This window comes from Sinohyriopsis cumingii, unplaced genomic scaffold (genome assembly GCF_028554795.1).
Source record: "Sinohyriopsis cumingii isolate HCF-2022 unplaced genomic scaffold, ASM2855479v2 utg001397l, whole genome shotgun sequence".
NCBI classification, from domain to species: Eukaryota; Metazoa; Mollusca; class Bivalvia; order Unionida; family Unionidae; genus Sinohyriopsis; species Sinohyriopsis cumingii.
The window spans coordinates 1,583,415-1,797,500 of NW_028315993.1; the positions used below are offsets into that span (position 1 = coordinate 1,583,415).

The window sequence follows — 214,086 nt, forward strand, 5'->3', positions numbered from 1 at the left end:
TTTATTTGAATCTATAATTATACACCATTATTTTAATGAGACCTTGACCGAGTTGGATTTCCTGGATGTCACATCTTCATTTAGAAGAGGTATGGCCCGTGAATACCCATCAACTCCAAAGCTTGGGTTTTCCATCACAAGCTCTACAGCACAAGGCTATTTTTACTGAGTGGGTTTGGATTTAATAAAGAGTTAGTGCCCTTGAATACCCATCAACTCCAAAGTTTTGGTTGTCCAAACAAAGTTCTACAGTACAAGGCTACTTTCACAGAGTATGTTTTGATTTAATGAAGCATTATGGCCCCTGAATACCTATTAACTCCAAAGCTTTGGTTTTCCAACAAAAGTTCCACTGCACAAGGCTATGTTTACTGAGTAGATTTAGATTTAATGAAGAGTTATTGCCCCTGAATACCCCTCATCTCAAAAGCTTTGGGTTTCAAACACAAGTTCTAAAGCACAAGGTTACTGTTACTGAGTAGGTTTGGACTTAATGAAGAGACAAAGAACAGTCATGGAAATGATATTTATTTATGATGTATATATGCACAGTGATTAATCTGGGTCTACTCTATTCCAGAAACTTGCATGTGCATTCTGACTTCTTGACCACATTTTTGTTTAAATAAATATTGACCACTGTGTACACATGCACTAAATACTGCTTTGTCTGTGGCAGTGAATTCAAAATAAAAATATTGAGAATCATTTTCAGTTTCCCAGTTAATTACACACATTAAATTCAGCAAATAATAAACATGAATTATAATATTATGTTAACATACATAAATGCTTTGACGAATATGAAAATAATTTTCCAAAAAAGGACAAGCCTAAAATCTTACTTCCATACAAATGACAAGCCTAGAATCTTACTTCGATACAAAGGACAAGCCTAGAATCTTACTTTCATACAAAGGACAAGCCTAGAATCATACTTCCATACAAAAAGGACAAGTTTAGAATCTTACTTCCACCACAATGGCATATAACATTGACTCCATAGAATGGACATAGAGTGTTACTTATATAAAAAGGACCTAGAATATTACTTCCATAGAAAGGACATAGAACCTAGTTTCCATACAAAACTTATAACCATACTGCTATACAAAGGACCTAGAACCTTATTTCCATACAAAAGGACCTAGAACCTTATTTCCATACAAAAGGACCTAGAACCTTATTTCCATACAAAAGGACCTAGAACCTTATTTCCATACAAAAGGACCTAGAACCTTATTTCCATACAAAACCTATAACCTTAATTCCATACAAAGTACCTAGAACCTTATTTCCATACACAGTATCTAGAACCTTATTTCCATACAAAACCTATAGCCTTAATTCCATACAAAGTACCTAGAACCTTATTTCCATACAAAACCTATAACCTTACTTTGATTCAAAGGACCTAAAACCTTACTTCAATATGAACACAAGCTGCACATTGCCCCCCTCAGCCACTCTGCAAGATGAACATTACCAGTCATCAAAATACAACTAAACTATGAAGTACATGAACCAAAAGCACAAACGTGTTTTGGCAAAAGTACCACCAGACACATTAGGTATGCATACAGGTAAAAATCCTGGTGAGACATGAATAGTTTTATATCAAGAATGACTACATGGAACTGCATGATAATCAAGTGTATACATCAATCTATCTACAACAAAAACAATTACATGGGATTAAAAATAGCCAGGACACTTTTCATCCTTTACTTTATTCAACATATACAAATCTACCAAATTAGTTGATTTCATATCGAAATACAAATTTTACATAAAAGAGACAATGTCTGAACATTAATACAAATAGCAGCATGATCCCAGTCTGATACCTAAGTACACATTTCAATGGCTTTGTATTAACGTAATTATTAAAATGGCTGCCCTGTGATATTAATATCATATTGGCATCAGATTCATTTAAGCCACAATGTATGTCAAATCAGTACAACTTTCATTCATGACCAGCAAGACACCATAAAGTCATTTAGTGGAAAAAACCTGATGACATGACCATCCAATCAGGAGGGAGTAATGAAACAATACATTCAACATGGCTACACATATGGCCATATTGACTTCAGATCATCACCCCTTTAATTAGGATCAATATATGATACAAATTTGTTAATGAAAAACCCATTTGACATGGCCATCCATGCAGTAGGAAGTGATAACAATATGATGGTCATATTGGATACAAGATAGACACCAGTTTTATGTAGAACCAACTATGCATTATACGTTTTTTTTTGAGAAAGTAAATGTTACAGCAAATTGCATTTCTCTGAGAATACTTACCTGGTCACATTGACTTTGAGAATATAAAGCAGCTACATCCCAAGTCAAGTGCTAGTACAAGATGAAGATTGATATTTTATTATGTACCATATCTATGAAGGGCAGTAACCCTTGCTCAATCACTTGTAACCACTAGCAACAGTGAGGCAAAATGAAGTTTTTGTACAGCCAGGGCATAATGCATTTTAAATGACATGGACTAAACATGCAACACTATATTTCAAGATTGACAGATGCATGATGCAGCTTAAGTTAAGTGGACCTAAACACGCATCATGATATATGAAGACTAAGAGACATGATGCAGTTTAAGTGATGTAGACCTAAATACAGATCAAAACTTATCAAGATCGGCAGAGACCGGCAATGCATTAGCCATTGTAATGTGAGCTGCTCTGCTGGTGACCTGAGCAATGGGAGTTGTTGATTCCCAAGTATGTTGGTTTGATGTCAGAAATTCACTAAAGACACCAGATCAAACATTAAAGACACTCCTTATAAAACAGAGGGGCAAACATGGTGACAACTGTGACACTGTTATCCAGTGCTGGGTTTTTAGTATGGCATGCGGTGGGATGTGTCTGTACCAGAGCAACGGGAACATAATTGGTACCTGGTTTGCAGTACAAAAATGTTTCACTATTTCCTGAGTCACATATATGATCAGCCAGCTGATCCTTAATTTTCACTGGATCTGAACAATATCCCATGTGCCCATTCTTACATGCCTGAAGCCCACGCTCATCTTGTGGTGAGGTTTATTTCCACTAAACCACCAAAAAATGAGGGAGCAATCCCCATAGTGTCTAAATTATCGACACAAGATGAAAAACGAGGTCAAATGGGACCTGAAGACCACAGGAGTTGTGTCATATTATCCTGTACCAGGTGAATCATATGCTGCTGAAAGTCTAGTGTATCAAACTGTGAATGTAACATATTTGCATTCATACCCTCTCTTGCCCAAAGTCAGGCATCTTTTTTAGAATTGGGGAAGGCAACGTGTAGGGCCTAAAGAAAGCTCAGAACTGATTCTTTATTCGAATGTATACTTAGCACCAGTACATCTGTATCTTTCCTCTCTTTTGAGGAGTTTTATAGAACGGCTAATCAGGTGTCCTCAGACTATGATTTGTACATATTGCATGGGGTCGAAGAGGTATGGTTTGTGCAAGCCATGCAGAACTCGTACATGCCTTGTTATATTGTATGTCATGAATTTACTGCATTTAGAAGGCCTGGTTCTAATACGATAGAGAAACATAAGCATCAGAAAACGTCAGTGTTAATATTATTAAAAAATAAAATAGGTAAATAATACCCGTTATAACCAGAGTGCAAGAACTAAAGACAGTGTGTGATAACACTTCAAAGTGAACATTCATCAACGATAGAATGGTGTACCACATGGTCTAAGACGGTCAAAGAAAGTGAAAAGATTCATAGAATGTCCACAAATTAGAAAAGTAACATATATAGCACATGTATATTAATCATTATTAATTCAAAACAAATCCAAACTTTCGAACGAATGCTTGATTTTGACACAAAGAAACTTGGATTAATGGGATACATATTCTGTATGATGCTGTGAACTGAAGTGGAGTTTAAAACTGGAGACACCTGATGGAAGCAAGAGGAAGTAATGAGCAAGAGTTACTGCCCTTTGTCTATATGCTATAGTAAGGTTGTATTATACATGTTATTAACGCATTAACCCCTGGAGGTTTGTGTTGTTTTCTCCTGAAATGAGAGCAGGAAACACATTTTGAAAGCTGTTTCTGAATGCATCCGAAAACACCAAATCCCAGGTGATTTTTCAATAACATACTACCTAGATGTGTTAGAAACATAGCTTTTCATTGGCTATTTGGATTTTTTTTTTTTTGCTAAATGGACCCATTATTTTTGTATTGAGACCACTCATTATTCCAAATGCCCATCTTATCCTACTTTTTGCAAAAGCTCGTCTGTCTGTTTGCAGTTCATACCAGTTTGCCTTACATCGGAGACCAAAGTCTAAAATCCGGACACAAAATCGGATTCCGAAAACGAGCAAATTCTTGGTAGAAAAAGATTGGGTCCCAAAAATTAGGTTTCTCCCTCTGTATTTTGTAGTGCAACTAGATATTCGAGATTGTTTGGTAACATTGTAGAGCTACATCTGTCTACCTTTCTATAATACCACCCACTTTAGTTTATCATGCATGAACATGAGGCTACAGAGCTCGGCAGTAGGCTACTACCTCCTACCACGTTAACTCATCACTAGGAGTTAATGTGTTAACAGTCATACATTACCTCCTAGCAATATTACTTATAACACTTTAATTCAGCACTGTTCTCTGTCATAAAATTCTTCAGTATTGAAGTTGTGAACAATAGAGAATTTAATTAATAAACTGTCAACTAGCAGTCGGATACATATTTAAAACTATCTGCTATCCTGAATCATTTAACTACCAAAGCACATCTTCATCTCTGAATGATGTCTTAGGTTGTAAGAATTCAAACAAAAACATCAATGCTTGAGTATTATTTTTTAAATTCAATTAAATATGAAACACAATAAAACTGAGGCAGAAACAAACATGAAATTGCAAAATGTACATAAATGTTTACACACAAGCTGAAAATATATTTACAATAAAACATTCAATGAATCAGCATGCACTGTCTTGTGTACAAAACGAATAAATTAATAGTTTTCAAAAATACAGTTTTCATCTTAAAATTGTTCTTCAAATATTCCATGCAAATGATTAGGAATTTCTGCTGCAATTTACTAACTAGCCCCTGGTTCTGAAAATCATACCACAAGTTTGCATGCTCATGAATCACTCATTTTGCTGGCAGAAAACACACAATCAAAGCCACTTTAATCAGTAGTCTACAAATAAACTTCAGTTTTGATCAGTAGTGAAACTAAACTGGCTTAACAAAAGTAAACAAATGAACTGTTCAGGTTGAATGTCATACACATTGTCTCCGTAAGTGAGCTTCACATTGCCCTGGTATTTATCAGTTTCTCAAGTAAAAACAACTATATCCTGAGTCTGGGTCTGACTCCTTCCTTTCAAGTAAACTGGACTATATCCTGAGTTAGGGATTGACTTCTTCCATTCAAGTAAACTGGACTATATCCTGAGTTAGGGTCTAACTCCTTCCATTCAAGTAAATCTGTAAATGTCCATAGTTATGGTCATAATGATTGTCAGCAACCTGATTTAAAGAGTTCCTTCCATTTAGCACATGCATGCTTACCACTCAGTCTGAATACATATTCCTACTTGTACAAGCTGTCTTAAATTACTCATCATAATCAAGTTCTGGCATGTTTATTGCTCACTTTCCCAGAACTGTGTACTGCTTAGTTGAACAAATGTTTAAGACTTGTTCTTAAACTTTTTCTTTAATGGCTGGCAAGCACATGTAATGTGTATGACTCACTTCAGTGAGGCGGTTTCTTTGGCTTAAAGTTATATTAGTTCATGATTTACTAATGAGATATTTATTCTGATTCAATGGTCCACATTTTTATTAATTAACATGCTTTTTTCAAGTAATAGCATTTGTGACTCGCATTTATGTGAAGTACTAATAAATCAAGAGTAATTTTGAAACAGATTATTTAACCAAACCAACTGTTGTTTTTTTTCTTCTAGAGGTAGGAGTGAGTAGGGATTGCAGAATTGTCAGAATAATACAGACATTTTTAATGGGATACTGATCTTGGGGTAAAGAATTTCCTTCCCTACTCAGTATTTTCTGGCTGCAAGTAGTTCTTTAAGACCATTTAAACCCATATAATCTTTATGACAACGTTTTCCTCATGTTTATTGCTTTCTTTTAGTGACATATATTTTTTCCATTATTTGCCCTCACTCTCCTCAGCTGTTTTCTTTAACTCTAGAGCTTCTACCCTAGATGTCAAAGCCTGTATTGCACCTTCAGCTGTTTCTAATGATCCCTTAACTGTTTCTATTGATCCCTTAACAGTTTCTATTGTGCTGAACCAAGTCTTGAGGATATCCAGGTAGGATCCAGTAGGGATTGCTGAAACTTGAATTTGCTGAATTTCCTGTGATATCTCATTCTGAAAATTGGGGTCTCCACACTGTTGACTGAGGGTTGTCATTGTTGAGCTGATGCTATTCCAGCAGGTCTGATACTCCATGGCATTCATCTTACATGACTTAGCATGTCCGTACAGTTTGTTCCTGTCTTCACGCAAACTTTTTATCATGCCCTCTTCCTGCTGAGGCAGGGTAGGTACAGTATTGTTAAAGAGCGCGGAAAGAAGTGTGACATCATAGTCTTCAATGTTTGTATTGCCTCCATTTGGTGGGAACAAGATATCAATCTGGGACTGGTGTAATACCTTTCGTTTAAGAAGACCGTTGATGGTACTCTTGTTTTTGCCAAGATACTGGTCCAAAGTGCAGGTCGGAGTGACTGTGTGATGACTTAACAATTGTCTCAAAACCCTGGATCCAACATCAACCAACAGATATGTCAGACGCATGAATCTGTCTGTATCACCAGCTGGTGGTGGTGGCATGGGAACAGCAGAAGCTGAAAGATGACAAAATGTATATAAGACTTAGTAAACACATATACATTCTAATAGCATACAAAAAAGTTCAGGATATGTATGAACACTATTAACAAAAATAGAAGCCTTTTCTACTGAATTTACTAAGCCTATAGTACCAAAGTATGCTGGATTTCTATTGAAAACACTAAAACTACATTATCTATACTGGAATTCTACTGAATTTAATAAGAATTTAATTGAGAAAGTATACCAAATGACTGCTGAATTTTCTAGGTTTACATTGTACACAAAATACAGAGGGTATTCTGATTCAAGTTTGTCCAATGAAATTAAAATCTGATATTACAGTTAACTGTATATTTAGCATGTTTGTTAGAGGTGCCAATGATAGCGTTTGGTATGTAAACCTTGCTAAAAAGTGCAGTTGGAAAGCGTTGCTTCAGACTGATATTGGTCACCTAAGGAGATTTATTTCAGACACATGTACATGTGTAGAATGGGAAAAGTCTGTGAGTATAGAAGGAATTAACACAGATCAGTAATATAAATCTGAAATCCCCATTAATACACTACTGTTTGATATGACTAAATAATTGAAGTTCTATTGTGTTCTTTCTGTTTTGGAAAAAAAATACCCTGATTAAACGGATGTTTAGATTGTTCTTATTATGTATTAATCAGTTCTATTATTTCAGTAAAATGACCCTGACATTTGACCTTGTGACTCCAAAGCCAATTTGTTTCTGCCTTAAAACAAGTGCTAGCTTTTCTCAAATGGGGGCAAATGTTATTAGAAATTCATAAACCCAAAGAACATGACTAATAAAAGTACAACTGCCATAGATATGTAATATTATAACTGCAGAATATTAGTCTGCAAATTTTATTATTTTGTTTCAATTTTAAAAAATTGCTCCGAAATAGTCATCAGTGGTGATAGACTTCTGCTTCAACAATTGTAATGTTGTCAGTGTAAAACAATCCTATTCTTTATCATTGTGCGAAAGTGTTTTTGATTGTGAAAATTAAGTGGTTGCTTGACAATAATTGTCCAAAACGGATTGAGGAACTGCAGTTGCATTATGTTCCTTTTTCATTCACCATTCTGGATTCTACACTTTGCATTTTTGGTTTACTTTTCCTCAAACTGCACTCGTCATTTCATGTGTTCATTTTGCATTCAACCTGACTCAGTCATCGTTGTGTATAATAACCCATTGCTGAGTTTGTACCTTATTTTATTGTCTCTTAATTGTAATCAGTTCTTCAAAAAAAGAGGCCCCAGAAGGCAAAAGACCACTCATATTTGTGTGACTGAACAAGACCATTCACCTTGGTGATATTTACCTCAAAGCCAGTACCTTACCAGGGTGGTTGACCAAGACCAATCACCTTGGTGATATTTACCTCACAGCTAGGGCCTTACAAGGGTTGTTGACCAATAAATCTGCATTATGTTCCCCAACATTCAGAAATGTTTCTAATTTAGCAATGGCTAGCCTACTGGATGGTTGGCAAGACCTTTTGAGGAGAATGCTGCCAACCTTGGTTAAAATTGTTTGAGAAGATTTTATAATGTTGAAATAAGGAATCATTGTTGAAAGACACCTGCCTGATCACAGATGATGCCCAGTACATGCCAGTCACATAACCATAATACAACAGAACATACCCTTGCAACCAGGTGGCCTAACATAACCATAATATGATATCAAATACATGTACAGTCTTTAGTGCTATCATAAGCATAATGTGACATCATATAAACTAACAGCCTGTGAGCTAACATAACCATAATATAATATAATATCACATAAGCTTCTGACTGGGAATGATGTTGTTGTTGTTTTTGCTGTTTTGGGGTTTAACGCCATTTTTCAGCACATGGTAGGCTATACTTGGCGGCCAGTATTAATGACTGACTGCTGACTAGGGTGCATCATAAGACATATATAGTTACAGTAGTGATGTGACCATTGAGTAGGACTAGCAATACAATGAAACAGAGCATGGGATGAATTTGGTACATCATAAGACTTATATATATTTACAATAGTGATATGACAGTTGAGTAGGACTAGCAATACAACTTGGTGCATCATAAGACTTATATATAGTTACAATAGTGATATGACAGTTGAGTAGGACTAGCAATACAACTTGGTGCATCATAAGCCTTATATATAGTTACAATAGTGATGTGACCATTGAATAGGACTAACAATACAATGAACTAGAGCATGGGATGAATTTAGTACATCATAAGACTTGTATATAGTTACAATAGTGATCTTACCATTGAGTCGGACTAGCTGTCATGGAATTTGTTATTTGGATTAAATACATGTACTTGGGTTTCTTTTCTGTGTACAGCGTTACCTCAGGGTGGTGCATCATAAGACATAAATAGTTACAATAGTGATGTGACCATTGAGGTGGTCTACCAATACAATGACTGACTAGTGACCATGAACTCATGATAGTCGCACCACTTGACCTTATGACAATGATGACTTTAGAGAAATTACAAAAGCAAAACAAACTTCAGATAAAATTACTGCAAAAAGAGAGAAAGAAGATTCTGAAAGGTAATCTCATAAATTATTGAATGGTTAAAGTATACAATGAGAATATATACTTACATCCATCAGTAATCTCATAAATTACTGAATGGTTAACGTATACAATGAGAATATATACTTACATCCATCAGTAATCTCATAAATTATTGAATGGTTAAAGTATACAATGAGAATATATACTTGCATCCATCAGTAATCTCATAAATTACTGAATGGTTAAAGTATACAATGAGAATAAAATATACTTGCATCCATCAGTAATCTCATAAATTATTGAATGGTTAAAGTATACAATGAGAATATATACTTACATCCATCAGTAAGCTCATAAATTATTGAATGGTTAAAGTATACAATGAGAAAAATGTATACTTACATCCATCAGCAGACTGCTTCTGGAAAGTAAAAAAAAAAATATATTTTAAAGTTTATTATTCATTACTGCTTACTTGTCACTATGTGTAAAATTGGGATCCTCACTTATGTAGGAACAGGAATTACCATCCGATGATAATATGAGATAAATGTTGCGATGTTGTGTAAGGAGTCTGCCATTTTTTCTAAGACTGATTATCCAGGCTAAATGTAGAGATTATGGTGGAAGGAATCTGCTATAGTTTTCACAAAGATTGCTGATATGGGATATTAAAAAAAAAACACATTAAGCAACAAATCTTATAGTATGTGAGAACTAGATTGGCATGGGAAAAACAGTGGTGATCCTTCTTGATTTTTATCAAACATGACCTTAAAGTGAAGCGCAAGGACCCATTGATAAGTTTATATGGCAAGTATTCTAACCTATCATGTACATTAAGAAGTAACAAGAGTCCCTTGAAGAATCTGATGCTCTACTGGGCAAACATAAATTCCGAAATTCAAGTGTCGAAACCATCTCTGATATGCTTTAATTAGCTACTGTGGTACACATACTGCATATAAGCATTACACTGTTCATTAGAACAAAGTAGACATCATAAGAACACTTCTGGTGAAAACCGTATGTCATTATGATCATCAATTCTGGGAAACTGACAACAAGACATTTATGAAAGTCATCATAGCAGCCATATTGGATATTGTATTACTGGCACCAGTTTAATTTAGGACTTCTTGAAAACCCTATGCTATCATGACTTTGGGAAAATGACAAAACATTTATGAAAGTCATCATGGCAACCATATTGGTTGTATGACTGGTGCCAGTTTAATTTAGAACTTTGTGAAAACCCATGCTATCACGAATCAGGGAAACTGACAACAAGATATTTATGACAGTCACAATGGCAGCCATACTGGATGTATGACTGACACCATATTCATTTAGGATATTTACTATATATACTATTTTATATTTACTATATATGCATAGGATATTTACTAGGTATCATAAAAATATTGTGGCAGAATCCTGGAGAATCCATGCTGGAGAGGATTAAACACCAGTATTTTCAAGACATGACTCTCCTTTCAGGAGGAATAACAAGATTTACAAGATGCCAAGTGTAGTGGTCAGAGGGAACATCATATTATCACCATTTTCATTACTGACCAACTGGAAATTGTACCAGTATGACTTCCAGCTCAAACAGAAGTGTGGTAAGATTTTTAAGATGAGTGCCATGGCAACTATATTGGATGTCAGACTGTCATCACGTTTGTTTATGACTGGCTGAACACTATGATGTCTTTAGTGAAAACTCTAAGCCGATATGATGAAACATGGAGAATGAATAACAATAATATGATTTTAATAGTGACCACTGTGGCAGCCATATTGGACTTCAGATTGGTATGACTTTCACTAAGGACTAATCAAATATCGTAAGATGTCTTTTAGTTAAAACCCCATCTTTATGTGACAATCCATTCAGGAGGAGTAGATAAAACAAGAGTATGAAGATGGCTGCCTTGGCATAAATATTCTACATCAAATTGGCACTACTTTGTTCAGGACCAACTAAGCATCACACAAAGTCTTTGAGTCAAATGCCCATTTTTTAGTTTGACCATCAATTAAAGAGGAGAGGAAATAATGAGAGTTTAAAAATGGTCGCCATAACCTACATAAGATCAGCACCATTTACATTTAGAACCAATTAAAAATTATAAAAAATTATTTTAGCGACATTTCCTTGTTAATAAAACCATACACTCAGGAAAGTAGCGACAACATGATTTTCAAGATGGCCACTTATACGGCCATATTGGATGTCTAAGCAGAACCATCTTCATTAAGGTCCATCTTGACCTTGGGATGAATATGTGTGTACAGTTTCATGGCAAACCTCCAAATAATTTAGGACTTGAGATAACAAGCTTATGCTAATAAACTGACAGACAGCAGAATACATATGATGGATGCATGAAGGACAACAGATCACTCAATGAGCTCACATTGTCTATGACCAGTTAGCTAAATATCAGTATATAACACACAAAGAGTTTAGCAAAACTTCCATGATGTCATGTTTCTGCATATCTGACCAGACATATTTCCAGTAATTATTGACGTATCATTCATACCTGTATCTCTACGTGTTGTTTTAAATGTACAAATTATCAGTCAGTGCGCTTATAGTGAATATCAACTTTAGCGTTACAGTAAGAAATGTGTTGTCTACAAGCATTAAAAACAATTCAGATTTAATAACGGATTTCCTACAACTAACAGTTTTACAATATCAGAGATTTCCTCTAATCAGTCATCAGGGTACAAAATCAGATTCAATTTGAAAGACATGTTCTGTCTGAAATGAGCAAGCTAAAATCCAAAGAACTCATCTGCTCTTACTCACCTCTTCCTGAAACCAGAACTTTAGTACATCATGGGAAATAATCACATGGCTCGTGTCATGGAAATGGCAGGGAACATCTACATTCCCCTGCAGAGTGGCAACAGGGATCTGATAGTCTACACTGTATCTGTCAGACTGAGGACACTGTATAGACAACTCAAATTGCAGACTCTGTCCTAGACATCCAATGATACTGCACAGATTCATGGCTAGGAATTCCCGAACCTCGATACATAGTTTGTAACATGGGGTGTTCTCATTGGTCCCTAATATTGTGACTTGTGCAAATATGCCATGTTCCCTGAATAACAAGGTCAATCTATGATGAAGGTCAATGTCAAAGAGACAACAGCCACAGAAAATTAGATTTTCCATGTTCTGCTTGGCAATGGGCCACTGTGCCACACATGCAGCTAGAAGTCTGTGGAAGACTGGCGTGGGTAAAAACTTCCCCGTAAATACAAAGCAAATGACTGATGTATTTTTCTGCTGAGAATTTGGTCCAAGGGAGATGAGATCTTGTGGTACTGCCTGGCGCAGCATGCATGGAGCAAGGAAATAATCCTCCACCTGAAAGACAAAACATCTGAACTTGATTAAACTCTTACTTAAATATAGAGGTCTCAACAAAAATTACCTTAAAAGTGCTTATAAGTTGTGTGTATTTGTATACACAAGTTAAATTTAACCTTGCAATACAGAACTTTGGAGGCATCTATTATTTGCATGCACACATTAAAACAGCCTTAAAATTGAGGACTTTGATGGTGTGCATCATTTGTATGCATGAAGATGTGTATTATTTGGATGTATGAAGCTGTGATATATGTATGCATGAAGGTGTCCATTATTTGTCCTAATGAAGGTGTGTATCATTTGTACGAATGAAGGTGGGTATCACTTGTATGAATGAAAATGTGTATTATATAATATGGATGAAGGTGCATTATTTGTATGCATGAAGGTGTGTATTATTTGGATGTATGAAGTCTGTGATATATGTATGCCTGAAGGTGTCCATTATTTGTACGAATGAAGGTGTGTATCATTTGTACGAATGAAGGTGGGTATCACTTGTATGAATGAAAATGTGTATTATATAATATGCATGAAGGTGCATTATTTGTATGCATGAAGGTGTGTATTATTTGGATGTATGAAGTCTGTGATATATGTATGCCTGAAGGTGTGTATTACTTGTATGCATGAAGGTGTGTATTATTTGCATGAATAAAGGTGTGTATTATTTGCATGAATGAAGGTGTGTATTATATGTATACATGAAGGTACGTCATTTGTATGCATGAAGGCGTGTATTATTTGCATGAATGAAGGTATGTATCATTTGTACGAATGAAGGTGTCTTATATGTATGCCTGAAAGTGTGTTATTTGTATGCCTGAAGGTTTATATTATTTTGATGCATTAAGTCTGTGTTAATTGTATTACTTGTGTGCATGATGGTGTGTGTTATATGCATGAATAAAAGTGTGTATCATTTGTATGCATGAAATTGTGTGTTATGTGTATGCATGAAGATGCATATTGGTGGTATTTCTTAAAATGCAGTGTTTCCCGTTACACACATTTGTGCGTCATGGACGCACGCTGGAGAAAATTGATGCACACATTTTGTTGCCGTGTGTTTTTTTGATGCAAAAGGATTCACATAATGCAATCAGGATTTATTTAATATCCAATGCATTGGACAAGGGATGGCATCATGTATACTTCAAGCATAGGCATTGACTTGTTGCCCTATTTGTTTGCTCCCTGCGTTGTGCTCCTCTATTCGTATAGCAGAGTGCAACACAGGCAACACACAAAACAAAGAACCAGGCTAGCATAGGCAATGTTATGATGGAGTAGTTCCCCTAATCTCGCGAGTACTCATGCGATTTCCATTGAACTCAGCTAGACGTCATCTAGATGTTTAAACTCAATGTATTTTGCACTAACAACTGATCTCCAGATTAAAACGTTGTGCCCTAGGAATTATTAGCTAAGAAAGTGAAAGAAGCAGAACACAAAAGAGTAACTGTGGAACTGTAGTTCTAACTTTAATGAAAAATGGAGAAAATAATTCCCTTTACTGGAATACGGCACATCCTTTAGGATTACTGGTGTGACTTCTGGTTGCGTATTTGCAAGACTGCAAAGGTGAATAATCCTTTCATGACAGGGTTTAAGAATTTTAAAAATCTGCCGTCGTTTGCCACACGATATCTGGAGAACACATATATCCCAAGACATTCTTTCACAACAAAGAAATCAGTAAACTTTCAAAGACAAATGCATTATTTGGATTACAAAGTAAGGGATCATTGCAGAATTTGTTGGCTTTTCACCTTGCTACATTAAATGATCTTAAAGTTCAAGTGTAACGTATTAAAAAGAAGATTAATCATTAGCATTTTTGATTTTTGGATAAATGTGTTCTAGGATGAAGTACAATGAAACTGATGATATATTACACACTTAATGTCAGGCAGTAAATTAACTGCTATCTGGTTATAAAAGATTTATTGGGCTTTTTGTATTGTCTTGTATGTAATGCGTTGGTCTATAATATTGATTCAAAAGGATTATAAGAAGACTGTTAAAAGTACGAATTTAAAAGAAGAATGAACTAATAAAATTATTCTTTGAATGGACCATGCATTTCTTTGTTAATTGTGCATGTTGGTTTATTTGTATGTTGAGAGAGAGAGAGAGTATGCTGTGCAGGTCACAGTATCCTATTTCAAGCTGAAAAAGTATGAGTCAGATGAACATTTGTCAGTACATTTTTGACCCCCACATTTTTCATTTGTCCTCCAGTTCGGACACCAATGTTTTTGTTTTTTTAACCCTCCATTTTACACTCCAGTGGGATACATTGAACTGTGAATTATGTGTATACATGGTGTGTGTTATGTGCATGAAAGAAGGTGTATATTATTTGTATGCATGAAGGTGAGTATTATGTGGATGTATGAAGATGTTGTATTTATATTCATGAAGGCGTGTATAATTATAGAAATGAAGGTATTTTATGTATCTATGAAGATATATATTTTTGTATGAATGAAGGTGAGTATTATTTTGAAGGATGAAGATCTATTATTTGTATGCATGAAGGTTTGTGTTATTTAAATGAATGAAAGTGTGTGTTATTTGTATGCATGAATGTATGCATTATTTGTATGAATAAAGTGTGTGTTATCTGTATGCATGAATGTGAGAATTATTTGGATGTACGAAGATGTGTTATTTGTATGCGTGAAAGTGAGTATTATTTGGACGTATGAAGATGTGTTATTTTTTTATGCATGAAGGTTTCTATTATTTGTCTGTATGAAGGTATGTGTTATTTGTATGGATGAAGGTGTGATGTTTGTATGTATTAAGATGTGTAATATTTGGATGTATGAAGATGTGTTATTTTTTATGCAAGAAGGTTTCTATTATTTGTCCATATGAAGGTTTGTGTTATTTGTATGTATGAAGATGTGTAATATTTGTATGCATGAAGATGTGTATGAAGGTTTGTGTTATTTGTATGCATGAAGGTGTGTATGAAGGTTTGTTATTTGTATGCATGAAGATGTGTATGAAGGTTTGTGTTATTTGCATGCATGAAGATTTGTATTATTTCTATGAATGAAGGGGTGTATTACAGGTGTGTGTTAACTGCATGAATAAAGGTGTGTTAATTGCATAAATAAAGGTATGTGTTAATTGCATGATTAAACGTGTGTGTTAACTGCACGAATAAAGGTGTCCATTATATGTATGCATTTTTGTGTAGTATCTGTATACATGAAGGTTTGTATCATTTGTACAAATGAAGGTGTATATCATTTGAATGAATGAACATATTATATGTATGCAAGGTGTGTTATAGTTTTGTTTGAAGGTGTGTATCATTTGTATGTTTGAAGGTGTGTATTATTTTATAAATGAAGGTGTATATTATTTGTATGCATGAAGGTTTGTTTAATTTGTATGAATGAAAGTGTGTTATTTGTATGCATGCAGGTGTGTATTATTTGTATGAAGGTGTGTATCATTGTGTATGCATGAAGGTCTGTTTTATATATATATGCATGAAGATGTGTATTATGTGCGTGCATGAAGGCGTGTATTATGTGCGTGCATGAAGGTGTGTATCATCTGTGTACATGAAGGTGTGTATTATTTGCATGCAAGTTGGTTTGTATCAATTGTGTACATGAAGGTGTGTGTTATTTTCATGCAAGTTGGTGTGTATCAATTGTGTACATGATGGTGTGTATTATGTATGTTAATGAGTTAAATCTTAGCCTTGCAGGTAAATAGTATATACAGGATAGAGCCTTTCCAATAAATTTACAAAAATCACTATAGAGTCTTTTCCAAGGCTCCATCTATGACTTTATTAAGTCCCAACATAGTCCTTTCCAAAAATAACTGCCTCCTTTATAACTTTAATTAGCCACTGGTGAAAAAGAGCTCACAAAATATACTTGTTTACATTAACTGACCTTGACTTCTTCTGCATCTGGACTGTACAACCTTGGTCTGGCCAAAATGTTTAACTTTTCCATGAGTTGTAAAATAATCGCCTTGTAGTGATGGAAGTCTGGGTGTTTCTCTTTTGTCCAGATGGCATCTAGAAATAGATATTGTATCTCATAAAGATATTCAAGCTAATAAAACAACACGTTGTGTTTATTGGTATATGGTGTATTTATGCTTGCATGTATATTTGTGTATGGTGTATTCTGTTTATGTGCGTGCGTGTGTTTGTGTGTTGTTATGATGGAAGTCTGGGTGTTTATCTTTTGTCTAGATTGCATCTGGAAAAAGATATTGTTTCTCATAAAAATATTAAAGCAAATAAAACAACACAGTGTTTATTGGTATGCAGCGCATTATGCTTATATGCTGTCCAAGGCAATGATGCTTGAATTATGCTACAACTGACATGCTGTCGAAAGCAACCACAGCACAGGGATACCGTAAGAGTCTGACACCCCTGAAAACCTTGGGTCCTACTGACAGTGAATGACATTTCATTGACAATTCCTTAAAAGTTTTGGTCAAAATATTTGATATTTCATTGAAAATTTTGGCAGGCTTACAAACAAATGTCACCAATATTGTGGAAAGATTTTACTAACATTTTAACCAAAACGTTCATTCAAATTTTGTCGAATCACCAGTGTAAGTCATGCGTAGTATCCACCAAGATAAATACAATCATCAAATATCATGACAACACCTGTCAGTGATGTGTAGCATACTCATGATAAATACAACCATCAAATCTCATGACTACACCTGTCTGTGATCTGTAGTATCTGCAATGATAAATACAACCATCAAATCTCATGACTACGCCTGTCTCCAACGTGTAGCATCCTCCATGATATACACAATCAAATCTCATGACTACACCTATAATATGTGATGTGTAGCATCCTGTAAAACACTGATGCACAATAACATTACAATGTACATAAATTTACTTGATGTCAATAATGTTGTCCTTGTTTTAATACAGAGCATAAAAGATGTATTATGTTTGCTGGTTTTAACATGACGTTTAACACAGTATTGGAATACTGAACCTGTGACCGTTGGAGTTCAAGTCTGAATATGTACTTACTGAGTTACCATGGATGCAGGATGGATGGATAGGACTAATGTGATATGTACTACTATATTCGGAGTGTAAACATAAAGCAAAATAGATGACAGAAAGGAGCTGTAATATTGACTGGACCTAAAAGATAACAATCACATCATTCACTAGTGTGACACATTTCCATAAGGCACTATAATCTTGTCTTTCCACCTAATCACATTTCAATAGGGTACTATAAACATAAATAGTCTGGAAAACTGCACTCTATGAGTAATATAGGGTATTATAAACATAAATAGTCTGGAAAACTGCCCTGTGTGTAATATTGGACACTATACAAATAGTCCAGAAAACTGCACTCTATGCGTAACATAGGGTATTATAAACAGAAATAGTCTGGAAAACTGCACTGTGTGTAATATAGGACACTATACAAAAGTCTGGAAAACTCCACTCTATGTGTAATATAGGGTATTATAAACATAAATAGTCTGGAAAACTGCACCCTATGTGTAATATAGGGTATTATAAACAGAAATAGTCTGGAAAACTGCACTCTATGTGTAATATAGGGTATTATAAACAGAAATAGTCTGGAAAACTGCACTCTATGTGTAATATAGGGTATTATAAACATAAATAGTCTGGAAAACTGCACTCTATGTGTAATATCGGGTATTATAAACATAAATAGTCTAGAAAACTGCACTCTATGTGTAATATAGGGTATTATAAACAGAAATAGTCTGGAAAACAGCACTCTATGAGTAATATAGGGTATTATAAACATAAATAGTCTGGAAAACTGCACTCTCTGTGTAATATAGGATATTATAAACAGTAATGGTCTGGAAAACTGCACTCTGTGTAATATAGGGCACTATAAAAAATAGTCTGGAAAACTGCACTCTATGTGTAATATAGAGTATTATCGACAAACATGGTCTGGAAAACTGCACCCTATGTGTAATATAGAGCATTATAAACAGAAATTGTCTGGAAAACAACTCTATGTGTAATACAGGGCACTATAAAATAGTCTGGAAAACTGCACTGAATGTGTAATATTGGGCATTATAAACGGAAATAGTCTGGAAAACTCCGTTCCTTGCATGGGATAGCAATATTTGGACTGTTGTTGTTGTTTTAGGGTTTAATGCCATTTTTAAGCACATGATAGGCTAAACATGGCAGCCAGTATTGATGGTGGAGGAAGAACCCCGGAAAGAACCACCGGCCCTCGAGAAACTACTGGCAAGCTTTGTCACATACCCACATTCGCCAAATCTGAGACTTGAACCCAAGCAGACAGAGGTGAGATGGCAGTGATCCTTAACAGAGAGTGCTTTAGACCACTCGGCCACCCTATTTGGACTGTAATTTCCATTGTCAAAATTCTCAGATTACATCTAATGTAGTGTGATATCACTTATACGCATGAATGTAGTGACAACAGCCTCCAACTGTCAATGACTAAATACAAATACTACGAACAATTTACCAATGCTTAATGTAGGAATGTATTACATTACAAGGAGACCAGGTTTTTGTAAATAAGTTAGAAAGATACACACCTATCAGTTGAGAGGTAAGTTTTCCATTCTCCTTGAATTCAAACCACATGCTCCGGACTGCAGGGTAGTTGTTAAGAACAAACATCTCAGCGGTGATGAGGGACTTCAGGGCATCAATCAACCATTTTGGATCAAGCACAATCCAATCCCTCAAACTTTCCACACTGAAAATTACAATATAAATGTTTATTATTAGACAGAACTGTATATAACTGTTCTCTTGCTCTATGAAGCAGGTTAAATAATTCCATCAGATTTAAGAGAAACAACTGTGAATGAGGGAGCTAACTGAACTACTTATTTTCTAGCTGTATGTAATATGGGCACTCTACATATATTAAGAATGTATAAGAGAATGGCTGGTGTAAGGTGAAGTTATTTACATTCGTAACATGCACGATGGAGAGAATGTTGGTGTACCTACATGTTTTTTCATGCCTATTGGCACCAGTTTCTTTGGATATTGTACTTGTGGAAACTGTGCATAATCTAAGCGCACAGCTAACTAAAATGACTGCTCCCTTAGCAGCTTTAAAAATTGGGAAACAATATTGCTGAACAAGGTAATACAAGCGTTTGAAAGTGCATATAATGAATTAACAAATATATCAAATATAAGAATTTCAAAGAAGATTATCAGCTTGTTTATTTTTATTTTTTACAATTTACCTCTGAAGACCAGTAATGATAAATATAGGAACCACAAACATTCAAATAACACTGGTCAACAGTGAAATCATTACTGACTTGAAAAGGCCCTAATCTGTAGTATTTTGGTGTGCCGAACACGAATATAACCGTGAAAAATTTGTATTGGCTCTCGTTTTGAAGATATTCATATACCTCATTTTCTATGTTTCACTGTGTAAATTTCTCCAGTAGGACTGCAGCAACATCCGGAATAATGATGTAACATTGCATAATACCATCATGCTCACATCATCCACAGTTGATTGCATCATTTTCTGATGCAATGCAATACTAATGCCATGCGGCTGCTGAAGTAAGTTGACGTCAGCAGTGTACTATACATGTGTAGGCCTATTATACTAATGCCAGGCGGCTGCTGAAGCTGACGTAAGCAGTGTACTATATAAAGCCCAATCAGATAGGTTCAGCATTTAAAATATTTTAGACGTTGTGCGAGACAGTTCAAGCTACTGTTACATAAAACTTATTATTTTATCCATTTACGTACAATAAAGAACAGTAATGCCTCAAAAGTGTGTTAATACCGCGGACAATTTTTGCTATATTTGTGGGGAAGTGACATTTGCCAACCAGAAGAAAAGTATCAATTCTCAAGTGAAGAAGGCATTATCATCTTTACTTCGGATGCAAGGTTGGTGACCAAGACAAGCCTTGGGCTCCGCATATATGCTGTGCTACATGTACAACACAGCTTTCACAGTGGTTGAATTGCAAAAGGTCATCAATGCCGTTTGCAGTCCCAATGGTGTGGAGAGAGCCAAGCAACCACCTAAATGACTGTTACTTCTGCTTGGTTCCTCCTCTTTCTGGCGGAATAACGAAGCGAAAGAAGTCGAGAATAGTCTACCCAAACATTCCGTCTGCATTGAGACCAGTTCCACATGGTGAGGGACTTCCTATTCCAGAACCTCCAGCAGAATATTCTCTTGATTCATCTGACGAAGACAAAGGTGAGTCGACCTGTTCTTCTCCTGGTCCATCAGCATGCAGTGATCCAGATTTTCACTGTGGTGCATCATCAACCCCACACAGAATAACACAGGAAGAACTAAATGACCTGATTCGTGATTTGGACTTATCAAAGAACAAGGCAGAATTGCTAGGATCAAGACTCCAACAATGGAATCTTCTAGAAGAAGATGTCACAATTACTGCATATCGAAAGCGCCACCAGCAATTGGAGCCTTTCTTCAGAAAGGAAAGTAATCTGATATTCTGTTCCGATATTGAGGGCCTCATGAATGCTTTAAAAATCACTCATGACCCACAAGAATGGAGACTATTTGTGGACTCTTCGAAACTGAGTCTCAAGGCTGTGCTTTTGCACAATGGAAACATTCTTCCATCTATTCCAGTAGCGTATGCTGTCCACATGAAAGAGACATACGATAACTTAAGGCAGCTACTGAATTCCATTGAGTATAACAAGTACAGCTGGCACCTCTGTGGTGATTTGAAGGTAGTTGCCCTTTTAATGGGACTGCAGCAAGGATATACAAAATACATGTGTTTCTTATGCGAGTGGGATAGCCGAGCAAGGGAAATGCACTACATGAGGAAGGAATGGACTCACAGGCAGAATGTAGCCATTGGAGAGAAGAATATCCAACACCCAGCTCTGGTTGAGGCTCAGAAAATCTTGCTACCACCCCTTCACATCAAACTAGGTTTGATGAAGAACTTCGTGAAAGCCATTGACCGGACTTTGCCAGCATTCCGATACCTGCATGAAAAATTCCCTCGACTCAGCGAAGCAAAGATTAAAGAGGGAGTTTTTGTGGGTCCTCAGATTCGAGAGCTTTTCAAAGATGACCGGTTCAACAACTTGCTGGAAGGTGACGCGAAACAAGCATGGAATGCTTTTCGCCTAGTTTCTACAAACTTCCTCGGAAATGTTAGGGCAGAAAACTATAAGGAACTAGTAGAAGACATGTTGATGAAGTATAAGAAACTTGGCTGCAATATGTCTCTAAAGATTCACTTCCTTCATTCCCATTTGGATTTCTTTCCTAGCAACTGTGGTATTGTTAGTGATGAACACGGCGAACGTTTTCATCAAGATATCGCAACAATGGAACAAAGATACCAGGGAAAATGGTCCACTACAATGCTGGCTGACTACTGCTGGACACTCCTCAGAGATGCTCCCGAACAGCTGTACAAGAGACAGGCGAAGAAATCTAAGATGTAGTCAATGACTTGATTTTTTATAGGTAGGCTATTACAGTTGACCTTTTACTATTGGAATGCATTTCGTTATGTAAACATTAATTTCTTGCAGATTACAAAAAAACTAGAGCCAATTTTGCAATTTGACTGTCATATTCGTGTTCAGCACATAAAAATTGATAAGAATTGACTAATTTTATTTCAGTAACATGACTTTTGTAAAAATTTGTTGTCCAGTGTAATAAACGCATACAACCCAGGTGGTACCTTCTGCCCTACCAACCTAATCGTACTAAAGGCAATCACTAATAACAACAACAACAATATAATGATCTGTGGCGACTTCAACGCACACAGTAAATTATGGGGAGGTAAAAAGAAAGATCAAAGAGGAAAAATGGTTGAAAAATGGATAACTGAGAACAATCTGGTCATCTTAAATGACGGGTCGAACACTAGATTAAACCCTGAGGATGGCGCTCTCTCAGCCATAGACCTAACCATCACTACCCCAAAATTGGCTCAAATCACAAATTGGTAGGTGGATCAGGAAGATACGTTAGGAAGTGACCATTTTCCCATCACAATCAATATTCAAACAAAAACTCAACACATTCCTAACGAAACCCCACCTAAATGGAGGTACCAACAGGCAGACTGGGACCAATTCCAATTATTACTAGCTAGAGTAAATTCAGGTAACTTGGAAAGCCCAAGTATTGACATGTATTATGATAACATAACAGACACAATTATAGAAGCAGCTAGCCGATGCATACCAAAGACAACTAATATCCAAAATAAAAACCCTGTACCATGGTGGACTAAACAGTGCACTATAGCACATAAAGACAAAAAAGGGCCTTAAATAAATATAAACGCACCCAAAATTCTATCTACTTCCAGCAATATAAAGATAAAGAAAAAGCACTAAAACAAACTATAAAAACTGCTAAAATTAATCTATGGCAAACCTTTTGCTCTAAACTGAGTCTAAAATCAAACTCAAAACAAATATGGGACAAGATAAAAGCCATAAAAGGGAAAGCAACTACCTCAGCCCCAAAAATTAAAAATGCCATAACAAATAAAGATAAGGCAGACCTCCTAGCGAAGCATTTTTCGAACATGAGTAGCAACAATAATCACACCAAAAACTTTCAAGAACACAAAAAACTAATGGCGGGAACCCAACCTCAAATGTTTCAAGACCAAGGAACAAAATAATCTCACCTAAATAGCGACATCACAGTACATGAATGGAAGATAGCCCTATGATCCAAAAACGAAACATCCCCTGGTAAGGATCAGTTAGATTATATTATCTACAAAAAACTACCTATCAATATAAAAATAGCCATAATCAAACTCTTTAATAGGATATGGGATAAAGGCCAACTACCCACCAAATGGAAACAGACCATAGTAATACCAATCCCCAAGCTAGGTAAAGATCCCAACAACATAAATTCGTACCGACCCATCTCCCTTACAAACAATATTTGCAAAATAATGGAGACAATAATCGCAAATAGGTTAAAACACCACCTAGAAACCAATAACCTACTCTCCATAAATCAATGTGGCTTTCGGAACAAACGGTCCACAACTGACCAACTTCTCAGATTGGAAACAGACATCACACTCGCTTTTAACGCACATAGGAAAACCGATCGCAACCTCATAGCGGTTTTTTTAGACCTAGAAAAAGCGTTCGATCTAGTATGGACCAATGGACTAATGACCAAATTAAACCAATTTGGAATAACTGGACGCTTGTTCAACTGGATTGGCGATTTCCTCACAGGCCGGAAAATTACCACAAGAATAGGCAACACCCATTCGGAAGAATTTTCACTTGAAAATGGAACACCGCAAGGCAGTGTAATAAGTCCGTTACTATTTAACCTAATGGTAAACAACCTTGACCTCAATGTAGCCTCCAGAAAAATAAACTTGTCACAATTTGCAGATGATAGTGGCATATGGAGGAATGAAAATCCTGCCAATAAGACAGTAGTTAAAGAATTCCAGCAGAGCCTAGACAACATAGGGAGATGGGCGGACAAATGGGGTTTCAAAATATCTCATGAAAAAACTGTGGCAATCATATTCACCCCCAAACGAAATAACAACCTAGTCGATCCAAACTTCTATATACAAAATCAATTAATCAAATACGTAACAGTAGTAAAATTCCTAGGAATGTTCTTTGACAACCACCTCACATGGAAACAGCACATTGAACAACTCACCCAGAATTGTAACAAAGATCTCAATTTACTCCGGAACATCACAGGGACTGACTGGGGATCCAACCAGGAAACCCTCCTCACGATATATAAAAGCCTAATTAGATCAAAACTGGATTACGGTTGCCAAGCATATAACTCGGCTAAGCAGCCTGTACTACAAAAACTTGACACTATCCAGAGAAAAGCCTTGCTATTATGCACAGGAACACTCCCCTCAACATCATTAGAAGAACTACAAACACTAACAGGAGAACTACCCTTAAAATTACGTAGGCAAGAACTGCTCCTCCGATACTCCATTCGATTAGATACCCACCCAGACAACCATCCCACCAAAATAGAATAGCTATAAATAAGTGTAAAGTTGTCTTCAAACCCAAAATCATACCTATCACACCAAGTGGCAAAGTAATCCTTGAACTAAGAGAAAAGATACCTCTACTAAAAAAAACAGGTAACAAACAATACAGACCAGAACAAATCACCATGGTTACAAAAGCCACCAAGGATTAACACTGAAGCTACCAAATTAGGCAATAAAGAAGGACAAGAAAACTTCCTAAAACCTGTACTGGTAAACGAAATCAACCAAAAATACCCGGACTATGTTAAAATATATACCGATGGATCAGAAACAAACAACCCACCAAGAACAGCAGCAGCAATAGTCATCCCTGAATTCAATATACAAACGGGATCCAGATTACCTGACTATTGCTCCATTTACACCACTGAATTCTGGGCTATACTTGAATCACTACAATGGATCAAAGACAACCAAATACCTAAAGCAGTCATTATAAGCGATTCCCTAAGCGTTATCAAATCGATCCAAAATCGCAATACGCACTCTAGGGAACAATTCCTCGACAGAGCATGCCAATTAATCGATGATATCACCACAGCACATCAATTAGTCGAGCTCATGTGGATACCGTCGCACATTGGAATCTCTGGCAACGAAACAGCAGACAAAGTTGCAAAAACCAAACTAGGAGATCAAAACTCTATCAAGCTTAACTATAGCTCTACAGAAGCAATAAGCTTCGCACAAACATATATAGACCAAACATGGCAAGATTTTTGGAACTCCTCCACAAAAGGGAAAAATCACCATGAAACCCAACATAACGTAGATAGGAACATACAGCTACCTAAGGGTACCTATTTAGAACAGAAAACCATAAACAGGATAATAACTGGAAAAACTAAACTAGCAAGCAGTTTTGGAAGGTTTATAGGACCCAAACCAGCAACCATTAACTGCTTTAACTGCCACACCACCGAAGATCTACACCACGTATTCAATATATGCCCAAAATATCAACTCGCTCGGAAAATATTTATCAAAAACCAAAAAGAGATTGGATTACCACACACATACCCAGAGTTACTTATGGACACTAATAAAAATAAACAATCATCATATAAAAATATAAATCAATTCATAGACTCAGCAGGACTTAGGAACAAAATATAATTACTATCCCCACAAAACCAAAAGACCCAGTAACTAGCTAAACAAATGTAGAAGCCACCACATAAAAAACCATAACATATCATTCAATTTTATAAAAGTATTAATAAATAGTTCACTTACGAAGCACCTATAAAAAACTAAGGAAACGGCAAAATCGGATGCCCTAGATGTCCTTAACGAACCGAGTAATCAGCTAGGATTCCTGTCCTAGATGTCCTTAACGAACCGTGTAATCGGCTAGGACTCCGGTCTCTTGCTAAATAAAGTATAAATAACATTCAATCTCTAAAAACATCAATTAATAAATAACTTAAAGAGGTAATATCTAAAATCTTATAAATAACATAACGTAGGAAACACACCCTAAACACCTCGACTAGTAATACCATAATAATCTTGAAAATCTCTCTTCATACATGATATCTACCAAGAACCTCTATAAACAGCATAGAACATCCCCCTTCCTTTTAGAACATTTTGAAGAGGAAAAAAAAAAAAAAATCTCGAAAAAAAAAAAATCTTGAAAAAAAAAAAAAAAGGCAAATGCAACAAGAAACTGGCGATGTAAAGCAAGCAGGACCGTTCCCGAGCTCTCCTTCCCACTAATGACAGCCAACCATTCAACTGTAGGGACCTTTATGGACCCACAGATTGAGGCCAAACTATCAGGGTTCCTTGAATCCATAAAAGCATGGGGGAGGTGGCACCATCCCCTTCCCCAGGAACAACTAGCAGGCTGCGGTGCAGTCAGAAAAAAGTGGCACATGCACAATTGTGCGAACGCTACTATAATTAAACTCAACAACAACAAAAGAAGAAACTCTTGGAATTGTTTTCTTCATTTCACGTGATGGCAATCATATCTCCCGCCATGTGACATACTCAAATAGTCATGTGATGTCCAAAACACATAATTGTGTTCCTTCTTGATTTTATTCAGAACAATCTAAATGTTCCTTTTATTCTACAGTACTGATTCTTAAAGCTTTTTTAAGAGGCTTATTTTTTCCTATCGCTATTAACATGTATTGGAACATGGATATCATTTTTTTGAAATTAAATATGATAAATACTAGCGTATAAGACCTGCATACTGAACAGGTATAAACACTAAAAAGTGCATGACCCGTGTATTAGCTGACCTATAACCCCGAGACATCTCAAGATGCATGAGATAAGTTCTAAATCCATTTATTTTGGCAAACTTATATTTAAATAAACAAAAAAACCAACATGTATACTTATCTCAAGGTTGCCGTGCATGATTATTAAAAAGAAATGGTATAAACTTGTTTTGAAAGTAACTTATTTAATTTTGTTTTCGTAATGTTTCTGCCTAATTTAGATTTGTGTATAATTTAATCGAACGATGACACGAATTTAGCAATTGCGAGTTGCTTAACACTACACTGACTTGATTATTGTTTGTTTATGCATTATTGCATTGGACATTTTATATCAGTGCACCGGTAAATACCTTTTTACTTTGCTTTGAAAATGTAAATACCTAACTCATTAAAATGTAATCCCAGTAGGCCAACACAATGAACAAACAAAATGAACATGGTTTGATTCAACCCTCGCAATTAGGCTACTGAACGCATTTACATAATGGCGCCAATGCATGTACATTGTAGATTTGATTACGCGCTGTATTAAGTACATCCCTTGGAGTTGAATCATGGGCACCATTGTGCTTTAATTTAATGACATCTCCAAAATACAATAAAAAAGTTTCGAAAATAATGATTTGAAAGTTATGCTAATACCGCAAAAGCTGAGTTGTAGTTCGCTTTGATGTAAGTGACCTTACACCATACCTGTCAACTTTTACACCGGGAGGAAGAAAAAAACTCCAGAATGTTGGGGTCGCTCCAAGCCAACCAAACGATGTATTAACATCTTCCGATTTGTGCAGAGAACTCCCGATTATTACATTATGTCTTAGATTTTCATTTCTTCTAAACAAGAAATGCCCTACATGTTCTGTTGTATCACCTGTGAATAATTGTTATGACAAAATAATTACTTTGCTATAAAGAATTCGCTTTTCACTAAATAGAATGTCAAGTTTAAACATTATTCACGTAAATGAATGCTTTTATCTCTACAGTAATACAAAATAATAAAATAAACCACAACAATAAAATCTTCCACAATTAATTTCAATCCCAAGAATGATCACTATGAATGTTTAACTCCATATGCTATAGTGCCATTCACACGAAACAAACTTACAAGAGTGAACACCTGGCATTTTTATACCCTATATACTAATGTTAATTACCATTGGTAACTTAAAAGATGGACTGAAAATACATACGACGCAGAAATGTGTCATGAAAAAACTAATTCAGAATACATATTTTATAGTAAACAAAAATACATGATCTACGAGTTGAAAATAAAGGAAGAAGGTCGGATATACAAAGAGGGGAAAATAGTTGTCACATGTCGGCAGCATGAGGCTGGCTATTTTGGTACCTTTAGATCAACGAAATGAGCAATCCTGTATTTGCTAATCAATTGCTGGTGCTTGCATAACAAACAACAGTGTAGAACATGGTTTATTTGAGTTACGTCTGGGGGTCAATTGTTTTCACAAAATAGTTGCATGGATAAGTATTAACTTTAACTAGTCGCGCTCGCTTTCTTGATTGTTTAAGACTAATCTTTACCTATTGTGCAGTTTGACCACAGCTTACAATAATATGAAAATAGGGCAAATCCTGAAGGAAAATAGGGCACGTCACTGGGAGAAATGTTGAGTCTTTTTGAGAATTTCACGCATATTAGACCAGGAAGATCCATCAATATTTAATGAAAACAAGGCTTTAAAAAAAGATATAAAACAAATGCACGTAAAAGCAAATACTGAATTACCAGATTACAGTATTGAACATAAATTATCAAATACTAGCAGCTGTGTTAATTTCTAGGAATGAAACACTGTAAGAAAACGTGAGGGGGTCATTATCCTACGTAGTTCATTTTTTGCTGGTGATTTAAATTTGTGGTTCGGGGCAACAACCAAAACCATGAAAATTGGTCCCCCATGAAAACTGATGATACTACAGTATGTAGATTTTACTGCAACAATTATATTTCCATAGATTTTCCTTTTATTATTTAAATCAGTATTGTAAGGATCGTTGTCGTTAGACTTACAGCAAAATCAGAAGGGTTGATAGATCTGGGCATGTGATGTGATTTTGATTTTTAACGTAGCTTTAACAATTTTTCAGTCATATCGCGACGATGTCTGCAATGTGCCAGTTTATAGTGATATCTAGCACTGGGGCATCATGCCGCAGACATGTAGCATGATGTCCCACCCAGTCACATTATCCTGACACCAGGCCGACCAGTCCTAACACTAACCTCTTAATGCGATAGATCTGGGCAACTATTAGTACTATTTTCATAAGTCTTTAATATGACTTGGCCAGTGTTCGAACCTGCGACCTCTGGAATATGAGGCAGATACTCCATGAACCTCATCTGTTCCATTCCTTTCAAACTAAACAACTTATTGGTGACGTATCAGGAATAAATGTGGCAAGTTTCATGTTCCTCTCTTTAGCATAACCTAAGTTGCTATGAAATTCTGAGAGAGTGGCAAGGGTGAGGTGAAATTGTTTACATTTCCATTCTTGTATTAAAATTTTTTAGCTTGAATTTGTCTAATGAACATCGTCTTTATCAGTAAATGAAATCGAGAAACAAATTTGACCAGGCTAGACAATACCTGCTTCTGAAAGCAATGAATGAATTACCAAAAATATAAATATAAAAGATGTTAACAGCTCTTTGTATTTTACAATTTATCTCTGAAGTCCAGGAAGGGAAAATGACCAAGCAGAACTAGCAGTATTTAGAAAGTTACACATCTGAAGTAAGGCCAAGATGTATACTCTGGACAAAATGTATTACACACACCAATCACACAACAAAATAAAGGCAACTAAAAGTTCCTTGTACAATACCAAATTTATACAAGTTCTTTTTAAATATCAGTATAAACAGTGATGAAAACTGAGGAAATTCTTTTTCTTTATAAATCTAACCCTATGCAAAGTTCAAAACTGTAGAGCACCATCAATAGTTGGTTTCTCTCCAGTAATTATTAAGGGAGTTAATTGGTCGCATCAATATCAAGCTACCTGCAATATTTGGTTTGAAATCCAATAATAATTAAGGGAGTTAATTGGACACATCAGTATCAAGCCAGCTGCAATATTTGTTTGAAATCCAATAATAATTAAGAAAGCTAATTGAATTGATCAGTATCAAGCTATCTGTAATTAACTGAACACATCAATGCCATCCTGCAAATAAAAAATGGTTAAACTCTAATAATAATTTATCAAGTTAATTGGGCTTGTTAGTATAAACTGTCTATAATATTTGATCACAAGCCAATAATAATCAAGGGAGATAATTGGGCTCATATGAATCAAGCAGTCTGTAATATTTTGTCAAAATCCAATAATAATCAAGGAAATTTATGAGATTTCTCAGTGTGAAGCTGTCTGTCTGATGACCAGTGGTAATCATTCTGCTAAATGATGCTGAATAACAACAGTGACATGTGGACACGGTTATTCTGTGTCAATGAAATTGGGATGACTTCATCTGTATCCAGTACCATACAAAATTCAGTTGGAATCATCCAAGATCTCATCATTATCCAGTAGCATACCTAACTGAGCCCATATCTGACACTAATCAGGAGAGTTATTATGCAATGAAATCATACAAAGCATGTACATTATCATTAGCATAACAAATTCAGTGGAAATCATCCAATGCCTCATCATTATCCATTAGCATAACAAATTCAGTGGAAATCATCCAATACCTCATCATTATCCATTAGCATAACAAATTCAGTGGAAGTCATCCAATGCCTCATCATTATCCATTAAAATACCAAATGTTGTGGAACTCGGACACTAATTATGGAGGTTATTCATTGTATAGAAAATAAAGTGGGTGAGTTTGAAAATTAGAGGCTGTAACTTTACTTTAATACTGACAATCGAATTCCATAAGAATCTCATCACTACCACCATGTTAACAAAGCTTGGTTTCAAGTAATCAAGGGAATTTATTACAACTATATGGATTCAAAGTAACAGTGTGTGTGCGTGTGATTTGGATGTTAACATTTTAACAATATTTCAGTCATATCGCTAAGATGTCTGCAGTGTGACAGTTTAAAGTGATGTCTAGCACTGGGGCATCATGACAAAGACATGTAGCATGATGTCCCACAAAGTATCATTATCCTGAAACCAGGCTGACCAGTCCTAACACTAACTTCTAAATGCTGAGCACCAAGCAAGGCAGCTGTTAGTACCATTTTTAGAAGTCTTTGGTATGACTCAGCCAGGATTGAACCCATGACCTCCCGCATCTCTTTTCTTAAAGTAACGGAAAAGAGTGATAGCCAGACAAGCAAAATGCAACAAATAATTTATCTGCATATAATATACTGTGAAACCTTACGAAGAAACTACTGTAATGTGAATTAAATCCCAAATAGTTCTAAAATTTCTATCACAAATCTAAAAGGATGGATTATTCCCAATTAATTCCAGTGCTGTAATGAATGAATTCCGATCTTGAATGTGCTGAAGTACCAATAGCCTGGAACAGTGATGATGTGCTGACAGTCTTGAACACAGCGATATGATCCAAAATGTCTCTAAATAAATTCACAATAACCCCAAACGAGTTATTTAGTTTGATTGTATTACTGAGCACTTTGTAATTTCAATGAATAATTTAAATAAATAGATCCTGCCATATATTAACTGCAATACAATGAGGGACTGATTCCACTTGAGATGTTATGATAGCAATAAATAATTTTTATGCAAACAACTTTCATTTAAAAATCTAAGACACAAAAAGAGGTCAAGGAAATTCGGAAATGATGTGTTAAGAGCATCATGAAATTTCCACCTTGCAGCCAAACTTATTTCCAATTGCCAAAACTTATGGATTAACACTCGTACAATCAGTTGATAATATTTCGAAAGCAAGCAAATCTAGCATCAGTGCAATAATAAATGCTGGGTTCGAATTAAAAATGATAACTATAATTTAGAGGACAAATTTATAAACACTACACTCAGCAATACTTGTACATTATATAAATTCATCAGCTATTTTTTAACTAAAGTAAAGAATGTTGCCTGTCTTTCTTCCTTACACAATACTGGTAAAATAATTACTTACCCAAAGGGACTGTCTTTTTACCTAAAGTAGAGAATGTTGCCAGTCTTTCTTCCATACACAAGAATGGTACAATAATTATTTAGCCAAAGGGACTTTCTTTTTACCTAAAGTAGAGAATGTTGCCAGTCTCATGCTGAAACCTAAGAAACAGCTCAAGTTGTTCTGTGGTCTTGATCGGAACAGCTCCTCCCTGATTCAGTTCCTCAACTAGACTGTGTGGAATGACCTAACAAGAAAGAATTAACAAAAATAGCTTTGCCATGGCTAAAGTTTGTCATTAGAGAAATTCCCCATGTGATTTTATTATCTTTTGCAAGACAGGATGACTTTGTTTTTCATGATGACTTAGTATCGTTAGTTTTAATTACATTCAACACATTTTATTTGTCTCTTTCTCACTCTGTCTCTCTGTCTCTCTCTGACAATATCACAAATAACATAAGTGATGTGATGTGATTTTGATTTTTAACGTAGCTTTAACAATTTTTCAGTCATATCGCAAACATGTCTGCAGTGTGGCAGTTTATAGTGATGTCTAGCACTGGGGCATCATGCCGCAGACATGTAGCATGATGTCCCACCCAGTCACATTATCCTGACACCAGGCCGACCAGTCCTAACACTAACCTCTTAATGCTGAACGCCAAGCGAGGCACAAATAACATAAGAACTGTAATGATGATAACACACAAAATTATAACAAAAGGCCCAACATGGTCTTAGACTACTCACGTGGCTGAATCTGCTCAACAGCCAATTACATGATGTTAAAAAATATGACTAAAATTTAAAGAATTAAATTTTAAGAAATCATTTAGTGAAAACCATATCGTCATAGAACCATCCAAGTGGAGTAGCGATAACAAGGTTTTCTAGATGGCTGCTAAAGCAGTCATATTGATCATCACGTCAGCACTCCTTATATTTAGAACCAACTAAACATAATATATTACTTAGTGAAAACCTCATGTTGATAGAACTCTCCATGTAGGATATCCTGCTTGCTTATCATGGACACAAACAGTAGACGTCACATACTTAAATTTGGTAGAAAGATTACAGTATTTGGTAGAATATGATTTTGCATTTATTGTACCTTGATGCCAGAGGCTTTAAGCTTCATGAGTGCTTCTTCCAAGGGAAGCCAATTAGCAGGTAATTCCTCTCCCCAATATGGCTGCCCTGAGGCCAGTTGGAAAATCTGTTTTTTCAAGGTCTCTAACTGTGGGTCAAGCTGGGTATTGTCAATAGCAAGAAAACTCACAAGGTGTTGTAAGCTGGGCTTATCCTTCAAAATGCGGCAAATCTGCTGAAAATACTTGCTGACAACTTCTTGACGCTTGTCCTAAAAGAGAAAGAATGTATAATATGGAAAACAACACCTGCTGATATAGTAAATGACATGTCAAGGTTGCAAGATACATGAAATGAATTGGATCTGAGGCTGGGATATGAATATACAACAAGTCCTTTGAAGAGAATACTCCTCCAACTTAAAGTCAAAAACTAACAAAATATGGATTACAATCAATACAATACCCCTCTGTGTGTAGAAAACATGATACTTGGCATATGGATTACAATACCGTTCTGTGTGTAGAAAACATGCTACTTGGCATAATGGATTACAAGACCCCTCTGTGTGTACACAGCATGCTACTTATGTATGGATTACAATACCCCTCTGTGTGCAAAGAGCAAGCTACTTGGCATATGGATTACAATACCCCTCTGTGTGTAGAAAACATGCTACTTGGCATAACGGATTACAAGACCCCTCTGTGTGTAGAAAGCATGCTACTTGGCATAATGGATTACAATACCCCTCTGGGTGCAGAAAACATGCTACTTGTGTAAGGATTACAATACCCCTCTGTGTGTAGAAAACATGATACTTGGCGTAATGGATTACAGTACCCCTCTGTGTGTAATAAGCATGCTACTTGTGTATGGATTACAATACCCCTCTGTGTGTAGAAAGCATGCTACTTGTGTATGGATTACAATACCCATCTGTGTAGAAAGAATGCTAATTGGCATGATCAGATGCTGTAACATCAATATTCAAGGGAGTTGGCACCAATCACTGTATTATAGGAGATCACTAAGTAACAGCCACATAGTTGAGCGGGTAAATTGGCTTTCTAAGCTAAAACGTTTTAGTTTAGGGGTGAAGGATGATCTGTGAAGTAGTTGTTGTTCTCCTAAAGTATTTAAAGAAACATTCTCAAAACAGGTCTGAAGGAAGGTTTAATTATTCAAGTTACCTTGATTGTTGAAAATAACTTTTATAATTTTTGCTAACCAAAAGTCCAGTTCTAAATCTATCTATAATCTCATTACAAAAAAGTCTGAATGTCTTTGTCATTTTGTATCCCTTTTCCAAGTGAAGAATAATGAATTTTGACAGCGCAATTTGATATTGTAGATTCAATCAAGCTTAATTCAATATTTAATCCTTGTACGGTTTGGCTCAGTAGTTTCTGAGAAAATCTGACAGACAGATGGATAGTTACACAGTGGATACAAACATGGAGAACCACAAAAGTAATATGCCATCCGTCCTCCCATGGGATCGAACAAACATGATTACATAATTGCTAGCAACTGTATTTCCAAACTGTCTTGTATATCCATTTTAAGTGCTGTTGTTGCTGTTATCTTGGATTCAATGCCATATCCCGAAGCAAGAAAGGTAATGCAAGGCAGCCAGTATAACTGGTGGATGAGAAACAGCCCAACCCATTGTTAAGTTACCGGCAGCTTTCTCACATATTGATCCCAAGATTAGAGCTTACTTCCACGGGTCCCGAGTGGCCGAGTGATGTAATGCGCTCTCCATTATGGATCACTGCCAACTCACCTCCCATCTGCGTGGGTTCGAGTCTCGGATTCAGCTAATATGGGTATCGGAGAAAACTTGCCAGTAGCTTCGCATGGGACAGTGGTTCTTTCCTGGGTTTTCCTGGGTTCTTCCTCCACCATTAATACTTGCCGCCATGTATAGCCTATTGTGTGCTGAAATATGGCGTTAAACCTACAACAACAAAGCTTACTTACAAGGTTACAGAAAAGGAGAAAAATGTGACACAGTCATTTATTTGGCAATTTGTGGATGTGAGTGGTGTATGTTTTTGTGTCTTTTACAGGCATCATGTCAAGCAATTGTGATAATGTATCCAAAACACTAAGTATGCTACTGCATACTGACCTCTACAGCCAACACATCAAGCCATGATGATAATGTATCCAAACACTAAGTATGCTATTGCATACTGACCTCTACAGGCAACACATCAAGCCATGATGATAATGTATCCAAACACTAAGTATGCTATTGCATACTGACCTCTACAGCCAACACATCAAGCCATGATGATAATGTATCCAAACACTAAGTATGCTATTGCATACTGACCTCTACAGCCAACACATCAAGCCATGATGATAATGTATCCAAACACTAAGCATGCTATTGCATACTGACCTCTACAGGCAACACATCAAGCCATGATGATAATGTATCCAAACACTAAGTATGCTATTGCATACTGACCTCTACAGGCAACACATTAAGCCATGGTGACAATGTATCGAAACACTAAGTATGCTATTGTATACTGACCTCTACAGCCAACACATCAAGCCATGATGACAATGTATCCAAAAACTAAGTATGCTTTTGCATACTGACCTCTACAGCCAACACATCAAGCCATGGTGACAATGTATACAAAAACTAAGTATGCTTTTGCATACTGACCTCTACAGGCAACACATTAAGCCATGGTGACAATACCACTCTTTGTGTAGAAAGTATGTTACTTGTGTATGGATTACAATACCCCTCTGTGTGTAGAAAACATGCTACTTGTGTATGGATTACAATACCCCTCTGTGTGTAGAAAACATGCTACTTGTGTATGGATTACAATACCCTTCTGTGTGTAAAAAGCAAGCTACTTGTGTATGGATTACAATACCCCTCTGTGTGTAAAAAGCACGATACTTGGCACAATGGATTACAATACCCCTCTGTGTGTAGAAAACATGCTACTTGGCACAATGGATTACAAGACCCCTCTGTGTGTAAAAAGCATGCTACTTGGCATAATGGATTTAAATACCACTCTGTGTGCAGAAAACATGCTACTTGTGTATGGATTACAATACCCCTCTGGGTGTAGAAAGCATGCTATTTGTGTATGGATTACAATACCCATCTGTGTAGAAAGCATGCTACTTGGCATGATCAGAAGCAGTAACATCAATATTCAAGGGAGTTGACACCAATCCCTGTATTATAGGAGTTCACTAAGTCAAGCCACATAGTTGAGCAGGTAAATTGGCTTTCTAAGCTAAAACGTTTTAGTCTAGGGGTGAAGGATAATCTGTGAAGTAGTTGTTGTTCTACTAAAGTATTTAAAGAAACATTCTCAAAACAGGTCTGAAGGAAGGTTTAATTAACAAGTTATATTGATTGTTGTAAATACCTTTTATAATTTTTGCTAACCAAATGTCCAATTCTAAATCTATCTATAATCACATTATAAAAAGTCTGAATGTCTTTGTCATTTTGTATCCCTTTTCCAAGTGAAGAATAATGAATTTTGAGAGTGCAATTTGATCTTGTAGACTCAGTCAAGCTTATTTCAATATTTAATCCTTGTACGGTTTGGCTCCATAGTTTCTGAGAAAATCTGACAGGCAGATGGATAGTCACACAGTGGATACTAACATTGAGAACCACAAAAGTAATATGCCATCCACCCTCCCATGGGATCAAACAAACATGATTACATAATTGCTAGCAATTGTATTTCCAAACTGTCTTGTATATCCACTTTAAGTGCTGTTGTTGCTGTTATCTTGGATTCAGTGCCATATCCCAAGGCAAGAAAGCTCATGCGAGACAGCCAGTATAACTGGTGGATGAGAAACAGCCCAACCCATTGTTAAGTTATTGGCAGCTTTCTCACATACTGAACCCAAGACAAGAGCTTACTTCCAGGGGCCCCGAGTGGCAGAGTGGTGTAAAGCACTCTCCGTTAAGGATCACTGCCAACTCACCCCCATCTGCGTGGGTTCGAGTCTCAGATTCAGCTAATATGGGTATCTGAGAAAATTTGCAAGTAGCTTCCCGTGGGACAGTGGTTCTTTCCTGGGTTTTCCCAGGTTCTTCCTCCACCATTAATACTGGCCACCATGTATAGCCTATTGTGTGCTGAAATATGGCTTTAAACCTACCACAACAAAGCTTACTTCCAAGGTTACAGAAAAGGAGAAAAATGTGACACAGTCATTTATTTGACAATTTGTGGATGTGAGTGGTGTATTTATTTGTGTCTTTTACAGGCATCATGTCAAGCAATTCTAACAATGTATCCAAACACTAAGTATGCTACTGCATACTGACCTCTACAGCCAACACATCAAGCCATGATGACAATGTATCCAAACACTAAGTATGCTATTGCATACTGACCTCTACAGGCAACACATCAAGCCATGATGACAATGTATCCAAACACTAAGTATGCTATTGCATACTGACCTCTACAGCCAACACATCAAGCCATGATGACAATGTATCCAAACACTAAGTATGCTATTGTTTACGGACCTCTACAGGCAACACATCAAGCCATGATGACAATGTATCCAAACACTAAGTATGCTTTTGCATACTGACCTCTACAGGCAACACATCAAGCCATGACGACAATGTATCCAAACACTAAGTATGCTATTGTATACTGACCTCTACAGCCAACACATCAAGCCATGATGACAATGTATCCAAACACTAAGTATGCTATTGTATACTGACCTCTACAGCCAACACATCAAGCCATGACGACAATGTATCCAAACACTAAGTATGCTATTGTATACTGACCTCTACAGCCAACACCAACACATCAAGCCATGGTGATAATGTATACAAAAACTAAGTATGCTATTGCATACTGACCTCTACAGCCAACACCAACACATCAAGCCATGGTGATAATGTATACAAAAACTAAGTATGCTTTTGCATACTGACCTCTACAGACAACACATCAAGCCATGGTGACAATGTATACAAAAACTAAGTATGCTATTGCATACTGACCTCTACAGCCAACACCAACACATCAAGCCATGGTGATAATGTATCCAAACACTAAGTATGCTATTGCATACTGACCTCTACAGACAACACATTAAGCCATGGTGATAATGTATAACAGAACTAAGTATGCTATTACATACTGACCTCTACAGCCAACACATCAAGCCATGGTGATAATATATACAAATACTAAGTATGCTTTTGCATACTGACCTCTACAGGCAACACATTAAGCCATGGTGACAAAGTATGTAACCTAAGGATTAAGTTTCATGTTAAATAACTGAATATACCTGTTGTATTTTATCCACATGTGTACCAACAAGAATCACAGGTGGAGTCACTGGGATGCCGACATTTAAGGATGACACTGGGGTACTAGCTCCATGGGATGTCAGTCGAGTGTCAGCAGCTGGGGGTGTCACTGCCTTATCAGATTTAGAATCTGCACCAGTTACAGAGGACTGTGCACAGCAATGTACTGAATTGAGACAAACCTCAACCAGGTCTGAAAGTGAGCAAAGACAAATTTAATTATATTTTACATTCCTCTACTCTGCAAGTATGACTCCAAGTCACACAATAACATTAGAAAGGATCAGGGATCTTTCTTTCTTTAGTAACATTTCAGTTAATAGTGGATTCATATCAAAGGCTTTGTTGTCTGAATGCATTATATTAAATTTAATCTGATTTAACTACGTCTTTAATACTTAATGATAGACTCTACTTGTCAATTATGAAAGCTTGAATTGCATAAAATGAAGTGGATAACTAATTTGAAACCAAATCTTTCTCAGGTTATGATGCTTTAATGATCTCTGGTCTTGAAACAATTTGCAATTTTTCATTACTTGTACATATAATAATCATTCAATATATATATAATACTGAATAATGTAAGCTACAATCTTACTACCAGTTAACTGGAATGGATTAACATTTTCTTGAACTTGACACAGACTGTTTTTTATGTTTCCTAGAAATGGATTAACATTATCATATGAAATGGAAATTACCTTGGACTTTACACAGTTTTATTCCTTCTACATCAAAGAAGCATTCATCATCTTTCACAAAATCTGTGATGTGCTGACTAAGATCTGTGACCAAGAGGTATATAGCACGACATGTGAGAAAGGTCTGGTGTGTAGTGTAGAATACATACTGGCCTGCAAAGTCCCACATGGCCAATGCTGCATATTCTACTAATCTCTTCTCCAGCTTGTCTGCCTTCTCAACAACCAACTGAAGGAATTCCATTGTTGCATCAACTTTACTGGTTACATGTCTTTCACCCTCCTCAATGTTAGCACCACTTGAATCCTTAGCTGGGGGACTCTGATCCACCTTGATTGAAGATGATTCTCCCGGTTGATGCTTGGTATTATCAGCTTCTTGTTCCAAGTATGACTCTGAAATGCTGGATGATATATCATCATCATCACTGTCACTATATTGGAATGGACCACACAAATCTTCAATTGTCTCCCTTTGATAGATAACCTCTGTTTGACCTCTCTGCTCATTACTGACTTCAGGCCTTTCAATCTGATGGGTCAGGAGCTTCACGAGACGTTGAACTCGAAACAACTGTTCTGAATCTTTCAGAAAAACAGAAAGATAATTGTTCTAAATCCAAATACAGAGATGAATAGCGAGCCTAAACTAGTACTTGCTTACATTGTCTCTACATATCATATGATACTGTGCCAAGAAAACATTAACTACAAATATTTGATCAAAGTACTTCATGATACTGTGCCACGAAAACATTAACTACAAATATTTGATCAAAGTACTTCCCGATACTGTGCCACGAAAACATTAACTACAAATATTTGATCAAAGTACTTCCCGATACTGTGCCACAAAAACATTAACTACAAATATTTGATCAAAGTACTTCATGATACTGCACAACATAGCCTCTTATTCACTAAGGTTGTTTAAAAGTTTTGATACATCTTTACTTTACATAATTTTACTAAGATTTTATTTTAAAATTATTTATTTTCAAATGCTGAAAAATTACTAATTCTTTATAGATATTTTGAAATGTTAATTTATATAAGGTATGCAAATGAGAGTATGGTATGATAATAACAATAATTTTAGTAGGTTTGAGAGGCAGTTAAAATCTTCAATAAATGTATTTACAGTATGTACTTTTACTGATTGTGTTCTTAAACACTAATTACATATTGATGTTTCAAGTCGGTGGGACTAGTTCGAATGGTGTCAGGATAATATGGCCGATGCCACATGTCCACAGCATGATGCCCCCGTACTAGACATAGCTATAAACAGTCATACTGCAGACATGGTAGCTAAATGACTGACATGTTTTTAAAGCTACGTAAAAAATCCAAAACACGCACACTGTTGGTATGTTTCCATTACCAATTGATAACTTGCAGAGGAAAGGGTTAATTGTCAATCAGCTATAAAAGAGTTTCCACAAAGGTCCCAGATATAGGGTATGACATAAGTTTACTGGACTTGTGTTGCACAGCATATACCAGATACCAGGTATGCCATAAGTTTACTGGAATTGTGTTGCATAGCATATACCAGATACAGCGTATGCCATAAGTTTACTGGACTTGTGTTGCACAGCATATACCAGGTATGCCAAAAGTTTATTGGGCTTGTGTTGCACAGCATATACCAGATACCAGGTATGCCGTAAGTTTACTGGAATTGTGTTGCATAGCATATTGCCAGATACAGCGTATGCCATAAGTTTACTGGACTTGTGTTGCACAGCATATACCAGATACAGGGTATGCTATATGTTTACTGGACTTGTGTTGCGCAGCATATACCAGATACCAGGTATGACATTAGCTTTCTGGACTTGTTTTGCACAGCATATTGCCAAATACAGGGTATGCCATAAGTTTACTGGACTTGTGTTGCACAGCATATTGCCAGATACAGGGTATGCCATAAGTTTACTGAACTTGTGTTGTACAGCATATACCAGATACAGGGTATGCCATATATTTACTGGACTTGTGTTGCACAGCATATTGCCAGATACAGGGTATGACAAAATTTACTGGACTTGTGTTGCACAGCATATTGCCAGATACAGGGTATGACATAAGCTTTCTGGACTTGTGACTTGTGTTGCACAGCATATACCAGATACAGGGTATGACATAAGCTTTCTGGACTTGTGTTGCACAGCATATACCAGATACCAGGTATGACATAAGTTTACTGGATTTGTGTTAAACAGCATATACCAGATACAGGGTATACCATACGTTTACTGGACTTGTGTTGCACAGCATATACCAGATATGCCATACGTTTATTGTGATTGTGTTGCACAGCATATAACAGATACAGGTATGCCATAAGTTTATTGGGCTTATCCAGGTTACCTAGAATACATAATATACAGACCTGTCAATCCTATGAAAACCTTCTCAGCAAGGCATTATTTGTTTTCTCCAAATGTTTAATCTTAAATTCCTCCAATAGAGTTTCAAATACGGCAGTTCCAAACCCAACAGGGTCAAATGGATTCGTGAGATCTCTCAACTTGACACAATCCTTAAAACAAGATTGTGTCAATGGTAATCATCATCCCCACTTTATGGAGTACTCAAATCAATACATGATGTACACTAAATGTTACTGTTGTCCTTCCCACCATGTGACATGATGTCCACTAAATGTAACTGTTGTTCTTCCCACCATGTGACATACTCAAATCAACACATGATGTCCACTAAATGTAACTGTTGTCCTTCCCACCATGTGGCATACTCAAATCAACACATGATGTCCACTAAATGTAACTGTTGTCCTTTCCACCATGTGGCATACTCAAATCAACACATGATGTCCACTAAATGTAACTGTTGTTCTTCCCACCATGTGGCATACTCAAATCAACACATGATGTCCACTAAATGTTACTGTTGTCCTTCCCACCATGTGGCATACTCAAATCAACACATGATGTCCACTAAATGTAACTTTTGCCCTTCCCACCATGTGGCATACTAAAAGCAACACACATTGTCCACTGAATGTAATTGTTGTCGTTCCCACCCTGTGGCATACTCAAATAAATACATGATGTCCACTAAATGTAACTTTTGCCCTTCCCACCCTGTGACATACTCAAATAAATACATGATGTCCACTAAATGTAACTGTTGTTCTTCCCACCATGTGGCATAGTCAAATCAACACATGATGTCCACTAAATGTAACTGTTGTTCTTCCCACCATGTGACATACTCAAATCAACACATGATGTCCACTAAATGTAACTTTTGCCCTTCCCACCATGTGGCATACTCAAATCAACACATGATGTCCACTAAATGTAACTTTTGCCCTTCCCACCATGTGGCATACTCATATCAACATATGATGTCCACTAAATGTAACTGTTGTCCTTCCCACCATGTGGCATACTCAAATCCACACATGATGTCCACTAAATGTAACTGTTGTCCTTCCCACCATGTGGAATACTCAAATCAACATATGATGTCCACTAAATGTAACTGTTGTCCTTCCCACCATGTGGCATACTCAAATCAACACATGATGTCCACTAAATGTAACTTTTGTCCTTCCCACCATGTGACATACTCAAATCAACACATGATGTCCACTAAATGTAACTTTTGCCCTTCCCACCATGTGGCATACTCATATCAACATATGATGTCCACTAAATGTAACTTTTGTCCTTCCCACCATGTGGAATACTCAAATCAACACATGATGTCCACTGAATGTAACTTTTGTCCTTCCCACCCTGTGGCATACTAAAAGCAACACACATTGTCCACTGAATGTAATTGTTGTCGTTCCCACCCTGTGGCATACACATATCAACACATAATGTCCACTAAATGTAAAATGGTCCTTCCCACCAAGTGGCAAATACCAAATCAACACATAATGTCCACTAAATGTAACTTTTGTCCTCCCTACTATTTCCCCCATGAATCTGAATATCATCTTGCTTTGTTCTGTATTACTAAACCGTTTGAGATATTTATTGTCTCTTTTGATCCTGACTGCTCTTTTCATGGACGCCGTTTAAAACAGACAAGCGCTTCATCATGCAGCTGTTCTGCATCACAACATATGTGCAGTTTAAGGCATCTGAGGTACTATGGTACAGTTAGTCTGGTTTGCTGACCAATTTCACTGATCTAATACAAAACCAAGATCCAACTAAACATGACCATCACTTTTGCTTTTATTCCACAAGTTTTCTTCCATAAGACTTCAGGTCAAATCTTAAGCATTACCAGGTAAGAGTCTTCTGTTGAGAACCCAATGTTGACATAACTTTCAATTAAGTTAGAATAGCATAATGATTTTATAAATGCCTGACACAATGGCCATATTGACACGGCTTGACACGGTGGCCATACTGACATGGTAGCCATATTGACACTGCCTGACCCGGTGGCCATATTGACACGGCCTGACCCAGTGGCCATACTGACACAATAGCCATATTGATACAGCCTGACCAGGTGGCCATACTGACATGGTAGCCATATTAATACAGCCTGACCTGGTGGCCATATTGACACGGCCTGACCCGGTGGCTACACTGACATGGTAGCCATATTGAATATCAGAGCAGCACAGTTTTTACTGAAGTATAACATAGACACCATAGTACATCTTTAGACAAAAGCCCCATGCTGATATGACTTTCGCTCAGCAATAGAAGCAATAATGAAATTTTATTTATTAAATATGGCTGCAGTGGTGTCCACATTGAATATCAGATAGCATCAGGAGAACACTTGTTTTCTGTTGAAATATTACACAATTTATAACCCTCTTCATCATCCCGATGTAGCTACATTATCTAGATTACAAGTTATACCCCTGTTTATCATCCCAATGTAACTACAGTATATAGATTACAGGTTATACCGCTATTTATCATCCCAATGTAGCTACAGTATCTAGATTATAGGTTATACCGCTATTTATCATCCCAATGTAGCTACAGTATCTAGATTACAGGTTATGCTGCTATTTATCATCCCAATGTAGCTACAGTATCTGGATTACAGGTTATGCTGCTATTTATCATCCCAATGTAGCTACAGTATCTAGATTACAATTTTTATCCCTGTTTATCATCCCAATGTAGTATCTAGATTACAATTTATACTCCTGTTTATCATCCCAATATAGTTACAGTGTCTATATTACAATTTTTATCCCTGTTTATCATCCCAATATAGTTACAGTGTCTATATTACAATTTTTATTCCTGTTTATCATCCCAATGTAGTATCTAGATTACAATTTATACCCCTGTTAACATACACACAGCAAATTAATTTGCTATTAGAAATTTTTTGTCGTGGTAGTGGACACTATGTTTTTTTTTTACAATGGAAATTTTATTTTCTTATATCTCAAGATTATTTTTCTCAACATAATTGGTAAATAATGCCTCTACTTTGCTATAAATCAGCGCAAAATATTATTCTAGCTATTGATAGAAATAAATGTTTTATTAAATAGGTGTCAGGCCCCGCTCTGAGAACAATAAATTGTTGGTCAATAATATAATTGCAAAATAAGGTTGTAAGTATTGATGTATATACAGACATACCAACATAGAAAATTGTTGTGGTACCCCACACTATACATTAACTGCAACATTGGGGATGAATCAAAGTTCAAAGCTAACACAGGACAAGAAATGACCTCAGTCAAAACCCAAGGTTTATTTGCAAATTATAAGAGATTTGTGTAGCATTTCTCATGTCCTTTTGGACAGGTAGATTAACACATATCCAGTCTTTTTTGTAAACATTGATATTGGTACATTAGGAAGAATTATGCATTAGTACTCATATACCTCTGGACAGACAGAATCATAAAACACATCTTTTTTTTCTTTATAAAGATTTGGAATTTGTACACTACAGGAAGATTTAAGCATAAAAACCATGCACCTTCTAATGCAAGATTCATACAACTCCTGTCTTTTTAGAACTTGGCGATTTCTACATCACAGGAGGAATTATGCATCAGTACACTTTGGACAGAATAAACATACAACTCCTGTAATTTCTTTGTCAAACATGGCAATTTTTACACTATACAAATTATTTATCATCATTAATCGTGCACTTCTGAATAGGCAGTATCAGAAAACTCATGTCTTATCTTGTAAAACAAGGCGATTTGTAAAAGGGGATTTATGAATCACTACACATGGGCCTTGACAAGTAGAATTATAAAATTCCCATAGGTTCTTTATAAAATTCATGAATTTGAACAATATATGAGGAATTGTGTATCATTAGACATGCACTTTGGACATGCATAATTATAAAACTCCAGTCTTTCTGTGCAAAGCTAATGTTTTGTACACTGGGGCATTATTACTGATACACTTATGCACAGGCTGAATCATTAAACTCCGGTATTTTGTTTATAATGATGGCCTACCTTCATGCTGTGCTATCCATTCCCCAGTGTCCAGAGCGATTTTGCAACAGTGTTTATATACATCGATTCCCTCTGTACTTGTTCTTTTGGATAAATCAACCTGCTGTCCAAGGAGGCGCTTTGTTAGTGTTGTTTTTCCGACCCCATACTGACCAACCACCATCACTCGGATGTTATAAACCTTCTCCTTTCCATCTTGCAGAGCTTCTTTGTATAGCTGACGAGATTTATCATCCATGCGAAGGATCTCCACAGGAATGAGAGAGCCTGAAATCAAATAATTTCAAAAACTTATGTAAGACAAGTTTTACAAAAAATATTTAACCAAGATACAATGATATGTTTAAAAGAAAAGTATCACATGTGTGCCGATTTATATTTTGCCAAACTTTTAAAAATTAAAACACCTGAAAACGAAAGGTTCAAATTCATTAAATAATTCTTTTTATAATCTTGTAATGATGTTATGTATATTTAATTTGTGTTGTGTGTTGACTTTTCTCCTTGATTATATGTTATGTATATCTCTATTGTGTGAGTGATCTTGGTCAGTAATTGAGTTCATAGCCTTCCTGACTAATTGTATGTCATTTTGTAAACAACAGTTACATAGTTAATACATCTCTATGGTCTTAAATTATATATTAAGATCATTAATACTAGAGGTAAACATGTTTACATGCATCGGTGTTCTGGACATTAGTTTTTCACTTGAGTTTGTTGTCAACTTTGAGAATGTTCTAGAAATGAACTGTTGACCCTCATCCTTGTCCTAGTATTGTTATAGGTTTTTATATAAGATTATTATAGAAGCAAAGATAAGTAATCATTCCTATTTTAAGATCAATATTAAGAGGATGAGTAAGTTTTAGTTAATATTTGAGAAAAGTTATTTTATTAAATTATTCACTAGAATTACAAAAGTGCTCAATAGTTTTGGAGTAAATCACTATTTTTGGGAAAACTGAATTGTTATAATGACATTTAGGACAGTATTAGTGTGACACATCAAAATTGTCGGTACATTAGCACATTCATGGTTATTGACACATAAACGCATTTAGAACTGGAGTTCATTTGGAATGCAACTGGAGTCAATTCTAAACTCAATGCATTTGAATCTGGGAAAAAACTTTTAGGACTTCTTGGGATTTAACTTACATTACTGCAAGTTCTTTTGAAATGTTCTTTTTGTGTTCTAGGAATAAGTAATTACAAAAATCTAAGAATTTCTTAAAATGGGGAGCTATAACCAAATGCGCATACTCCAAATTTATTAGAGTATATACTGTCACTTTGCAACAAATTTTGCTTTTTTCATTGGTAGTTCATCTAACCTGGCATTAGACATCACTTATGAATTTTTGCCTGCAGATGGTGATAAACTAAAAATTCTACACTCTTTTCCTTCTGCTGTTTAATTGTAATATGCACACCAACACTGATTATACATAGGTCAGCCTGTTGTTGTAGGGTTTAACACCATTTTTCAGAACAGGATAGGCTACACATGGTGGCCAGTATTAACTGTGGAGGAAGAACCTGGTAAAATCCCAGAAAGAACCACCAACCCACATGAAGCTACTAGCTCTCTCACTGGCCAAATTGGAGATTCAAGCCCACATAGACAGAGGTGAGATGACAGTGATCCGTAATGGTGAGTGCTTTAGACCGCTCGGGGCCCCTGGTTTTCCTGCTATAAATAATTATCACAATTTCAAGCATTATTTTATATTAAACTACATCTACATAATTTATAATTATGCATGTATCTAATGTGTGTGGTATTCAAGCAACATAGGATATTATTCTGTATGTGTGTTGTGAGGCAGGAGTGAGATGGATGTGATGAAGGAATTAGACTGTTGTGACGAAGGAGTTAGACTGTTGTGATGCAGGAGTTAGACTGTTGTGATGAAGGAGTTAGACTGTTGTGATGCAGGAGTAAGACTGTTGTGATGAAGGAGTTAGACTGTTGTGATGCAGGAGTCAGACTGCTGTGATGAAGGAGTTAGACTGTTGTGATGCAGGAGTAAGACTGTTGTGATGAAGGAGTTAGACTGTTGTAATGGAGGAGTCAGACTGCTGTGATGAAGGAGTTAGACAATTATAAGGCAATAGTCAGACAAGACTGTTGTGATGCGGGAGCCAAACTTGTGATGCAAGAATCAGACTGTTGTAATGATTCAGCCTGTGCTGTAATGAGTCAGATTTGTGATGAAGGAGTCAGGTTGTTGTGATTGAATGAGATTGCTGTGAAATGAGAGTAAAGCTGCTGTTATGCAGGAGTCAGACTTATGTGATGAAGGAATCAGGCTGTTTTGATCCAGAAGTCAGACTGGTGTGATGCAAGGGTCAGACTGATGTGATGAAGGAATCAAACTCTTGTGATAAAGGAATCAGACCAGTGTGATCCAGAAGTCAGACTGTTGTTATGCTGGGGTCAGACTGCAAATGGTTGTGATGCAGGGTTCAGACTGCTGCATTGAGGAATCATACTCCTGTGATGCTGGAGTCAGATTATTATGATAAAAGAATCAGACTGCACACTGCTCTGATGCAGATATCATACTTATGCAGCAATGAGATTGGTGTGATGAAGGAGTCACATTGCTGTGATAAATAGAGTCAGATGGCAGATTGCCATGATACAGGAGTCAGACTGAGGTGATGTAGACTGCTGTAATGAGTGACTATGCTGTATTGATTCAGACTGTTGTGATGCATGAGTCAGGTTGTTGTGATGGAGTGAGATTGCTGTGAGGTGAGAGTCAAGCTGATGTTATGCAGGAGTCAGAATTATGTGATGAAGGAATCAGACTTATGTGATGCAGGAGACAGACTGTTGTAATGATTGAATTAGACTGACATGATGCAGTAGTCAGACTGTTGTAATGATTGAATTAGACTGCTGTGATGCAGGAGTCAGACTGTTGTAATGACTGAATTAGACGGCTGTGATGCAGGAGTCAGACTGTTGTAATGATTGAATCAGACTGTTGTGATGCAGGAGTCAGACTGTTGTAATGATTGAATTAGACCACTGTGATGCAGGAGTCAGACTGTTGTAATGATTGAATTAGACTGATGTGATGCAGGAGTCAGACTGTTGTAATGACTGAGACTGCTGTGATGCAGGAGTCAGACTGTTGTAATGATTGAATTAGACTGATGTGATGCAGGAGTCAGACTGTTGTAATGATTGAATTAGACTAATGTGATGCAGGAATCAGACTGTTGTAATGATTAAATTAGACTGCTGTGATGCAGGAGTCAGACTGTTGTAATAATTGAATTAGACTGCTGTGATGTAGGAGTGAGACTACTGTGATGCAGGAGTTAGACTGTTGTAATGATTGAATTAGACTGCTGTGATGCAGGAGTGAGGCTGTTGTAATGATTGAATTAGACTGCTGTGTTGCAGGAGTGAGACTGTTGTAATGACTGAGACTGCTGTGATGCAGGAGTCAGACTGTTGTAATGACTGAGACTGCTGTGATGCAGGAGTCAGACTGTTGTAATGATTGAATTAGACTGCTGTGATGCAGGAGTCAGACTGTTGTAATAATTGAATTAGACTGATGTAATGCAGGAATCAGACTCTTGTAATGATTTAATTAGACTGCTGTGATGCAGGAGTCAGACTGTTGTAATGATTGAATTAGACTGCTGTGATGCAGGAGTCAGACTGTTGTAATGATTGAATTAGACTGCTATGATGCAGGAATCCGATGCTGTGATGCAAAATGTTATCCTTGACTAGATGGTTTCCCTCACAAATCTAAACATGACCACATAATTGTCCTTCAAACTCCATATCCCTATAATTATACTATCTATATGCAATACATTTATGTCATACTGGAACAGGGTGCCTCATCTAAAAAAAAGAATTGAAATAATTTTTTTAAAATAAAAAACAAGGAAAAGTATAACTATTCAGATCCAAGCTACAGATCCAATACGGGAAAAAATGGAACACTTGGTAGATATGCCCAACACATGGCCATACATTTTTTCCAGTGATCCTGTCAGACCTGCTTTTCTGATGACCTCTATTGCAACACATCTTGAGGCAGACAAATTCTCTGTGGTTGATTCTTGCCTTGTGCCAGTAAATACATACTTGAATAAGCTCTTAGCATCTAGAACATATAGTAATCCGATAATACTGATGCAAAGATTTAACTATGTAGAACAAATTGTTGATCCACAAGGATCAGGCCTAAGCCTAGCAGTCAGCATATTGCCAACTAAATTTGCAGATTTCCAGAGATATTTTACAACACTAGCCACTCACTATGGCTCAACTTCCTCTTGTATTGGTGCTATTTCTTAAAAATCATTTCAGATGTTTTAAGGATTAAAAAGCACATTATCTTCAATTACAGGAACAAATAAGAAATTCAAAGGTCCAGTGGACTGTTGTTGCTTACATATTACCAGTCTGCAGCTAAACAGAATCAGTCCAGGACCTCAGACCAGCGTAAGGTTCAGGTCCTGTGGGAGATGAAATCCTCCTGCCCAGACATAGATTCCCTTTAAGATTTTGGACATTTAAGTCAACAATTTACCTCTACTTTAGGGAATAACTACAGATGATTTTCTGAAGATTTAATATTTTCTTCCTTACATTTTCTATCAATAATCATCAACCCTATGCTCTTCACTGGTGCACACTCCAATCAAAATCAAATTTCCTTCATCCATTCAAATCTTAAAACAACCACATAACTTTGAAATATGAACAACCCAAATGTGTAAATTCCTAAATGATTGATGCTTAAGTAATTTATGAATGGTTACATTGCCACTTTAATTTTTTCTACTGTTCTATAAGGCAGCCACAGCTGTGGGGTAGTTAATATGTCATACACACAACCAACGAATGTAGTAGCTGTGCCGTAAAGCACCAGATAAAATGAAATATAATAGTCTATATCTACTGGTCTTATGTAAGAAACAGAATTCTATACATCAGTATATATTGCCTAATGTACCTACTATAGGAATACCTCACAATACTCAATTTATTACTACACTTGTTACAATGCATGCAGTTACCGTTACCTTGGTTGTCAACAACAGAATCCACTGGGACCTGTACAACTGGAGGCACCTCTCTCTCTACGCTTGACTGCCACTGATCTACCTAGATAACAAAAGAGAGATCAATTAGCTGACACGCACTTACAAAGAACCATAAATAACATTGCTACATTATGGTGTATAGTCATGCCTTGGCCAATTTCTCCATTTGCACTATGCCCTAATCCAATGGGCAGTAACATTGGCCAAGCTGGTAGATGACACTTTAGCTTGAGACAGAAACCAGGAGCCAAGGCATACAATAGGAGATAGCAGGCCAACCCTACTGCTGCCTGCTGAACTCTTGTCTTGTATTGTCTCTAAGGAAACTATGCAAGTTCCCATCGTATCGCTGAGTGCAGATGGAACAGAAAATCTAGACAAGATTATGCCCAGAGAAACTCCTCAGCCTATAGCAAACTGTCTCATCTGCACTGTCAAAAAGGCTTGAGACAGCTCTGGGTGAAAACAGCTGTCAACTTTGACCTAGCCTCCTCTTAAATCACCTAACCTGACTGGTGGAAAGGAGTCAGAAACCCTAATGGAACGGACCACTGCCACTGGTTCCTCTGAGAACTCAACTGAGTCCACTATGATGGTGTTGAAATCATTATCCTTTATCCTCACTAAAGGCAAGAGGGGTTCCATTGTCCCTGTCTAAATGGGGTTGTTCTCAACTTGAAGATGCTCGTTGGGGTCATGGGACTAACCTAATGAGTGAGCCTCCTAGGCTAGTAGTATAACTGATCCCTTAATTGATCATCTATGCAGCAAGTTGTTCCACCTTCCTTCTTTCTGACTCCAGCCAGAGCTGACAGAGCAGGTATGTAGCATAGTGCCACATCTACTTAACCTTTAAACTAAGTGTTACCTCTAGGGGCTTAAAAATTGTGTAAAACAGAAGAAAAAAACAAGCATTCAAGTTTTCCAAATGTAAAAATTTCAATAAAACACAAAATCAAATAAAGGCCAAGAATAAAAATAATGTACAGCATATGAATCCTTGGATTGTAATTCTAATTCTACTTGAATTATCAATTTCTCACTAATCTGAAATCTGTTCCAAGGTATTCCAATACTAGAATGCTTATGTGTTGTCATGACAGCACAACAAAATTTAACACAATTATTGTTTTTCCTTCAATGAAATCTTGTAATAAAGAATATTACTTAATACTGGACAGTTTCACTTAAGTCAAATGTAATTCACTAAATATTCAACTCCTTCAATATAATCACATAATCCCACAGTACTGATTGTTTAAACAATGGCTGGGATTGATCACAATTAGCAGTTTAGAAAAGTCTTTGTTGTGACCAGTGTCCTCTCATCCATGAAAGATGAAGGTTTTAGAAATCAAAGATAGATATCCTCTGATCAAAGAGAAAGAAGCTGGCCAGTTGTGGAATGTGAGCCGATAGGGTTGCGACATTTCAGTGACACCTGGTCGTAAAACCTCATCACTTTTCCTTAAATGCATTTTGAGTGTATGGTCGTCTATATTACAAGATCATCTCCATAACTGCATTGTCAACTTCTTTCTATTCACTGCATGCAGGAAAATAGCCATTCATGAAAGCATTCTTGTTATGGATATGGATGGGAGATCAGTGAATTCATCTGTTTGGGCAACATTAAGATCACTAAGACTTGTTTGTGTATATCTATCACCAGTTATCCATGATTTGTCACCTAAAGTAACTCTCAGTTGAGTGCTAGAGTTGATGGCCCATGCAATCAGGTCTGGGAACAGCTAGAGCATTGATGGCCCATGCAGTCAGGTCTGGAAACAGCTAGAGCATTGATGGCCCATGCAATCAGGTCTGGTAACAGCAAGAAACAGGTGGGCAGTTTAGTTTTCCACCTTGTTGCAAATAAATCCACCATCAGTCATCCTAGACCACACTGTGTGAAGCAGTTGGCCTCATTTAAATACATCTGCCTTCCACAGACTGTATAATTAGTTTTAAATCTTAAAGGTTAACTATCTGATCATTAAAGTCTGTAAGAAGCTGATTTATTTTGTCATACAGTTATAGTCCCTTATCCCTACCAACTCTGAACATTAATCCAAGCAGTCACATTCTGTTTCATAGCCATTACTCCAAGCAGTCACATTCTGTTCCATAGCCATTGATCCAAGCAATCATATTCTGTTCAATAGCCATTAATCCAAGCAGTCACATTCTGTTCCATAGCCATTAATCCAAGCAGTCACATTCTGTTTCATAGCCATTGATCCAAGCAGTCGCATTCTGTTTCATAGTCATTAATACAAGCAGTCACATTCTGTTCCATAGCCATTAATCCAAGCAGTCACATTCTGTTCCATAGCCATTAATCCAAGCAGTCACATTCTGTTTCATAGAAACTGATCCAAGCAGTCACTTTCTCTTCCATAGCCATTAATCCAAGCAGTCACATTATGTTTCATAGCCATTAATCCAAGCAGTCACATTCTGTTTCATAGAAATTGATCCAAGCAGTCACTTTCTGTTTCATAGCCATTAGTACAAGCAGTCACATTCTGTTTCATAGCCATTAGTACAAGCAGTCACATTCTGTTTCATAGCCATTAATCCAAGCAGTCATGTTGTTTCATAGCCATTAATCCAAGCATTAACTTTCTGTTTCATAGCCATTAATCCAAGCAGTCACATTCTGTTTCATAGCCATTAATACAAGCAGTCACATTCTGTTCCATAGCCATTAATACAAGCAGTCACATTCTGTTCCATAGCCATTAATCCAAGCAGTCAAATGCTGTTCCATATCCATTAATCCAAGCAGTCACATTATGTTTCATAACCATTAATCCAAGCAGTCACTTTCTGTTTCATAGCCATTAATCCAGGCAGTCACTTTCTGTTTCATAGCCATTAATACAAGCAGTGATACACATTTTGTTTTATAGCCATTAATACCATGTTGTCACATTCTGTTTCTTAGCCATTAATACAAGCAGTCACATTCTGTTTCATAGCCATTAATACAAGCAGTCACATTCTGTTTCATAGAAATTGATCCAAGCAGTCACTTTCTGTTTCATAGCCATTAATCCAAGCAGTCAAATTCTCTTCCATATCCATTAAGCCAAGCAGTCACATTCTGTTTCATAGCCATTAATACAAGCAGTCACTTTATGTTTCATCCAAGCAGTCGCATTCTGTTCCATAGCCATTAATCCAAGCAGTCACTTTCTGTTTTATAGCCATTAATACAAGCAGTCACATTCTGTTTTATAGCCATTAATACCATGTTGTCACATTCTGTTTCATAGCCATTAATCCAAGCAGTCACATTATGTTCCATAGCCATTGATCCAAGCAGTCACATTCTGTTTCATGGCCATTAAGACCATGTTGTTATATGTTTTAGGAATTGAAGCATTACAAAGAGCAATACAACAACATGACCAAATAAAAGGAATTAAGATACCTAACATGAATACAGAATGTAAAACTTTTCAACACGCGGATGATTGCTCTAATATTATAACTACCAAATCATCATTGTTTCATCATATCAACCAATATACTAATTTTAGAAAAGCCTCTGGCTCACAAATTAATGCAAATAAAACAGAAATCCTACTAATTGACAATTGGAAAAATAATTCATATGGATTACCCAATGAGCAAGGACTATATATTTACTGGTTTAGAAAATCACTTACTAATAAAATTGATATCCAAAAAAAATAAAACTCTAAAAATATCAGTTACCCCCCCACACACACACAAATGTACATGCAAAATAACCTTGACAATTAAAAAATTTCGATCAAAAAAAGATTTATGGCAAACTGCTGATAAAAAGATGATAGAAAAACAAATAATAGACACAACTAAATACAAACCCATCCATGCTGAAACCAAAGTAACAAATGTAGATTGGCCAAGTATATGGAAACATTGCAAGGGGATTAATGAGACCAACAAACAAGCAAGCATGTATCTTTATTTACACAATGTGTGGTGGACAGATGAAGAAGCCTACAATAGAAACACGATACCCCACTTATCTAAATGCTTTCTTTGCAAAACTGCAATTGACAGTAAAAGGCACATAATACTAGACTGTATTACCTCACCAACCAAAGACAAAAATTAATAAATAAAATTATTAGAAAACAAGGTAATTTCAATCCACTTAAGCTACCCTACACCAACCAAATTAATGACAAACAATTATACATCAAAACAATAAACTTTATATTTATGGCAATAAATGAGAGAAGGAATAAAAAAGGTTACTAAAACCCTATTAAAAAACACATCAAAACAGTCTGGATAGCCTAAAGGCTAGTTCAAAAACACCAGACTTACACCATACACTAGGAAATTTAATTACAGAAAAACACATTAGAACAGTCTGGATAGCCTAAAGGCTACTTTAAAAACACAAGACCTGCAATCCCTTTCTAGCTGCAAGCTAGAATAAAGTTGTAGAACTAGGTGGCAATCATTAGATGACATCACTTGTAACACATACTTCTTTCTTCAAGAAAAAGAGGATAAATACACCTGCAGATTTTTGGAATCCGCTGCTGTAGCCTCTCTTTAATATATGAATTACACATGTATTACAGAAATTTAAATCAACAACCTTAAAAGAAAAAATCTGACAATTCTTTATAAAAAAAAAAAAAATTAAAACGGGGTGTGGTTATAGGAATGTCAAAAGTGACACCTTAACAGGACCCACACTGACCTCTCCATTAATAACCAAAAAGAAAACAACAAATACGGCTGAACTTTAGAATTTATTTCAAAATTTTTAGCTGTAAAATATGAAGTCTTGCATACTTCAAATGACTTAAATTTTATAATTCATATGAAAAAAGAAAAATCACGACAGGCCCGCACTGGAGATGTCAACCGTGACACCTAAACAGGACTCTAGCTGCGGGCACCCCATGATTTATGATTTAATCCTAGATACACAGACATCAGTAACTCATTATAAACCAAATTGTACAAAATTAGAATATAGTGGCAGAGTAAAATAGTAGGGATGTCATAACCTGACACCTTAAAAGGACCCACATTGACACCTCCACTAACAACTCAAAAGAATAGCAAACACGACCTGATTATATAAATCATGTAATATTTTAACCTTACACTTTAAAGAAAAAAATATGTTTGGCTATTAAGAATACAAAACAAAAACTGTTAATGTTGAGAAAATATGATGGAGATTTCAAGCAGAGAGTTTCAAATAAAGATTCTGTTCTTGGACTTTCTACCATAATATAAAAATTCAAAATTTCAACTCAAAATATTAAAGTCACTGAATATGTCTTTGAATTGAAGACAATAGTCTGTTGTAAAACCACCTGCACCCCTGTGCATTCAGATGCACACCATCTAGGCTCATGTAAACACCATGGAATCCATCCGTCCTACAGAATAATGGGTCATCCCTCATGGATGGAACCAAGGCAATAATGCTCCAAATAAAACAAACTGGACACGACGATCCAGAAACTGTCTACTCAATTGCAATAACTGATTACCACTATGTTGGGCTCAAGGGCCCCTAAGTCATTTTCACCAGTTTGATAAAAACATTATCTGGCAATGGATCCAAAGCTGTTGGCCATGAAATAAAGTTCACCACTCTTGCCCCCTGGCGTCCATCCATGGTAACCCCCTTTTCTAGGCTAAGGCATAATTTATTATATAAACGCACAACTTACACTCACCAAACAGAAAAACTGCTTTTAGACATTTATTCTTCTTGGGAAGTTTTAGATAGGATGTAAACAACTCTTAGATTTGACCTAGCTATGCTGTCCAAAAAATAATGCATGCATACATTACACAAACAAAAGAAAGAAAAACACATGCTCGGACAAAATGACTCTAGAAAAGTCACTTTTAAATTATTATAGGGAGAGGGAAGGAAACTATTCCAGGACCGTAATTAGCCTTTGGAGTAGTACAACCCTAAATCCAAAGCAACAATGGTAGAAATCTGGCCCACTGTCAGCACGGACAAAGGGAAGAAAGTGTTTGCTTCTTCTTGGGATAAATAAAAAACTCTAAGAATCTGATGGATAAGAAAGAAATCAACCCTGCACAATTTTATATCACATTACTTTTTTAAACAATAACACCTACAGACCTCTAAGGGAGATGGGAAACCCACTCCAAAACACACTTTTAGAGATTAACAGGGTGTCACTTCAAAGTTCTAACCAGTATCGGTATGCTCGGATGGAGCTTAGAAGTGTCAACAGAGCAAGGATAAAACTCAATCCAAATGTTGTCACATGAAATAAAAAGAGGGCTTTGCCTTTACAAGTCAAAGGATTAAAGTCAAACATTCTCAGGAAGCTGTGGAACTCTATTTGGCACTAATCAAGTTCATGTTTTGAATTTGTGACTCAATCAAAAGTGAACTTGAAAATAGAGTTCTGCCTTTACAAACCATTAGCTTATCAAGCCAGGTGCTCTGGCAGAAAACTTGGGAAATATCACTTGGCAATTCAATCTAACATATGGAAAACGAAAAATACAAAACTTGTATCAAACAGTGTTCATAAAGCAAATCACAAATATTCAGATGAATACAGCTTGCTAGCATCTGAATGAAAATAGAAGCAATATTTGGTTTATGATTTTTGTTCAGGAAAAACGATAACCCAACATAAATGTTTCATTTTCTTCCATCATGAGAATATGCATTGCTATGATATATCCAGGAATCCTGTTTGATATCTTAATGCTTAAAATTGTTACTATGACAACATTACAAATATTGAGTGGGTGGAAATCTGTACATGGTCCATGATAAGGAGTACTTACAGCTCCCTGTTCTTTGACAGCTGACGTCTTCTCAGTAACAGGCTGTTTTCTTTCATCACTCACCAGAACTTCGGGAACTCTGTGCTTTCCTACACAAAAACAGAACAAACTGTCAGCTTCATTGATAGGGACAATTTAAATGAAGATATTAAAATATGAATAAACAAGTCTGCAGTCAAATTAATTTGTGAAAGCCTGAGAATAAGAAATTTCTTGTTACAGACATCCTTTAACTGGATATGCACATATGAATATTTCAATTATGTTCTGAACAGAATATCAAATCAAAATTTCCTCATACACATAATAATTGTGAAGTACCACAGGGCTCTATCCTTGGACCTTTGTTATTCATTATATTTATCAATGATTTACCTCTTAAGATTGGAATTTCAATTTCTTCCACTGACCTCTATGCAAATGATACTACACTGTCTGGGATGGGTAAAACCAAATGATACTTCAAAATAACTAACAAAATGCTCTCAACAGACTTCAAGTATGGTGCAAGGAAAACAGTATGATAATAAATACAGAAAAAAAACGAAAGCTTTACTAGTTACAACACAACAAAAATGAGCAAGGCTAGAGAGGGACAAACTCCAGGTTCTATTTGACAATGTGAGCCTTAATATGACCTCTCAAGATAGAATTCTTGGTGTATTCATAGATAATAATCTTACTTGGTCTATTCACATGTTTCAAAAAAGGTTAATTCTTATATTTGGCTACTGTGGAAAATAAAAAAAAAAAAACATAACATTCCTCTTCAGTATAAGGCCATCTTTTATGAAAGTTATATTCAGCCATATCTGGACTACTGTAATGTAATTTGCGGTAATACCTCTAATTCAAACATAACAACACTCTTATGACTCCAAAAGAGGGCTTGCCATTTAATTCTAGATCAACGTAAAGACAATTTTCAGGATGCAGTGAATAATATAAAGGTAACTTTAACAATACATTAAAAAATATTTCTTGGAAAGGCCAAATTGATGTATAAAGTATCTAGAAAAGCAATTCCTGTCTATCTAAGCAATATCTTTCATGAAAGTGATGCTGGTGGTAATCCAAATTTAAGGTCCGTAAAAAGTGAAAATTACATTATACCATACCCAAAGAAGGAATTGTTTAAAAAAATTTTCAATATACTGGTCCACTGGTATGGAACAACATTTCCAGTGACATAAGGTAGGCTCCTATCATTTCTTCTTTTCCTAATCAACATCTTAAATGGATGAAATCTTTAGAAAATTGAACAATTCTGGTACAAAAAATACTGCCTGCTTTTCTGTAATTTTACATCATTTTCATAGTTGAATTTTTCAATGCAGGATAGTATTATGTTTACACAGATCTCTGTGCATGTGTTCCAAGCCAGATAATTTGAATTTTAAAATTGATTAATTATTTAGTGTCAAGCCAGATTCTTCACATCATGTATATGCTGTGTATACTGTACATAATTATTACTGTGTTTGTCTGGGAAAATATAAATTTGTTTTGTCAGATGGATATAATGCACTTCCAAGGTCATGCAATATTTACATCTGAAAACCTTGTTCATATTTTCCCATAAAAATGCAGTAACCTATAAATATTGTATAGAATTTCCAGAATAATTTTGTTAATTGCAAAGTCAGTCATGTGATTGGAGCATTCTAATAATTATGTCCATCTGTACATCAACAAATTGCTTTATATGGCTTAATCAATTTTGGGAGGTTCTTTAAAACAAATTCTACATTTCTTTTATATCAATCAAAACTTCAAAGTGATTTTCAGTTTTCTCTATCATGTGTATGTTTATTTTGACTAAGTCTGAAACTGGGCAACATGCAGGTATAGAATTATCCCCTCCATACCAAGGACACTAAGATCAGGAACATGTATATATACCAGTGTATATATATATATATATATATATATATATATATATATATATATATATATATATATATATATATATAATAATGAGGACTTTGTATAGTGCCTAATCTTTAGAAGCTCTAAGCACTTTATAACTTTAGACAACACCTATAAGATAAGAAACATAATAATATTATTACAAAAACAAACAACATGAAATTAGAAAAACATTAAAAAAATAAAAAACATGCTGAGAATATTTCAGGTAGGAAACATTATTAGGTCTTTAAGTTTGCTCTTGCTATTGAAATAAGTGAGTTTTGAGAGCTCTCTTGAATGTGATCACTGTGTCTTTGTGTCTAAGTTCAGTGGGCAATTCATTCCACATTGCTGGGCCCTGGTATGCATAAGAACGCTGTCCATATGACTTTGTTTTCATGCTTGGAATAATGAGTATATGATTGTCAGAAGAGGAGCGTAAATATCTTGCTGGTGTGTACACATGAGTGACGTCAGATAGGTATGTTGGCTAAAGTCCAACAATGAAATGTAGCACAGAGAACAAATTTTGCATTATATATATATATATATATATATATATATATATATATATGCACATGACACTAGAATCAAGCGATATGCTATGCATATGAATACCTCTTCAATGCACATGATATTAGGATTGGGCAACTGGGTAGGCACATAAACACCCCACTCTCTACATCTACCATGATGATTGGACAACACAATATAAATATGCTCTGCCAGCACAGGACACTAGGACTGGGCAACAGGTAGGCATATAAACACTCCCTCACCTACATGCATGACACTAGGATTATATATATATATATATATATATATATATATATATATATATATATATATATATCCTCTGTCTGCACATGACACAAACACTGAGCAACAGGTTAGGCATATAAACACCCCTTCTCCTATAAGTTAATCTGACTGGGCATGATGCTGGACATGAAAGCTATACACATGCTACTGATGGACGTCACAATAATGCTGATATTCAATTACAGATCCAAATACAGTATAATTGAAATTAATTACTTAATTATACCAATTACATTGTATTTGAACCCAAGTGTGCTACATGTATGTCACTTGCATGTGTACCTGGAGCAAAAGTGCAACATAGAGTCTGGGCTAATGGATATTTATTGGATATCAGTGTATGTGCATTTTACTGTGTGGGAACATGTTAAACATGATGAACATAAGATGCAGTGACTGACAATAAAAAAAGATAACTGTAATTTTTATATTCTCAATTTCATTCGCTGTATATCTATGTAATCTGTTCCACATTTACCCCACTCCTGGAACCACACTGGTGGCCGAGTGGTCTAATGCTCTCACCTTTATAGATGACTCTCACATGTGCATGAATTGGTCTCAGCTCGGCCAATTTAGGTGTGTGAAAAAGCTTGTTGGCAACATACCAGGTTATTCCTCCACCAAATATACTGGCCAGCAAGTATATGTTATCATTACTGAAAAATAGTGTTAAAACCCACAAGCCAAACTAATCATGTCTTCCTCTAACCCGAACCCCCAGGTCCTGTACTAGGTTTCCTGGCTAATGGCTTATATGGAACAGATACCACTCACCATGCAGTTATGTTACAAAGCAGGTTGGCATGAGACAGAGGGTGATTAAAAGCCAAAGGGTGCATAAGAAAGCAAAAAGCAAGCATGTTGTAAATTGCATATACATGTAATCAGCATGGTGTTTATTTTTGATGCAGAAGTGGTTAAAAAAATGAATCTGATGCAAACAAAACCCAATTTATAGTATACATTGTGAGATCTGCTAACTACATGTACAAACAATGATATATTTAACATAAAACACATGCTTATCTTTTAATAAAGCAAAATGAATACATGTTTTAAATATCAACAAGTGTATCATATTGGCAGACAAAAATCAAGTCACACTCTTTAGGAAAGTATATACAGAAAGATTGTGCAGCATTTCTTTCCAAAAAGTTTGTCCCAACCATGCACTGTAAAATAATTTCCAATGGTTGAGTGATAGATAACATATAATTCTCTGCAAAAATTAAATTGTGGAGTTTACTACAAGAGCAAATGTGTTTCAGTTGCTTAAGCCAGTCTAGATTTGTATCAACAAAATAACTTGCTAAAATGTCAGGTTAGCCAAACCAAAATGGCAAGCTTATTTTTAAGATAGCGGCAAGCATGCAATACAACTTTACTGCAAACTCAGACTTGAAACTGCAGCAAGCTTGCAGAGCTTAATTTGTTCATTTTAAGCTTGCATAATCTTACTAATTACAAGCTTGCACAATCTTACTAATTACAAGCTTGCATAATCTTACTAATTACAACCTTATGCAAGCTTGCAAACAAAGCTGGCCTATCTAGATGCATCAGAAGAACTGATACGACATCAATTGAATTATTCTATACATGGTCACTTACATCCATTTTCTAACTCTTGATGTCCGAAAAGTATCAGTAATATCCCATATTAAAATGAAAATGTTAATATATGGTGTACATTAATTGGCACTAGATCTTTCTGTCACAATGAAAGAAAGAATAAAGTCACCAAATCATTTAATAATATTTAATCAGAGAAAAATAACGTGAATTGGATGTGTGGTGAAACTCTCTACATTTTTGTTCTGTATGGCTTGTTATATGTCTTTACTAATTCACTTCCATATAGAAGTCCATCTGGGGGGAAGGATAGTGTCAAACGGTTATGTTCTCTCTCTCTCTCATCTGTCAAAATCATCTCTCTCTCATCTGTCAAAATCATCTCTCTTGCTCTCATCTGTCAAAATCATACACTATTAGCTGAAGAACAACAATGTTAGCCATTTGAATTACACTGAATCACCTCTTCTAAACAAAATCCTCTCAGTATAAAATTATGCATCCTCCTCTACTTCTGGTATGATTCAGGTATCATCCATTGAAAATGATTACAGCCACATTGTACTATGTAACCAGGAAAAATATTGACTATTTACCTCCTTGGCAAAAGATATTTCGTTTTTAGTTCAACATTCAAAAATCACTTAACATGTCTAAGAAACATCTGTGTTATTCAAGATCATCATTTAAGGAGATCATACGTTTTGGCTTTGCCATCTATTTTGAAATGGTTAAGACAAATGTCAAATTAATGTCTGGTACTTTCGAGGTTTAAACACACAAAATGCATTGAAACTTGATACTGTAAGGCATTTTGAAATATAATAACTGCCATCTTCTTTGGGAATGAAAGAAGTTAGATGTACAATGGTTCAATCTGATATGTGAGAGGAATAAAATGATCACAAGAATAATGTAAATATGATTAACAAGCATGTGTAATTTTATAATCTCGTAACCCTATTGTCGATAAGTGACAGCACTGCACTGATTACGGTACTGCAGTTTGGCAACCACATCAGTAAATGATAATGATCTTTATAGTTGTCATCTCAAGGATTGTTAAAGATACATTATAAAGTCATTATTGGACGCATTTAAATTGTAAACGTGAAACTGCACTTTCGCCCCACCGTCACGTAGCTCAATTAGCACGAGATCGTAAATGCAAAATACAACACACTCTTTAAGTTTACTCACCAACATGATAACTCCATGATTTCAAATTATTTTTGGTCCTAGAATAGGTTCCTGCATATATATTGGTTCTGCTTACAATGAAATTTCCCAAATTAATGAGCTACATTTAAGACGGTTCAATCTTGAAAATTCTACCTAATTTTAACACAAGGCTACCATGGTCATTTTGTATTTCCTGTGCCTAAAATATTTTGTGTACATATCTGCAAATTCGTAAACCAGTCTCCTGACTAAAAAAGGGAAATAACTGCCATTAGGCCTCAATACTGAATCAAGTCTCTGTCACGGAAAATCGCATTAAATCTTGCATGCCTTTTATTACCTGAATTCTTTCTACAAAAAATATCAAAATTCACAAAGATCAATTCTTTATTGAATGCTGGCAGAATGGGATGATCTATACACAACTGTACGTATTTTAATTTTTATGTAGTATCTAAATAACTGACAAAATTATTTGTTTTCTTCTGGCAGCAGACTGTCATTGAAACAGATATAGATCCATTCTTTCAAAAACTTAAGTAATCATTACAAAACTACAGAAAAACTAGTTGATGGTGCATACATTGTCGGTATAAGGCATTTACAAGCACATGAAAATTTTGTACGGGATGAGCTATTCACAAATTCCATATGGATTATTCACAAATTCCATATGGAATTTTAATTTTATTCCTTATGGACAACCTATATATCTTGTGAACTAATTTGCATATTCCATGAGATTTTCCATATGGAGTACGGAAGGAATCCATAACATTTCCATATGGATACACTGAAATCCATAAGAGTGCTTCAGCAACAGAATAAAAATGTCCAAATGGGTATTTCTGCAAAAGTACGTGTGGATTCCATATCCAATCCATGTGGAAAATTTCATATGGGTTCCCACATCCGTTGCACTTCTGTGGTGGATACAGCCTTTGTACCATTATTTTGTTAAAAATCGATACAAAAAGATGGCTGCCTTTATTTTCTGTAGCTCTGTCTTCTCAGTCTCCAGTATTCTTATCCCATTTAGAACTGGGCCTAATGGGTGGGTGCCCATTCTGGCTTTGGTCACCTTTATGTAAAATTTTCTATCAAATCTCTCCACTATTGTTTGCAGAGGTATTTCTAGAGGTTTATCTGATAAATGTAGCTCGTTGGTCTGTTTTTTTTTTTTATTTTTCTTAATGCTGGTGACAGTTTCTTGATGTTTACTGTCTCTCTTCCAATGATTAATTTTCTGAATGGCTGGTTCCCTTTAGGTCGTAGTATCTAGCCTTGAAAGCACTTCCTCTTGAGGGATTGAGTTAGGCTTACAAAATCTTTATTCATTATTTGTAGTGATGTCATCACTGAGGCCATTCCCAGTCTTCTTTCCATTTCTTGTGTATCTTCCTTGTAGGCACATTCAAGAAAGGATCCTTCCTCTGTCTCTATTTTCCTTGTCTTGAAATATTTTTCTAACTCTGATTTTTTGTGTGCAGCAGCCATTTTGATTTTCTTCTTTCAGCTTGTGAGCTCGTTCACTTTTCTTCTTTGGATTATTTTGGTTATATATTATTTGTAGTATTTTTTTCTTCAAATATTCATCAGATTGTTGCACAAACATTCCAAAAATGTAGTTGTTTTGCCTATGTAACAAGAATGAGTTTCAGAAGTGTAAGACTTTTAGGCTGTTTTTATATCTGTATTCATGTGTTCTTGTTTATAATAAGAATAACATGCCTTGCCTCTGTAACACAAATTATATTCAAAAATTATTTGCATAATACTGACATTAATAGAAATAAATAAGTAGTTATACAATAAATAATTGTTATAATATAATTTCATTATATATAACTATTTATAACCAAGTTATTAAAAGTATTATGATAATGATTTTATCACTTTTTCATCCTTTATGTTTATTATATAAGTTTGAATAATATTTAATTCTTTTTAAATAATGGTACCAAGGGACATAACTCAAATTTCACTCTAGCTTTTTTTTGAGGGTTGTTAGTGTTTTAGGGTTTAACGCCATTGTTCAGCACAAGATAGGCAATACATGGTGGCCAGTATCAATGGTAGTGGAAAAACCCAAGAAAGCCCCAGAAACAACCACTACTCACAAGAAGCTACTGACAAGCTTTCTCACATACCCACACTGGTTGAATGCGAGACTTGAACCATTGCAGACAGTGGTTTGTAATGACAAGTGCTTTAGATCACTTGGCACTCATGGCCCCGGGTGGTTTGTAGAAACACATTTTGTATTTAAAAACTGGATACTGACACAGCAATTAAACAATTAAAAACTTTGAAATTTACATGATTATCTTCATTATTTTAACAATTAAAAATATAAATAAATACATTATACATAATAATATAAAGTAATCAAACTATTTATCTTGATTTCTTCATAAAGTTCTATCAATCAAAAGCAAATCTTGATTCCCTAAATTTCCATTTATGAATAACACAGCTAATATCCTAATATGAAAACATAGATCAGCATACATGTGCTTTAGTAATGTTATCAATTGGCATTTTGATAAATCCTCCAAGGAGTTTTCACAAGAACCACATTGACAAAAATAGCTCAGCAATATTATACCCAACCCCCACCCCACTTATATCCAATCTAACAGTAATATTCACAAAACTTTCACTGAAATTCAAGTGGACATTACAACATAGTATGGACAACGCTCCCACTTAAATTCAAATGGACAGTACAACATATATGGGCATTCTTATACGTGTAGTTTTGACATAACAAATATTGATGAATGGATGATAGGCAGAGTACAATACACAAAGGACACATGGTCAGAATATAAGCTTGACTGGCCTTTAGCAATGTGATCTATGGTTAAAAAAAGCTTTTAAAACAAAACTGCTATCTCATGCAACCCTTACCTTGACTGTGCTGTTTGGCAAGTTTCTTTTGGGAGCGACCAAGACCCAAAGAATGCATCAACCTACGTATCAACCCTTCTGAAAAAAATTAAACACAATTAGGTTGGACTGTTTCTTAAACACAACTAGATTGGACTGTCTCTTAAATACAAAACTTAACTAGACTTAGTATATGCAGTTGATTGCTGCCAGAGATAGATACCGAAACAATTTCTGGCCATGACAAAATATATAAACAATTTTCAAATATCCTTAACCGATTAAAAGAAAATAAGAATAACTCACATAACAAGTTAATTTTCTACATCTATATACAAACACACATTTTGTATGGGAAACAGAAATAGATAAGTCTCTCAAAGATGGGACAGACTGTGGCATGGAGACATGCAGCTACGTACAGGTGTTTTAGTCAGCTGTAAAATTCCCCATTTTCTTGAGTGAATGTCTGTATTATTTTACATAATTTGATGCAGATCCTTAACATCTGTATTATTTTACTAATTTGAGGCAAATCCTTAACATCTGTTTTATTTTACCTAATTTGATGCAAATCCTTAATATCTATGTTATTTTACCTAATTTGATGCAAATCCTTAACATCTGTATTATTTTACCTAATTTGATGCAAATCCCTAATATCTGTGTGAATGTTTATGTATGTTATCTAGATGTACATTAAATTCCATCCCTGTGAAATATAATGTATTTATCTTTCTCAGACAGCTGATGTAATTTTCTATTTTACTACTGACACATTTTCACTCCTAAAATAAAAATATCTAGTTCATCTTGATATAGATAATGATTTTCCTAATACATTGGAGTGTGTAAGGTACATTTACCTGACTACCTGACAATCTTGATATAGGTAATGATTTCCCTAATACACTGAAGTATGTAAGTCCATTTACCTGACAATCCTCATATAGGTAATGATTTTCCTGATACATTGGAGTGTGTAAAGTACCTGACAATCTTGATACAAAAATAGCAGCGTGAAAGACCATGAAACCTAAAATATTGGCTTAAAGGTAGGAAAGGTCTTGACTGGAGATGTAGCACAAGATGAATATTCTGAACATATTAAAAATCTAAAGGGACACATTTTATGAGCTCTATTTAGTTGTAACTGTTGTACGTCATCTAAAGGGACAAATTTTATGAGCTCTATTTAGTTGTAACTGTTGTACGTCATCTAAAGGGCCAAATTTTATTAGCTATAATTAGTTGTAACTGTTATACGTCATCTAAAGGGATAAATTGTATGAGCTCTATTTAGTTGTAACTGTTGTACGTCATGGAAAAGGACAAATTTTACGAGTTTTATTTAGTTGTAACTGTTGTATGCTATATTCATTTACAGGTTAAAGTTGTCATGTGTTATACTGAATATCTCTTACAATGTTAAATTCTGTAAAATGGTTCAGTCTGTTGTAAATGAACTTTTAAGTTTGTTATAATTTCTCTAAGAGAGCAGATTGTGTATTACAATACCATAGGGACTATGCAGTTGTTACATCTATTCTTTAAGCAGCGGAATAATTTAGTATCTTCATTTCAAACAAATGATTCATTTATTAGATAAAATCATGAGCAATATCTAAACAAGTTTATTATTTATTCGTGTAAATCAAAATGAATTTATTTTTTAAAAATATTTCCAGATTGAACCAATATAAAGTTTTAGTATTTCATCACTGCTGTAATAATTAGGAAAGACAGAAAAATCATATTAAGTCATTAATACAGTTTATACAATTTACTACATGTACATTGTACTTAGAAAACATTTTATAAAACTAAACTTCACCATCTGTCTAAGAGTTCACTCGAAACTGATGAAACTGTCCTTTAATTTTGCTAACTTCGCCAATAGCTGCAAAAACCTGACACTTCTTTAGGTTTCCCACCTTACAGTATATAATGTGATATTGTCAAAATCACTTGTGAGAAATTTATTTGTTTTATTATTCACGTATTTTTCCCTGCAGAAAATAATTTAAAAAATGTATCTATTAACATGCGTCACTGAAAAGGCACTAATGGAAGTGATACAAAACCACTTACTTATCTTTAATTTCCGACGTGTGCGATAATTCGTAGAATTACACAAACCAGCCGCTCTGTCTATTTATATTGCTAGACACAATCGTGTAATTTCCGAATTGTTGCTTTATTCCAATTTGGAGCGTTATAAATGCAATAAAAGCAACACGTAATAATTTAAAAAAAAAAAAAAAACAAAAAAAAAAATTCATAAAACCTTATACAGAACAAGTGAATACATCCAACGGCCATCTTTGTAATCTATATTTAACCAGACTGAATGGCACGCGCTTGGAATGAAAGCGACACCTGGTGGACAAACTCGGTATAAAATTTCGTCGTCCTTTTCAGTCGTTGATAAATTATGTCTATAAAATGTATATTATTATTATTTACATATAAATAAATATATTATAAATAAATAGTATAAATAAATGTAAATCACTTAATATTAAAATGAACTTAATATAAATGTTATAACAACAAAAAACTGTTTTATTTATATGTAACTTCATATCAACATGACTAAATTGTCATGTTGACATTTTGTTTTCTAAATTTAAAATGAAATCTTTGAGAATTTTCAATAAATGAAGTTTGTAATTTTATATATGACGTCATTAAAAGTTTGTTTATGTCAATAAAATATAAGAAATATGAATTACCTTGATGCACGTGACGGAATACAATAATGTCACTACTACTCCAGCATGTGGCATACAGACGTCCATTGTCCCAGAATATGGCATTAAATGGAAGTTCCTGTGTGAAAATGGCGACAAGTTGACATGAAGCTGTAAGTTGATGAATACAGGAATCACGGAATCCACTGTTACATACGAAAATATTCCTGTCTTCATTTATAACGATTGATCTCGGCCTTTGTAGACGTTGATGTTTGTATTTATATTTACATTGACTGGGATTCAAAATGTCGAATCCATATACACCAGTATTATCAGGGAATTCATAACCAGCATTACACGAGACATAAATCATGTTGTCTTTTGTTGTCACTCCACTCCTCCATCTGTACCCTTCACAAATCCGGTGAATTGTGTCAACATGTCCGTCATCAAGTGACACAACACAACAGTACATCGTGCCCCGTCTTACACCAGTGACAACAAGACTGTCATTCAATCTGACAACACCATGATATTCATCCATTACTCCCTCTAGACGTAAAGTCCTGGTCGTTTTAATATCACGTGACATGTCTGTAGTATTAATGGCCATCATTTTTATCTGACCGTCTTGATGAAGGACACAAATTGTCATGGCGTCTATCAGACACATGTCACGTAGTACTGGCTTCAGTCTGTCTGACGATGCCAGGAATTTTCCATCATGGAGTCGATGTATCTGGACTTTATCCGTATTGAAGTCTAGGACGACTATCTTGTCTTGGCAGACGACAATAGAGATGAATTCGGAGGACTTGTCGGCTGTGGAAATAAAGTGATATAAACATGAATACACATCTAAACACAAAAATATTAAACATATATAATTATATTAAAATAACTTGTATATTTGCAGTGTGTAGGTACTAATACATTAATAATAATTTAATTAATTATATTTATGACTTTAAAAATTAATTCCTGTTAAATTTATTATACTTATTCTATTGTTCTAAATTTAGCTCTCACAAAAATGCGATGGTCATGGTGGTTGTCGTCGTATATATTACTAAATTTGCATATGTATATTTATATTAAAATACTAAAATAACTTGTATATTTACGTGATATAAACATTAAAATAATGCATATTATAAACGTTGATACACATCTACACAAAAATACTATACATGTATAATTTAAATACTAAATAACTGACCATTACAATCGTCGTAATGGCGTTATCATTTTATTATTATTACAAGAGAGATTTACAGCAGACATCACACAGACCCAGTAATCACACTATTATAGTTCTGTACAGTATTTTAGCAGACTGAAGATACCAATAATAGTATGTTAACAGGTTCTGTGTGGAAACTGCTATTGTCTCTCATTTTTAATCATGTTACGTACGTGCATTCGTACGTGTGTATTAATCTTATACTCCTCCAAAAAATGGACAAGACAAATTCAGACATGAGTCAATCCTTACATTAAATAACTCTATGTCATTCCTTGAAAGCTATGGAGTGAAGATCTTCATCACAATACCACGTAATAACTGATCACAAAACAGGGACATACACCAAAATGGGGGGGGGTGGGGGGTGGTACATTTTTAAAATAAAAAAAAGGGATTTTAGTCAAAACTAGGAATAAAACGGATAGACCAGTTTTGCAAACAGAATAACGGCAGTCGATTTTAACGAGTACAACAATATGAAAGCATGATAGCACACTATATTAAACACAGCCAACTAAACTTACATTTGTTAATAAAACCACAACAAAATTAGAAACACTTCATTAGTTTACAACTATAATAGTAACACTTAAAAATTTCAATTCTGTTTCAAATTCCATTAAAAGCCGAAAAAATAGAGAAAATATAAAGAATTTAACCTGATGAATGCCATTTTTTTCATTCTTTGAAAAGTTGTTTAACCATATTATTGGAGTTGGCCATGCAAACGGGGAATCGCGGAGAAGGGCAGGTGAACGAAACTCACTAGATAATAATAATAATAACATAATAATAATAATAATAATAATAATAAATCATTCATCTAACATTTCCCTGTCATACTCAACATTTAGTCGTTACCCTATATGTATGTACTACACTGAGTTTTTCAATGAAAGTCCCTGTTAATAAACGTCTTCATTCATTTACTTGTCTGCTGCATTTTCTTACATTGGTATGCCTGCCTTGAATTATGACGTCTGCACTGAAAAGAACGCTGACGGAAACATGCAACATGGAGAAACGTACTTATTTACAAATCCGCGAAGCCCGATGTACTAAAGTTTACATGACACAGGGGTCAAAACAGCGGTAGAGTTTTAGTATCGATGTTTGACAGAGTGCGTGTCTTCAACTGTCATACAAACTCCGATTGCAAAATAACTCTCTGGGAAAAATAAAAAAAAGTCAGACAAACATAACGGAAAACAGATTATACACAAGTTTATGTTTTGAAGATTGCATTTATTGGTAAATTAGGCTACTTTTAATATAAAACAAAATATACATCGTCAGCTTTTAACCAAGTGGTTATCATGGTTGTTAATGGTGTTAAGTGCAAACTCCTGGCAAACATTTGCAGCTATCGAAGTAATAATTTTGTAAGATGTTTAAACATGGGCAGTGTAAATGTGTCTAGGGTTATCACTTTTTTGTATAGTAGTTCTGATGTCAATTTATCATCTTTTTCAAGAGAAATATTTACCAGGCCTGAAGTTCCGAACTCCATATATATAATTATCGATGTGTCGAGTTTCATTTCCCTAAAGGGTCTTGCACCATTTCATCATGTTCAAGAATAGTAAAGAATTAATCATGTCAAATGTCGTGCATGTAATTTCCGTTATGATTTTTCACGAAGACAACTGTTTGCGAAGAAAGTGGCTATTTTCAGGAGGAAAGTAAAGGCATTTTTAATTTTAAACGCGTGTATCATGGCCATATATATATATATATATATATATATATATATATATATATATATATATATATATATATATATTCTCATGGATAAATTATTATGACGAGTTCCGTATATTCACGAAAATAAATCACTGGTCTTCCATGAGAAATACACTTTCATATCTGATGACGTGTGTTTTACTAACACAATTTATATACTTTTTCTTGGAGATTCCCTTATCTCTTTAGGTGGCGCTCACCAGATAATATGTACTTTTGAGAGAGTGACGTATGTAAGGTGAAGTAGTTCACATTTAAAACATGCACAGTGGAGAGAATGTTTGCATACCTCTATGCTACATTAATGTAATGTGGATGATATTTCTTTTGGATATTGTACTTTTGGAAATTTTACATGATTTAAGCACACTGCTAACTAAAATGACTGCTCCCTTGTGTTAAAAAATCAGTCTGAATTAGTCTAAAGTACACTATACATAGCAGCTATTAAAATAGGGAAAATGAATTTTGCCAGACTAGACAATACCAGCTTCTGAAAGTGCAATGAATGAATTACCAAATATATAAAATGTAAAAAAAGTTATCGGCTCTTTTTTATACAATTTACCTCTGAAGTTCAGGAAGTGAAAATGACCAAGTAGAGCTAGCACTTTTTTGAAAGGTGCACATTTGAAGTAAGGCCAAGCTGTATACTCTATAACCCATAGTACACCCATCAATCATACACCAAAATAAAGGGAATTAAAGGTTCTTTGCATTATGCCTAAGATATACAAGGTCTTTTTTAAATAGCCAGTATAACCAGTGAGGAAAGCCGGGGACATTCTTTTTCTTTAAAATCCTAACCCTATGCAAAATGCGAAACTGTATAGCGCCACCTTAAAGAAAATAAAAAAATGTTTGCAATTATTTTTTTTTATTTTCATATAATTATGTATGATGTTCTGAATAAAATGGTACATTCATATTGATGTTAAGCATGAAAATAAGCTAATTATGATCATTTTTCTCTTGCTTACATAATTTGCCATGAGGTATGTTTGTGTGAGTAGTGACCTTAATTATGGGGAAATTAGAAGACTTAGAATATAGGAATAGAGTCAACTTAAATTTAAAACTGTTGCAATAAGTGACAGAAATATATGGTGAAAATGTTTCTTTTCACTTATTTGCAATGAAATAAAAAAATAAATGAAGAGAAAGTGAATTCGCTTCTTCCATATTAAACAATAGGCAAATATTTTACACTTTGACCTTTGACCTTTATGAAGCTGATGAGTTACCTCCCTTTTCTAATTGTAAAATTCATTGTTGATATCTCAGAAATAATTCTGGCTAGTTTCATGTTCCTGTCATTCAGCATAACATTGGTTGCTATGTTTACAAAATGTAATGTGCATTCTTAAAATAGCTCACTTTTATCATGGGGGGGGGGTAGGCTGGACTTGTTAGAGACTCTGACACTCATAAATACTGTTCTGTGTGGAAAAAGGCAGGAGAATTATTCATAAGGATTGTTTTGATGCTTGCGACTTAAATGTTTCAGCCATATAAACATAATTAAATCATACAAAAATAATACCTACATCTTCTTTATGGTGGCGCTCACCAGATAATATGTACTTTTGAGAGAGTGACGTATGTAAGGTGAAGTAGTTCACATTTAAAACATGCACAGTGGAGAGAATGTTTGCATACCTCTATGCTACATTAATGTAATGTGGATGATATTTCTTTTGGATATTGTACTTTTGGAAATTTTACATGATTTAAGCACACTGCTAACTAAAATGACTGCTCCCTTGTGTTAAAAAATCAGTCTGAATTAGTCTAAAGTACACTATACATAGCAGCTATTAAAATAGGGAAAATGAATTTTGCCAGACTAGACAATACCAGCTTCTGAAAGTGCAATGAATGAATTACCAAATATATAAAATGTAAAAAAAGTTATCGGCTCTTTTTTATACAATTTACCTCTGAAGTTCAGGAAGTGAAAATGACCAAGTAGAGCTAGCACTTTTTTGAAAGGTGCACATTTGAAGTAAGGCCAAGCTGTATACTCTATAACCCATAGTACACCCATCAATCATACACCAAAATAAAGGGAATTAAAGGTTCTTTGCATTATGCCTAAGATATACAAGGTCTTTTTTAAATAGCCAGTATAACCAGTGAGGAAAGCCGGGGACATTCTTTTTCTTTAAAATCCTAACCCTATGCAAAATGCGAAACTGTATAGCGCCACCTTACGTAACTTCACAGCAAATTTCTGACAAGCTAAAAGCAGTGTCGGTAATTTTGAGGGGGGGGGGGGCATTTTTTAGATGCTCCCTGACATTACAAAATACCGTTTCCCAGTGGAATGTTCTGCAGCAATGTTACATTGTATATATTTTTACATATAGTTTTACACAACCTCTTTTAAAAAAAACCGTAAACATTCACATATGTAATTAACACACACACACATGCACACACACACACACACACACACACACATATATATATATATATATATATATATATATACATACATGTATATGCCATTTATAAATTCCACTTGGATATTACACAATATTTTATTTGAACATAATTATCCAATTGAGAAGATAGCATTCTCACTTCGATAAAGTCCAAATCTTTACAATAATTCAAAAAAATTACAAACATTGTGATTAACAAACTTTATACTGGCATTGTTCATTCTAAATTAAACTTTATAACTGAGCAAACTATTGTTACAGCAAATCATAATTTATTTTGTTATACATGCATAGTTTGGCAATATATTGCATAATACATATTACAAAACTTAGACTTAAACAAATTAAATTGCAAATTAAAATAAAAATGTCCAAATTTAGGCAAAAGCCTCTCCCAGACACTTGGAACAGCGAAGGAAATGTACAGCGAAGCCAAGACATTTTGTCATTGTTGTCGTCATTTGAAATGAATGTGTAATGTCCAATCCCATAACTCAGAAACTATAGGTAATGATAAAAGCTGATTCGATTGAGTCTACGACGTCCTATTACCGCGTCATGCCTATTACTGCGTCATGCTTACCATCACGTCCCATAACTCAGAAAGTACAAGTAATGATGAATAATATTGATATTACGACGTCCTATTACCGCGTCATGCCTATTACTGCATCATGCTTACCACCACGTCCCATAACTCAGAAAGTACAAGTAATGATGAATAATATTGATATTACGACGTCCTATTACCGCGTCATGCCTATTACTGCATCATGCTTACCACCACGTCCCATAACTCAGAAAGTACAAGTAATGATGAATAATATTGATATTACGACGTCCTAATACAGCGTCATGCCTATCACTGCGGTGTTTGAGCGTATAAAACAACCGCTGTCATAATGCATCACATATTGTTACGGAATCATATCGTTAAAATCGCTCTGGTGGTGTACTGGTTAGAGTGTCCGCCTCGGATGCGTGAAGTCGTAGGTTCGAACCCTGTCCGAGTCATACCCAAGACTTTTTTTTTTTTATAAAAATTATTCTAACAGCTGCTTTGCTAGGTGCCAAGCATTATGAGATTAGTGTTAGGACTGGGGCCTGCTGTCAGGATAATTTGACTGGGAGGGACATCATGCTGCATGTCTGCGACATGATGCCCCAGTGCTAGACCTCACTATAAACTATTAACTGCCTCATTGCAGACATCGTAGCGATATGATTGAAAAATTGTTTTAAGCTGCGTTAAATGTCCAAATCATAAACAAATACACTTTAGAATCATACATACATACATACATACATACATACATACATTTTATGATTATTTCTCTTTATATGTTAACGATAGTACAAGCAAAAATTTTACTCGTTTAACAATTCCAGTATAATATTCATCCCTTATACATTTTAGACTTGTCTTTTAAAATAAAGTTCAAATGACCCTTCTATTTCAAAATTATTTTAGCCGGGTATGAAATCGCATTCTGTTACGTTTTTCTCTTAATTCGTCATAGGTCATATCGCCGTAATAGAAGAAGCAAAACATAATTATAAAAAAATAAAAAAACTAGTCTTTGACACAACAGATTTCCAGCTTAAGAAGTTAAGTACATATTGGATGAGACTTGTTCGCCTGCCTTCCATATTGCTGACAAGTCTTCAAATATTACTAAATAATATTGAACTTAAAGTTCGTTCCGACTTCTGTGTGTCTGTTATTTCGTTTCTTTGCCAGTCTCGAGTAAAGAGCTACTCCATATACCAGCCAATCTTAATCCCCCGATTCCATCAATACATTAAATGGTAAAACCGATCAACAGAAGTGGAAGCTACGGCTTCAGGTAGATCAACCCGTGAGAAATAAACACATGCAAACGTCATCTGTTTCACAGCTTACGAAACACTATTATACGGCTTTACATAACAGTCAATCCGGGAATACGTTGCACACAGTTATACCCACTGTACCGTGTCCCCTCGACAAAGGGTAACTGACACGGATTATTTTCTTATGCATACGAAATCTTTCTTATCAATATGTTTGCAAAACTACGGTGCCCTTTAAGTGATATACATTATAAAGAAGTACTAAATCGAAAAACGACATATCTTGTTTAATGGAATTATTAGTATGTATGAAATCAAACAATATCGTTCTATCAAAACATAATGTGTCGATAAATCGAATAATATGGGTTGTCAATAATTGTGCACAACCGTCAATAGGGTTTCATCCTTTTGAGAAAGATCAATATATTGCCTGAGATATTCAATACTTATAATTGCTAATCGCACCGACGTTGACATATGACTTTGAGTCTATTACTTGTAGGCAAAAAAAAAAAAATTAAATAATTTTTTAAAAATTTTTTATTTTTTTATTTATTTTGCAGCCAGGAATATTAACTGAGTAATCTTTTATAACACAAATATGGCCCAAAAAATTATCATTTCTTTCCAAACAAATGGCCAAGTGAGTTTACTTCTTTGAAGATAACGAAGGCTATAAGAAATAGTTTAAATAACTAAAGGAGGTCTAACTCGAATCAGGAGAAATACAAGGAGAATAAAGAAATGTGAATCGAGCACAGCCTACCTATACATTTAAGGAACATATTACGAGAAACGACACAGATTAACACTTGAATAAAACATAGAATTTTTTTCTTAAACTAATATAGCACACTGTTCCGATCGGTAAAATTCTAAATTGAAAATAAATTAACGGATAAATAATATAAAATATATTATAATGTATTCTATACCCAAAGAATTGAAATAAGATAACTGGGGGAAAATTCTGACTTATACTTGCTGTCTCAAACATACAGAAAATATAGCATACACACAATATAGCATTAACACAAATAGCAAACACTGAGACTTAGGGGACCTGTAACAATAAATTTGTTATAATAAAATTCTTTTTAAATTAAACATACAATATATCTGAGGGGGAAACATACAAACATAAAATACGTTCTATATTTTTTTGGAATGGGGGCATCTGTCTGGTGCCACCCACCAACCCCCCAGAAAAGGATCTTGCCTGACTCATCAAAATAGAGAGAGTAGGTAGGGGGCACCTTTCGCATATTTTGATATTTAAAAATAATTTTGTTTCAACATAATTATAGGTTTAAGAAAAAAAAACAACAGCAACAAAAGCAAGCATTAAATAAATTACAGTATGTGTGTGCCTCATAAACAAGAAAATTACCTTATAATTTCTACAGATTATTGCGAATTTGTATCACTGATATTATGAACACTGTGGATAAATCCCACGGAAAGTGTACACATACCGTTACAACTATCCAAGTTATAGTAGGCTACATGGTTAAGGTTCAGTTTCAAATAAGTTTTCTCTCTCACTCCAGATTCCTACGTACTCTGTCCTTTATGAATGAGGTGGGTGGCTGGAAATTCTTAATATTTGTATCGTTATTTTCGTACGTCACTGGTGATTAATCAGTGATCAATGGAAATTCGTGACTGATCGATAGAGTAGCAGCAGGGAGGGCGTACAGACCAGGTGGCTCAGATAAATTTAAGCCTCCCACACAAACTTTCTCCGTACAACCCTCAGATTGCAAAAATAAACCTTCCTGCGCAAATTAATCAGCGAAATTTCGCCCCGGGATGCATTTTCGGACATAAAAAAAAACAACAAAATTTGGGGGGGGTATGGTAAAATTTATTTGTGATTGCAAGAAAAGGTTGCAGATACTAATTTTATTTCACAATAAAACAATATCATTGAAAATAAGATGAGTCGGAAAACTAGTACAGTTGGAGAACCTCAATCTGCCAGATTAGCGCGAGATCAATTAGCGGCATTAAAGAAGTTCATTCCGACAAAACAATTATTTAAGAAAAATGTTCGTGGTTACGAAGATATGCAACATGGAATTTCAGAAACTTCGGCAAAATGGTTGAAGCCAGTGACCGGAACAATTGAGCAGGTTGTATATGGTGACGAAAAAGATCCAGATGCCAGAAAACGTGGAATCTTTCCTATGTTGAAAGGTATTGAGGATCAATCACGAACATTACCCGAGCGATTAGCAATAGCAGCAGCGGCGCAACAACTTGCAATTGATGATGGAGGAAAACCTGGATATGGAAAACCGGGAGGAAGAAAAATCGCAATGATAAAAGGAAAATATAATATTGATAATTTAAGAGAAAATTTCACCGATGAGGGATGGGAAATAATATCGCAGCCCCTCTCGACATTGTATAATATAGATGAGATTGGCCAATTTGCGGAGGAATATTTTAGTGGTCGAACTGAATATTTGACTGCAGTGGGGAAAAAAAGATATGCAACTCGTGATAGTTGGTATGATATGGTATATAAAATTTACACACAAACAACATCAATAAGGAAGACAGCGGATCCGCGTTACAGAAGGTTTTTAGAAACGGCAAGAGATACACAAAGATTTAATAAGCAAGTAGCGGAAGAAAGAAAACAACTAGAGAAAGAAAGAAAACAACAGGAGAAGAAGGAAAAAACTAAAAAACGAGGAAGAAAAGAAACACCACAGGAAGATATTCAACCACAGGAGCCAATATTTCAACCAGAGGAATTAGAAGTTAGACCAACACCTAAAAAACGAGGAAGAAAAGCAGCACCACAGGAAGATATTCAACCACAGGAGCCAATATTTCAACCAGAGGAATTAGGAGCTAGACCAAAGGAAGATATTCCACCACAGAAAAAAGAGAGAAAATCGAAAAAGAAAAAAGATCAGATTGATGAACCAATAATTACTCACGAATATGAATCATCACCGACTAGTGGTTCGATTAAAATTAATCCTAAAATAAATGCTGGAAATTATTTGGATGACAACATGTTGCATTTAACTCGCAACTATGATTCAAAAGTTCAGATGGCTGCGGATAATTCTCCGGAAAATAAAAGATTACTTTTACGAAAAAATATTAATGTTAATAAACTTGACGAAATTGATTGGCTAGCAATAATATATTTTGGTAGTATGAGAAAACCAATAACATACAGCGATGAAAATTTTGGAAAATTTTCATCAGATGTTATTAAATACAGAACTGCAGATGCAAAAAAGACAATTTCGCCACCCAGAAGTAAAGGTTCGTCACCCAAAGATAAAGGTTCGCCGCCTAAAAGTGATGATTCTGAATCATTTCCTTTTGAACCTCAACATCCTCTTTTATCTCCTACATTATATCCAAGAAGTCTTCCTGAAGAGGACTCCTCTTGGCGACCCCAACCTCCGGAACCAACAGCTACAAACTACAGGGGTTCCACTGAAAAATCATTAAGATGGGGAATTCACCCCGGGGAGGGTGCAGCACTTAGGGGCGGTTCCCCTTCACCTCCACCAGATATATATTCACCACTGACATCGTCGGGATCACCATCAGAGGAGGAGAAGAAGAAATCTTCATCATCGTCAGGAGACGTATTCTACGTAACGCCATTACAATCTCCAGAATCAAAAAAAACAGGAAGTGGATATTCAGTTTGTCCCGATAGTGTTGTCAACGATGTATCTCGCCTCGAAGTATTAATCGGAGGAAAGCGAGCCGGAAATAACTCCCGTGAGATAGTCAACGAAGCATCAGATATTTGTCAGCGATTATTCCGTGGCGGTATCATCGATTCTCACATTTATAAAGAGTTTGTCGATGAACTCATCGATTAAATCAACACAATTGAAATAATATGATTATTCATAAACATCAGCGCAGACCTAATCAGGTCCGCATAGTAAACTCTCGATTACCAGTATACAAATATATTCACGGTAATGGATTCGGCGATATCATTGGAAGTCTTGTCACGCGAGTAATACCTAAAATTGGACCAATGGTAAAACAACTAGGATTGAAAGCGATAGGAAAGATAGGTGAGACTGCTGTTTCTGGTATCGGTAATTTGGCTAGTAAAGGCTTCAACGCTATCAAAAATAAAATATTAAGTTTAGTACGTAAAAAGCAACCTGTTAAATTACCTAGCACCAGAGAAATGCCACCCGAAGTTAGTAAGGTCATAAATGATGCGGCAAATAAAAAAATAAATGATCTAACACAGGAAGCTGCTATAACAAATCTGGCGCAGGAAGTTGCTAATACAAATCTAGCGCAGGATGTTGCTAGGACAAATCTAGCAAATACAAGTTTCATTTCAGGCAGCGGTCTTCGTTTTAGACGATATTATTAATAATAAATGTTTGCACAAGTGTCAAATGAAGTATTTGACATGGATGAACCAGTAGGTAGGGATACATCAGTGCGAGATTTTCAATATTTCTCGTACGATGTAGTTGAGCCCGATTCAAGAAATCGGAAGGAAATTCAAGTCCACGATACAACAAGATATTTTCTTCCATCTGAGGCGTATATCGAATTTGTTGGTAAAATTGTTAGAACCAATGATACCAACTTTGGAGCAAATTTTAAAGTTGGATTTGTCAATAATGGTATTATGGCATTATTCAAGAATGCCACTTACATGATCGATGGAAAAGAGATTGAATCAATCACGAATAATGTTGATATAGCAACGACGATCATAGGACTAGCAAGATACTCGGATGATTTTACCAGATCAGCCGGTCCTAGTATGATGTTTGCCAAGGATAATTCTAATGAAGCTGAACACAATCGGTATAACATCGCTGTACCAATGGATAACACTGGTGCTAATCCAGCCACTCAGATGGCTTTAATAACTGGCGTCAATGACGATTACAATCTCGGATTTGCCACGCGAAAACTTATGTTGGTTGGTCCGAGTTTAAGATTTTCCTGCGCAATTCCGTTATCTCATATTTTTGGATTTTGCAGACATTTCAGAAAAGTTATTTACGGAGCGAAGCATACGATATCTTTCGTTCGAGATGCCAATGATGACAGAGCCATCTGGCGAGATGCAAGTGCAGATCCCCTTGATATCGGCAAAGTTGTCCTTGAAAAAATTACCTTGTGGATGCCAGCGATAGTTCCATCGATGATCATAGAAGAAAAATTATTATCATTCATGAATCAAGGAGGAAAATCCATAATGTCTTGGCTGACAACGATGACCGACTCTATCGAAAATGTTAATATTAACGGAATATTTACTTGGCGAATTGCGTCACAGCAGGGCTCTTCCGCACCTAGACACATCTTTGTTGCTCTGCAAAGCATGGATAGAAATGATCAACTGCATAGCCATATGATATTCGATCGATTAGAGGCGACAAACGTATCATTGAGAATAAATGGCCAACAGGAGCCATCCGAGGAAATAGCCATCGATTATGTCACCAATTCCACGGCACGCGCGTATCATCGATTATTAAGTTTCATGGGCCGCGATCAAAATATTGATACGGGATTGCAAATATCACAACTAGATTTTAACACTCTCTATCCCATCTATTATTTTTCTTTGGAACATCTTGATTTGGTAAAGCAGTCGGTTGTTGATATTCATTTCAAAGCAAGAATTAACACAAGAGGAGGAAATGCAAGAGCAATCGCAGTTATTCTCAGCGATAGAACAATGTACCTAGAAGGTATTAGTGGTAGAATGAGAGTTATCGACGCTCCTGTAGAGAACATGTGATAAATTCCAAATTTAGATTAAGTGATTATTAATATGCCATACGATCACGTCAGCGTAACTCTGACTCCCGGTCAGGTGAAAAAACTTCATGCAGCAACAACAGCGCGACGAGGTTTAAGTTTAACCTTAAAAAGTAATCAACTTCACGGTGGACCTAACAAACTATCGTTAACCAAAAATCAACACGGACATTTCACCAGAGCCAGATCAGCAAATACTGGTATTCGCCTGAATCTCTCGATAGGAGCAATCAGAGATATGATCAAAGTAGGTGGTATTTTTCCTTTATTCGCCGCTATTCCAGGATTAATAGCTGCAGCGGCCCCCATGATTGCAAAGGCAGTAGGATTAGGTGCACTTGGTGGGATGGGTACCGTATTAGGAAAAAAGATCGTCGGAGGAAGATATCGCAAAAAAAAGGGAGGGATATTCCCTCTTCTCCCTCTTCTCACAAAATTGATGCAGCCGCAACAAGGATCAGGACTTTACCTAAGACGACCCCCGTACGGATCCGGTCTAAGTCGAGCCTACCAGCCTCAAATTTAGATTTAATCAGTGAAGCAAAAAAAAAGAAAATAAAATTTTTCAGAGGCGTATTTATGCGAGATCAACTACCAGACAAACCGAATCGTACCGAGACAGGAATAATAAATCTCGATGAAAATTCCGGTCCTGGCACTCACTGGGTTGCCTACGCGATTAATCCTCGCGAAATCATTTACTTCGACTCATACGGATTAGCACCACCAAATGAATTTATCAAATACGTGTCAAAACTAAAACTTCCGGTTTGGTATTCAACGCTTCCAACACAAACATTAGCAGATCCACCAATATGCGGCCCGGAGTCAATTAACATCCTTGATGCAATTTCAAAATCATCCAACCCTTATCGCAAAATTTTATTTGAATATACCGTAGATAAATATCATGGTTGACATTTACGGTAGATCTCTCTTCAGAAAAGAAAAAAGAGAAGTAGTAGGCGGCATCGATACATCAAAGTTTGCAACCAAGAGCGATATTAACAATCTTCTATCACTATCAGAAGTTGATCCTGGTGAAATTGCTGTTTTTCAAAATACCGAAGGGCGATTACAAACTAGCAACATCAAAATAACTGATATAATTAAGCGAGAGGAATATACTCGTCAATCAGATACGGTATTAAAATCTATTGCTGATATTACCGATATCATTGCAAAGTTTCCACCAAAGGACGATTTCGTGAATATAAAACAAAAAAATAATGAATTATCAGCGGCGTTAGCATCACACGATGACGCGCAAGACAAAATAAATAAGCGACTCAACAAATTATTTAGCGATATTAGAAAATTCGACGATGCATCAAGTAAACTTGGAAAAAAACTCGACGAGGATATAAAAAAATTCATCGATACCTCCTCAAATACACACAGCGATCTCATCGATAGAGTAAAATCCATCAACGAGGAAATTACCAAGATAAATATCTCGATGGGTGAGAAACCATCAATCGACGATCTCAGCAAAAAAATCAACGAGGAAATTATTAAACTCGGCGATGTTGTTGTTCCTGAATTTACCAAGGGGATTAACGTGATGCAAGGACAAATAGATGAGAAAATAAAATCCATCAACGATAAAATTAACACGGTACATGAATTGACGCGTCAAAAGTTAGATATATCAACGTACGACGGAGAAATTCGAGATTTAAACACGAAACTTCTTGCTGCAACAGTAAAGATTGACCAATCCGTCGATAAAACTGGTCACGCCACTGACGTAAAACAATTAAGTAGGGAAATTATCGAAACAACCACAAAAATTAACAATATCAACACAAAAATATCGTCAATGAACCTTGGAAAATTATCGCGAATTTCGATACCAGAGGAAGTAGAAACAAGAAATCTACCCTGCAATGTGCCATTTGTGTTTAAGACATACAATTATGATTGGGACCCTGAAAACGGTAGTATCGGATTTTATTTCACTGTGCCAATTACCGGCATATATCGAGTATATGTTATTTCCAAGATAAAATTCAGCGTGATAATGGAACGTGGCAGTAGAATTCATGAATTCCATCCTGGATTTTTTATTATTTCGCTAGAAAAAGATGTCGGTACATCATGCCATCTAGAACCGCCAGATAGAACCACCACAGGACCGGTGGATTATTTTGTAATTTTCGAATATTTATCGGGATTGGGAACAGTTGGTATTCCAGGATAAACATGGTAATCCCGTAATTGTTATCGTAGATTAATAAATGACCGCATCGGATTACCGATACAATCAGGCGCGATCATGGCAGGATTCACTAAAAAAACTCCTTGACGATTATCAGACAAAAATAAAGAAATATCAGCGCAGATTAGTTACCATTGATGTTGCTGTTTACGCAGTATCAGCCATAGTCGCTGGTGCAGGAATAATTTTATCCGCGGTAACAATGATAGCGCCAATCGTAGCAACGATAATAATATCGTCAACAACAACAATTGCCGGTGTTTTAAATATCATCGCAAAAAAAATATCTTCGTGCACAAGTGAGAAACTATCTTCGTACAAAAGTAAACTAACTAAAATCAATGACGCATACTCGAAATTATCATCGTTACTTTCCGAAAGTCTCAACGACGGTATTATATCCGATCTAGAATTTTCTTCGATTATCAGTATCTACTCGGAGATTGAACAAATGAATATTAATAATGTCCGAGCTAGCCCAGATCGTGACAAACACGACGCCGCCGACAACAACGTTAATATCGTTAAGTTCAACGAAACCAGAGTTTAGCATTAATTTCTCAACACCAATTAACGTCAACGAAATTGCATTAACACAATTGCGCGTCTACAATAGCTGGCCAAATGTTAGATCAAAATCATTCGGTAATTTGATGCCAAATAATTCACTTGTTTTTGCAAATAAGAATAAACCCGATGGAACACCCGATTGGATAGTTGTTGGTATACCAACGGGCAGTTATGAAATTGATCAGCTGAATAATGAGTTTACCACTAGAATATCAAATATAACCGGCGATGCTACTCCAGGAATAAAAATATCTTCACATGATCCAACACTATCGTCAATGATAGAAGTGAAATCACCGTACGTGGTAGATATTTACCAATCATCGATTAGAAATATATTAGGTTGGCCCGAGGTCGCACCTCTGGTAGAACCAAAGAAATCGGATGTTATTATTCCAGGTTGGTATGATGAAACCCTTCCAGAACTACCGGAACCAAAGAAATCGGATTTTACCACCAACGAAGGATGGTATGGAGATATCAAACACAAGCCTCTGATCCACAGCGCCATCAATCTCATGAATAACCACAAAATTAACCTAGTAATGTTCGCTTTCACTTTTATTGACGAAAGAATTCTCTCATGGCTGCCTCTTCCTAAAATCCCCCCAGATGTGAAAATCTTCGACGCTACCCACATTAACAGGATAATAGCCCCCATAGACGGTATCTTGGTAAGAAGAACACTAGACGAGTTTATTCAAGAACACGAATTACAATTAAATTTATTGCGCGGATCATTTCATGAATGCATCCTAAATAAATCTGGTTCATGTAGCGAAATTATAAAGCACGTGAAGATTTTAAATCAACTTGTGAATGATATTGAATATTATCATGATATGTTTATTCAGGCGATAGTCGACGATATATCAATTGCCGATTATGTTCTTCCTATTAGCAAATTCGAGTTGATCAAGAACTCGGGTGAGAAACAAAAATTCATGAGAGTATTTGTTTTAACCGAGGAAACACTGCCAAATTTCAAATTTCCCAATTCTGATTTTGATGCGATGAGAAAATCCGTCACTGATACCATTGATGATTTATTTCCGAAATTACATGCCTCATGGACCAAAAAAATACATTCAGAATTGATTCTTAAACACAATAACGATCCTGACAAAGGTGGACGGCACATATCGCCGGGTATCGTTAATATAACGGAAGTTATCGCGATTTATCTTCACGCGGATGTTGTCGAGGGTAGCTATAATGTTGATTCGTCAGTGTCGAATCAAGCGAATCAGGGATTTGTATTGTATTCATTTTCACCTAGCGCATCCCCCGGTTATTTGATAATCAAGGAACCAATGAATCCGTTTTACCTGCGATGTCATAATCGATTATTGACAAGAATAAATTTCAAACTAACGGATCAGAAAGGAAATTTACTTGATATACGAGGAGAAACTGTAAGTATCAATCTTTTGGTGAAATCATAGATTTTTAAATCGCAAGTGAGATTTTCCAAATCTGTCTCCGTGGGAAAAATGGGCGAAAAAAATAAATAAAATCCAGGGAAATTTTCAAAATTAATCTTTTTTTTTGTTTTGCGGAGATATTCAATTATTCTTCGTCACTCTCCGAATCAAATATTATTGGTACATAGGAGAATTTGATCCACGAATCAGCATCATAAGAAAATGTTGCGTTGTATTTTCCTTCTGCCACTCGTTTTACTGAATGCGAGTCAATAACGAAATGTTTTGCTGCTGCAGTCATCGATGTAAACGCGATTTCCTCACCTGTTGCTTGATTCACTGATTTAACAGTCTTCGAATAATTAGGAAATCCACGGTTATTACCAAATCTTGAATTTTCACTCTGGGTTACCGCGCGCAGATTGGAAAGTTTATTGTTAAGTTTATTACCGTCAATGTGGTCGATAACAAGTCCGATCTCTATTGGTCCTTTGTAGCATTCGAACACAAATCTATGATTCGAATAACATTCTGTTCTTTCATTTCTTTTATGAACTGTAAATTTGAGATATCCCGAATTACAAATACTACCAACACGTTTCTTTGTTTTGATGTTTCTGACATTACCATCCTCAGATGCTTCGTAACCTTCGATGATGGGATGCGATTTATACTCGCATGTGATTTTCATTGTGGGAATCGCTGATTTCATTTCCATATATGATATTCTCTTTGTTTAAATCGTAATTTGCTTTGAAACGATTAATATAATCTTCTTCACATTTTATTATCGAGGAAGATCTTTTTTCATAATATCTTCGTAACTCACGATATTTTTTTCCTCCACAAGAGAAACATAATCTTGTTTTTCCTCGAATACCAACTTGGCAAACTAAACATCGTTGTGGTCCTTTGTTGCCTCGTCGAATTTCGTATATGTGAGCACCACAGTATTCGCCTCTGCAGGATTTATCGCATGATTTTATTGATCCAACTGTTATCCATTTGCATTGCATATTATAATTTAGATATTTGTCTAAAATATAATAATGGATTTATTTGATCTCGATGAGGCAGAATATATCATTCCTTAAGTTGATAGTGCGAAGAAGGAATTTTTTGATGATGGAGCGATTCATGTTTGGTCGACATGGAAAACTAACTTCGTTGATGCTACGATGAATCTGGAGCGAGCAAAAAAGATAATCGAACATATAAAAAATTCACATAAAGAAGAGCGATTTATCTTTGGAATAAAATTTATTGCACAAATGCCCGATGACATTTGGATTATTCGCGATAAACGAGATCCGGTACGCGGCGGTAAGAAAAATGTTGTTCTTGATAAAAATTCGAAGCCGGGATTGTTATTAGGGATTGATGGTCCTTATTATGTTAGAGCGTATCCATCTAGTGCTGTTGTCTATGGAATTTATCGGCTGAATAATAATCCTGATGTGAAAAATCTACCTGCGATGAGGGAATCTCCGATAATAAACTGCGTGGCTGAGCGAGTTATCGAGCACATGAAAAATGCTCGTCGCGGATCTGGTCTGACTCAATTGAGATTGAATAAAATTAATTCATGGGCAAAGACAGTTGCTGATGGCGCATCAATCGATGATGTTGCTGCGTTAAGTAAGAAACTTAAATTTCCTATCACAGTAAAAACGCTATCGGGTGAAATATTATATTCATCGCCGTATAATTCTCGAGGAACACCAATCGAAATTGTTGATCATAATTCACATGCGTGGAGTCAGTCGGTAATGATATTCCCGCGAGATCGTGTTGTTAAGTTTTATCCCGTGGAATCTGGGAAAGATAGTTCCGATGCAATGTTTAGATATATCAAACTATTAGCCAAGTCCGATCCAATATCGATTTGGTTATTTTCTAGCGAAGAAAGATACGATCAATTTATCTTACCACGCGGAGATATTTACCGAGATGAAATATTACACGAAACAATGAGAAATATCGCGGAGAAGTATTCGTCAAATCCAGATCGATTACTGACAAATTGCTTTACCATTTCGTCTGTTGCTGCTCATGCTGCTAGAGAAAGAAATTCGTGGAAACCTACGAGGAATGAGTTTCTCAATGATATTCAACTTAGTTGTATCGAATACGGCCATGGAGGATTATGGAATACCAAATACTATTTCGAGGATATGATTTCCGTTGATATGAGCGCATGCTATCCTGGAAGTTTTCTCGGATATGGTGATTGTGCAAATTACTTTGCTAAATTCGGCCATCCCACCAACGAAATGACAAGAGTTGCAATTAACGGACCATTACCTGATTTTGTCATGACAGGATTCGCTCATGTTACTTCATTCGAACTTGCTGAAAATTTGCATAAAATTTGTTATATTTGGTTTGGTCGGCATTTATCTCAACGCAGATGGGTCCCTACGGTATTGTTGAGATTTATGTTGGATTCGTCGATGTTAATATCATTGACGGTAAGTGAAGCAATTATATCGTATAGAAAGCAGACCGAGGTGTGGTTGCCGACAGATTGTGAAAACGCGAAAGATATTGGAAGAAAAATTATTGGTAAATTTACTCAAGGAGGATCAGTTGATCATAAACATCGCCACGCTAGGTTATTTATCAATGATGCTGAGATGGATTTTATTATTGCCGATACAGTGTCTCGTGGAATATTTTGCAGTAGAGAAAATATTATTATTGATGGAGAAAAATTGGGTACCGTGATCACTTATCTCGATGGAGAATCCGCGCAGTATACTCATTTAAGATCATCGATGCTCGCTTATGTGAGTATCAATTTGCTGTCGATGATAAATAAATTTTCTGATATCGCGGTAAGGGTTGCAACGGATTCATTTTATATCAATAAGAAATATCAATGTAGATTGGAAAATTTAATCACCGATGGTTCCTGGGGAACTTGGAGAATAAAAAACGAGGATATTCTAGATTATTGTGAGGACGCGGATGTGGAAGATTGCGATAAGTTTCATAAAGATAAATGTGATGAAATATCAACAGCAGTATCTGCGTTTGATCCGATTTCACGAAACAAATTCGTTTACCTAAATGGTCCTGGCGGTAGTGGTAAAACAACACGAGCGATAAACTTATTTTCAAAATCTGATATGATCGTGTTGACTCCAACTCACAGACTAGCGAGAGAAATAAAACAACGTGGCGTTAATTCTTGTACTTATCATAGTTATTTCAAGTACAGCGGTGGATTGTGGGATCCGGCTCGAATGGGAAACAAATATATCAACAAGATTATAATATTTGATGAAATTTGCACGGTAAATTTAGTTGTGTTAAAGTTATTCCTGGGTTGGCTAGAAGAAAAAAATACCGCTGTAATAATGTGCGGAGATCACGGCCAACCTGATCCTATTGATGGTGAATCTCCTCACAGGTGGCTTAGAAATTTTGTAGATTATTATGAAGAAATTAACGCTGATTATAGATCTAATGATATTTTACTGACCGAGTTTAAAAAAATGATTCGATTGCAACCTAATAAATTTCAATGTGATGTGATGAGAAAAATAATCGACGAAACTTCGATGGATAATTTTCTAACTTTGTGGCGTCCTGATCATTTGATCGTTGCTAGCAGAAAAATTATTCGCGATGCTATTCAGGAAATGCTATTCAAGCTTCACTGTGAGAAATTTCCAACGCTGCAGGTGCCGTTGTGTTATAGGCCAACTGATACTAGGAAACAAAATATCAATGTTATTTTGCCATGTGGAGAAGAAAAAATATTAGTTTTGAATGATATTATTTTCGTTGATATTAATCTTGTCAATGATGCAATAAACGCAGAAAGATCGCCATGGAAACTCGGATACGCAGCAACAATACACTCGTCACAGGGATTAACAGTAGATAGTCAGGTCTGGATCGTCGATGATAGAATTTCCTGGTCAAATTTAGTTTATTTAGCAGTTTCTCGAGTAAGAAAATTATCTCAGTTAGGTAGAATTAAATTTCACATAAGTGACGACGGCGGTAATTGAGTATCTCTCGGTATTATTTGTAATTCTTCTTTGGTAAATCCGCGTTGTGGTGCTAGTGAATCTAGAAAATAAATTGCTGGCCTTTCTGATGATCTTGTTACGGCTGATATTTTATGTGTCGTAACGCTCCAAGTTGGATCAGTTGCTCTTTTTCTGCCACCCTCGGCTTCTCCTTCCTTGTATAAATATCTTACAATAACACTACCTAGCACAGGCGGAATTGTGGAACTTCGCTTTAGTGGTATATTTGGTTTTGTAATTGCAGTTGCGGGCTTCATTGATATTGTTCGTGTTACTTCGTTATTTAGTGCGTTAATCACGTGAGGTAATCTTGTTACCCAATCGTGAGATCGTTTATCTTGGATAAATTCTCTCGCGTATTGATATCCGAATAATCGTTCTGCAAGAGTTTTATTGAATCTCTCAACGATAGCTTGATTGTGATGAACACCTACAATACCGCGACGGATTTTAACATTATTCTTTTTCATCAGTGAAGTAACCGCACCGAGGAATTCTCGACCTGGATCAACCTGGAGAAGCTTCGGCCATGTTAATGGAGATCGTGAATAAATTTCGCTAAACGCCTTAGCAATCTCTGTTGCTGTTTTATTCGATAACGGTTCCGCTTCCTTGTATCTGCTAGCGATATCAACAACCGTCAACACGTATTTATATGTGACTCCGTCGACGGTATCGTAAGGAAGAAACATAAGATCAGCCTGATGGACTTCATTAGGGACGCTGACAGAGAAACTCGCATATGATATTTTCTTAGGCGGAGGAAGATAAATTTGCCAGACTGCTTGTCTCGATAGCCACGATTCAGCGACAGATTGCTTTACTTTTGCTGCCTTAGCAAGTTTGGCAATTGCTGATTTTCCTCGCCAAAATCCTCGCGGAGAATAATATATTTGCTCCATTATAAATTACCAGCACCTAGTACTAATTTACCTTTCATCGCGCCTTTTATTAACCAAGTTGCCAATTTCTCTTTGAAATTTTTATCAGGAATAGCATCTATTGCGTGAATTAATTTAATATCAGCGAGATGTCTTTGTTGTAAATCTCCGCTGCGATATGCAAGATCGTGATAGTAGCATGCGTTATCGATAGCGTTTACTGGATCCTCGCCAGGATTTGGTTGATTATTATCGTTAAGTCTTATATCTAGCCTTGTACCAGGTCCGCAGTAATTATATCCTGGTAAATGTTTCTCTCCGGGATATTTCGCCCAAGGAGCTCCAGGTAGATTTGTTAAGGAGGTTGCAATGTCTCCTCCGGTTCTACTTTTTTTTTACAAATCTAAACTTAATTGTCTTACAAACTGCGCATTCACCTTTGATCGCATTCCTGTTGTTGCGTGTAACAACTTCGATTGGATTTATCGTAGCAGTTCGAGTGCGACACTTAACACAATATGAATCCATGTTATTCTAATAACATGAATGTAATTGATTTTTCAGCCACGAAAAAACGCGAGAAAATGAAACACATCGAGGCATTACCAAATTCGATTAGAATGATAATCATTGGACCATCTGGTTCTGGAAAAACGCAATTGTTGCTAAATTTGATTATGCGATGGTTAAAATGGGACAAATTGTATTTGGTTGCGCCGTCTGTTGATGATCAGCGATGTTATCAGGTATTAAAAGAATTTAGCGATAATACTGAGGATGGCACGATAGAATTTATAACTAACATCAATGAAGCTCCATCAGTAGAAAGTTTAAATGGTGATGTTAATAATCTTGTTGTTTTTGATGATGTGATGCTGGATAAACAAACTAACCCAGCTAGAATATTCTCGCGTGGCCGACATAGGAACACCGATGTGATTTACGTGACGCAGCGATATACGCAAATTCCGAAGGTGATTAGAGATAATTGTAATATTTTATCGGTTTTTAATGGCGTTGATACTCACACGCTAAGGAATATCCATCAGACTTGGTGCAACGGCGATATGGATATAAATAAGTTTAAAAATTTCTTCAGTCACGCTCAGGCAACACCACACGGATTTGTCACGATTAATCTTCATGATCCACGTAGTAGGTATCGAGTTGGTCTTGATCAGATTTACTCATAAAATTGCAGCCCAAATTTGCAATCACAAATAAATTTTACCATACCCCCCCCAAATTTTGTTGTTTTTTTTTATGTCCGAAAATGCATCCCGGGGCGAAATTTCGCTGATTAATTTGCGCAGGAAGGTTTATTTTTGCAATCTGAGGGTTGTACGGAGAAAGTTTGTGTGGGAGGCTTAAATTTATCTGAGCCACCTGGTCTGTACGCCCTCCCTGCTGCTATAGAGTTGATGACAGGGGTAGAAACAATGTTTATAAATGCCATAGGCGGATTAAAATTTAATAAACAATACCTTACACACGCACGTGTGTATGTGTGATATGGTCCAACCACAGGAGTCTGACCTTCTGGTTGACGATAAAACGTGACTTCTGTGGTCCAAGCGACATCGAACTGGCTGGAGGTCAAGGTGTTAAATGCGTTTATGAGCCTCAAATGTCCAAACAATAACATGTACAATGGTGGACACAACCCATGATTGACGGTTTGGTGGGTGGGAGATTATTCAACCTCTAACTCTACACATGTCAAAATAAAAGCGTATTCTTGTACTGGATAATGACCCTGGTTGACGGTGGGGTGGGCAGGGCAATTACCGACCCATTGTCAAACTAATATCGTTTTTATAATATTCATATATAAATCTAAATATTTTGATCATCGAACCATATTAGACCTAGAAATATGAGGCGCCATTTTACCCTTTTTCCTTATTTTATGCTATTATATATATCTTGTGATATCATTTCATTTTATTATATCAAATAACTAAATTTGTAGTTAATATTTGACGAGCATAAAATCTTAATTAATTAGTGTACATGAAACTCACAAATTTAAGTTTAGTCGCGAGTTTTTTCTTCACACTTGAATTCTCTTTTCAATATTGGGAAATAACGCCTATATCCAACATATTTAACTCAGTTCGAACGGAATTTAAATCATTCATTAGACAAATTTAAGATATGCATCTAATTTATAAAACAATACATTGAAAGAAATAATAATATATTGAATTTGAAGTTAGGCTATCATACACGAGAGTATGTATATCATACACCGAATGTATTATACAGCATACAATAATAAAACGGCACCTCATATGATTACACGATCAATGCAGTCTTATGCTGCCATCTTCCGGACATATGCTTGTGATAAATAAAAATGTTAATAACAATACAATTTTGAGATTTATGCCAACAAATTAGACTATAGACTAAATTATACTGGATTTGGAGGACAGGATTTCTTTTACGCACGATCTTGCAAAACATGTTCTTGGAGACCTTAGCTAGAACATTATTCCTCAACGTAATTCTACTCAAATATGAACAAAATGAGACTCTTTGATTTAGATGTTTGTTAGTTTTATTCTTGTGACGTCTAATTTCGAATCTTTTAGTAACGCGCATGCATAAAATCTGTATGTTTTCTTGAATCTACTTTGTGCCAGAGACAAACAACACATCTGTTTGGGGATGCTTTATCAATAAAATTGTCGTCATCGTTACAAGTCTTCTTTGTGTTCATAATATCTATACTCCGTAAGAACAGCTTCTAGATTGAGATCATCCCAAGAAAGGTAGTCTGAACATCGTCCGTGGGAGAAAAAAAAATACATAAATATTTGACTATTTTCTTACAAAAATATAATACCTCTCCAAAGGGCAGATATTTTGGCGCTATACATAAAGGTAAATCATTCTTTAAGCTCGGTAAAAACGAAACCTAGCATTGCGGTGGTAAGATTACCTGCCAACAGTGACAAGAGCATGTTCATACCTGTCACCACGCAGTCACAATCGCTATCGGTCGGTTCATATTGCATATGAATAAACATTATTTAGGAACACACTACACTGAACAAAGAGAGTAGGTTCAGTTATTGATCTCTTTTATATGTGTATGTATAACCACCAGACTATGTCATCATACTGAAAGCCACTATAATATGTGTCATGGTGAAAGCTTACACGCATAACCAATGAACAGACTTGCATTGCAGCCAGTTGGAATATCAAATTACCAAAACCTGAGCTTATGGTTTTACATTATAGTTTTAAGGTTGCTTCAATATTTAGGCTTAGCCAACTCTGATGTGTTTCCCATTGGCTGTTGTATTGCTAGTACACACGGTCATTCCTGTATTTCCTTTATAATATATGTATTAAAAGCATCTGTATGCAGGGTATGACAATATTTACTGACATATTCCATTAAGTATGCCGACAATATATAATGACAGAGTATGAAACTAAGTTCGAAATTCAAAGCATTCACTTAAATATTCGAATAAATATGCCAGACTTATGTAACAAAGACTACGAAAATATGAAATTATTAACTGTCATATTCCATTAGGTATGTCAGACCTTAGGAAACAAATGAGTATAAAATAGAAACTAACATTTTCCACCATGTAATGAACATAGTACAAGTATCCGTATGCAGATTGTGAAAATATTCATTGACAAACTCCATTGGATTTTTATATGTAACTTATGGATCACTTACTGTTTTTTTCTAGTGTCAGAGTCCCAACCTTGGCAAGACTGTAACCAACTTTTTTCTCTCCTCCTGTAGCCATTTTATCTTTTTTTATATGATTGTGCTTCAGGGTTATTCACTCCAAGTGAAATGAGTTTTCAATCTAACACAATGCTGACAGGATGACTGGGCTGCAAAAATAGACAGGACTATTCTAGCCGTGTCGATGTAATATAAATAATTAATATTTAGTTTATGAATTATTGTACAGAGATCAACTTGCTTGTGAAATGAAATATCTATACAAATGAAATCGTGTAAACATTTTGGTGTGTAAAGAGCTTATCAAAGCTGCAATTACATACTCTTTTTTTACACGCAAAATGTAATCATATTTATGTTCCCTATTCATCTTAGTGTTTTATGATATTAGTGAAATTGTGCCATCTTAGACGTGTTGTGTAATCTTAGTGGTTTTGTGTGATCTTAGAGGTGTACTGTGATGTTAGTGATTATGTGTGGTCTTAGAGGTGCACTGTGATCTTAGTGGTTTTGTGTGATCTTATAGGTGTTGTGTGATTTTAGTGGTTTTGTGTGATCTTAGAGGTGTACTGTGATCTTAGTGATTTTGTTTGATTTTAGAGGAGTTGTGTGATCGTAGAAGCGTTGCGTGATCTTAGAGGTGTTGTGTGATTTGTGGTCTTGTGCCATCTTAGAGGTGTTGTGTGATCTTAGTAGTTTTGTGTGATCTTATAGGTGTTGTGTGATCTTAGAGGTGTTTTGTGATCTTGGTGATTTTCTGCCATCCTAGATGTGTTGTGTGATCTTATTGGTGCTGCGTGATCTTAGAGGTGGTATGTGATCTTAGCGGTTTTGTGTGATTTTAGAGGTTTTGTGTGATCCTAAAGAAAATGTGCCATCTCACAGTTGTTGTGTAATTTTAGAGGTGTTGTGTGATCTTAAAAGTGCTGTGTGATCTTCATGATTTTGTGTGATCTTCATGGTTTTGTGTGATCTTAGAGGTTGTGTGTGATTTTAGTGGTTTTGTGTGATTTTTGAGGTGTTGTGTGATCTTGTGCATTCTTACAGTTGTTGTGTGATCTTCATGGTTTTGTGTGGTCTTGGAGGTGTTGTGTGATTTTATTGGATTTGTGCGATCTTAGTGATGTTGTGTGATCTTAGTGATCTTGTGCCATCTTAGAGATGTTGTGTGATTTTAATGGTTGTATGTGATCTTAGAGGTGTTGTGTGATCTTAGTTAATTTATGTGATCATAGAGGTGTTGTGTTATCTTAGTGGTTTAGGTGATCTTAGTTATCTTGTGCCATCGTAGAGGTGTTGCGTGTTCTTAGTAGTGTTTTGTGATCTTAGTGGTTTTGTCTGATCTTAGAGGTGTTGTGTGATCTTAGTGGATTTGTGTGATCTTAGAGGTGTTATTTGATCTTAGTGATCTTGTGCCATATTAAAGTTGTGACATATTAGTGGTTTTATGTAATCTTAGAGGTGTTGTGTGATCATAGTGGTTATATATGATCATAGTGGTTTTATGTGATCTTAGTGATCTTTTGCCATCTTAAAGGTGTTGTTTGATCTTAGAGGTGTTGTGTGATCTTCTTGGTTTTGTGTTACCTTAGAGGTGTTGTGTGATTTTATTGGTTTTTACGTGATTGTTGAGGTGTTGTGTGATCTTAGTGATTTTCTGCCATCTTAGAGGTATTGTATGATCTTAATGTTTTTATGTGATCTTAGAGGTGTTGTGTGATCCTAGTGGTTTTGTGTGATTTTAAGGTAGTTGTTTGATCGTAGCAGTTTTATTTGATCTTAGAGGTCTTCTGCCATCGTAGAGGTGTTGTGTGATCTTAACAGTTTTGTGTGATCTTAGTAGATTTATGTGGTTTTAGAGGTGGTGTGTGATCTTAGAGGTGTTGTGTGATCTTAGTTGTTTTATGTTATCTTAGAGGTGGTGTGTGATCTTAGAAGTCTTGTGCCATCGGAGAAGTACTGTGTGACCTTAGTAGTTTTGTGTTATCTTAGTAGTCTTATGTGGTCGTAGAGGTGGTGTGTGATCTTAGAGGTGTTGTATGATCTTTGTGGTTTTGTGCTGCCCTAGATGTGTTATGTGATCTTAGTTGTTTTATTTGAACTTAGAGGTGTACTGTGATCTTACTGGTTTTATGTGATCGTAGAGGTGGTGTGTGATCTTATAGGTGTAGAGTGATCTTAGTGGTTTTGTGTGATCTTAGAGGTGTAGAGTGATCTTAGAGGTCTTGTGTATCTAAATGATATTGTACATATTAGATTAGCTAATATTTACAATGACTGGACGAAGCATTGTGCCTTTGTTTTTGGGGAGTTATTGGTTAGTGTTAATAATGTAGGTGTGGAGTTATTGGTGAGTACAGATACTGTAGATGGGGAGTTAGAGGTGGGAAAATACTATAGATTTAGAGTTAGTGGGTGTAAATGATGTGGATGGCGAGATCAGTTTAAGGGGTAAATACTGAATTATATCAGTTAATTAGCGGTAGGTAGATGAGGAGTTAGTGAGATATGTAAATACAATGAATATGGAGTTAATGGTGGGTATAGATAATGTAGATGCGTAGTTAGAGGTGGGAAAATACTATAGATTTAGAGTTAGTGGGTGTAAATGATGTGGATGGGGAGATCAGTTTTAGAAGTAAATACTAAATTATATGAGTTAATTAGCGGTGGGTGTAAATGATGTAGATGAGGAGTTAGTGACATGTGTAAATACAATGAATATGGAGCTAATGGTGGTGGTGGTGTGTGTGTGTGTTATTTGGATTTTTAACGTAGCTTTAACAAATTTTCAGTCCTATCGCTACGATGTCTGCAGTGTGGCACTTTATAGTGGTGTGTGTAAATAGTGTAGATACAAAGTTAGTGGAGTGTGTAAATAGTTATAGGGGGAGTTAGTGGTGTGTGTAAATAGTGTAGATGTTGAGTTAGTGGTGTGTGTAAAAAGTGAAGATGGAATGTTAGTGGAGTGTGTAAATAGTTAGAGGGGAGTTATTGTGGGTGTAAATAGTGTAGCTGGTGAGTAAGTGGTGTGTGCAAATTGTGTAGATGGGAAGTTAGTGATGAGCGTAAATACTATAGATGGGGAGTTATTGGTGTGTGTAAATAGTGTAGATGTAGAGTGATTTGGGTGTGTAAATAATGTAGATGGAGAGTTAGTGGAATGTGTAAATAGTGTAGAGGGGAAATTAGTGATCTGTGTAAATTGTGTTGATGGAGAGTTAGTGTTTTATGTAAATAGTGCTGATGGAGATTAATTGTGTGTGGCAATAGTGTAGAAGGGGTTAGTGATGTGTGTCAATAGTGTAGATGGGAAGTTAGTTGTGTGTGTAAATAGTGTAGATAGAGAGTTATGGGTGTGTGCAAGTGGTGTAGGCGGAGAGTTCGTGGAGTGTGTAAATAGTGCAGATGGGGAGTTCGTGTGGTGTGTAAATAGTGTAGATTGAGAGTTAGTGGAGGATGCAAATAGTGTATATGGGGAGTTAGTGGTTATTGAAATAGTGTAGATGGTTAATTAGTCGTGTGAGAGAATAATGTAGATGGAGAGTTAGTGGAGCTTGCATATTGTGTAGAGGAGGAGTGAGTGATGTTTGTAAATAGTGTAGATGGGGAGTTAGTGGAGTTTGTAAATAGTATAGAGGGGAGTTAGTGAAGTTTGTAAATAGTGTAGAGGGGAGTTAGTGGTGTGTGTAAATAGTGTTGATGGGGAGTTATTGATGTAAGTAGTATAGCTGGGGAGTTAATGGTATGTGCAAATAGTGTAGAGGTGGTTAATGCTGTGTGTAAGTAAAGTACATGGAGAGTTAGTGGATTGTGTAAATAGTGTAGATGGAGAGTTAGTGAAGTTTGTAAATAGCGTAGAGGGGAGTTAGTGGTGTGTGTAAATAATGTAGATAGAGTGTGTAAATAGTGTAGATGGAGAGTCTGTGGAGTTTCTAAATAGCGTAGAGAAGTTATTGGTGTTTGTAAATATTGTATATGGAGTGTTAGTGGCCTTTGTAAATAGTGTATAGGGGTTGTTAGTGGTGTATAAATAGTGTAGATCGAGAGCGAGTGGAGTGTGTATGTAGTGGAGAAGTAGAGTTAGTGGAGTGTGCAAATAGTGTAGATAGGGAGTTAGTGGTTTGTGTAAAAAATGTATATGGAGAGTTAGTGGAGTGTGTAACTAATTTGGGGGGAGTTAGTGTTGTGTGTAAATAGTGTAGATGGAGAGTTAGTGGTGTGTGTAAATAGTGTAGATGGAGAGTTAGTGGTGTGTGTAAATAATGTAGATGGAGAGTCAGTGGAGTGTGTAAATAGTGTAGAGCAGGAGTTATTGATGTATGTAAATATTGTATATGGAGTGTTAGTGGCGTTTGTAAATAGTGTAGAGGGGTTGTTAGTGGTGTGTAAATAGTGTAGATGGAGAGCGAGTGGAGTGTAAATAGTGGAGATGTGAAGTTAGTGGTGTGTGTACATAGTGTAGATGGAGAGTTAGTGGAGTGTGTAAATAGTGTAGATAGGCAGTTAGTGGTTTGTGTAAATAATATATATGGAAAGTTAGTGGAGTGTGTAAATAATTTGGGGGTAGTTAGTGTTGTATGTAAATAGTGTAGAGGGAGAGTTAGTGATGTATGTAAATAAGTAGATGGGGTGTTGGTGGTGAGTATAATAATAGTGGAGGTTAGCAATCCGTGTCAATACCAGTAATGATTTCTTTTAAAGAATCTTCATCTGCTCTTATTGACCTCATAAGTCACAGGAAATGACGTGCACATGGTATTTTTACCTTATGATCGCACTTGCTAAAAATAAACAACTTTTTGTGCATTAAATAACCTACGTGTGAGTTAAATGGGATTTAGTATGTGAACATCTGACTCACTGAGACTGTTCAGCTCTCTGTATTATCAATAACATCTGTTTGTATCATTAACTGAACAACTCTTGGAGAGACTAGTGTCGTTGACATTGATTTGAGTAAATGTAGGACTCTGCACATTCAGTACATTCAGTACAACGTTATTCCATTTTCATGCATTGACTCAATATAAATTAATGTTTCATAAAAATAAATAGTAGACTGATACTTACAGAATATCTATAAATCCTTAAAATGCAACTTTCCGAAGTTCACCAGTCGGTGTTCTATGTAATGAATGTACTTGTCTCCAAGCAAATTCTTGTTATCATACACAAAACCAACCAATCATTACATGACAACAAGCCATGTTATTAAGTGTTGACCGTATCTGGCAAGCTATTGGCGTGTACAGACAAATACTACAATGGATATTCAACTGACTTAGTTACAACATGCTTATCTCTTTCTTCAGGTTTACTTGAGTGAACAACATGGCTGATAGAGAGAATAACTCTGAAAAAATAAATAAATTCTAATAATAACGGAAATGTGTAGTGCTGGCATGCAAGTATTAGTGTGTAATAGTAGTTACCTAAGTCTAGGTTTCCGTCAAGTTAGTTATACAGGTAGGTAGCTCAGGGGACTGTGTTTTGGGTTGCGGGATTTTAATGTAGATTTATCGATTTTAGTCATATCAATACGATGTCAGCAGTGTGGCAGTTTATAGTGACGTCTAGCACTGGGGCATTACGCCGCAGACATGTAGCAGGTGCTAGTGAGAGGCAGCTGCTAAGTAACACTTTTATAAACCAATTGTATGATTCTGCTGGGTTCAAACCTGCGACCACTAGCATCGAGGTACTATAGCCATCTAGCTAGCTCACAATCATCTGTTTACTACTAACCACCACCACTACTACTACCGTATTCCTACTTATGGTGGCGCTAGAAGTGTCGTATTTTGCGGGGGGGGGGGGGGGGTTGAATTGTAAAGAAAAAGAATTTCCCCGGCTTTCCTCACTAGGTCTACTGGCTATTTAAAAAAGACCTTGTGTATTTTAGGTATAAACCTTTGCTTCCATTTGTTTCGGTGTATGATTTATTGGTGTAATATGAGGTTACAGAGTATACAGCTTGGCCTTACTCCAGATCTGTACCTTTCAAAAAAGGTGCTAGCTCCACTTGGTCATTTTCACTTCCTGAACTTCAGAGGTAAACTGTATGAAGAAGAGCCGATAACTTTTTTTTTAAAATAATATTACTACTAATACTACTACTACTAATACTAATACTACTACTATCTTTTTGCTACTACAACTACCGTACTGCTACTATTACGTCAGAACTGTTACTACTACTATTATTAATTTATTGATACTGAGATGCTGTTGCAGCTGTTACTAGTACGTGTGACATATAGAAATTAACAACTGGTACGTGCATACCATTACCAGTACGAGTTACGCATAGAAATTACCGACTGGTTCATGCATAATGTTACCACTACGAACTACATATATAAATTACCGACTGGTATATGCATAGTGTTATCACTACGAGTTACATATAGACATTACCATCTGGTACATGCATAGTGTTATCACTACGAGTTACATATATAAATTACCGACTGGTACATGCATAGTGTTATCACTACGAGTTACATATATAAATTACCGACTGGTACATGCATAGTGTTATCACTACGAGTTACATATATAAATTACCGACTGGTACATGCATAGTGTTATCACTACGAGTTACATATAGAAATTACCGACTGGTACATGCATAGTGTTATCACTACGAGTTACATATAGAAATTACCGACTGGTACATGCATACTAAATCTATATGTATAATATTTTAATATTAATAAAGAGAAGGTGTGGAGAATTATGACGACACGACGAACAATAACATATAGAAGTTACCAACACACACATACATACATACATACATACATACATACATATATTTATTATTATTCTCTCGTGCCTTAATGATCCAGCGTTACCCGAAAACAATGGTTCCAATTACTTGTCGACCGCTAAAGCCTCACATCCATATAAAAGGAAATATGGCCTTCCCTTACTGGGATGATGGAGCGAATAAGGCAAAAATCACATATGACGGCATTAGGCTGTAATTGTAAGGAATTTTTAAAATATCCACTCTGTGTTATATCATCCTAATTTTGATGGCGGTATCTTTATATAAAGCATTCATTCGGATTCTTAATCGCAGGTCAGCTGGGTTATCTTTATATAAATCATTAATTTGGATTAGTAATCGACGGTTAGCTAGGTCATCTTTTATATAAAGCATTCATTCCGATTCGTAATCGAAGGCTAGTTAGGGTGTTACCGACTAGGTAAAGCCGGGTGGATTACATCTCCTTTGGAAGGGAATTTAGGGGTCTCGTCGCTTGTGAATCGATTTGTTCGATGCAAAATCGAAAATTCCCAGGCCTTAAATATTCTACAGTCAGAACTTAGCTAAGGCTTGGAATTTGGATGTCTTTTGGAATATGTGAACAATATTGGACAACTTGGAAAAAATGTGAAAATCCTAAATCATCATAAGAGGATAAACGTATGTAAACAGGATAATTATTTACACCAAAATGGATATGTTATTGATACCAGGGAAAATACGTTATTCACAATTTATCTACAATTTGCTGCTTAACCGGAATTTGGTAACTTGTGCCACCTTCCATACGGGCTCATTAGTCTCGACCTGTCCTGCGCATGCCCATTGAGTTTTAACAGCGATGAAAGCGACTTAAGGATGGGTTCATTCAGTGATCGATATGACGAAGTCCAGTATGTTGTATAAGAAGCTGTGACATCTATTAAATATCATCTCTAGTGATCACACGTTATCTCCGCAATCGGCTTCCATCTGGAAAATGTCTCCTTATCTTGTCAAACTTGTGACTTTCCAAATCATCAGGAGGCTACCCGTACAAGTATCCGCATCTGTAATCAGCTGATATTTGCTTCCGGCAGCCTTTATTAGGGTAATTTTAACTGTTTTTCTTCCCATCAGAAAATTGTATATCGTTTAAAAAAACAAAAACCAGTTTAGCCTTCCCCATTCCCGTATGACACGCAAGTGAAGTCAGATTTACTTGATTCCGTAATTATTATCAACGCATTCATTCTGAATCAATTAGGTCATTCTCATGATTACGGTATCGGTTGACTCGGGTTTTGCTGACCGTATTATACCGGATTTGGCGACGGATTCATGCTATTTCCAAATCGCTTGTATATAGTGTTGTATGGTGATCTTGCAAGTCGTTGATTGTAGTAATTGACAAAGAGACTTGGTCCTGATTTTGAAGGATGCAATTACCGTAAAGACTAGAATACTGCCTGTTTCATTACTCTCTAAGTTGTGTGCAGGGTCCTTGCAAAACCTTAACTAAAATTAAGAAGATGCATTTATCTTTTATTTTTTTTAATTTATTTATATCTTTTACTGAACATTGTGTAATATTATCTTATCATAATATAGCAGCTAAAAGGAAATCATTGCAAACTATTTGTCTCCAATATTCTCATGATTTGTGCATAATATTCATGTTAAAAAATAATGACTTGTAATAATGTATTCATTTCAAAAGGTAAATGCTAGCTTAAAGTACATCATTAAGTGTGGCATAGGTTGATGCAGAATCAAATTATTATAAAAGAGAAGAATTATTATCAAATCACCCAATTATATTTAATTTGGATATTGATGGAGTGCAGCCAGCACCGTGACTCCTCAAATTTAACAAGCTGCATAGAAGTTAATATGTGGTAAATGTCATTGATGGCACTAATTCCTGTTGTGAGTCTATGGTCTTAAACTAAGTAATGGAAAAAATCCATCATGTTATGAGTTAATGGTCCTAAACTAAGTAACAGAAAACAGTAAAACCAATAAAGTATTATTAGATTTAGCAAATGATTTATTTCCATACAATACAAAGTGAAAATTTAAAAAGCAACTTACAATATTGTGATTTAAATCTCAAATAGTCCTAAAATATTATGTCACAGTACAAACATTTAGATTATTCTGAATGAATTTCATTGGTGTTCCAAATAAATTCCAGTCTTGTATGTGTTATATGCCATTATCCTGGAATAGTGTTGATTTGCTAACAGTCTTGATGTATCACAGTGATAAAATCTAAAATGTTCATGTATGAAATCACAATAATTCCATAGTGTAATTTAGCAACTGATATTAAGATATGTAATGAGTAATTCTGAAGTAAACAACTTTTTTATAAAAAGCTAAGACACAACAACAGAACCAGGATAATGTCCAATTTTTCTTCAAATTCATAACTGACTTGCTTCTAGAATATACTTGATTTCTAAAACAAGTAGACTTTAACTTCAGTAAAAATGTTCATCTCAAAGTAATAATTATTTTAATAGGCAAATTAAAACCATAAACACGATAAAAAATAATTACTTTACTGATGTTGTTAATTGGGCATAGGGCTGTATAATTATTTTGCTGATGTTAGGAATTAGTTGATTTCTAAAACAAGTAGACATTAACCTTAGTCAATATGTTCATCTCAAAGTAATAATTATTTTAATATATCAGTTAAAATCATAAACAAGTTAAAGAATAATTTCTTTGCTGATGTAGTTAATTAGGCATAGGTTTGTATAATTATTTTGCTAATGTTAGGAATTAATTAGACCTAGGACTGTATCATTATTTTGCTGATGTTCAAAATTACTTATGCATAGAGCATTATGATTATTTTGCTGATGTTAGGAATTAGAAATAAGGCTTTATAATTATTTTGGTGATATTTGAAAATGCTTAGGCCAAGGACTGTTTGATTGTTTAGCTGATATTAGAAATTAGTTAGGCGAAGGTCTGTATAATTATTTTGCTGATTTTAGGAATTAGTTAGGTATAGGACTGTTTGATTATTGTACTGATTTCACGGATTAGTCAGACATTGGGAACAAGACACATGACCCATAGTCACAATTCATGTACCAGTAATAATGATGATGTGATCCCATTCATTAACCTGTAATAACTATGTTGTGGTTCTCATTCATTAACCAATAACAATGATGATGCGTTTACATAAAGTGTTATGGTTGTCATGGAAATATCATGGTATAATTAGCAGTGAAAGAAACGACCGATATAGAATTTCATAATTTTATATGGATTTTATTTTGGGCTTGCGAGTATGCAGTACCATTATAATAAATTCTAAGATGAGTGGACAGCATTAATTATCACCTCTGAGAAATGTGACCTGGAAACCGTTCATACGGCATTGATGGATAATTCAGATTTGATGAGTCAATATAGGTCTTTTCTCAGTGTGGTATGATATGTCAAACTATTTTGATTTGTTCCAGTGTTAATTATAGGAACTATTTTCCAGGCTGAAGGTTGATAATACTTAAGGCGTAATTTAACGTCTGTGTGTGCTTATTGCTTGATTTAATGTCTTTTTGTGCTTATGGCATGGTTCCATTCCATGTCAGTGTTCATATGGCGTGGTTTCCATGTATGTGTGTGCTTATGACATGGTTCTATGCCATGTCTGTGTGTTTGTATGGCATGGTTTCCATATATATGTGTGCTTATGATATGGTTCCATTCCATGTCTGGTTCCACGTTTGTGTGAAACCACTCCAGTGGGCTAAGTGTTAAAGTGCCTGCCTTGGATGAAGATCATGGGTTGAAACCCTGGCTGAGTCATAGAAAAGAATTATAAAAATGGGACTGGCAGCTGCCTTGCTTAGCACTCAGCATTAAGAAGTTAAAGTTAGGACTGGACGGCCTGGTGTATGGATAACTTGGTGACTGGGTGAAACATGATGCTACATGTCTACTGCATGAAGCTCTGGTGCTAGACATCACTATAAACTGCCACACTGCAAAATCATAGCTAAAAATCCAAATCACACACACACTCTATGTCTGAGTGTGCTTATGGCATGTTTCATTGTCTTTGAGCTGATGGCATGTTCTATATCTGTTTGTGCTTCTGGCATGGTTCATGGCCTGTGTGTGCTGATGTCATAGTTTCCATGTCTTTGTATCCACATAGCATGGTTCAATGTTGTTGTGTGCTTGTGGCATGGTTTCCATGTATGTATGTGTTTATGGAATGGCTCATTGCCTGTGTGTGCTTATGGCATGTTCAATGCCTGTGTGTGTTTATGACATGGCTAAATGCATGTGTATGCTTATGGCATGGTTCCTTTCCATGTATGTGTGTTCTTGTGGCATGGTTTCCATGTATGTATGTGTTTATTGCATGGCTTAATGCCTGTGTGTGCTTGTGGCATGGTTCAATATGCGTGTGTGCTTATGGCATGGCTCAATGCCTGTGTGTGCTTATGGCATGGCTCAATGCCTGTGTGTGCTTATGGTATAGCTCAGTGCCTGTGTGTACTTATGGCATCGTTCAATGCCTGTGTGTGCTTATGGCATGGCTCAATGCCTGTGTGTGCTTATGGCATGGCTCAATGTCTGACTGTGCTTATGGCATGGTTTGATGTGTGTGCTTATGGCATGACTCAATGCCTGTGTGTGCTTATGGCATGGCTCAATGTCTGACTGTGCTTATGGCATGGTTTGATGTGTGTGCTTATGGCATGGCTCAATGTCTGACTGTGCTTATGGCATGGTTTGATGTGTGTGCTTATGGTATGGCTCAATGTCTGACTGTGCTTATGGCATGGTTTGATGTGTGTGCTTATGGCATGGCTCAATGCCTGTGTGTGCTTATGGCATGGCTCAATGCCTGTGTGTGCTTATGACATGGCTCAATGCCTGTGTGTGCTTATGGCATGGCCCAATGCCTGTGTGTGCTTATGGCATGGCTCAGTGTCTGACTGTGCTTATGGCATGGTTCCATGTATTTGTGTGCTTGTATCATTGCTCAGTATTTCTGCATATGGCATGGTTTGATGTGTGTGCTTATGGCATGGCTCAATGCCTGTGTGTGCTTATGGCATGGCTCAATGTCTGACTGTGCTTATGGCATGGTTCCATGTATTTGTGTGCTTGTATCATTGCTCAGTATTTCAGCTTATGGCATGGTTTGATGTGTGTGCTTATGGCATGGCTCAATGCCTGTGTGTGCTTAAGGCATGGCACATTGCCTGTGTGTGCTTATGACATGGCTTAATGTCTGTGTGTTCTTATGGCATGGTTCTATGTCTGTGGGTGCTTATGGCATGCCTCAATGCCAAATTCAATGGGTGTGCTTATGGCATGGCTCAATGTCTGTGTGCCTATGGCATCATTCAGTGGGTGTTCTTATGGCATAGCTCAATGTCTGTGTGTGCTTATGGCATGGCTCAGTGTCTGTGTGTGCTTATGACATCACTCAATATTTGTGCTTATGGCATGGCTCAATGTCTGTGTGTGTGTGCTTATGATATTGTTCAGTGTCTGTGCTTATGCATGGCTCAGTATATGTGTGTGCTTATGGCATGTTCAGTATAGGTGTGTGCTCATGTCATGGGTCAATGCCTGTGTGTGCTTATGGCATGGCTCAATGTTGTTTGTGTGTTTATGGCATGGCTAAATGTCTGAATGTTTTTATATCATGGCTGAATGTCTCTGTGTTTATGGCATGTCTTGATGGCTGTGTGTGCTTATGACATGGCTCAGTGTCTGTGTGTGCTTATGACATGACTTAATGTTTCTTGTGTGTTTATGGCATGGCTCAATGTCTGAATGTTTTTATATCATGGCTGAATGTCTGTGTGTGTATGGCATTTCTTGATCTCTGTGTGAGCTTATGACATGGCTTAATGTTTCTTGTGTGTTTATGGCATGGCTCAATGTCTGAATGGGTTTATATCATGACTCAGTGTCTCTGTGTGTATGGCATGTCTTGATGGCTGTGTGTGCTTATCACATAGCTCAGTGTTTGTGTGTGCTTATGGTACGGTTCAATGTCTGTGGGTTTATGGCATGGTTTCTATTTATCTGTGTGCAGACGGCTTAGTTTCCAAGTCTTTGTGTGTTTATGGCATGGTTCAATATCTTTCTGTGCTTTTAGCAGCTTAAAAGAATGTTCAGTGTCTGTTTGAGCTCTTGGCATGGTTAATTGTATGTGTGCTTAAAGCATGTTCAATGTCTATTTGTGCTTGTGGCATGGTTAATTGTATGTGTGTGCTTAAAAAATGTTCAGTGTCTATGTGTGCTAGTGGCATTGTTAATTATATGTGTGTGCTTAAAGCATGTGCAATGTCTGTTTGTGCTTGTGGCATGGTTAATTGTATGTCTGTGCTTAAAGCAAGTACAATGTCTGTTTGCAGTTGTGGCATGGTTAATTGTATGTGTGTGCTTAAAGCATGTGCAATGTCTGTTTATAGTTGTGTCATGGTTAATTGTATGTGTGTGCTTAAAGCATGTGTAATGTCTGTTTGTGCTTGTGGCATGGTTAGTTGTATGTGAGTGCTTAAAGCATGTACAATGTCTGTTTGTGCTTGTGGCATGGTTAATTGTATGTGTGTGCTTAAAGCATGTGCAGTGTCTGTTTGTGCTTGTGGCATGGTTGATTGTATATGTGTGCTTAAAGCATGTTCAATGTCTGTTTGTAGTTGTGGCATGGTTAATTGTATGTGTGTGCCTAAAGCATGTGCAATGTCTGTTTGTGCTTGTGGCATGGTTAATTGTATGTGTGTTTAAAGCATGTTCAGTGTCTATTTGTGCTTGTGGCATGGTTAATTGTATGTGTGTGCTTAAAGCATGTGCAGTGTCTGTTTGTGCTTGTGTCATAGTTAATTGTACGTGTGTGCTTAAAGCATGTGCAATGTCAGTTTGTAGTTGTGGCATGGTTAATTTTATGTGTGTGCTTAAAGCATGTGCAATGTCTGTTTATAGTTGTGTCATGGTTAATTGTATGTGTTTGCTTAAAGCATGTGCCATGTCTGTTTGTGTTTTTGGCATGGTTAGTTGTATGTGTGTGCTTAAAGCATGTGCAATGTCTGTTTGTGCTTGTGGCATGGCTAATTGTATGTGTGTGCTTAAAGCATGTGCAGTGTCTGTTTCTGCTTGTGGCATGGTTAATTATATGTGTGTGCTTAAAGCATGTGCAATGTCTGTTTGTAGTTGTGGCATGGTTAATTGTATGTGTGTACTTAAAGCATGTGCAATGTATGTTTATAGTTGTGGCATGGTTAATTGTATGTGTGTGCTTGAAGCATGTGCAATGTCTGTTTGTGATTGTGACATGTTTAATTGTATGTGTGTGCTTAAAGGATGTGCAATGTATGTTTGAGCTTGTGTCATGGTTAATTGTATGTGTGTGCTTAAAGCATGTGCAATGTATGTTTGAGCTTGTGTCATGGTTAATTGTATGTGTGTGCTTAAAGCATGTGCAATATCTGTTTGTAGTTGTGGCATGGTTAATTGTATGTGTGTGCTTAAAGCATGTGCAATGTCTGTTTGTGATTGTGTCATGGTTAATTGTATGTGTGTGCTTAAAGCATGTGCAATGTATGTTTGAGCTTGTGTCATGGTTAATTGTATGTGTGTGCTTAAAGCATGTGCAATGTCTGTTTGTAGTTGTGGCATGGTTAATTGTATGTGTGCGCTTAAAGCATGTGCAATGTCTGTTTGTAGTTGTGGCACGGTTAATTGTATGTGTGTGCCTAAAGCATGTGGAATGTCTGTTTGTAGTTGTGGCACGGTTAATTGTATGTGTGTGCTTAAAGCATGTGCATTGTCTGTTTGTGCTTATGGCATGGTTAATTTTATGTGTGTGCTTAAAGCATGTGCAGTGTCTGTTTGGTGGCCTCAAGTGGCAGCATGGTCTAAAGCACTCTCCATTATGGATGAATGCCATCTCACCTCTGTCTGTGTGGGTTCGAGTCTCAAATTTGGCCCTTGTGGGTATGTGAGAAAGCTTGCCAGTAGCTTCTCGAGGGTCAGTGGTTCTTTATGGGAATTTCGCAAGTTCTTCCGCCACCATTAATACTGGCTGCCATGTATAGCCTATTTTGTGCTGAAAAATGGCGTTGAACCCTACAACAACAACGTCTGTGGTTGTGGCATGGTAAATTGTATCTTTGTGCTTAAAACGTGTCCATTGTCTGTTTGTGCTTCTGGCATGGTTAATTGTATGCATGCTTAAAGCATGTTCAGTGTCTATTTGTGCTTGTGGCATGGTTAATTGTATGTGTGTGCTTAAAGCATGTTCAATGTCTATTTGTGCTTGTATCATGGTTAATTGTATATGTGTGCTTAAAGCATGTGCAATGTCTGTTTGTAGTTGTGGCATGGTTAATTGTATGTGTGTGCCTAAAGCATGTGCAATGTCTGTTTGTGCTTGTGGCATGGTTAATTGTATGTGTGTTTAAAGCATGTTCAATGTCTATTTGTGCTTGTGGCATGGTTAATTGTATGTGTGTGCTTAAAGCATGTGCAGTGTCTGTTTCTGCTTGTGTCATAGTTAATTGTACATGTGTGCTTAAAGCATGTGCAATGTCTGTTTGTAGTTGTGGCATGGTTAACTGTATGTGTTTGCTTAAAGCATGTGCAATGTCTGTTTGTGCTTTTGGCATGGTTAGTTGTATGTGTGTGCTAAAAGCATATGCAATGTCTGTTTCTGCTTGTGGCATGGCTAATTGTATGTGTGTGTTTAAAACATGTGCAATGTCTGTTTGTGCTTGTGGCATGGCTAATTGTATGTGTGTGCTTAAAACATGTGCAATGTCTGTTTGTGCTTGTGGCATGGTTAATTGTATGTGTGTGCTTAAAGCATGTGCAATGTTTGTGCTTGTGTCATGGTTAATTGTATGTGTGTGCTTAATCCATGTGCAATGTCTGTTTGTAGTTGTGGCATGGTTAATTGTATGTGTGTGCTTAAAGCATGTTCAATGTCTGTTTGTGCTTGTGGTATGGTTAGTTGTATGTGTGTTTAAAGCATGTTCTACGCCTATTTGTGCTGGTGGCATGGCTAATTGTATGTGTGTGGTTCAAGCATGTGCAATGTCTGTTTGTGCTTGTGTCATGGTTAATTGTATGTGTGTGCTTAAAGCATGTGTAATGTCTGTTTGTAGTTGTGGCACGGTTAATTGTATGTGTGTGCCTAAAGCATGTGCAATGTCTGTTTGTAGTTGTGTCATGGTTAATTGTATGTGTGTGCTTAAAGCATGTGCATTGTCTGTTTGTACTTGTGGCATGGTTAATTTTATGTGTGTGCTTAAAGCATGTGCAATGTCTGTTTATAGTTGTGTCATGGTTAATTATATGTGTTTGCTTAAAGCATGTGCAATGTCTGTTTGTGTTTTTGGCATGGTTAGTTGTATGTGTGTGCTTAAAGCATGTGCAATGTCTGTTTGTGCTTGTGGCATGGCTAATTGTATGTGTGTGCTTAAAGCATGTGCAGTGTCTGTTTCTGCTTGTGGCATGGTTAATTATATGTGTGTGCTTAAAGCATGTGCAATGTCTGTTTGTAGTTGTGGCATGGTTAATTGTATGTGTGTGCTTGAAGCATGTGCAATGTCTGTTTGTGATTGTGACATGTTTAATTGTATGTGTGTGCTTAAAGCATGTGCAATGTATGTTTGAGCTTGTGTCATGGTTAATTGTATGTGTGTGCTTAAAGCATGTGCAATGTCTGTTTGTAGTTGTGGCATGGTTAATTGTATGTGTGTGCTTAAAGCATGTGCAATGTCTGTTTGTAGTTGTGGCACGGTTAATTGTATGTGTGTGCCTAAAGCATGTGGAATGTCTGTTTGTAGTTGTGGCACGGTTAATTGTATGTGTGTGCTTAAAGCATGTGCATTGTCTGTTTGTGCTTGTGGCATGGTTAATTTTATGTGTGTGCTTAAAGCATGTGCAGTGTCTGTTTGGTGGCCTCAAGTGGCAGCATGGTCTAAAGCACTCTCCATTATGGATGAATGCCATCTCACCTCTGTCTGTGTGGGTTCGAGTCTCAAATTTGGCCCTTGTGGGTATGTGAGAAAGCTTGCCAGTAGCTTCTCGAGGGTCAGTGGTTCTTTATGGGAATTTCGCAAGTTCTTCCGCCACCATTAATACTGGCTGCCATGTATAGCCTATTTTGTGCTGAAAAATGGCGTTGAACCCTACAACAACAACGTCTGTGGTTGTGGCATGGTAAATTGTATCTTTGTGCTTAAAACATGTCCATTGTCTATTTGTGCTTCTGGCATGGTTAATTGCATGCATGCTTAAAGCATGTTCAGTGTCTATTTGTGCTTGTGGCATGGTTAATTGTATGTGTGTGCTTAAAGCATGTTCAATGTCTATTTGTGCTTGTATCATGGTTAATTGTATATGTGTGCTTAAAGCATGTGCAATGTCTGTTTGTAGTTGTGGCATGGTTAATTGTATGTGTGTGCCTAAAGCATGTGCAATGTCTGTTTGTGCTTGTGGCATGGTTAATTGTATGTGTGTTTAAAGCATGTTCAATGTCTATTTGTGCTTGTGGCATGGTTAATTGTATGTGTGTGCTTAAAGCATGTGCAGTGTCTGTTTGTGCTTGTGTCATAGTTAATTGTACGTGTGTGCTTAAAGCATGTGCAATGTCTGTTTGTAGTTGTGGCATGGTTAACTGTATGTGTTTGCTTAAAGCATGTGCAATGTCTGTTTGTGCTTTTGGCATGGTTAGTTGTATGTGTGTGCTAAAAGCATATGCAATGTCTGTTTGTGCTTGTGGCATGGCTAATTGTATGTGTGTGCTTAAAACATGTGCAATGTCTGTTTGTGCTTGTGGCATGGCTAATTGTATGTGTGTGCTTAAAACATGTGCAATGTCTGTTTGTGCTTGTGGCATGGTTAATTGTATGTGTGTGCTTAAAGCATGTGCAATGTTTGTGCTTGTGTCATGGTTAATTGTATGTGTGTGCTTAAACCATGTGCAATGTCTGTTTGTAGTTGTGGCATGGTTAATTGTATGTGTGTGCTTAAAGCATGTTCAATGTCTGTTTGTGCTTGTGGCATGGTTAATTGTATGTGTGTTTAAAGCATGTTCAATGCCTATTTGTGCTTGTGGCATGGCTAATTGTATGTGTGTGCTTCAAGCATGTGCAATGTCTGTTTGTGCTTGTGTCATGGTTAATTGTATGTGTGTGCTTAAATCATGTGTAATGTCTGTTTGTAGTTGTGGCACGGTTAATTGTATGTGTGTGCCTAAAGCATGTGCAATGTCTGTTTGTAGTTGTGGCATGGTTAATTGTATGTGTGTGCTTAAAGCATGTGCATTGTCTGTTTGTGCTTGTGGCATGGTTAATTTTATGTGTTTGCTTAAAGGATGTGCAATGTCTGTTTGGTGGCCTCAAGTTGCAGCGTGGTCTAAAGCACTCTCCATTATGGATGAATGCCATCTCACCTCTGTCTGTGTGGTTTCGAGTCTCAAATTCGGCCCTTGTGGGTATGTGAGAAAGCTTGCCTGTAGCTTCTCGAGGGTCAGTGGTTCTTCGCAAGTTCTTCCACCACCATTAATACTGGCTGCCATGTATAGCCTATTTTTTGCTGAAAAATGGCGTTGAACCCTACAACAACAACAATGTCTGTGGTTGTGGCATGGTAAATTGTATCTTTGTGCTTAAAGCATGTCCATTGTCTGTTTGTGCTTCTGGCATGGTTAATTGTATGCGTGCTTAAAGCATGTTCAATGTCTGTTTGTGCTTGTGGCATGGTTAATTGTATGTGTGTTTAAAGCATGTTCAATGTCTATTTGTGCTTGTGGCATGGTTAATTGTATGTGTGTGCTTAAAGCATGTGCAGTGTCTGTTTGTGCTTGTGTCATAGTTAATTGTACGTGTGTGCTTAAAGCATGTGCAATGTCTGTTTGTAGTTGTGGCATGGTTAACTGTATGTGTTTGCTTAAAGCATGTGCAATGTCTGTTTGTGCTTTTGGCATGGTTAGTTGTATGTGTGTGCTAAAAGCATATGCAGTGTCTGTTTGTGCTTGTGGCATGGCTAATTGTATGTGTGTGCTTAAAACATGTGCAATGTCTGTTTGTGCTTGTGGCATGGCTAATTGTATGTGTGTGCTTAAAACATGTGCAATGTCTGTTTGTGCTTGTGGCATGGTTAATTGTATGTGTGTGGTTAAAGCATGTGCAATGTTTGTGCTTGTGTCATGGTTAATTGTATGTGTGTGCTTAAAGCATGTGTAATGTCTGTTTGTAGTTGTGGCATGGTTAATTGTATGTGTGTGCTTAAAGCATGTTCAATGTCTGTTTGTGCTTGTGGCATGGTTAATTGTATGTGTGTTTAAAGCATGTTCAATGCCTATTTGTGCTTGTGGCATGGCTAATTGTATGTGTGTGCTTCAAGCATGTGCCATGTCTGTTTGTGCTTGTGTCATGGTTAATTGTATGTGTGTGCTTAAAGCATGTGTAATGTCTGTTTGTAGTTGTGGCACGGTTAATTGTATGTGTGTGCCTAAAGCATGTGCAATGTCTGTTTGTAGTTGTGGCATGGTTAATTGTATGTGTGTGCTTAAAGCATGTGCATTGTCTGTTTGTGCTTGTGGCATGGTTAATTTTATGTGTGTGCTTAAAGCATGTGCAGTGTCTGTTTGGTGGCCTCAAGTTGCAGTGTGGTCTAAAGCACTCTCCATTATGGATGAATGCCATCTCACCTCTGTCTGTGTGGGTTTGAGTCTCAAATTCGGCCCTTGTGGGTATGTGAGAAAGCTTGCCTGTAGCTTCTCGAGGGTCAGTGGTTCTTCGCAAGTTCTTCCACCACCATTAATACTGGCTGCCATGTATAGCCTATTTTTTGCTGAAAAATGGCGTTGAACCCTACAACAACAACAATGTCTGTGGTTGTGGCATGGTAAATTGTATCTTTGTGCTTAAAGCATGTCCATTGTCTGTTTGTGCTTCTGGCATGGTTAATTGTATGCGTGCTTAAAGCATGTTCAGTGTCTGTTTGTGATTGTGGCATGGTTAATTGTATGTGTGTGTTTAAAGCATGTTCAATGTCTATTTGTGCTTGTTTCATGGTTAATTGTATATGTGTGCTTAAAGCATGTGCAATGTCTGTTTGTAGTTGTGTCATGGTTAATTGTATGTGTGTGCTTAAAGCATGTGCAATGTCTGTTTGTACTTGTTTCATGGTTAATTGTATGTGTGTGCTTAAAGCATGTGGAATGTCTGTTTCTAGTTGTGGCATGGTTAATTGTATGTGTGTGCTTAAGGCATGTTCAATGTCTGTTTGTGCTTGTGACATGGTTAATTTTATGTGTGTGCTTAAAGGTAAACACTAAAGTACATCATTAAGTGTGGCACAGTTTGATGTTGAAGGTAATTAATTATAAAGGAGAAGAATTATTATCAAATCACCCACTTACATTTAATTTGGATGTTGATGTAGTGCAGCTAGCCTTCTTGTGACTCCTCAAATTTAACCAGCTCTTTTAGAAGTTATATATGGTAAATGTCACTGATGGCACTAATTCTAGTTATGAGTCTGTGTTCTTAAACTAAGTAATGGAAAAAAATTCCATCATGTTATGAGTGAATGGTCCAAAACTAAGTAACAGAAAACAGTAAAATCAATCAAGTTTTGTCGGATTTAACAAATGATTTATTTCCATATAATACAAAGTGAAAATTTATAAAGCAACTTACAATATTGTGAATTAAATCTCAAGTAGTCCTAAAAAAGTATATCACAAGTACAACAATTTAGATTATTCAGAATGAATTTCATTGGTGTTCTGAATAAATTCCAGTCTTGTATGTGTTATATGCCATTAGCCTGAAATAGTGTTGATTTGCTAACAATCTTGATATATCACAGTGATAAAATCTGATGTTAGGAATTAGTTGATTTCTAAAACAAATAGATTTTAACCTCAGTAAATGTGTTCATCTCAAAGTAATAATAATTTTAATATATAAGTTAAAATCATAAACAAGTTAAAGAATAATTAATTTGCTGATGTTGTTAATTAGGCTTAGGGTTGTATAATTATCTTGCCGATGTTAGAAATTAATTAGACCTAGGACTGTATCATTAGTTTGCTGATGTTCAAAATTACTTATGCATAGGGCATTATGATTATTTTGCTAATGTTAGGAATTAGGCATAGGGTTTTATGATTATTTTGGTGATGTTTGAAAATAGTTATGCCAATGTCTGTATAATTATTTTGCTGATTTAGGAATTAGTTAAGTATAGGACTGTTTGATTATTGTACTGATGTCAGGAATTAGTCAGACATTGGGTACAAGGCACATGACCCATAGTTGCCATTCATGTACCAGTAATAATGATGATGTGATCCGATTCGTTAACCTGTAATAACTATGTTGTGGTTCTCATTCATTAACCAATAACAATGATGATGCATTTACATAATGTGTTATGGTTGTCATGGAAATATCATGGTATAATTTGCAGTAAAAGAAAAGACCCATATAGAATTTCATAACTTTATATGGATTTTATTTTGGGCTTGAGAGTATTCAGTACGATTATAATGAATTCTAAGATGAGTGGACAGCATTGATTATCACCTCTGAGAAATGTGACCTGGAGACTTTTCATACAACATTGATGGATAATTCAGATTTGATGAATCAACAGAGGTCTTTTCTCAGTGTGGTATGATATGTCAAAATATTTTGACTTATTCCAGTGTTAATGGTGCCCCGATTGGCCGAGTGGTCTAAAGCGCTCACCTTTCTGGATCACTGCCATCTCACCTCTGTCTGTGTGGGTTCGAGTCCAAGGCTTGGCTAGCATGGGTGCATGGGAAAGCCTACCAGTAGCTTCTCGTGGGTCAGTGGTTCTTCCCTGGGTTTTCCAGGGTTCTTCCTCCATCAGTTATACTGGCCGGCATGTATAGCCTATCTTGTGCTGAAAAATGGCATCAAACCCTAGAACAACAACAGAACAACAACCAGTGTTAATTATAGGAACTATTTTCCAGACTGAAGGTTGATAATACTTATGGCATAGTTTCATGTCTGTGTGTGCTTATTGCTTGATTTAATGTCTTTATGTGCTTATGGCATGGTTCCTTGTGTGTATGTGCTTATGACATGGTTCCATTTCATGTATGTGTTAGTATGGCATGGTTTCCATGTATGTGTGTGTCTGTATGACATTGTTCCATTTCATGTCTGTGTTCTTAATGGCATGGTTCATCGTATATGTGTGCTTATGACATGGTTCCATTCCATGTCTGTGTGTTCTTATGGCATGGTTTCCATATATATGTGTGATTATGACATGGTTCCAGTCCATGTCTGTGTGTTCCGATGACATGGTTTCCATGTATGTGTGGGACCACTCCAGTGGGCTAAGTGGTAAAAGTGCCTGCCTTGGATGCAGATCACAGGTTGAAACCCTGGCTGAGTCATAGAAAAGACTTATAAAAATGGAACTGGCAGCTGCCTTGCTTAGCATTCATCATTAAGAGGTTAAAGTTAGGGCTGGATGGCCTGGTGTCAGGATAACTGGATTGTTGTGTGGAACATGATGCTACATGTCTGCTGCATGATGCTCTGCTGCTAGACATCATTACAAACTGCCACACTGCAAACATCATAGATAAAATCCAAATCACACACACTCCATGTCTAAATGTGCTTATGGCATGGTTCTTTGTCTTTGAGCTGATGGCATGTGCAATATCTGTTTGTGTTTCTGGCATGGTTCATTGTCTCTGTGTGCTTATGTCATGGCTCAATGCCTGTGTGTGCTGATGTCATAATTTTGATGTATGTGTGTCCACAAAGCATGGTTCAATGTTTTTCTGTGCTTGTGGCATGGTTTCCATGTATGTATGTGTTTATGGAATGGCTTAATGCCTGTGTGTGCTTATGGCATGTTCAATATCTGTGTATGCTTATGGCATGGCTGAATGACTGTGTGTGCTTATGGCTTGGCTGAATGACTGTGTGTGCTTATGGCATGGCTCACTGCCTGTGTGTGCTTATGTCATAGTTCAATGCCTATGTGTGCTTATGTCATAGCTCAATGCCTGTGTGTGCTTATGGCATGGCTCAATGGCTGTGTGTGCTTTAGACAATGGCACAATGCCTGTGTGTGCTTATGACATGGATCCTTTCCATGTCTGTCTGTTCTTGTGGCATGGTTTCATTGTATGTGTGTGTTTATTGCATGGCTTAATGCCTGTGTGTGCTTGTGGCATGATTCAGTATGTGTGTGTGCTTATGGTATAAATCAGTGCCTGTGTGTACTTATGGCATGGCTCAATGCCCATTTGTGCTTATGGCATGGCTCAGTGCCTGTGTATGCTTATGGCATCATTCCATATATGTGTGTGCTTATGGCATGGCTCAATGCCTGTGTGTGCTTTAGACAATGGCACAATGCCTGTGTGTGCTTATGACATGGCTTAATGTCTGTGTGTTCTTATGGCATGATTCTATGTCTGTGTGCTTATGGCATCCCTCAATGCGTGATTGAGTGTATGGCATGTCTCAATGCCTGTGTGTGCTTATGACATGTCTCAATGTCTGTGTTTGTGTATGGCATGGCTAAATGTCTATGTCTGCTTATGACATCATTCAATATGTGTGCTTATGAGGTGGCTCATTGCCTGTGTGTGCTTATGACATCATTCAATGTGTGTGCTTATGGCATGGCTCAATGTCTGTGTGTGCTTATGGCATGGCTTATTGCCTGTGTGTGTTTATGGCATGGCTCAATGTCTGTGTGTGCTTATGGCCTGGCCCAATGTCTTCATGTGCTTATGACATCACTCACTGTGTGTGCTTATATCAATGCTCATTGCCTGTGTGTGTTTATGACATGGCTCAGTGTTTGTGTGTGCTTATGGCATGGCTTAATGTCTGTGTGTGCTTATGGCATGGCTTAATGTCTATGTGTTCTTATGGCATGGTTCCATATCTGTGTGTACTTATGGCATGGCTCAATGTCTGTGTGCTTATGACATCATTCAATGAGTGTGCTTATGGCATGGCTCAGTGTCTGAATGTGTTTATATCATGGCTAAATGTCTGTGTGTGTATGGCATGTCATGATGTCTGTGCATGCTTATGACATGGCTCAGTGTCTGTGTGTGCTTATGGCATGGTTTCCATTTCTCTGTGTGCTGATGGCTTGGTTTGCAAGTCTTTGTGTGCTTATGGCATGGTTTCTTTGACTTTGTGTGTTTATGGCATGGTTCAGTGTCTTTCTGTGCTTCTGGCTGCTTAAAGCATGTTCAGTGTCTGTTTGTGCTTGTGGCATGGTTAATTGTGCGTGCTTAAAGCATGTGCAATGTCTGTTTTGGGGCCCTGAGTAGCAGAGTGGTATAAAGCACTACCCATTATGGATCAATGCCATCTCACCTCTGTGTGCGTGGGTTCGAGTCTCGGATTCGGCCAATGTGGGTATGTGAAAAAGCTTGCCAGTAGCTTCTCGAGGGTTGTTTTTTTTTTCGTCCAGGGATCTCCTGGGTTCTTCCTCCACCATTAATACTGGCTGCCATGTATAGCCTACTGTGTGCTGAAAAATGGTGTTAAACCCTACAACAACAACAGTGTATGTGGTTGTGGCATGGCTAATTGTATGTGTGTGCTTAAAGCATGTTCATTGTCTGTTTGTGGTTGTGGCATGGTTAAATGTATGTGTGTGCTTAAAGCATGTTCATTGTCTGTTTGTGGTTGTGGCATGGTTAATTGTATGTGTGTGCTTAAAGCATGTTCAATGTCTGTTTGTGGTTGTGGCATGTTTAATTGTTTGTGTTTGCTTAAAGCATGTACAATGTCTGTTTGGGGTCCCCAAGTGGCAGAGTGGTCTAAAGCACTCTCCGTTATGGATCAGTACCATCTCATCTCTGTCTGTGTAGGTTCAAGTCTCGGATTCAGTCAATGTGGGTATGAGAGAAAGCTTGCCAGTAGCTTCTCGAGGGTTGTTGGTTCTTTCCAGGGATTTTCAGGGTTCTTCCTCCACCTACAGCAACAACAGCAACAATGTCTGTGGTTGTGGCATGGTTAATTGTATGTGTGTGTTTAAAGCATATTCAATCTCTGTTTGTGGTTGTGGCATGGTTAATTGTATGTGTGTGCTTAAAGCATATTCGATGTCTGTTTGTGGTTGTGGCATGGTTAATTGTATGTTTGTGCTTAAAGCATATGCAATCTCTGTTTGTGGTTGTGGCATGGTTAACTGTATGTTTGTGCTTAAAGCATATTCAATCTCTGTGGTTGTGGCATGGTTAATTGTATGTGTGTGCTTAAAGCATGTTCAGTCTCTGTGGTTGTGGCATGGTTAATTGTATGTGTGTGCTTAAAGCATATTCAATCTCTGTTTGTGGTTGTCATGGTTAATTGTATGTGTGTGATTAAAGTATGTTCAGTGTCTGTTTGTGGTTGTGGCATGGTTAATTGTATGTGTGTGCTTAATACATGTTCATTGTCTGTTTGTGGTTGTGGCATGGTTAATTGTATGTGTGTGCATAAAGCATGTTCAATGCATGTTTGTGGTTGTGTCATTTTTAATTGTATGTGTGTGCATAAAGCATGTTCAATGTCTGCTTGTGGTTGTGGCATGGTTAATTGTATGTGTGTGCATAAAGCGTGTTCAGTGTATGTTTGTGGTTGAGTCATGGTTAATTGTATGTGTGTGCTTAAAGCATGTTCAGTGTATGTGGTTGTGGCATGGTTAATTTATGTGTACTTAAAAGCATGTTCAATGTATGTTTGTGGTTGTGTCATGGTTAATTGTATATGTGTATTTAAAGCATATTCAATGCCTGTGTTGTGTCATGGTTAATTGTATGTGTGGGCTTAAAGCATGTGCAGTGTATGTTTGTGGTTGTGTCATGGTTAATTGTATGTGTGTGCTTAAAGCATGTTCAATGTCTGTTTGTGGTTGTGTCATGGTTAATTGTATGCGTGTGCTTAAAGCATATTCAATCTGTGTTTGTGTTTGTGTCATGGGTAATTGTATGTGTGTGCTTAAAGCATGTTCAGTGTCTGTTTGTCATTGTGGTATGGTTAATTGAATGTGTGTGCTTAAAGCATATTCAATCTCTGTTTTGGTTGTGGCATGGTTAATTGTATGTGTGTGCTTAATGCATGTTCAATGTCTGATTTTGGTTGTGGCATGGTTCTGTGTATTTACTGATGGCTTTGTTCAATGTCTGTATATGCTTATGGTCAAGTTCCATATCTGTATGTACCTATGGCATGTTTTCTATGTCTGTATATGCTTATGGTCAAGTTCCATATCTGTATGTACCTATGGCATGTGTTCTATATCTGTATATGCTTATGGTCAAGTTCCCTATCTGTATGTACCTATGGCATGTTTTCTATGTCTGTATATGCTTATGGTCAAGTTCCATATCTGTATGTACCTGTGGCTTGTGTTCTATATCTGTATATGCTTATGGTCAAGTTCCATATCTGTATGTACCTATGGCATGTGTTCTATGTCTGTATATGCTTATGGTCAAGTTCCATATCTGTATGTACCTATGGCATGTGTTCTATATCTGTATATGCTTATGGTCAAGTTCCCTATCTGTATGTACCTATGGCATGTTTTCTATGTCTGTATATGCTTATGGTCAAGTTCCATATCTGTATGTACCTGTGGCTTGTGTTCTATATCTGTATATGCTTATGGTCAAGTTCCATATCTGTATGTACCTATGGCATGTGTTCTATGTCTGTATATGCTTACAGTCAAGTTCAATATCTGTATGTACCTATGGCATGTGTTCTATGTCTGTATATGCTTACAGTCAAGTTCAATATCTGTATGTACCTATGGCTTGTGTTCTATGTCTGTATATGCTTATGGTCAAGTTCCATATCTGTATGTACCTATGGCATGTTTTCTTGTCTATTATATTTATCATTTGATGAGCACTTTAGATCTTAACGGACAAGGAAATTAAAACAGCTGTCATTTGATTGTTGGTTCCTAATGAACATTTGGATCAAAAGCATGCATGATTTGATACCTCTCAGATAATTAGTACACAGCAGTGTTAATTTGATACCGCTCAGATAATTATTACACAGCAGTGTTAATCGATTGTATTAAAAATCATTGCATGATGTTTGGAACACTTGTATATTATCATTTGCCCTACATAGAACAATATTACCAAGATTTTGGGATTATTAGCTGTTTTTCAGTCTTGTTTTCGTATGTGTACTATTCTAATTTGTTCTATTCTACTATTTGTACTGTTGTACTGTTTCTGCTGTTTATTGTTTTATCATTGTAGTATTGTTCTTTTTTACTTTTCTTCTCATCTGATATTTGTACTATTTGTATTATTCTGCTATAGGTACTGGCTTTGTCATACCATAGACTTACAAGAATGGTACTAACAGCTTCCTCACTTGGCACTCATCATTAAGAGGTGTGAAGTATGACTTTGATATTTGCCGTATCATAGGTTGCATTATTATGATCATTCTGGCCATCAGCTCCTGAACTGTCCTGTTTATGCAGGGAGGAGTCAGTAAGTAAATTCTTCATGAGGTCTCATACACGCTAATTTGTCTATGCAGGATGAAGTTGATTAAGTACTGTCTCACCTAACAAGAGGGTACAGCCAAGGGTTAAATGAGATCATGTCACAAGAGTGTACAACCAATGGCTAAGTGAGATGACATCACACATCACAAGAGTGTACTACCAATGGCTAAGTAAGATGAGATCACAAGAGTGTACAAGCAATGATTAAATGAGATGACATCACAAGAGTGTACAACCAATGATTAAGTGAGATGACATCACAAGAGTGTACAACCAATGATTAGGTGAGATGACATCACAGGAGTGTACTACCAATGGCTAAATGAGATGACATCACAAGAGTGTACTACCAATGATTAAGTGAGACAACATCACAAGACTGTACTACCAATGGCTAAATGAGACGACATCACAAGTGTACAACCAATGATTAAGTGAGACGACATCACAAGAGTGTACTACCAATGGCTAAATGAGACGACATCACGAGAGTGTACAACCAATGGTTAAGTGAGATGACATCACAAGAGTGTACTACCAACGATTAAGTGAGACGACATCACAAGAGTGTACAACCAATTATTAAGTGAGGCGACATCACAAGAGTGTATTAACAGTGGCTAAGTAAGATGAGATCACAAGAGTGTACAACCAATGGCTAAGTGAGATGACATCACAAGAGTGTACAACCAATGATTAAGTGAGATGACATCACAAGAGTGTACTACCAATGGCTATGACAGATTTTATTTAAAGTTGGAGTTGCATTAAACATTATAAAAAGAGACATTATCTTGCTATAGCTATTTTACCAACCATTTACATGCATACCATTTACATGCATACCATTTACATATATACCATTTACATTCATACCATTTACATGCGGACCTTTTACATGCAGGCCATTTTTATGCAGGCCATATACATGCAGAACATTTACATGGATACCATTTACATGAAGACCATTTACATGCATGCAATTAACATGCATACCATTTACATGCATGCATACCATTTACATGCATACTGATTACATGTAGACCATTAACATGCATACTGATTACATGTAGACCATTTACATGCAGACCATTTCCATCCATACCGATTACATGTATACCATTTACATGCACACCATTTACATGCATAACTTTTGTATGCATATCATTTACATGGAGACCATTTAGATTCAGAGCATGTACATGCAGACCATTTACATGCATACCGATTACATGCAAACCATTTACATGCATGCCATTTACAAGTATACCATTTACATGCAAACCGATTACATGCATACCATTTAAATGCATACCATTTACATGCATGCAGTTAACATGCATGCTATTCACATGCAGACCATTTACATGCAGACCATTTACATGAAGACTATTTACATGCATACCAATTACATGTATATGATTTACATGCATACATTTTATATGTATGCCATTTACTTGCAGACCACTTACATGTATAACATTTATATGTATACCATTTATGTGCATACCAATTACATTATGGCCATCTTTATGCAGGCCATTTACATGCGGAATATTTACATGTATACCATTTACATGCAGGCATATTACATGCATACCATATACATGCAGACCTTTTACATGCAGACCATTTACATGTAGACGAATTACACGATGGCCATTTTAATGCATGCGATTTACATGCGGAACATTTACATGCATACCATTTGCATGTAGGTCAATGACATGCACACCATTTACATGTATACCATTTACATACATACCATCTCCATACATGCCATTTACATGCAGACCATTTACATGCGGAACATTTACATGCATACAAATTAATTGCAGACCATTTACATGCCAAACATTTACATGGATACCATTTACATGTGTATTATTTACATGCAGGCCAATTACATGCAGACCGTTTACATGCATGCCGATTACATGCATGCATACCATTTACATACATGCCGATTACATGTATACAATTTACATGCAGACCATTTACATGCATGCATACCATTTACATGCATACCGATTACATGTAGACCATTTACATGCAGACCATTTCCATACATACCGATTACATGTATACCATTTACATGCATACCATATACATGAGGACCTTTTACATACAGGCCATTTATATGCATGCCATTCACATGCATACCATTAGCATGCATACCATTCACATGCAGACCATTAGCATGCATACCATTTACATGCAGACCATTAGCTTGCATACCATTTACATGCGTACCATTCACATGCATGCCATTTACATGCATGCCATTTACATACAGACCATTATGATGCCGTTTACATGCATAACTTTTACATGCATACCATTTACATGTACACCATTTACATCCAGTCCTTTTACATGGAAACCATTAGCATGCATACCATTAGCATGCATGCCATTTGCAGGAATACCATTTACAAGCATGCCATGGACTTGGAGATCATTTTCATGCATACCATTAACATGCATACCATTAACATGAATGCATACAATTTACATATACCATTCACATGGCTACCATTTACATGCATACCATTTACATGCATGCCATTTACATGCATACCATTAACATGCATACCATTAACATGAATGCATACAATTTACATATACCATTCACATGGCTACCATTTCCATGCATACCAATTACATGCATACCATTTACATGCATACCATTAACATGAATGCATACAATTTACATCTACCATTCATATTACATGCTTACCATTTACATGCCGAACATTTCCATGTATACCATTTACATGTATACCATTTACATGTATACCAATTACATGCATACCATTAACATGAATGCATACAATTTACATATACCATTCACATGGCTACAATTTACATGCATAGCAATTACATGCTTACCATTTACATGCCGAACATTTCCATGTATACCATTTACATGTATACCATTTACATGTATACCAATTACATGCATACCATTTACGTGCATGCCATTTACATGCATACCAATTGCATGCTTAACATTTACATGCAGACCAGTTACATGCATACCAATTACATGTAGACCAGTTACATGCATACCAATTACATGCATACCAATTACATGCATACCATTTACATGCATACCATTTACATGTATACCATATACATGTGTATTATTTACATGCAGGCCAATTACATGCAGACCATTTACATGCATACCAATTACATGCATACCATTTACATGCATGCATACCATTTCCATGCATACCGATTACATGTATACCATTTACATGCACACCATTTACATGCATGCATACCATTTACATGCATACCGATTGCATGTAGACCATTTACATGCAGACCATTTACATGCATACCAATTACATGTATACCATTTACCTGCATACCATTTACATGCATACCTTTTACATGCATACCATTTACATGCAGACCATTAGCATGCATACCATTTACATATAGACCATTGGTGTGGATACCATTCACATGCAGACTATTAGCATGCATACCATTTACATGTGCCACCATTTTCATGCAGTCCATTTACATGTAGACCATTTACATGCAGACCATTAGGATGCATGCCATTAACATGCGGACTATTAGCATGCCGTTTACATGCATACCTTTTATACGCACACCATTTACATGCAGTCCTTTAACATGCAGACCATTACCATGCATACCATTAGCATGCATACCATTTACATGCATACCAATTACAGGAATACCAATTACAGGAATACCATTTACATGAATGCATACAATTTACATATACCATTTACATGCCTAACATTTCCTTGTATACCAATTGCATGCGTAACATTTATATGCATACCATTTACATGCATGCCATTTACATGTAGAGCATTTACATGCAGAACATGCGTACAATTTACATGCAGACCATTTACATGCATACCATTAATATGAAGACAAATTTACATGCATACCATTTACATGCATACCATTTACTTGCAGACCATTTACATGCATGCCAATTACATGTAGACCATTTACATGCAGATCATTTACATGTGTACTATTTATATGCAGACCATTTAAATGCATACCATTTGCATACATGCATGCCAATTACATGTAGACCATTTACATGCAGAACATTTACATGTATATCATATACATGCAGACCATTTACATGCATACCAAGTACATGCATGTCATTTACATGCATACCATTTACATGAATTCCTTTTACATTGATGTTATTTACATGTAGACCATTTACATGCATACATACCAATTACATGCATACCATTTAAATGCATACCATTTACATTCATACAAATTACATCTAGACCAATTACATGCATGCCAATTACATGTAGACTGTTTACATGCATAATATTTACATTCGTGCTAATTGCATGCATACCAATTACACGCATATCAATTACATGCATATGATTTACATGCATATGACTTACTTGCAGACCATTTAAATGCATACCATTTGCATGCATGCATACCAATTACATGGATACTATTTACATGCATACCATTTACTTGCAGACCAATTACATGCTTGCCATTTACATGCATACCAATTACATGCTTACCATTTACATGCATACAATTTATATGCAGACCATTTACATGCAATCCATTAACATGCAGATCATTTAAATGCATTCCTTTTACATGCATACCAATTACATCCATGCCATTTACATGGAGACCATTTACATGCATACCATTTACATGCATGCCAATTAGATCCGTACCATTTACATGTATACCATTTACATGCAAACCATTTACATGCATACCATTTACATGCATACCATTTGCATGAATGCCATGTACTAGTAAACCATTTGCATGCTTACTGTTTACATGCATACCATTTACATACATACCAGTTTCCTGTATACCATATACACCCATACCATTTACATGCATACCATTTACATGCAGACCATTAACATATATATAATATACCTACATGCAATTTACATGCAGACCATTTACATGTATACCATTTACATGCATACCATTTACATGCAGACCATTTACATGCATTTCATTTACATGCATACCATTTACATGCAGACCATTTACATCCGTACCTTTACATGCAGACCATTTACATCCATACCATTTACATGCATACCATTTACATTTATACCATTTGCATGCATGCCATTTACATGTATACCATTTAGATGTATAACATTTACATGTGTACTATTTACATGTATGCCATTTACATTTGTACCATATCCATGCATGCCATTTACATGCATACCATTTACATGCATACCAATTACAGGAATACCAATTACAGGAATACCATTTACATGAATGCATACAATTTACATATACCATTTACATGCCTAACATTTCCATGTATACCAATTGCATGCATAACATTTACATGCATACCATTTACATGCATGCCATGTACATGTAGAGCATTTACATGCAGAACATGCGTACCATTTACATGCAGACCATTTACATGCATACCATTAATGTGAAGACAAATTTACATGCATACCATTTACATGCATACCATTTACTTGCAGACCATTTACATGCATGCCAATTACATGTAGACCATTTACATGCAGATCATTTACATGTGTACTATTTATATGCAGACCATTTAAATGCATACCATTTACATGAATTCCTTTTACATTGATGTTATTTACATGTAGACCATTTACATGCAGAACATTTACATGTATATCATATACATGCAGACCATTTACATGCATACCAAGTACATGCATGTCATTTACATGCATACCATTTACATGAATTCCTTTTACATTGATGTTATTTACATGTAGACCATTTACATGCATACCATTTAAATGCATACCATTTACATTCATACAAATTACATCTAGACCAATTACATGCATGCCAATTACATGTAGACTGTTTACATGCATAATATTTACATTCGTGCTAATTGCATGCATACCAATTACATGCATATCAATTACATGCATATGATTTACATGCATATGATTTACTTGCAGACCATTTAAATGCATACCATTTGCATGCATGCATACCAATTACATGGATACTATTTACATGCATACCATTTACTTGCAGACCAATTACATGCTTGCCATTTATATGCATACCAATTACATGCTTACCATTTACATGCATACAATTTATATGCAGACCATTTACATGCAATCCATTAACATGCAGATCATTTAAATGCATTCCTTTTACATGCATACCAGTTACATCCATGCCATTTACATGGAGACCATTTACATGCATACCATTTACATGCATGCCAATTAGATCCATACCATTTACATGTATAATATTTACATGCACACCATTTACATGCATACCATTTACATGCATACCATTTACATGAATGCCATGTACTAGTAAACCATTTGCATGCATACCGTTTACATACATACCATTTACATACATACCAGTTTCCTGTATACCATATACACCCATACCATTTACATGCATACCATTTACATGCAGACCATTAACATATATATCATATACCTACATGCCATTTACATGCAGACCATTTACATGTATACCATTTACATGCATACCATTTACATGCAGACCATTTACATGCATTTCATTTACATGCATACCATTTACATGCAGACCATTTACATCCATACATTTACATGCAGACCATTTACATCATACATTTACATGCAGACCATTTACATCCATACCATTTACATGCATACCATTTACATGTATACCATTTGCATGCATGCCATTTACATGTATACCATTTAGATGTATAACATTTACATGTGTACTATTTACATGTATGCCATTTACATTTGTACCATTTCCGTGCATGCCATTTACATGCATACCATTTACATGCATAACAATTACATGCATACCAATTACATGCATAACATTTACATGCATACCATTTTCATTTATACCATTTACATGCAGACCATTCACATGCCTACCATTTACATGTTCATCTCTCATAGTGTTATTTATATTGTATTTGTATTATATGTTTGTTTTTTTGTTCCTTTTATGGTATGGATAATTTTATTATGGACTTGACCTTATCGAAAAGCAAGTTCATTTTCTACCTGACCTGAATCATTGTATTGTAAGCAGTGTGTTTATCTCAATCTGAATCCATGACATTGGAAATTCAAAATGAAAGTTTCCATTAGATATTTGGTTAGTTGTTAAATGCTAATTGTGACCTGAGGTCCAATTGATGACTGTGTGACAATGTATAATAAAACTTTATGACATTTACATTAATCATAATGTCATTTACAGAAGAATTCTTTGCTCTGTCTTCACCTTGCTGAGTACATAAAAAGGAGGATTCTTTGCTCTGTCTTCACCTTCCTGAGTACATAAAAAGGAGGATTCTTTGCTCTGTCTTCCCCTTGCTGCGTACTTAAAAAGGAGGATTCTTTGCTCTGTCTTCACCTTGCTGAGTACATAAAAAAGAGGATTCTTTGTTCTGTCTTCATATTGCTGTGTACATAAAAAGAAGGATTATTTGCTCTGTCTTCACCTTGCTGAGTACATAAGAAGGAGGATTCTTTGCTCTGTCTTCACCTTGCTGTGTACATAAAAAGGAGGATTCTTTGCTCTGCAGTCATCTTGCAGAGTACTGTTGTGCAAGGGTACTCCATTTGAAATTGTCACATCAATGTGGTCCAAGTCATGTTTTACTGTTTGGTAAGCAGAATATATTTGGACATCCATTAGTGTCACAAATACTGGGGCTGAGTACTGTTTTAATGCTTGGTAAGGAAATAAGTGTCATGAGTCAGGAATACTGTTCTGCTGTTAGTCACAGACACTATTTTGAAGTGCCATGACTCAGGAGGCAGAATATTGTTTTACTATTAGACATCAACACTCCTTTTCAAATTGTCATTATTATGCGATCAGAAGTACTGTTTAAGTGCTTGTAATGGAAATTCATTTTGGGTATCATGACTATGGGGTCATGAATATTATTGTACTGTTGGCATGGACACTTGTTTAGGGTGTCATGAATACTACTGTACTGTTGACATGGATACTTATTTTGAGTCTTGTGAATACTACTGTACTGTTGACATGGATACTTATTTTGGGTGCCATGAATACCAGTGTACTGTTGTCATGGACACTTATTTTGGGTGTCATGAATACTACTGTACTGTTGGCATGGAAGCTTATTTTGGGTGTCATAAATACTACTGTACTTTTGGCATGCACACTTATTTTGGGAGTGTCATGACGGGGGGGGTCATGAACGTTATTGTACTGCTGGCATGGACACTTATTTTGGGAGTGTCATGACTGGGGGGGGTCATGAACGTTATTGTACTGTTGGCATGGACACTTATTTTGGAAGTGTCATGACTGGGGGGGTCATGAACGTTATTGTACTGTTGGCATGGACACTTATTTTGGGAGTGTCATGACTGGGGGGGTCATGAACGTTATTGTACTGCTGGCATGGACACTTATTTTGGGAGTGTCATGACTGGGGGTCAGGAATACTGTTTTGTTGTTTGGCAAGGACAGTCCATGTAGAAGTGCAGTTATTCTGATTCCAGGATTACTGTTTTACTGTTAACCCAGGCATTGGAAGTATCATGACCAGAAGGTTATAGTATGGCTTTACCCTAACACAAGGACACTCCATTTGGAAGTGACATTACTATAGGGTTAGGAGTAATGTTTTTCTGTTAGCCATAGATACTCAAATTGGAAGTGTCGTGACTATGAGGTAATTAGTTCTGTTTTACTGATTGCCATAGTCACACTGTCTGGAAGTGTCACGACTACGATATCAGAAATACTGATTTTTCTGTTAGACATGGAATCTCGATTTGGAAATGTCATAACTTTGGGATTATAATATTATGTTACTGTTAGGCTATTCAGCTTGTCCCAAATGTCAGGTAACTACACTAAAAGTATCACAGATCTATTTGAGCCAATCCTCTTGTCCCAAATGTCAGGTAACTACACTAAAAGTATCATAGATTTATTTGAGCCAATCAGCTTGTACCAAATGCCAGTTAACTACACTTGAAGTATCACAGATCTATTTGAGCTAATCAGATTGTCCCAAATGCCAGGTAACTACACTTGAATTATCACAGATCTATTTGAGCCAATCATCTTGTCCCAAATGCCAGTTAACTACACTTGAAGTATCACATATCTATTTGAGCTAATCAGATTGTCCCAAATGCCAGGTAACTACACTTGAATTATCACAGATCTATTTGAGCCAATCCTCTTGTCCCAAATGCCAGTTAACTACACTTGAAGTATCACATATCTATTTGAGCTAATCAGATTGTCCCAAATGCCAGGTAACTACACTTGAATTATCACAGATCTATTTGAGCCAATCCTCTTGTCCCAAATGCCAGTTCACTATATTTGAAGAATCACAGATTTATTTGAGCCAATCAGCTTCTATTGTATCAAATTGCAGTCATTAATAATTGAATCTCTGGCAAATTTTATTTTGTCTTCCTGAGTAGCTGTACCTAGTATTTCTTCCTGAGTAATTGTACCTAGTATTTCTTCCTGAGTAACTGTACCTAGTGTTTCTTCCTGAGTAACTGTACCAAGTATCAGCAACTGTACCAAGTATCAGCAATGGTACATAGTATCATGTGTCTTTTTGTATATGATATTCAGTTGTATAGAAGAAACAAACTTTGTTTTTTCAGGCTTGTCAGTCAGCTGTGGTGTAATAGTCTCTCCCAGTCAGCTATGGTATATTAGTCTTTCCCAGTCAGCTATGGTGTAGCAGTCTTTCCTAGTCAGTTATGGTGTAGTAGTCTATCTTAGTCAACTATAGTGTAGTAGTCTTTCCCAGTCAGCTATGGTGTAGCAGTCTTTCTCAGTCAGCTATGGTGTAGTAGTCTTTCTCAGTCAGCTATGGTATATTAGTCTTTCCCAGTCAGCTATGGTGTAGCAGTCTTTCCTAGTCAGTTATGGTGTAGTAGTCTATCTTAGTCAACTATAGTGTAGTAGTCTTTCCCAGTCAGCTATGGTGTATTACTCTTTCTCAGTCAGCTATGGTGTAGTAGCCTTTCCCAGTCAGATGTGGTGTAGTAGTTTTTACCAGTCAGCTGTGGTGTAATAGTCTTTCTCAGTCAGCTATGGTTCAGTAGTCTTTCCCAGTCAGATGTGGTGTATTAGTCTTTCCCAGTCAGATGTGGTGTATTAGTCTTTCCCAGTCAGCTATGGTGTAGTAGTCTTTCCCAGTCAGCTATGGTGTAGTAGTCTTTCTCAGCTATGGTATTTTAGTCTTTCACAGTCAGTTATGGTGTAGTAGTCTTTCCCAGTCAGCTATGGTGTAGTAGTCTTTCCCAGTAAGATGTAGTGTAGTAGTCTTTTCCAATCAGCTGTGGTGTAATAATAGTCTTTCCCAGTCAGCTGTGGTGTAATAATAGTCTTTCCCAGTCAGCTGTGGTGTAATAATAGTCTTTCCCAGTCAGCTATGGTGTAGTAGTCATTCCCAGTCAGCTATGGTTCAGTAGTCTTTCTCAGTCAGCTATGGTGTAGTACTCTTTCTCTGAATGGTAGTACATAGCCTTGAAGCCATCGAATGTGGTGAGATGGAGGATGGCTTGTCTGTTTGAGAGACCAGAAGTTCAGAAAACACAACATAAGGTGTGTTGACATTTTTTATATTTTGATCCCAAAAGATAAATAACAATAAACACATGTATTTCATGTATTTGAACTTAAGCCCTACTATATATATATATATATATATATATATATATATATATATATATATATATATATATATATATATATATATATATATATATATATGATTGCAGTCTTCCAAACACTTTATAATATATTTGGCAGTTATACATGATGTGGCTGAAATTGATCTATCCAGAGACTGGCTGCTGTGATAAGCTTGGTATTAGACAGTAAGGCAGCATGAGATTGACCCAGAGACTGATTATTGTGATAAGTGTTTTATGAGACAGTATGATTGCAAGAGATCCATCTATAGACAGGTTGTTGTGATAAGTTTGATATGAGACAGTGTGGCTGTAGGCGATCCATCCAGAGACTGGTTATTGTGATAAGTTTGGTATGAGACATTTGTTCTGTTGTCTCACTTTAGCTAAAACAATATGACAAATATTTGTCTGGTACCCTAGCCTCCTGTGCTGTTCTGCACTCAAGGCCAGGCATGACCTTTGAATGGCCAATATCTTGGGAGACATTTACAGTTTGCAGAATAAATCCAAACAATGCATTCGCAATAAAGAAATAGGATTACATTATTTTGTCAGCTGTGTGACCACCACCTTTTTTATTGCATTAGTCAAAACTGTGTCAATTAAAAAGATTCTCATTCATTGTTTAAAGTGTCACTATGCAGTATTGTCATTTTAAACCATTTTATGTGAGCAAGTTGGTACAGTGAGAGCGTGGAACTGTTTGGTCATGCTTTAATTGTGTCAGAGATGCTTTATTTGAATAAATGTTTTTCAGTTGTGTTTTACTGCTTGTTTTGTTTTACATTAAATTTCAACAAATGAATTTTCAACAAATGTTCTGTATTGACAAATGAATCCATGTTTATGGATTAATGGCCTTTTCTTTGTCATGTGACGGAATGCATTACACTAATACAGGTCACTCTGACTTACTTCTGTGATACCACCCTTGTAGTGAGGTTTATTACATTATACTACTTTAGACCACTGTGACTTGCTTCTGTGACATTACAGTTGTTGTGAGGTTCATTCCATTATACTACTCTAGGTCACTGTGACTTGCTTCTGTGACATTACACATGTTGTGAGGTTCATTCCATTATACTACTCTAGGTCACTGTGACTTGCTTCTGTGACATTACACATGTTGTGAGGTTCATTCCATTATACTACCCCAGACCACTTTCAATTCCTTACGTGACATTGCCCCTGTTCTATGCTCATTCCATTATACCACCCCAGACCACTTTCAATTGCTTACGTGACATTGCCCCTGTTCTATGTTCATTACATCATATTACACCACACCACTGTGACTTGCTTCTGTGACACTGCCCATGTGAGATTCATTGCATTCATGTGCTGGCTTGAATTCTTTTGTTTGCAGATGAGTGTTCATGTTTGATTTCATCATTTGTATTGTGTTGCAGCAACAATACTGAACATTATTTGAAACTACATTAATATTATGTGTATACAAATATTGTACTCAATGCCTATGAATCGGCAATTGGAAGTAAACAGTGATGCAGGGTATTAATTAGTGTACACTGTGCTCACCTGGACAATGCAACAATTATTTCCTTATGCCCAGCCCAATTAGTATGCTACTTCCCATGTTTCAGGGTGATGTATAGGTGCCAATTGAATGTCTTATTGTGGCTCAGTGTGCTACTAAAGTACTAATTGAATGTCATGTCTTGCATTGGGGACATACCTTAGTGATGATTGAAAGTCTTATCTTGGACCATGGTACTGTCAAAGTGTTAATTGAATGTCCTATCTTGGATCAGGGTACTATCTAAGTGCTAATTGAATGTCTTGTCTTGGATCAGGGTAACCTCTAAATGCTCACTGAATGTCTTATCTTGGATCAGGGTGCAATCTAAATGCTAATTGAATGTCTTATCTTGGATTAGGGTAACCTCTAAGTGCTAACTGAATGCCTTATCTTGGATCATGGTACTACTCACATGCGAATTGAATGTTTTATCTTGGATCATGGTAATATCTAATTGCTAATTGAATTTCTGATCTTTTATCAGGGTACTATTCAGGTGATAATTGTAGATTTAATTGTGGATCAGGTTTCTATCTAAGTGCCATTTGCATGTTTTAATTTGAATCAGGCTATGTTGTGTTTATTTTTGATCAGGGTACTATGGAAGTGCTCATTGAATGTCTTATCCTCGATCAGGGTGCAATCTAAGTGATAATTCAAAGTGATATCTTGGATCAAGGAACTATCTAAGTGCTAATTGAATGTCTTATCTTGGATTAGTGTACTATTTAAGTGCTAATTGTCATGTCTTGGATCAGGGACATACCTTAGTGATAATAGAAAGTCTTATCTTGTATTAGAGTACTAAGTGCTAATTTAATGTCCTATCATAGATCAGAATACTTTCTAGCTGCTAATATAATGTCTTATCTTTAATTAGGTACTATGTAAGTGCTCAACGAATATCTTATCTTTAATTAGACTACTATTTAAGAGCTAATTGAATGTCATGTCTTGGATCTGGGACCTACCTTACTGATAATCAATGTCATATGGTGGATCAGGGCACTAACAAAGTGCTAATTGAACTTCTTATCTTGTATCAAGGTACTATCTAAGAGATAATTAAATGTCATGTCTTGGATCATCGACATAACTTAGTGATTTTAGACAGTTTTATCTTGGATCAGGGTACTACACAAGTGTGAATTGAATGTCTTATCTTGGATCAGGGTACTACTCAAGTGCCATTGTATGTCTTAATTTGAATCAGGATATTTTGTGCTTATTGTTTGGTCAGGGTACTATCCAAGTGCTCATTGAATGTCATATATTTGATCAGGGTGCAATCTAAGTGATAATTCAAAGTGATATCTTGGATCATGGAACTATCTAAGTGCTAATTGAATGTCTTATCTTGGATCAGGGTACTATCTAAGTGCTATTTGTATGTCTTGAATTGAATCTGGCTATTTCATGCTTATTGATTGACCACTATCCAAGTGCTCATTGAATGTTTTATCTTCGATCAGGGTGCAATGTAGGTGATAATTCAAAGTGATATCTTGGATCAAGGAAACACTAATTGCTAAATGAATGTCTTATCTTGGATCAGGGAACTATCTAAGTGCTAAATGAATGTTTTATCTTGGATCAGGGAACTAAGTGCTAATTGAATAGCATGTCTTGGATCAGAGGCATACCTTAGTGATAATTGAACGTGTTATCTTGGATCAGGGTATTCTCTAAGTGCTAATTGAATGTCTTCTCTTTCATCATGGTACTAAATGCTAATTGAATACATTATCTTGGCTCTTGGTACCAAATAAGTACCATCTGAATGTCTTATCTTGGATCAGTGTAATATATATGTGCTATTTGAAAGTCCTATCTTGGATCAGGGTACTATCTAAGATCTAATTGAATGGCAGGTCTTGGATCAAAGAGATATCTTAGTGATAATTGAAAGTTTTATCTTGAATTTTGGGACTAAGTGCTAATTGAATGTCCTGTCTTGGATTAGGTTACTGAGTGCTAATTGAATGTCTTATCTTGGATCAGGATACTATCTAAGTAATAATTTATTTTCATATCTTGGATTAAGGTACTATCTAAGTACTAATTGAATGTCTCATCTTGGATCTGGGTACTATCTAAGTGTTAACTGAATGACTTATCTTCGATCATGGTACTATCTAAGAGCTAATTGAATGTTATTTCTTGCCTCGTGGATCTACCTTATTGGTAATTCAATCTCATATGGTGGATCATGTTACTTACTAGTGCTAATTGAGTGTCTTATCTTGTATCAGGGTACTTTTTAAGAGGTAATTGGATGTCATGTCTTGGATCAGTCACATAGTTTAGTCATAAATGAAAGTTTTATCTTGGATTAGGGTACTAAGTGTTAATTGAATGTCCTATCTTGGATCAGGGTATTATCTAGGCGTGAATTTAATATCTTATATTGGATCAGTTTACTATCTAATTGTTAATTGAATTTCATGTACTGGATCAGTGATATACCTTAATTATAATTCAAAGTCTTTTCTTGGATCATATTACTAGCTAAGTGTTCAATGAATGTCCTATCCTGGATAAGGTACTACTAAGTACAAACCGAATGTCTTTTCTTGGATCAGAGTACTATCTAACTGCTAACTGAATATCCTATATTGGATCAGGGTACTATCTAACTGCTAATTGAATGTCCTATCTCGGATCAGGGTACTAAGTGCTAATTTAATGTGATATATTGGATCAGGGTACTATCTAAGTGCTAATTGAATGTCTTTTCCTTGGTCTTGATAATATTTTTGTGCTAGTGGAATGTCCTATCTTGGATTATGGTACTAAGTGATTACTTAATGTCTTATCTTGGCTTGGGGTACTATGTGTTAATGGAATGTTCTATCTTGGATCAGGTTAATATCTATGTGCTAACTGAATGTCTTATCTTGAGCCAGGGTACTATTTAAATGCTATATGAATGTTCTAACCTTGATCAGGGTACTATCTTAGTGCTATTTGAATGTCTTATCTTGGATCAGGATACTATTCAAGTGCTAATTGAATGTGTTCTCTTGAATCAGTGTACTGTCTAAATGAATATTGCATGTCTTGGATCAAGGTACTACTCAAGTGCGAATTGAATATCTTATCTTGGATCAGGATAATATCTGAGTGGTAATTGAATTTCTGATCTTGGATCAGGGTACTACTCAAGTGCTAATTGTTTTTCTTATCATGGATCATGTTACTAAGTGCCATTTTTATGTCTTAACTTGGATCAGGGTATTTTGTGCTAATTGATAGATCAGGGTTCTATCCAAGTACTGATTGAATGTCATATATTGGATCAGGGTAAAATCTTAGTGCTAATTCGATGTCATAACTTTGGTCAAGGTAATACAGAATGTTAAGTGAATGTCTTTTCTTGGATCAGGGTACAGTTTAAGTGATAATTGAATTTCTTATTTTGGATCAGGGTATTCTCTAAGTCCTAATTGAACGTCATATCTTTGATCAGGGTACAGTCTAAGTGATAATTCAATGTCTTATCTTGAATCAGGGTACTATCCAATTGCTAATTACATTTCTTATCTTGGACCAGGGTATTATCTAAGTGATAATTTTATGTCTTATCATGGATCAGGGTTCAATGTAAGTGCTAATTAAATGTCATATCTTGGATCAGGGTTCTACCAAAGTGCTAGTTGAATGTCTTATCTTGGATCAGGGTACTATCTAAGTGGTAATCAAATGTCATATCTTGGATCAGGGTTCTATCTAAGTGCTAGTGGCAATTCAATTTATTATCTTGGATTAGAATACTATCTAAGTGGTAATTCAATGTCTGATGTTGGATTCGGGTACTATCTATGTGCTAATTGAATGTCTGATATTGTATCAGTGTACTATCTATCTGAAGGATTTTGTTGTTATGGTTGTTTGGGGTGCTCCCGATGTTTAATTAAACTATGTTAGAAGTCCCACCCTGGCTTAAGTTTGGATTGAAGTTAAATTAGTGAAAGATGCAAATCTCCTAGGCCCGAGTCAGAACTGCCGACGGTTAGATGGTTAAATATACAAAAAGTTTAAAATTCAATGAAGAAAAATTTGATAACAGTTAAATAGACAATGATTCAATTTTCCAATTCCACACCTTCATCTCGACCCTTTAATAACCTATTTCATCAGTTGATCAGCAATGTGAGATCGAATTATATGTCATTGTATTCTAATCATAAGTGACATTCTTCTATCCTATTTCTCCCAATTCCTTCTCCTCTTCTTCGACTTTTATATACTCCTCCTCTTCCACTGTTCTCCTCCAGATCCCGTTTCCTCCTCCTCCACCTTCTATCCAACTTGTCTCGACCGACTAGATTTCTGTCGCCTTCTACTGTTCGGCTAGTCTCACTTCCGTCTCCCCTCTTGAAGACTCGGGACTCAACAGAACCGGAAGTTCTCTGTCCCCTATAAAGCTTCCTTTTCGAAGTTTTGTTCTCCTTAGAATCTGCTTATAAGTTTTACCGCCAAATTATGAGTGATTTTCTCAGAGTAACCCTATTTGCTCAACAATCTTCCCATGAGAATCCATCTGCTTACGAGTTGTGAAAGTTATAATTCGGATCTAAATTGTAATCACACCCTCTATCTCAGTTCTGGTTGGATGTCTCTGTGACCCGATCCAACCAAACTTAGCAGACAATGTCCATCTCGCTTTCTGTCTATATGGGGACGGATAAAACACACCCCATTCACCCCGCGGCTTATTTTTGATCTCTGAACAAAACTTTAACATGTAGGTGTGATACGGCAAACCTTTGTCCAGTTGGCACGATCTATAGCCTGTGCCGATTAAGGATTACGGGTCTCTGGCCGGTCATATCACCTTTCGTAAGAGATTAACACTAGCCCGCGGCAGTCTGGCCGTGAACAAATGGCCGTGGTAATATTTTGAAGACAGTAGATTTATAGCTCATGCATGACTTTATAGCTGTGCTTAGCAAACGTGTCAACCTAAGTGCAGGCTAAATGTCTCATCTTGGATTAGCGTACAATCGAAGTGCTAATTGACTGTCTTATCTTTGACCAGGATACTATCTAAGTGCTAATGTATGTCTTGTCTTGGATCACATCACTATCTAAGTGCTAATTTTAATATCTTGGGTAAGATTACTATCTAAGTACTAATTGCATGTCTCACCTTTGATCAGGGTGCTGTCTAAGTGCTAATGTATGTCTTGTCTTGGATCAGGGTCTTAAATGCTAACTGAATGCCTTATATTGGATCAGTGTACTATCTAAGCGCTAATTGTATGTCTTGCCCTGGATCAAGGTACTATCTATGTGCTAATTGTATGTCTTGCCTTGGATCTGGGTACTATCTCAGTGCTAATTGAATGTGTTATCTTGTATCAGCATGCTATAAAAGTACTTACCGAATGTCCGGTCTTGGATCAGGGTACTGTCGAAGTGCTCATTGAATGTCCTATCTTGAAACAGAGACCTACATCAGTGAGAGTAATTGAATTTCGTATCGTGGATCAGCGAACTATCTAAGTGCCAACTGAATGTGTTATCTTGGATCAGGGTACTATCTCAGTTCAAATTGTTTGTCTTCTCTTGGATCAGGTACTATCTAAATGCTACTTGAATGTGTTATCTTGGTACTAACTGAATGTGTTATCTTGGATCAGGGTACAATCTAAGTACTAACTGAATGTGTTATCTTGGATCAGGGTACTTTCTCAGCTCAAGATGTGTCTTCTATTGGATCAGGTACTATCCAAATGCTAATTGAATGTCTTATCTTGGATCAGGGTACAATCTAAGTGCTAGCTGAATGTGTTATCTTGGATCAGGGTACTATCTCAGTGCAAATTGTATGTCTTCTCTTGGATCAGGTACTATCTAAATGCTAATTGAATGTGTTATATTGGATCAGGCTACTATCTAAGTGCTAACTGAATGTTTAATCTTGGATCATTGTTCTATGAAAGTGCTTACCGCATGTCCTGTGTTGAATCAGGGTACTATGGAAGTGCTCATTTAATGCCATGTCTTGGAACATTGGTGCTAATAATTGAATGTCTTATCTTGGATCAGGGTATTAGCTAAGTCCTAACTGAATGTCTTATCTTGGATCGCGGTGCTAAGTGCTAATGGAATATGTTATATTGGATCAGGTTACTAACTAAGTGACAACTGACTGTCTTATCTTGGATCAGGGCAGTAAGTTCTCATTGAATGTCTTTTCTTGGACCAAGGTATTCTCAGAGTGCCAATGTATGTCTTATTTTGGATCAGGGTACCATCTAAGTGGTCATTGAATGTCTTATCTTGGATCAGTGTACTGTCTAAGTGCTAACTGAATGTCTTATCTTGGATCAGGGTACTCACTGCTAATTGAATGTCTTATATTGGATCAGTGTACTGTCTAATTGCTAATTGAATGTATTATTTTAGATCATGACATTAAGTGCTTATTAAATGTCTTATCTTGGATCAGGGTACTATCTAACTGTTAATTCTATGTCTTTTGGATCACGGCACTATCTCAGTGCTAATTTAATATATAATCATGTATCAGGGTACTATCTAAGTGCACACTAAATATCAGTTCTAGGACCAAGATACTAGTGCTCGTTGAATTTCTTATCTATGACCAGGGTATTGTCAAAGTGCCTATTGTATGTGTTATCTTGGATCAGGGTGCTATCTGATTGCTAATTGAATGTCTTGGATCAGGGCACTAAGTGCTCATTGAATGTCTTGTCTTGGATCATTGTAGTATCTAAGTGTTAATTATATGTCTTATCATGGATCATGGCACTAAGTGCTCATTTATATATTATGATGGATCAGGGTACAATCTAAGTGCACACTAAATGTCATATCTTGGATCAGGGTACTAAGTGCTCACTGTATATCTTATTTTTGAACCAGGGTATTATCAAAGTGCCAATTGTATGTCTTATCTTGGATCAGGGTACATTCTATTGCTAATTGAATGTCTCGTATTATGTACCATCTAAGAGGTCATTGAATGTCTTATCTTGGATCAGGGTACTAAGTGCACACTGAATGTCATATCTTGGATGAGGGTAATAAGTGCTCATTTAATGTCTGATCTTGTACCAGGGCATTATAAAAATGCCAGTGGTATGTGTTATCTTTGATCAGGATATAATCCAAGTGTTATTTGAATGTCTTGTCTTGCATCATTATATTATCAAAGTGGTAACCGAATGTATCGTCTTGTTTAAGTGTACCATGTAAGTGCCCATTGACTGTCTGATCTTGGATCATGGTATTGAGTGCTAATGGAATGCTTTATCTTGGAACAGGGTTCTAAGTGCTAATTTAATGTTTTATCTTGGATCAGGGTACCATCTAAGTTCTGATAGAATATCTTAATTTGGATCAGGGTAATATCTAAGTACTAACAAAGTGCTAATTGCAGGCTTTATCTTGGAATGCCTTATTTTAGATCATGATACATTCTAAGTGCTAATTTTATGTATTATTTTGGATCAGGGTACCACTCAAGTGCTAATTTTATGTCTTGTCTTAGATTATTTGTATGGCATGGTTAATTTTGGGATGACATGACCATGGGGTTTTAATTAGTGGTCTGTGTATGCTGTTTTGGAACGAACGTTATCGTGCATAAATATCAAACTTGACCTTTGACATCTATACCCATAATATACAGAATGTTTGCCACCCTCTGTATAAAACATCCACACATATTTCGATCAAGAAACGTATTCAAGCACAGAAGCTATTTTGCATAACCAATTCTTCTTAATCATAACAACCTTCACTTTTGACACTTCTGACACTTCTGCACCAAATGCAGCAGGTCTCTTACATGCATTTTTTTACGAGCCTCATTACTAAAATTGATATGCGAAAACCGTGTTTAGTTTTCGGTGAATGTGATTCTGAACTTTGACCTGTTGACTAGAAAGTCAAAATGCAAGTAATTTAAAATTTGGTGAATATGCGTGATCAAGTACTGGATTTTTGTACAGAAACCATGTTTTGCTATCACATTCACTTTGTCCCTTCACTCTTTGACCCTCAGATCGATATCTTTCTTTCTTCGCCAAGTGCAAGGCATGCATTACGTTTACATTTGTCTAGGAATGGGAAACAACTAAATGTATTGTGCGGAATTCATTTGTCTTCTTTCAGTGAAAACTAACATAACCTTTGACCAGTTGAATGCACGTTCATAAGTTAACGCTCCAAGTTATCTGTTGAAAGTGATGTTGAACTAGTTTTATTGTCCAGAAATCAGTTATATCTTTCAGTCAAAGATGTCATATTATTTTACTTTTCGAATCAAAAATCGGTTCTTTCGTACCACAAGTTCAAGCCGTCCAGTAAGTTTCGTACAGACACGGAAACGTTAATGGACAGATGGACAGACGGACAACCCAAGACATAGTAGTATACATACCGCCAAAAGGCAATTTCATAAAAAAATCACCGTGTACTTAAAAATGTCGTTAAACCCTATAACAACAAAAACAACCCCGATTCTTCCAAAGCGCAAGGAGGGGTGGGGGTGATAAGGCTCATCAAGTATATCATGCACTGATTTGAAATATTTCCAGAATTTGACATAATTTACCATTCCTCTATGGTCTATTGTCTTTCTTTTATCCAAACAGTATTTGAAACGAAATAAAATTTTATAAATCGTATAATGCTATTCTGTTTTCTTTTCTCTTCTTACATTGGACATAACAATTATATAATTTCAAAAATTATTTGAAAGACTCCCATACGGAGAGTAGTTGGCATCTATGCTAAAACTACGCTTGACTGACAAACGGCATAATTTCCACTACGATTTAAATGACGTCATCCCCTACAAAGAACACACTTTGGACACATACAAGGCTTTATTTCCACTACGATTTAAATGACGTCATCCCCTACAAAGAATACACTTTGGACACAAACAATGATTTATTTCCACAGATAGAACTCGGAGAACTTCGACAGCACATCTTTGATCTCTAAACATTATTGACATTGTATTCCATATATAAAAACATTTTATGTGGCATGTGTTTAAGGAAGAGTGAGCACTAAGAATTATATATATATATATATATATATATATATATATATATATATATACATAATAGACATTTATATTTGTGTATACTGCTATTGTTCAGGCCAGTGTAGACACACTTCTGATGAGTGACAATTATCTCTCTTTCAACTTTGACTTTTAAATGTCAGATACAGGAATAAAAACTGACCTAAACGTTCTATCTTTTGTATGTGTTGGACTTTTACCAGCACGGCTATCACAATATTGACATTAACGACACGTCTGGTATATTATTGGCGTCAACCACACGTCTAGTACATTACTGGCATGAACCACACGTCTAGCACATTATTGGCATTAAAGACACGTCTAGTACATTATTGCCATAAACCACACGCCTAGCACATTATTGGCATGAACCACACGTCTGTTCATTTATTAAAGTACACATAGCTTAAATCAAAATCAAATTGTGTTATGTATATTCAATGTAATTATTTGTTTGTTAGTGTGATGTGATGTGATTTCGATTTTTAACGTAGCTTTAACAAAGTTTCAGTCATATCGCTACGATGTGTGCAGTGTGCCAGTTTATAGTGGTGTCTAGCACTGAGGCATCATGCCGCAGACATGCAGCATGATATCCCACCCAGTCACATTATCTTCACACGTGGCCGACCAGTCCTAACACTAACTTTTTAATGCTGAACGCCAAGCGAGGCAGCGGTTAGTACCATTTTTGTAAGTCTCTGGTATGTCTCGGCCGGGGATAAAACCCACAACCTCCCGCAGCCGAGGCATCCGCGCTCTAACCACTAGGCCACCGGAGCGGTTTGTTTGTTAGTTTTAATTTTTCAAATTTAATTGCATGCTATTCTAATGTAACTTTGTTTACTGGAGTTGACTTTGTCCAGAAATCCAGTTCAGTTCTGTTTGACCTGACTTATTTTTTTGTTGTTGTTGATAAACAACTAATAATAGAAACATTACATCTAGCTTCTGACCTCGTTCCAAAATCAGTCAGTTATGGTAAACAACTTCTTAAACAAATTCTTTCTCAGGGTAAGATTCATTAAGTGTAATGAAGACCATGCCTGGAATACGTGACAAATAGCATATATCAGTTGAAATAGCTTCTACATTTTTCTTAGAAGATTGACCCACATCCAGGAAGTTGTGCGTCTTAATTAGCGTATAACTTTTTTAAGTAGAAGTTTGTCAGTTGAAAAGTTTATATCCGTAATCCTTCTGCCAAAATCTGTCCTAAATCATGTACGTACATATATCATAAAGATGACACAGTGGAGATCATCAAAATTACAGACACGTGTAATTTATTATAGGTGTGTGGTATTAGCATTATAACGGTTTACTGCGGTATTCTTTTCCGGTGGCACGTACCCAGTTGTTATTGTTGTTGTCGGGTTTAACGCCATTTTTCAGCACACGATAGGCTATGCATGTAACACAGTACATTTACACACGATAGGCTATGCACGTAACACAGTACACTGTACCGGTACTTCGGTAGTTTCCGCCGATAAGGTATGTACGGAAGCTCCCGAGTAATCTTGCTACTACTAAAGTGACAATAACAGCATGTTTTCATTTATCATGGCAAAACAATGCCAATGTTTTTTATTGTTTTATTTATAGAACAGTTGTATGTATCCCAATTTTTTTTTTTTTTTTAAACTACAAGTAATTATATGTATGATCTTTAATCATATGTTTGATAAATATCACGTATGCTAACGTGGTGGCCAAATAAGATGATGTAAAAAGTACTCGGGCCAAATCCAGCTCTTGGAAAAATATCGGTTGAAACAATAGATAATTTTATAGTTATTTAATAGCATATATTGTGTCAAGTACATGTATTCCTTTGCAAGACACCGAACGAAATACTAAGAGTTTCAGGAAAGAAATAGTTTTATGTTTGAATTTTACGCAATTTCTCAAGTCCGCCAAATATTTTCTCGTTTGTTAAGAAAAATGTTTTTTATGTTTACTAGTCCTCTCTGATAAATTTCTTGCCCTGGTGTTGGCATCCCACTCAAAGTTACTAACTCTCTCTGACAAATTGATTGCCCTGTTGTTGGCATCCCACTCAAAGTTACTAGCTCTCTCTGATACATATATTGCCCTGGTATTGACATCCCACTCAAAGTTATTAGCCTTTTTCTGGTAACTTTCTTGCTCTGGTATTGGTATCCCACTCAAAGTTACTAGCACTCTCTGACAAAATTATTGCTCTGGTGTTGGTATCCCACTCAACGTTTGCCGCCTATTATATTAAGCAAGGAATATACCAGAGACATCAGTTCCTACTTTTATAAACCAACTCAGAAATGTCAGCATAATATCGTGTACAGTGTGTAAGTTATAGTATAAGCTTAATCAAGTCATATTAGTTACAGGGTTTAAGTTATAGTGTTGTTGTTGTTGTTGTGGGGTTTAACGCCATTTTTCAGCACACTATAGGCTATGCATGGCGGCCAGTATTAATAGTGGAGGAAGAACCCGGGAATACTCCGGGAAGAACCACCGACCCACGAGAAGCTACTGGCAAGCTTTCTCAAATACCCACATTGACCAAATCCTAGACTCGAACCCACGTAGACAGAGGTGAAATGGCAGTGATCCGTAACGGAGAGCGCTTTAGACCACTCGGCCACTCGGGCCCCAAGTTATAGTGTAAGCTTAATCAAGTCACTTTAGTTACAGTGTGTAAGTTATAATGAAACTTAATCAAGTCACATTATGTAAAGGGTGTAAGTTATAGTGGAGGCTTAATCAATTCACGTTAGTTACAGGTGTAAGTTATAGTGTAAGCTTAACCAAGTCACAATAGCTACAGGATGTAAGTTTTAGTGTAAGCTTAAGTCACATTAGTTACAGGGTGTAAGTTATATTGTGAGCTTAATCAAGTCACATTAGTTACAGGGTGTAAGTTATAGTGTAAGCTTATTCAAGTCACATTAGTTACAGGGTGTAAGTTTCAGTGTAAGCTTAAGTCACATTAGTTACAGGGTGTAAGTTATTGTGTAAGCTTAATCAAGTCACATTAGTTACAGGGTGTACGTTATAGTGTATGCTTAAGTCACATTAGTTACAGGGTGTACGTTATAGTGTAAGCTTAAGTCACATTAGTTACAGGGTGTAAGTTATTGTGTAAGCTTAATCAAGTCACATTAGTTGCAGGGTGTACGTTATAGTGTAAGGTTAAGTCACATTAATTACAGGGTGTACGCTATAGTGTAAGCTTAATTAAGTCACATTAGTTACAGGGTGTATGTTATAGTCTAAGCTTAAGTCACATTAGTTACAGGGTGTACGTTTTAGTGTAAGCTTAATTAAGTCACATTAGTTACAGGGTGTATGTTATAGTGTAGGCTTAATCAAGTCTCATTAGTCACAGGTTGTACGTTTCAGTGTAAGCTTAATTAAGTCACATTAGTTACAGGGTGTAAGTTATAGTTTAAGCATAATCACGTCACATTAGTTACAGGGTGTAAGTTATAGTTTAAGGTTAAGTCACATTAGTTACAGGGTGTAGATTATAGTGTAAGCTTAATCAAATCACATTAGTTACAGGGTGTAGGTTATAGTGTAAGCTTAATCAAGTTACATTAGTTACAGGTTGTAAGTTACAGTGTAAGCTTAATCAAGTCACATTAGTTACAGGGTGTAAGTTACAGTGTAAGCTTAATCAAGTCACATTAGTTACAGGGTGTAAGTTACAGTGTAAGCTTAATCAAGTCACATTAGTTACAGGGTGTAAGTTTTAGTGTAAGCGTAATCGACTTACATTAGCTACAGCTTTTACATTACAACTTATACAAACATTGGCATACACACAGGAAATTCATCTACTATATCATACTGAAATTCTTTTCTATTGGAGATATTATTTAGTGCTAAGTTATTTTATTTTCATTTATCTCAAGATAATATTTTGAATAATATAATGGATATAACACGGTCTTATTTTGCTGTAAATCAGAAATCTATATGGACAGCTTTTGATTTAGGCAAAACCTTTCAGGACACAGCACCAGATCATTAAATTGTTGGTTTCCAATATTATTGCGGTAAACCGTGAAATAGCACAGTGTACGAAGGTACAATTTATTCATTGTACCCACCCCTACAGTTTATTGTAAATAAAGTAAATTGTTTTAAAATCAGATTTCTGACCCTGTAGTTTAGTATTGTGATAACCGTGGGAAAAGAAAATGTTCACCGATTTTTGTACTCACCTGGATCTGTTTGACTAACATACCCAGATTAACAGATTTGACAGATACAAGCATCGAAATCAAGCTTTTTTGTATATTTTTCCATTACTCTTTTACGTAGGTGATACTATCTTCTCATAATACAGATCTCGTCTCATTTTGAAACAAACAAAACGTAATGAGGTGCATGACCTTTAGTAACTTAAAGGTCACCGTCCACCTGTAGTATACAAAAGTGTGATATTATTATAGTCATAAACAAAACGCATTGGTGATGATAAGTTGTCTTAGTGTTTGCGCGCGTAAATTGTATGTGCAAATAATAAACTTTTTGCTAGGATGGGTTAGAGAAGTATTATTAAAGCAAGTTATTATTGTGTATACTATTTGCCTTGCAAACATCAATTATGATTACGTATGGCAAACAAATAGAAGCCCGGGTGATAAACACAACTGGCAAAGAGCAATAAACTCATTGTTTAAACTTACCGGCAGGATATCAAATACATAGGTTATTTTATTACAATGCAAACCAACCCCCGGAAAATTGACTTTGGTATCCTTTTAGCGTGCCGATTTTTTCTTCTGAAGTCGGCCGACAAAAGGAAATCAAGTTTGGTTCCTTTGGATTCTTTAATTGTGCCGAATTATTTCATCTTTTTTTTTTATAAAGACTGCCGACACAGGGAAGTCAGCATTGATTCTTTTTACATGTATTAAAAGGAATTTTCAAAATAAATTGAAACAATGGAACAGTTTTGAAAGCGACACAATTTAGTATCGTGTACGTATACCGACATAAGGCTGAACAGTAAATTAGTTTTCATTAGTTTCATCTAAAATATTCCCTATCCATAGTTTACAGTTTTTTATTTTTCGACAACAAGAAGCATGGACTTCGTCTTGTAGGGATAAATGTACGTCATTTCTGGTTGGGTCCTCTATGGGTGGGAAATCGTAACTAAGGGGAAGTAACAGCGTTGTATACTTCTCTTTCGAGTAATTTAATAGTATTTCTTCTTTACACTTGATATTTTCTTTTTTTGGGGGTGTATGTGCGAGGATAACTATTTGTAATCATGTAATAGAACTCTGATATAAATAGGAAATGTTGGAGTATGGCCGGTGACCTTTAATATAACATTCAGCAGAGTCGTCTCCTCGTCTTTGATACTGACAGCTTAAAATAAGCTGGCTAAATACCACCTGCTGGTAAAATATATTTGTCATTACAAGCGGAACGTTGTCGGTGATTACTTACAAACAACATTTTGTTCTGATTTCCAAATTAGCCAATCCATTGTAAGTCTCCAAATCCTCAATCATCCAATCCAGTATAATTATCCTAATCCCAGTCAACCTATCCATTAAAGGTACCCATATCCCCAATCAGCCAATCCAGTATAAGCATCCATATCTCCAATCTACCAATTCAAGTATACATACCTCCAATCAACCAATCCAGTATAAGTATCCATACCCTAATCAACCTATCCTGTACAAATATCCATATCCCCAATCAGCCAATCCAATATAAGTATCCGAGTCCCAGTCACCCTATCCAGTATAAGTATACATATCCCCAATCAGCCAATCCAGTATAAGTATCCATACCCCCAATCAACCAATCCAGTATAAGTATCCATGCCCCAATCAGCCAATCCAGTATAAGCATCCATATCCCCAATCTAGTATTATTATCCGAATCCCAGTCAACCTATCAAGTATAAGTATCCATATCCCCCACCAGCCAATCCAATATAAGTATCCATATCCCCAATCAGTATATCCATTATAAGGGGCAACTTGAGTTTTCGTTTTTCTATCTTTAAATAAAGAAAAATCACCTCAATGAATAATGCACCAGGGCTTACTTGATTTTAAATTGATTTAAAGAAAAGAAGAAAATACAACATAAAAAGGACGAATAGCTCGATTGACTAATGCACATACACACACACAGTTTCATTGTACGTAAAATATTGCTTTTAAACAGCTTACTTATCGTTTTTACATATTGGCAAATCAACTTATTAAAACTTTTAACACACCATACTTGACACTTTAACCCCATCATACGTCAATACATTATATCCCAGTCCTTCAGGGTACATTTTATCCCAGTCATTCATGCTATACTTTATCCCTGTCATTCAGACTACATTATGTGGGAGTGATTTATGCTATATTTTATCCCAATCATCCAGGCTACATTTTATCCCAAGTCATTCAGGCTAGATTATATCCTAGTCATTCAGGTTACATTCTATCCCATTCAGTCAGGTTACATTCTATCCCATTCGTACAGGCTACATTATACCTTGGTCATTCAGGCACCATTATATCCCAGTCATTCAGGCAAGATTATATCCCAGTCATGCAGTCCCCATTCTATACCAGTCATTCAGGCTCGATTTTATTCCAGTCATTCAGGGTACATTCTATCCCAGTCATACAGACTACATTCTTCCTTGGTCATTTAGGCTGCATTATATCCCAGTCGTTCAGGCAACATTTTATGCCAGTTATTCAGACAATGGTAGGATTATTCAAGCAACATTCTACCCGAGTTATTCAGACTACACTCTATTCAGTAATCGTTCTGTCTCCATTATATCACAGTCATTCAGATTATACATTGCAGGAATATTTAGGACATTAAATCATTAAAAAAAATCCAAGTGACTGAGATAATATATTCTTGGAGTGGATTTTAATCATCAAACTGACCCCTGGGGTACAGACGGTAGGTGACACCCAATGTGACTGTGGATTAGCTATAACTTTATCAAATTTCAAACCATTCCCAGTCTGCCTCCATATCCATGGCATATAACCATGACTATTAGCTCAAATGCACAATTTATTATTATTATTATTATTATTATTATTATTATTATTGGTAGTAGTAGTAGTTCTTGCTTGGAAGCCAGGGTGGTTCATCGTTTAAAGCGCCGGACTCAAGACTGAGAGGATGTGTTGTAATAGTACCATCAGATCAGCCCAGCTTGGGTCAGCTACCGCGACGTGAATTCTAATAGTACCATCATCTCAGATACTGTGAGGTGAGTTCTAATAGTACCATCAGGTCAGTCCAGCTTGGGTCAGCTAACGTGGCGTGAGTTCTAATAGTAGCATCAGGTCAGCCCAGCGTGGGTCAGCTACTGTGGTGTGAGTTCTAAAGGTACCATCATGTCAGTATAGCTTGGGTCAGCTACCGTGACGTATGCTTGCAGAGATTTGCAGCAGCTCCTGAGGTAGCACAAACATAAATTGGCACATCTGTAAATTTGCACCGTATACGAATATCATAATGTATATGCCAATGCCATTCATACTCGTCTGGATGTTATATACATTGTTTGCAAACATTGACCCATACATTACATACGCATATTTTATTTAAAATTTTAGTTCCGTTTGGATGATATGTCTGGTAGTACATGTCTACATGGTTCTCTTACATGACTAGCATTTCATTATGTCTAAATGTCTATCGTATGAAGTCCTTATTCACGGAAACGTAAGGACATGACCGACTCAACTAATCACTAATGGTATAATCCTAATTAAACTTTAAACTATTTAGGTCAACGAGGTTTAATTCTGGCAGATTATAATTAGTCTAGTCTAAAATGACGTAATATAGTCATTAGTGGTGGATGAAATAGGAGGTCCCGGAGAATACCGTTGAACTTAGATCGAAAACAACTTTGGTCTCGCGCAAGCTGGAGCCGGAGAAAGAACCCAAGACGGGAAGGATATAAATAAAATGTTCCACCGTCCCACCTTCCAGACTCCTTTATATCAAAATCATCCTTTTATGATTCCAAAAGATGTATTCCGAAACATTACTGCTTTTCGCGAAATACTTGTTGCATCATCTCTCTCTCTCTCCTCCGTCTCTCCCCCCTCTCTATGTCTGTGCGGTATGTGCATTTCCCTAACGAAACATTTCATGGAAGGAAATATAAAATGGAGCGAGGGGACATAAAGAAATTTATTTACATTTTAAAATAACTGTATCGTTTGTTGGGTATCATTTCCTTTAGTCATTTCGTCTGTGTATTTTGAGCAAACGTTTCTAACGTTAGAGTTCAATAAGAGCCAGTTATATTCTGTGCAAGTTGAGACATTCTTTGATACGAACAGCTATAATACCTGGGTCCTTAGTTCAATTGATAAAAACAGCTATAATACATCGGTCCTTAGTTCAAATAAAACATGTTGCTGTTTGAGAAAAGTTGGGTTGGTTTCGTCTTGCGCTTTCAATACCTCTATTCTCAAATGTATGTCTATATTCCAATTACTGTCACAGTGTGATTTAAGATGGTCTTTGATTATACACAATAAAGTCTGTATTACTTACCTAAAGCAGTTTGCAGAATTCCTTTTATCAGAGTTAATGGATTGGTTCTTTACAAGTGCCTTGAATAGTTTGTTGTCAGTGACGGTACATGTTTAAAGTAAACTAATTGGGTCTCACATATCGTTGTTTGCACGATGAAACTATTTTCTATAGTTATTCATCTCAGCGGGGTGAAAGTTGGCTATCGATTTGCCACTGATTTTAATATTTTTCTCTTCTTTCCATTTTCCAAATACGATATTTCTTACGGACAAAGCCGTTCCGGTCCAATTGTCCTTGACTAAATCTAATAATTCTATAATAATCTTGAATAGCTCATCTGACAAGATCAAAAGGACTCGTGTTTGTAAAAATTGTCAAGAAGGTGGGTTAAGAATTATACATTGAAATATGTTATGAACACTATAAAATAATTTGTGTTCCAAAAATGTTTTAAAAGGATAATAAACTAAAAATAATATTTTCCATGCACCCAGACTAAAATGATTTTATTTGCATATTTGGACCTACATATATAATTGAAAACGAATTTTGAAAGAATGGTTCTATATCACGACATAGATTTTGATACATTTGATAAAGTTGCATTCCTACATATGAATCGAACCTCTCTGGCTTAATGTCATCAAGGTCGGAACTTATCTGCCTCATTAATGACACAGAGGTCGGAACCTCTCTGGCTTAATGTCATGAAGGTCGGAACTTGTCTGCCTCATTAATGACACAGAGGTCGGAAAATCTCTGGTTTAATAATACTATGTAGGTCGGAATCTGTGTGACTTAATAACGATATAAAGGTCAGGACCTTTCTGGCTTAATGATGACATAATGGTCGGAACCTCTCTAGCTTAATTATGACATGAAGGTCGGAACCTCTCTGGTTAAATAATGACAGAGATCATAACCTCTCTGTCTTAATAATGGCATACTGGTTGGAACCTCTTTGTCTTAAGGTGGGAACCTCTCTGGTTTAATAATGACGTAGGTCAAAACCTCTCTGGCTTAATGATAGCATAGAAGTCAGAGCCTCTCTGGCTTAATGATAGCATAGAAGTCAGAACCTCTCTGGCTTAATGATAGCATAGAAGTCAGAACCTCTCTGGCTTAATGATAGCATAGAAGTCAAAACCTCTCTGGCTTAATGATAGCATAGAAGTCAGAACCTCTCTGGCTTAATGATAGCATAGAAGTCAGAACCTCTCTGGCTTAAGAATGCCAAAGGTCTGAACCTCTCTGGTTTAGTAATGACATAAAGGTCAGTCACATAAATTTACACAAATTTGGCAACCAAAAGCTCTTTATTCAGAATTTGTATATATTCTGCACTTGTACTGTTCATTTTATAGAAATTCTCCATTACGACTTACAACGTGCAATCGGTATATATTCTGGACTCGTAATGTTCATTTTATAGAATTCTCCATAACCACTTACAACGTGTAATCGGTATATATTCTGGACTCGTAATGTTCATTTTATAGAAATTCTCCATTACGACCTAAAACGTGTAATCGGTATATATTCTGCACTTGTACTGTTCATTTTATAGAAATTCTCCATTACCACTTACAAGGTGTAATCGTATATATTCTGGACTCGTTATGTTCATTTTATAGAAATTCTCCCTAGATACATACAACATGTATTTTGGCAATGAAAAATACCGCCTCTTTTTGAAAACCTTTATACTAATGGATTAAGAATAACTGTCGACATATTCAAATATCTTAATTTCACTGTAAAGAGGATTTTTTTAGGTGAAAATATGACGACCAAATAAACAATACTATTGTAGGGCAGATGGCTGGTGTACAATAATATTGCAGGCAGATGACTGGTGTACAATAATATTGCAGGCAGATAACTGGTGTACAATACTATTACAGGGCAGATGACTGGTATACAATATTAGACATGTGGAAAGTTAAACTCTTTATGAAATAGAAAAATATACATCAATAGCATATGGGATATAAATCAATAATGCATAATAATATGGGATATACAATTAATAATGCATAACAGATAGAATATACTTCAATAATGCATGACAGATGGGATATACGTCAATAATGCATAACAGATGGGATATATGTCACTAATGCATAACAGATGGGACATACTTCAATAATGCATAACAGATGGGATATACATCAATAATGCATAACAGATGGGATGTACGTCACTAATGCATAACAGATGGGATATACGTCACTAGTGCATAACAGATGGGACATACTTCAATAATGCATAACAGATGGGATAAACGCCAATAATGCATAACAGATGGGATATAGTTCACTAATGCATAACAGAAGAGACATGCTTCAATAATGCATGACAGATGGGATATACATCACTAATGCATAACATATGAGATGTACGTCACTAATGCATAACAGATGGGACATACTTCAATAATGCATAACAGATGGGATAAACGCCAATAATGCATAACAGATGGGATATACGTCATTAATGCATAACAGATGGGATATACATCACTAATGCATAACAGATGGGATATACGTCACTAATGCATAACAGATGGGACATGCTTCAATAATGCACGACAGATGGGACATACTTCAATAATGCATGACAGATGGGATATACATCAATAATGCATAACAGATGGGACATACTTCAATAATGCATGACAGATGGGATATACATCAATAATGCATGACGTGATGTGATATGATTTTGATTTTTAACGTAGCTTTAACAATTTTTCAGTCATATCGCTACGATGTCTGCAATGTGGCAGTTTATAGTGATGTCTAGCACTGGGGCATCATGACACAGACATGTAGCATGATGTCCCACCCAGTCACATTATCCTGACACCAGGCCGACCAGTCCTAACACTGACCTCTTAATGCTGAACGCCAAGCGAGGCAGCTGTTAGTACCATTTTTGTAAGTGTTTGGTATGACTCGGCCGGGGAATAATGCATGACAGATGGGATATACATCAATAATGCATAACAGATGGGACATACTTCAATAATGCATGACAGATGGGATATACATCAATAATGCAAACAGATGGGATATACATCAATAATGCATAACAGCTCGGATATACTTCAATAATGCATAACAGATGGGATATATTTCAATAATGCATAACAGATGGGCTATACGTCACTAATGCATAACAGATGGAATATACATCACTAATGCATAACAGATGGAATATACTTCAATAATGCATGACAGATGGGATATACATCAATAATGCATAATAGATGGGATATACATCAATAATGCATAACAGCTCGGATATGCTTCAATAATGCATAACAGATGGGATATATTTCAATAATGCATAACAGATGGGATATACATCAATAATGCATAACAGATGGGATATACGTCACTAATGCATAACAGATGTGATATACATCACTAATGCATAACAGTTGGGATATACTTCAATAATGCATAACAGATGAGATATACGTCAATAATGCATAACAGATTGGATTTGCGTCAATAAAGAAGAATGCTTCCATGTATGTGTCTTATGTAATTCCATTATGTATGTAAATTGCACAAGCATAATACCTGATATCCTATTATGCTCTCTCTCTCTCTTGTATAATGTATATACTTGAGTGTTTTGTGAAAGTGTGTCGAAGGATTATGCCCTCACCCCAATACTCTCATATTTTTCCCAGGGCAAATTATATATATATATATATATATATATATATATATATATATATAACAGAAACTCCGGTGAAAGAAAACATATATGGCAATAAATAAAGAGGAGAGCTTCCAGATTTGTCACGTATGTAATTTTCTAAACTCTTCGTTTCTTTTGTAGCACTTACATAGGACTTACAATCGGGATAAAGTACGATAAACTTTAATTATATGTGGCCATTATTAACTAGAATTTATTTTTGTATCTAAATGTGAAGTATCCAACAATATATTCATCCATGTGCCAAATAAACCAACTACACCATACTCTACCAAATGATTATCTCCGTAGCAAGACCTTGACCGTAACAAATTTGGTATTAAAATAAACTATTCAAATACGTAACTTGAATGCCTCCTGCTGAGTTGAGTACCATTAGCAGATAATTATTACGATATTTGAGACCAAGTTACGTCCTCTTCAATCGATTAAAATTGCTTACAAGGACATGTTAAAGGAGTTTGAAAAGAACGAATATATTAGATCGGAATAAAAATATTTAGCAAACTCCTTTTTATAACTAATACAGACCTTGGTTTGATTTTGTTAAAGAAAGTCTGAAATGACACTTGCAATAAATGGATAATAGACATAAATTTGAGACACCCGAAAGTGTTAGGCTTGCCAAAAAACAACCCATAATTTCCCCACACAACAAATTCCATGTAAACCAAGGACATATACAAACACTATGTTTTCGGGATAATTGTTTAATTTCACAACATGAGCATACGCAAGATTTAACTCTATTTGAAAAGTATGGTAAACCAAACACAGATAGAAGGAAAGGAGAAGAAAAGACTAAATCAGATATAGCAGCATTAATGGCGGCTATAGGTAATGTTTAGTATATAATGATAGAAAGTGAATATCTGTCTATTAATTTAAAAATCTACCATCCGACCGTCTGTGACTCGGAATAAATATTCGCCACTTGTTGCCCAAATGTTCGACTTTCACCGTGGTCTAAGTATAGTGGCGTGACACATTCTGATAAATCTGCCCAAAGTGCGCTGTATTAGATTCCTGGCAAGCTTGCTATATAATAAAATGTGTTTGTCTGAAGTAATGACCATATAATTGTGTGTGTTATATTGAACTTATTTGGAAGTTTGACGTTAGTGCCGTATTGATCTGTTAGATGTATGTGTCTTATAGATCCATTTGACGTCTGTGTCGTATAGATCCGCATGTGTCTCATTCGTCCATTTGACGTCTGTGTCGTATAGATCCGCATGTGTCTCATTTGTCCATTTGACGTCTGTGTCGTATAGATCCGCATGTTTCTCATTTGTCCATTTGACGTCTGTGTCATATCGATCCGTTAGATATCTGTGTTATCACATATTAGGTATAGTTTTCCTATAGTATGTGCAGTTAAATATCGATGATATTACCACATGTTGAAATACTTTATGTGATTCTGATTGGTCCAAATAAGGCAATGCAATTACGGTGCAGTATCCTCTATATTGATTGGTTGTGATCGTGGGAAAAGGTTTTTAATAAAACCTTCTTGAATGGTTGTTTTTGAATGAACATTTTTGGCGGCCATTTTTGAACTTGACTCGCGAAAGGAAATTGAGGAAAAATTATCTCAGCTATCTGAGTATGGATATGTTACAGACTTTTGTTATGTCATATCTAACAATATCATAATGAGAAACATGGCGTAAAACTGCAAAACAAGAACAACAATAAGAAGCAAAACCAAGGGTATTGCTTATTTGATGCCGGGGTGGAGAGAGGGAGCGGTATATCTGTAAAATAGATATAGAATCATCCATATATAAAAGCGTGGTTTAAATGTTAACTTACAGAAGTAAATAAATTCACCTTTGTTCACAGAAGAATTTAGACATATATGGGACTACTAACCGACATAACTTTATCCAGCCACAGCATCTTTACCCAGTATATATGGGTCTCCTAACTGACAGAACTTTATCCAGCCACAGCATCTTTACGTAGTATATATGGGTCTCCTAACTGACAGAACTTTATCCAGCCACAGCATCTTTACGCAGTATATATGGGTCTCCAACCTGACATAACTTTATCCAGCCACAGCAGCTTTACGCAGTATATATGGGACTCCTACCTGACAGAACTCTATCCAGCCACAGCATCTTTACACAGTTTATATTGGTCTCCTACCTGACATAACTTTATCCAGCCACAGCATATTTATGCAGTATATATGGGTCACCTAACTGACAGAACTGTACCTGACATAACTTTATCCAGCCACAGCATCTTTACGCAGTATATATGGGACCCTAACCTGACATAACTTTATCCAGCCACAGCATCTGTACGCAGTGTATATGGGACTCCTACCTGACATAAATTTATCCAGCCACAGCATCTTTACGCAGTATATATGGGACTCCTACCTGACATAACTTTATCCAGCCACAGCATCTTTACGTAGTATATATGGGACTCCTACCTGACATAACTTTATCCAGCCATAGCATCTTTACGCAGTATATATGGGATGCAAATCCGATTCATAACGAAATTTGTTCAGTCTTCTGTACAGTCTATTGTTCCAGTCAAATACCGTAGATATCCGGTCACAAATGCATTGCAGTAAATGTGGGAATTTCTGCATCCAGTAATCCTATTTCACATAAAAAAATCGCAACAATGTAACGTTTAGTTTTGCAAGTGACATTTTAGGGTAAACATGCACTCTAGTCCTACTGTTTTCCGTATCAATGTGGCATCACATCGCATTGATCATGCTGTTTTGAAAAATGATTTTGTCGTTGTAAAATGTTGCGGTTATTCAGATTGAAGCTTTTCTTTGATTAATAGTTTGTAAAAATGTACAATATACATTTACTAGTTCAACTTTAGGACTATATTTTATCCATAACAAATTAAAGGTACACCATCTGTCAGAATGAAGGAAATTATTCGTTCTTCGTTCTATCTAAATAATTTCCACTACAATAAAATCTATGTGATAAAATGAATCTCAAATTTGTATTGATTTAATATTAAATCTATGAAACTTGTTAAATAATGTCAAGCTGGACATTATTCAATTCGTTTCATAAATTCAATATTAAATCGAGACCCATTTGAGATCGTCTATATATCAATGTGATGTGATGTGTGTCGTATCTATCGTTTTGACGTCTGTGTCGTATCTATCCGTTTTGACGTCTGTGTCGTATCGATCTTTTTGACGTCTGCCTGATCAATCTGTTTGACGTCTGTGTCGTATCGATCCGTTAGACGCATGTACCAGATCGATCCGCTCAGTTTGTATTGGTTTTATTTCGTGACGGTAGATAATTATCATGTATTTAATCGCTTGAAACCGCGCAACTATATAACTAATTGCACATCGTTCTCATGTCAGCATTTGTAATTTTAAGGACTAAAGATTTTCTTTCGACCCGAAATATCTTGCTTTATTTTAATTAAGATATTTTGTTTTATAAATAATATAATGGTTCATTTTTCAATAAAAAGACCAATAATATTTGTTGAAATATTTAATAGCCAAGACATTTTTAAAGGGGGTGGAATGGGGTGGTGCGTAGATCTGAAATAAATCATGAAGATCTGAAGAGCGTTTTGTGTACGTAATATGCTTATCTGGTCAGTTATTCAGCGACTGAGGGAGTCAAAGCAGAAACCTTCGCGGAATAGGTTTGAGTTTAGTAAATCAATAATGTAATAATACAACTCAGTTTGCCTGATCGAAGTCAGCAAATCTACAAGTTATAAAGTTTGACGCGTCAAATTACTTAGACCTGATTTACCCGCCTTATCAATCATATTGTATGAGTACTATATATGACACATATATTGATTCTAGTCAGTTTCATTATTGGAAAATTAAAAGAAGTTTATTTCTCCTCATTGGTATTAAGTGTCCATGGAGTTGATATTAAAATGCATTATGGAAATTGGTACAAAGGTCAACGGAAGCATCGGTCCACGTACATATCACGTGCCTCCTCCCCTCTTTTGGATTTCATCTCTGAACGTGTTTTGTCTTTCGTCAGTGAAACTTAATAGCTGACCACTACGTGGTTGCCAAGCCCCCTCCCCCCCCCCCGCTGCCCGGCGACAAAATAATTATGTATGCATCCCTGTGTGAAAATACTACTATAATGCATTATGCAAACTGTTATAAAGGTCAAATTATGTGCTTTTAGAATGCATTATGGGAATTGTTATAAAGGTATATAGAAATGCTATTTGAATGATTCATGGGAATTGTTATAATGGTTCAGGGAAGTGATATTAGAATGCGATATATGTAATTAAATTAATTAAAAACTTCACTCTTTCGTGGTCTTGTAGTGGCAGATCATGTCGATGTTAACAGTTGGTTTGACAGAATGCTTGTAATTGATCTCTCTCCGATGGACGAATTAAAGCAGTAATAACGTACTACTGACTAATGTTTCACTACAAAGTGGATAGTTAGTGAATCGACCATTACATATTTATCGCAAGAATGGGTTGGGGTGGCCTGGGATTTACTATCAAGCCGAGATTTTGTCTTTCATATCAAGATAATAATTTAAAAATGTAACTAATATAACGTATATGCTTTTCATATAACTAATATAATGTATATACTTTGTATATAAGTAATATATCGTATACATATTTTATATAACTAATATAACTTATATACATTGTATATAACTAATTTAACGTATATACTTTGTATATAAATACTATCACGTATATGCATTGTACTGAATAATAATAATAATAATAATAATAATGAGGACTTTCTATAGCGCCTAATCTTTAGAAGATTTGTATGTGAGTGGTGTTACATTACTAATGTAATGTATATACTTTGTTGTTGTTGACATGAACAATTAAAAAACTATGTATTGCAGTTATTTAAGATGCAGTTATTTAAGATGCAGTTATTTACGAGGTTACATTTCATTTTAAGCAAATTACAGCCCCACAACCCGGATATTTAGAAGATGGTCCTCTAGCAGTACGAAATCATGAAATACCAGTGTTTGTGTCATTGTACCAAAATGCAACGGTATATATGCGCCACGCTGGTGGCTGTCATTGTACTGCAATACAACGATAGATATGCGTCATGCCAGTGGCTGTGTCATTGTACTGAAATACAACGATAAATATGCCTCATGCCAGTGTCTGTATCGTTGTAGTGAATTACAACGATAGATATGCGTCATGAGAGTGTTTGTGTCATTGTATCGAAACACAAAGATATATTTGCGTCATGCCAGTGGCTGTGTCATTGTACTGAAATACAACGATATATATGCGTCATGCCAGTGGCTGTGTCAATGTACTGAATTACAACGATATATATGCGTCATGCCAGTGGCTGTGTCATTGTACTGAAATACAACGATAAATATGCCTCATGCCAGTGTCTGTATCGTTGTAGTGAATTACAACGATAGATATGCGTCATGAGAGTGTTTGTGTCATTGTATCGAAACACAAAGATATATTTGCGTCATGCCAGTGGCTGTGTCATTGTACTGAAATACAACGATATATATGCGTCATGCCAGTGGCTGTGTCAATGTACTGAATTACAACGATATATATGCGTCATGCCAGTGGCTGTGTCATTGTACTGAAATACAACGATATATATGCGTCATAAGAGTGGATGTGTCATTGTACTGAAATACAACGATATATATGCGTCATGCCAGTGTCTGTGTCATTGTACTGAATTACAACGATAGATATGCGTCATGCCAGTGGCTGTGTCAATGTACTGAATTACAACGATAGATATGCGTCATGCCAGTGGCTGTGTCATTGTACTGAATTACAACGATATATGTGCGTCATGCTGGTGGCTGTCATTGTACTGAAATACAACGATATATATGCTTCATGACAGTCGATGTGTCATGACATTTAAGTACTAACATCCCTGTGAGTCATGATTTTGTCTGTGTCATGGCACTAATATACTACCATACATGGGAGTTGCACTGTATATTGGGACTGAAATACCACCATACATGTAAGTCGTGCAAGTGGGTGTGTTATGTCACTAAGGTACTGCCATATATATTAATCATGCCATTGTCTAACTCATGACACTGAGGTATTACCATACATGTGAAATGCAAGTCTTGCCATTGGCTGTGTTATGATACAGAAGTACTAACAAACATGCGAGACTTACCTGCAGCAATGCTTTGTTTACATTCGAGTCGAACCAACGTAAATGTCATGGCACTGACGAACTACCACACATACGAGTCTTGCCATTTGCAGTGTTGTGATAGTTTTATGAGTCGTATAATTGTATGCGTAATCTGTCTTATGGCACTGAAGTACGACCACACATGAGTGGAGTGGTATCATTGCCTGTCTTATGGCACTGGGGTTTTACTATACACGTGAGTGGTGTATATGACTGTATTATGACACCGGGGTATTACTATACACGTGAGTGATGTCAATAGCTGTATTATGACACTGGGGTATTACCATACATGTGAGTGGTGTCAATGGCTGTATTATGATACTAAAGTACTACCATACACGTGAGTGACACCGATGACTTTCTTATGGCACTGGGGTATTACTATACACGAGAGTGGTGTAAATAGCTGTATTATGATACGGAAGTAAGACCACACATGTGACGGGTATCAATGACTTTCTTATGACACTGGGGTAATATTATACATGGGACGGGTATCATTGCCTGTCATATGGCACTGGGGTATTATTATAAATGTGACGGGTATCATTGCCTGTCTTATGGCACTGGGGTATTCTTATATATGTGACGGGTATCATTGCCTGTCTAATGACAGTGGGATAGTATTATACATGTGACGGGTATCATTGCCTGTCTTATGGAACTGGGGTATTCTTATACATGTGACGGGTATCATTGCCTGTCTTATGACATTGGGGTATTATTATACATGTGACGGGTATCATTGCCTGTCTTATGACACTGGGGTAATATTATACATGTGACGGGTATCACTGCCTGTCTTATGGCACTGGGATATTATTATAAATGTGACGGGTATCATTCCCTGTCTTATGGCACTGGGGTATTCTTATACATGTGACGGGTATCATTGCCTGTCTTATGACACTGGGGTAATATTATACATGTGACGGGTATCATTGCCTGTCTTACGGCACTGGGATATTATTATACATGGTACGGGTATCATTGCCTGTCTTATGGCACTGGGGTATTATTATACATGTGAGTGGTGTCAATGGCTGTATTATGATACTAAAGTACTACCACACGCGTGAATGACACCAATGACTTTCTTTTGTCACTGGGGTATTACCACACATGCGAGTGGTGTTAATGACTGTATTATGACACTAAAGTACTACCATATGCGTGAGGGGTGTCAATGGCTGTCTTATGGCTGTGGGGTATTTATGCTGTACCATTAGTTTCGATTTTGTTGTAGAAGCTGGGTTAAAGCGAACCGTATGATTTTGGAAACTTGGCTTTGTAACATTGATTCATGCTGATGCTTAGTGAAACATATGACACGATATTAATTTTCATAAAAATTTCATCATGTCCATGGGTGCAGGACACAGAGGCAAGTGGGAGAGGGCACTTGATAGATAGATATATATGTCGGTAGATTGACAGATGGTCGGATAGGCACGGAGGGAGTCAGGCTTTAAGACAAAAAGACGGACGGATATATGTATATATATATATATATATATATATATATATATATATATATATATATATATATATATATATATATTTATTTATATATATATATATATATATATATATATATATAGATAGATAGATAGATAGATATAGATATAGATAGTTTTTTTATCAGTGCTCATCAACTGATAGGGAGTGGATAAGGTTTGTAATCGTACTGGTGTCTTATTAGTTACAGATGAGCATCCTGTTCATATTTAGTTGACTCCGACAAGCATATAGCAAACCTTTCAAGCAGCCAGTTCATATTTGGTTATCCCCGATAAGGATATAGCAAACCTGCAATCGTATAGTAAAATGCCCCTTTTAGGGTGATACTTCATAGACTCAAATCTAGTCAGTACAATTCTTTACACATTTGTTTTCAAATCATGAATTTCCTTTTTGTAAAGGTAACATTTTTAAATATGGTATTTCACTCCAAGGCACAATACTAAAGGTTAGAAATGTATTACTGTTTATCACTATTAATACAAGTAACCAAGAAAGCACGGCATTATCTTGTTCAGAGCAGGATGTTTGCCCGGTCTCCATGACATCAAAAGATGCATGACTTGAAACTATCTAATGTAATCATACATGATTGTATGGGTAAATGAGTCAATGGAAAATATAAATGCTATAGCTGGAATTTATGATACATACACCTTCAAAACGGTACAGAGATATTTTTGAAAGAAAAAGGTGGTGCTGGGTTGTTATTTGCCAGTCTAAATATGTCATGCACACATTGAAACTCTTTATAACTTCACATTAAATACTCAATGACTTTCGTAAATCAATCGCACCTTCAGTCATCCTTACATAAAATACATACCCCCTCTGTGACTTTCGTACCTGAATTAAACCTTCAATCACGTACGAAAATATTTGTATATAGCTGGTTTGTTTAAACAGGTATTATAATTCGAGTACGACATTTCAAATTTAAACCATTTAGAAACTCATATCGTCTGTCATCTTTGATGGTATAATTGTTGTCGTATATCATATGCCTTGTACATGGAATCTTGGCACGTCAATTGCGAATGGTCATATAGTACATGACATTTTAATATTTATACTGCAAAGCGTCAGGAGGGATCAATTAAGTAAAACTAAAAACATAAAAATTGGTCTGTTCTGATGTATGTATGTATGTATGTATGTATGTATGCCTTTATGCATTTATACATGTAATTGTACGTCATGTTCTCGTCGTTCTCATGTCTACACCTTATATCTATGTTGCTTTCAATCTCCTAAATGAATAAATAATGACATGTGAATGAATGACGACTCATGTGTGTCCTACACAATGAATGAATGACGAATCATGCGTCTGTCTTACACAATGACTGAATGACGACTTACGCGTCTTTCCTACACACTGAGTGAATGGATGACGACTCATGCGTCTCTCCTACACAATGAATGCGACCCAAGTGTCTATCTTACACAATTAATTTATGACGACTTGTGCGTCTGTCCTACACAGTGAATGAACGACGACACATGCGTTTGTCATACACAGCTTGGAACTTAAAAATCGTTGAACTTAGCAGAAACTACGACAAAAAATAGTTCCCATTTTTATATGACAAAGTCTGGATTAATAAAAGTGCCAATGTGGCCTAGTTTCTCTAATTTATATTTTATGAGATATGACTTTGTGCGTGGGTGTGTGTGTGTATGTGTTTGCTAAGTGAGCATACCAGATTATTCGACCCTTCATGGACTTTAGCTTATTTAATTTCTAGTTTGAATAAAGAGGCTCAAGCTTCTCTCGATGCTGATTTGGAGCGCAGAGGGAGGATGATTGGCTTCAGCACCCCAATCCTCTGTCTCTGGTATCTTGTAAGCCATCCTCTCTCCTATTTTCTTTTCCTCCTCTTCCCTCTGACTTCTATCCTCCTCTTCCTTCTTTATTCTTTCCTCTTCTACTATGGCCTCCGCGGCCAGTTCATTTACTATGCGCCTGGCATATTCCAGGTGCATCTGGAGTTCTAGCAGTTTCACAATCCTTGTATTCATTGTCTTGCTGTTAACAGGTCGACGATGGGTAGCCCAATTGACGATTAGTTTTCAATTTATACTAAAAGCGCGGACGTGAAGGAAAATATCCCCATAAAACCCCAAATTTATATTACCTAGATCATGACCAAACAACGCGCGGACCTGAAAGAAACACTCACTGACTTTTTTATACTACCCATCACTATTCTAAAAAATTTCATTAAACTAATAATATACTATCCACAAACGCGAAGCAGTCAAATCAAACCCAAATCTACGATTCCCACACGTCAAACGGCAATTTTTTTTATCATAATCTACTATCCACACAAACGTACTTGAGCACTTACAATCACACACACACACACACACACACACACACACACACACACACACACACACACAAGCATATACATTCACACTAGAAAAGAGTGAGTGTTTATATTCACACTACTCTACATACACACATCGGCAACTCGATTGTTATTTCTTTTCTAGAGATTGGGGTAGCCCTGAAAAGGGCTGTCTTTTGCTTCCTTGAAGTTGAATCTAGGGCGATGTTTTAGTTTCTCAGAATGCGACGTCCTCTGAGGATATACTTTCTGACGATAGGTCTGCTTCTTCGGAAAGAGAAGAAGAACTATTTGGTATCGACACGACAATCGACAAAGCCTCTGTCAGGTTCAGGTTGCTGCTGCTGCTGTTGTTGTTGCTGCTGTTGCTGCTCTCTCTGCTGTTTCTGAAGTCTGTACTTCTCTGTCCATTCTTCTTTCTCCCTATTAATTTCTTCTCTGAAGAGCTCTTCTATCAGGTCTTCAGTGACTTTTAACATTCTCACATTCTCTATCTCTTCAGGCTTCGGTATCAGACTGTGTCTCACCCTATGCAAATTCACTTAGGCTTCGTTTAGCTTACTAGTTTGGATCACATCTTCGTAGGAGGATGAGTCGACAATGGATGGTTAGACTGGAAACTCCCCCGGTTCTTAAAGTCAAAGCGCGGACGTGAAGGAAAACATCCCTGCACGGTTTTCGAGCCGGAACGTTCAATGAGTGTCATGAGAGGGATAGTAAGAAGTCAAAGAGCATGAATCAAAATTCTTATAGCCAAACAAAAGACAAAGGCATTTTTTTCAAAACACATTTTTTTTATATTCAAAATCACTTAACACTAACAAACAACTATAACATTTTTAACAATAATCTAACAATCTAACATCAAACATTTTTTCAAATACCAAACATTTTTTCAACTCACACATTATTTTGGACAGGGCTGACAACGTTGTGAATGAAATTGTGAATTCCACTGTTCTAAGTCATTAGGCCATTGATGGACACTACGTTTCCTAGCTTGAGACAAAAGACCAGTATAATGGTCACAAAACCATCGATCTACTTTCACATCGTTTCTATAAGAAGAACAAGAATCAAACTGATTCACTAAATGTTCTAAAGAATAACCCAGGCTGCGATAATGCAGACAATACAAACAATATTGTCCACACACCAAGGAATCTGTGCCTTGTAATTTCACATTATTGAATCGGGTGGTCTGAGCATTTCTTCTCATAAAGTTAATGATATCGTCTTCCAAAGGAGGCAATCCATACTAATCGAAATATTCCACACATCCTTCTTGAGGAAAGTAGACGGCTACCCAGTGGGTTCCTGGGAGATGACTGTCATCTGTGTTGATCACATAAGCTTGATGGTCTTGAGGTTTGCGATGAGGGAGTTCATCTTTTGCACAGACGACAGGATTCCAAGAAGCAGTGTACGAACTATGGTTCAAAAGATAATAAAGTTCCCAGGTATCCATTTTTTGTGTGGTTTTATTCTTCTTCTTCACAGGTAATAATAGGTCATCAATTCGATCCTGACTTTTTGCTTGAAAATGTCTGACAAATAACCGTTTCTTCGCTTCGTCTCCCCACTCTGATTCAGGAGAGCTTCGATACGATGGATCTCTTGAGTGGTTAATGGTGGACAAGAATGTTCACGCAAGTCTTTATACCACTGATGCAACACGACTTCGTCCGAGATGAGACTCCAAGCTTCGTCCAGATACTCGTCCAATTTTTCTTCTTGACTCAGCATTAGACATTTATCATGTTGAATTTGACTGGGATGATCATTTTGACATCCATAGCAATTTTTCTTGATCAATTCCGTAATTTTTTCGACCAAGTGTTTGGCAAAACAGGAGACTAAATGGGCTTCCTGTTCTGACCATCTCGACTTCATCATGACAACTTCTTCGTCTTTGTCTTGAAATTCTTCCTCGGTCTCCTCACATTCTATCTTCAAAGTTTCTCCACTAGGTAAAGAGGGATAACAGTCTTCCATGGCTTCTAATAATCTAGAATGACTTCTCTCAAACTGTTGATTTCTACCGTATTATCAAATTCTGCATACAGAATGACGTTCACCGTTTCATCAGGCTGTCGGTTTGCAAACTGAATTTCCACACGAATCTGGCTGGATTATATAGGGTGAAAATGTCCCTCGTCCCTGCCTTGGTCTGGAGTGAAATCAAAAGCCCACAAAGCGTAACCTCCTGCATAATCTTGGTACGTAATGCCGTGACTGGTGTTGGTTCCTAACTGACCGGTAGCTTCGTACAGGGACAAGTACGATCTCAAATAATTCTTCTTCTCAAAGTCAGGTTCAAAAGGTCGGTAAACAAGGTCTTGCCATCGCGACTGACTTCGATCTTGGACACGCCAAAGTGATGAAAGTGGAAAAGAGTTTAACCAAGTCTCCATTGAAGGCTGAATTCTTGACGATACCAACGATTAAACGTTTGGGTAACTGTCCTTGGAACAGATGATCTTCGATCATGGATCGTTGCCCCTTGGGAATGGTGAAGGTTTTCACTTCCACGCGTCGGATGGGATACTTGGCAGTCGTTCTGCTCAAAGTGTTACTGATGTCGTTTACCACTTTAGGTAACACTTCCACTTGTCGTTCGTAGAGCCTGGCTTCTTCGATGACAGTTTTGCAAGCAGTAGTACCTATAAAATGGAAAGCGCTACTGCTACGATTCAGTCTCGGGCGGACATTCACCCCGTTCAGCAAATACTTCTCTTGTAACCACACGTCCAAATGCAAACGATCCATCAGTTCTAAACTATCTCCACTTTTGATTTTGTCTCTTCGTTCTACAAATCCCGCATTGTGATCTTTGGCTGCATTCTTCAAACTGGCTTGCATCGTCAGCTTCCCACACCACACAGGCATTGAGATGAATGTTCTTGGCGTCTATTCCTTACGTCAAGAGATTTTCCAGGTACGCTTGATAAGGGTAAGTATCCATGCTGCTACTGACTAGTTTGTTATTCAAGTATAAGTCCACTCCACTGAACAAAGAATGCATGAAAGTGTTGACGGGAGCTATTACCTCATCACCTTCAAGGGGCGAATTGTCCTCATCGACAACTTTGACTTTCAGGTACAAGTAACTGCTATTCAGATCGATGTAATCTTCGGGCTGTCCTTTGATTTCAAACTCGATGGGGCTGAGGCTGTCAAAGAGGAGACGGGGCGAAATTCCACCCACTGGGATTCTTGCATGGTCATCATCATGGATGGCATGGCAAACAGATCCAGTTCCGACTTGGAACAAGCGCAAGACACTCGATGCATTATTTTTTTCTGTGTCTCAATACTTTATTAATCGAAAACGTCTAAGTCTCGGACGGTTTTTCTTTTCTTTGTCTTTCTAGCATTAGACGTGTGAAGTCTGGTGAAAGGGTGTTTTCGTCGTCGTCTCTTTCTGCCTTGTCCTTGCTGTGGCTTCAAAGAAGTAGGAATGCCTAACTCGGTAGCGTGCTGGACATTTATAGGTGTTTCTCGTCGGCCCAAAAGGTCTTTACCCGTTTGTAGAAATACATTTTTGCCTGCCCCCAAGAGAGCTTCTTTGGGGTTTTGTTTGTCGATGATGACATTTTGGAGAAATTCTTTGCCCTGCGTCAGTGCCGCATCTTTCAAGGCGTGCAATCCGCGTGTCACCATCTGTTTCAAGACTGGGGCCACCGAACGAAAAGCATATTTTAACATATCTCCTAAGCCGTGTGCTCGCTGTTGAGCAACCCCTCGGTACACTGGATACATGACTTACGAGTCGTGAGAGAATCGTTTTCGAAAATGTTTCACCGTGACTTTCCCTTTGGTGAATGGAATATTTTGTCCCAGATCTCCTTTTATAGCAATGTTGACCGTGTCCAGATACCACTTGCTGACAGGCAAATAGTGAGGATGTACAAATTCGCGGTGGACGTGATAAGTGTTTCCACCTTCTTCGTCATCGGCCCTGACATACTCCACTTTGAAAGGAATGACACGCAGTAACGGTACTGAGGTGTGTCCCACCACGTTGTACTCCAACACATCGGAGTGAACAAACATCAAATTCAGTCCTTGGTTCAGTTCTACTGGGGCACGAAAAAACTTGGCAAAAGTATCGTTGTCGGAAATGACTGCTAATTCGACTTTTTGTTGTTCTACTTTCTTTCTCATCTCCATGTCCCCGCCCAACATGGCAAACGATTCAGGGCAAAATAAGAAAGACACGATTTTACCCCCCTCAGGGAATTTCATCAGGAAGCGAAGAGCTACTTTGTGGTACTCCAGGGTGACACTTTTTTGACACTCTCCAAAGCTTTCAGAAACACGACATTAAACCTGGAGGCTATGGTGCTGACCAAATGTTGACCACTAAAATAATAGCCTGGGGGAATGAACAAGTGATAGTCGGTCCACTTTTGATTTTTTGTGTTAAGGGTTTTCTTATCATATTTGACTTTGGTATTCATGTAGTGTTGTATTTGCTCGTCATAAACTTCCACCGTAAAAAATTTTGATTGGGAAGGACATTGAGGACTTGGGTCGGGTGAATGATTTCCACCAATGCCACTTCCCAATGGGCTTCGTGATCTAACCGGTTGGCCTGAGGTATTTTGGCCGTGTAACAGCACAACTTTTTATGGGGAAACACCTCCATAGAACTGTCACTAGGTAAGGTTAAGTAAAATTGGTTTTGGTGATTCATAATTCCAGAGTGCTGTGGCTGTCCGAGGGGTTACTGGAAGTCAGAGGCGTGTCTCCGCTCAAAATGGGTTTATTGATGTTGTTGGAGTGGTGACTGGCACTGGCACTGGCACTGGACACAAGGTTCCCGTTGTTCCCGTTCAAGGTGAATTTCAGGGAGGGATTAGGAAGCAGGTAACCGATGCAACTACTCAAAAAATGGTCCACAACTGTTTGTCTCTTTGTTGCAAACACAAATTGGCAATGGCTGCCCCGATGACACAATACCACGAAGATTTGGCAGAAAAAGAAGATTTGCTTTTTAGGCACACGTTCTCCACACCACACCCACAAGAGTGGCCGCAGTAGCTCAGCTGTGTGAAAGGGCATGCTGGTCACTTCTTTTTATAGTCGATGACTTGCGAAGCGTCGATCCAAGAATCAAGACTGGGTGGGTATCCTTTCCAACGTACTTTCACTTCTTTGACACGTCGTTTGCCTACTTTAAGGGTTCTGCGTTCGAAAATGTTTTCGATGTCGTACACGTCGTCTTCTTTGTTGGTCACACGTTGTAACTCGGGCAAATAAAACGTTCTTTTGAGTACTTCTCCGTTCATGTCTTCCAATTTATAGACGGCAGGATGACGGCCATGCACTCGTTCAGTGACGCGAAACAATTCGGTAGTCCATTTAGGTAAGTATCCTTTGTCGAAAGTGCGTTTGGTTTTGCCAATGCGTACCCAATCTCCTATGGTGAACATTCCACTTTTCTTGGGGACAGCCCTCGTCGGAGACGTACAAATCAGGCGCTCAAACACTAGCACCTCGTTATCGGGGTCACTTCCTGCGGGGCACGTCCAATGCTTGGATCGTAAGATTGGTTGTACGCTTGCACCAGGTGCGGTAAGATGTCGATGTACTTCAGAGTGTGGTGATGCGTAAAATATTTCCACATGCGTTCTTTCAAAGTGCGTTGAAAACGTTCCACGATGCTGGCTTTGGTTTCAGGATTCTCGGTGGTAAAAAAAAAATCAATGTCACGTTTCTTTAATTCTTTTTGGAAAGCTTGGTTCAGAAATTCGGTACCTTTGTCCGTTTGCCATCGAAGAGGGTGACGACCGCTTTGTTTCAACACCCGTTGCAGGGCTTGCACTAACTCACTACTCGATTTGGAAATCAAGGGTACGACCCAGGCAAATTTGGAAAGACATCGATGACACAAAACAAATATTTGTAGCCGCGATTGTAGCTGGCCAAATGAGAGACATCGGCTAAATCTGCTTGCCATTGATGATCGATGCCTTCCACTCAGGTGCGACTTCTGGAAAACTTGCGTCGAATGGGTTTGTGTAAAGTGTAAGTAGCTTGTTCTTGTAACCATCGTTGCACCTGAGGTAAACGGAGACTTTTCAGTCGAGTTTTGGTAGCACGATGCAATTTTTATACTCCTGCGTAACCTGCAGGATGGGAGGGATCGTAGTAAATGCTGGCTAAGACGTTTTCCATTTGTTGTGTGTTAATAAGGCACCCACTCTTGGAAGATACTACTCTTTTTCTCTTGGGGTATTTTCTTGGATTGTAATGCTTTGCCTGTGTGACCGGCAATAGGTGTCGAGGAGGAGGAGGAGGAGGATGCCTGAACAGGGGATACTTTTTCTTGTTTCACTTCTGTCTTCACCTTCTTTTTCTCTTCTGATGAAGAAGGGGTGGTCATCATCTTCTTAATCCATCCAATTCTGCAGGTAGGTGGTGTTGTTAACTTGCGTACATTTTCTGGTGGGGCCCCGAGTGGCCGAGTGGTCTAAAGCGCTCACCGTTCCGGATCACTGCCATCTCACCTCTGTCTGCGTGTGTTCGAGTCCAAGTCTCGGCTAGCGTGGGTACGTGGGAAAGCCTGCCAGTAGCTTCTCGTGGGTCGGTGGTTCTTCCCTGGGTTTTCCAGGGTTCTTCCTCCACCAGTTATACTGGCCGCCATGTATAGCCTATGTTGTGCTGAAAAATGGCGTTAAACCCTAGAACAACATTTTCTGGTGGAGTTTGAAACCCTTCCTCTTCTTCTCCTTTTTCTGTCTTGTTCACTGGTAGTGGTGGTGGTGGTGGTAGTGGTGATGGTACTGGACTTTTCATCAAGGTCTTAAAATCTTTCAGAGTGGGAAGAGCTGTTTCGTCTAAAGCTTTTTGGTGAAAGAGTTGCAGTCGTTGCAAGAGTTGGCCATACTTTTGCGATTTTTCTGTTTCGGACAAATCTTGGCGATCCTTCAAGGACTGCAATTCGTGTTGTAACTGGGACATTTCGCTCAAATTGGGATTGGGAGGTAAATGCGGGGTGCGTTGTTCTTGCCAACGATGGTATTCCATCCATCGTTTGTAAGGCACTAAAGCTAGTTTTCTTCCTTCCATGGGATGTCAGGGGTCGATTCTGAGATCTAGGGGCTTCAGATGGCCTCTTTATCTGGCCCCCATCAGTCCTCCCAACACGGTTCACAAGACACCTTTCAGTTAACGGGCCTAGCAAGAGAGGTAAAATTCCTCCACGTTGGACCAACATCTTCTTCTTTTGTCCGATGGGGATTTTCTTTTGAACCATTTGACGCAGAACGTGACCATGTTTGCCTAAGCATTGTTTCTGGTGTGTATACAAAGGGATCTTGCCTTTCAAGACGTTCAGCAACATTCGTACACGGTATCGATGACCTCTTTGGAGGCCGTTTAAATGAGTTTTTTTTCGCAGGGGTGGAGAAGCTTTGGACAGGACAGATAACATGTCCCCATGTTTGACTAAACGTGGAGGCAGTCCTTTCCTTTTCTTTCCTTGGGGTTTAGAAGAGGAATGTTTTCTAGAGGGTGACATTTTTGCTTGTGGGTTCCGGGACATTCACCAAACAGACACTAACGTCGATGACTTAACAAACGCCCTTTTATCTTTTTGGGGGGACTATCGCTTGGTCATAAAGGTGACAACATTTTTTCCAAAATCGCCAAGGAATCCTCCCCTTTGTTGACGCCTTTTTTTCTTGGAACGACTGTGTCTTTTCTTAGGGTAACGTCGATGCTTGGTTAAGCGCTTTGTCGGATGACGAGTCTGCCTTTGTCTCTTTCTTTTTTGACTTCTTGGAGGTGACATTTTTTGGAAGATCACTGATACCCCTACTTGGACGCAGGTCTTTTTTATACTGGAACGCGTCGCCACTGATTGTCTTTACCTCGTATCAACTTGAGGACAGGCATGACACGTCGTGCAGGGGTACGTAACGGACTAAATCGAGCCAGTTCTTGCTTGGACAAATCCAGTAAACTTTGTAACATACCCGATCTCTCTTGGACTTTGGTATTGGAAGCAGGTACTTTGTGAGCCGCGGCCACTGCTTCCAAATGGGAAAGTCCTGCCAATGGGGAAGTTCTTGGGGTCATCAACGGAGACGTTCTTGGTGTGATCAAAGTCTCCAAATACTTTTCAGTTCTTGGTGTCATCAACGGAGAAATGACTGAGACTGAGGCTACCGGAGATCGTGGTTTGCGAGTGTAAGGTTGCGTCCTGGCCGAAGTGCCTCTCTTGCGACTAGTTTTCTTCTGCGGGATTTTCTTTTTCTGGGGACTTTTTCTCTGTTTCTTTTTCTGGGGGATTTTCTTTTTCCGGGGTGGTGTCTGGTAAGAGGAGGGTCCCGTCCTTGGGGACCTGGTCTTGACACCGTGGCTCTTTTTCTTCTTCTTGGAGCTTCGTTTGACTTCTTTTTTCTTGGGGATAACTTTGGGAGCATTGGATCCCATCTTAAGAGAGAGCGAATGATGACCCCTCCTAGAGTACCGCTCCCTCCAGGTTTCAAAATTATTTGTTTGTTTGGTTTGAGTGTCTATGCTGGGATCGGCCAGTTGGGTCAAAGCGACTTTGTTTCGATCAAAAAAGCGTTTGGTTTGATGAGGAATCTGACTGATCCCTTGCAGTAATTGACGTGGTGTCACCGTGAACCATCGTAAGACTTCTTTGAGACTAGCTTCTAAGACACGAGTTCGTATTTGTGGATTTTTTCTCGACTGATGCCGTACAAGGCACGAATCAATTTGACGGGAAGATATGATTGAAGGGACGTCATGTTCAAGCTGTGTGAGACAGACGAAAATTGTCTGAGGTTTTAATAGATTTTTTTGAGCGAAGTTAAGTCGAAGACGGAGACCTGTACAGGACAGGCCCTCCGTCTTGGCACCAGTGGTGAAACAATTGGGTACGAAATCCGAAATCCTCGGGGGTCGTAGGTTTCAAATCGACGAGTAAATAGGCGTGTGGAGTGTGAGTGGCATCGTTCCTAACTGTTTGGCTAAGACTTGCACTTGCGATTTATCTCGAGGGCTTTTAAACAAGACTACCTAATGCGCATTGAGACTGATGGTGTGATGGGCTTTACTTTGTTGAAACAAAATTTGAGTGATGTAAACGACACTGGCATTACGATGATGCCCTTTGCGCGTAAACCACAGTTTAATTTCTTCTTCGTCTTCTCCTAACATGTCGTTGAAAATGACCAAATGGGTTTGACGGGAGTCAGAGACGATGCCATCGTCTTCTTTCGGAATGCCTTCCACAAACACGATGGAATCGCCTTGACTTTCTTGCAAGAGGCTGTACGCCGATTGCCACTCTTTGTAACACCACACGATGAGTTGGGGTGGACGATCGATCAAATGATGTTTATGTTCGATCAAACGTTTGACGAATTCGGTTTTGTCTGAACCGCTAGGTCCAGCAATGAGCATGTTTAAAGGATGGCGAAGATACAAAACCTCCCAACTGCCACGATCTAAGTGTTCGTCGATGACTTTGACAGTAGAGGAAGAGGAAGCAGAGACAGCAGAAGTAGCCATAGTGTTAGGAATGTCACTTGTGACACGAAAACAAACAAGCCAAGAGCTTATATACTTTTATCAGGACACGCTTATTGAATGTTTTAAACATGAATACGAAAGACAAAAATATATAACAGCCAAAGGCTTGAGTACAACGATAAAAGGCACATCGAAACTATCAACGTGGAGTAGAAACAAGTGTCTGTTTAACAAGTTTTCGGTAAGGTTCTGACCAGTTCTATAAGGGGTAAGGTCACACAAGTGTCCTTCCGAAAGGGTCTTTCAGGCATGTTCACGACAGTCCTGTCCTTGGTGACGGGTTCTTCTGGCACCGTCACTAAGACAGGTTGAAAAGTGACTTTTTTCCTTGAACAACTCTCGTGCATACTGGGCCACTTCTTGGGTCCAAGCCTCAAAATCCCATTCTTTCCAGGCACGGACATCTGTTCAATGGGGGTGTAAGTCACAAGCTACACACACATAGTCATACACGTCTTGGGTAGCTAAAAGTTGACTAATCATTTTTTCCCGTAGAGGTCGAGATGTATCCAGATGAAAACAGAAGGCTTTGAGCAAAAAGAGACTTTCGTGACCATTTAAGGCCATTTGGGTGGTAAGTACTGATCGTAAAGAGTCCACAAGGAATCGGCTGGTAAACGAAATCCCAGAAAACAAGTCATTAAGACACACCACTTGTCGATCCAAATTGAATGGATACAGTTCCTGTAATGATGGATGGTAATGATCCATTGTTTGAATATGGTCATTGAGTTCCTTCCACGGAATATGTTCAATTACATGTGATAAAAGTCGTGGCATGGCAGCCTGTTTTTATAGTCTCTTTGTTTCGGAAACAATACACGTACTTTCTACCCAGAGATCTTCGTTCTTCAGTGGGGAATCTAAATCTTGCATACTGTAACCTAAACGTCAGAGTTAGTTTAGAAGTTTCTTCTTCCGCTAAGTAGATTCCACGTAAATTATGTTGGCAATCCTTTAACTCGTCGTCCTCAATGTGTTGCACTAGGTGAATCTCGAAGTAACCAAAATTATAAACACATGGATCATCTGTGGCCTGGAAGTATTGAACAAGGGCTGACCATTGAAACAATTTCTGACGAATCAGTTCTTTTATACCATTGCGGTTGCCAGTGGTGAAGTGACACATCGCAACTGAAGCACTTGACTTTATCTCCTTCGACCTCCGAGATACTTAGGCCATTTTCCTTTGAACGATTGAAGACGATTTTCAAAGTCGAAGTATTCCGACAAACGCACAGGAAACCAATATTTGTCTTTCACATGGTCGTTTCGATGAGGGTTGGGTGACATGGACAGGAGTTTGCTCAGGGCTGGATGACATCCGTAGAGAGGTAGACGTGAAGGTGAACATCCACCTTTAAAACGAAACCCAGTATAGGGTCCAAGAGGACGAGTGGATTCGCTTTCGAATCCCTCAGGTTTGGCACACACAGCATCACTTTCCATGATGGGGCAGTGAGAACAAAGTTCTCATGATGCTTTACGGCATCGCTAAGGTCACAGCGTACAGCATCGTTCCCATCGCAAGGCTCACAATCATATTCCACTTCAGAGGCCCCAAACTTGCATTGTGCATGTCTGAACTTGTTTTGTGTTTCTCTAAAAGTATTCATCTTGTTCGCTTGGTCTCGGTAGTCACAATGAACTATCGATCTTGCCTAGGGTTCCTTTTTATACTAGTCTCAATGCAGTATCAAGCTTGTACATCGTTCCTTTTTATGTTTAGTTTTGGAAGGTACCGTCTCTAAGGTGCCGTCATAATTGTACCGTATTGTAATGGGTGGAAAGGCCATATAAAGGTAAGGGCAGTGCGGAGACCATCGAGTATGTTCCAGAATAGCTGAATCTTTATAGATACATAGATCCATTCGTAACTTCAGGCCGCAAGCGAAACACTGTACTTCGTATCCCAGTCGTGACTCAGGACCCAAGTAGACAAATCCTGTTCTAGCTAAAACATACGAAGAAGGTAATCCTTCCCAATCCGTAGGCCATTTTTGAAACGTGTCCAATCGACGGGCACAATCACAATAGTCAGGTAAGAAGACTGGAAAATGGTGGTGTTTTAAGTTGGAGTTCTCATTGGGTTTCTCACTCAATTGTTGTTGTGGCGAAGTCATCCATTTGGTGAGTGACTATCCACTTACAACCAATGTTTTATATCGACGTGTCCATACGGTAAGGTGAAATGATTGGGAAGTCGCACTCGCTTCTGGTACACGATTTGATAGACTTTTTCCAAGGGTCGACTGACGATGTGGTGAGTGGGTAAACGTACAATCTTGTTGGGTTGATAGGTGAACACTTTAAAGTGGTCATCCTTTCTAGACTGCAAGGCTTCTTTCAATACGCCAAAGTTGACCATTCGACTCGTACGATAATTCAGAGTCAATCCTTTCAGTTTACACTTCGTGTGCACTTCTCCTTGTTTGTCCTGGTATTCGTAGCAGTAATTTTTGGACCGCCACTGGTGAAACTTACAATCTTGTCGTCGGGGTGTTCGTCTGTCCAGGCTCCTAAACGGTCTCCTTCGATGTCAGGGTGCTGTTGACTCGGGTGATTGACGTAAATGCAACTGTCCGTGTCAAAGTACAGGACACGTTCCCCTAACAGCTCTAAAGCTTCGTATAATTCTAAGCGAGCATGAACTGTCACGTAAGCCGCAATGATGACATTTCCAAAGGGGTCGTCTTGTACAAGGTCCAGATCTTCTTCGTACCTGACTAAGATCAAATTCTGGCTAACGACGTCCACGTGTTTCATGAATTTGGTTTTGTCGTGAATCATCTGAAAGTAGCGGGAAGGTTCGGTCAAATATTCCGTCTTGGGTAAACACAGTCGTTGTGCCATTTTGCCCCACAAACACTTTAACATCACTTTGGCGAACGATCGCCTGTTTTCGTTTTTCTCGATGTGATCTAAAGTGATGCCTTCTTGTGCCCAGTATTTCTCTTTGAATGCCTTTTGGTCTTAGGGAGTGTAACACCAGGACGGATAGCCGCTGGCTTCTTGTTTTAGTTTCAAAAAGGCATCCACGTAGTCTGCCAAAATGCCTTTCTGCTAGGGGTCACCCTTTTGGTATTATTGTGTCTTGGGAAAGTGACAAATTTCGTACACTTCTAACAGTTGGCATCCCATATCTAGAGCTTTGAACAATTCTACCCTGACCCAGGTTCCCGTCAAGACCCGTTCTTCATGGGTGTGCTGACAAGTCTGGTCTTGGTTGCACGTTTCGGCACAAGTACGGCACAAAGGAAACATCAGTTTGCCTTGGCAATGGTGAGGTAAGACGGGATGGTACATGTCCGTTGGAAGCAAAACTTTACACTTGATCAGACCTTCGTATTGTCAAATGTTTTTCAGGTCGATGTGTTCCGTCAACAATTGTGGGTGCCCTGCTGGAAAGCGACAATATTTGCACACGTAGGGATACAGCGAACACACGTCCAAGTATTTCATTTCTTCTCCTTTCTCTTCGTCGGCTTGGTACAGCCAACAGGTGGCATTGGTTCTTCCTCCGTACAAACTATCCATCGGGTTCAGCGGGTCCATGAACTGGTAACTTTCCACGAGGTCTTTAAACTCGGGATCGGTTTTCAAACGGTGATCGTTATCGTGTTCCCACATTTCCACCACTTAGTATCCTTCCTGTTCTAACTTTAGGCGTCACTGACAAGTGTCCTTGTACAAGTCTTCCATGGTTCGTTGCAAAAACTGATTTTTAGTAACACGGTCAGGGTAGCAGACGGGACATCCGTGAAATAAGCAACCGTTAAACTCGTACACGATCTTGGGGTTTTCTAAGTCACTGCCATCGACCGAATGCGTTCCGATGGTCCTTTCGCCCCTCCGCTGCGGGCATGCTAAATTCATTTGTTTTCCTTGTCGCACAAGTAATGTAACCAGCGTAGAGCTTTGACCGAGTATTGACGTTTGACATAGTTGGTAGTTTGAGGACTGATGACAGCCACGGTGTTTTCAGGCATGAATCGTTCCCGGTAGACTAAGGAACACGCTGTGGCAATGGTGCAAGTTTCTTTCAAAGGATCGACCCCTCCGTGTTCCATGAACAGTTCTCGAAATTTTCCACAGCAACGCCGTAAAATGTCCAAGTCGTAACGACAATACTTTAGCATTTTTTCCTGAAAGTCGAAGGGGTCGAAGGCATGAGCCTGGTACCAAGCGTAGAAATCTTCTCGTTGTTCGGTACGCATGTTGTCGGGGTCGTAGTCTTTAGCCTCAGGCAAATGGGGTAGAACGGCATGTTGATTGGCTTCGGTATTGAAAAAGTGTGGAAAGTACCCTTTAGCCATTTCTGTCATTCCAAACGTTTTAGGCATTCGAATCAAAGGCATGGCCAAATAGCTCATCGAATCTTTAAACTGCACTTGTCCCACTTGCATGAAAATGATTTTGGCCCCGTTCAAAGTGACTTTAGGACGTTCGGTACCATGTCCCGTATAGTATCTCAAAAGAAACTGTCCATCGTATCCGGAGAAATTGTGAGCCATCACCGTGGCATGGCGATGACAATCTCCATAACTTTCGATGTGCTCTTGGCTCCACGTCTTGTCGATGGGGTCTAAGACCCATCGAGCGAAATCGGCTAGCGTGTTCGGTTCCCGAAAGATTTTTTCACGCCCTCCAGGAATTTTGCTGCAGTGAGGGCAATAACTGAAGATAGGTTCTTGAATGCACTTCTCGCACGCTCGATGAGCCACGCAGAAATTAGGAATGTGAATGCCGGTCTCTTGCATGCATTCAAAATCGAAAAAGATGAAATTGCCTTTTTTATTCTTGTGACCGTCCTCTTTCTCTGCTTGGGTTGGTATTTTTGCTCGTAGCATTGGTGTTCCAAGTCCACGATGTGATGACAAATGTGACATTTTTTCTTTCCTGAACATACGTGTGCCTTGGCACTATTGGCACTTATGCATTGTCCACACGCGGGGCACAATCTCAGGAATTGACAAGTACATTTCTGCTGTGAACCTTGCGTCTTCAGATGTTGTTGGTAACAGGAACGGCTGACAAACGTGCACAGACAAGCAGGACAATGCACTGGTTCTTGTCCTTCGCTCAAACAGGGTGGAGAGGCCAAACATCCTGAGCATTTCGATCCACAATGTTTGTGTTGCTCTCGATTATTATAACCATAGTCACATTTCTCACAGTAATAACTGTTTCCCAGGAATGTAGTGATACTGGTAATGGTATCGAAATGGTCATCGTGATGATAGAGGTGAATCTATTTTCCATCTTTAAAGTCTTGGCCTCGAAACAACAGAGACCCACGCACTTGTTGAGGGTGCACTTTCAAGGTGTAACGTGGAGCTAGGGCATCTTGCAATTTTTGCATCTCAGGTATGCCACGGGGTGTGTCTGTGGACAGGTCGGCTTGTCGTAACAGGAGTTCTGCTTCACTTCGTTGTTTGGCTCGGTCCGATTGTCGAAAGTTCTCCCAGTCTCTTTTCCATTCTACCGTGTCGTTGTTGTTGGCATAGGTTCGTTCCACCACGATAGCCCTGGCTAAACACATCTGGTCTTGAGAATTGTGAATTTGGACGAGGCTCTTTTTGGTGCTGCGACGGTCGTTCACCAATAACATCTTTTGGCGTTGTCCGGTCCTTTGAGGAGGAGAAACGTGGGTCATGTCCAGTGTGGCTTTTCCATCGGTGATGTCAAACTGGTCATTAGGTTGTTGCACGTGTTGAATCTTGTCCATGAGTTTGGAAGCGGTCAATTCTGCAGGGCTGCTAAACTCGATCCAAACAGGGGATTTCAAACCGTCGTGTTACATGGAAAGTCTCAAGCGATCGTATTCTTTGGGTTGACATTGTCGCTTGAGTGTGGTGAGCAAAGAATCCCACACCCCGGTGATGAACCCTTCTGCTTTCTCCAACGGTACTTCGGACTTGAAATCTTTAAACTTCACCTCGTATTTGTAAGCCGTGATTCTAAATTTTCTAGAGGAGCGCTTTTCTGTCTCTCGAATGAAATAGCATTTTTCAGGGTTAACTAAAGGTGATGAACTTTGTTTAGAGGGTTTGGATTCTGGTTTACTCATGTCCTCTTCAAAATCACTGGCATGAATTTGTGCCAAGACTTCAGCTCTGGTACGAGGCGATAGATCACGCTTCTGCCTCTTACTTTCTTCTTTCTTCTCAGATGAATTGGATCGTTTCATCTTGAGTGAAAAACGTCAAATGACTAAAGTTTAAACACCATGGGCTACTTTATAGTCATAGCAGACCAGTGTATATAATGGGTATGTGTCTTGTCCTTTCACTATTCATTTCACTCTCAAACCGAGTAGAACGATGGAAGAGACTACCCAGATAGAAGTTTCATCAGAGCTTTGCGAGGGGTCATTAGAAAATTTTCTTCAGACCAGCCTTCGGACTATTCTTATTCCTTGCGAGATAAAAGTGAAGATACTTGCTATATCTGTCAGAAGAAAGGGTATTGGTCTTCAGAGTGTCCAGACCGTCAAAAAGAAAAAAGGGGTTAGAAAAGACAAAAGTCAAGATACCTCTTATTATTGTCAAGGAAAAGGACATTGGTGTCCAGATTGCCCAAAAAGGAAACAAGAGGAGTTAGAAGAAGAGAGGGATTCTTCAGAGAAAGAAGAAGAGGAAGAAGAAGGAGAGGAAGAAAGCAGACAGGTGAAGAAAAAGAAACAGGAGAAGAAAAGAAGACAAGAAAGTGAGGAGGAAGAAGAGGAAAAGACTGTGACTGTGAAGAAATTTAAAAAATCAGAGAGAGTAAATAATGAGACAGAAGCAGTCTATGAACTTTTTTAGAGTGTTTTGTTGTGAATTGTGAATTGAATTGTAAATATTTATTAAAAAAATAAATTTATTATAATAGGTAAGTGTCTTTGGGTTTTTGATTTTAAAATAAGAACCTATACTCACGCACTCATACACAGACACGTACTATAGGGGTAAAATGTTAGTTTTTTGAGTTATTGGCAACTGAAAGTCTATCTCTTTTCGAGAGACGTGGGTGGCCCTGATAAGGGCCTTTTTTTGGTGTAGGGGTGAGTTTAAGCAATCAACTTTAACTGCCATAAGCCTTTGGCACGCCCGAGGTCTACCTTTGATGATGATGATGATTTGGTTGAAATCACTAAGGGTGGTACGGTAGGCTTAGTCACAGGGCTGGAGTGTTTAGCTCGGGAAGGCCGTATTCTCTTCGGTCGTGATAAAGAAGTCTGATACATTTGTTTCAGACTTCTTAACTCCGCTGAAATGTCCAACAGTACCGTGACGGTTTGACTTTCACCCTTTTGTTTCTTTGCTTCTTCTTCTTCTTCTTGTTTTTTGTTATCTCTTCTTGCTGTTGTTGCTGTGGGAGAAAAGCTTGTTCTGCTTCCATTTCCTGCTGTATAAATTTTTCCAATTCTTCTTTCTGTCCCTGTCTAAAATTCTCCACGTGTGGTAAGGTAGGAGAAGGTGACGAAGGTTATGGAACAAATTCTTGCGAGGTAAGAAAATCCACATAATCCCAATTCACCTCTTCTGAAAGTAAGTCCGGGTTCCCTTGTGTAGTCTCAACGGCTGGTACAACCCAACTGATCGTTTTCTGAGTTTCGTTCATGTTGAAAAACGGTCGTATGGATTGACTGCGCACAAGCGATAGCGAATCTGTATAGACTATTTGACGTCACAGACTGCTCTCTTCGGATTGGACGTGGGCTGATTGAATTTTGTAACGCGTGTTTGGATTGGTCAACGAACTCAATCCGTTTCAATCCTTCCTCTCCTATAAAATAAGTGCAGTTCACTGCATTCCTTCACCTGTTACTCGGCGCCTCTGGATGTGGACCGACGTGCAATCTTCTACGCTTGTGTCAACGATGATATTCAGGACGGACATACCGATGTATGTACGATCCGAGTGGACAGTTGTCCATAGGACCGCCACAAGCCTATGGATACGTAGGATTTACGTGGAGAGGCAAGGATGCCTCAAAAGAGTTTCAGTCTTTGGACCTACCATTAAACGAAGCCTAAGACAAAGAAGATGGTGCAGATGCCCTTTATGTTAAGGGCATATTAACATAAACCCAAAGGCCCTTTTCACGGCCACTCCAATCTCTCGAAAAGAGATAGACTTTCAATTGCATACCCCTTTTTAGTTTTATTTTTCTTCTTTTTTTCTATTTTTTTAATTAAAAAAATAGAGACCCCTCCCTATAGACCCTATACAGGCCCAGGGTGATTAATGTTAAATTTACATAGACCCTATACCGGCCCGAGAAGGCCTGTAATGCTAATTCCCCTAGTCCCTATACAGGCCCACGATTTTTCTCCATGTTAATTTTGCATAGACCCTTTACAGGCCCAGGTTTTTTTTAATGGTAAGCCCCATTGACCCTGAATCGCCCCCATTCACTACTAATGTTCCTCTAATTAATGCATAACCATAAATATCACAACTACACATTTACATCGCAACTTCACACTTGCCTGTTAACCTCAAAACTGCATGCTTTCTCCTCATTACCTTTCCTTAACGTAACTCCAGTATTTCGCGCCGTGAAAATATATAACTCAAACACCAAATACAGGGAACTAGTTTTCCTACTCTATGCTAGGCCAGTAAAATCCTGATTTTAAGCCTCATTTCACCTGTAACTCTACACCATATTTTCTACATTAACAACCTTAAGTGGCGTCTCTAGATACGGAACAGTCACTTCTCAACCATTCCATTGTAAGGCGTATCAGTCTCTGTCCTAAATACTGCAAATGGAGTCTCTCAATCAATCCACACAACTTGATTTTAAAGGAGCCCACTTGGCTACAGGGACACTTATGCGGCTCTGGCTTGAACTCACTAAAACTAAACCATGCCATCATGAACTGTCAACAACACTGCACTATGTGACATTTGCCCCCAATCAATTGGCTAATTATTCGGGCTTAGGACTATTTCCCCAACACTGACTTCCCATAATCAAATAAGTAATCACGAAACTCTAAGAAATCATTAAAATTGAGAGATGTGTACAAATGCACCTTCTCCAAATTTAGTATAATATTAACATGGGAGTTGTTCCAGAAGAATTCTTTATGACGTATTGTTGGTCCTAAATAAAAATGGTGGGAAAATTTTGTTGCCATAGTTATGTAAAATGTATGAACCTCTGACCTTTATGCCATTATTAAGTAAGAGAGTTTCGATTTGATAGCTCTCATATTATTGTATCAAAGGTATATCTCAATATAAAAACATAGTTCCAGAGTTTGCCTTCAAGAATACCATATATACGGGCGAAATAGTAGATCTAAACATATACAGTCTTATAGGCCGGTGAATGGAAAAAAGAACTTTGAGTTTATATTTAGTGTCCAGTTGAAAACACATTTTTTTGGCAACCAAAATTTAATATGACGTTCATATAAGTTTTCAAATGTATCATTTGACCCACCTTTCGACGATTTTTACAAACACGAGTCCTTTTCTTTTATCATTTCTAATATTGTTATTAAGTTGTCCATTCCTGAAATATATAACAGACGTATTGTGATCATTCTTAACATTAACACGTTTACACAAGTATCTAACAAATACAACGTTTTAAGAGTATTTATAATATTATTAGATTTAGTCCCGACCATGCAACAGGAACGGCCTTGGCCTTATGAAATTTCTGAGTGTCACAACATTAGAAGGAAAGAAAAGCAAATATTCACATCAAAGGCTAATCGACCTCACCCCAATGAGATGAAAATACCTTTAGAAAATACGTAAATCGTAGATAGAATAAAAACGATATTTGAGACCCAAGTGGTTTACTCTAAACGTACAACGTCACTGACAACAAACTATTCAAGCCATTTGAAAAGAACCAATCCTTTAACTACAACAAAAGGAATTCAGCAAAGCGATTTCTGTCAATAACACAGACTTGATTATGCTTAAAAAGGACAGCCTTAAATCACTCCGTGGCAATAATTGGATAGTAGACATACATTTGAGAATAGAGATATTGAAAGCGCTAGACAAAGCCAATCCAAATTTTCGCAAGCAGCAGCAAGTTTTAATTTGAACTAAGGACCCAAGTATTATAGCTTCGTTTTAATTTTCATCGTGTACATGTTTTATTTGAACTAAGGACCCAAGTGTTATAGCTTCTTATTAATTCTCAACAGGTACAATATTCAACTGGTTAGTATTGTACTCTTTAGCTGGAAACGTTTGCTTAAATACATAGGCGAAATGACTAAAGGAAAACTACCATACAAAAGATGTGTTAACATAAAAGCAAGAAGACAATCTCTCTCTCTCTGATATTTGATTTCTTTCCATTGGCTGTTTCGCTATGGAACTAATTAGACAAGAAAAGAGAGAGAGAGAGAGAGAGAGAGAGAGAGAGAGAGAGAGAGGGAGAGCACATGGCAGGAAACTTCAACAATTACATATATCTTAAGAAGAGCAATAGTGTTCTGTAAAGGGAATACTTCTTCAATAACCTCATAACAAAGTTACTTTTGACATAATGGTCGATAGATAGCAGAGTAGTAACATATTTGCTTTACATTTTTGCAGTCTCGTGTTCATTCTCCTGCTCCAACGTGCGGAGGGGCAAAGTAGTCTTCCATCTAAGTTCAATAGTTTCTCAAGGATATCATATTTCCTCCACCACTAATGACTATAGTAGGTCAATCCTGGGCAGTCGAAGTATAATTTGTGAGACAAAGACGTGATCAAATAAATAGTTTAAAGTTTTAAAAGGTTTTAAAAGGTCCCTACCATTTGTGAGTCGGCTGCGGTGGCCATGCCCTTTATTTTCCTTGAATAAAGACTTCATACGATACATATTTAGACATAATGAAGTGATAGTTATGCAACAGAATCACGTAGACTAGTTCAACTGGTCATATCATCTAAACTGAACAAACGCTTTAAAGAAGACATGTCCGGAACGCTAACCAATGAGCCATCTTGGCTCCCAGACAGAAAATAAATATACTATCTTATTTTGAACTAATTACCATGCTTAGAGGCTGTGAGTGAGCGAGATAGACTGGCAATGCTTTGAAAATTAAGCAAAAGTATAGCTAATCTACGTTCATATTGGGAGTCACTTACTGAATTTAAAAGACGTATTAGAAACAAAACACATGTTTGTAGCTAAATAAATCTTTCAAACTTCAATTACGGTTCATAACAACACAATATTTTTATTTTATTTTTGCATCTGGACCCCAATGGTCCGTGTGAGGATTAAAATCGTTCGAAACAGAAATAATCTCATGCTCTTATGACATGCTTTACGTATGCAGATAGCTGCCAAGCTCAACACCAACCTTCTAGTCTATTACTAAATTAATATTTGACATAATCAACCTTTTGGTGTATTACTACATTAATATTTGACAAACATCAACCTTCTAGTCTATTACTACATTAATATTTGACGAACAAATAACAATCTAGTATCAACCATGCTTCTACAATTTAAGTTCACATGGAGAATCATTACATTGTTCATTTAATGCTGACAAGTCCGCTCCTGTGGCCTAGTGGTTAGAGCTTCCGCTTCGGATACGGGAGGTCCTGTTTTCTATTTCCGGCCGAGTCAATCCAACGTCTTACAAAAATGGTACTAACAGTTGCCTCACTTGGAGCTCAGCATTCAGAGGTTTGTGTTAGGACTGATAGGCCTGGTGTCAGGATAATGTGACTGGGTGGGACTTCATGCTACATGTCTATTTCCTAGCATATTTTGTGTTAAGTCCATGTATTCCTTTGCAAGACACCGAATGAAAGTTTAAGAGTTTCAGGAAAGAAGGAGTTTTCTGTTTGAATTTTCCGTAATTTCTCAAGTCTTCCCAGTATTTTCTCGTTGTGGAGGAAACTGTTTTTTTGTTTACTAGTCCTGTCTGATATATTTCTTGCCGTGGTGTTGGCATCCCACTCACAGTTACTACCTCTCGCTGATAAATGTATTGCCCTATTGTTGGCATACCACTCAAAGTTACTAGCTCTCTCTGATAAATATATTGCCCTGTTGTCGGCATTCCACTCAACGTTACTAGCCTTTTCTGGTAAATTTCTTGCCCTGGTATTGGTATCCCACTCAAAGTTAATAGCCCACTCTTGCAAAATTATTGCGTAAGCTTAATCAAGTCACAATAGTTATAGGGTGTAAGGTGTATTGTAATCTTAATCAAATCACATTAGTTACAGGGTGTTAAGTTAGAACGTAAGCTTAATAAGTCACATTGGTTACAGGGTGTCAGCTATAGTGTAAGCTTCAGTCGCATTAGTCACAGGGTGTATGTTATAGTGTAAGCTTAATTAAGTCACATTAGTTACAGGGTGTAAGTTATACTGTAAGGTTAATTAAGTCACACTACTTACAGGGTGTAAGTTATAGTGTAAGCTTAAGTCGCATTAGTCACAGGGTGTATGTTATAGTGTAAGCTTAATTAAGTCACATTAGTTACAGGGTGTAAGTTATAATGTAAGCTTAATTAAGTCACATTAGTTACAGGGTGTAAGTTATACTGTAAGCTTAATTAAGTCACATTACTTACAGGGTGTAAGTTATATTGTAAGCTTAATCAAGTAATGTTAGTTACAGGGTGTAAGTTATAGTGGAAGCTTAATTAAGTCACATTAGTTAAAGGGTGTAAGTTATACTGTAAGCTTAATTAAGTCACATTACTTACAGGGTGTAAGTTATAGTGCAAGCTTAATCAAGTCATGTTAGTTGCAGGGTGTAAGTTATAGTGTAAGCGTAATCGACTCATGTTAGATACAGCTTCTATATTACAACTGATAACAAATTAGCATACTCATATCAATTTCATCTACTATAAGGTACTTAATATTGTCTAGTAGGTGATATTCTTTAGTGCTGAGCTATTTTATATTTCTTTATCTCAAGATCATATTTTTAACAATAATATAATGGATATAATAATGATTTATTTTGCTGTAGGTCAGATAAATTTATTTGTACGGCTTTTGATTTAACAAAAATTGTCAGGACCCAGCCTCACAGCAATTAATTGTTGATCTCTAATATAATTGTGGTATACAGTAAAATAGCACGGTGTACGACGATAAAAATTATTTTGTGGTTCCCACCTCTGCAGTTTATTGTAAAAAGGTAAATTGATTGCTTTAAAATCAGATTACTAACCCTGTAGTTTAGTTTTGTGATAACCGAGGGAAAATAAAAAAGTTCACCGATATTTGTACACAGCTGGATCTGTTTAACTAACATACCCTGATTAACAGATTTGACAGATACAAGCATCGAAATCAAGCTTTTTGTCTATGTTTCCATTACTGTTTCACGTAGGTGATACTATCTTCTCATACTACAGATCTCGTCTCATTTTGAAGCAAACAACACGTAATGAGGTGCATGACTTTAATAACTTAATATGACATTTAGCAGAGTCGTCTCCTCGTCTTTTATACTGACACCTTAATAACTTCATATGACATTTAGCAGAGTCGTCTCCTCGTCTTTAATACTGACACCTAAAAATAAGCTGGCTAAATTCCACCTGCTAGTAAAATATAATAGTCATTCATTACAAGCGGAACTTTGTCTGTCATTACTTACAAATACAATATTGTTCTGATCTACAATAAGCTTTGCAATACATTGAATCAATGTTACAATGACGTACACATTCCAAATCAGCCAATCTATTATAAGTATACATACCTTCAATCAGGCTATCAAGCACAATTATCCATATCCCTAATCAACAAATCCAGTATAAGTATCCATACCCTTAATCAACCAATCCAGTATAAGTATCCATACCCCTAATCAACCTGTACAGTATAAGTATCCATATCGCTAATCAATCTATCCAGTATAAGTATCCATACCCCTAGTCAACGAATCCAGTACAAGTATCCATACCTCAGTCAGCCAATCCAGTATAAGTATCCATATCCCCAGTCAGCCAATCCATTACAAGTATCCATATCCCCAGTCAGCCAATCCAGTATAATTATCCATATCCCTAATGAATCTGTACAGTGTAAGTGTCCATATCCCTAATCCATCTATCTGGTATAAGTATCCATATCCATAATCAATCTATCCAGTATAAGTATCCATATCCGTAATCAATCTGTACAGTATAAGTGTCCATACCCCTAATCAACCTGTACAGTATAAGTATCCATATCCCTAATCAACCTGTACAGTATAAGTATCCATATCCCTAATCAATCTATCCAGTATAAGTATCCATATCCCTAATCAATCTGTACATTATAAGTATCCATATCCCTAATCAACCTGTACAGTATAAGTATCCATACCCCTAATCAATCTATCCAGCATAAGTATCCATACCTCTAGTCAGCCAATCCAGTACAAGTATCCATACCCCAGTCAGCCAATCCAGTATAAGTATCCATACTCCCAGTGAGCCAATCCAGCACAAGTATCCATACCCCCAGTCAGCCAATCCAGCATAAGTATCCATATCCCCAGTATATCAGTATATCCATAATAAGGGGCAACTTGAGTTGTCGTTTTTCTATCTTTAAAAAAGGAAAATCACCTCGATGAATAATGTACTTACTTGATTTGAAATTGATTTAAATAAAAGAAGACATTAAAACATAACAAAGACGAATAGATCTATAGACTAATGCACATACGTACATGCATACATACATACATACATACATACATACATACATACATACATACAGATTTGCAAGTTTCATTGGAAGTAAAATATGCCTTCAAACAGCTAAATGATCGATTTTACATATTGTCAAATAAACTTATTAAACTGTTAATACACCATGACCTGGTTGTCACACATGGCGTTGATCCTGGTTGTCACACCTGGCGTTGATCCTGGTTGTCACACCTGGTGTTGACGTTGAATCATTAAATTGGACAGTTTTTATTCTGGTTGGTCATTGCAATTAGGCAATGATATGTTGAATCCCCATACACCCACTCCCACACAGGTATGCTCGGCAGGGCGAGCAAAAGCACAGCAACGCTTTTTTCAAGTATATTAGCTGTGATCTTTCTCTTCTCTTTTCATTTTGTAGATTCATATATTGTGTTTATTCTTAACCAAAAAGATCAAACTTTCTTAATCTGTTTGAGCAAATCCTAGTGTACATTGGACTTCAGTGTAAACTCAAGTACATTAGACTTCAATGTAAAATTAAGCACATTGGACTTCAGTGTAAACTCAAGTACATTAGACTTCAATGTTAAATTAAGTACATTAGACTTCAATGTAAAATTAAGTACATTAGACTTCAATGTAAAATTAAGTACATTAGACTTCAGTTTAAAATTAAGTACATTAGACTTCGATGTAAAATTAAGTACATTGGACTTCATTGTAAACTCAAGTACATTAGACTTCAATGTAAAATGAAGTACATTAGACTTCAATGTAAAATTAAGACCATTAGACTTCAGTGTTAAATTAAGTACATTAGACTTCAATGTAAAATTAAGCACACTAGACTTCAATGTAAAATTAAGTACATAAAACTTCAATGTAAAATTAAGTACATTAGACTTCAATGTAAAATTAAGACCATTAGACTTCAATGTAAAATTAAGTACAGTATACATCAGTGTAAAATTAGGTACTTATATACCGGGTGATATGTCTTATTTACACACATAAAAACTAATTTAATTCTTTATTCTCTTAACATGATTATGCATCAAATATTCTTTGAAAATTGTCTGTTATAAAATTAGAAGTGGAAACTATTGTTTACACCGCAAAAAGTAAAAACCAAAATAAATAACGTTTAAAACTTATATAGGAAATATACTCAATATTTAATACACAGTTTGTTGGGAACGCTGTCTAGTCACGTCGTTAGTACCTGCACTAATTAAAGGACTCAAAAAGACAATATTGTTTTAACTTACATCACGTGTTTCCTAGATTTAGCTTGTTTCCCATACCACCACCGTTAAAATTTCTTGTTCTCGGCAAGTATGAGTATGAGACAAGTTATACCCGTGAAGATACTACAGCATGTGTTACCGTGAAGATACTACAGCATGTGTTACCGTGAAGATACCATATAATGTGTTACCGTGAAGATACCACAGCATGTATTCCCGTGAAGATACTACAGCATGTGTTACCGTGAAGATACAACAGCATGTGTTACGGTGAAGATACTACAGCATGTGTTACCGTGAAGATACTACAGCATGTGTTACCGTGAAGATACCACATAATATGTTACCGTGGAGATACTACAGCATGTGTTACGGTGAAGATACTACAGCATGTGTTACGGTGAAGATACTACAGCATGTGTTACAGTGAAGATACTACAGCATGTGTTCCCGTCAAGATAATACAGCATATGTTACCGTCAAGATACTACAGCATGTGTTACCGTCAAGATAATACAGCATGTGTTATCGTCAAGATACTACAGCATGTGTTAACGTGAAGATACTACAACATGTGTTACCGTGAAGATACTACAGCACGTGTTACCGTGAAGATACTACAGCATGTGTTACCGTCAAGATACTACAGCATGTGTTACCGTCAAGATACCACAGCATGTGTTACCGTGAAGATACTACAGCATGTGTTACCGTGAAGATACTACAGCATGTGTTCCCGTGAAGATACTACAGCATGTGTTCCCGTGAAGATAATACAGCATGTGTTACCGTGAAGATACTACAGCATGTGTTACCGTGAAGATACCACATACTATGTTACCGTGAAGATACTACAGCATGTGCTACATTGAAGATACTACAGGATGTGTTACCGTGAAGATACTACAGCATGTGTTACCGTCAAGATAATACAGCATGTGTTACCGTCAAGATACTACAGCATGTGTTACCGTCAAGATAATACAGCATGTGTTATCGTCAAGATACTACAGCATGTGTTACGGTGAAGATACTACAGCATGTGTTACCGCGAAGATACTACAGCACGTGTTACCGTGAAGATACTACAGCATGTGTTACCGTCAAGATACTACAGCATGTGTTACCGTCAAGATACTACAGCATGTGTTACCGTGAAGATACTACATCATGTGTTACCGTGAAGATACTACAGCATGTGTTCCCGTGAGGATACTACAGCATGTGTTACCGTCAAGATACAACAGCATGTGTTACGTGAAGATACTACAGCATGTTACTGTGAAGATACTACAGCATGTGTTACCGTCAAGATACTACAGCATGTGTTACCGTGAAGATACTACTGCATGTGTTACCGTCAAGATAATACATCATGTGTTACCGTGAAGATACTACATCATGTGTTACTGTGAAGATACTACAGCATGTTACCGTGAAGATACTACAGCATGTGTTACCGTAAAGATACTACAGCATGCTACCGTGAAGATATTACAGCATGTGTTACCGTCAAGATACTACAGCATGTGTTACCGTCAAGATACTACAGCATGTGTTACCATGAAGATACTACAGCATGTGTTACCGTGAAGATACTACATCATGTGTTATGTCGAAAGAGCGTTTTTTCCAAATCAATTACCATTAAACATATTTATCTCAAGTATGCGTTTTGTTCTTTTTTAATATTTCTTTGAAATAAGAACCTAAGTACATTTCAACAAACTTTCCGAAAATATAGGACTTTAAAAACAACAATATATACACATAAATTTGTACGTTCTCCACCGGAAGATTTCACACAGATTTTGTGCAACTTCATGCATGACAACAAGAGGACCGAGAGCGTTATGTGATAGGCCTCTCCATGTTTAATAGTCGTCTATATGGGCACTTGTATGTCATGGTTGATTCGGGATTCCTTGACCAAGGTTTCAATGACTGGTCGATATGTGTTTTTTTGAACTTAAGCTACTAGACATAAACTATTATTTTCATATTAAGCTTGACCTTTGACCTCAAGAGTCCATAACTTATGGAATTTGTATTACCGTTAGTACAAACTAGCTTGGTCATGATACTGATTCAAGCACAAAAGTTATTTTGTAAACCCAGTTGGTATAAGTATCCAAAAGCAATTGGTGTTTTAGTCACAGCGACTTTGAACTTTGACCCGTCGATACGAAACTCAACAGGCGTCTTATATGCATTATGCACGAGCCCCGAAGCAATGTTATCATACAAAAAATCTTCCTTTATTTCAGTGAGAGTGATCTTGACCTTTGAACAGGTTCACCATAAAATCGATAACTTTATTTCTTACGCAACGTGCAAGTCATTTAAAACTTTGGTGAATATACATGGTCACAAACTGTATTTTTTAAACAAAATTTTTTTCTTCACTATTACAGTGACCTTGCACTTCATTATTTGGCCCTAAACTGGATACCTTTCTATCATATCCAATGCAAGGCATACATCAAGTTTGTCCAAGCATGCGATACAGGACTAAGTTTATTGTACGGAGGCTCTTTTACCTTCTAGCAGCGATATTAACTTTAACCACTGACTTACTGACCACACGATCAAAGGTTACCTCGCCATGTTAATGGTGCAAGGTATACACCAAGCTTAGTCTGGATTTGTACTGTAGTAATAATAACGTTGTGCAGATTTTTTTTTTGACTTCTTTCAGTCAAAGAGACCGTGTTATTTTATATTTTGATCCCAAAATAATATTTGTTATACCACTAGTGCAAGTCATCCACAACGTTTGGTAACAGCAGATGACGGAAAACTAAAGTCACCATACAGAAACGGAAAAGTTGATGTACAGATGGACAGACAGATGGACACATAGTCATAGGAGTGCCAACTCCGCCATAAGCTAAACGCATAAAACATCATCTTGTACTCCCCCCACTCACTGCAATTCTTCCAGAGCACAAGAGGTATGGGTGATAAGGTTTGTCTTGTAGATCATACACTCATTTGTTAGGTACCCAACATTTGGCATATTTTATCTTTTATCTATTTTCGATATTTATTATTTGTTAAACACTATTTCAAACAAAAGGAAACCTCGTGAATGGTATATACGAGATGCGGATTTTAGTGGGTTTTTTTTTGTCAAATTCTTCTTATATTGGACACATGAAATGCATCATTTCAAATATGATGTAAAAGACTCCCCTACATCAAGCATTTGAGAACTATGACAATACTACTCTGGATTCATAAACTGCGTAAGTTTCTCTGCGAATTAAATTACCCTGACACCTATATAGAACACATCGGGAACTATGCCAGTACGATGTTGGACTCAAAAGGCTGTGTTTTCACTACACTACAAAGATTCCCCCCAGATAGAACACTGAGAACTTCGACATCACATCTTTGATCTTTAAACTCTTATTATTGAAATTGTTTTCCATTTATCAAAATATGTTATGTGACACGTGATTACAGTGACCATAGCGAGCACACAACACACACACACACACACACAACACACACACACACACATCATTTTGTGTATACTGTATTGTTCAGGCTAAAGTAGACATATTCCTGATGAGAGACAATTATCTGTCTTTCAACTTTGACCTTTAAGTGTCCACACTGTAGACAAGATAACCAGGACATACATATTGATCTAAAAGATTTGTCTTTGTTTGTGTTGGATTTACGAAATTTCTAATACATCATGGACTGCGCCATGGCCTGGAAATAATGTCTAAGTGCCCTTTCCGATGACATAGAGAAGGATTTAACGACATTTATAATATATAATTGCGCCATAGCCAGGAAATTATATCTAATTGCCCTTCCCAGTGACATACAGAAGGAGACAACGACATTTCTAATTAATCGTTGACTGCGCCGTGGCCAGGATTTGAGATTTCATTCCCCTTTCCAGTGACATACGGAAGGATTTAACTACATTTCTCATACATCATTGGCTACGCCATGGCCAGAAAATGAGATCGAATTGCCCTTTCCAGTGACATACAGAAGGACATAACGACGTTTATAATACATCACTGGCTGCGCCATAGCCAGGGGATGAGATCAAATTGCCTTCCCCAGTGACATACAGAATGAATTAACGACATTTCTAATAACCAGCGACTTCTGAATTACAGGTCAAGCGTTCTACAAAGTAAGGTATATCGGCTCCTTGGCATAGATGTACATGGATATAAAAATGAAATAGCTTTAAAAGAGGACCTTTGTAGGAATCTAATTAAATGTATAACTGTTCCACTTGATTCGTAAGAAGCATTAATACATTAACCTTGTATTCCAGGAAAGGTCCCTAATTAAAAGATACATAACAATTCATTTTCAAAAGAATTATATATCCATGTGTTTATAATAATGTAATTAAAGTCCAAAGACATGGCGTGCTGATGGACATTTATCAGTATCACGAATGCACAATCACATATGGCAATTATTCCGCATGCCCTAGTCATGTCACAATCTCATATGGTAATTATTGTTCATGAAATGCACCATGTAATGATACCATATGGTAAACATTCTTTTTGACATAAACAAGGCACAGTCTCATATAGTAATCGTTCTTCATGATATACACAAGTCACAATCTCATATGGTAGTTGTTCATTTTAACATATCTATGACACAGTCTCATATGATAATCGTTCTTCATGATAAAACTGTCACGATCTCATATGGTAATCATTCTTCATGAAAAATATCAAGTCAATTTTCATGAGAAAAAACAGTGTCTTGTTTAGTAGATAACACATTGCAAGCAAACATCCGTAGGTTGACGGACAGTTGCCAAACATATGATGAAAAGGAACAGAGTGTAAGATTTTGGATCAGTCATGGAACGCTTACCATGCCTATCAAGAAACTAAACCGCTGTGTCAGCTAACATGACTTGACATCAATCATGGAACACTTACCAGGCCTATCAAGAAGATGAACCGCTGTGTCAGCTAACAAGAGTTAGCACCAATCATAGAACGCTTACCACGCCTATCGAGAAGCTGAACTGATGTGTCAGCTAATATGATTTGGCACCAATCATGGAACATTTACCAGGTCTGCCAAGAAACTTATCCGCTGTGCCATCTGATACGGTGACATTTTTGGTGGTTAATCCATGTTATTGACTTATAATCAAGATCGCTTGGAAGGTAATACAAGTACATATATGAAACATAGCACGAATCATTATCACAAAAACGAGTTCTTGTATTATATCATGTAAGACTTGCTGACTCACTGACACGTGCATTCTTGTATTATGTCATGTGAGACTTGCTGACTCAATCACAAACTCATTCTTGTATTATAATATTTTAGCAGTCTTGAGGACTCGCTGGCTTATATTAATATTGTTATCTCATATAAAATATTGAGTAATTGTTATAACCTTTAACTGGCTTAAACTGCTGTTTTTTCATTATGTATTTCTTTCTGTAATACAATGTAATGTACTCTTTAAAAACAAAATGAAGACTAAAATAAATACAGGCCTACAGGTGATTAAACTTAGAATTTAGAAAAGTAAAACAATAGGCTAACAATTTATCACCATCCTGACAACAGTCAGACGAGATCAAAGACACACGGGTTTAGCTACTTGAAAGACGGTATTCGGTCCGCAGTGTACGTTTAATCTTTTAATATTTTGTATGTGAAAAAAGCAACAAATGTAACTGGTTGAGTTAGTTAGGTTGTGCCCTGTGTAATGTAATTGGTTGAGTTAGGTTGTGCCCTGTGTAATGTAACTGGCTGAGTTAGTTAGGTTGGGCCCTGTCTCGCTTTGATATGCTGCACATTAAAGTGAATACATTTATCAAATCTTAGCATTTTTCTTTCTTTTTATTGAAAACGTTTTGTAGAAACACTGAAGTGCTAGATTATGAACGGTCGTGCTAGTACAAAGAGTCTCTGAAGTTTGATGGCATTTTTAAAAAAAAAGGCAGTCTAAAAAACACATGATGAGGGGAGACAAGAACTTTGAGGGCCAGCGTGCAGCATTAATAGCATTTACGTTATTGAAGCCATACAACTTAAGCCGTCCAATGTTATATTCATTTTAATTTTCATGACTTTTCGGCAGCCCATACCAATGGATAAAACTTAATTATATCGGTTTTTATTTAACGCTTATGTGCTAGCATATTCTACAAAAACCTAAAAGATGTGTCACGATCATCTTGTTATAAAGTGGAATAGTATCAAGGATGACACAGATTGGGATGAAAAAGTTAACCATGCGACTCAAGAGCTCAATGCGATCTCCGTTACGAGAAAAGGATCACTTCTTAACTTTTGGACAAACAAAAGGTTCTACTAGGGATAATTTAGAGTCCAATGAACGACCGACTGGTATCTTGACTATCATTACGTCTGAAATATTACCTTCTACGAGCCATTTGGCTACTCAGAGAAATGTTACTGTTCAATTACAGTTGAAGTCCCAAATTGTTGCCTTAAATTCTGACCTTTTTGATCTGTATAATCGGCACAAACAAGGACTACTTTCAGATGAGCAGAACTTAGAGTTTAAAGATAAACAAAACAAGAAAAACTGAGTTTGAGAGGAAACTAAAGAGGAAGACTGATGCTTAAAGATGATCGCAGAAACCAAGGAATTGGAAAAATATAAAACTGAATGTTTTTTTGGAAGATAATCTTGAACTGCGCACAAAACTGAATATCAGTTCCAGATATGGTCAACAAAAATAGAAGAGACGCGACTTTTTCTTTTCCAAACTATGCTGGATATCGCAATGCATGGTTCAGCTTCTCAGGAATAAGACAGTTCGAAGTCTACAGAAGTATCCAAACCATAGATCAATTAACATAACATGTAATGCATGGTTCAGCTTCTGATGAATAAGACAGTTCGAAGTCTACAGAAGTATCCAAACCATAGATAATTAACATAACATTTAAAAAATAGGTCTCACTATAAATCGAAGTGGACCATACCTTCGTTTACTTCCTAAGTGTAGTTCGTCGTCAGAAGGTAAGCATCATGTAACCACTGCCTCAGTAAAGTTAATTAGAGCGTAAAATGATTATCACACTAAACATATTAATGGCCAGTTTTGCACAGCTACGATAAGACATTGGAAGAACTGTCATCCATGTTTGGACAAGATGATGCTCATTATATGAGCCAGGACGATAGATATTACGTCCCAATACGTTTGGTCGCTAATGCACTTTGAGTATAAAGTAAGCCTTCCTGGTCATCACTGGGTAGTTGCTGCCCGGCACAAGCTTATGCCCTCGGTGTATTTTCGGCATTGATGTCCATCGCAACGGTCTGGGAAACAAAGACTCTGTTGGCTTTTCTGGCCCAACTTTTATATCCGTCCGATCTAGAAAACACTCCGCATCAACAGCACTCAGCCATAAATTTGAAAGTGGAAAGTTGATGTGTCTGACAGAGTTTGATACAATAACCAGGACTGGTATTGATAAATTGGTCAAGCCGAGTCTCGTGTTTACTTTTGATGGTGGGCCGGATGAAAATCCATGGTATCAAATAATTATTAAAGTTGCCATCCACCATTTCTTGAAACATGATTTTGACTTTGTCTTCGTTGCAGCTAATGCTCTAGGACAAAGTGATTTTAATAGACTGGAGAGAAAGATGGTACCACTGAGCAGGGAATTGAGTGGATTAATATTGCCTTATGACAACTATAGTATCCATTTAGACGAACGAGGTAAGACAATTAACATTGAGCTAGAGAAGAAAAACTTCGATTTTGCCGGAATCTTTTTGGCTAAAATATGGTCGCAGTTGACTGCAGACAATTACCAAACCGTTTTTGAATATATGGATTCATTAAATTCAGAGCTCATGGAACAGGATATATTGTGTAGAGTTCAAGACAGGTGCGACACCCATATCCGCTAAAGCAAATACTTCAGACTGTGAAGTGTGATGACAGTATGTGCTGTTTAAAAGCGCGAAGCTCATAATTCAGCGTGATAAAATATAGATTTCTTTCTCCTCCTTTACCCCTTGTTCAAACTTGTGAAGGGCTTAAAGTTCCAGAAAGAGTAACAGATTGAACCTTGCTCAAATTTCCATCCTAATTAGCAACACAAAGTCTCAAAACGGAAGACATTCTACCTCGGTCAGCAAACACATTTCGGACATTTCCCATCGAACTTTATCGCCCCTCACTTCAATCTGTGCTGAAAGATAAAATTTGCAAGATATGCCACGTGTACTAAAGCCCTCTGGTCGTGTTGCGCAGTCACTCAGTCCTTCACAAACAAATATCAGTTCGATCGAAGTGCAGACCGATGAGAGTGACTACTTGAAGGCAACGGAAAACGATAATCATACTAGCAAAGGCGGAGAATGGCGAAAGTTTGGATTAGAGTGACGAGGAGAAGCTTGATTTGGAGGGAATATCCGTTCCAATAAACGATGTTAATCTAAAAACAAATGGATTTCTTTCTTCATTCAATAGAGAAGCATCTTACTTTTCCTTGGGATAATTATATCTATCAAGATAAATAATTAATTTACAAATACTTCAGATCTTAAACCCTTAGAATTGTTGTGGCTTTATTGAAACTTTAAGGTTAATAAGAATTGACGTGAGTGATTGATATATTTAATTTACATTTCATATTGGGTTTTGTTTAACAGTAATTAAATTATGAAATATAATTTTATAAACTTTTAACTAGCCGAACAGTCCTTGTAAAAGCATGATTAATTAGACACTATTTTACATAAAATATTGTTGTTCTGTCCATATGGTTGACTGATTTACATTATGGATACTTTTCAGTATTGCACAAATTGTGGGAAAAAGGGGGGGGGGGGGTAAGAGATTATTGACATACATAGTGGGTGGTCTGGTTTTTGTCACGAAGTGTAACGGGTGGGGAGTGGTTTAAAAAAATGGCAAAAATTGCGTGAAATCATACGCGGAAGACCCCTTATATGTACATCATGATCATCAGGCCATCTCAAGGTCTTATTACAGGTTACCTGTACATATCAGTATGTCATCTCAATCTATTGATTACTTATCTACCATATACTACTTAATACCACACCAGGAAACACTGATCCACTATTTATAAACCACATGCTACTTATGTACCACATAATACTTATGTACCACATGGAGAAACACTGATACACTACGTATGTACCACATACTACTTATGTAACACATAATACTTTTGTTACATATTAAGAAACACTGATAAACTTCTTAAGTAAAACATAAGTAGTGAATAGGGATACCCTACGGACAATGGGAATTAGCATTAAAAACACCCTTGGGACACTCTACGGACAATGGAAATTTAACATGGCGAAAAATCGTGGGACACTCTACGGACAAGGGGAATTTAACATGGGAATAAATCGTGGGACAATCTACGGACAAGGGGAATTTAACATGGGATTTTTTTTTTTTTTAAATTTTTTAAAAAAGGGGTAGGCAATGGAAAGGCTATCTCTTTTCGAGAAATATGGCTGGCCCTGAAAAGGGCCTTTGGGTTTTCTTCTTCTTCTTCTAATTTCTTCTTTTTCTCCACCAAGTTCTTATTTTATCTCCTACACTCTTCTTCCCTTTCTTTTTTTCTTCTCCTCCTCTTCTTTCTTCCTCTTCTCATTTTCTTCTTCTTTTTCAATTTTTTCGTTCCATTTTGTGACGATCGTGGATAAATACCTATGTATCTATAATCAGCTGAAATTCCTATGAAATCCCACTATCTATTTATAGCTCCAACTTGTGGGTTTTTCCTTTGGAAAATCCCACTGTCTTTTTATAGCCTCAGCTTGAGTGACGTTCCTGTTTATGAATTCTAGTATATATGTATAGCTACAAAATGTGGAAATCCCCAAGTCGATATTTATAGTCTCGAAATTTCCAGCGTCAGTGACGTCACTGTACTGAACACTAGGGATAAATATCAACAGTGTTGCAAGTGGCTGACTTGAATACGCGCTACTGTAGGTAGGTAGGTAGAGTGTATCTGATAGGGATAAAGTGAGTTTTATACGGACAAACAGAGACCAATAGACACACACAACGTACGCGCGCAGACACACACACACACACACACACACACAAACACACAAACACACACACAACGTACGCGCGCCAACATACTCACACACACACACACATACTCACACACACACACACACAGAAACACACAACGTACGCGCGCAGACATACTCACACACACACACACACATAAACACACACACTATAAAATAGATAAAATTAGTAACTACTTACAATATCAACTTCTGTGACGATCGTCGATAAATACCTATGTATCTATAATCAGCTGAAATTCCTATGAAATCCCACTATCTATTTATAGCTCCAACTTGTGGGTTTTTCCTTTGGAAAATCCCACTGTCTTTTTATAGCCTCAGCTTGAGTGACGTTCCTGTTTATGAATTCTAGTATATATGTATAGCTACAAAATGTGGAAATCCCCAAGTCGATATTTATAGTCTCGAAATTTCCAGCGTCAGTGACGTCACTGTACTGAACACTAGGGATAAATATCAACAGTGTTGCAAGTGGCTGACCTGAATACGCGCTACTGTAGGTAGGTAGGTAGAGTGTATCTGATAGGGATAAAGTGAGTTTTATACGGACAAACAGAGACCAATAGACACACACAACGTACGCGCGCAGACACACACACACACACACACACACACACAAACACACAAACACACACACAACGTACGCGCGCCGACATACTCACACACACACACACATACTCACACACACACACACACAGAAACACACAACGTACGCGCGCAGACATACTCACACACACACACACACATAAACACACACACTATAAAATAGATAAAATTAGTAACTACTTACAATATCAACTTCTGTGACGATCGTCGATAAATACCTATGTATCTATAATCAGCTGAAATTCCTATGAAATCCCACTATCTATTTATAGCTCCAACTTGTGGGTTTTTCCTTTGGAAAATCCCACTGTCTTTTTATAGCCTCAGCTTGAGTGACGTTCCTGTTTATGAATTCTAGTATATATGTATAGCTACAAAATGTGGAAATCCCCAAGTCGATATTTATAGTCTCGAAATTTCCAGCGTCAGTGACGTCACTGTACTGAACACTAGGGATAAATATCAACAGTGTTGCAAGTGGCTGACCTGAATGCACGCTACTGCAGGTAGGTAGGTAGAGTGTATCTGATAGGGATAAAGTGAGTTTTATACGGACAAACAGAGACCAATACACACACCCACACAACGTACGCGCGCAGACATACGCACACACACACACACACACACACACGCACACACACACATACACACATACACATACAGAGGGAAGAGGAAAAAACAAACCCCAAATATACTATCAACACAGAAGGGAGATGATACAAACCCCAAATAAACTATCCACACAAACGTACGCGAACGCATACAAACCCCAAATATACTATCAACACAGAAGGGAGATGATACAAACCCCAAATAAACTATCCACACAAACGTACGCGAACGCATACAAACTCCAAATATACTATCAACACAGAGTGAAGAAGTAAAAGCTTTTTGAAAGCACCTAAGCCCTCACCTGCAATGACCAACTCTGCCAAACACCTACACCCCACCCACCCCCACTCCCAACACTACAAAACCCATTTAACCCGTTATTTTATGGCATCAGTGTGTGATTTAGGAAACATCAAGACACAAAATAATGGAGGAATAGACTGACTATTGTTTACCGACTTGCATGCCTAAAGAGCGTGCGTGAAGGAAAACATCCTTCCATTTCAATTCTAACTAAAACATGATCCAGAGGGATAGAGATAGGTGAAAGGGCACAATTTCATAAAGTGTGAGTAGAAAACAAAACACGCCATCCTTATTATACAATGTCAAGACCAAGAGACACTTACGTGTTCTTTCTGGTCTATTCTCTTTTAGAAGGTAGTATGAAATTTCACATCAGGGCCAACGCATCGGCTCACATTGTCAATTTTTCCATTTCCATGTCTTTACTGGCACAAGTTCTTCATCATCTTCAATTTCTTCTTCTTCTGAATCCCTCTTCTCTGTTTCGTCTTGTTTTTGTTTATTCTCTTTTCTCGTAGGGCACTCTGAATTCCAGTGTCCTTTCTCCTGACAACGATATTAGGTATCTTGACTTTTGTCTCTCTTTCTTAGACGAAGCAGGTATTCTGGAGACAAATACCCATTTACCTTTGCAGATATAGCAAACTTCATTAGCACTTACACACTTTCGTATGACTCTTATCAAATCAACGACCAAAAGAGTAAGTTTTGTTGCCACTTTCGCATGTGAATTATGTTTTCGTATGACTTTTAGCAAATATTTGACCAGCAGGTCGATCTGTGCTGACTCTTCCATCTTTGATCGTTTGAGAGCGAAATGAATACTCTGACGCTAAGACACTCTCCTTATATACAGAGACCTGCTGCGTATGAAACCTAGTCAAATGTAATTTTGCAATAAGATGAAACGATTTCATTGAGGAAGTAAAAGGCAATGATGTACCGTATCGCCTCACACAAAACCTGAAGTGTTAGTTCAAATCCGTGTCAGCGATTTCGAAGACGACATAACTGGGCTTTAATCAATGCTCTCCATTTCTGCCACAAAACCACGAGTCCTGATTCACGCCAAAAGAAATTTCGTTCGGTCCATAAAAAATAGTATCACATCCGAGAAACGCAAAAACGAACTTCCAGAAAACTGAGAACGACGGCTTACACCTACAACGTGAAATGTATGAGTTCAAGTAGTGCGTAAAACTTAGTCAAATTAAATTTTTATAGTCAAGACGAAACGATCTCTTTTCGAAGAAGAAAGCAGACACCAAGCGACAATGGCGATCCGTGTCACACAACACTTTTCAAAATGTATATGATCAGAGGTTTGTTCTAGCGATCTGCACGGTTAAATTAAATGTTGATGTATTTTGCAATAAGACGGACAATGGTCGCCCATGGAACCATTGTTCGTGCATTAGTTTAAATTTTTAAAATATTTTTTTATATAAATCGCCTATAGGATAGACCCAGTAAAGCATGGCCATTCTCGTCACTGTGTGAGTAGCGGCTCAAGTCAATTCGAAGTGAACGCGGTAAGAAAATAAGTATAGCCAATGAAATGGCTTACAACGGGTGATGCATTGTTTTGTTCTAGGACTGTGTGGCATAATAATCCCTATGTTCTTGCGTTGTTACCATTACAGTGCAGACAGACTGAAATGTGAACTTACAAGCCCTCTTTGTGTGTGTTGTACCATTTCTTCTTACCACATCAAAATACTGAGCGTCACAGTATTGGTTCGCGTTTTCAAGCTGACCATTTTTTTTATATCTCACTTAAACATTTTAACATAAACACTCACACTCACATCGGTAAAGTCAGAACAGATGTGTTACAGTATTGAGGGGCATGTTATCTTTTTTTTTCAAACTAATAAATTTGGGGTTTGTATGAAGTAAAGAACCGAAAGTACAGTGAAACTCAAGGATGATGACCCAGTCTGTCTGTCTATTGATGCGTGTATTTACTTAAGAAGAAATATGACCTCTAAAACACAAAGAGATACGGCGAGCATGATTAGAATGAACATAACGATGTTTTCCTTCACGCCCGTGTAATTTAGAGCTTCAATCCTCTTTGAAGACAAACTTGGTCTCCTTTTGTAGGGCTTGAAATAATAAAAAACCTGAAAAAATCTTAAGCACTTTGCTATAGATAATTTCATCAACAGACTAAACAACATAAATACCGTTACAACACTAGAAAGCCTTAAATCTTCTATCAAAAAGAAATGCATAAAAAAATTAAAGATTAACGATAACTTACCAATGAAACCGAATTTAACAAAGGCAGTGACATGTGAAGAAATGGCTCTCACTTTGGAAAGGTAGGCGAACGTACTCTGTCATGCACCATCAACTTGAAAAAAAATTATAAACAGAGAGAAACCTGAATTCAAAATTCAGTTTTTTTTCTTCTTCAAAATTGTTTCGTTTCTTTTTTCTTTTTTTTTTGGGAACAAATCTAAGCACTAATATAGAGTGGAAAAGGGAAAATGCACATACAAGCTTTGATATTTCTGAAAAAAATGAGGGGATATTCCTAACGTTCATAATCACCTATATATGCTTGGACTTGTCTGTGACTTATCCACAAAACAAGATGTACATATTTCTGGTCAAGTTGCAAGTGTGTGCGTGTTTTTGAAAATGGTAAAAATTGGATATACAATTTTCTTGTGACACTTATAAAGTGAAGAGTCTGTGCAAGTGTCAAAAGCCAAAGTCATATAAGTTTTGTATTTTGTACGGCTTGTAAAGATTTCCACTTTAGAAAATGTGAAGTATCACAAGTTATTATCACAAACAGAAGTGGAACATAGGGGCTTGCAAGAAAGAAAATAACCCAGACAGTTGGTGTCATCAAGAGTGCTAGAGACCGTACCCGAACTTGCTTGCTTGCTTACTTGAATTAAAGTGATTTTCGCTCTACTGGAGCATATATCACTGGTTTAATAACGCACCGCGTGATTTTTAATTACTCCTGGGGAAGGAAAGAGAGCCTCATCCCCAGGCTTTTATGTACTCACAGACTACTTTTAAATTTAGCCACTCAGGTGTAGGACTAACTAGTCCTTAACAACCTGACTGAAAGGCTTTAAACATGAGTGGGAATAGTCTCACCACACACTCATTTTTCTGTCCGAGCGTGGTAAAGGAGGAAAAAAAGGTGCTCAAAAAGACAGCCATGGGTGTTAAGTACTCAACAGAACGCTAGCCCGTACTTATTTCAAATCAAGTCCCGTTTTTGCTAATAGACAGTAAAAAGTACCAATAATGTGTTAACCACTTGTGCAATTAGTTCAAATCTAACGAGTCTGTTAAATTTCCTACTTCCTAACATATCTATCTAATATTAGTACTTAGTGTAGTGTACATAAAAATAGCCATACTGATCTTATTTAAATTATTATGTCTAAGAGACATATGCCAGTTTGGTCACTGTTAGGTTTAAAAAGTTAAGTTTGTTGCGGTGTTCCAATGGGTCAAGTTTGTTTCGAGAATAGTTTAGTCAAGGAGGGATACCAAGCCAAATATGGTTCCCTAGTTAATAAAAAGCAATCTTTTGGAGCCCTAAAAAAGGCTGTTTTTTTCTGTTAGAAGGTAACACGTCTCTCTTTTGCTTTCACGTTCTTTCTCGCACTCCTAGTCTCATGATTCTTGATATCAGGAAATGCGTAGCCATGATGGGCGGCAATGTAAGCAGCGGCTTCTACCAGTTGACTGAGGGGGTATCCAGCGTAGGTTTGTTTGTAGAATTGGGGAAGAACTCTGACCCTAATCCCCATTGAGAAGGTCTTGGTTTAAAGGTGTCTAGAGATTTGTAGGCAACGTATTGTATGACTCTAATAAACTACCCTGCTTTGTTGACGTCATACAATGCTTGATCTAGTCCCATTTCGGTGTACATCTCAACGAGTGTCAGCGTCCCCTCCTCCTCCTCAACCGCCTCTGACGACAGGCTTTCTCACAGGATAAGGTCGCCATCTTATAACCTAAGCGACCGCCATAGTTTCAAGTTCAAAAAAAAAAAAAATTCAGGGCTACCCCATGCTCTCGAAAAGAAATAACATTCCATTGCCTATGATATGTTAGTCAGTTAGAAGAAAAAATACAGAAGTGAGTCTATCAGCACATGATTTCATTATCTTGGTTAGAAAGTGCGACTCTAAGTCCTTCGTTTCCGTCGCTTATCAAAATTTAAAAAAATAGTAATGTTCTGTAAAAAAGTGAGTGAGTGTTTCTTTTAGGTTTGTGCGTTTTTTTTTGTTGGTGATAATATGGATAATGTAAGTTCGGTTACAACGAAATTAAAAGAATTAGGCCCAGAACTCGGTGTGGAGGGAAGAAATATACACAACAGTAGCGGGAGCAAGAAATGCAGACCTAGCCAGTTAGCACTCCACCCACCTCGAGAACACAAATAACATCTAGTCAACATCCGACTATACCTAACAAACAACCTGCCCCGGAAAGAGTGGTGGCAAAACAAAGGGCCAATTATGTTAGACAAACGGTATGGCAAACTCAAATGTAATCATCAGAGGCACTACGTTCTTTTCTGGGGCCCCGAGTGGCCGAGTGGTCTAAAGCGCTCTCCGTTACGGATCACTGTCATCTCACCTTTGTCTGCGTGGGTTCGAGTCTCGGATTCGGCTAATGTGGGTATGTGAGAAAGCTTGCCAGTAGCTTCTCGTGGGTCGGTGGTTCTTTCCTTGTTTTTCCCGGGTTCTTCCTCCACCATTAATACTGGCCGCCATGTATAGCCTATCGCGTGCTGAAAAATGGCGTTAAACACTACAACAACAACAACGTTCTTTTCTCACTCTGACACTGCAGGCAATCTCAGCTGAAAGAACAACCACAACAACAATAACAGCGACAGACACCATAGCAGCGGACTTGAAACTATCTACCTCAACTAAAGAATTAGTATCAGAACCAGAAGAGGAAATTGAGGCGGTTGAGGAGGAGGAGGGGTACGCTGACACTCGTTGAGATGTACACCGAAATGGGACTAGATCAAGCATTGTATGACGTCAATTTCCTCTTTCTAACCAAGATAATGAAATCATGTGCTGATAGACTCACTTCTGTATTTTTTCTTCTAACTGACTAACATATCATAGGCAATGGAATGTTATTTCTTTTCGAGAGCATGGGGTAGCCCTGAATTTTTTTTTTTTTTGAACTTGAAACTATGGCGGTCGCTTAGGTTATAAGATGGCGACCTTATCCTGTGAGAAAGCCTGTCGTCAGAGGCGGTTGAGGAGGAGGAGGGGACGCTGACACTCGTTGAGATGTACACCGAAATGGGACTAGATCAAGCATTGTATGACGTCAACAAAGCAGGGTAGTTTATTAGAGTCATACAATACGTTGCCTACAAATCTCTAGACACCTTTAAACCAAGACCTTCTCAATGGGGATTAGGGTCAGAGTTCTTCCCCAATTCTACAAACAAACCTACGCTGGATACCCCCTCAGTCAACTGGTAGAAGCCGCTGCTTACATTGCCGCCCATCATGGCTACGCATTTCCTGATATCAAGAATCATGAGACTAGGAGTGCGAGAAAGAACGTGAAAGCAAAAGAGAGACGTGTTACCTTCTAACAGAAAAAAACAGCCTTTTTTAGGGCTCCAAAAGATTGCTTTTTATTAACTAGGGAACCATATTTGGCTTGGTATCCCTCCTTGACTAAACTATTCTCGAAACAAACTTGACCCATTGGAACACCGCAACAAACTTAACTTTTTAAACCTAACAGTGACCAAACTGGCATATGTCTCTTAGACATAATAATTTAAATAAGATCAGTATGGCTATTTTTATGTACACTACACTAAGTACTAATATTAGATAGATATGTTAGGAAGTAGGAAATTTAACAGACTCGTTAGATTTGAACTAATTGCACAAGTGGTTAACACATTATTGGTACTTTTTACTGTCTATTAGCAAAAACGGGACTTGATTTGAAATAAGTACGGGCTAGCGTTCTGTTGAGTACTTAACACCCATGGCTGTCTTTTTGAGCACCTTTTTTTCCTCCTTTACCACGCTCGGACAGAAAAATGAGTGTGTGGTGAGACTATTCCCACTCATGTTTAAAGCCTTTCAGTCAGGTTGTTAAGGACTAGTTAGTCCTACACCTGAGTGGCTAAATTTAAAAGTAGTCTGTGAGTACATAAAAGCCTGGGGATGAGGCTCTCTTTCCTTCCCCAGGAGTAATTAAAAATCACGCGGTGCGTTATTAAACCAGTGATATATGCTCCAGTAGAGCGAAAATCACTTTAATTCAAGTAAGCAAGCAAGCAAGTTCGGGTACGGTCTCTAGCACTCTTGATGACACCAACTGTCTGGGTTATTTTCTTTCTTGCAAGCCCCTATGTTCCACTTCTGTTTGTGATAATAACTTGTGATACTTCACATTTTCTAAAGTGGAAATCTTTACAAGCCGTACAAAATACAAAACTTATATGACTTTGGCTTTTGACACTTGCACAGACTCTTCACTTTATAAGTGTCACAAGAAAATTGTATATCCAATTTTTACCATTTTCAAAAACACGCACACACTTGCAACTTGACCAGAAATATGTACATCTTGTTTTGTGGATAAGTCACAGACAAGTCCAAGCATATATAGGTGATTATGAACGTTAGGAATATCCCCTCATTTTTTTCAGAAATATCAAAGCTTGTATGTGCATTTTCCCTTTTCCACTCTATATTAGTGCTTAGATTTGTTCCCAAAAAAAAAAGAAAAAAGAAACGAAACAATTTTGAAGAAGAAAAAAAACTGAATTTTGAATTCAGGTTTCTCTCTGTTTATAATTTTTTTTCAAGTTGATGGTGCATGACAGAGTACGTTCGCCTACCTTTCCAAAGTGAGAGCCATTTCTTCACATGTCACTGCCTTTGTTAAATTCGGTTTCATTGGTAAGTTATCGTTAATCTTTAATTTTTTTATGCATTTCTTTTTGATAGAAGATTTAAGGCTTTCTAGTGTTGTAACGGTATTTATGTTGTTTAGTCTGTTGATGAAATTATCTATAGCAAAGTGCTTAAGATTTTTTCAGGTTTTTTATTATTTCAAGCCCTACAAAAGGAGACCAAGTTTGTCTTCAAAGAGGATTGAAGCTCTAAATTACACGGGCGTGAAGGAAAACATCGTTATGTTCATTCTAATCATGCTCGCCGTATCTCTTTGTGTTTTAGAGGTCATATTTCTTCTTAAGTAAATACACGCATCAATAGACAGACAGACTGGGTCATCATCCTTGAGTTTCACTGTACTTTCGGTTCTTTACTTCATACAAACCCCAAATTTATTAGTTTGAAAAAAAAAGATAACATGCCCCTCAATACTGTAACACATCTGTTCTGACTTTACCGATGTGAGTGTGAGTGTTTATGTTAAAATGTTTAAGTGAGATATAAAAAAAATGGTCAGCTTGAAAACGCGAACCAATACTGTGACGCTCAGTATTTTGATGTGGTAAGAAGAAATGGTACAACACACACAAAGAGGGCTTGTAAGTTCACATTTCAGTCTGTCTGCACTGTAATGGTAACAACGCAAGAACATAGGGATTATTATGCCACACAGTCCTAGAACAAAACAATGCATCACCCGTTGTAAGCCATTTCATTGGCTATACTTATTTTCTTACCGCGTTCACTTCGAATTGACTTGAGCCGCTACTCACACAGTGACGAGAATGGCCATGCTTTACTGGGTCTATCCTATAGGCGATTTATATAAAAAAATATTTTAAAAATTTAAACTAATGCACGAACAATGGTTCCATGGGCGACCATTGTCCGTCTTATTGCAAAATACATCAACATTTAATTTAACCGTGCAGATCGCTAGAACAAACCTCAGATCATATACATTTTGAAAAGTGTTGTGTGACACGGATCGCCATTGTCGCTTGGTGTCTGCTTTCTTCTTCGAAAAGAGATCGTTTCGTCTTGACTATAAAAATTTAATTTGACTAAGTTTTACGCACTACTTGAACTCATACATTTCACGTTGTAGGTGTAAGCCGTCGTTCTCAGTTTTCTGGAAGTTCGTTTTTGCGTTTCTCGGATGTGATACTATTTTTTATGGACCGAACGAAATTTCTTTTGGCGTGAATCAGGACTCGTGGTTTTGTGGCAGAAATGGAGAGCATTGATTAAAGCCCAGTTATGTCGTCTTCGAAATCGCTGACACGGATTTGAACTAACACTTCAGGTTTTGTGTGAGGCGATACGGTACATCATTGCCTTTTACTTCCTCAATGAAATCGTTTCATCTTATTGCAAAATTACATTTGACTAGGTTTCATACGCAGCAGGTCTCTGTATATAAGGAGAGTGTCTTAGCGTCAGAGTATTCATTTCGCTCTCAAACGATCAAAGATGGAAGAGTCAGCACAGATCGACCTGCTGGTCAAATATTTGCTAAAAGTCATACGAAAACATAATTCACATGCGAAAGTGGCAACAAAACTTACTCTTTTGGTCGTTGATTTGATAAGAGTCATACGAAAGTGTGTAAGTGCTAATGAAGTTTGCTATATCTGCAAAGGTAAATGGGTATTTGTCTCCAGAATACCTGCTTCGTCTAAGAAAGAGAGACAAAAGTCAAGATACCTAATATCGTTGTCAGGAGAAAGGACACTGGAATTCAGAGTGCCCTACGAGAAAAGAGAATAAACAAAAACAAGACGAAACAGAGAAGAGGGATTCAGAAGAAGAAGAAATTGAAGATGATGAAGAACTTGTGCCAGTAAAGACATGGAAATGGAAAAATTGACAATGTGAGCCGATGCGTTGGCCCTGATGTGAAATTTCATACTACCTTCTAAAAGAGAATAGACCAGAAAGAACACGTAAGTGTCTCTTGGTCTTGACATTGTATAATAAGGATGGCGTGTTTTGTTTTCTACTCACACTTTATGAAATTGTGCCCTTTCACCTATCTCTATCCCTCTGGATCATGTTTTAGTTAGAATTGAAATGGAAGGATGTTTTCCTTCACGCACGCTCTTTAGGCATGCAAGTCGGTAAACAATAGTCAGTCTATTCCTCCATTATTTTGTGTCTTGATGTTTCCTAAATCACACACTGATGCCATAAAATAACGGGTTAAATGGGTTTTGTAGTGTTGGGAGTGGGGGTGGGTGGGGTGTAGGTGTTTGGCAGAGTTGGTCATTGCAGGTGAGGGCTTAGGTGCTTTCAAAAAGCTTTTACTTCTTCACTCTGTGTTGATAGTATATTTGGAGTTTGTATGCGTTCGCGTACGTTTGTGTGGATAGTTTATTTGGGGTTTGTATCATCTCCCTTCTGTGTTGATAGTATATTTGGGGTTTGTATCCGTTCGCGTACGTTTGTGTGGATAGTTTATTTGGGGTTTGTATCATCTCCCTTCTGTGTTGATAGTATATTTGGGGTTTGTTTTTTCCTCTTCCCTCTGTATGTGTATGTGTGTATGTGTGTGTGTGCGTGTGTGTGTGTGTGTGTGTGTGCGTATGTCTGCGCGCGTACGTTGTGTGGGTGTGTGTATTGGTCTCTGTTTGTCCGTATAAAACTCACTTTATCCCTATCAGATACACTCTACCTACCTACCTGCAGTAGCGTGCATTCAGGTCAGCCACTTGCAACACTGTTGATATTTATCCCTAGTGTTCAGTACAGTGACGTCACTGACGCTGGAAATTTCGAGACTATAAATATCGACTTGGGGATTTCCACATTTTGTAGCTATACATATATACTAGAATTCATAAACAGGAACGTCACTCAAGCTGAGGCTATAAAAAGACAGTGGGATTTTCCAAAGGAAAAACCCACAAGTTGGAGCTATAAATAGATAGTGGGATTTCATAGGAATTTCAGCTGATTATAGATACATAGGTATTTATCGACGATCGTCACAGAAGTTGATATTGTAAGTAGTTACTAATTTTATCTATTTTATAGTGTGTGTGTTTATGTGTGTGTGTGTGTGTGAGTATGTCTGCGCGCGTACGTTGTGTGTTTCTGTGTGTGTGTGTGTGTGAGTATGTGTGTGTGTGTGTGAGTATGTCGGCGCGCGTACGTTGTGTGTGTGTTTGTGTGTTTGTGTGTGTGTGTGTGTGTGTGTGTGTCTGCGCGCGTACGTTGTGTGTGTCTATTGGTCTCTGTTTGTCCGTATAAAACTCACTTTATCCCTATCAGATACACTCTACCTACCTACCTACAGTAGCGCGTATTCAGGTCAGCCACTTGCAACACTGTTGATATTTATCCCTAGTGTTCAGTACAGTGACGTCACTGACGCTGGAAATTTCGAGACTATAAATATCGACTTGGGGATTTCCACATTTTGTAGCTATACATATATACTAGAATTCATAAACAGGAACGTCACTCAAGCTGAGGCTATAAAAAGACAGTGGGATTTTCCAAAGGAAAAACCCACAAGTTGGAGCTATAAATAGATAGTGGGATTTCATAGGAATTTCAGCTGATTATAGATACATAGGTATTTATCGACGATCGTCACAAAATGGAACGAAAAAATTGAAAAAGAAGAAGAAAATGAGAAGAGGAAGAAAGAAGAGGAGGAGAAGAAAAAAAGAAAGGGAAGAAGAGTGTAGGAGATAAAATAAGAACTTGGTGGAGAAAAAGAAGAAATTAGAAGAAGAAGAAGAAAACCCAAAGGCCCTTTTCAGGGCCAGCCATATTTCTCGAAAAGAGATAGCCTTTCCATTGCCTACCCCTTTTTTTAAAAATTTTAAAAAAAAAAAAATCCCATGTTAAATTCCCCTTGTCCGTAGATTGTCCCACGATTTATTCCCATGTTAAATTCCCCTTGTCCGTAGAGTGTCCCACGATTTTTCGCCATGTTAAATTTCCATTGTCCGTAGAGTGTCCCAAGGGTGTTTTTAATGCTAATTCCCATTGTCCGTAGGGTATCCCTATTCACTACTAACATAATACTTATGTATCACACCAGGAAACACTAATACACTACTTATGTATCACACCGGGAAACACTGATACACTACTTATGCACCACACCAGGAAACACTGATACACTACTTATGTACCACACCAGGAAACACTGATAATCTACTTATCTACGTCAGACTACTTATGTAACATATAATATATCC

General features: G+C 37.0%; 2 protein-coding genes and 1 long non-coding RNA gene across 4 annotated transcripts; 1 reads left to right on the forward strand and 2 right to left on the reverse strand.

Annotated features, from left to right (window-relative positions):
- Nucleotides 1-521: 521 nt before the first annotated feature.
- Nucleotides 522-68,992, reverse strand: LOC149772536 (uncharacterized). Of its 2 annotated transcripts, XM_089947636.1 has the most exons (14): nt 68,916-68,992; nt 66,202-66,279; nt 57,799-57,887; nt 50,965-51,046; nt 45,895-46,161; nt 39,438-40,022; nt 38,712-38,926; nt 33,397-33,645; nt 32,405-32,526; nt 19,440-19,603; nt 16,760-16,887; nt 12,255-12,824; nt 9,833-9,851; nt 522-6,891 (listed from the first exon to the last, which is right to left on the reverse strand). In XM_089947636.1, exons 2-14 carry the CDS (start codon nt 66,257-66,259, stop codon nt 6,188-6,190), a joined length of 3,252 nt encoding a protein of 1,083 aa, XP_089803762.1. In that variant the 5' UTR covers nt 66,260-66,279; nt 68,916-68,992; the 3' UTR covers nt 522-6,187. The 2 variants fall into 2 exon arrangements, with proteins under 2 accessions (XP_089803762.1, XP_089803763.1); XM_089947637.1 differs by lacking the exons at nt 66,202-66,279; nt 68,916-68,992 and adding an exon at nt 63,307-63,431.
- LOC149772537 (uncharacterized) lies at nt 67,217-99,996 on the reverse strand. The gene is made up of 4 exons (XM_089947644.1): nt 99,881-99,996; nt 94,793-94,956; nt 68,916-69,698; nt 67,217-67,278 (listed from the first exon to the last, which is right to left on the reverse strand). Exons 2-4 carry the CDS (start codon nt 94,863-94,865, stop codon nt 67,217-67,219), a joined length of 918 nt encoding a protein of 305 aa, XP_089803770.1. The 5' UTR covers nt 94,866-94,956; nt 99,881-99,996.
- A 2,082-nt stretch (nt 99,997-102,078) lies between these two features.
- LOC149772538 (uncharacterized) lies at nt 102,079-133,632 on the forward strand. Its single transcript, XR_016417683.1, has 2 exons — nt 102,079-102,675; nt 121,930-133,632. It is a non-coding gene; the product is annotated as an uncharacterized LOC149772538 (long non-coding RNA).
- The last annotated feature ends 80,454 nt before the right edge of the window (nt 133,633-214,086 follow it).

Bases quoted from the DNA above. Each gene is read 5' to 3' on its own strand.
- LOC149772537 (XM_089947644.1), bottom strand. From the start codon at position 94,865: ATGGCTACAGGAGGAGAGAAAAAAGTTGGTTACAGTCTTGCCAAGGTT. The intron at 69,699-94,792 runs GTAAGTGATCCA...TTATTTCCACAG, and splicing joins TCTGACACTAGAAAAAAACA to CCGACAAGTCCTCCGAATTC. The intron at 67,279-68,915 runs GTAATTCATATT...TAATATGTTCAG, and splicing joins ATTCCGTCACGTGCATCAAG to AATATTCATCTTGTGCTACA.
- LOC149772536 (XM_089947636.1), bottom strand. From the start codon at position 66,259: ATGCATTCTTTGGGTCTTGGTCGCTCCCAAAAGAAACTTGCCAAACAG. The intron at 40,023-45,894 runs GTAGGCCATCAT...TTTTTCTGAAAG, and splicing joins ATGGATAGCACAGCATGAAG to ATTCAGAACAGTTGTTTCGA. The intron at 12,825-16,759 runs GTCAGTTAATGT...TTTGTCTTTCAG, and splicing joins CAGATGCAGAAGAAGTCAAG to GTGGAGGATTATTTCCTTGC.